We start from the raw sequence: 218302 nt of genomic DNA, 5'->3' as shown, positions 1-218302 counted from the left end.
GCCTGGGGTGAGCAAGTTCTCTCTTGGCTTTCTTTGGAAGTGGTAGACAGGAAGGCAATTCACATTTGTTCAGCTTGTATATGATGGCATTAATAAGCAAGTGTTACAAATACATAAAAAAATACCCTGTTCTGTGGCTTTACCAAGACCTGTGACAACATCAGATCTATCCACTGAACTCTGCTTTCTTTGGGAATGAATGTGGCTATCCTGGTGGTACCTGAGGTTTCAGCCATTAAACCGCATTCCTGCTCTCATTAATAGATGATGCCATCAATAGGACTGCCCCAGTCCCATCTCCATGCAACAGACCACTCTGTTCAAGTCATCATCATCATCAATGCTTTTCTTCTCATATTGCCAGGTACATAACACCAAACCCAGTCTGCACCACCTATCTCTTCTGCCCTTGCAGTGTAGGAGGTCCTAATTGTCTGCTGTGGTACCCCAGAGAGCACCATGCTTAGCTGCTCCTCTTGCCATCAGTTTGCTGCTGGGTTTGTAGGTAGCCTGTGGTAATCATTACTAAAACCTGGCTGACTAATGCTGTGTGTCCTTACTATCCCCCAGTATGTGTCTTAGTAAAAAACATTCCACTCAGATTGAGCATTCTAGCTGCCTAATGTATTTTAAAGTTATCACTACATAGCTCAAGATGACTAACACAGAGCACACTTCATCACTGGTAGGGAAAACGAGCCCTCACTTTGCTGGCAAAAATTTGAAGTCGGATTAAAAGCTGACACATCCTCTATTTTAGTGGTATGTATGAAACACTAAATATAGCAGTGTGCTCATGTATTTGCTGATGCATGGTAATGTAGTCTGTAGCAGAGCAGCAATGGGCTGGCAAGGAAGATGGTGCACTGCAGTAATACGATAAAATCCTCATGTGACCTTGGCCATTTCAGAAGTACTCCACAGATAATTGTGTATACTTGACTGATATAATGCAAAATTCAAACAGGGGCAGCAGTGGTCCCAGGGCTTTAATGAGCTGCCTGATACTGCAATATTTGCCCAGGCATAATGCAAATGGGAGGAAGCTGCAACTCCATCTGGCTCTTGTTAGAAACTGAAGGTGCTTGATTCATCGCAAAATCAAACCTGAGTACAGAACTTTCAGCTGATTACATATTTTTTATGTTTCCTCAGTCATAAAAGGTTTAATGCTCATGGTTTTATTTTACCTTTGCTGCAGTCCCTGGGCAGGAATTATGGGCTAATCACACTCTGAACAGGAAAATGGATGTGGCTCATAGAACCGTATCCTATTCTGAGATTTTCCTCTTGCTTGTGGGGGGATGGAGGTGATCTCTTTAAGCTTTTCGCTTGCCATGGATGCCTGGCAAGTGTGCTGGTGGTGGAGCTGAGGCTGTGATTGTGAAACCTCTCTTATCATCTTCTTCAGGGGGGAGTAGCAGCTGGATTAGACATTCAGCAGTGCCTTGTGTCTCATTCTGTCATTACTCCACCTAAAAAAGTTTATCCAAGATGAAAACCTGATCTTAAATAACTGGAGAAAATAAAACATCCTTATCCAATGATCCCGTGCACTTACTAGAAAGCAGAGCAGGGTCACTTTGACATGTTTCCAGCACAAAGTGAAGGTGCTTGCTTTGGACTGAAAAATGAACAGGCTGTTTTCCTAAAGAGTGAAAGTAAACTACCGAATAAACCCAGCTGTTTGGTGACCTTGGCCTCTTAACTAGTTATGCTCTGTGTTGTTCAAATTAGAAGCAGGTAGAGTTGGTGCTTGTCCTGCAGTCAGTGCATCAGAGGGTCATTTCATTTGGCTCCAGTTCTAACTTTTCTGCAGTGCCAGTTTGGCTTCCAAAATTAGGCAGTGAGTTTGCCTCTTCCTTTCATAATCGGAAATGATGGAACAAAGCCCTTCTTTTTTCTTCTAAAAAGGCAAATCTTTGCTAGTCAGCTCTTACTGATGTATTGGAGTAGTTGAGGGCACTGGGAGCTTCTGCTCTCAAAAGCAAAAGGAAAATGAGATATTGCTGTTTCTCAAAAAAAAACTGCACAAAACAGCCAGGTATAGATTAGAAATTTATATGTTCTAGTATGTGAATTATAGACAAAAGCTTGATTCATTAAGAAGTACTCTGAATTTTATATAAGACATTTCTAAAACAATAAATCAGCAATGTATAAAAACACTTTATACACACGCAACCACTCAATGTCATTCTAAATATCTTTCCCTATTTCTCTGCTCCATGGTTCTTTCTGTGACTTTGATTTTTAGTCAACATTTCTAATAAGAAAGAAAAATAGTGAAAATAGAGATGATAAATATTAAAAATAATATCTAGTTTATAATTGTACAAAATATCGGTCATTTCAGAATGAATATTTTATAAATACTTTTCCTAACTCAATTTGGTTACAGCTTGTACTCCTAAGGAGAGCTGAACACTAAGCAACTGGTAGAGGAGCTTGGGTTTGTAACAATTCTTGAGATGTGACAGGAACCTTGCTGTAAAAGGTGATCTAATTCAGATTGATAAATTGCTCTAAAGTTTTGCCTCTGTTGGAATTAGGTGGTGTTGGTTTCCAGCGACTAAGTTCATGTAGACACAGGACTCTCGAGTAATTTTTTTCTTTAACTGAACAATTGCCTGACAAAGGTTGCAGACAGACAGCCATATTCAGCTCCCTTGCTCTTGAGCAGCCAACTTGTTTTAAACTGGGGGCTTCCAGGAGTCGTGGCAGAGACCACATTTTGCCATTTAACATTTATTCCAAAAGCAACAAATGCCTGGAAATTTTTCACTGAATAATAATAATTTAAAAGTATATTTGTTTCCTGTTTCAATTAGACCTTTCCCTCAGACTTCTCTGACAGCCACAATGCAAGCTATGTCCTTGTGTTTTATTTCCTGTGCAAGACATAACTGCAAAAGTTTGAAGGTTAGACAATTTTTAACCAATGTTAAAGTATACAGCAAAATAAACCTTTAGCTTTCTATTATGCTAACAAAGCATTAAAGCTCTGAGAGACATACAAAGAATCTATATGGTAAGAACCTTTTGTCTTCACAGAAAGCATTTCTAATGGGTAGCAGTTCCAACAGTTTTAGTGTTTCCCATTAGAAAACATTTATATTGCAATAATTCTTTAGGTTCAGCTTTTGTTATTTAACTCTTTAGTATCAGTTCCTAAGGATTAATGTTTAAGGTTTTGTGCTGCATCAGAGTGACATGCATCATCTCTCTGAAAAGCTCAGCACATAAGATGGATTTTGCACTGATTCTTTGTTTGCAAGTCAGGTAGGAAAACATAGAGAAAAGCTTCTGGCTAGAACATGCTGCAGAGTATTTGGGACAATAAAGAAATCGAACAAAGCAGTCAGCTCCTGGACTTTTGCAACATAGGACCTTTTGTGGGGCTGCACTCAGACCATGCCACTGTTCCCTGCTATTGAACAACATGCCGTGGTGCAGGCTCTGCTCAGAGGAGATGACCATGCTTCAAGGACACACGGACACAAGGACACCTCCTCTCCTGTGAGCTACACGGGGTCTGTGCAGCTGTCACTGGCTGTGAGCAGAGGCGCCTCCTTCCACTTCCATGAGCACCATGGAACTGTGGCTCATGCCAGAACTGAGCACAGGACCTCATGGCATGAGCCTCAGCAGCTTGCAGTGGGGTAGTGACTGCATAATTGGAAGTAATCACTGCATAAGTCTCTCCCTAAATATAATGGGACCACTAGAGGAGGACAAAGAGCTATGTAGTGTTGGTGTCAACTACTAAGAAACAGGAGCCTTTTTAAAAGGCTTCTCAGCTGAAAACCATCCAGTCTCTGCCCTTCCTGTTCTCTGTATTAGATTCCACCCAGGCCAGCAAGTTGCTATGACAGAAATGCACATATAGATGCTGGTATTTATTGAGTGCTCAGCACAAGGCATAAACAAATTAGTAAATTCCACCATGCTGTCAAGCCACCACTGAAATGCAGCCAGAGGAGGAGACTGGGGCTGCGTACGAATACAAAACACATAGCAAAGCCATCCTATATATCATTCCATTGCATACAATGACATCTTCAGTTGTGATCTTGGCTCTGTGTCTTTATGAAGGCAGAGCAATTGGAAAGGCAAGTTCAAGAAAACAGATGGCCAAAAGGTTGCTTTACAAGTGGGTATTATTGAGTGGATCTGAATCTGCTATTCTAGCCGTCATAAAGTGTAGGCTTTTGACATATAGTTTGGGAAGGTAATGGCTGTAGGTTTTTATTTTATATTTATTTATCTTGGATATATACCTACCCTGGAATATTTCTTGGTTTCCAAAGACACTGTTATATAAAGTTTCTATGATTTAACTCTGAGAAGTAAACTGATTCTAGCATAGAATCTTGCAGGTATATCCTGTAGAAAATTAGGGATTTTTTCTTTGTAGAGTGAAACTCTCTGCCAGTTGCAGTCATCAGCAACTTTTTGGGATTATACTTAGTCTCTTAATGATGCATTTTTAGCTGTAGAGAAAATTATTTGTATTTATAAAGAAAAAAAATAGCCTCTACTTTTCATGGATTTCAGAATCAAGTAGCTGAGGAAATGGGAGACTCATATATATATATGTGTATATATATATATATATATAAAAAAAATAGGAAATATTATATTTCATAAAATGTACATAGTTCTTTCAGGAAACTCTTAAAAATGCTGCTTACTTGGATTACTAATAAGGTCATTTATTATTTTTAAATTTTTTGAACTGAGGTAGTGACAATTGGCCTCAGGCCCAGAGTAGTGTCCTTGTGAGCACTGTACAGGCAGAACAAAGTCCTTCCCTCACAAACCTTATAGCCTTACATTATCGTCGATCGTTTTCATACAAAAAGGTGACTTAAAACATTTACATTTGTTTCTAATTCAGCATTCAAATAATTTCTCAGGAGCTTATTTTCATGCATGTTGGTCCATGAACTGGTTGGTGTCCAGGTTACAGTCCCCATCCTGCCAGGTGCTCTTTGCTGTGCCATTGATTCATGCTAAGCTTGGCCCCAGGAAGGGCCTACAGTAGCACTGTGGCTGTATGGAGAGCTTCCATACCTGCTTGTGCATGCCCAAAAACACCTGAGTGGTCAGCATTGGCTCAGCCAGCTGCAGCTCAAGGCTTCTTAGTGCAGAAAAATCAGAGAATTAGTGTCTATGGGAAGTTGGTGATTCACTTCTGTCAAAGAAAGATAGAAGGGTCTGGGGTACAAAATAGGAGGGAGAGATTCAGAGAATCATTTCTTCTGTGCTTGCTTCCCAAAGCAGTGAAGAAGGAATATGGAGAGAAATAATTATAACATCCCCCAACCAACTGGTCTTTTTCCAGCCTTCCCCAGAAGTAAATGCTTTACTGTCCATGCCAAGACTCCATCAAGAAAAGCCACAAATTTTGATTTCCAGGCGTTTTGAGTAGGCAAAGCAGGTATAAGGCTGCAGGTACTTTGTCATCACTAGCAGACTACTGATATTGAGATCTGTTTGTTTGATAAACATATAGCAAATAAAGTTAGCCCTTACTTTCACACACTTTTCTGCTGACCAACACATGGTCAAAATCTGGACTCTCTGGACTCTCATGTGGTAAGAAAAAGGTAAAATGAGTTTCCAAAGTTAAAATAAACTTCTGAAACTATTTATGAGACAGACAGAATTGATTCAGTACATTCAATAGCTGGATGATGCATTGGAGAACTCAATATATTCAGTAGCATAAAGTGCACCTTTTCATTTGTTGCTTTTGTTGCTGTGATCCTCTTCTATGTCCCCATACTTCTGGATTTTTTTAAGTATAACAACAACCTTATAGGGATGATATCCAGAGTATTAAGCTACACCTAGGTAAGTGAGTGTATACAGAAATATATGAGAGTGTCTCTAATTTGCTGTGATGTATACATTGATGTAAGTATAGTATACTGTGCTTCCTTAGGTCTTGATAAACCCTGTTTCTTGTGAGGGCTCGGAAGGAAGTAAATTTACTCTGTAAGTGTTCATTTGAAACAGCTACACTTTATTCTTAAACAACAAAATTTGGATGGGAAGAGAGGAGTTCTTTCCAGTGAAAGAACTTGGGTTTGATCCTTCTTGTAGCAGAGTCTGGCACACTGTCCTTGGCAATGTCAATGCAAGCCAAGTGGAGCGATGGAGTACAGGAGTTCTGGGCTGCAGGGCTGTCAGGCATGAATTGCTGTCCTTTGGAAATGGCAGAGCCACCTCCGTTTACAGCACTAGGTTTATGTCATCAGTATTCTTTTAGATGTCACAGAGAAGCTGCTGCTGGGTTCTGGCAGGAAGCACTCCCCCACACCCACTTCAGACTTCTTCTCTTTGCCTCCTCTCCTGTGAGCAAAAGCTCTGTCAAAAAAGCACTTTTATTTGGGCCAGGAACAGAGGCAGCTGATACTCAGCTAGTTATTTTGATTGCCTGGCTGGTAGGGGTTGGGGGAACAGATAATGTCAAGATTTCCTCTGCATTCCAGATCTGTTTTCCTCCTACGGTTAGCAGGCAGAGAGTGTGACTTTTCCCACTCAGCTTTTCCCACAGTCAGTAAGACTTATCTGACAACGGAGTTAGTGTCAACTGTCCAAAACTAACTAGGAGATATCTTCCTTTCACCACTCCTCTGCTGTTACTGCTTATCAATGTCACTCTCCAGCTTAAATGACTGGTTAATTTACAGACATACTGAGACAAATTCACGTCTGTTGCAGCTTTGGTAAGCTCAGTGGAGTTACACTGAGTTTGGCCGTGGGTGTCTGAAAAGTGCAAGTGGTAGGAACGTGATACTAACAGAAACAAGAACATTGCAACAGTCAAAACAAAAAGGAAGCCCTAAGCCTTGGCAGGATGCCCATTTCAGATTTTGGAGCGTGATCCAACAAGGTGTTCATGTTTTACAGCTGGTGCTGCAAGAGAAAAGTTGTTATTCAACAACAAAACAATTCCTACATCTCCACATCAAAACACAGCCCATGTTAAAAAGCAACAAAGGAAGAAACAAGTTACAGGCTTTCAGAACACAAATTCTATTGAGAATCATGACAAATTTGCTTTTAGATCTATTAGAGACTTTGAAAAGACTAGAATGAAACTGAAGCACACTCAACCTGAGATTTTCAAATGAGTCTAAAAGGGTTGAATACTGAAATACTACTAGGATTCCACAGAAACAGGAAATGTGAGATGGAATTGATACCTCCAGCTACAACCTTCAGTCCAAGATGGCTTTCTAAGAACCTCTTCTGTAACTGGGGTAGAGATGCTTTTTTAAATTGTAATATCTTTTTCAGCTAGATCAAGTCCTGCTCCATAGACCTACTGTGGCAACCTCTTCTAGACAGCTGGTTTGGGATGGAATGAGATATCCTCTCAAGGACATGTGTTTCCAACCCCCCTTCCAATCTCCCTCAGTTCTCTTTTAACAGTGGGTGTCCAAAATTCAAGGAAGGAAAATCTGTTGCTTTTGAAATTTTATTAACATTTCTCTTTCACAGATGAAGTTAAAATGAATGAAGTGCAAACCCAAGCATTCTAAAGTTAACTTGGTTAATTCTGTTAACCTGGACTAGCAGTGCAAACAGAAATCATTCCATGCAGAGCACTTTGCTCATTGCTCTGCTCACTTCTCTACACCATGCACAAATCCCACATACTGTTTTTTTCTGTGATAGTCTTCTGGACTCCCCTGTATCTGTTCCCTTTCTCTACATTTCCTTCTTTGCAAAATCCAGTTTTAGTTTTCCTCCTTACCACTATTTAGTTTCTTCTTACAGTCCCAGCCATTTTAGAGTCTGATTACTGTCCTGCTCATGATGCCTTAAAGTGGCCTTCCTTCCTTCGTTCCTTCCTTCGTTCCTTCCTTCCTTCCTTCCTTCCTTCCTTCCTTCCTTCCTTCCTTCCTTCCTTCCTTCCTTCCTTCCTTCCTTCCTTCCTTCCTTCCTTCCTTCCTTCCGCCACTTCCGCCACTTCCGCCACTTCCGCCACTTCCGCCACTTCCACCACTTCCTTCCGCCACTTCCTTCCGCCACTTCCTTCCGCCACTTCCTTCCGCCACTTCCTTCCGCCACTTCCGCCACTTCCTTCCGCCACTTCCTTCCGCCACTTCCGCCACTTCCTTCCGCCACTTCCTTCCTTCCGCCACTTCCTTCCTTCCGCCACTTCCTTCCGCCACTTCCTTCCGCCACTTCCTTCCTTCCTTCCGCCACTTCCTTCCTTCCACCCCTTCCCTTCCCTTCCCTTCCCTTCCCTTCCCTTCCCTTCCCTTCCCTTCCCTTCCCTTCCCTTCCCTTCCCTTCCCTTCCCTTCCCTTCCCTTCCCTTCCCTTCCCTTCCCTTCCTTTTCTGCCTTCTCTTTCTTCCTTCTGCCTTTCCTGTTGGCTCTATTCCATACCTCTGTGTTGTCCAGAGCATCTTACTCCTCTGTGGTTCTCAGTGAAATGGACAAATGGCTCTGCAAGGTCTCTGAACCCATGCATAATCTATCTTCTCCACCCTTGCAATCAAAACAAGCCCTTGCTTTTCTTTCTGCTGGTTAATGGACACATCATGGTCTATCATTGCATCACCAATGAGTTATGTCTTCTTGGCTGGCTGGGGATTAGCCACCTTTCTGAGTAATAACAAGCAAGGTTTAAAAACTGAGGACCAAAAGCTGAAATTCCAGATTCCTGTTTATATTCCCAGATGATGACTTGTAACCACTTCTAAAAATTGGAAAGGAGCTTACAGCCTAAGACTTAGGGGCACAGTTTATAAAACCATGAAATTTTTGTGCCTGGATAGAGTATTTCCTTAATGCCTTTTCCTTAACAGACGTAATGCTTGGATGTGAGTCCATTCTGGAATCTTTTTTGCAAATTAGAGACAAAGAAATTTCCACTGTGAGAAATGGAGCTAAACATGGAAGTGCTGGAACACATTCATCAGGTTCAGCTGTCCAAGACAGATAAAATGATACCCATTTTTAAAGTTGAAAAAAAGTCATTGTGGGCAAAAAATAATTACTGCTTCCCACATTAATTATCATATGTTTCTGAAAATAACAAAGCAATCTGTAACATTCCCAAATGAGAATACAGATGTAGGATCCAGTATGAGTTTGTAAAAAGAAAAAAGAAGCTGCTTTTGCACAGAAAAACAGGAAGAGATAAAACTTATCTTGGCTTTCCAAACTAATATTGCAGAGATATTCAAAACAGAGATGAAAAAATGTGAGAAATCAGTGTGGGAAGCAAATTTTGGTCATAGAACATAAACTTCACAAAAGATCCAAAGACACATAAATTGAACTTGTCAGTTTTCAGAATAAAGAGAGGCTAATAATAGGTTGCCCAAAGGATTTTACTAGGGCAAGTATCATTTAAAGCTTCATTATCTTGACAAGTGAGTGAACAGATGGCAAAATCTGTAGCAAATTCAAGATTTCCTAGGGTCCTGAGGATTAGAAAGATTTCTGAATACCAAATTCAAATCACCAAAACAAGGTGATTTGACAACCTCAGTGAAGATGGGATTTCAATTTACCAAAGTGTGAGGTAATGTTCAGGAATGATTTGAAGTGTTCACTGATACTGCATACTTAATGAAGTGTTACCAGCTCAGAAAAATATCTAGGCAGCATTATGGACAGCTTAATTAAAACTGCTCTGTGAAAACAGCTGTTCAATTTGCAGCACTAGTTGTGAGAGCAAATAAAACACTGATTTATATGAAGTATAAAAACCAGCATTGATATTATTATAATGTAATCATGTAAATTCAGGGAACTACATTACAGTGATGCCCACCATCATCAACATTACAAAAATGTCTACAAAAAGAAACATTCAGAGAAGTCAGTGAAGGATGGTAAGCAGGGGAGATAGAATCATTTTACTTGCCCCAAGAAAAAATGTGGCACTAAATTCCTATTCACCTTCATAAGGATATCCAATATATGCAGTATACAGAAGCAGCAGCACACTCTCTGTGCTGGAATTTTTTCCCCTATTAATTGGGATCATCAAATCAGCAGGAAGTGGAGGGTTTTATGTTCATGTATTCTTAATAAACAAGGTGAGAGTACCCATACTAGATGAAATTTTCCAGTGAAGGATATGGCAATTTTTGCAGTTACTTCATCAAATTAATAACTTCACTATTAATGTGAGACTGTCAGTAGTGTTTGGTTTAAATTGTGGTGTTGATTTGTTGGGTTTTTTTTAAGAGTGATTAGAGTACTTCTTTGGGGAATGGAGTCTGTCCCTGGTGATTATTGAAAAGACCCTAAGTTTCAGCAATTCTGCATTAAAAGGGTAATTTATACTTGTGCAAAGCAAAGGAAGAGCCTATTACTACTTTCTAGTAGCACATACAACCTATTTTGCATTTATCTTGCCGAGCTATAAAAGATAAGCTATAGGATAGGAAAGAGGTGGATAACCCCAAATCTACTTAAGTCCTAAAGAAGGATAATGTTTCCCAGTTGAAACAGTTTTCTTTATGACTTGACTGGCAGCAGTGAAGTACTTTAAATCATTTTAAAACTATTTAGCAACATTTCAGAATAGAAATAGGGAATAACCTCCAGTATGAGTAAGAAGTAGAGTGGTTTTTGTTTTCCATATTTACTTCTGACACTTTTTTTTGCCTTTGGCATTGACAGTCACCTATTTTTAAGGTCTAAACTGAAAGTATGAAAGTATGTATCTGATAAATTTGATCAAACCAAGGATTACTTAATATAAATGTTCTCTGTCAGGTAAATTAACTGATCTTCTGTCTCAAAAGCTATCACTGTGGTAAGATCCTGTCGAGTTATAATCCCTTTAGCACCTATTCTCCTAGCAATTTGCATGGGGTTTTGTAATGTAAATGAGTCAAAAATATTCCCTGAAATGTAGAACAATCTCAAGTAATTACTGCTGAACAGATTTGTGTCAACCCAAAATGACAAAAAGGTGTTGGAATGAATCTGCATGACAGTAGCATAAGGAAACAAGATAAGCAACAGCTGTACCTGCAGCACTGTAAAGGTGTTCCGACATCATCTCTAGGAACTGATTTCACTAGAAGTCATTGCAATACTGAAAAAATGAACTCTGGAACCAGCAATACATACAAGCAAAGTAACAACCTTTTCTAGCCTCCTGGAATAGTCCTGAATGCATATCTCCTTCATTTGCATGGCATTTAAATAAAGACAAGGAGAAAGGTCTTGGTGGAGTCTCAAAAAAGTGCCTATTAATAAGAGGGGGATCAGGCCGGCTGAATACAGTGTTTCAGGGGGAGCTGAAGCCTGCTCTGTTCTTTCTGGAATCACCTTTTCAAGTAATTATAAATAAAAAAGATGGTGCTTTCTGGCAGGCAAGGGGTGGCACACTCAGTAGAGAGCTGTGGCTGTGATCTCTGTCATCATTCTGGTCACATCAGTGTACACAGCAGCAGGTGATGAGGAAAAACCTCCTCAAGCTCTCTCTACCTTTGGTAGGCTTGGCCAAGTACAGAGCAGTCCCTGCTACTGCCTTTCTAGGTAATTAAGTTGCTTTACAATGTACCATTTTCAATCCAAAAGAGAAAAGAAAAATATATTTTCTAGCTTTCTCCCATAGTCTTTGATGTTACTGTTTATATAATAGTAATTTAATGTCACTATTAAAATTCAGTTATGTGAAAAGCGCATGAGTGCATAGCTAAGATTTTTTGCCTCTTGCATGCAGAAATTGGAGCCTATTTGGAAGACTACAAAAAGTTGTGCTTTAATTTCTCACAGGTGAGTTCTTTTACATAGACTGTAATTCTCTATCACCACATCACTGCTCCTATAAAGTCTGCTGCCTACTATGCAGTGGCACCTTATGGCTTACCTCTCTGAGCATATGTAGTATAGTCCACATAAAAATATGACACAGTTTTGTTTCCAACATAATGAATCTTGAATGAAACTATGCCATTATGCAAACCCCCTTACATGCAGTAGGCAGAAAGAGTACAAGCAAAAAATACTAAAGTGAAGGACCTACAAATTTTTTGTCACAAGTACTTTTGAGACTTGCAATTCATAGCTATGCTTTTGCCTACCTGATTATAGGAAGTGCTATTGGACATCATTTGGTAACTTTTTCCCCGAAGCCTTCTGTAATGGTTTCAAGGGCAGTACTACAGGCTTCTGTTTTTCAAGCAAAAAAAGTAAAACCCTCAACAACTCAAAGTAAACCTTTCTCTGCATAGCTCTAAAAACTGAAACTGCAGTTGTTACTGCTGACTTGTTAATATAACACAGACATGGACATTTCCTGGTTACTGTAAACACTGAAATGCTTTTGGAGTTAATGGAATACAGGTGCTGCCTGACACTACCAAAATGTTCTCACAGAAACAGGGATATTTTTGGACAGAAAGAGCTGCAGATCCACCTAGTCCAGCCCCTTCTTCACAGCATGAATATCCTGCTTCTCAGTGGGAATACCCAGATATGTTAAATGTCATGAAACAGTCATTCTTCCTAAGCTTAAGCTCCTTTATACTCCCAGGAATGGCTGTACCACTCAGCCTGCTGGAACAGAGAGTTCTGTAATGCCAGAGCTGGGTGATGGAGTGGGCTTAGGCAGGCTCTGAGGCGGCTGGGAAACCTTCCCAATGGAGCTGTGGGAAATGATGCTTACAATCGAATCGTCACCAGCCTTCACTTCAAATGAGATTCAGACAATACTGTGGACAGACAATTAGCCCTTCTTTATTGTGGAATCAAGAAGAAATTTAAAATCAGCTTTAGTGATTCAAGATCCTGTAGAACAGTTTAGGTTAATAGGGATTGGCTTGGGCCCCAGCCAAATTTTGATTCTGGCCATTCTAATCTTCCCACCTGAAATTCTATCCCCTACTGCAACTGGCCACAACACTCTTTATTTACTGGCCAAAAACATGAGTGCCATTGCTTTTCAATTCTACCAAATGTATACATTTAAAATCTGTTAAACAAGTTTAAATAGTAGTTGTGTGGCCAGTGATGAAGGTTGCAATATACTGATACTTGGCAATATGCTGCCATCAGTCAGTAGCCTGATTACTCAAAAGGTGTGTGTGCAGACAAGTATTTGCGTATCTGAAAAAAAGTTCTTACTCTCACAAGTAAATTCGTTTGGGGAACAATTTGGTTGCATTGTTGTTAGAACCTGCTGTCAAGATTGATCATGTTTTCATGTGTAATCCAGGAGAGTTATAAAAAAAAGAAAGAGAAAAAGCTCCCAGGTCTCTGAACCAATATCCTGCTATGGTGTGTGCTAAATTGCCATTGACTGCTGCAAGGCAAGGCTTTTTTACACAAATGTTCCAATTATTTCTACTGTGATGGTAATAACAGTTGGAAGTTTAGAAAAGAAAAATTAAAAATTGTGGCTTAGACAAGGTCCCAATACAATATTAAGGAAATGAGCACTTTGAGAGCAAAGAAAGATGTAGTTTAAAACAATATATTTTTGTCAAGTGACTGAAGAGGAGGGGGAAAATCAGACACCAGAAGCTGAAATGAGAAGAACGGGGCAATATTCTGTGCTGAGATATTTTGTGTTTCAACATAGCTGCTCCCTTATTCGAGGGCATTAATCACTTCAAAATTTCAAGCTCAGCTCCAGTAAAAAACCAATACATCTACACATATAAAATGTAGTCCACTTTCCCAGTTGCTTAATCATTGAAGCATTGGCTATTTCTACAGAGACTGGCTTTGCTCAGCACAAGACTTCATATCTTCAATGTAATATATTTAAAGATGTCCACAGAGCATCTTACGAAAGGAAGTGAAAGTTTATTGGCACTTGGTTTGTTTTGTCCATTCCTCTTGTCTGTTATCTGAGAAATGTGCAAGGGCTCTTGTGGCTGCAATTCTTCAGAATTTGAGCTGAAGCATCAGCTTGGTTGTCTACTGTTCCATAGAAGTGCCCTGTTTACTCAGGGGGCAATCCATCCAATCATAATTTGAACCACAGCTGCCTCCCTCTTCCCTTCTTCACCATTCTCACATAACAGGAGGTATGTTATATATCTGTTATATATGTTATGTATAACAGATATATAACATATCTCCTGTCACACAGGACCTTCTCCTGGAGTTTATAATGTCCTGTGACAATTTAGGCTGTGTTAGTACAAGAGACTGGAGAGGTAGAGGGGTTATTTAAAAATAACCTGCAAGAGCTAGATATAAGCAGAATGCAAGGTGGAGAGAAATGTGCACATTAAAGCTGGCCAGAATGTGAAAACCCTGCTGACTTAAACCCAAAAAACCCCATTTATTTTCCAGAAACATATATGATTTCTCTTAATTTTTATTCTTTAAGAAACAATGGGTTTTGTCAGAAGGAGGTTTCCAGGTGAAAATTTTTGATTGCTGTAGAAAAAAAATTTCATCCCACATTTACCGTTTCACTTTTGTTCCCATTTACTCTGCCTTGATAGACACAATCTGGTCTGCTGCATTGCATCCCAAATGCAAACACCCTGGCAGTTCTCTCCATCACTGCTCATTGCAGCTCATCCCACCTTTATGGTGCATCAAGTAGAGGCTGCTTGATGGAGGTCTGAAGGCCCTTCCCTTGCCTCACCTATCTGTTCAATATTAAAAGCTTTCTCCCCACAGCCTGTTTGTGTACAGGATCCCAGCTTTTGCTGTCTACTGATTATGTTTTCAAATACACATTTGCGTACTTTTGTTAAAAATGCCCCTCGTTCTTGAAAGTTGGTCCTCTGAATATTTAAAGATACCACATTAGCCTCCTTGGAGACTCTCTTGCTAACTCACTTTGCACGAGTGCTTCCAGATACTAATTCTGGTGTGCCAGAAGTACCAGCAGTTACTACTCTGACCATTACTGTTCTATTTCTCTCTCATACTCCACCCTTCCTACCCCAATCAGGTCTTCTCTCCATCGGCATCCTGGTTTATATTTAGTTTGCTATCTCCTGAGGGCAAAGATTGAACTTTAGCTCCATCCAGTTTTTGCTTCCAAGCACTTTGAGAAAACAATTTGTTATTAATAATAACAACAATAAAGTATCATCCTTCGTATGAATAGAATTAAAGCTTAATTTCCCCCCATGCCCTCCATGCCTGTTCTAGCAAGGGAGAGGGAGCACAGTCAAACAGCAGACACTTTGTTACTGTTCACAGTGAATCCTGCAAGAAGTTCCATTTATTTCAGCATTAATCATTGTGAACAAAAGTGAAAGAATTTGGCCCCCACTAATGAAAGCCAGCAGTGCTCTGCCGTTGGCAAAGTGCAGAGCAAATCCTTTCCCAGAGATTCAGAAAGCTGAAATGAAGTAGGATGAACTTATAGGTGCCAATCTCTTGATAAATCAGAAAAGAGTGAAACTAATATATAACTTGTTCTCATTAAAGCTACCTTAAAATTATGATAATTTGTATATGTAAATTAAAAAAAAACAAGGAGAGAGTGCCAGGGCACAAGCTAGAACATTTTGTCCTCATTCACAGCGATTCTTATTTTTCTCTATTCAAAATATTTGTTTGTTTACTTAGATGTCAAAGAGGACACCTATTCATATGCCCTTGGTGCTTTTCACATAACTTCAACCACAGAATTAGTATGAAATTCACCAGAGTCTGCTGTTAGGAAAACAAGCAATGGAAAACCTCAAATCTTTTCTTCCCTTCCAGTGGTAACCCAGACTTACAACATCCCTCTCAGACCATTTAAGCTGTGAAAGAAAACAAATTCCAGAGCTCTAGGACCCCCAAAGACATAAAGACCACTGCCAAAGTTATAAATATTACTTGATGTGTTTATATCTAGGCTGTCTGAGCTACTATTTGAAGATACAAAAGCACAGCAACACCATTTTGGGTATAGTAAATTTCAAGAATCTTCATTACAGTCAGTTCTTGAAGAATGAAATTAATTATAAAATTTGGCATTGCACTTATTAGCATCAGACTACATAATTGGTCTTGTAGATCCTGTTATTTCCTCTTTTGCTTTAGTTTTACTTTCTAAGAGATACTAGGGTAAGGAGCCTGTGTCCTCTAAACAGCACATAGTAACCAAGGATGCACTCTTCCCACATTTTCCTCCACATGACATATCTTGTTTTATTCTTCTACATGTAGGCAAATATTGTGAGGTGATAAAGCTAACAAAAAATCCTGACTCATGATAATTAAAGACAAGAGGATGGAAAGGAAAGAAGTTGCACTTTTATCATAGTCTTTCAGTAGTTTACAAATGGCAAATCAATATGTAGTCATGTTTCTCTTTCCTTTGGTCTGATTCTCTTCTTACCAGGTGCATTGGAGTTAGTGTACAGTTACTTTACTAGGACTACATCAGGCTGCATAATGGAATCTGTAACAAATTTAAAATACCCTGCTAATTAGGGGCCAGAATACTACGCTGTGTCAATTAACTTGGTGTTTAATTACCATGGTGATTGGAAGGAGCTATAAATTGCTAAATATAAAATTAATGTATCAGAGTTCTGTGCCACAATGGCATCAGAGCATGGGTACAACTAGTTTAGACTTTTCCCCAATATTTTATATGCCTTCAAGATTTAGACAGTACTTTTATTCCTGCCAATATTCTGTTATCAATGAGCAAAGACAAATATAATAATTCAGCTTCTTTTAAGGCAGCTGGGAACTTCCTCCTTTCTCTTCATCTTGGTTCACAGTGGTTTCATTGCAATTACTCTGAAAAGAACCATTTTGGCAAGACTAGTATCAAGCAGGAAAACTATATTCTGTGGAAAATGTGCTTTCCTTTTCTTTCCCCCAGAAATGATAGCCATCTTGTGCTGGATGTCAGAATGTTTCAAGCAGGAAACACAAGTACTGATCAGCTGGCTACTTATACACTTAACCAACATATGCAAAATGTGTGAGAGACCAGAATTTTACCATCTTGTCAGGTTTTCTAACATTCTAAAAGGAAATTAAGCATGTTTAACCCATGAATAATTCCTAACATGTACCCTCCTTAAAGCAAAATAGCTCTTATTGTAACTTCTTCTGCAGAATAGCTCTTAGTGTAACTGAGGTGTAATACATCAAAAATACTCATGATGGTAATTAGACTTCTGAACAGCTGACTATGATTAAAAGCATAAAATAGGAATAGGCCAGTTACTGCATGAGATGTGTTCTCATTACTCAATAGCACTGTTTTCTTTGGGGAGAAAACTACGATATCTGATCTTGCCTCTGGATTTAGTTTTCCACAATCAAGTACCTGAAATTAGTAAGATTTTTGTCAGTGCCTGCCACAGAGTTTGGTCTAGGCTTGCCAGTTCAGTTCTGTTGCTTATTATGAAATACAGCCATATAACTGCAGTTTATCTGAGTAACTCATGGTGAGATAACATGGGATTAGGAATTGCCACTATCTAGTCACTAATTAGCTGCTTTCAGTAAACCTGGAAGTCTAGGGATATTTTTGATAAAGCAAGATCTTCAAAAATGCTGCAGAAGGGAAGACAATATCTTTTGTTTGAGTGCTGCATTCTGGCCATGGCAGACAGCTGCTGAAGAAAGGGATATCTATCTTCCAGACAGGCAGGGCACTCTAAGTTGGTGCATCCAAGTGTGGCTGCCAGAAGAGCACTGCTGAAGGTTGCAGTACTGACTGACGTTTGTGGGTGGTGACACAGCAGTATGATACAATACCTTCAGAACTGAGTTTATTATTTCACTTTTAGACTGTGTGTCATGGCTCATCTTTATAGGGCAGCTGAGTACAGTATCAGGAATTAATTTCTCATCTCTGCCTGGTTCCTAACTGATAAAAGCCTGTGGCAGTAAACAGGCATAGTAGGTCTTATGTACTGGTAATGGCTGTGTTGGTGAGAGATTAAATAAAGAGAGGCAGAGGTCAGAGGCAGATTTACTGGGCAGAGGAGCTGATTGTAGGAACCATAATCCTCTCTTCTCCCATTAACATCAGCAGGTGTTTGCTCTGGGTCATGGGATGTGGGAGTATTTACATAATTATGCTGTCTCCCTTCCAGATCTTGAATGCATCCATCCCTGGAAGGCATCCCTTTTCTCAAAAGTGTTTGTCCAGTCATTTGGAGGACACTGGAATTGCAGGCAGAGAAGTGACATACAACATCTGTAAAAGTTCCAGACAAGCACATTGTCTCCACTACATCAGCTAAAGTAGAGTAGTTTAAGATGAACCTTTTTAGATGAACCTCTTAAGAACAGGGACAAAGGAATTCAAATTCACACCACAGAGTAAGCAGAAGACATTATTAACAGTGGTAACATGGAATACATCTGTCTGTTGCTTTTAGCTTCTGACATTGCAGTTACAGTTTAAATCCAAACAAGATGGGGATATCGATAATATTTAACATGACTGCTTTACCTGAGCACGCAGCTCTTTCAGAGTAGGGCACTCACTTTGCAGGAACATCAGCCTCTGCTTTGCACATCACAAATACTCTGCCAAAAGAGCAAGCAGTAAGTAATTGATTGTGACTAAATGGAATGAAGCAGCCATTGTCCTTCTCAGCTATCAGACTGCTGGAGGAACATCCAGGATAGGGAAGGGGACACTGTTAAAACAGTATTTCCCAGAGCACAGAAGAAGCAGAGACACAAAATGGTTTTCCCAAATGGGATAAGGGCCCTGCTATTACTTTCTGGCTAGCCTATGGATGAAGAAATCAGGATTCATTTTAGTCTGTAAAGTGTGCAAAAAGTGTCTGCCAGGGTTTAATTTTGAAACCTTTTCAAAAGCGCAAGAGCTTGTAAGAGAAATCACGCAGGGGGAAGGAGGTGGAGAGTAAGTGGGTGGAATGCAGAGAAAGTGGGAAAGAAACTGGAGAGGCTGTGTTGCAAGGACTATGGCTTGATCTTGGGTGGAGAGTTGGTGAACCTAGGCCTCTGGGAAAAAAAAAAAATCCTAGTTTTCTTTCCGCAAAAGTTGAAGCATGGGTGAAGCACCTATTACAGCCTCCCGTGAAAAAGGCATCCCGTTGCCAGCCAGGTTTTCTGTCACCTCGTGGCGGGTGACCTGTCCCCGGAGCAGCGTTCGCAGCGCTGGGGCGGCACGGCTGGGGTGGCGGCGGGCAGCTCCGGTCGCTGTCCAGGGAGCGCAGCGGCGGCAGCGGGAGCTGACAGCAGGGCAGCCGCGGGGGCTTGGCCGGACAGTTCCCAAATGAGGCCCACGGGCACAAGCGGGGTCACGGAATTTAGGCGCGGGGTCCCGGTCCGTCGGTGGTGCCCGAGCCCGAGGGCCCGGGGTCCCGGTCAGGGCAGGAGCCGGGCCGGAGCCCGGGGCACCTTCCCCGCCCCGCGGGGGCCGCAGCGCGGGGGAGGAAAGGAGGGCGGAGAGCGGCGGGCGCGGGACGGGGCGCTGAGGGAGGCAGGGAGGCTGGCGGCGGGAGCGCTGCCCCGGGGGCCGGGGCGGGCGGCGCTCAGGTGAAGGAAGGGCCGCCCGCCCGGGGCGGCGGTGACGCGGTTGCGGCGCGGCGGGGCTGCCCCACGGCCCCGTGTGGGCGCCGCCGCCCGTCCCCGGCGAGGAGAGCGGGCGCTGAGCGGGGCTGCCCGGGGCGGCATGCGGAGCCGCCGAGGATGAGCAGCCAGCGCCGCCCGGCCAAGGCGCAGCTCCGGAGGTCGCTGAGCGAGCAGCTGCGGGACTCCACCGCCAAAGCCTGGGACTTGCTGTGGAGGAATGTCCGGGAGCGGCGGCTCGCAGGTCAGTCCCCGCCGCGCCGCGGCCGCCGCTACCTGCCCGGGGACGCTGAGGGGACGCCCCGGGGGACGCCCTGGCCCCGGCGGCGCGGAGGGGTCCCTCTCCAGGGAGGCATGGGGGCACCATCTCCGCTGCCGGAGCGGAGAGAGCCCGCGGCTTCGGCCGGGCGGGACGGGCAGCTGCCGGCAGGAAGGCGGCGGGCAGCGTGCGGGCGGGTCGGGCTGCGGGGCAGGCGGGTCGCAGCCCACGGCCCCTGCAGGCAGCACCTGCCCGGGAGCCGGCGGGCAGCGCGGGCTGCTCACACACGCACTCGGGCGCGGGGCTAAGCCTCCCCTCGCTCCGTGTCAGAGGCACCTTCTGAGCGTCTCCGAAACGAAGAGAGTTGGCTTTGCCTCCGGGAAACAGGCTCACCTGCTCCTCCGATCAGTGTTCTAAGTCTAACCAAGCAGGTTGGTCCTTCACAGGGTTTGCATGTCAGAAGTACCACAACTCCCAAAGAAAAATGGTCTGTTTCATTTCAGATGCTTCTATAGCTGCAGGTCACCTACCTGTTCTGGAAAACTGGCCTCCTGCAGCTTTTCCATCCCCAGGTGGGGACCAGAAGGGCACAGAGCAGGGCAGGTGCTCCAGGAGGTCGGGTCTCATTTAGAGCACTGCTATTGCAGCAGCACAGTAGCTTTATGCACATAAGCATACACCCAGTGTGTATTTGTAAAGTACTCTGTGAATTAGAAGTTCTAGATTAGAATATCTAGTACATGTACATGCAAGTGCAAAGTAGAGTTAATATACTAGAAAACGATACATCAAGATTTATGAGCAGGATCATGTATAATGAAGTGTAATTTGTAAAGATGGATTCCTCTGTCACATACTACAGCATTGTTAGGAGTTTAGTGACCTTGCCTAGGGCACTGTGACATGCTGTGTTGTATAATACAGAGGTAAATTATGCAGGTTTTCTGACTATGTCTACAGCACGTTAGTTCTTATGTACATACGAGTAAAGTAATAGATAAAAATTGCATGGTAGTTTTTTTGAAAAATTAATCTAAACTGGGTAGCTTCAATAATGAATTACTAAAACGACCTATTTTGTAATATTATGGTTAACAAAAATACTAAACTTTTAAGTTTTCAATTTTCTTTTAAGTCCCTTTTTCCTATTTTGATAGCAGATGCCAGCAGACATTCAGCATGGATACTGTTGGCTATTTTTTTCTTTTTTGGTCAAAGACAACTATTGCTTGATTGAGCAAAGAACCTGGGCAGGCTGCCATCATACTGTAGCCAACTTCTTAAAGCAACTGGGTATTAAAATTGATGGAGTCAAAAATTATTATTTAAGGTGGATAGAATACTAATGTCCTGGGTTTATGCACTGCCATAATTTAAGTGCTATTCATAATACTCTGGTAAGACACTGATACACTTGCTGTTTAATTAAATTACTTATCTGACGACATAATGAAATGTGTACAAATGTCTGTTGGTGCCAGATATGTCCTCTTATTCTGTTGCTTTTCTGTCTCTGGCATTTTTGTCCTTGTTTTTATATTTGTTTGTTGTGCTGACCTGCATAGCTGCAGCATATATTCCTTGGTCTCTTCTTCCAGCTTTTGTTAATGAGAAGGCAGGAAATTTAGGCTGATCTAAATGTGTCAACTCTTTGCTGGTTGCCAGCCCAGCTTCTTCTCCATTGCAATAGATCTGATCCCAGCCAGGTAGATAGTTATACAAGTTCCGTCTTTTTCCTCAAAGTTGGCGTTGTAGTTCAGCTCTGACTGACAGTCAGAGCAGCAGTGTAACTGGTAACTAATGTTCAAGAGCAATGCTCAAAACTAAATGCAGTTTTAATCATTAGTGTGCTGTCATATTCTAACTGTCAAGCCAAATAAAAACTTGTGATTAAATCCTTGCTGTGATGATACTTTTGCAGGCACTTACATAGTTGCTCTTTTGGCTTGCTTTTAGTCTTTTATCTATTTGTTAAGGATCAGGACACCAGTTGCCCAAGATACACCTGTAAAGAAAGCAAGCACATTTTTGTAATTCATAAAAATCACATACTCATTAGGGTTGCATGAAATGTTGGGAATTCTCCAGTATAGTCTCCAGCTCAGAGCAGGATCATCACTGGGAGCAGAGCAGGTTACTCAGGGCTTTCCCCAGTGCTCCTTGGGAAGAGTTTCCACCCTGGCATCCAGGCTGGAGCAGAGGGCAGCAGGACACTGTTGGGCAGCAGGGGTGTGAGCTGAAGAAAGGAGCTGAATCCTGGCTAGAGCAAGGAGAGAGCTGAATTTTGACTCAGCTGCTCCCAAAGAGGCAGAGAGCATGGCTGGGTTGCTGTGGAAAAGTAGGTTGTGCATAAAAAGACTGCTACAGTGTGCTCCTTTCTTCCTTCCCTCGCTCACCCTTTGCAGCAGAGGTGATGAGCAGCAGCCTGGCTCCTGGCATGCTCCTGGACAGGGCTGCTCCATACAGTCTCTTATTCAGGACAGATCCGGGGTGCCCAGCAGCTCTTAGTCACTTTTTCTGATTCACTGACTGGGATTTGTTTTTCAAACAATGGGTGTACCCTCTACAGTGCCAAAAATTGCACCCTCAGGGGTTGTTTGGGCTTTTTGTAAGTTTTGCAGAGGTATTTTACACTGTTTCCACTATGCTTATGGTTTAATTTGGAATTGACAAAGTGAATGGGAAATGTACCAGAATTTTAACTCCCTGTGGGCTCCTATTTACCTGAAAGGTTGTATAAAATACTTTTGGTTTAATGTAATCCTGAACCACTTTGCCATTATTGAAAACCATTGTTTAAGGAATTTGACTCAGGTATTTAGCAAATCCTCCTACAGTGATCACCTAAAGTAATTCTGAGATCCCTGTTCAAATAATGATCACCTGTTACAGTAAAACACAAGTTGCAGTTCTTACATTCCTTGAACGTAAGGGAAAAGTGACACCTTCTATCCGGCATTCTTTCAGTTACTATACACTAAAATAAAATTAAATTTTAATTTTGTTTTTAAATTCAGTACTTGGGAGTCAGGAAACATCAGTGTTAAGGACCCCTTTTGCTGTATTGCACAGCCCCCCTCGTAGGGTAGGATTGTCATGACTGACGTGATTGACTGGCACAATCACCTCACCCTTTTTGTTGCTCAGAATTTTTCAGCCTCATTTACTGCAGAAAGTGATGATCCCTGTTGCTGAATCTCTTAACTTAGAGCCTTCTGTACTGCAGCTTTCTGAAATACTGGACTAAGCACTGAATTATAAATTTCCTCAACTGTTCATGAGCCTGGTGCTTGCATATGTCATAACATTAATGTTTCAGTTGTTCCTTGAAGCTTCAAGCTTACTTGTTCCCATTTTACAGATAGAAGCAAGAGGCAAAGTGAGACTGGACCCCAAGAATAGCAGCTCTTGAGAGTTAGAACTTGAATTATCTACTTTAGTATTCAAATTATGACTCTCAGTAGCTGCTGTTGCACAACATTTTGAGCAAATCAGCATTTGGGGTCTAACTGTATTGCACCCAGGGAATTAATAACTTGCAGGTTCTGGTGGTCTGGTCAGATTTTCTTTCACTTGGTGTACAACAAAGAATGGAAGGTGCTCTGCCACTGGGGCAACATTTACTTGTCATAGTCGCAGAAACCTGGGTTTTTCTGTCCCCCACTGCATGAGCTCCAGCAGGGCTGATACGTGACCATACCCCATCATCAGATAGGATTCTTGGAAACTGCATGTGCAGATGAAGATGAGACTTTGTCTTACTACCTAGTAGAAAGAGGGCTGAGTTAGAATTTAGCAGGTGACTTAAATTCTGAGACTTACTGAAGTTTGCAAAATTAATTTTGTGACCCTAGCATTCTTCTGATAAGAGAAAGCTTTGCCTCTAGTTTCTGAAGTTCAGCTTTTAGCTGTTATTTAGCAATCTACACAGATTGCTGTCAGGATTTCTTCTCTGTAAGCCTGCCTCCACTGTGTCTGTGGCATAGATACACCCTCAGTCTTTCTGACAAATCTCTTCTCACCTGAGCTTCATGTCCCACAATCCTTTGTATGTTCTGTGTTCTCTAAGAGATTAAATCCCTACTTGATCTCCTCTAACACTTCTGGTACAAAATCTCTCTTAGCTATCCATTGACATCCTCTCTACTGCCTGCTGCAATTGTCCTATCAGACAGGGCACCCTTGAGCACTGTTCCAGCTGATACTCAGCTACAGAGTCTCCAGAAGCCACTGCCTGGGGTGGTTTGGGGAACAGTTTCAGGTGCTCCCACTTTTTTTTTTTGCTTGGCTGTGCTTTGGGTAAAAGGAATTTGGGATCAAGTTTTCCACCACACCTGCAGTGGTTTGCTCAGACTGACATTTCAAATTAATTTGTCCAATTTTGGACAGATTTTTCAGGCACCAGTGCTAAACTGACTCTTGAACTTCCCCTGTGAGGTTGCAGGGTTTTTTTCCAAATTGTGAAGCACTGAATGTCTCAAATCAAGTAGAATGAAAATGTGTGGTGGGACAACATACCATGGACTAATTTTTTCCTAGAAATGGATTACCTGAAGCTCCAAAACTGAAACAGGAATAAGGCAGGCTTGTGAGTAAAAGAAAATCCCTAGGAAGTCTAAAGAAGCCAAAATTAACACCTTTAAATGGAAAGCTTTACAAGTCCTACTCTTAGGTGTCCTTAACTGTTAAGGAGGACCTTATAAATTGATTAGCAGCTACAAGTGTCTCTTCAAATATGACTGAAATACATTTATATCAGAGATGAAACTGAACATTATCTGATGTAGGTAGAAAATAGAGAATAATTTGTCCAGCAGAAAGTAAATGTCACATTCATTGCAAAGATGACAAAGCAATGCACCTGCTCCTCTCAAAAGTAATTTGTGGTTGGTTTGTGGGTTATTGTGATTTTACTGGATGCAAATAAACAAATCTAAATTTGTAATTGCGCTTCAGAAAGCATGGTGCTCCTTGGCACCTGCTGATCTGTTGATCTTGGGGAATACAGAAATGAAAAATGGGTTTTAAAAAACTAAAACTAGTGGTCACAACAAGAACTGTGTGAATTTTAGCACAGTTTTCTGAAATGCCAATATGGAGACAAGAGCAGCTATGTTTCTGCAGCCTAATTAAAGAACCACCAAATCTATAGCTTTCTCATAGATTTTAGTTTTCATTTAAAATTAAACCTTTTCAAAACTTGTTTATGAAGTTTTTATTCTGCAAAGCTGAAGTTTATTTTGGGGTGAAGTCACTGGAAACCCCAAAGGAAATATGTGTACCAGGCTCCCAGGCCCTATGAGAACCCCTGAGCAAAGGCAGATGTCCCAGTATGGGATCAACATTGAGTCTGCTGCATCTTGGTATTATTACATTAGTGAAATTTATTCTGAATTAAGACCTTTGTGCAAATGCAAATTAATCTACCTTAAAGCCACTCATGAAACAAGTGGATTTTTGTTTTATAAAATAATTTTGGAAGATCAGTTTTAATTAAGGAGTATGGGAGATGCATGTGTGAAAAATGTGGTATTTGGTGGGCATACTTTTATTTTCTATTTTAAAATCATGCACATAACATTTTTAGAAAGCAAAGTAGAGATGTTGCAGTTGTGTGTCCCTACCAGTGCACTGGAGAGTACAAGATACTGATTCTCATGTATGTTGATAAGATGTATGTGTGCAAATTCCTCCCTAACCCAGCCCCATCAATGGGAAAAGACTGTCCTTTGTCAAGGAGAAAAGTTATGAAAGACATTCTTTATTCATGATGGAGTGCTTTAGGGAAGAAAGAAAGGGACTTATGAGTGATTCATTTGGTCAGGCATGCCAGGAAATTTTCTGCTCTCAGTCCTAAAGAAAATGTAGTAGCCAAAAAAGTAGTCATTGATCTCATAAATTAAATTAATTGTGCTGTACATTCTCTATTAATGGGAGGAGGGGTTTTTTATTAGTTTAATAAAGTATGAAGAGGCTTTTCTTTGCACCTATGTTTTCTGGGTTATGTCAATATCCTGTAAGTTCCATCTCCTTCCCCAGGCACTCTTTGAAGGCCAGTGGTTTGAATCTGAAAAGGGGGCAGTGGTGGCAAAATACCACCATTGTTAGTTCTGCTGCTTCCAGGCTCTCATGACCCTCAGCAACAAGAAGTTAATTCCAGAAGTACAATTACAAAAATACCAATATGCTTGACCTGCCAAGTATTTCTGTATCAGCATGAGACTGTGAAGGGGGTGTGATGAAGGACGCCCCACTGTCTCAAAGTCCAGAGAAAGATGTATTTTTCTCATACTCGTTCCTGTGGCTCTTCTGCAATTTGCCGTGTAAGATTTGGAGTGATCATGGAGAGGTTCCTAGGGTGACAATAGCATTCATCTTCTGGTTTTACATTTAATACACAGATTTTGTATTTGAATGGGTACTGCCTTCATCAGAGAGAGTTGGATCAGTGATTATTTTCCTAGAAGAAATTCAATTTTGATTACCTAATTTCCTGACAGAAGAGATACAAATCTCAGCTGATAAAATGGGGAATCAGTGCTGGCAATAGAACTGGATACCATTTGAGTCAGTCAGTTTCTATTTGATAGCTTTAAAAAATGTTCTTGACAGGTCTCCTTCTTCCTGGAGCTTGTCTGTTCACAGATTTCAGTGACACATTAATCTTTAGAAAGTACACTTCTTTTTCCTAGAGAGTTATTATGTCAGTCCTTTTTGTAGTACAGTTTTTTGTTTGGTTTGGGTTTTGGTTTGTTTTTGTTGGGTTTTTTTGCCACTGGCTTTCCGTGGTTCCTTGAGCATTCACAAGGTTCTTTCAGTTCTCAGTAAACAAATATTTCTCCTTTTTTCTCTGCACATATACGTGGCCTCAGCTCATTCCATCTGCAGATGCTTGTATGTGACAAGAAGAAGGCTGCTACCTTGTCCGTTCTCTACACTGTGACTTCATGGAATATTCCTGTAAACATTGTACTTATCCTGGTGTTTGCAGACCAAATATTGGAAACAATTCATAGTATATAACACAATACTGTTGAAGTTCATGTACATTTAGATAGATGCAGTTTTTGGTGCTCATATTTTTCTAAGATATATAGGAGCTTATGTAGACTGATAAAAATACTTAATTTATTTGTCTGACATTAAACAGTGATGATGCTTTTCCATTCCAAGATTGCTTCTTTATATCAGTCATGGCATATTAAATAATGTATCTTCTCAGTTATTTCTTACTAGGTGTTTTTGTATTTATTCATATGACTGAAATCCTATAGGCTTCTTCCATATCCCCGTGCAAGTGACTGTATGTGTAATAATAACTATGCCAGAACATTTATATGGAACATTTATATCCACAATAAACTTACAGCTGCCTAGTGAACATCAGTAGTCTGTTGGTGGCTGGCCAGCAAATTCTGAAACATGTGAAATTTCTGGACTCAGGAAGGCACTGGAGACTGGACTCCTATTCTTCTGCTTTCTCAGCTACAGCAGGATGTAGTGTTTAGTTCCAGGAATCATGAAGTCCCAATTCTGAATTTTGTCTTTTTGCTTTAATGGAAAAAACCCTTCAATATGTCCCATATTGTCATATTTCTAGGGATTCTGAGAACTTAGGTGACTTAACAATTTGATTTTGTACAATACTTGCCAGGCATTGGCCTTGTTTCATGGCAGTGCTTTGACTCGCATTTGTCTTCTTATATTTTGTACTTCTTGGATTTCTTGAGAGACAGATGTTCTATTTTGCTGTTCCTTATTTCTTTGCTTTTTCTGTCATGCCATGGCCAAATCTTGTGCTGCTATATATCAAAACTCCTTTAAAAATCATCTCCTTGAGTAACAATTCATTGAGAAATGAAGTGAGAATGTACTCACTTCTACTTAGACACATTTGCATAGCAAATTTAAAAAGAAAATGTGAACTTCGGAGTCTGAAGAGCCAAGAAAAAACTTCATTTTGTAAAATGTCCGTTTCCTGTAAATATCAGTAACCTCATGATTTTAAAGAAGTGATGCCTGTCTTACATTCTTGAAAATTTGGGTTTGAGAATATTATTTTCAATTAATTAAGAATTTGTGATATTTTCTTTTGATTATTACAGGCTTAAAAATATGACATTGTAGAAGGTTGACTGACATTAGGGCATCAGTTGTCTTGACTGACATTAGGGCATTCACCAGAGAAGTGCATTTCTGTAGCTCCTTTGCACATCCTGTTTACAGTTAAAAAAGGAAAATATTTTGACAATCAGACCATCCTAGTGCAACCTGTACTGCCAATAAGCAAAGGCTGAATGCACACAGATATGTGTGCAGCAAACAGCTATGCTCCAAGAAGGGATCGGGAACACCTGGAATCCATGGCACTTGGTTCCAGAAAACACCAGGCTTCAACAATCAATGTAATTACCTTACAAGCCATCCATTTCACGTGAAACTCTCTGCCAGTCATTCCAGTAGAGGGCAGTAATTTACATACAGTAATGTCAATTAGTGTGCGAACCCATCTGCGTCACTCAGTATCAGACACAACAGCTGGCTTTGTTAAGGCAGTGCAATATTCAAGGCATCCTCTGTCCTCAAGAATAGAGTGCCACCCAGGAGCCCTAGCAATGTAGAAGTAGAACAAAATTTATGAGAATTAAAGAACAAGGTGTTTTCAGCTAGCATGGTGATCAAAACTAAGCATACTCTGCTTATATAATCACCAGAGTGAATTGCATTTCAATGGACTATTTCATAGAGATACTGATTTCTTTCTTTGTTGTTGTTGAACAGTAAGTATATAGAAAAGATTTCTATAAAACCTTTTTTACAGAAGTCATTTTTACAGATCCAGCAACATGCTGTAGTACAGTGGAAGAGGAGGCACTGGAACTTATAAATGTTGGTTTTCTTTAAGCTGAAAGAATTTGATTCATAATCTATTTCAAAACACTATGAATTAAAATTTATACTTACCAAAAAGTTGTTTAAACTGTAGGTATTTCTTTAGATGCAAGACAAGTTCATTAACTTCAAAATAGCTTGCTTAATTTTATAAATACTTCACAAATTTTACTTGTCACAGATGTAAAATAATGTGGGGATAATTAATTTCTTCTGTTGCCTGAGCTAAATGAATGGCACTGGTCCTTTGATAAACCAAGGAATTTTTTTCTGGAGAGGACTGATTTTCCAGGCCATGATGATGCAGAAGGGCACTGAACCTTCACAGGTCATTTAATACAGAAGCACTTTAAAAGACAGCCACAAAAGTGGAGTATTGGTTTTGTTACAGAAAGAATTTAAAGGGATATTGCCTCAGAAAAGTAGCATAGTTCAAATGTACCTTAGATCATGTGTAGGCCTGTGAATTTAAGCAAAAATTAGTTTGAAATGTCTTTGTGTATGGTCTTCTGTTGCTGCAATTTATGAAGAAATGTAGAGTAGCTGCATAGAATAAGGGCAAGGTAGCTTCATAAGGATAGCTTAAGAGAATGGTGCAAGAGATAAATCAAAACCAAAGGTAGAAATGTAATTTCTCTCAGTCAAAGTACAAAAAAAATTACACACAGCATTACAAAAAAAAGATTCCTAAAGATTTAGGAACCTCCTGCATTGGTTCATAGTTCGGACTTCTCTGAAGTGTGTTGCAGACCTGTGTAAATTTGTGTTGGATTCATTGCATGAAGGAGTGAGGACTAAGCATTTGTCCCAGTCTTTAGATTATTTTGGATGTGCCTCTCATTCGAGTGCTAAATACACCTGTGTTTTCCCATCCCTGTCCCTCTCATCCTGGTCTGAATGGCACGCTCTTCCACGGCTTAACCAGAAAAATGCTGTAGCAAATTATTTAAGACTGAGTCGTTTATGTGTCAGATGGCTGCTGAAATGATATGCAAATGGCATCTCATGGTCATGCTCATTTTAAGAGGTGTCTTTAACATAAGTACAGATTTGTATTGAAATAAATCAATTTTACAAGGAGATTTGAGCCATTGGATTTATAGTAAGAAAGAAACTTTTTATTTATTACATTAGAAAGACCACAGCTGGGAATGTACCCATTAATAGACACAAACAGATGGATTCTGACAAGTCTGTGAACTATTCACACTCTTTTTTAGCAAATATTTTGCTACAATCCCAACTTGCAAATGTTACTTCAGAAACAAATATGTAACCATCTATCTCAAGGCACAAAACTAAAGAGTAACATTAAAATATTGCAATTTCATTATGCCTATGATACTCATTTGAAATTTAGGAAGTAGTGTTTAAAAATACTCCCAAAAGATTGCCTTGGTTCAATAAATGCTTTAAATTGTAAATAAAGTCATAGAATCATTTAGACTAGAAAAGACCTTTAAGATCATGAAGTCCAAGCATTAACCCAGCACTGCCAAGTCCACCACTAAACCATGTCCCTCAGTGCCACCAACACATCTCAATACCTCCAGGGATGGTGACTCCCCTAATTCCCTGGGCAGTCTCATGCCTAACAGCCCTGTTGTTGAAGAAATTTTTCCTAATATCCAATCTAAAACTCCCCTAGGGTATTTTGAGGCTGCTCTCTCTTGGAAGAAGAGTCCAATCCCCATCTTATTACACCCTCCTTTCAGGTAGTTGTAGAGAGTGGTAAGTTCTCCCCTGATTCTCCTTTTCTTCAGGCTGAGCACCCCCAGCTCCCTCAGCTGCTCCTCATAGGCCTTGCACTCCAGACCCTTCCCCAGCTCTGTTTCCCTTCCCTGGACACACTCCAGCCCCTCAATGTCCTTCTTGTAGTGAGGGGCCAAAAACTGAACACAGGATTGGAGGTGTGGCCTCACCAGTGCTGAGTATGGGGGTACAAACCCTCCTGGCCATTGGCCTTCTTGACCACCTCAGCACGTTCTGGATCATGTCCTGTGGCTGTCACCAGCACCCCCAGGTCCTTCTCCACCGGGCAGCTTCCCAGCCACTCTGCCCCCAGCCTGTAGTGCTGCATGGGGTTGTTGTGACCCGAGTGCAGGACACTGCCCTTCTCCTTGTTGAACCTCACACAACTGGCCTCAGCCCTTCAACCCTTTCTGTCCAGATCCCTCTGCAGAACCTTTCTGCCCTCCAGAAGATCAGTGGTCCCACCCAGCTTGGCCTCACCTGCCAACTGACTGAGGGTGCACTCAATCCCCTTGTGCATATTGTCAATAAAGATATTAAGAAGAACTGGCCCCGATACTAAGCCCTGGAGAGCACCACCGGTGACCAGCCACCAGCTGGATGTAGCTCCATTCTCCACCACTCTCTGGGGCCAGATATCCAGCCAGTTTTTTATCCAGCAAGGAGTGCACTTGTCCAAGCCATAAGCAGCCAGTATCTCTAGAAGAATGCTGTGGGAAAAGGTTTGAAAGGCTTTACTAAAGTCCAGGTAGACAGCATCCACAGCCTTTCCCTCATCTGCTAAGTGGGTCACCTTGTTACAGAAGGATATCAGGCTGATCAAGCAGAACCTGCCTTTCATAAACCCCTGTTGGCCGGGCCTGATCCCCTGGTTATCCTGCACGTGCCACGTGACAGCACTCAAGATGGTCTGCTCCATGACCTTCCCTGACACTGAGGTAGAACTGTAGTTCCCTGGATCCTCCTTCTGACCTTTTAAGTGGGTGTCACGTTGGCTAATCTCCAATCAGCTGGGACCTGCCCACTTGGCCAGAGCTGCTGGTAAATGATGGAAAGTAGTTCGGTGAGAACTTTTGCCTCAGTACTTTTGTGTGGATACTATCCAGTCCCATAGACTTGTGTGTATCTAAGTGGTTGCTGACATTTGCCCTGGGATTATGAAGGCTTTATTCTGCTCCCTGTGCCAGTCAGGGAGCAGAATAAAGCCCTCAGGGAGCTGAGTACTCCATTAACAACCGGTCTTACTCTCTAATACCTGAGGCAAAGAAAGGATTAAGTACTGCAGCCTTTTCCTCGTCCTTTGTCACTATGTTTCTCCATGCATACAATAAGATAGAGAGGCCAGTGTTCTTCAATGTCTTCATAAACAGCTTGGATGCAGAACTTGAAGGTATACTATGTTGCTGATGATGCTAAACTGGGAGGAGCTGTTGACATCCTCAAAGGCAGAGAGGCCCTGCCAAGATATTTTGATGGAGGGCTGGGCAATCACCAACAATACGAAGTTTAATAATGGCAAGTGCCAGATTCTTTTGTTTCCAGATGTCTGGTGAGCAGAAGTCCCCCCTTAGAACAAGGACTAGTGATTGTGAAACTTTTCTCAGCTGCTTATAGAATATTTTTTCTGACTCTTCATCCTGTTTGGGTGGTCTACAGCAGAGTCCCACTAGGATATCTGCCTTCTTGGCCTTCCCCCTGATTCTTCCCCCTGACTCAACCCAATCATCACTGTCATCAAGTTCTGGGTAATCAAAACTCTCTCTAACCTACAAAGCTATCCCACCAGCACTCCTTCCTTGCCTGTCCTTTCTGAGGAGCCTTCAGCTACTCACCACAGCAATCATCCCCACATCCCTGTGAAGGCAACTCTGTCATAGTTTTCCTGCTGTACAATGGCTTCCAGCTGCTCCTATTTGTTGCCCATGCTGTGGCTGTAGGTGAGATACAGCTCAGGTGGGCTGTTTATCCCCTCATCCTGTCATTAGGCAGAGAAGTTCCTCCATCTGGGCACCCTCCCAGAGCTGTGCTCACAGGTGCCACCCAGTACTGGCAGTGTGTCCCTGCCAGAGCTGTCTGGGCAGCTGTGCCAGCCGTGCCGGGTGTGAAGCTGAGCGAGGCCGTGGCTTTCTGCCAGGTGGGTACCGCTGCTCCCTGGCTGGGCTGGCACTGCCTCTGCACCTTCCTGCACACTGCTGTGCCACACCCTGCTCACCTGTGCTCCCTAAGGGCTTCTTTTATATTTGTGGCCCCCAGCCAGCTGCTGTCATGCTAGGTCTGGAGGCTTAAGGCTCCTTGTTTCAGTTACACTGAGTTAAATCCTTTGCTCCTGGCCCCTGCCCCAGTCACAGGGGATAGGGTGTTTGGATAGGTGTGATGAAGTGAGGATTTTCAGCAAAGGTCAGCACCACTTCCTTTTGTGGAAGTCGCCATCTGAGAGAAGGTAAATGTTCATCTTCAGAATAGCTCACTAAACAAAGGAGCAGAAATTAATCACACCATATATAGCTCAGCTGCTAGAGGCGTTGGTAGTTAAAGAAAAATGATGGGTGGTGGCCTGCTGGGTAACAGTATAACTAGTGACTCAAATCATGTACTTGCAAGTAAAACCAATGTGCAGCACACATTTCTCTTCAATTGTTAAGCATTAATTTGTAGATTTAAACTTTTATTCAGCATCACTGTATTTCTGATATCATAGGAAGGTAAAAATCACAACTGGTTCCTCTTTTCTACATTATTTATTGCTTCATTTACTTTTAACATATCTTCTCTTACTTTTCTTAGTTGAGAATTTTCAAGCCCCATGACAGCATTGAGCCCACCAGCTTCTTTTGAATAAACTGGGAAATTGTATTACCCAAAAGACACAGTGAAAATTCAAAATGTCAGTACTGACCCTTAATGTGCATAACCAAACATACATACATACATTGAGCCTCTTCATGAATTTCTGCCACATGGTGAGGTGTTTGGGACTTTCCCAGTTTCTTTCCTGGGAAGAAACTTTTACAGCTTCATTATCAGCTAAAGATTTGGATCATTTGTTTTCCTGCCAGTCACTTTGAGGAAAATAAAGAACTTCTCTAAAATCAACAGAAACACCCTGAATTCTGATGTAAGGATGGCTTGACCCACTCATCATCCTGACCTGACCCACTCCATCAGTCCTGAACATAAAGAAATATTAGTCCACAGAGAATCAGAAACATAGTTTTATATCAGCTTGGCAGATGAGTATTTTTGTAATTACATTTGCAGTCTCTGCCTATCCCTAACAGCTCCAAGTGCTTTTGTTTCAGAACCAAACTGATAATTTGATTATGGTCTGATTTCAGTAGAGCACTTAAATGCAGTATAAATTTAAATTATTAAATATTTGAATCATGTGGACTAGTCTGTTTTATTATATTTAACTTCGAAACCAACAGTAGATTCTTTTAAAAAAAATTATCTATTAAATTAGTATGGTTGGATATATGAGTTCATCAGAAAGAGGAAGTTACCAGAACATCCATATTTCCAACATATAACAGAAGATACTATACCTAATCTGTTTCAAAGAGAGGACAAATACATTTCAGAATCTAGGTTAGACAAGACAACACCAAATAAAATTGATTCTGAAACATCTGGTTTGTTTTATACAAAACCATAAACATGCATAGTTACTAAACGGCCTAAGCTGTTTCTTTGGAAGGCACCCTAAAAAACAAGGACAGCAGGACAAGTGTTTACAAAGCCAAGGCATATACATTAATCATGGCATGGCAGAATTTTAAAGAAACTATCAAATTCAGAGGGATTATAAAACAGCTGGGATGAATTGTAGGTAGGAACTGTTTTAAATCTCTGGATTCTAGGTCACAATAGAGGCTGTAACACAGGGCACTCACTTGCTCTTGTATTCCTTTGCGTTGCTTTCTCTTAATGGAGAATTGTGGCTTGTAGAGGGCTGGAACCATTATCTCTTCTTTTATGGAAAGCATCAGTTGGTGCAATCATTAGGGATCTTCAAACTGGGAAGAAGTTTATTGCTGTGACAGATCGGGGAACATATGGAAGGAAGTAAGATGTTCTCCAGAGACAGATTAAGTTTTTGCCAAGGCATTTTACTGAATTTTTGGAAAATAAACAGGTCATTAATTGACTCCAGATTTAGCTACTGCAAATTGTGCAAAGATGCTGCAAACCAGATGCTTTCCCCTATTTGTTTTTACAACCCTTTCTATTTATAGATGCCCTTATTTGATGACTTATTTCTTTAATAGAGGGCATTGTTTTACACCGGAAGCCTCATCTCAGTTATGCCAGTAGATGCCTGACTAAAACATACATATTCACACAATTGCAGGGATGAAACACTCAGCAATAACATAAGTAGGAAATAATGAGTAGGAAGAAGTTAGCATTTAATTCTTCCCTGGGTTTCTTAGCACATAACTGTTTTCAGCCATTCTCTATTCAGACCCTGCTAATGAAATAGTAGAGGCAGGCTCCTATCCCAAGGACAGCATCCTTAGACTTGTCTTGCCAATGAAGGTGTGAATACAGTCCATGCTGGCATTTCTCTGGCTTCCCAAGTTGTGTGACACAGCCACTGATGTACCTGTGGCACAGCCACGGGTGTATCTGTCAGCCCTGTGGGAGCATAGCTTCAACTTGAAGTCCAGAATAAGGCTGGATCCCAAATAGGAATGCAGCAGCCAAGTCCACGAAGCTGTGCCAACTGACAGAAATACTTGAGAAAAGAAATATTCATTCCTTTTCCACTTACGCTTCTTTTAGTCTTCAGAATGCAGGCTCTATTTTATGCTATATCCACACAGTCTTGATTCATGTTATAAATAACATACTGAGTGAAAAGCATCTGCCCTGACTTGAAAGCAGTGAGTCTAGTGGGGATGCCTTCTAAAAGGATTGAGCTAGTCACACCAGGTTCTCTACAGTCAAGACAGAAATAGGTACCTCTGGAAGCCAGTCCTGTCATCCTGAAATAGATGTGTGAGACAAGGGGAATGAATTGCCCTACGGTGGTGCTTATTTCTTGCCATAATCCTAGCCAAGTGACAGCACCAAAGACCTTCTTGCAGTGATAGAGTGGGAAAAGCCATCTCTTCAGCTGCCACCTAAGTGCCTTTGATATGGAAATCACTGAGCCACTAGCAGTGGAGAAGTTTAATTTTAGAGATTGCAGCTCATAACATCTCTGGCTTCATTTTAAAGTACCTGCTCAAGTCAGCAAAGCAGGAGATGGAGCTGATGAGGCACCTGAGACTTCAGTGGCACTTGTATATGTGCTTAAAGGCACATGTTCTGACAGTAAACTGCCAGTGTACCTAAACCTTGCATAAATGTATTTCTTCATTTCCAGTTTATTCTGGGGAGGCAGATTTACACAATGTGAATTACACATATTTAGAAGACATTCTGAATTCATTGTAATAAAAGCTGCTTGATTTTACTTGTGAAACCTAACAGGCTTAGCTAAGCAACAGGGGCAGCAGCCATACAGAATTCATAATGCATGTTTTAAAGTGCATTCTGAAGTTCACTTTTCAAACTAGTAGGTAGTTATTTGCTGTATGAATATTTATTTCTCTGTGTCCTCAGTCAGCACAAAAGTCCATCAGGCTCAGGTATCCTGTTTTTCACAACAGCTGCTGGTGAATGCCTAGGAAAGAGTATAACAACATGACAAGTTTATGGTATGACCTCTTGGCTTCCAGGTTTCAGTAAATAGTTCTTTGTTGATGTTGTTAGCAGGGCTGCCAATTAGGAGCAAAGTAAACGGAGGTTTATGATGTGACTGTGCACTTCCTAGCTGAGCTACACCTAAGCTTGTGAGACACACCGTTTCCCGTTTGAAATGTTCTGCAGACGTGTAATCCCTCACGTCACAATTGCTATTTTAAAAAGTTATTTTCTTGTCATTTCCAGGTGTCATGGTCAGAGTTGCCTCTGTGTCACTAGTCTGAGCAAAGTGAAGTGCCACTAATCTGAGCGAAGTGGGAATAAAGTTTATTTTTAAAGCAATACAGGCTTGGTAGTGGCTTGAAAGCAAAACATTCAGAACTCCATTTGGTTTTAATTTATCATCCAACCTATTATGTTTGGTAACATATTAGAAACCAGTGAGCATATTGTTTTTCATAAGCTCCTCAGGACATAAAAGGAGAAAAAATAAAGACTGAAATATGTGAATCTCTGCTTCATTCTTTTGCAATTCAAGAAGAGAGTACATACAAAGTACTTTAATGCCAATTCCAGTCTCAGCTACATACGTGCTAATCCTGAGCACTTACAGGGTATACAATGAATTCTGGCTTGGAGCAAAAGAACTCCACAACATCATGGTTTTGAAACTTCCTTCAGGACCCAGTTTTGCCATAATTTCATATCCTTATAGCTAAGGACAGCACTTGCCTGTCAAAATCTGATGGAACAAGAGGCAAAAAAAATTGGGAAACATAAAGACGACAAACCTTCTTCACAGGTCAGGTGCAATTTCAGTTTTGCAATATTTTGTTGCCCAACTGAGATACTTCAAAGAGGTCTAATGTCCAGACTGAGGAAACCAACCTTCCCAGAAAGTCAGAGCTTTTCAAGTGCATTGGAAAATAGACCCAAGATGAGTAGTTCCTTTTGAAGGTTTTGGCCAAGGAATTTTTCCAGTAAAACTGCATTCCATAAACATGGAGCAACACCTTAAGTAGACAACAACAAATGAGGAACACTGTGAGGTTGATTTGAAACAGAGCTGTATATTCAGACAGTGGGACAGGGAGAAAGCCTGTGAGAAGGATGTGATAGGATGCCAGGATAAACATGAGAGCAGACAGCAATATTTTCATCACTCTGTAATTGAGAGAGTAAAAAGAAATTCACAGCTGGAATGGAACTTATCAACCAACTCTCTTGGTGTGCCTATTTCGAGCAGAGGGGGAATCAACAGAGGAAGAATCTTGGTAAGTGGCTGCTGGAGGAGGGTGTGCAAGGGAGTGTGTGAGCTAGGGGAGAAAGGAAGTACACCTGTATTGGGGACTGGAAGAGAAGGAAGGAATGTTTGCTGGAAAATAGTTCATCTTGCCTGCACTGCTGAAGTTCTAGGCTTTTTCTGGCCCTTCCTGTACACTGGAAGCATTGTCCAAAGGCAGGCTATGGGGAAAGAGAGCTGCAGGCTGCCTGCCCTCTTTTAGAAGGAGCAGCATGGTGGCTGGAAAAGGAGCTCTGGGAAGCCCTTTCCTCTCTGTTGGTCCTGCTATTTGGTAGGTTTCCACTCTGTAAAAAAACAACCTGCAGCATTATCCAGGGAGACACATCAGCTCTGTGGTGTGTATTTAACACAGTGTGAAATGTGAGTGAAAAGAAGTATGCAAGAAATATGGAGTCTAAAAATGAAATGCTTATATTAAGCATAGAGCAGCTGGTTGCTAGAAGACAGAAAATCCTGTCCAGGGACTTGTCCAGTTTATAAATATCAATATTGTAAACTGTCCACTACTGTTTTATTGTGAAAGTTCTGCCAATAATTATTTGGGGGATTTGTTTGGGTTTTTTATTATTTTTTAATTAAAAAAATACATATATGTAGCTTATACTCCAAAATTTTTTGATAGGAAGAAAGAAATAATTTGGGATTAAAAGTTATAGGCATCATTCTTTCTGCTCCAAACAGATGGGGCTATACAGAATACTTGCTGTGGATTGTGCTAAATTCTAGCTTTGGGTAAGGAATAAGTGATCCATGCATGTCTCATATTCCCTCAGCTTCTTTATTTGTGAGGTTGCTAATCAGACACCAGTATGACTGATATTATGCAGCCAGATAAGTGTGCAGGTGTGTTGGTCACGCTTGCTGTGAATTGGTGCCTTGGCCTTAAGGCTGGGACAGTGACTAGATTCTCTGCTCATCCATGATGGTTTTTGTACTGGGCCTTTGTTCTGGCTCTGGTGACCTAGGGGAGTGAAGAAAATGTCATGTGCATCCTTTTCTGCAAGGTATGGGCAGGCCCATACCCGGACATTGTGGGGACAGACCTCAGCTCTGTGCTGTATTCAATGCCCCCACTCACCCTTGCAGCAGCAGCACAGACCTGCCACGTGTCAGGCCAGATGTCCCCACACTGCACCAGAGACAGTGGCTGCCACAAGGCTTAATTCAGTTTGCTTCACTGGGGAGATGGGAGAGGCAGAACAGGTCAGCAGGCTCTGCAGAGGACATCCCTCTCCAGGAACAATTGCCACCCCACCGTAACCTAAAGTTCCCCCATGCATCAGCCAAAGTCCCAGCTGTCCTGGGGCTCCAGGAAGAGTAACCAGCCAAGGGATGGCTTTGCCGTACATCACCACCTGGCTGTCCTGGTGGTGATGGCCTGGGGACTGTAGAATAAAAAAGGAGGAATTCCAACTGTCTGTGAACAAAATACTTTGTATGTATCCCACTTCCCTGCATGCAAGGCTGCAGTCCAGCCCTAGAGTCCAGACTCAGCTTATTGGTTAGTGCACACTGCTCTGCAGAGCCACATGTACAACCCTACATCCTTGTTACACACAGTTGATAAGATCCGACAACATGCATTTAATAACACATTGGGAAATCTCTGGCTATCTGCAAGTTTAGGCAATAAGTGTCTCATCTGAAGGAATCCACTACAGGTGTAAGATCATTTTAAAGGGTTTTTATTTTCTCCTTAGCTCATGCAGTTACAGTAGATTTTAGTCTGCCTCTAGTGGACTGATATTGCTCGTAAGGAAAATTAATCTTCCTACAAAATTGATTTTCATTTTTTTTACATATAGGTACCAAAATAGTTAAGAAAGGCAAAGATTACTGTTATCAGTCAGGAAACTGGTGTACAGAGACAGGTTATACAACTTCCCTGAAGTCTTCCAGCAAGTCACTGCCACAGTCCTGTGCCCTAACCATCATGTCTGTCTGCCTTACTGGGCCAGAGACTGAAATCATGCAACAACTATTCATTGATTTCAAGGAGCCTGGAGAATTTCATGTTCCCAGACACCAGTCCCCTGCTGCTGTATTTGAAATAGTGTTGCCAAGAATTATTCTGTTCTGCCTTGTTGCTTTTTAAAAACTTTTACGAAATCTAACTTTGGCATCGGTTCTCTAGCCCAGAGAGAGGGAAAAACTTCTGTCAAAACCAGATCAAAACCTGAATATTTCATCTCTTGCCTATTTGATCATGATAGTACTGGAGTCCTGTTGAAAGGAAAATAAATAGCAAAGCCCTTACCTGAGGTCTGCAAAGGCATGAACCTTCAGCTCAGATAGGAATGTTTGTCTCTGACTGAGTGACAACCGCAGTACAGCTGTGTGGGGATTTACAACGTATTTGGATAACTATAAGGAACTAAGTTTATCTAAACACTTCCTTACATTATCAGTGTGTTATCCAAACACTTTGTTAGTGAGACTGTGAGATTAGGATGTGTGTAAGCCCACCACTACTTAAATATATTTACAGAGTTCCTGTGAACCCACAGGAACTTGTGTATAGATTTAGCATATGGAGTTGCACTAAGTTGAAACTACTTGTAGCTCATTTCTGTCATAATCCTCTCCAAATACTTTAGCAGAGGAGGTCTGCCACCTGAAATGTCTTCCTCTCTTTTGAGCTCTATTACCCAGCTGTTGTGTTTTTTTCCTTAATTTACTGTTGAGAACCACTGTCTTTAGGGACTTTACACAGTGTGGGATGCTGGCTATTCCTGGCTTGTGAAGAGTTCAGCTAAGGCCAATGGAGTCTCTATTCATATGCTGGTGTGGTTTGACAGAGGAAAAATGTTTAAAAACTGAACAAGAGTGAGACCATAATGCCTAAATTAGCAGTCAGGCACTGGATGAAACAACTGACCCCTTCCAATGATCTTACCAACCATCCAGGAGTTCCTGGTCCCTTCTAAGCCCCTGGGAGAGCAGGAGGGACAGAGAGGTCACATCCTCTGAGCCTGACATTGTGGCCAACAGACCAGCAGCTTACACTTCACCAGCAAATGTGACAGGAGGGCATGGAGAGGCTGTACCCAAGGAAATACTGTCATTCTGCAGGCTGCAGCCACAGACCACAGGAGCAGTTATTTTGATGCATTTCTGCACTGGGAGTGCTGTTAGGAGCCCACATTTCCATAGGCTGTGGGGTGGTACATCTGGTAGGTGAGAATAGAGACTGGCCACTGCTGCTCAGAGCAGCCCCAGTGGGGTGGCCACAGGTCAGACCAACCCAGTATCATGGCCAGCTGGGCAGTGGGCAGATGCAGCTATTTTGGAATAATAGAATGCTGGGATAGGCATATAGTGATTTTGTACATTGTATATCCTACCACGCAGTTCAAGGAGGTCCTGAGCTACAAGCTGGAATTTTGTGCTTAATGGCCCTTGCTGAATTTTTCTTCCTGGGATTTTATCCTTTTTTGAGTTCTGCCAACTTCTTACAACCACAGTATCCTCTAACAATGACTTCCAGGGGTCATTTATACATGTATGGAGAACTATTTATGTTCATTCATTTTGAACCTGCCCCTACATACTGTTCCCAGCTTTATCCACTATGAGAAAAGACCTCATAATTACCAAATGGTGAGCAGACATTTGTAATAGCATAACCATGTTTGTTGGTTTGCACTCAATTACTTTTCCAAAAAGTTTTAAAATCCACTTTGCTATTTTTTGTTCCTACTGAGCACTTGTATTGGATTTTCATAAACCTGTCCAAGACCTGTTTCCTTAGAGATAACAGCCCCATTAAATCTCATCACTGTGCTCTGTGTTACCTTTAGGGTGTTTTTTGCCCCATACATTATCAGCCTTCAGAAGCTTAAATTTTAATGCCTTCTCAGTCAATATTGTAGTAAACACCTTCAGTGCATACAACCAATTTCTCTTTTGACTGACAGACTACTTTGGTATCATCATTATATTTTGCCAGCTGATTATCCAGTCCCATTATAAAACCTATGTATGGATAGTGGACAAAACAGCTTCCAACACTAATGTGTGAATCCTCTGGGAAACTTATCCCATTGTGAACATAGGTTATTTATTACTACTTTTGTTTCCTGTCTTCAAGCTGTCATTAAATTACAAGTGGTCTTTTCCTTTTTATCTGTGATAGCTGAGGTTCTTTATGATTGCTTGGTAGAGGATCTTGGAGGAGCCTTTATCAAATCAGTTACTATTCACTCTGCTTATTTAACATCCTGAACACCTCCACAGGAGAACTAATGAGATGAATCATACTTTCTTGCCTTGACCCTCATCTTCTTGTCTTTTTGCCTGTGTCTTTATTGCCATAAGTTTGCCTGGGTGGCTGGTCAGTCACCTCCCTGCCATCCTTTTGTTCCCTGAATGTACTACTGTTGTACTCCTGCACATAATTTCTAATCTTCTGCTTCTGTGCTGTGGCCAGGCTTCTGATGTTCTTGTAATCAGGAGGTATCTTATGTAGCAGTACTATTCATTGAACACGTGGGCCTTAAAATGCAAATGGATTGTCCTCTGATGCTGGAATGGGGACACTGGAAGAAAAGAAAAGGATATGATGTACTCTTCAGAAGCCTCATCTCCCAGTTTGAAGTTTATCTTCAAGGGTGTGTGTAAGCCTCTCTCATGCTTAAGAAGCCCTGTTCATATTTAAAACTCACTATCAGACAGTTGACACAGCAGCTGACTTTCCTCCAGAACACATCAGTATCGGGCTGTGCAGTGAAACAATCCTCTGTTGTAATTCTGTGCGGCTATTAGCTGTCTCCATCTCGCTTCCTGGCCATGCAGAAATCTCACATAAACTATTTTCCTTTTGCCCCAGATGAGCTGCAGAGCCTCAGTGCCCCAGCACAGCCTCAGGAAGAAAGTCAAAAAGTGCCACTGAGCCAGAGGGAAGCATTTCTGGCTGCTTTAGACTCCCTGCTGTTTCATGCCCTGTATGAAAGAGTTTGCAGCCTGTAGTAATCCCAGCAAACAACTCTCAAACAAATGTCTGTGTTCAAATGTAATACATTTTTCCTAAACAGCAGGCAATGAACTTCTGCTTTTAAAAGTCCTGGTCCCAGAGATAGAGTTCAAAATGTGAAGTAAGTGACAGCTTCATCTTAAACACAGCTTTGGCTTCCCCGCATTTGAAATTTTTCTCTTCTTGAATTTGAGAAAGGAGAAACTGCCTATACTTAGTACATGAGCTGCTGTGCAGGCATTTCTAAAGGCAGAGGCAGGTAAGAAATATAGAATGTGTGGATAGGATAGGGATATGTGGATAGGACTTCAGTATCCAGGATATATTGCTTATATAAGGTGTTAAAATTAGGCAATAATCCAGCAAAATGAACTATTCCTGCAGAATTATAGAAGGGAGTCCAGAGATCAGAAAGTTGAAAGCACATGACTGAGTTTTTTTCTTCTGTGACTTGAAAACAAGAGTTTCCTGCTTCTAACTACATGTCACTAATACTAATAACAAATGTGCTCCTCTAGTGGATAGGAAACTGTTTTGTTCTCATAGAACCAGTGCTTTCTAATGAAGAGAGGCTGTCAAGTTGCCATTAAATTTTTGATGTGAAATAACGAGATAAGTGCAACTAACAATGAAAGGGAAATGGGTCACTTCGGGAAGATCAAGTGGCTGATTACTGTGTGAGAACAGCAGGTTCAATCCAAGCCTGGAGAACTCCAAGCCAGGTACAACATCACAGACATATTTCACAGTTCACTGGGAGGTGTGCATTTTAAGATGTAAATCAGCACTCCTGACTATAAAATCAGTTTAGTATTTATATTTATATTTGTATTTGTATCTGTCTCTTTATTTCTATTTATATCTTTATTTATATATTTGTTTATATTTTTATAGTAATGCAAATGGGAAATTGATGTTCATCTCAATTTATCCTCAACTACCCCACTGAAGCACTGCCTTCTGGAGTAATACTCTAAGGCCAAGGTGGTGTCTATTTTCTTGCCTAGATAAGCAGTCATAAGTAGATTATTAAAGTAGTTTGTTATCAAATATATTTTGGCATTTCTAGAGTACATTGTGTTGTTTTCTCCAGCTGATGTCAGCACCCTACTCACAGTGAAAGCAGATTTCCAGAACTGCTTGAGATACTGCAGTATCTATGAGCAGCCCTGGGGCGGGCAACTTTTCCTGCCAATAGTTAATCCCTTTCTCACACCAAATGCCATTTCAGGGAGAAAAGGTGTCAGAGAGACATAAAAATCAATTAACAGAAATGAAGTATTGCAGTTCTGCCTGTGAATGCATACAGAGAGGAAGGAGTATGACTCCTTGAGCTGACTTTGCCAGTTATACTAAGTCCATGCTGTCATCAGAAGCACTGTGCTATATGAATAAGCCTTTAGTTAAAGATTCCTGATATCCCATAGTATTTCAGTACCCATCAAGTTACTGTTTGTCACTTTAGATGTGACACGTGGTTATTACACTACAGATATCAGTGTGGACATTTCTGATTAGTTTTTTTAAAAACCCACTAATTCCGGACATGTTTTTATGAAGGAATCTCCTTTCCTGCATGGATCAGTCACAACATGGGAGCATGGGGTTGGGTTGTCATCTCATGGGCTGTGCTTCTGTCAAGACTGGCAGCAATTTCAGTTGTATGCTGGAGCTCCCTCCCTTTACATTTCCTTGTAAAATGCACAGGGAAGCTTTTATTTTGAAGTGCTTTTATGAGATGCATTAGCATGAAGTTCAGTGTTGCTCTATTAACTATTCCAGAAACAGTCTGTAGACTGAGACTGAAATATTAATTAGTGCTATTATATAACAACTTAGACCTCTCTAGTACATCTTGTCTGAGAGGTTGATGGCCAAAGGAGTTTCCTTGTCTGAATGACACATTTTTGAAAATAAACAGTGAGTGTCAAGGCAGTCACCAAACAAGGATACAGTCATTTTAAAAGTATGCAAGGAGGGCTACTTCTTTCTTTTGCCATGCACAACTTCAAGCACAGGAGCTTTCAAACATGCACCACAAGACCAGCTAACTCTTGTTGTTTCTTGTTTTATTTGACTACTATGCAAGTACTGGACTGAGGCCAAAGAATTCAGCCTCAGCACAGGCAGCACTCGTCAGCACCGAGCCTGGGGCAACCCTCTGGCTCTGAAGTTGTGTTTGGACCCTGGTGTCTGAGAGGAAAGTCATCATTCAGCAACAGAGGCTTCTTATTCTGTCCTTTGTGAGCTCTGAGATGAGCTGCTGGGAAGCTGGCAGGGCAGCTCTGCCCTGTTGCCTTACCCTCTGGTGAAGACATGGGAAGGGATGGGCAGCCACAGGGGCACTGAGGCTGGTACTCTGCTGTTGCTACACACATATAACTGGGTTTGCTGATCCCTTGGTGGATGTGTTCACTCGTATATACACCTTACTTAGGCTCTTGCTGTGGTTTTTGTTTCTTTGGACTGGCTTTTGAAGCATTACATTTCTCTTAAACTGCTTCCTAGACTTTGGAAATATTGCAAGGAAGAATGCAGAATCCCATTAGCTGAAAAAGTCAATGCATTTTCCAATGGAAAAAGAAATCCTTCTGAATATTTAAGCAGAGTAGTATTAAATGTTAATACTTGCTTTACATTAGCAATGGCATTTTAAAAATAGAATTAGATCAAAGAACTGTAGATTAAACAAATATGAATTTCCCTGCATGGAGGTAATGTCTCTTTGGATAAACACTGTGCCTGTCATTGATGTTTGAGAGTCTCTGGGATATTTATTCTGAAAAGATGGCAGCAGAGTGACTGACACTGGCTTGGCAAGCTGGGGTAGGAATGGGAGCGATCTCTTCCCTGCTGTTGAGGCTCTCTCTGCTCATACCTGTGAAGCAATCCTGCCTCTCCTCTTTGCACAGCAAGGCAGAGAGGAGACTGGTCAGTCCTATGCCTGGCTGCCAGTGCCCAGCCCTGTTTGGGAGTACAGATGATAGTGATGCTGTGTCTTTGCTCTTCAGTTTGAAGTTTCTGCTTAGAGCCTCAGAGAAGGCCATGCAGGCATACTTGGAGCAAAAAGCAGCACATACAGACCCTGCAGGTGCTGTTAATGGTAAAAACAGGTAATGAAGGCTTCCAGTCTACAGCATTCATTTTAAATTTCTAGTACCTAGAATTATATTTCTCCATTTTATGGCACTGCACAAGTCTCACATTGATGAGGAATAAAATTCATAAGGTGTAATGAGAACAGATTGCATTGCAGTAAAACCATGTCCTAAGGGGGTTTTCATGGAGCAAAATTTTAATGAATAGTTGTGAACAAGAGCTGTCCTTCCCTCTCACGTTTAGGTGACTATATCTGCCCTGTCCTCAGTTGAAGGGGCAGATCCCAGGCAGTGCCACCTGATGGCCCTGTCCTGGTCAGCATCTATGAGGCAGGGAGTGCGAGGAGAGTTCCATTGTACCATGGCATGTCGTGGGATATTGTTTGCCTTAAGCCTGGGGAACAGGACACAGACAATAATGTCACTGCAGATGGATGTCCAGGTAGAGTTTTGGGAGCTCAAGATCCCCATGAGTTGGGATGGGGTTGAGCCCTTGATGCCTGGAGCTTGCAGCCACTCCAACAGTGCTGTCAGCTGCCACACCCCAGCTTGACACTGGTCTCATGGGAAGGGGCATGGAGGTGGCAGCATCATTCCTGACCTGGGATTCTTAGAAATCCCTCACTTCCCATAATTATTAGAAATCCGCACACACTAGTGATGTATTAATACAAAATATTGGTATTTTAGAATTTAATGAAAAATTATTTGACTAGGAGGGCATTTTCAGTATATTTTCACTCAGATTTGCTGCCCTCCTGCTGATAAAAGTGGCAATGTTCTGTTTCCATATGATTAATTAAAGAAATAGCATCTTCTGCTAACTCAGTGGTTGATATGTGAGGATAGAATGAAAACACATGCCTCTCTGTCTGTTGAAAAAAAAAAAAAAAACAACAAAAAAGATGAATAACAGAGAACGTCTCCATCCCCTTTCCCTCTTCCAGGCTGTGACCAGTTCTTGGTAGCATTAATGTTGGGGACTCTTGGGTTTTGTTTACTGCTGAGTGGCTGCTGCTAGGTGTTGTTAAATTTTTTTCATCCCAAGGGCTTCGCTTGTTCCAGTGCTCCTTGTACCATGTGGTTTTGGAGATTCAGACAGCCCTTCCGTAAACGGACTTTTTTCTTGGCAAACAGGGGTATGATTTTTAGAAAAGTTAGCGAGGGCATCATCTCCAGAGATGAGTCAACAGCTGGCCAGCGTAGAGTAGAGGAGAAAAAGGTTTTCGGCAGCCCTGAATACTCTAAACCACGCATTTTCGAACGTCTTCAACTATTTCTTCTTTGCTTTCTGAGGCGGCCCGGTGCAGCCCCTCCGTGCTTGGGTAAACTCCGGCCAGCCGGGGAGCTGCCGGGACAGGCTGCGGCTGCTGCAGGCTGGGGCTGGGGCAGGCTGTGCGGGGCCGGGAAAGGCTGTGCGTGGCTGGGAAAGGCTGTGCGGGGCCGGGAAAGGCTGTGTGGGGCCGGGAAAGGCTGTGCGTGGCTGGGAAAGGCTGTGCGTGGCTGGGAAAGGCTGTGCGGGGCCGGGAAAGGCTGTGCGGGGCTGGGAAAGGCTGTGCGGGGCCGGGAAAGGCTGTGCGGGCTGGATCGGAGCAGGCTGGGGCTGGGGCTGGGGCAGGCTGTGCGTGCTGGACCGGGACAGGCTAGAGCTGGGAAAGGCTGTGCCTGCTGAACCGGGACAGTCTGGGGCTGGGGCTGGGGCTGAGGCTGTGCGGGGCTGGGGCTGGGGCTAGGGTTGTGCGCCGGGCTGGAGCAGGCTGGCTGTCCCGCTCCGCAGGCTCACTTCCCCAGGCTGCTGTGCTGGAGCGATTGGCCCGCGCGGATCATGTGGGAGAGCCGGAATCCCGAGCTGTAGTAGGTCTTGGCACTCCTTTAGCGTTTAAAGCGCTCGCTCCTCGCAGCTCCCTGGGGCTTCGAGCGTCCCTGCTCTCCTTGCCCTGGTTCCGATCGGGGGCAGCGGCGATGCTGAAGCAGGTGCCCCGGGCCGCGGGCACCGCCTGCTTTTACCTGAACGCGGTGTCCCCCGAGGGCCAGGAGCTCTTCTGGCGCTGCGATCCGCCCGCCCGGCGCCCTCCCTACAGGACCAGCAGGATTCTCGCCCGTCACCAGCTGGTGACGAAGATTCAGCAAGGTGAGTTGCTGGCAGGAGCGCTCCGCAGCCCGGCGCTGGCGCAGGGTCTGCAGGTCTGCCCTTTCGTAAGAGAACAGGTTTTAATGCCTCATGTTTCAGGCTCGTTTCCTGTCTCTATTCCAAATTAATGTGGCTAGAGACAGGGTTTGAAATAGTCATTCATACCTCTCTGTTTCCACACATACACACATGCACCGACCACCAGGAGAGAAATGCTAGTGCATGATTAGCCATTTAACTAAGTTACCTTTTAATCATAAACTACTGTGGTATCTTAGGTGCTGAACTTCGTTTTGTGTGACTGTCTGAGCAGTTACTGGCACCAGCCCATCTGCTCTGGTTGCTACAGGTCAAACCTTCCCATAGTAACCCACAAAAGAAGAATAGATGGTCATCCAATTAAAAAAGAAGCAGAAGTCCAGTGCAACTGGAAGAAGGCAAATGGGATAACATCCTTTGGGAACAAGTGTGTGTAACTGTCAGGACATTAGAAAATCTGTCACATATCCTTAAAAATAATTGCTGACTAGGCTTGCCACAGCTGCTTAAGCAGTTATCTAAGCAGTCATTACAAATGTATCGATTTGGTTTTTTCTGAATGTCTGTCTATGGCACTAAAGCTAAACGCAGATTGGCCCCAAAACAAATCCTTTGGCCTGTGCACACAATTTAAAAATCATCTTCACAAGGGCTAATGCAAAGATAAAAACCCTAACCAACTGTACCGATTTTTCTGGATTAAAAAGCAAATCAATACACAGTTTTGTATTGATCATGGTTTTGTATGGAATCCTGTTTTCAAGAGCACTGGTTTCCAAAGTGGATGTGGTCCTACATGCAGAAAAATGTCACATAAAAAAAAATAATTCTGATGATAAAAGCCACTTTCTGGACAGCTTGTAAAAAGGTGTTTGATTCTGCTAACTAGGGGCAGGTATGGAGATGACATCATTCACTTTCATATCTGGCAAATATCACAGCAACTGGTGTGAGGTTTTGACCAGCAGCAGTTAAATGGAATGGCTATTTTTGTGCGCTGCTTTCCAGTAAGATTCTTTAGATCTATGGCTGTCAAACTTTGGCAGAAGTACAGAATATAGTGATGAAATTTTATTGCATTTATAAAGAAAACAATGCATAATTCTTTGGCTAGGTTTAAAAAGATGAAAAAGATAGTTTCTGTGGCAATTAGGAAAATGTAGTTGTTTGCAAGGCAGTCTCAGGAACTGGTCGTGTTTGAAGGATACTGGTCCTCACTGCAGCTCTGATTTCAGGAAGGATATTATGTCATTCTGTGTACCCAGTGTATGGCCTGGATTGAATGGAAAGAAAGGGTAATTTAGTTCTCTACAAGTTTATTTGAAAATATTTTGGGTGCAGTGCTAGTACCAACTTAGTGTTCAAACAGCATTAACTGAGGATGTGTTGGATTAACACACCTCTTCTACCTGTCATGGTGCTGTTTAACATTCCCTCTTGTAACCTGTAATCCGTCTGGGACAGCCAGGGCTGCCAAAGCCAGCCAGTGCTGCTGAGTCTTTGGACAAGCTGCATGGTGGGAAGTTTCAAAGTTGTAACTTTTCTTCCTGCAGCTTGTTGCATGGATGGTCAGTCTGTGGTGCATGACCTCTGCTTCTCTTTCACAGCTTTCCAACCTGTTCTGCACAGAGCTGTGGAAATGATATTTGTATAGTAACTTGATCATGTGATGTATGTTACTGTTCAGTATATGAAATATTTATGTATTTTGGGTCACTAAGAATAAATACATTATTTCTTTTACTGATGTAAGCTGGGGACAAGATCCACTGTTGGTCACATGTCACTTCATTAGCAGTAAGGAAATTATGTGTGCAGATAGATGCTGATGTCCGTCTGTAAGCCCATACATAGGCAGACACACATGTAGTGCAAAACCAAGGCACACATTTTTTTCTACAGTGCCCTAAGTAAAGACTAATAATTTTCATACAAATAGTTGTATTAGCAATACCAAAAAATATAAGCCTAACTGATATGACTCAGTTTGAAACCTCCAGTTTATGGTCTGGATGAAAAACCTAGATCCATCAATCCCTCACAATACTTCCACCAAGTTTTGCTGGATTAGCATGTCACCCTCTCTGCTTGCTTTGTTCAGACTGTAAGCAGTGTGAGGGTACTGGATCAGTCCCCATCCTTTTCCCAGAGGGTACTGGAAGAGTACTCTAAAATGGATGGAGTTATCAGACTGTGCTTTTAGAGGTGAATGAGTTTTACCCATTAACAAATGGGATTCATAACTAGCAGAGTGCCACAGAGAAACTTATCAATAATTGAAAAGTAGATTAGGAGATGCAAGATGACAACCAAAACTTGCTTTCAGTCATTCAGTTGAGTAAAGCATGTAAATCATTATTTAGTTGTTTGAATTTGTGTATCTTTGAGTCATACATTTTAAGGCTATTAAGACAAAGTATTTGAGCATAGCTACCCCAATTCTTGTGTTAGTACTTCTCCAATCTAGTAATTTGGATTGTAGCATACATTTAGAAAAAGATCCAGCCTGCATTTTAAGATTGTTGGAATGGTGAATCCTGCCTTGTTAATTACTTTGCTGAAAACAGATCTGCCACATGTTTAAGTGCTAAGCTGCCCTGGGGCTTGTTTGAATACCTGCTCTCTGCTGCTTACCCAGTTATTTTTCACTTCCTCATTTTCAGACTGGAGGCACCTGAAGTAGGATTGTTATATCAGGGAAATTTTTTCCTTAGTGAAAGGAATGTTTTACAAAATTACAACATATCCAATTTATAATGTATAAAGCAGTCAAAGCTTCCATTCCTGGTCAGTAATGCAGTGTGATACCAAGTGTTGCACATAGTGCTAGTTTTTCAGCCATTAGCTGCATATACTGTTCTAAACTATGCTAATTTATGCTATCATATCGCAATACAGCTTTTTTTCCTCCCTGAAAAACACATTTGCTGAAAACTATTTCCTTTGTATTTTCCTTTGGTGTTAGTTAAAAATAAACTAAATGAGTCATTAGAGAAATTGTACTATTTAATAATTTCTAAAAAGAAAATCACCACAAGGGAAATGACAGGAACCAGACTGTTATTTCAATCAGATCATACTTTGAAACTCCTAAATATTTAGTTTGTGTACACCACCAACTCCTTCAGGCAGAATTATGAGGTGGCCTGTGAATGTGAGTGGTAATTATCTGTTTGGTATTAAACAGGTAATTTCAAGATGTGATCTTTTTGATGATTCCCTTTCCCCCATAAGGCCATTCGTTTCCACACTGAAGGGGACACATGCCTCAGCGTAAAGGAACGGGGTGTAGCATGCTTGGTCTGAGGCATTTATTCAAACTCTCTATGCAGTAACTGTATGAGAATTCATTAACGATTACTCATGTTTTCTTTAAATAAATAAGGTGGTGGCTTTCAAGAATTTATATTACATGAGTCACAAAGTTGTTATTTCTTTTAAAGTGCATGGCTAAACTCAGTGCAGAACAGAAAATACAAAAAGTAGCTGTAGGTAAAAAGTAATGAAGAATTAAGGCTATACCCTGAAAATGTTAAATTGGACTGTGCAGTACAGGTAGAGTGTAAGTCAAGGTGAATGAAGCCACATCTGCCCCAGCATAGACAGGCTGGTAAAGGAATGTTCCCTTTCACCTACAGTACAATTAGATTCTTCGCCTGCACATTCAGTAAGACAATAATATGAAGAAGCAAATGAAAACAAGACAAATTCCTATTCTCAGTGAGTAAATTCCTGCCCACAGTGTGTAATGTCCTGTGATTTGTCTCAGTTTATGTCCACAGGCAAGAACAGTTGAAGAAAATTGTTAGATGGAGCGATATTAAATCAGACTTTCAATTTTTCAAGGCAAACTCTCCATTCAACATTCAGTAAATGTTTTATACTCTCATGTGTTGCGATTTCAGTTTTGATCTTGTATGTCTGCTATTACCTTTGGTCACCTGGATTTGTCTGGTTTGAGTGAGTTTTAGAAGTGCAAACAAATGCACTTTTCTGTCTTATAGTCTTCCCTTTGTAATTAGTTCAAGGTGTTTATTTCTTCTATTTTTCTAAGAATGAGTGGAATTTGTGGAAAGTGTTACAGAGGTATACAAGTGACTTGGAAAAAATTATGCAATTCAAGTGACTTAAATTTCAACAATTATTCTACCATAAGAGATAATATGCTCTTGTATTCAAAAGGAGAACAGGGAAGTCATGTATGTGAAAATGTTGCAGTCAGAGGCTGCATTAAAAAAGCCCACATAAAATTCCTGGTATGCACACAGGTGTGGATTACAGGATGGGAAATGGGATACAATTAAAAAATTAAAGACTGTGAGTTTGGTCAGACATACAAAGAGGACAAAATACAGTTGTTCAGGCAACCTGAACCATAGCCTTTCTCATGTTCTGGATGCTGGCCACTTTACCTGCACATGTTTAAACCTCACTGACTGAACGCAGGAAAGTGAAAGATTAACCAACAAGATTCAGCCTTGGTGGTAATGATACAAACACCCTCACTTAGGTCATCTCTGACCAGTGCTGGAGGTCTACTGTCTCATGAGCCTGTAAGCTGGGAAGTCAGGGCAGTAGCACCTTGTAGCCACTTCACAGCTCCTGGTGCCTCCTCTTGTGGTGCTTCTGTCTATGGTCCAACCCAGGCACACAGGAGAGGACAGAACTGGGGCTGGGATTGCCCAGAGCACCAGGAGGAACATCCTTAGCTGCAGAGCTGCTTTGCAGACCTCAGCTGGGACATGGTCCACCCCCCTCCACCATTAGATATGTGTGGGGCAGGTGTGTGCTCACAGCAAAGGGATCTTTGGGTTGGTTGTTTCATACACTCTTTAAGGTCCCTTAGAAACTGAGACCCTATGTCACCTGAGATTTCTTCATCATCTTTTCTTCCTTATACACTCTTTCCTTAAGTCTTTAGACCTAGACTTAAATAAACTAGAATTTCTTAATTAAATAATAGGATTTTTAAAAATACTTTTATTATGTACTTGTACTCTGAAATGGTTGAAGTATTTGTGGGAAACTTTAACACAAAAAATGTGAGCATCCTTAGAGGTATTTATAAGCTCAGAGTGCCCTGAGATGTGTTTATTTTAAAAACAATATTGGTATATAAGAGTGCAGTCCAGCTAATTAAAGTTTTAAAAAGTTGTTTTTCATAAACAGCAGGACATTTAAAAGGGAGAAACCTTCACTGGAGCCACTATCTGGCAAAAAAGTTCAAATATGTAACTAGAAGTGGTCTGTGTGGTACTGGAGATTGGATTCAATAGCAGTGGCTATTTCTAGTCTTAAAGCTTCACAGCCACGAAATGTCAAAAACACTTCAGCTGACACATGCAGGTTGAACACCAAAAAGTAAATCTTGGCTCTTCTTATAAGTTAGGAGACTTTTACTCTCAATTTCACTGAAAGCAGGATTTCAGCCAAGGTGAAATCTTAACATGAGGCTTTCTTATTTTGAAATTGTGAAATGAACAGCTGTAGTTGTGCTATATATCTTCTGCATTGATCATGGAGGAGACTGAATTTCATATTAACCCATTGTATAAGTAAAGACAGTAATATTAAAAGACATTTAAGCCAATAAATGCAAGATTTATGCTCAATAAATGAATCACTAGAGTCATAATAATCAGAAGGGGAATTAGTTTAAATTTAGAAGGAGTGGTAAGTCACTGTGGCATATAAAATGCTATATAACAGAAGTAAAATGGAAATGAAATGACTCATAATAGTTGATTAATTAAGAGAATATGTATGTAGCATTTTTGCTACTCAGTTTCTTATATCCGTATTTATACAGAAATCTCTGAAAATAAAGTGCAATGTTTGTACCATGAGCACTGTAAATGTTAATTTAAAAAAATCTGCAGTTTTAGGTTCCAAACAGATATTATTATTTCTTGGCAGTAGAGAGTTATGTGCTTTTAATTTTTATTCCTGTGCAAGCTGCGTAGTCAATGACAGCATCTTAGCCTCACTCTTTTTTTTTATCTTATTCCTATCACAAGATATTGTCAGATGTTTAATTGCACTTAAACAAATATATGAGCTGTTTCAAATAGGGCATCACATATGTTTGGACTAGTGCCTAAGGGACTGAGCAAACAGGACCCTTGTTACTAGGTTATGAAGCAATTGTCTGTAGTTGAGTTTGTTACACCTTTTAATAGCTGCTTTTGAGGGTAAAATGATGAATTACATATCCTGTGAGCTTGATCCAGTATAATACTAGTTTTGTCATTTCTTATTTATACTCATTTTATAGATAAATAAATGTAAGCAAGTGAGAAACCCCTCATCTTTGTGCCTTGTGGTGCACTTTTTGCTTAAAAACCTGAGGAGTTTCCCCTTTCAGGTCCAGTTTAATGGGTCAGAGAAGAACACCATAATATGGTGGGAGAGAGGAGGGCTCGAGCACCTTGAGCTGGACTATTTAGAAGCTGTTGAAGAGTAGATAGTATGATTCAGAGGACTTGGGAGTATTTTGGCTTGGCTAAAAAGGATGTGTGTGACTCAGTTTGAAAACATCTTGTGGGTTTTTGCCTCTCTTTTGTTACAGGAGCGAGTTTAATTCTACGGGGAGAAAACCATCCCTCCGTAGCAGTTCAGAACACATGGGATTTTGACTAATACAGACACAGAGATGAACAATCCTTGTGATAAGTTAGGTAAACTTGAAAAAGTAACTTGGTTTAAAATAATGGGCTGTGAGGTACATCTTAAGTAAATACCATCTGCCAGGCATGGAAACTGCCTGCCTGGAACATACCAGACATTTTGCTTTCCAGTCAAAGCCCTTTGCCAAAGAAGGACTCAGCCCTGCTACTTACTCAGATGAATTTTCCCCTGTGCTAAAGGAGCAAAATAATACATCCTCATAATGTCAACTGGTACTGTTTTAATGAGCTAGATGTTACAGGCCTTTGGCAATAGTTGTGCTCTCTTTTAATTGGATTTTGGTTGGAGGAAGGTCTGTTTGTGTGAGCAAAGTTTTCAGGATTTGGAACCAAAATCTCTGTCTATTTATTGTCATCTCTCTCCTTTAGTCCCAATGGCCGAGAGGGTATCTGATTTTTTCCCCCTTAATGTGTCACTAGTGTCTTTCATGGTTTGTTTATTTTATTGATTTTGCAGTGCTTGTTTCTAGTCCTCCACCACTTGAATGGTTTAGGAATATGGATAAAAGGAGTAAATTCAAATTGAAATCTCTAATTTAATTCTAGCTTTTATCCTCTTTAGTCACAAACACACACCCACGGGCATCTAGCACTCTCCAGACCTGCCATTTTCTGGGAGATTTCTCAGCTTCCTTCCTGCAATCATTTGCAGGAAAATACAGCATCCTCAGCTTTAAGAAAAGGCAACAGAGCTTTTACTGCTGAATGGGTTGGGAAGTGAGGATGGTGGAGTGAGGAGTGAAGTGAGGAGTGATTTACTCCTGTGTAACACTTCTCTGCAAAGAACTATTGCTTCTCCAAACCCCTCAGTACATGCTGAACCATGTGGATTTTCTCTAGATCTCTGACAACACTTCCCCCTTCCTTATTGCATGTACCCTTTGGGCCAATTCTTCAATGTCCATTTATCCACATTATTATCCAGAAACTCCTGCTTGCAGATATTAGGTGTTAACACATTGCCTTCCTGTGTTGGTACAGCAGTAAAATGTCCCTGTGAGTCTGAGTGGGCATATCTGTGCTGCTGAATAAAAAAGATGGGAGGTGAGCTTGAAGTACCCCCTGGGCTGCTGAGCAGATTCTCCGGCTCTGTTTTGGGCTTCTCCAGCTGGCTCAGCTCAGACTAAGCCTCAGAGAGGACTAGTTATATTACTAGGTAGTGAGGACATGAGGTGAGTGATGCCACTTGACCAAAAAACAAGAATCAGTCTGTGTTTCATTTAGCAGTGTAATTGTAACCCCTCTTGCTGCTGCCACAGAAGATGCAAAATGAAAAACCTTGCTCACATGGTCTATTATCCCCCAAAAGAGGTAATACAATTTTTAATGCTTGAAGTTTGTGATGAAAATGTGCAAAAGTAAATGTATCCTGTCATGGAGTGCCTTTTCATTCCTGCAAAAACGCAGAAATAAATTCTGTTTAAAAGCCAAGTACTTAAGTAGTTTTCATTATATCATACAGTGAAACAGACAGTTCATATTAGCTAACCACAACCCCATCCTTCCCCTTTTGAAATTAGTGTCCCAAATCTGTGTAAGGTCAGAACTTGCAAAAACTATTCCAAATAATTAGATCTTATTGCTGATCCCAATGACTGCAGCATCATCAAGTGTCCTTCCAAAAGACCCACGATTTGAAAAGGGACCAAAGATGTTAGATGACTCTAGATTTGAGGAGGAAGCAGTATCTCTGTCAACACTCAGATGGCACCAGGGTGCCATCTTTCACTCGTGTGAAAGGTACAGTCCTTTTCCATCGTTTCAGCTTCAGGAAGCACAGAATGTTTCATTTTCCCTAGTCCCCAGCTGATATGGGACTGGGAGTCTGGACAGGACAAGACTCTCAGAGCCACACAATGTGGCTTTTTCATGATATATTTGGCAAACTTTAATGTTCTGCAGGATGAATCTAAGTTTTGTGTCTTTAATTGCATCTGATGGCGGCAGCTGAATATCTAATCATTTTGTAACTTCAGAGGTAATGACTTTCTCTTCCTGCAAACATTTATCTGAAGGGGATAATGTAAAATCCAAAAGTTAGTGCTTGGCACAGAGGGTGAGGCAGTAAGTCCTTGGCTTTACATTTTTTCCTTTTTCTTTTCATTTTTACAGCTATATTTATATGTATTTCTGAGGACATTTTAAAACTGCCATCCTGTCAGCTTCACTTCGTTAAAAGTGTGGCAGTCTGCCTAGGTCTTATCCAGAGTTAAGAGGAGTTTCTTGTCTCTTAAATTCAGCAATATCTGTCTTAAAAGTTTCTTCCAAATCAACAGACTGAGATATAGAATACTTTTTCCAAAATTTTATCATTCGAACTGCTGATTCTGCATTAAAACTAAACACCCTTGCCAAAACCTGAGCCAGGGCAGCAAAAGCTGCATTTCATACTACTGCCTGAGTGCTGTAGCCTGGATCAAATAATACAGGCACTGATTCATGGCCAGGATTGCTCTATCTTCATCCAGTGCTTCATGCTGAAAGCTGAAGCTGTCTTCATCGTGGTGATGGCTGATCAGACATGGCATCAGTGGTGCTACCTGGGGAGATGAGTGGCTGCAGTTCACCCTGAGGCCGTCCCTCCCCAGCAGCCCTGACATCCTCCTTGAAGGGCCATGGGTGCCAGCAAGAGGCAAAGGGGTGCCCTTGCACTTGCACATGGGGCAATTGTCAGTTCAGACTAAGAAAGTTCTGTTTACCAGCAGCTTCTGAAGGAAGGAAGAGATTTCCGGTGACATTTTAATTCCTTTTATGCAGAGCTATTTTTAGACAGTGCTGCTGCCAGTCATATCAAATTCTTTGTGTCTTTTGAATTTTCACTGAACTGCATAATAAGCGTTTCAGCTCCCTGGTGCATAATGGCAGTGTTATTTGCTGAAAGTCTTATTATTTCAAGTGGCCTCTTATCTGAAGATCAATTCATTAGTTCTGGCCTCTGAAGTTTAAAATGAAACAATTGCAATTGCTAAAGAAAAAATGAAATTACACTTTGTTTCAGTAATACTTATTTTCTCTAATGTTGGGTACTGAAAGTCTATTTCAAGGCTGACAAATCAGATGATCCATACATATTTCTGGGCTGTAATCTGACCTCTGACATCCACAGCTTGTCAAGATGTGTGAGAGAACTGGGCTATCACTGAGGCAAATTTAGTTCCTTTTCTGTTATTTGGTTTATCTTTTTAGTCAGAGAGTGCAAACCAGTTTCCACCAGATTCCAGATGCTCATGGAAAGCTACCAGCAATGAGAACTGCAAGGAGAGGTCATTTAAGTACTCAGCTAAGTTTACTCAGCTAAGTAATTATATGTTACTCAGAAGTGTCTCAGACCTTTGAAGTTGCCTTGTTCTAGAAAGTTGTGTTTTGGACCATTTCTGTGGAAGACTTTCGTTAAGTTGCTCTATTGCCGTTGGATTCTCATTGGGCATGGGACCTAAAAGTTGTACAAGCAGGAAGACAGTTTTCACCTGCCACCATGTATGATATTATGTGAAAATAATATCATATTATTTTCTGTGGTCTGAAGTCCTGGAAGATCCCCCATCTTGAGTCTTCAGTGAGGATCGGTATAAAGCTATCGGCATTTTCATGGTAGCTCTGCAGAGCCACTGACTCCCACACTGGCAAGGCTTTTTACAGCTCCATGGTGCCTGTGAATGTTTCTAAGAACAGAAAGTTTTCAAAAAAACTGCCAAGACCAATAGAGAGAGCTTTTAAAATGCAATTTGAATATATATAGTACACAGAATTTTAAGGATAAGGACACAAGTAGTTGAGTGAGTAGCTTTTCTTGTTCAGCAAAACATTTCTGTGACCAGAATGCTTTCTTCCTCCTGAGCACATGAAGTTGACAGTTGAAAATTTTCTGGTTGAAACTAAAGCTTGCTTTTTAGAAAACTTATGAAAACCCAAAACTGTAGAATAATTGTCTTAAGTGAATATTCAATAGACATAGCCACAATCCATTTAAAGTGAATCCAAAAAGTGCCACTCACTTTTTTTAAGTATTCCTTATTGACTCTGTAGCAGCTGGAAAACTATAGCAAGTTTTAATTATCTTCAGAAAACAAAAAGCTCCCACCAACACATGCTGGTTTTTATCAGCAGCTGTTGTATGCTGACATACTCTTTCAGCATATATGAGGCTCAGCTGTCCTAAATAATCATTGTAAAATGTAAAATAGATTTATAGTGATGTTAATTTCTTGTTAGATATTTAACTACTGATGTAATTCATACTGAATTTAGGTCTTCTTCTTTGTTTAAGCTATAGGAAAATTATTTAAAACCAGGATTAATATTTAAGAGGTGCAAATAGCTTGTACCAAGAGTTTAAAATATTGAACTGTGGTGAATTTTTAACAATCCACTAAAAATAATCAGATTCCCTGTTGTCATGGTTTTAGGATTTGTGCAAGTGTAAAATTTTGCTTCCTGCCTTTGAGTAACAATTACTGCAACTTTATGGCAATGAAAAAGTTGCAAATTAATCTGCTGATTTAAGGAAAAATCTTTACATGTCATCCTTTTATTAGCAGAAGTGGAAATCTTTATAGCAGTGGCAGTTGTCAAATTAGATGCTGCAATTTTGTTTATTGCATGATTTAGCAGAATTTGGTTTTTTAATGGCACTAGTGTACTCTTCAGTCTGAGACACCAATAAATACATGTGACATTTATGCTTCAGAAGTGTTTAGAAAGACATATAGATATGGTAGATTTTTTTCAATGTATCTTGAGCTTGCATCTTCTCTAAAATGGAAAATTTGTGATTAGCTCAATTTTTCATTACCTTATATTCTCGGTGATCTATTTTAATTTTGCATTGAAAAAATATCAGGCAATCTGTAAAATGTGTTGTTGGCATCAAGGCAATTTTAGCCCATTTCTTGTTCACATGAGAGACTGACAGAGATTTGATGGTTTCCATTCTGACTGAGGCTTAACCTGGAGGGAAATGTTACATTCAGGAGACTGGACTCTTGACATTTTAAGAAGTCCTTTAATATGGATTAAAAATATGCATGGGACTCCACATAGTTCTATTTCACTGAAATGACTATTGACTTTTGGACTTGAGTTTTCACCCAGTCTGTTTTTAATCAAACTGCAGTCTACTGAAATGCAGTTCAGTTTCTAGTTTTAAGTAGGACTCAGGTGATATTCACTTAGGCTGTGTCCGTGTGGATACATAACAACTTCAAACCAGCTGGATAAGGCACAATATTCCTTTGCTGTCTTGGAGACCAGAGTTCAGATCCCCAGCAGAGAAATACACTGTGCTGAAACAAAATATCTCTAGTTTGCATAAAAATAATACATGCAGGAGCATTACAGTAACACCACTAAGTGCAAGGAATAATCCTGGTTGAAGTCTCATGTTTAGAAACTGCGATTTCATGTTTGATGTGTCTGCTTCACTGAAACGTCCTAAAACCCTCCAAAACTTCAATGTTCAAGAACTGCCCAGGCAACAAGACTGAGAACTTTACAGAATCACAGAATAATTTAGGTTGGAAGAGACATTGAGAGATCACCCAGTCCTGCTCCTACTCAGAGCAGAGACAGCTGGGTCAGATTGCTTGGGACTTTGTCAGGTTAAGTTCTGAGTTCTCCAAGGACTGAAATGCAACTTCCACACGTGCTCTGGGCAACTTGTGATGTTATTTGACCACCAAATGGGGAATTTTCTTTTCTTTTATGTCTAATTGGATTTAAAATTCTGCAACCTTGTTTCTGTTGCCTTTCATCCTACAGTTGTGTCCCTCTAAGAAGACCCTGGCTTCACTTTCCCGTTAAGTAGATGAAGCCATTAATTAGCTCTCCTAGCCTTTTCTCCTTAAGGTTAAAAAACCCAGCTCTGCTGGTCTTTCTTTCTATGTCAAGTTGCTTCAGCCCTCTGCAGGGCTTGGTGTGATATGCCCATGATATCCTTGTGCTGGGGAAGCCCAAAATGAACAGAGTAGCCAGTTATTTCACAAGTGTGAATAACAAGAAAGCAATCATATACCTTGATCTGCTGGCTACATTCTTCCTAATACGCTAACCTAGTGTGAGGGTGTTATCATTGGCCAAAACAGAAAATTTGTATTCAATTTGTCGCCAACAAAACCTAAAGGACTTTTCTGCAAGGGCTGTCTGTCCAGTTAGCCCCAGTCTTTCTGGTTGCAGAGGATTATTCCATCCCAGCTGCAGGGTTTATGTGGAATGTGTGAGGTTCCTGTCAGCCAGTTCCTCCAGCCTGTCAAAGTTGAGGAGCAACCTCCTTTGAAGAGCAGCATCTCAACCACCCCTCCGTGGTTTAGTATCATCCACAAATTTGCTGAGACTGTGCTTTATTCCATGATCCAGGTTGTTATTAAAGACATTAAACAGTATCAGCTCATTATCATTGCCTCAGGGATACCAATAGTAACCAACAACCAACTGGACTTTGTATTGCTGAGTACAAGCTGTGAGACCAGTGATCCAGTCATCTTCCTCACCATTTGCCATCCATGTAATCTATGGTTCACTTACCTGGTCTAGCTCTAAGGATGCAGTGGGAGACCAAGTTAAAGACAAGCCTCCTTGTTCTGTCTCCTTCCCTAACTAGTCCCTAACTAGTCCCTAACGGCCCATGGGTTATGGTATGTCTGTGAATGACCCAAGTTCAAGATCTTGCCCATTTGGCATAAGCAATAGTAAACGTTTCTCACTTGTAAGTTCTGCCAGCTTCAATTTTATATAAATTAATAACTGTACATCAGCACAGATAATTGAACCAGTACCCCCAATTTCATTGCTCTATGCCATAAGCACTATGCTGCAAAGTCAGTCTCAGTAGACCTTCCAGTTCTGTAGTATACATGGTATAGGATCCATAATTCATTGGATGAAACTCACCTGTAGTTCTGCAGTCTTTAAAAAGAAAATAGGATGAAAGCAGAGAAAAATAAACTGACTTTGTAGCTTTGTTTATTTGTGATTTGTCTTGGTGAGCTGTTAATGTGTAGTCAGTCAAGTCCAATGAGCTGATGCCATTGAATGCAGCCTGAGGAGCTGCAGATTACTCTAAGAAAATTTGGAGTAAAGAAGAGATAGAGGGTGAGATAAGAGGGGAGCAGCATGTCTGCTCCACCCTTCCCAGTATATTTATTTCCAATGTACAGGATGAGGTGAGGCCATAGCTGCAGAGCAACTGAACAAGCCACAATGGAGATCAAATCTAAAGCAAATGAGGGATAAGGAGACAGACAAGGTAGGTAGGTCACTGTTGTCACTAATGCAGGAGATAGAGGAGGCCACCAAAAATATCCAGGGATGCTGAATCAGAAGTTGTTTTTCACTCTGGCTTCTGAGTCTTAGTCTTGCCCCAGGCAATGGATAGCTGTATTCAAACTGCCATTATCTATCCAGGAGTACAAATATGACTCAGGTGAAGGAGGACAAGTAAATGCAGGTCTGCTGCAGGGATGTACATGTAAGAAAAATGCATGTACATGGGTTTTTAGTCCTATGAAGACAGAAGAGTTTGGAACTAAAAATAGGCATCTAGTTATTGTTATCTATTTTTTTGAGTCCCCTGTCCTAAGTCCTATCAGTAGAGGAAGAAAAAAAAAATCCCAGAAAACAAACATATTAAAAAAATTGCTTACTCTTTCTAGGAAACATTTAAAAGGCCAAAGACCATCACAGATATCTTTATATGATCAGAGTAACTGGACTGTAGGAATTAGCTTAGCCAGATAAGTAATTTTATTGGCTTTAATAATAAAGTAAATCACTCATTAAAAAAAAAAAAGTGCACCTCTGAAGTATTGGCTTTAAAATATTTTGACCTTAAGAAACCTGAAGGACTTTAGATTATCTGGAGTCCACTGTGATTCTGTATCTGGAAAACCTAGAAAACTTTACTAGTCTCTTCTTAATTGGTATGTTTTGTACCACATCAAAAACTGTAACAAGTTCCCACTGGCTAGCAGAAATAATTAAGTTTACCTATTTTTATAAATGGTGCTTTTGAAGTAAAGCATGACCTTAAAGATGCTTTTTTTTTTTTTTTTTTTACTCTCCCTGACCCTCCTTCTCAGAGCATTTGAAATCTTTGAGGTAAGCAGAAGCGACAGGTGTTCAGCAGCCTTAGAAAACTCTGGTAGCATCTCTGTAAATTGGAATCTGTAGCTGCTAGTGCAATTTGAAGATCAGAAGATGGACACAGCAAAGCTCAGTGATTTTGATGGAGTACAGGTGGCAGCAGAGCAGTGAAACCAGAGTTACAGTTCCAGAGTCCCCAACACCGTTTTCAAGTAAACTAGATCACACTGCCTTGCCAGAATAGAAAGACACACAAAAGGCATACTGGCAATAAAATACTAGAATACTAATAAATGCCTAAATTTCTTTCATGGGGCCTTTCACCTACAGCTCTTTCAAAAGGAATTGGCATGGGTACAGGCATGGCAGTAGCAAGATGACAGATGTGGCACCATTGAGATGCATAACATCTCTGCACATCAGAGAGAAGGTATCAGTCAGGACCAGTAGCTGGCATGGAGCATCCTGGGGGAAATCCTTGACCTTATATAAAAACTACACCACCCAACATCTCTTATAACTGAACTGAAACTCTAACATAAATTATCTCCTTTGAAGGAAGACCTGAATGAAATTACTTGTACTGGCAGCAGTATGGGTTGGAGTCTCAGAGTGGGTGGGGCAAGGCCTGGGGCTTGTTTCTGCAGTGTTGGCTTTAACCTGTGTTGGTCTGGAGAAGTGAGCAGCTCACTGCTCAGCCCCAGCTCTAGGCAGGGTCAGTGGACATGTAATCCAGCTGAAATCCACATTCTTGCCAAAAGGGCTGGTTTTAGTCCCGGCCACTTCCCTTCTTTGGATCAAGGCTGGTAAAAGTGTGACTACAGGATGACTTGTTCACATCATTGGCCCAAAAGATTGTGCTTGTATGGTTTTATTACAAGGTAGGTGGTAAGAATGTGTAGTGAGGAATGGGACAGCTCTCTTTAATGCCAATCAGCAGTGTTACTGAATTAAAAGCAAAGACTGTAGCTGCACAAGCAATGCAGAGAAAGGCAAGAAAGCAGCTGGGTGTATTGGATTTGTTTGCACATTTCTAATGTGTCCTTATGCCATTACTCAGCAGAATGATATTAAATAGACATTTCAGAGTATCTTAGTTGGAAATCTAATTAAAATATGGCAAGGTTATGCACAAAACATATTTTAAACTGTTGTTCACATTTGTTTACAAGAAACCTGGATAAAACCCCTTTTTCCCTTGCCTGGATTGTACTGCCTTTACTATCTGTGGTACACTGATGTTTGCAACTCTCTTGATTACTATTGGAAAGCAGTTATTAAACAGGGTGTTTTATTCTAAACAAAAGTTCCCTAGAAACTGGCAGGGCTAAAGGATTTAAAGGTCTCATTCTGAAATGCAGATCATATCTTTTTATTAAGAATTTCTTTGTGGATATTGGAAATGTAAAGTTGACATTTCAAAAGAGATCAGCACAAGCAAAGCACACAGTGCTTAGGAAAGAAAAGCCAGATTCTTCTGGCATTATTCATAAAGAGAAATATTGGGACCTCATGTGAATCAGCAGGTAGGAAGCTGCAATGTGCCAGTAATACCATAGTGCTCTTTGAGCATGTTTGGGAAATCCAGAGGTTCAGAACAGGTCTATCTAAGCTCTTGATTTAATTGCTTATCTATCTACTAGTCCAATTTTTCTCCTTTATTTGCTTTAGTTTCTTGCCTTATCACTCTCTACCATAAGAAATAACAACACAGATTTTGGCCCCATGTTTTGCATCTGCCTTCAGAGATAACTTTCCATAACTGCCATTTTCATTTTGGTATTTTCCCCTTCCTTATCACAATATGCACATGGTCCCTCTCCCAAATCGGCTAAGAAAGTATGCTAGCAATGTGCCTTTACATGTTTGACAGAACTCTAGCGTGCATAAGATCACTGATCATTAAAAAAAGGCTGTCTAAACAAAATATTCCTTTTTTTTTTTCTTTATGGACATTTTTTTCCAGTGTTTATGCACATCTTAATTTGGCTGCACAGAGTCTATTTGTGTAGTTGCCCCTTTTACCCTTTTTTCTTCTCATTTTGCCTCCCTGCTCTGTAAACAAAATGGAAATGGAAATATGCCTTTAACCCATCATTTTCAAAAAAATCACAGATTTGGAATGTTTTTATTATGTATCAACTGTTGTTAAAAATACAAGTTTTATATTTAGGAGCCTTCACTGCTGCACATTTACAAATCACAGAGATGAACATTCGTCTGCAGACACCCTCATGAGCAAAAATAGCACATTCCCAAGTGGTATCATTTGGGGAGGCTGTAGTACAAATTCCCTGGCAGCTGGGAAAGCAGGATAGAGTGCAAGGCAGCACTAACAGAGCTTCTGTGATAGAGGGGAACTCATCATGGCCTTCTAGAAGTCCCCTTGGGGGCCATGTGCTATTCTTGACAACAGCATGACCCTACAGGGACACTACCAGACTGGAATCAGGAAAATTTCCTAATTTTGTAGTGTTACAGTGATTTACTTCATTCAAGATGTTCTCAGATCTTTTTCCTTTAGACAAGTGTGGTTTCTTGTCTATAGCTTGTTCAAGAACGGACCATACCCATAGGAGTGTGGCCCTTGGGAACCGCACACTGCCACATCACACATGTGAGTGCATCCTCCCATAATTTTAGTTATTTAGGCACTGCAGAATTTAGGCACATGTAGAATTAAAGCTCACTGAAGGCAGACTGAAATAAGGATTCTTGTCTACCCTGTGTATGTTCTAAGACCCTTGCAATACAACACAATTCAGTTATACAAACACATAATATATGCTCAGTATGCCCTAAATAACTCTGCCATGTGCCATGGAGAAGATGAAACTCATCTATGCAAGAAACTCTGTACTGCTGACTTTACCCATGAAAATTTTGGGAGCGCTCCAGCAACAATGCATCCATCAGTCAGTCACCTGTTTCCTTCCTCTCTCCTGCAAGCTTTATTGCCAGTTCCACCTGTGAATGTCCCAGCTCGGACCCATGCAGGAGAGCTCTGCCCTGTGGGCACCCAAGGACAGCACTCCAGGCAGTGTATCACAGCAGGCTCTTAGCACCTTAGAGCCTTCAGCAAATTGTGTGACAGTCTATTGTGGGGCACTGTGGCTATCCCTGCCAAACTTCTGGGTAACACAGTGACCGAAAGACCTTCGGCTGTGCTCACTCTCCCTTAGTTTTGTTATGACTATGGCCAGGTGCACAGCCACTGCCCAGAGATGGATTGTATGTTCCGCAGGGGGGTTGTGCCCTCCTTGCAACATGGTGTAGATCCAGTCTAGGAGATATTTGTGGGATATTACAAAATGGCTTGTGACCCAAGACAGGAATGGTGAGATCATGAGCACTGAGGGACCGCTGGGACAGCAGCTGTTGCCTGTTGCAATCCCTGTGGCACAGCTGCATGCAGACAGGAATGTCTGGCACGGAGGGAGTGCACCAGTGAGGGGATTACATGCTCATGGAGATTAAGACAAGCATCAAGTAGTTTTGCATAAGGCTCTTGAGGTTAGCCAGAGGCAACCATGCAGATGCAAGTTTTGAACACCATCCCAGCCCAGAAGTTAGGTGCCATCACTAAACTGTCCCAGGCTCAAGGAGTGGCTGCCTTGGTGTTAGAAGTCAATAAGCAGTGACCCTGTGGGGATTTGACAGAAGACCCAGGTTTGATGAACTAGTGGCAAGTATGTAAGATGCTATTTGCCTCAAGAAGAGTTATTTTAGGTGAGTTGGGCTGATGGTGGCAATATTTGCTTGCCTTGAGGAGTACATCAGCAGAAAGCATTGCAGATATAAGGTGGCCCCAAAAGCAAGTAGCTGAGGTTCTGCTGACAGTGTGTATGGTGATGACATGCCCAGGAAGTATTTACCTGCTTGAGGAGAAGGAATCTCCCTGTGCTCTGAAGATGATAATTACTTTTCTCAGTGTCTTGTGGCTGCAGTTAGCTGCTGCTTTTGTGCATGAAACTGCATCATGGGATAATAGCAACCAGAGGAAGAAAACCCTATCACCATTTTGGTTGGTGGAGAGCACATTTGTCTGACTGAAGGCTGGATGGGGTTGCCTACAAAGGTGCCAGTGTGCTCAGTGCCTTCAAATGCACCCAGAAACTGCAGTTTTCCTCACTGCAGCCACTCAGTACCACTATAGCAGGGAATGCAGTGCTGTGTGATCTGTGTGTTGTTTATTTTGACACTGTTTATGTGACCCTGTGAGACTGAAATTTGGTTAAAAGCTCTGGATACAGGCTTGTGCCTCTTCTTTCTGAGCTAAGCTCTCAGAAACTGGTATATTTATGGGTAATTACATTTAATTAAAAAGTAGGTAAGCATTAAAATACCAACATTCCAAGTGTCTTCATAATAATTAAGTGGTATGGAATAGGCAAGAAAATTGGGAAGTGCAGTGTCCTTTGTAAGCTGAGCATCATGCAGTGAGTGATAATGGAAGAGGAGCCTCCAGCAGGGACACTACCATCAAACACACAGTCTGTAGAGACAGGAACTCTGCATAAAAGCTTGTCCTAATTTGCCTGATCAAAGCTTCCTGTCAGATTCAAGTGCAGACCTTCTCCACCTAGGCTCTTTGTAGGACAATGGGTGCGTGGTGGGGGGAGTGTTCAAGAGCCTTTTCAACAAGTGCCAAGTGCGATTTGTTTAATGCCAACCTGCTGTGTGAGGTTAGATGTATGTGCCAATGTCAAATATCTTAATCTGAGCCCTAAGTACTGATATAACTCTTTTCTCAGATGCACTGTCAAAGTGTGTAAGTTCAACAAGGCTTATGGCTTATGGTATCTTAATGAATACCATTGCATTGCATATTAACTGCCTCAGCAGTGTCCTTATTAAAAATTTAGCTTGCTATTCCTACAGTAAACAAGATGATGTTTGCTTTGCAATAGATAACACAAACTAGTTTTGAACACCACCCCCAGCAAAGGCTTGTTTGTGGTGAGTTTGCACATTAGGGTTCAGCTTTGTGCAGATTTTCTTTGGCTTAATAAGGATTGAATTTTTGCTGAAGCCTTTTCTTTAGTGAGCCACTAAGAGGCTCTCTTTCCATTACCCTGCTGCTTATACTCACAAAACTTGTAAGAGTTTAATACCTTTGAGCCATCTGTCTCTCTTTCAAATCAGCCAATTTGTTCAAAAGTTATTGGTGAAGGCGATAAGGAGTCTGACACAGAAAGGGAGATAGACCAAAAACACAAAGCCTGGCCGTGTCGGCGGCATTTCCTTAGGAAATCAGTCTAAACATAGATTGCACCAAAAAAAATCTTACAAAGAGTCTTTGTGGACTAGATCCCTTTCACATAAGTTTCTCCAGGTTTTGAATTAAAAATTGGCTTATGAAAATAGGTAGAAGAGAATTTCACCCTATAAATAGGAGCTTTCTCCTATTTTTCAAATGCAGCATGAGAGAAAGCCCAAAACAAGGCCTGAGACCAAGAAGTGGTATTTGTTCAAAAAGCACCTGCATAGTTAGAGGAACTGTCCAGCTGTGGCAGTGGGATCTGCTCAGAAACCTGCACCTAATGGACATGGACATCTGACTTGCCAGTTCACAGACCTCTTCTGCAAGGCCATGATTTACATTTTGTGTTGTCACATCTGTCCAGGAGTTCTGGCATTACCTGTCGAGTTCAAATCTGCTCAAACTGAGGAAGTCTCTTAAATCTGCCTATGTCAGCTCAGGGAACAGTGCTATTTGCATTGCAGCCAGAGTGCCATTGCTTCAGGCTTTCAATAGTCATTTGACAAAATAACTTTAGTGCTTCAAAAAGCTTACAGTAATGGCTCTAACCCTTATCTTTGTGCACTGTGTAGAGTTCCACCCAAACAAAGGAGGTTATGTTGAGCAACTGAGTGAGTCATTGTGGGTTCCAAACTGAGCATAGGCTTAGGAACAACATTTGGTTACAACAGATGGGAGGAGCACATGCTAAGAAAGATATAACTATCAGCAATTGAAAACATAGCAAGGCCAGAGGCAAATGATATGTACATATGGCTTCTGTATGAGTACATACACAGTATTTCTTCCACACTCAGTAATTAAAAAAAAAAAAAAATATTGCCTAGTGGGAAATGTAGGTTTCTCATGTTAAAAAAGTGGCATATAATTTCATTAGATGGTAAAATGAGACTATCATGTAACATTTGTCTCCACTTTCCCTATAATAGGGATAAAATATTCTTAGGGCATAAATAGCAGTGGACTTGAGTCATAACTGAATAGTTGCTTCATTATGTTACTGTACTGCAGCAGGGAAGTCTTCATGGCCATATAGAAAGCCCACACCCAGGGCTGACTAGGAATGCCTGATAATCCCACAAAACAGGTCAGTAAGTGCATTGGTAGTACTCCTGCAAAAAACATCAGAATTTTCATTGTGTGTGCTTGTCATATGGGATGTGGCTACCATAGCAAATACTCTGTATGTGGATCAAATATCCTGGTCAGAGGTTGAAGCAAGCTGGGGCTTCTTTGCCACTGGGGCCCTATGTCAGGACTCTAGAGGCCCATGCATTAGGTGACACCCCAATATAGACTTTACCCTTTGGGCTGCTTACCTGTTTGACATCTCTACGCTTTCTGATTTATTAAATAATGATACAAAACAGTGGAACAGATACAGTAAGACAGCCTTTCATCATTAAATCCATTTTGTAATAGTTTTATGCCTGGAAATTCATTTAAGATCTTTATCACTGCCCAGGATGAATCAGGCCAGAGGCATTGGGTGTATTTATCCAAGCATGGTGTCTCAGGCGCAGGCAGCCCTCCACACCAGGTATAAACAACATCTCTTACCTACCCCTGCAATGAGCAGGTGCTTTCATTCAGTGGCAACAGCTTAATAGGATTGCAAAAGCTGTACGTGCCAGTCATCCCATTGCAGGGTGATTTCTAATGACCTGCCTCTCTGTTGTGTCTCATTTGTGGATGAAGCCATCACACAACTCATCAAAGTGAATTTAGCCCCATTTGTACTTGCCTGTCAGCTGTCTAAGCTCTTGTTTAAGCATCTCCCTTATCCCAGCAAGGAGGTACTAAAGGTTATTGTTGTCCTGTCCTTTTTAATTATAGCTGGACAGTACTTTAATAAATGGCAACAGGAGTAAACAAGTTTCAGAGTAGGAAATGAAGGATTATATTACACTGGAGCTGCTACTTAGCATCCCACAAATCATTCAGCTGGTAGCTATAATATGTTACTGCTGAGGACCTGCATTAGCAGTAGCCTTGTTTTCAAGGCTTTGATATATACATATATATATATATATATATATATATAATCTTTGCTACCTTATTAATATTCACAGGATGAGAGAAATATAGCCATGAATATCTATCTAGCAATAGACCATTTCGCAAGGACACAAAAGTATTGATTTCTATTTTTCAGTGTTCAGTGATGATTAATTTCTCCACACCAGTTGCCATAATTAAGTTAAGGCTCTTTCTCCTGAGCAGATGATAGCACACCACAGAGGCAGGAGTTTGATCTTACACCCCAGCTCCCACCTTTTAGTGACAGTAAATTATATATATATGTATATATATAAAATCAGGATGGACATGGATGTTTGCAGTGCTGACACATCCAGGAGTCTGAATTATTGAAAACCTGGGTAATTAATATTTTCTGACAGTGTGTGGTGACTGAGAACCTTTAGGGCTTGTTGGCCCCACAATCCAGGTGCTGCTCAGGCCATCCACATGCTGGGCCAGATGTCACTACTTAGGGGTGCTGAGCAGAGCCAGAGGCTGTCACAGTTCCTTCAGAGAGGCTGGGGACAGAACTGAGCATCTCAGACTGTAAATTAAGTACTTGTTTTGGATACTCAGTGTCACTCTAGTTTCCCACACTAACCCAGTGAGAAAATCAGGCACCTCAGTGCTGTTCTGCATTATTTTTATTTCCTATTTCATTTCTTCATGTCTCTGAAAGAGGATTTTCTTCTAACTTGTTGTATTCCTTAGAGCTCAGTGAGAAATGGGAAATATTTTCCTAATAGTTAGCAATTACAGATTTTTTTGTATAGAGGTCCTGAAGAAAATCATGTCATATGTGTGTCTGGTGTAAGAAGTATTAAAGTGCTTGAATTTACATTTACATGCATGAAAATCACCTTTGGACTGAGATTAAGCCCAGAAAGCATCAGCCCCAAAGGCACTACCTTGACAGAACTTCTAGGAAATGTAAGTAAGGGTTAAGAACTGAATTTGTTGTTGAGCAATTATCTTCAAAGCAACTAACACTAAACTAATCTTCTGCAGAAAGTGACGAAGCTCTCTTGCATGGGAGAGGCAGGCTGCAAAATCCTCTGTTAACTGCAGTTGTGTGATATGTTCAGTCTTCAGCAATGGAAAAATGGGCTGGGAATAGGCAGGAAAAGAGTCAGGAGCAATGGCTGGAGACTCGGGTTTGTAGAAGCCTTGCAGCCAAAACTCCTGAGTGAATCAAGGCCTGGTAGGAAGGACTGCACAGGCAGGCTGGGGGTGGTGCTTTGTCTTTGGAGTGTGAGGATCTTCTCTGACGCCTTTTCCCCTCCCAGGATGATTTAGTTCAGGTTTGAGCAAGTAATGTCAGTGCCCAAACTCATGTTCAGACCGATGTCCAAATCATTCTCAAGCACTCTGATGAGCCATTTGTGTGAAAAATGACAGGCTGGGAGTTCTGCCTTGTAGTACGTTATTAGAAATGAGTGGAAGGAAGGGAGTGTCCCCTGCTTTCAAGAAGAGCGAGGCTTCCTTCATGTTTTACTCATCACTGAAGATTTATTACATCCAAAGAAATGCTTTTTCTTCTTAGGCTTCAGCTTTGGACAACTACAATGCTACATTTTCAAAGCCAATTTAGTTCTTGTGGTGTACAGCTTAACAGAACAACTCTTTTAGGGACATCTGTCTGCAAGAATCTTTCTTAAGTTTTATTTCATTTTTATAATAAGAAAGTGCTAAATGTATATAAAAAGGCATAAATCCCAAATGTAATGGTTATATATCATTTGAATGACAATAGTATGAGTTATAAATATATCCTTGCTTTTTAAAGATAATAGAATTGTGTTTCTTGCAAATTAGTTAATTGAAATGTGATTAAGAAGATACTGCAGTTTTAAAAAGCCTTCTTGTTACAATAAGAAAGAGAAAGCAAAACTTTGTGCTTGGTTTCATTTTAATGGGTTAATCAGCAATTAGAAAGTTGAAAACAAGTTGGTACCCAGCTCTGTACCTATTCTGGGAGTACAGTTGAGCACTCGGAGCATGAAAGACTCATTTTTATCACCAAAGGAAGAAAATTATAGCCATAAACTGTTCTTTACTGGAGGCAAAATCACAATTTGTTGCTGGATCTCAGTGTCTCCGGTCCTGGTCTCAGTGCTGCCCCCTTTCCCAGGCATCTGACAGTCAGTGATTTGTAAGTTTCAATTAAGTCACTATAAAAAATGAGTAGCTTGAGGGCACTGGTTTATTACTGGTATCCAACTCTGTTTTCATTTACTAAATGACATTCTGAAAGCTTCTATTCTGAACATAATCACCTTAGGGTATGCACTGAGCACAGCCCTGGATGATTCAATTATTTCTGAATGCTCTTCTCTCCCCAGAACATAGGGCTTCGCACATTAGCAGCATGTTTAGTGTTTCACAGTTGTTCTCTTTGCACTCATCAGGCTTTTCCCAGGAACAGGCTGGAAGTATACAACTTGCTGCTGCTTCTTGAAAACATGTAACCATTATGTCTCTCCTCAAAGTAGCTGACTTCTCCAGATGTGTGTTAAAGCTGACAGATTTTTTTGGTTTGTTTGTTCCTTTACAACTGTGCTTTCCCTTACTGTTTATGAAACCTTTGCATACTTCTCATAAAGTTTAATTATGGAAATTTATAGGACATGTTTTGTCCACATGACTTGTGAGGTAAAATACAGTTTCCACAAGTTTTCTGGGAAGGTGCTGTGGAGAATCATAATCACTGTCAGCATGTGCTGTTTCCAAAGCTGTTCCATATTCTGCAGGACAAAAACAGTCCAGACCAGGAGGTGAACCATGAACCTTAGAACTACAGCAAGTCTGCAATTCACAGGTCAGAGCTGTCAATAAAATTGCAGAGCTGTGACAATAAGTTATATAGATGAGGGAATATATAACTATATAAATATAGTTATATATATATATAGTTATATATATATATATATATATATATATAGTTATATAGTTATATAGTTATATATAGTTATATATATAACTATAAATAGTTATATAGATGAGGGAAAAGTGCTGGAAAGAAAGAACATGTTAAAGCCCACACATCTTTTCTGAAGGGACATCAGGAGTGAATGTGTTAACAAGTGCTGAACCTCAATATTTTTGGTTTTATACAATTTTTCAAATTTCAGTTGATTTCATAGGCAATTTCTGAGTAATGGGACAACAGCCACTGGCTGGACTGTCATGTATTTGAGGGTTTCCTCAGTCATTAGTGAAAATCAGAAATTTGCATATTAGCTAAGTCCCTTATCAGTAGTTATCCAGTGTAATTCTGTGCTCTCCTCTCTTCTGACCCCCCAGCTGCTGTGGTTCCATTGCCAGTACTATGCTGGCATATCACATATCTCTGAATGGACATTTCCCCCTCCTGTCCAATCTAGGTACACATGCTCAAAGCAAGTTTGAAGTCTTTTTGCCCTCTGCTCTGCTACTAAACACTTCAGCCACCTCAGCTGCTCCAGCTCACACCAGAGTATTGCAGGGCACACTGATATTTCAGTCTCTCACTTAAACTCTCTCAGGCCTTTTGTGGCTGGGCATGTGATGGACATGAAACTTTTGGTGAAATCTTGCCATATTTGACAGTATTCTGGTGAACCAACGTGTCTTTCAATATCTCAGCTGCTGAATTGCTGAGGAAGCCAGAGCTGCCAAAGTCCCTTGAGCTGCACAGGGCCAAGTCTCTAGATTCCCTGTGCCCTATTCATGATCTTGGAAATCATGGCAAAAGCTTTCCTACATGCAGCTCAGGACACTTCTGCTCATATGAGGGTCTTCTGAGTTCATGGACTCAAGATAAGTGACCTCAAAACACCTCAGAACTGCCAAGCTTGGAGCTCATGACAGGTGCTGGCTGCTCCTGGTGTAGCTGTTGTCAATGACCTGCGTCTTGATTTCATATCAAAGATTGTGTTGTTGCACGCCCTTCCTTCAGTTGGAAAATCAAGAGGCATTAGCAAAGGCCAGAGCCAAGCACTCTTTTTCTGGTATTTCTGAGAGGTGAATATGTTAGAATTTCATTTTGGATGAAAATTTAGAAAAATCGCCTTTGATGCTACAGAAAGTGCAACTGAATTTCTGCGTCTCCTGCATGTCACAAGTAGTGCAGATACATAATTTTCCCAGCTGGTCAACAATGCCAGAGATAATGGAAGAACAGGATAAATCAGTATCTCAGATCCTCAGGACCAACAAAATCTTACAGAAGGTAGAAGCAGAGATGGCCTTACTGAAGACCAGAAAATCCATCTCTTTTTTTCCTATTTCCTGACTTGAAAATAGATTTTTATTTATAAAAGAACATGAATGGCACACGAATTCCGAAAGGACGGATGTTTCCATCTACCTCAAGCAAACGAAATTGTAATACAGTTTAACTTGTATTGCTTCTGTAGTGCATGTGCTGTTGCAAAAAAGCTGGAATACAAGAGGAGGTTAAGGCAGAAAATATCAGTTGAGGCTTTGTGAAGGCATTGCCATCTTGCCATCTGTGAAGGGGTGAGGTTTAATATTTCTTCCATCTGCAATTCAATGAACTTGTACCAATGCAAATCTGATTAAATCAAAGGGGTAGTCACTTCCAATTATTTTTATTAATGACCATGGATATAATCACTGTAAACATAGAGTTTCTGACACTTAATAGAAAGGTTTGACCTCGTAAAGCTTAAACCCATTAGTTCATTTAGCCTGGCCTCCTGTCTATCTAATGTGTTGAAAACAGAATTTGGTTGTTTGGCTTCAATATCCTTCCCAGAAACTCACCCTGTATTGACTAGGAGACAAAAATTTTAAAAAGTATAATGTATGAAAATCATATGCTTAACTTCAAATTTGAATTTGTCTGTCTTCACATTTCAGACAATTTTCTTGTGCTTTCTTTCTGTAATGAAGAGATTTTCACTGTCAGATATCACTACATTCTTATAGAACTATTTATCAAGTTTGAGTTTTTTAGATAGGTAAGATTACTGCTTCTCACTGTGCTATTACTTAATCCAGTATGTAAACAATTCCTATAGCTGTTTTTTGAAACCTCTCAATTTTTAAAAAAAGGATGTCAAATCTGTTCCAAATATCCTTGCCTGTTTATTATTTCCGTGCCATATCCTTAGGGATTGAATTACACAGCATTTCTTTCCACAGCATTACACAGCTATTGCTTCACCCAGGCCGTTTTGGAATCAATGACTTCATGATCACATCATCTTTTCAAAGGATGTAGTCACTCACCTGAAGAAGGAATGAGTTTTACCTCCTAAGGGCAGGGGCTCTTCAGCTGGATGGAGGGCAGGCAAATGCATGAAAGTTGCTGATTATGGGGAAGAAAATTGATTCTAAGGAAAGCTTTAAAATGCCTTTGTGGCTGTCCTGGGGAACTATTTTGGATTTTGAAGCTGGCAATTCAGCAGTGTTGAAATAGAGTAGCAGGAAGCACAAGGGTTTTTGTGTGGGAAGTGAGCAGCATGTGCCTCCTTTTTGTTGGGATGGTATCCTGTGGGGTTTATTGCTCACGGTATGGACACACAGTGACACTGCCATGGTAGTGCTTCTATCATATTTTTAGTATATTTCTAGTAATTTCAATGAAAAAAAAAGGTGCATTTTAGGTGGAAAATCTCTTTCACAGTCAGAGTCAGCCTCTTGAAAATCCATTTAAAGAGAAAATCACAGGCCTCTGAAAAGAGGGGCAGGAAAATCTTAAAAGCACGAAATTCAGTGATTTGGAATAAAGGAAGCTTAAAACAGACAACATCTGTTGTTTTCAATCCCATGGGATTTTCTGTTGGTTTCTCTTTTTTTTTTTTTTTTTTCCAAATCCCAGCCCTTAATGAAGAGCAATGTCAGATTTAGAAAGGAAAAAAAAATTATTTATACAAAATTAGAAATGGGTCTGGAAATCTGAAATCCTTGAGTATGTAAGCCAGTGTCTGCTCCAGATCTGTCTTTGCTAATGGAGAGAGGTCCAAGTATTGTGTCATCACAACAATTTACAAGTGCTACCCCATATTTGATCAGTCTACAATGAGATAAATATTTGTTGGAGAAAAAGAATTTCAATTTAATTTTAAATGGCCAAAGCCAGATGCAGAATTGGACCCAGAGGCTAACTGGAATTGCTATGGCATATAAAATGGCATAGGCTGCTTAAAATAGTTCTGGGATCACACAGTTTCAGGGAAATGCAAAATGTTTCAAAGAATAACCAGGGTAATTAAGACATTGCTAGAAATAGTTAACAGGGTTTTTAAGCCATATTTCAGCATACTAAATAGATGTGTATGTAAACCACCTTCTGTCAAAATAACTTCTGATTTAAATTTTGTTTTCCTAAAGCAGTTCTGAGATATTGAATCAACATCCCAATGCCTTTACAATGTAATAGCTGGCACTGCAGAACTCTTCAAGTATCCTGTGCTTTTTACTTTTTGGAGAAAAGGAAGTGTAAAGGGAAGGAATCTGAAAGTAGCTACAACACTTCACACTTTCTGTTGCTCTAGGTATGGGAGTAGCCTTTTGATAGTATAAGCTCATCACATGCATTGACATAGTTTTGTACATTGTGCCATGAAGCCAGACAAGGAAATTGCTGAATTATATCACAAACGATCTGATCTGCAAACAAACTGACCTGCTATGCAGATTTCTGGCTTAAGAGAGGAATTGAGTTGATTATGTGAAATAAACCTGAGCTTTTTGCCACAACTACATCCCTGAAAACTTAAATTCTATCCTGTGTTTGAGTAGAAATTCATACACCCTTAACTCTGTGAGGGTAACCAAGGAAAAATCTTTGGATGCCTTGTTAGCAGTTGTCTTGATTGGAAGGATTTTTCTCTAAGTTTTCGCTCTTCCTTGCTCAGCAAGTTGCACTGGTCACAAGTGCCACCAAGCCAACATCCCTTCCTCATCTGAAAATCCTATTACCATCTTTTTTAAGTCATATACCTTGCCTATGTCCCTTGTTGCTGTTGCAGCCTTTAGGCTGGCCTTCAGAGTGCAGTCCAATTGCAGTTACCTTCTCGCACAGGACTTTGGCAATTCTGACGTGTCAACTCTCCCTGCCGGCTGCCTTGACATGCACACAGCGCTAGAGCTCTCATGCACCCATTTGCAAAGACCTGTAAGCTGCAGGTCATCTTAACCTTAGGGAGCCTTCACTGTTTGCTGTCCAGAGGTACACAGCTGAAACTCCATGTGATAGGGAAAAAGATTTTGAAGGATAACTGCATGGCCTTCTCAGAGATGGTGGAGCCATTGCATTTCACTCCCTGGACATGTGCAGGAAGGATCATGAAACAGAGCTCTTTGTTTATAGCCTCCCTCCTCCCCCCAGTAATTATAGTCTTGTTTGCCAAGCCAAATGAAGACCTGGCAGGGGGAAATGTATGTGGTGCTAAGTCCTTCCCTTTGCACATATGTACTGTTACATGCCTATAGCAATAATAATTCTAATTTGTCCATGACCTGCACTGAGGAGTGCTTTCAAGATACACATCTCTCTTAAGCTCCTTCACAGAGCCTTTGCAAACAGCATGTGTATGGAAAGCATTCAACAGCTCTGTGGTGCATCACAGATATGTTTGTTAAAGCCATGTGTGTATGGTGGGTTTTGTTGGTGGACTGATAAGTAATGAAAAACTTAGTCATGTAACTTCAGCTTTGATGTCCATTCTTATTAATGCTGCTAACACATCTCTGATACAGCTGAGTTGCAGTTGTACAAGGGAGGATTAGCTTGATTCCTAGCTTTATTAATGAGATGCTGATACTGTTATTTTATTAAGGTCCTTGTTATTTTTGCTTATCTTGGATGGCTCTGAGAGGTTTTTTATGCAAGTAAAAAGAAGGGGCATGAACTCTGTGGTAAATCCACTGACTCAGTTTAATATTGACGACTATCTGGATTTAAGCCGCTGTATATAGGATCCAAATCTGAGCTGACTTCTGACTGTGAGCACATAGGAATTTTACTTTTTTTTTTTTTTTTTTTGTAAATTTGGTAGTGTTTCAATGTTTGCTGTAGTCTTGTAAGTCTAGATGGTTTAAGGTTCATTCACTGTGTGAGCTGGCCATCTGCTCTCAGTAATTGCAAATTCACTTCCAGTATTAATGAACTGTTCCTGTGTTCTTGCATTTCTCTGAAATGCCTCCAGCAACTGTTCCTTCCTCACATGGAAAAGTCATAGCAGCTGTGGGATTCACAAGGACCTCAGTGCTTGTCTCTTGCTACACTTCTGGCAGCAAACCTCAAAGTGCAAATAACTTTTCTAACTGCCTAATAACTGCAAACCCATTAAGTGTAAATTCTGTGACACCAGAAAAAAAACCCAACCAAACCACTTGCTTTAAAAGAGCCTTAATGGGATTAGAGACTGTGTGAACACCTGGGGTTGCTCTCAGGGCTGCCTAACTGGAACACGTTAGAGATAAGGACCCAGCTTTTCCTTGAGTGTTGGCCAGAGGGACTGCAAGCTGCCCAGTGGAGCTGGGGCTGGAAGTGGGAGGTGGGGATGTGCTTCCACATCCCTCCCTCATAGTTGCCTTCATAAAGTGGAAGAGCACTCATGCCACTTCCCACATTTTTCTTTTGCCAACAAACCGCCAGACTTGTTTTCTTAATAGCAACAACAAAAAAAGTTGTCTTCATGAATACAGACAGATCTGTCTTAAATTTATTTACCCTCCTTTGATAAAGGACCATTCCCAGCAAGAGCCCCAGATAGTGCTTTGCACATTGCTTCCAGCACACTGTTTTTGTGTGCAGGGTGTGCTGCACCCTTCACAAAGGGTGTGTTGGTCTCCTCCTGCTCTGGAGCTGCTGTCACAGCATGAGCTCTACTGTGGCATCCCTGCATGCTGCATCAGGACAAGCCAAGTGCCACAGCCCAAGGATCCCCATCACGCCATGCTGGGAGGGCTATGAGCCCCAACCAGGGCAAGGGGCATCAACCCTCAGTCTGCTGCACTGAGGTACTTACCAACAGCTACCACTAAATATCCTTATGAAATGCAAAAGCCAAAATCCTCTTCTTCCACCCTGAACTGCCTGAGTTGTACACTTGAACACAAACTGCCTAATCACTAGTTTCCTATAAGATAGCCATCCAAGGATGCAGTGGCACTCACATTTTGCATCATAGCTTAATGCTTTTGAGATGTCTGACCACCAACCAGAAGGTGCTTAAACCCACATTCCCCAGTCTTAATAGAATGTTTCACCACAAGGTTGCCAAGTACTTGAAAGCAATACAAGACAAATAAATATACGTTTTTACTGAGGTCATTGGTTTTTATTTGGCTGCCCTGAAATGTCATTTTAGGAATTATGTGACTTTTATGCTGTTTAATGATCTGTGGCACAAGTGTGGAACATGACAGAGGTTGCAGAAGACATAAAAGCATTTAACTAATCCAGATAGCAGAACATAAAGGAACTTAAAATGGGGCATAATTAAGCTACGTGTATGCACAGCTCAGATGAAATTCAAACATTGCAAAAAGCAGGGCAGTCAATAGCTGTGAAGAATAATCTGATGTAGATTGACCCTTTGTAGTTTTCTAGATAGCCTGTCATAAGCTTGCAAGAAGACATTAAGATGTGATTTCCAGCCTTAGGCTCTGTAAGGGCCATGTTCCTGTGCCTCCTGTGGAAGTCCAGGTTTGATGTACTCCCTTAGAGCACAGCTCTGGGCAGGTCTCTTCTCTTAATTTTCATCTGTTTCCCTGTGTCCCTCACAGAGGGGTAGGATATAGTCTCTGAATAACCAGCAAAGCCCTGCTTGGAGTTAAATTGGAGAAATTGAGTATTGCTTCTTTTTGTTATACTACCCCTATGTATTTCTCAGTACTGAGAAATACCCTCAGATTTCTTCCCCACAAAGCAGCTTCCACGGTGTTTTTCTGTGCACATGTGTTTGTTGCTGCAATTCTCCGGCAAACGCTGCTCATTAAATCCCCCTCATGCTTGGCATCCTTTCTGTTGACTGCTGCAGCTTGCCAGGCTCCAATGAGTGATGTTCAAAAAGCACAATTAATTTTAAAAGTGACCCATTAAATTTGGCTGCTCATTGTTTACTTTGGGCTTGTCACAGAGGAGTAGCTTCCCTCCAGCCAGCTGTAGCTTCTCATTTTTCTGATCACCCTCCTCAGCCATCTTCTCCTCGGGTTTCCAGTTGTTGGTGGGCAGAGCTGGCCACCCACAGCAGGTCCTGCTGCTCCCACTGGCCTGCCAGGGCTGAGGTGCCTCGCTGCTCTTAGGAAGTGTTAAGATTTAATTTCAGAAGAAAATATGTCTCATTTTTGGTGTTTCCCATTCCTCATTTTCTTTTCACTGGATTGTGCGAGCCGGGCCCGGGCAGGCGTAAGGGCTTCACGGCCTCTAGTGGGCAGCGGCCGGAGCTGCAGGCCTCGCCAGCCGCCGCCATGGAAAACTGCATTTCTGTAAATGGGGCTGTGTTTGCCCTGGTTTCCTATGGAAACAAGGCTTGTGCAAACACTCCCTCTGTATGCGCTGGCTCCACGCCCTCGGCGGCTCCGGAGCCTGATTTCAGGTTGATTTGGAGGTGCGGGGATTTCACAACCAGGGCCTCCAGCGTTTGTGTCAATAGGTGTGCCTGTGTCAAGGGGGAGCTTTAACGTGTTTTCTAACAGCAAGATTATTATTGTGCAACTTCACACGGTACAAGACACCAAAAATAATGGCATCGGAGAGGGTTTGCATGTATGGGAAAAGCTGCTTTGAAATCCCTTGTGAATCACGTTTGTACATGTGCCCACAGAAATCCCGACCTTTAGTTTTGTTTGATAATTTGATTATTGGAGACTTGAAAAATATGTATTTTTCATGATACTGTCAGATAGTCCTGCTGGGAAGGGAGAGGGGAGACTCCATGTTGCTGGGACTACCCAGACCATCACAGCACACTGTCTGCTTTGTTGCTTATAAACCTAAACTGGTGCTTGAAAGACCCAAATCTTGTATTTTCTTTCTGGTTTTAGCTTCCCCATTTAGACTGGTTTATAACAGCAGTCATTAAATATAGCAAATAAAACTGAAGCTCAGAGATGGATTCTTCATCAGAATTCAGAGAAGTAGTTTCCATATATCAGTAGGAGCAAAGGAATTAATTTAGACCACTTAAAACTTTCCTGCAAAGTGGCTGCACATGTGATACCTTTTCTTTTCTTTGTTTTTGCTTGGCTGCATTAAAGATGGGACAAGAGATATAGCTGGACTGCAGGCTCACTTTGGGTTAATCCAGCAAGCAATCTTTCAAGTGAACAAATGGAAATGTGTCTCCTTAATCATGGCTTGCTTCTTGCAACATTTTTGTTTGAAAATCTCTTTCTCAAGTCTCAGGTTGAATGCCTTGGTTTACTTAGAGCATCCAAAAATATTTTTTAAATATAGTGAGATGGATTTAGATTGAAGTTGTAGGAAGTTGATCTGTAAGTGTTACTGAAGTGGTTAGGATGGGATTTTCATTTTAGAGGCACTTTTTCTCATGTGTTTCAAACACTTGAAATGACAGAATTACTGGTAATGACTTTTCTGAGTTCATACCACAAATGCCAAGCCTGAAAAGACTGAAAATGACTCACATGGAACCATTCTGCTTTGTCCTTGGATACAGAGTATTTCACAGAGTTTTTTTTTACCCTCTCTTTTTTCCTAGAAGTGATGTTTGAAAACAAAACCGCAGTGTGGCCTTTTAGTGCTAGGAAGCCTTTGTTGCTTTTGCCAAGAGAGTTAGAGAAGGACAAGACCAAGTGTGGCATCATTTGCCAAATGTGGTATGCAGAAATAGGTCTAATTGGGACCATCTTAGGAGGTAGCAGCGTATTGTAAGTTAAATCAAATATTGCTGTCTCCAACTCTTCTGAAAAATCCTTTCTTTCTGTTCCCTTGTACTAATGCTCATTTCTAAAACCCAGTAGTGGCCTCTGCCTTGGCTGCATTGCTTGTAAATGATAGTCTCACATGTCTGGGTACCTTCCCAGCACTGACATACATAATCAAGATCCTTATATCAAATCTCACTTTGCAGGAAATTACTTTGGGAGAATCCATCATCTTCTTTGCCCAAAGCTGCATAATGTACTGCCAGTTTTTGTTTTTCTTTCATTTTTCTCCCTCTGTAAATCATGCTAAAAGATCTGAAGGATGATGGTAATAGAAATATGATTAGTGAAGTTTTTTGTGCATTTGTGTGTTGAAAGAAAATAAATTTGTCAATAGAATAACTGACCAAAAAACCAAATGCCAGATTTTTGGATTTCTGAAAGGTCAGGAAGACAATGTTTCATACCTCAATCATGCTGAGTTTTGCTCAAAAAGAATCTTTGCATGTTTAAAAAACAAATTTTATATCGTGAAATAGTCACCAACCAGACTCATTTGCTTTCTCTTCAGTCAGTGTAAGGATGAGAGAATCACACACTGAGGGGCATTGTTAACATGGAGGATTCGTGCCCATTCGCCTAAGTGATTGTTCAAAATAAACCTCTGCTGGCTTGATTATAGCCTGTTAAATTTCAGAGCAGTTCCTCAGATGAGTTGTAAGCATGTTTTCCTCCTGATGTTTGAGGCAGGAATGTGTAGAAAAACTTTGTCTTTTCTTCTTGGTTAGGGACAATTTTCTCCTGTGATAAGTACTGTTCTTAATTTTAACAAATCCCACCTTAAAAATCTCTGGGAAATGCATGATACTCTGTGAGAGGTGTGAGCAGAGCTTGTTTTGTTGCAGAAGGTCTTACGTATATGGATGTGTTTTGAAAACTTCATGTTTTCAGTGGAAGTGAAAGAGGAGATGCTGGGACATTTGTTTCCTCCCAAGCTCCAGTTTGCAGTAGTAAAGACAGTCAAAAACTTATACCAGGAGAGCTGCTTTGTAGAGAACTCTGCTTGTCTGATTTCATAAGTATGGCTATGAATTTTTGCATGTAAATGTAAGAGCTGAGTTGCCATAGGGTATTTAAGGCCTAACATCCTTCACTCAACAAATACACTTTCTATGAAGGAGCTTTCAGATGCTGGGAATGTTCTGGCCATAATTTTAAAATTTCTGCATTTAGATGCTGTTATTTATTTCTTATCTGCAAATGTATTTTGGTCAGGCCTTAAGAAAATTAGTGTCAGTAGCACATCAACTTTCAGATTCCATATATCCTATGGAATTACCTTGAAATATTTGACATAGTCTCAGATCCTTCTTGCTCATAAAGAGATGTTTGGGAAGATAGCAGTCTAGTCAGATAAATTATCAATGAAATAGTCACAGACCTGGCATTGAGATTTGATGGTGATACTTAGTGCTGCAACACAGTCAGCTGCCTTGACTACAGCTGCTGTGAGAGGCAAGGAATTTCACACTGGGCAGTGACCATACCTGTTACAGAAACTTCAGCAGTTGGAAGGAGGCCCTTGAAGTCTTAGGCAGAACAGGATGTGTTCTCGGCCCTTTAGTGCTCCCCAAGCCAGTGGTGCTCTAGCACTTGGCTGGGTATTTGTGGAACACACTGTTTCCATATGTATTAGTGCTTGAAACCATTAAGTGTTCCACAGCTCTTTTACAAGAGGAGTAATTACATCCTGTTGGCAGAAATTACTCCCGCTGTTTAATTTGGAAACCATATTCTTTGCTTCCAGCCTTGTGTTGTTACACAGCAAAGAGTGGCTGCATTTTCTGCCCAGGGTGGTGGCACTTCTCTCTGACATGTGCATCAGGGATGATAGCGATGGTGGTGCTGTCCCTCAGGATGACATTTCATTTTGTCTGTGAACAGGTTAATTTTAAATGGTGCAGGCATATAGATTCAGAAATCCAACTTTTATTCACAGCAACAAAAATATCTTTTCTAGCTCTTACTTCTCTGCATAAGGGATGCTGGGCAAGCCCCTGGGTGCATTGGGTCTTGAGGCAAATGCTGATGCTGAACTTTTCTCTCTTACTCTGTTCTTTTAAAGCCTTTTATGTTCAGAAGGAAACTAGCACTGCAGATGATTATTGTCTACTAATGGTGTTTTTAATTACTGATTTTCAGGATACCAAATTAACTTTCTGCTGAAAACAAGGATTTTTTCCTCCCTTGAAGCAAGCCAGTGATTCATATTTTAATACAAGCTTCTTAAAGTTTTGACTCATGCAGCAATTCTTCATATTTTCTTTTGACTCTTTGAAGCATTTTAACATACTGACAAAATACTGTGCCTCTGTCACCCACACAGTGTCCCTGTAGCGGGACTGTACAGCCACACTGAGCCAGACCCAGCCTGCAGGGGCACAGAGGCGAGCGTGGCACTGCTGGTCCTTGGGAAGGGAAACATATTGGGAAGCAGAGCTTGCTGAAGAGTGTTTTGACTCAGGGTGGAGTTTGTCAGCAGATCAGTTTAATCAAACCAAAGGGAATGGCATTGGGCCAGGCTCTGGGAGCCCCTGCTTTGCCCATAGACAAGCGGGAGATCAGCAGTTCTTTGGTCGCGTGATGAGTAAAGCAGAGAGGCACTACTTGGCTTTCATAAGTGAGACTCAAGCTGTAGAGTCCAAAGCTGAAAAACATTTATGTTGGCTATTAAAAGGGAACACATGTGACACAGAGATATGCCATGTTAACTCCAGAGATTTTCCAGCAGAAGAAAGACTAAATGAGGACCAAGTGTAAATGAGAGAGGTTTTTCTGAAAAGTAAGCTAGGTAATGCATACTTTGATTCTTCAAAAAATGTGTTTGATTTAAAATGCAAAAGTGTGTGGCTTTCTCATCAGGTGGAGATAGCGCAACTGTCCTACTTTATGTAACAACCACAATACTAAATGAATGACAAATAGTTCAGGATCTCTTTGGGAAATGGCAGTCAGAGGTAACAGCATCTGCTGCATGAAAGCTGCCCAGGAGAAAATCCCCCCGTCAACATGTTATTACAGTTTTCTGTTTTAGATAGGAAGTTTTCAATTTGCTTTTTTATTTTGATTTTGCCTCAAAATATCCATTTTGATTCAGAGTTTCAAATAGTAATAACTCAGTATTATTTTTCCTTTCCCCCTTGTCTTCTTGCTGAAAGTGATGCAGCACTTTATGTTCCCTCATATCTATAACTTATCAAGTTCCATCATCTTTAGGAAAAATATGAGTAGGTTTCTAAGTGAAATCTGAAAACAGGGTTCGTCCGTTCCTGGTAGCACAAAGTAAAACCTTTGCCTCAAGTTCTTCTCCAGAATCTGCCAGGATTAGCAGAGGACATGCAATAACAAAGTGGGATGAAAGGAAGGGGTCATACAGTGGGGCACTGGCTCCATGTGCCCTTCCTTTGCAGGCAGCTCAGTTTGCAGCTGTACCATGGTTATCAGTGGCATGGGTGCATGATTAGGGAACAGCAGCAGGAAATGCTGGCAAAATCTGGAAGACTGGCAGTTGGGAGCAACAGAGATCAAAGGCTTGAGTGTCTTGGCAGACTGGAGAATAATTGCAAGTCACTCCCAAAATGTGGGCAGGCAGTGCAGCCTGGCCATTGGGTCTGTCTGGCAGTGTATTCCATGGGAGAGGTGAGTACATGGCACAGGGGGGCACATCTGCAATGCTGCACTCAGTTCTCATTCCCTGTGATCCAGACCCCATTCACCTGGCATCAGAAGATTCAGAATTAGAGGGGAAGTGACTTGTTTTATCAAAGGAGACTGAAACGGGGCTCTGCTGTAGCCTCCAGGATCCAAAGATCTCCTGACTGGTCTTGTTGCCTTCAACTGGATGGTGAAAACTAATGAGGAGAACTTGAGCTGGAGGACCCAAGTGTGGCTCAGCTGTGGAAAGGTTTCAGCTGAAAATGGATGTTCAGACTATCAGAAAGAAGGCTGCAGGACAGTGGTGCAGAGGAACTGTAGGCAGGCACAAGTGCTCATCTTCATCAATAAGCATCTTCATCTTGCTCACCTTTCCATCAGTGTCCTCATACCTGTGTTTTCTTCTCAAAGAACTCAAGACTTTCCCACATCTGTCTAGTGTCTCATGCATTATGTCTTAGCACAGCAAAATCTGACAGTAAGAAGAAATAAGGTGTTCTTGAGTATCTTTATCTTTAAGATGTAAAAGGCGAGGTTTTTAATAATTCTGTTCACCACATGATAGGCAAATACACTACAGTCCGAGTGCCTTTAAACTGTTAAAAGTTTTCCCCAGACAAACTCAGGGTGGAAGGCTTGACATATTAAATATATACAATTCCCAAAAAGGGTTCAGGGCCAAGCCAGCATGGCTATCCTGGTTGCATGGAGAAGTCTGAGCTCTTCTAGTTTCAAGTCACTGGAGGGAAATGGCAAGTTATTTATTCCTTCTCCTTCCCCTTCCCAGTGCATTTATGGGACCTGAAACAATTTGTGAGCTTGGTGTGCCGGCAGGATCTCAGCAAATCTCACAACCATTTTCAGGTGAGGGGGAAGTGAGGGCTGCTTAACAGTGACAGAAGGAACTGTCCTGCTGTCCTTCATCCCTGGGACATCTGTACTACCAAACAAGGGAGAGTGAGGGATCCCACAGCCAGGGAACACAGATGGACTCATGTTCACACTGCTTAGGAAGAAGTTGGTAGAAGTGGTACAAAACAGGGACCAACAATGCAGGGGGTTGTTTCCTGGGACCTGATCTTGTTCCATGGCTTTGGGTTCAGCCATACTGGGCTGCTACATGTAGAGTTGTGTTTACAACTAGCAAGTAGTGTGGCTCAAAAGAAGATTTGCAGAGAGAAAAAGTCCTGATAAACCATCGTCTCTGCTACTAAATTTTGCTGCCTTATTGGGGATTTACTCTGGTTTGAGTTTGTGAACTGAACACTCACTGGTGGTAGCAGCAGATCTTCCCTTTCATCCCCAAAGAACTCAGTGCACTTTCTAGAGCTAAACCACATGGAGGACAATGTATAATAAATATTTTTATTTATTTAATAAATAAATAAAAATTTATTTCCACCTGCAGCAAACATTTTCTTGTTATTCAGGTGATGGTCAGCAATCTCAGGACAGAGAAAGAGCAAATCTTGCCCTCTGTACCATAAACATTACTCCAGACATTAAACAAAATGCTCTATAAAAGTCCTTGGAGGATCTCCAATCTATATAGTGAATGTCACACCATTGTACTGAGTATTTAATCTCTTTAGAAACCTTTTCTGGGGATTCAAAATTCTGTTATTATTCAACTGGATATGTACTACTGATGGGTCTCATTTATGGATTTTCAAGTACACTTTAAAGGTCAAACAAGTAATTTTAATCGGTTATGTGGTGTTTTTTTGACAGCTGATAAGTACTGAATGTGCCACAGCACCTGGAAAGCAGATTTGCTATATTTACCATTACATATTTAGATTGGGTGCAGGGATAGTGCTCTGCCCACGCTCATTTCACTCTCCATCATCAAATTACTGGCACTGATCAACCAGTGCATCCACAGGAGAGCACTGTCGTTGCAGCACTTCAGATCTGAGTCACAGCTTGGACAGAGGCCCAGGACCTGTGTCTTATGGCTGGTGGTTAACAGACTAGTAGCTGCATCACAGTGATGTTGTCCTTGGCTCAGAGCATTCCTGGCTACTTAATCCATACTGCTTTCTCCTGGGCTGCCAGGCTAGTAACTATTTGGAAATTAGTCAGATGTGGTGTCTGAAATTCTTGTGTTCAGGTCACTCATGCCGTGGAGGTGGAGATCACAAGGTGACAACTGACTGTCCTCGCTTACTGTCTGCAGAACTGAAAGCAGAGAAAGTGAGAATATTTTCGACAATATCAGTCATGGATTGGGAGTAAGGCTTGAGCTCAGGTGCTGTGGCATCAGCTTCTATCAGGTGAACAAAAGGGCTGGCTGCAGTGCTTATGGGAGCAGCAATACCTACAGGGATGAGCAGAAAGGCTGACCAGCCAGAGAATGAATCGAGGAGATTCTTCAGCTTAGGGAAAAAAGACAGTCAAATTGGATCTGACAGAATCCCACAGATTCATCTATCATGTGGAAAAACTGGACTTGGGAGGATTATGAGGCACGTAATGAAGTGGTTAGAGAGTTGGAATAAATAGACAAAAGTGCTTTTTTTGGTGTTTTTCCACTGCATTTTTGGAACACAGTGGGGTAGGATAGATGAGATTCAAAAAGGGATGAGATCCTTTCATAGAAGACCAGTGATGCAATAGTTCCATTCCAGCAGCTGGCAGGAGAAGCCCATGGGTCCCAGCTTGCTGGGAGTTGAGTAGCACACTTGGGGAACAGTTGCTGTTGGGATATGCTGCTCTTGCACACTTCCCCAGTCCGAAACCCAAGGAGTTCTTCATCAAGACTACAGCAGCAGCTCAGCTGCTCTTCAGTGTTGGCAGCAGCCAGGGGAACTCATGGGCCACCAGGACACAGGCAGCTGTTAGTAAGGAAGGAGTTGGTTTTAGCCCTGGCAACACTTCAGCTGGGATGCAGCTCTCTCCATAGAAAAATCCTAGAGAACACACCAGGATTTTGCAGCCCATTCAGACTGTATCCAGATCTGTCCATTCATTTTTCATTTCCACAGCACAGTTTCTTAAGGAGTTCTGGAAGGTGGAGAATTAGAACAATTAACAGTTTACAGAAACTCGGGTCTGTTTTGCTGTTTTCGTGGGAACAAAGTTTGTAGTGCTGGTTTTATGGTACCACCTTGCTTTTATACTCCATGCTTTGTTAAACATGGTAATGAGCTCAGCACTGTGTAGTGCACTTAGCGCTGTGCAGAAAATAAAAGTATTTCCTGCCCACACATCAGAAGAACTGCTGCGATGGGAAAGTCTCTTTCAAGCTTAGGGCTGCTAGCCTAAACACTATGTACACTGGGCTGGTCTGTCAGAAAGCTCTGTATTGCAAATGTAAATTTATCTTTGTAAGCATGACAAGCTCCTGTTAAAAGCACAGCGCTATATAAAGCAGTTCACCGAGGCAGCAGGTTTTACCATATTCCCCCCCTGAACAGAGAGGAGTTTTGTATTACATTAATCAGCATCTAAGCCCGGAAGGTCACAATTATCTGGCCACAATTTTTCAGTATTAGTGATTTTAGTACATGATTAACTTTCATGTGTGCATCATTAAGATGAGGAATTGTTTTTGAAGTTTCAAATAGAGCAGCAGGTCTTAGCTGTAGTATTTGCCATACTTGCCCAGCCACTCTTAAAAGGGATGATTTATAGAAAATCCAGCTGTGAGTTTTCGTTTCTTCAAGAGCAGGAGGCGGGACTAGGAACAACCTAAAACCAAGCGGAGCATTGATCAGAGTAGAAATGATGTAGAGCACAGCTCCGCAGACAACAGCTAAGCATCGTGGAAGTATTAGCTGGCAGCGATAAGGAGGCGGAAGCAGAGCTCGGTGACAGAGGAGCCATCTGTCAGGAACTGGGAATCTGATTTCAAGAGAGCAGAAAATGAAGTAAAGAAGAAAGTGATTTTGGTTCAGAGGTGCAGTGAAGCCCAAGGATATCTGTGGACAGTAAGTTTCTATACTGCAACAGGGATATTTATGCAGCAGCTAATACTGTTTGAAAGGGCTTTTCATCTTTGAAAACAGACTTAAATAGCTCCTGTATTAAATAGCTTTAACTTTAAGTTTTTATTTATTTGTAAGATGTAAATAAGCTTATCTGTTTGAGGTGGTGTGTTTCAAAACTTGTAAACAAACTTTAAAACTGCTGGTGTCCCTTACTTCAGAGGGTGCTTTTTTGTTTAACAAGGTCATCTCCTATTGAGGATAAGATTTATTCGTAACCTTTCAGAAAAATATCTTAGAAGAAAAGGCTGTTTTGGCCCCAGCTGTGAGGTGAAAAAGGGTAGGCAAGAATATTTTTTCTGGAAAGGGGAAAGGAGTTCCCACCCAAATAGATCTAAACTAACTGGAACTACAGTGTATAAACACCCCGGGGCTAAATCCTACCCTCAGTTACACTGATGTAAGTCAGGTTTAAGTCTACTGTAGTTAATAAAATTACTCCTGATTTAATTAAGGATAGAATTTGGTTGCACATTTCTTAATAATGAAAAAGCCCCATGGTTCTTTCCAAAGTGCATTTTATGTTAACAGATTATTAAGGTCTTGCTTGAAAATATGTTAAAATTAATTGAAAACTCACACTTTGATGCATCTTTTGTCGTATACTTGTAGCCTTCTTTGAAATTAGCACAAAAGCCAACATGAGATATTGTAAGCAATCATATTATTTCTTGTTAGCAGGTTCTCAGATAAGGTTTGCATTGCTCATAATTTCATGCTTGTTTCACTTCAGTGGCTTATATTTGGGGTGATATGCTTTAATCCTAAAAAGGTTTGTGGAGCTTCAGCCGAGTGCAATAAGATGATATTATCTGTAGCAGAAAAGTGTCAAAGTTCTGTACAAGACCTCAGACTGTCTGATTGGGAATGAAACTGTTCTATTACAAATTGTACAGAAAAAATTACTCTTGTTGCTGTGGTTTTAGTGTACGAGTTAGAAGCAGAAGCATTGGCTGCTGACTGAGAAAAAAAAACAAAAAGTAAAACCCACTCACTATTATGGCCCAATATGGATGACAAAACACTGTAGCATGTGTGGGAAAATGGCTGCAGTCCAATGTCTGGAACCATTTATCTTCTGGTAGAGTCTGGAAGATGACTGTTTTATGTATTTTACAGAAATCCCTGCTGATTGATTTCATTTACTTAGGAGGAGGGGTCACAGTGACTGATGGCAGGGACAACTGGGGCAAAAAGTGAATTCTTTGCATTATCCTGACATCCTGTTCTGGTTGGGGTTATTGGCACCTTTTGAAGGGACCATGCTGGACATGTCTTGCTGCTGTATCTGCTACTACACGCAGCCAGAGGTTCGCTGCTTTTTTCTGGGTCTCAGCAAGCTGAGTGTTGCAAGTTGCACTTCCACTAGTGCCAGGCACATTTTGGAAATTATGATTTGCAGAAGCTTGAAGAGGAATGGACAGAAATGGGTGCAGGTCTCTGTAACCTGCCAAAAGCTTGGCTAATGGTGAGTGCTGTTACTGCAGAGGAGGAAAGACTTTGTGAAAGGTCTGGGGGAAAGTCTGTTTTCAGTGCAGAAACAGCTTGTCCCTCTTTAGCACAACAGATTAGTATGCTAGGATGATGATAATGTTTTTTTCTGATGTTTGTTGCTAAAATACCCTCAATTCCTGTCATTTTTTTTTATTTATATGGAATAAAGAGCTTGCCAAGCACATTAGAAACAGCAGGGATATGCTGTACATCAGTGTTATTCATTTATCTCTGTGTTATTTTTGTGTGTGCTCTGATGGCCTGTCTGTCAAGGTGTTTGCCTTCAAATCAATTCAGCTCACATCACAGCATGACAGGCACTTGTTATATACCAGGCATGTCTACAGGCATTTGCTTTCATGTTGCAGGGAGTGAGTGCCAAGATTTTCATATGATGAAACAAAAGGGTGGGGGATATGTTTTTCAGTCAGTAAGTACACTGCTACTGTGTTAACAAAAATGGAAAGGAAAATGGATTTTTCAGTTGACAATACCACTTCATTTGATACCCTTTAGGCTCTTCACAGTGTTCTCTACTAATGATTACAATGCCAAGTCCAATGCAGAATTACATAACAAACCTGGGGAAAAGGAAAATTATTGTGTGTCCCCCATCACATCCAGTTTCCCAGACATAACCACATAGGACAGTCAAGACATTTTTCACTGAAAGAGAAAGAAAGAAAGAAAGAGAGAGAGAGAGAGAGAGAGAGAGAGAGAGAGAGAGAGAGAGAAAGAAAGAAAGAAAGAAAGAAAGAAAGAAGAAGAAAGAAGAAGAAAGAAAGAAAGAAAGAAAGAAAGAAAGAAAGAAAGAAAGAAAGAAAGAAAGAAAGAAAGAAAGAAAGAAAGAAAGAAAGAAAGAAAGAAAGAAAGAAAGAAAGAAAGAAAGAAAGAAAAGAAAGAAAGAATCTTGTAATGTACCCAAACTACTGAGGAAATTTCCTATATTTACCGAGTATTTTTATCAGAGCAGTAGAAGCAGTTAAGTGCTGTGCTTGAACAGTATCCTAAGGATAAACTCAGCATCACCTCTCTTCTGGACAGCATCCTGCCATGCACTATCATTCAGCCTAGTCAGCTTGTTCTTTGGTCTCACGGCTCCTCATGCCATCTTGATGTGCACTCATTTTCTGTCTCTCTGTTTTGAGGATGTTCTTATGGCTATCAGACATGTTGTTTTTATTCATGTGTTGACCTCTGATTTTGATTTTCAAGTTTACAGAAATTTAGATTAGTTGTAACCTTTTCTATTTTCTTAATTTCCTTCACTTCCTTCTCAGACACTATGTGTTTTGGTTATACTCCCACAGAACAGTTCCTTGTTGGCACCCTCACAGAGGCATAGCTGCTTTTTCTCTTCATTACTTTAGTTTGAACCTTTCCTGCTTTTTGGTATATCTAACTCAAGAGAACAGTGGGTAGTGCCATGAGTTCCAGAGGAAGGTGCCACTTACCTTCCTTGGTTATGCCACTGAGTTGCCTGATGATCCAGAACAAATTTAGTGTCTCAGTTACTTTTTTTAGATCTGTCTTTATCACAGGGTTCTTGATGGGGTCTCTCTTCCTTTAGAGGAAGAGTGCTGGTAAACAACTCCACTGTAAGTCCAGTGTCTCCCTTTAATCTTGAATTTGGGCAGGAGGGGAAAAGAGTGGTCTGAGCTGATGCAAGTTTGTTTTTCCATCCAATGGGACTGCATTCTCCTAGTAATTTGGAGCACGTTTGAGGACTTTTAGTCCCTAATCATTCCTCTTCAATAAGGATTGGTAGGGTGGTGTAGTCAGGCTCCAGCCCTTTAGTCTGCTGCCCATGCAGTCCCTACATTTTTATTAATCAGCTCTTAAATCTCTTCATTACATGGAATCGTTTTTCATGTGGCCACCACAAAGGTGCCTTCCTGAGAGTGCAACTTCTTACAAATAAAATATCTCAGACCATATTTTAGACATGTTGCATATTATCCCATTTTTGAAACAATTTTTTTCCGTTTGTTCTTTGTAATATAGCACATGACAAGCATGGGGCGGGTGGTAGAACTACAGCTGCCTCTTGTTTTCTTATCAGATATTGATAAAAACAGTAAATTAGATTAAACATTAAAAAAAAAAACCCAAAAAAGAAAAAAGGAGCTCTGTAGGCTGTGGAACATTATGAAACCACCCACTGAATGTCTGCGCAAGACATACGGCAACAGCCAAGCTGTTATGTGCTAAATGAGTTCAGAGTGGGGGCCAGCTGAATGCAGTGCATAAGTGATTTACTTAGTCACTTACAACCCTAACCTAGAATCGTGATTGTTTGCTGTTCTGTAAAAAGGATGACTTTGTGTGACCCCTTAAAGCCTTCAGCATTAAGTAGCATTAAGTTGATGGCTACTTGTTTTGTACCTTCAGAGAAAAATTATGCATAAATCAAGTAGGCTTTCCTTGTAATGCAGTCATAATCCTCACAAGAAAAACTCCCACCCAAAACCAGTGATCAAACATGGTTTCTTGAACTCAGAAAGGTCACCTCATAAAAAAATATGGAGGTATAATATTCAGGCCACCCAGGCAATTTTTTTTCTTGGCTAGAACATTAATTAAGTCACTGTAAGGTTAAAATAATAATAGGGTTCTGATGTAAGCAGATAAAATATAAGGAAGCTACATTAAATTCAGTTTCCATCCACCAAACACATCTAGAAGAGATAAGCTCACTTGCTGTTTAAACATTTTGCACAGGGACAGACAGAATGGGCTGAGGTTGAGTCCTGAATGTTCCAGAGTTTATGTATTTAAATCAAGCCCTTAGCATTGTTTTTGTTCCTTAATTACTTCTGGTTTGTTGATTTATTGATGCTTTTGAAAGCAAGTAGACTCAGTAAAACAGAATCATTCTCTCTTATGTAAAATTTCCTCTTATATCTGTGGATGTTATAGACAAAAGGAAAGGACTGATGGAGGGACCTTCTGTGGAGATGGTAAAACAAGTGGTAGGTCTCTAAAAGGTGGAATTGATCTACTGAATTGCAAATGAATTGAAGGTCTTGTGAAATCAGTAATTAGGGCTGTCTCAGTTCTTGCAATCTGCCAGTGCAGCCAACAGTTTAGGCAGGAGCCTGGGAACCAGCAATCCTGCAAAAAGGGTTGGAGGCTGGAGCATCTTCATGCAGTGTTGCTGGGAGAAGTAATGCTGAACTCACCCCTTCAGTGTGACTTGTCCCTCCCATTTGGGGGTGACTTTATGGGAAATAGGAGCACTGTGTGCTTTAGCTCTTGTAATACAGGCTTTGAGCAGGGACAAAAACTGCAAATGACAGTCCTTGGCCAGCCATGAGCACTTTTGTGCCATTGAAAAGTCACAACATAGTCTCAACTGGCTTTGTTTCAGGGAAATACTTGGAGACTGCACCTACTTTCTGCTGCCCATGTCCTTGGGGCCCCCATTTCTGTACCTAAACTCCAGTTCTGCAAAGAACCTGTGCATCTTCTTTTCCAGCACAGCAGAGCATAGCATTGAGGCATTGCTCTTTCTGTGTCTCTCCTTGTCTGTGCATCCCAGCTGGTACACCTAAAGCAGAGGATGGGCCCTCACTTGTCACAGAAGGGTTTAAAAGATTAATAGAGGCATAGAATGGTTTGGGTTGGAAAGAACCTTTAAGTTTATCTAATTCCAAACTCCTGTTGTGGGAAGAGACACTGTCCACTAGATCAGGTTGCTCAAAGCCCCACCCAACATGGCCTTGAGCACTGCCAGGGATGGGGCATCCACAACTTCTCTGGGCAGAAGATTTAGAATATTTGTTCAGGAGATACTTAATTTGTCACATCCCTCCACCAGTGGCTAGTGACCTGCATGAGCAGCTCTGTTGTATTAATTTGGTTTGCAAGACCATGTACACAAGATAACCAAAATTGAATGTGGTTGATAGAAGCACAATGATGTACATGTCTCTTGTGCTTCTGAGCCACTGAATTCAAAATGTAGATTTATGTTAATATTTAGCACTTACATAGTGCATTTAATCTCCATAGGCCTGCAGAAACATGTCTAATTTATACATCTAAATTAATAGAGGTAATCACACATAGCAGTCAGTCTTTTCATCGCTTAACCCAATGAGGAATGAAGACACTATTTTGTTTGGACTATAATTGCTTACACATACCTTAAAATACCATCCCATATTCTCAGTTCTTTGTAAAAACACCATGGGTTTGCAGTTACAAGAATATTTCAGACAGCTGCATAATGAGTTAGCTTCATTTTTTAACTGAACTGAAAATTAGGAGGCAGATCTCAGTGGGATATCTCCAGAGGAATTTTTCAGTGAACTTACATACTAAATGAGCTAAACCAGTTCATTTTTAAAAATTGTTTGAAAACCATCTTTCAGAAAATATAGTCTTGAAAACCTGATACTTATAATGAGCATGCTTGCAGACCTCTAAGGCAGCAGTCAAACATCCTCGTGCTTCATATTATTTATTTATATTACACTTATATTGTCCACACAAACTTCCAGAGCAAATTCAATAGACAGCTATAATTCTGTCTTGATTATTCAGCCCTGGTTGCTATGGCATCCCAGCTGGGAAAGTACCTGCCAGTTCCAGGTGGCTGAGCACACAGGTGGATGAAACATGAGCAGTAATTTGGGAGCCATGAGGTGGTGTCCTGTGACCAGAAGGTATTGTCCATGCTTTTTGCAAAAAGGTGCAAGAAGTTGTGAACATTGCTGGGACACCTGGGCTTTATTTAGCTACAGCGAAAGAAACAGCCTGTTCCAGCAGTAAGCACATGTACTGAGAGGTTCTGGTGGTAAGCTATGAAATAATTTAATGATCTATTAAAATTAAATCCAAAATTAGAGATCAGAGGGGGCTGGCTGGGATCACCTATAGTCATGCTCAGTAACATCCCGCTCTGATTCGTTCCACTCAGATCACTGAGATTAAAACAGTTGTTGAATAAGGCAGCAGAGCTGAGCTTGCAGGTGAAAAATACATACAGTGAGAATTGTAAGACCTTTGAAAAGAAAATCCTTTCTTATTTAGTCTTTGTACTCAGATCTTGCCCCTTAAAGTCTGCATAATATATTACAGATAGGATCTACAAATTCAATTTTTTTAAGTCTAAACTATGTTCAGGATCAATATTCAAATGCTTTGATTGAGTTTTAACTCCCATCCAATTGTCACTGTTTTAAATCACTTTTATAGCAAAAATAAATTTTCACTGAAAGCAGTTTTTTTGCAACATTTCTTTTTCCAGTTAAAAAAATAAAGAACAAGAACAAAGACTACCAAACAAAATGCAACTTGTCTAAGATCTCATAAAAGCTCTTACACAAGAATCTATCAAGCCTGGGAAAATATGTGTTCTTTTGTAAAAACATATTTTTCCTTGAAGTCATTGCTAGATTACAAAAGTTCACAAAACATATTGGTATGTGTATGTGTTTATGTAAGACAGACCTCTGTATTTCACTTTCTCATGTCATTGTTGCCTTGACAACTGTATTTTATTGATTAGTAGAATGTATGTAATTTGGTTCAGAGCTGCATCATCTTACAAGGTCATTTTTCTTTGTGAGAAGTTGTTTCATTTTCTTATTCTCTGACTAAAATTATTTTTCTGATATGAGAAATAATGTTCTTTTGATCCTTTTGGGGGTGTTTCTCAGGCTGTACTCAAAACCCAACAGAATTTGACATATGCAAGCTGATAAAGTCATTAAATACATTTCTACTGATACATGCATTTCTTACTTGACTTCTTTTGCTGCATATGTTAACCTAGTATCTAATCTGTAACTTCACTTGTAACCAACTGGAGACTCTATCCATGCAATTCCAGCTATTACATACCTTCACGGTGCTTCAGAACCTTCTGAAGGTCCAAGTAGTAACACTTCTCAGGATCTCTTTGAACTAGATATTAATATAGCATTTATTTGACACTTAGATAAGCTGTGATATGAAAAGCTTCCCCCAAAGAGTAAATAGTACTGAGAATAGCTCCTGAAATTGAACTCTTACACCCTTATTCTACCCGTTGTGGGCTTGTCAGACCTGTGGGTTAGTTCCTGACAGAGGACTGTATCATTTAGCAAACCAGTTGTCCCATTGCAAATCCTATTTCTGTGAGTGCTGGTCAGGTTTATGAGAAGTTTTGGTCCTGACCTGAAGAATTTTCCTTTTCACACAAACTGAGCTGGGGAGAGGGTGGAAGGAGTAGGCGGGATGCTGTGTCTGGGTTCTGATGGTGCCATGGACTGATTATGTGCACAGCTGGAGGATTCACAAATCTGGGTTTGCCAGATCTCCTCCTGCTTTGGTTTTGCTCTTTCCCTCTGTGTTTATTTGTCTCATGGTTTATGAGTATTACAGGAGCCAAGAGCAGTCAGGGTGTGCAGCTTCCTGGATGAAATCAGACAGGGGCGCAACAAGAAAAAAATAGGCCAAGGAGAAGGAGGGTACAAATAATGGATGGGAAACTAATGAAGGTCAGCCAGATGTTGATGTAAAAGCTGTCCTTTTTTTATGTACAACTGAAAGCATAGCCATCCCTACAGTCCTAATATTAACAATTTACAAATTACAGCAGTGATTGTATTTAGATGTCATACAGAAGGTAAATGATGGGAATGAGTTGTCAACATACATAAGAAAACAAGTCTGAAAATCTCTAGCACTTTCTTTAAATATAATAGTTCCTGACAATTAAATATCCCATTGATTGTTATCTAAATATTTATCTTCAGTGAAATTACAAGAAATCCACAGTCAGAGAAAACCCACGCTCGTCTGTTCTCTGTTGTAAAAATTAAATTATGTTCTATATTTGAAAAAGCACTTGGTTCCTGGGTCTATTCTGTTGTATTTTTCTGGGTAATTTTGAAAAAAAGGAATTGATGGCAAGCAGGGACAAAGGCACTGTTACTAGATTGCAGTTTTGGAAGTTGTTTACCATGCTAAGTCAGAGACCATAATGTAAAATGATGTTTTTAATCTTTTGGATTCAAACATTCAGCAACAGGTCTTCCTAGCAACAATGCCCCACCTAACAGAGAGCCTCATTTTCTTGCAAGGATCCTGCAGTCTTACATGGATTTTTTAGGTCAGTCGTTGGCAGCAACAACACTAATTCATTCCAGATGAAAGTCAGGCCCACTATAATTAGCAATACTATGGTATTTGTCTGAAAAATCAAGAAACAGTGGCATTTGCTAGAGAGACTATGTGTCTTGTGGGAAATCCACTTCATTTAATTCAAGATTTAGGTACCTGGGGTTAAGCAGATGGTCCAGTAAATTTGTCACAACTGCTTGTACAGTCTAAGGAGAGCAGCAGTTGCTTACTGAATATCTGAGGAGAAAGATCTGTTCCCCCTCTCCATCTATCCATCCACCCACCCAAGGATGATTCAGTCTGCCTCATCCAAGTAAATACCTCTTCCACTGGGGTTATAGAGGAACAATAGGAAATAAATGCTGGCAGCTCCATGCAGTTGGGTTTTACTCATTTGAAGATGAATGTGACTTATCTTCCTCTTGCATAATAGCCCAAGAATCAGAGCACTCCCCTCAGAGAGAGGCAGTCCTGGGCTCTACTTGTTCTGAGTGTGTTGAGCTCGCATCTCCTACATTTAACTCAAGAGATAAATTCCTCCCTTCATAGGATGACCATCCGTAAGTCTCCACACTTTTGGTTTTTTATCCTTTCCTTTTCTGCCTGTCTGTGAGGACTGTAAGCTCTGTAGGGCACCAGCTAGTTTCTCATTAAACATTTGAGCATCACTGACTCTTGCAAGGTTCTGATTTTGGCTTTGTAGTGAAATATAAATGATGACAGCAGTTGTGCAGTTTTGTCTCTTCACACCACAAAAATGCTGAGGAAAAGCTTTGTTCTTGTGAATGCATTACATATTTTTGGCTGGTATGGATAAAATTTGGGCTTTGTACAGCCTTTCATTGTGAAATGGTTTGTGAAACAGTGGATGGGTCTGCAGAGATGTTGGATTTGATGTGTATTTGGGGAATTGCTGGTTGCTTGATGGTTTGATATGGCCATGCTTATGTCCTCATTTTTGTTGTCTCTTCTAGAGACATTCATGCTGGAGCTTGGTAGATCTGTAGGACTGGGAAATACGATGCTCCAAGGCCCTTTCTTGCAGATTACTTTTAGGAGATTTTTTTGGACCTAGGCAAGTATACATGTGTCTGAGGGCAGGGGTAGGCTGCAGAGGTCCTACTCAGTGTCACAGCCCCTCACTGCCTTTTTCTCTTGGAATTTCTAAAGAAAACAGTGGGAGGGCAGGACAGATGGGACTGCGAGCAGTGTGAGGACATTGTGCTGTGGGGACATTATGTGGTCACTCCTGCAACACTGGCGAAGAATGCAGCAGTGATGTGTTCCTCTCATGAGTCATCCTGGAGCTGCCAAAAATTGGAACAGCCCATTACCCAGGAATGACTAGTGGTTGACCTTTATTTCCATCTTAGACATTATTGTAAAATTGAGTGAAATTAATTTCTGCTTTCTGAGCTCTGACATCAGTGCAGCCTGGTTTCCTATGAATTTGGATTCCTTTCCCACACCTCACTGAAAACAAGTCCTTCCCCTCCTCCATGTCACTTCCCAGATCTCTCTCCCATCCCTTAAATGTTTGCAAGAGAAGTGGTACAGACACTGATACTGCTGCAGAATGTTGTGTACTCTGCAGCCAACTGTCTGCTGCCTCTCAGCATGCACAGTGGGTCACCCCACAAATGCCTTTCCCTTACTGGAGTGCTAATTTTTATACTTCCCTCTGCCTAACACCAGCTTTTCTAAAATGTAATATCTTTGAGACATGGCTCCTCCTGTCAGATTTGACTGAAACTGGCCAGTAAATTCTGAAATTGTTTTGGGGGGCAGGAGAGTGTCCCAGACAGACAGATGGTATGAATATTATTTCTTTAAGAAGCACTTGTACAAATGTACTGTAATGCATGCAGAAATTAAAAGACTTACAAAGAAATTAGTGGGTGAAGCTCTGTGAGTTGTGTTGTGAAGGAAGACATAAAAGGAATATATTTTTAGGTTTCCTGTGAATGTTTTTAATTATTATAGTGAAAAATTGTTGAGCAATTCAACACTTGAGTTGCTTCTCCATCAGGAGGAAAATGTGGGACTCACCCTACCTGTTCATCCCTAATGTGTTTCAGCCCAGGCAGTGATGAATTTGGTCTGAATTTATCAAGCACAGTAAACACCTGCACACCTGTTAACTTTCTATTAGTACATGGCACCTATGAAGTGACAGTTGTTTTGGTCATCTACTACTTTGCAACCTTTAAAAGTGGCAAACTATTAAAAGTGTTATCAATTCCATGTGCTCATTTTAGTAAATAACATTTAAGAGATAGCTATAGTCAGATTTGGAAGTCCGGAGACTGCTTTTTAGAAAAAGATTCTGGCTATGGTTAGGACATAAAATTTTAGTTAGTGGCTAGTGCAGGTTTTTCCAGTAGAAAATTACTTGAGGAGGTATGTGGCAGAATGGATCTAAAAAACTTACATTTTTTTTTGTATTTATGGATTAAACAATTAATAAATAAATATTAAATAAATAAATGTAAAACCCCACAGTAAAGCTATTTATTATATTTCAGTTAGGGATCTTCCATCTTAACATTCCTGGGGTCTCATTTGTGATGCTGTCATTTCTCATTTTTTCATCTCCTGAAAGCACTATTTGCCTTAGGGGTATGGTATCATTGTGATAAAAATGAGCTGGTGCTACTGGTCTCATGGTTAATTGCTGTCCTTCAAGCAGCTCCCTTAGCATTCAGCCCTTCAGGCTACTTTGAAAGGGGCTTTACATTTACCACAGATGCCCTGATGGCTTCCAAAATGATGGAGGAAAGCATTTTGCCCTTTTCATTTTGAGGCATGATAAAGTCTTGGCGACTTTTGAGGCCAACTGCCAGATGTGATTAAAAATTAATGAAACAGAACAATTGCACCTCATCCCCTTGACAGACACTCAAGTAAGTGCTTTTTCTAAGACTACTTTTCTAAATTTTTTTTCCATCTCTATTTTTCTCTCATCTGACCACAATGACATCTTCCTTAGCATTAAAAATGGAAAACAATAGTAGAGGATATTTGAGGATTTTTTTCATACAGTTCCCTGCAAGTTCTGTTTGGATTTTGTTCATCACACATAGGATGAACTATCAAGACAGACTGTAAACTGAAACATGAAACTGAGGTATAAGTGAGGAAGGAGATCTGCTGCTGTTTAGTGCTACAGAGGGTGTCTTTGGTAAAGCTCACATTCAGTGTGTGCAAGTTGAAACATTTTCAAAAAAATAATCTGGTTTTTTTTTTTTTGGGATAAGCCTACACTGCCTTCCTTCAAAGCCTGTCTGTATTGGAACAGAGACTAAATATCATCTTTTCTGTGCTCTACTACCTCAGCCTTCAAATATTCTAAAAGAAAGGAAGTAGAAAAAAGTGGGGAGGAGAGCGGTCTCTGCATTGATGCTTTGGAGGGTTATTGGGGAATATCAGTGCTCAGGCCCTGAGATTGAAGAAGAGCAATAATTTGACAAAAAATCATTAACTAATACTAATTAATGCTTCTTTGCTACTTTACATGTGCTGCAGATTGCAGACACCAGCTAAATGTAGAGACTTGGTTATACATAGAGAGATTTTGTTCTTTGAATTCTGTCAATTTTTTCAAAGAGCTATAAATAAGCAAGTATATATTTGACTGACTATCTTTTTTTGCCAAAGCAGAGAAACTCAGGCATCATTGTCTGTGAACTATTCACAAGGTTTTAAATGCAAAATATTTTAGGGCTAAATGCTGATATTTTTACTGATACTAAACAAGAATGTACTCTTCATGTTATTTATTAGTAGTGAGAGTGTCTAGTGTTTGATAAAAATATTTATTCTGAAATATTGTTTTGGAGAGGCATTTATCACTAAGATTATAATTTAGGGATTTTTTTTTTATTAGGAAGAACATACTCCTGGCTGGTCAGACACACTTTTTGTCCATTGTGCCCTGTGAGGGATAACCATGGGCTATTTAGAAGACAGTGTTTGCCTGACACAAATATTGCTCCCTTGAGAGCAGACTTTCATGATAATTCATCATATTATCATGGCATAAGTACGCACAGTTACTCAGAGTCATTGCAGTTACGTAGTTCCCCCCAACAGGATACTGTTAAATAAACAATGTTATTTGAGGAATTGGCAATTCCCTCTTCCGTGCTTCACCCAAAGTATATTCTTAGCTTTTCATTCACTGGTATTTTTGCTTTCCTGGAACCCGCTCTTCTGCCTTCTGAAACTCACAGTTGTGCAGACCCCTGATCCAAACAACTCTGTGATAGTTTGTTGAGATCTGCACTTTTGTATTCATCAGCCAAAGTGAGGGTTAACCAGTCTGAGCACTGCAGGTGAGGTTATCATCCAGCAGCCCTTACACACCATGGAAAGCAGCATTGCATGAAATGGCACCATTTCTGTGAGCAGGGATTCAAATGGTGCTGAGATGCCAGCATGGCAGGAATTTAAGATACTGCTTGCAAGAAAAGAAGAAAAGTTTATGGGGTTTCTGCTACAGGTGTGGCAATCCAGAGGTAGTTAAGTGCAAGGTCTGGAAAAGTAAGCACTGCCTTCCAGGCACACACTGCTCAAGTTAATGTCTCCTCCTGAGAACAGAGCTGGAACTGTATCATCAAAACATCAACTTCAGCAAAGAGCTGTAAATTTGCCACCTAGCTGGTTTGAGACCAAAGCAACCTGTTTAGTCAGGTGTATCTCAGAAATTGTCCTGAATCCAGGATTCCTCTAAGGAAGAGTAAATATTAGTCCTGCAGGTTTTGACAGAGAGTGGATTAGATGAACTTTCACTCTCCCCTTTGGCCTTATTTTCCATGGTTTATTTCATCTTCTTAGATGAAGTCTTTTTAAAATAAAATTTAGCATGGCCATCCTTGGGAAGAGAAAAAGCCAACTCTCTTTATTGTTTTTCAAACTGGTCATTCTACAGGATGTGGCTGCAGTTATTATCAGTCCCAGTACATGAGTCAGATGGTGGCATTATCAAGTTATTCCTTACTCTGTGTTTGCATAAGATCCAGTGAAGAAAATGTGACTGCCCTCACAGGCAGTGGAGTTCAATATTTTCCTAAATTCAGTGACAGAGCACATGAAGGAATGAAATTTGACAGAGACTCACTGAAGTATCCTGAGCATTAGTGGGATAGCTGTGAAAACTAAGACAGTAAAAAACACAGTTGGAGAGCCAGAAGGAAAAGATACTTGTGAAAATAAAACCAAAAAGGAGCCCAGCAGTAAGGAATTCTTTATTTTGTTGAAAATACAGGAGAGATGAAGAATGAGGGGTTCTTTTTCAGATCTGCTTCTTACATAAATATTACAATGCATGCCTTATGGCACAATCCAGCAAAGCAAGCATGGAAATAAATGTTAGACACATTTAGGTGCAGTGATTTCAATGACAAAAATCTGTTGAAAATTTTCATCAGAAGAACAAGCTTATTCCTTAAGACAGTGTGAAACTGCACAGTTGCACCCCTTACAACAGGAGTTTAAATTTATCTTTTCTTCAGAAGAAAATTACTTTACATATATCCTTTGATTGTAATCTAGGTTACAGGAATATACTGCTGTAAAAATATAGCATTACTGGAATTTTCCAAGTCTCAAAATAATTTAGTGTCCAAATACATACTTTATCTGATTTATGGCTTCACAGCCATGTCTAAGCCAGTGGTGCCAAATAAAATTTTCTTTAATGTGATATGTATGCAGTTCTTTTTAAGGTATTTGGAATGATGTCTAACATTTAAATTAAGCAAAAGTTTCCTTCTAAAAATATTCAGCTATAGTTGCATTTTTAATGTGCAATTTCATCTTTTACATTTTTAAAGTGTAACTTCATTTCTTACAATATCAGTGCTCAAACATATCTATAATATGCTTAACAAAATCAAGGACCCAGTACATGCAAAAAAACATGAAGTCATGTCCTACAAGGGCAGGTTTTTTTCCTTCATATCATTGTGAAAGTAGTTTTCTGTACTTCAATAATTTACCAATTCCATTCAATGAATATCTCTCAAGTAGGCAATCAGACAAAAAAAAAAAAGAGTGAATTTGCCCTCAGCTTCCCATATATGAGCAGGTTCCTGACACCTATGTAGAAATGTGTAATTGAAATAACATTTGCATAAATTCCATTTAGTAAGGATGCATTAGCTGATGCCAGTGAGTGTGAGGACACTTAATCAAACAGTAAATAGCAATGCATGTCTAAGCATTGATCAGTTAATGCAGACATCGTCAGAAGAATTAAATAGATCATGATGTCCTTCTGTTCTTTCTCTTTATTTAGTGTAATATGCTGTTGCTTTCTAAATTTCCTCAGGGTCTTTAATAAAGAAAGATCTTTTCACTTAATTTTGACAGCTGTGTAATTGGGGTGTTAAATCATCCTCTGGATGTAATCAAAATGATTCTACTATGTAACAATTCTCTGGGTTTTCTACTTAGTTTAGAGCAGAAGCAAGAGATTTTGGTAATTGCAGTCTCTTGTATTACCTTAAGAGTCAAGCATTGATCATTATAATACAACAGTTATAGTGTAGAAAATCTCCAGGTCACTTGTAAATAAATGTAATTCAAAATCCAGAATAACCACTGTGGTAGATATAATTTCAGTGTAGGAAAATCTGATCCACAAAGACAGTTTAACAGAATAATAGGATTTGGTTTGCCAGAATCAAATCACAGACCAGCATCAGAATCTGGAAAAAAAAATCACTAAATCTGACACTCAATCATGATTTTAGATACATAAAATGCATCAAATAACTACCTGAACTCTAGACTCTGTTTATAAAAAGTGACAGGATCTGTGCACCAGCACTGTCCATGCTTATATGGGAAGGTGATAGCAGTGACTGTAAAACTGAGGCTTTGTTCACAAGGTGCCCCATGCAGAGGGAAACCTCAGACTGGGATCTCACCACCTCCTGCCCTTCCCTGTCTGCTGATCAGCCTCTTGGCCTTAACCCCACAAGTTCCAATTGACATATTTGTTCTGGTTTCAGGTATTTCTGCTTGAAGGCAGTGGAGTTTCCTTTATCCTAGGAAATTCTGAGAAAAGGGCTGTGATCCCAACACCTTTACAGTTTCGACCTTTGGTCAAATGCTATGGTCACTAGTGTACTCATCAACTGAATCAGATTTCCTGGATTTATTCTAAGAAACAACAGTAGGGCAAGACTCCAACCTAAAATCATACGCTAAGCAGGAGGGATTTCAGCTAATGTTACCCCTTGGAGTTATGCCGAACTGCTAATTCAAGTGCTCAGTGCATGGTAAAGTTCCTGTAGACTCTGCAGAAGAGCAGCTCAGCTTAGAAGTGATGCAGAGAGGTACATGGAAGTTCAGCCAAGCCAGGTGGCTTGTGGACACTGCAGCATCCTCCTGGAAATGACCTGCCTATGCTCTCTGAGAACATTTTTCTTGCAAACAGGCTATATGCTGACATCTGAGCAAATTCTGTAAGCACTAGTGATTGAAGCAACTGTGTACCCAAAGAGATTTAATGAGCAGCTTGAAGGAGTTGATGGCCTGCGGCACAGCCTCAGGTCTGCCGCAGGCCATCAACTCCTTCAAGCTGCTCATTAAATTCTTTGGGTACACAGTCTGCTTCAATCACTCCTGCTTAAGCATTTGCTCAGTGTCACCTACTAACAATATTCTCCCTGAGGTATTTCCTCTTCAGAGGCCCTGGAAATGTGTTTTTCCCTAAGACTTTTGGGAAAATAACTCATCATTAATTTTTTAGGTGATTTCTGTTTCAAGTCAGAACATTTACTCAGGCTGTCACTGAGCTCTTGGTGTGAGGAACTCAGTAAAAGTGAGACAGTTAAATTCATAAATTGCACCTTGAAATATAAACTCTTTGTTCTAGTTGCTTACAATCTCATAATATAAATCAAGAGCCAGTAGCCTCCAGCATCCAAACACTGGTGGTTCAGCCAAAGGTAGCTTATTTGAGAAGTGATTTTGGACAGGCTACCACTTTCTAGCAAAGACTGGCTTCATACTAGCTCTAAAAGACACTCCAAATTCAGATCTGTGCAGAATGAACAATAGAGAGCAATGCTGCTTATTGGAGGAGAAATGCTCCAACAAGCCAATTTCTCACAGATGAAATCATAAGTCAAAGATGGTGTATTGTCCCATGTTATGGTACATACTTGTGAAGGGTGAACTTGTTTTTCTGTTGAAGATTTTTCATTTAAGGGAACATTCTTCCCATATTCAGATGGCACCAAGCACAATTGGATCTTAGTTAGATCTGCTGCTGTGGTGTTACATCGTGTTCCCTGTTTATTTGTGTAAGAGTGCGGCGCAGCATGCCAAATAGGCATGGCACAAACAAATTGCTATTTCTTCCCAGAGTTTCAAAACTGAGAGAGAAGAAAATGCTTGGGGAAGAAGGCAATCAGCAACAGTTGTGGGAAGCTGATACAGGAAGCATGGTGCAGAGTGATGTGTCTACAAATCAGTTATATTGTCTTCACATCAATTACAAGAATCTTCTACTGAGGCTCTGCCAGGATCACATTCTCACATTAGTCCCTGTTGTGCACTGAGCAATCAGTTCCCTTGTTATGTCTGAGGAGAACTAGGAACAGGGCTCTTAGGGAGCTGGAAAGTGAAGATGCCTACCCCTCTGTCTGGGAAGACCTGCCCTCAACCTGATTTTAACTTGGAACCAGCTCTGTACTTTGAGCTAACATCTTTGTCCAGAGGCTGCCCACATATTTAGGGAAAGAAAAGCATTTGCTGGCAAAGTCTAAAAGTTTAAAGTGCTGGGAGTTGTTTATAACCTTCAGATACTTCATCTTATAAAACAATTAAGAAAACCTGGATACCAAGAATGTATAGTATCAACTGCAACAGGGGAATCTTGATAATAGGAGCTTAATTCTAGTGAGATATACATATAACACATGTATATATACATATATGTGGAATATATGCATAGAGATATATATGGAATCCAGCAGGTGAATTGTTCATCAATGAGGCATTGTGATGATTAGGGGGTGAACAACATAAGTACTTACTTGGTTGTTTATGTTTCAGATTAGTGGATTTTGAGGTCAGGTAGCTAATCCCATGATATGCTTTCTGTGGGAAATACATGCTGTTTGTGGAAAACACGGAGAACCTACACAGGAATGTTCCTACACAAATCTCAAATCCCATTGCAAACATGGATACAAATCACTACACCACCACTTCAAATGGTGAATATCAGGTGCAAATAAGTGAAATTAGGGACCTCAAGTCACACCATAAATTAGTGGGATGTGTCTCAAAGAAGAATCTCACTGGAAATGTCTTTAGCTTTATCTGTCTATATGTCCTGTATTGTCTGTGTAGACCATAGAGAAGAATGAGCTCCTTCTGTGCACAAGCCATTTTACCTCTTTCAAACAATAAGATAAGAGAAATATTTTAAAGGGAAGTACCTCCTTCTCTCCCTAGCCTTCAATAGCACTTAGGATTAATAGTTCCAATGCAGTTGCAGATAGGTGAGATGATATCCATTCTTTATCTCCAAAAATCCTCATGAATGTTAATAAGCATGATGGAAGGCAGGTCATCTAAATATTGAAGTTCTGACATGTCCTATTGAAGGCTGTTTTATAAAACCAGCCCCTCTTCTGAGACCATTACTGTGTGGAACATGTGGGTGTGCTACTGAGCCAGCTCTGCTTCTTCTGGCTGCTGTTGGTTTGGAACAAGCATGCCGCCTCATTCCCATGTAGATTTTAGGTGTAGGAATACAGCTCTGGTTGGAATTTCCTCTCTGAAGTCTATTGAGAATTCAAATGAGAGCCAGATGAGTTTTTTCCTGTTCATTTAGAAGAAAAATGCTAAACATCATGAGAAACTTTAAAACTCCAACACTCCCTGAAAGTCCTCACCACAATAACATTTTCCTGAAAAAGTGCTTTCCAGTGGGATTTGAGCTTGCAGGTGATAAGCGTTCATTATGTTTTTCTACCCCCAATGAGGATAGGCCACATTGGTAAACAATGAATGAAGGAAATTCTTTGAAATACATCTAAGAAATAGGAGCTTTGTAGTCTCAGTTTTGAGGCTACTTTTAGCACCCTCAGACTGGCTTTGGCTTGGAGTTATGGAAAGATTAATGAAAGCCCCAGCTCTCTTCCCAAAATCAGCATCAGCCAATGGAGCATCACAATTATAATTTTCAACTTCTGCCACTGTTGCCTTCCCTGCACATCCTCCAGTGCAGGTAAAGCAGTGGCTTCCAAGCTGATTTGTTTGGGTTATTGTTTGTCCTTAAAGATGAAGCTGTACCAGAAAATACAGAACTGTAATTTTCAGTACATCAATGATATTCCTTAGCTATAAGTAAGCTTTCAAGAGCCTAATGCCATGGCCACAGAATACTGTGGGCAATGGGTTTCTAACTACCATTACAGTGTGAAAAACCACTGCAAAAGGCAAAGCATCAGGAAAAACATCATGAGAAACTTTAAAACCCCAACACTCCCTGCCAAACATAGCCCATCTCCTAAATCAAAATACCTTTATCATGTCTTCAGTTTCAACCAATGGTTTCAGAGCAACATGTGGACTCTAAGGTGGTTATTTGCTGTCTTTAAGTGCCATTTTGCTGAGATTTCATATTCAAATTTTGTCTTCTCCTTTCAAACATTGAACGGGGCATTTTTTTATGGTAAAAACTGTAGGAGAGTCCGTCTTTCGTAGGCAGCTGTCTGCTTTCTGCTTCTGTTTCTGTCTGGAGAATAACTTATCTCATCATACTTCTGGCATATCTAAGGCTACACCCTGCCAAAATCTGAAAGTGAAATAAACCATCAAGAAATGTCAGATTCTTAAAAGTGCAGACCAAGGTCAAGCCTAGAAAAAGAATATGCATGGAAAAAAGTTTCCTTCAAAGCATACAGAACTAAATTTCAATCTTTGTGTTTATCTACATATCTCTATGTCATTATTGTAGCTCTGGACAGCCAAAAATGTCTCATGTCCTCAGCACATACTTTCATTCTCCTGGCCTCGAGGGGACATAAACCCAGGGCAGCCCTGGAATCCTGTACTTCACGGAGCACATCTGGAGATGAGGAAGGGCTGATCCCAGAGGCAGCATAGCAGCTGGCAGGAGCTTCCCTCTGGAGCAGGTCTGAGTGGCTCCGTGCCCCTGGGGACAGCTCCCACCTTGCACTCAAGGTGACTTCCGAAGGAGGGATGTGTCCTCACTCACTCCTTCAGGGCAAGGGCAGCTGTTGTTGTTCAGAGACTTCTCAAGGACCGAATGCAAATTTGGTCAAAACAAATTGAACCTCAGGCCCCAAGATTTTGAATAGCAGCCATCTCTCATCTCTTCTTTAAACAGGGTGTTTTAATGCTTTGCAGAATTAGAGAGTGAGGCATGCTGCCTTCCATCTCCTTAATCCTCTGTAAATTTACTTCTAACAGCTACTGCCAAAATACAGTATGGCACTTGCACAGCACATGCTTCTTCAGTGATGAGCACAAAGCAGCTTCTGTTCAGAAGGAATATGTTGCAAGCCCATGAGTGACACGTTGTGAGTGTTGAAGATTATGAAACATACTCTGAAACTGAGCAAGCCATAAACACTTCATTTTTCAGAAATAGTCACATTACCTCTGTCATTCTGCTTGGCAAGTGTGTGTGCAGGCTTGGTGCATCCACGTAGCACACGTGGAACAGGCATCAAGTGTTGAACCCGTGGTGTGCCAGCCACACTGTGAAGTTCAGAGGAAATATTTCAAGTATGCACTTCAGCACTCTTCTCAGTTTTTTATAAAAACCCATGGTCTTTATTTGTTTATTTTCTCTTTGCTGGCCTCTCTCTTGGACTAAACTGACCTTAAATTATAGCATGGACTTATATTCATTGATCTCCTGGTGAATGCTCTCTAATTGATCCAGAATCAGGTCATGGCTTAAGGCAACTTCTGACCCTGGGTAATATCTGCTGCAAAAGCAAGTGTTTTGTGTCCATCTGTGGGCAGAATAAAAAGAAATATCTCCAGTTTAAGAGGCCACTGGTTTGTTAATGTGGTAAAAGAAGACAAGCTCATGCAAGGTATCTATGTGGCCCTCATGGATTTGGACCGTATTTTGAGCATAATACACACTTCAGCATATGTAGTCTAACAATTTTGCTTCCTGAGGGAAGAATAATTTTTCCATTTTTAAACTGAAGTGTAAGCGTTAAGTGATGTGTCTCATTTCCCACCAAAAGTCTAGCTGGGCAAGGGATTAGTCATTTACTTTCCAAATATTTAGCTGCTAGCACTGTCTAGAGACCAAACCATCTTTGCCCACAGTCCGGCCAGTCATGATTCAGATGAGTGGGAATGTGCTCTCCAGCAGTCAGAGCAAAGGGACTCCATCCATGAGATGGCAACTGACACTATCCAAGTGACTTCCCATTAACTATGGGAAGATTAAGAAATAGTTGAAATTCATCCAGCAAGTTAAAAAGTGACAGGGTCTGTATTTCACTGGCATTTGCAGAGCCAACCCTTCCATATTCCCTCCTGATATCCAGCAAGAGACATTGACATGAAAATAGGAGGCTTGTGCTTCTTTGGTAGCTTTGGTGTCTCCTGACAGGTACCCCACAGATCCACACTCTGGCACCAGCAGGGAGCAAGCACTGATAGGTCTCCAGCCTTCCTGTTGTCTCCTTCCAGGCTAATATAAGGAACATAGCTGAAGGCCAGGGTATGGTTTATAGAGTGATAACTGCAAACATCTAACTTACCTAAGCTCTTTCATGCTATTTGCTAAAAGAGCAATTTATGTCTTTCCTGCTTGTTGCTAAAAATAAGAGGGAAAAAGTGTAGAGAGTTGTTAGTCCTGGTGGTGTGCTAATTATCTTTTTGCTAACTCTGCTTCATTGCTGGCAATGATTATTGTCAAGTAATTACAGGGTTCCTATGAATCTGGCTCCTGTTTGCTCTGCAGTGTACCAGGAGTAAGGAAATGAGAAGTATCAGTACTATGGATACCCAGTGTTACTTCTGCCATAGCAGAATTTCCTGTTATAGGAAACAGTTATTTTGTATAATGGCTAATTAGATGGAAACAGGCCTAGGTGAGCTGCAGAATGGAAAATCAGTATTTTTGCTACATTAAAAATCTGTTCTCTTCTTGGAGAAGCATGTAAAACCCCCACAGCCTTCTATTTAAAAATGTATGGAAAGGAAACTAAGGGTTCCAGCCAAAAGGCTAAAAATAATAACTGTACCATCATAGCCAAGTTGTCTGTTCCTTCTTTCCTCCAGCATGAATGAATAAATGTTTGTGAACAGCTATCATGTAAGAATTGTTTTAGCCTGTTTTCTGTGTGTTGCTCGGTAGCCATACGGACTGCAGCTTTCGTTGTAAAGGGGAATGAGCAAAAAAAATCTAATTATTTGTGTGAAGAAAAATCATGGGAGTTTGTTAGTTCACATGTCCAAAACATTTGAGTTCATTGGTAAAACTGTTGTGTCTGTATCATCCCTTTGGTTGTTCAAAAAACATTTAGATGTGTATGTGCTGGAGTACACAAAAATGTCTGCAGCCACCTGGTAGGAGAAGACAGGACTGGGTAAATCATAATCCAGTGTGCTTGAAGAGGTAAATGAGAGTTAAACGATTGAACATATTTGAAAATCTGCACCCTAGGAGTTTAGAAATTTAAATATCCTTAAAATTCTGACCCTGGATATTGAAAGTAATCTGTATCTATTCAGTAAAATAAAATAAAATTTCCATCACATGATGGATGATCGAAACTGAACAGCTGTCTGAGCAGTAGCTCCACTGCTCTCTAAAAAAGAACCTTAATTTGACTTTCCCACGTTAATACTGTTTACATGTTAGAGAAAATTGTTTGAAAGGCACTTTTGTAAAAATGGGTGCTTTTGTGAAAACAGAGTGAGGAAAGATGTTCTTTTTTTAGTAGGTGAGTAATTGTTTCCTTTAATCTCTTTGTTTTTTCTCATGACTCTACAAAGATCAGCACACAGCCATGTAATTAGTGGCTCTGGACTAGATCATGCTGAAACACCCACTGGTGTGACTCTACTGTTCTTACGGCACTGCATAGTCAAAGCAAAGGGTAAAATTTAGTTCACAATAACATCTTTCCATAAGCATATGTTATTTCTTTCATCACTGAAATAATTTTAAAAAGTTAGTTGAACCATCAAACAATGGAGGTCATCTGGCCCAATCCCTGCTCATGGCAGAGACAGATTTCCATCACATCTGATACTGCCACAGGACCAATCCAGCTCCAAAAAGGAAGGTATTCCAAGTACAGAATGTCCAATAAAAGAAAATGATAATTTGTGTGGAGGATTGTTCATTTCCTCATAGAGTCATAAAAGACATCATGGTAGCTTTTTTTAGTAATGTTCTTACAGAAAATAGCAGCTGGAATAAAGTAATAAACAGATATGGGTGTTTGATCCTCTCAGAAATAATCATAATTTAACAGTAGCTGTCCACAAATAAAGTTAACCTTCATTTTTTAAATTATTTTTCACTACAGTATCAAGGCATGATAAGATGTTAATAATATTGATATACTTCAGTGGCAACAATAGTGGTATGGCTGTGAATCAAAAAAAGACATCTGAGTTTGTAGGTACAGGTCTTGCTTGTGCTTTCAGGATAATGTCAGCCCTCCTGCTCCTGGATTTTAAGTAGATGACAGTTTCTTACAAACTGTGTGAATAAGTCACCATCTGCTGTTTGGGGTTCTTTTTCGGAAGAAATACACAGGACTTCTTTCTCTGTAGGCCCTTGAATGAAAAGAGGTAATAAGGAAGCAGTGGGATCTAAAAACAGATCTGCTTGTAGTGTTAATCTGCTGATAACAGCAGATAACACTGATAATACCAGGTGAGAGCTCAGCACTCAGCATTGCAGACATGGATTTGGACCTCAGTTTTGAATATTTGAACTCTGCTCTATGTGCTGTGTTTTATCAGTGTTCCTTGCACTACAAATTACTCATCTCACCCAGAATTGCAAAAGAAAATGTTCTAATCTTAATTCATGATAAACAGAACTGTGAAGTCTTTTTTATTAATACATCAAAGTATTATCTCCAAGGGGAGTTACTTTCATATTAATGTTCAGTGTTTAATATAAATTCACAGCGTGAAGACCACCTCAGATGGGTAGAGTTTCTCTGATGTATATCTGATTGCCTGTATGTAATTTGAACATCTCCAGAACATGAAGGGCATAATCAAAGAATAATTAATATGTAGATAAGGAATTACGTTTTATACTACTTATCTGCATAATTCAGAAAGAAAGTTTATGATGACAACATCTATCTTTTGGGGTATTGTTTACGTTTTCATTCAAATTATAAAATGAAGCATTCCCTGCATTCCATAGTGCCTTTCATCTGCTGAGCTCCAGTTACTGTCTGACCAATTAACTTCAGTATTGCACACATGCAAACCGCTTTGGGTATTGTGGAAAATCTAAGCAAGGCATTGAAGTCTGAAACTTGACCTCCTGTTTAGGATACTGAGTTTGAAAATCCTGATTTCTAGAGACATTAAATCTTTGTATTTAATTGGAGTTATGAATACACATGAGAGTCAAAACAAATGGTCAGACCAGCACTACATCCTCTTGGGAGCCCTCTGAATGTCAGGGCACTCCAGAGACATCTTGTATGCTGCTTGAGTTCAGGCTGTCTGGAAGTTTCCCCTAGCCTTGCAAGAGATGACATTTTTCAAAACCTTGTAAGGACAGAGGGTGGCTGCAAGCTACATGTAGTGGGGTCCATCTGCTGCATCCAAATTCAAACCAGATCTCAAGGGTAGAGCACCAGACAAAACACCTTGGGCACTTTATTTGCAGTGAAGAAACATACCTTGTGTACAGATTGAAGAATTTACTGCTCTAGTGATTAAAGTATTAGCAATCTAATAAAAGAGAGTTGGTCCAGCTACAAAGATAATAACACTTATAATTCCAAGTATAAAGTTATGGCAAGTTTCCAGTAGTGGCACGTTGGAATTGATACATATATACTTCCTATTAGCTGTTCCTCTCCTTAGCATTGTTCTTGCCCTTCCTGTGACTTTCTGGGTTCAAAAATCAATAGTGCTAGTTTTCCTCAAGATGAAAAGAGGTGTAGAGGAGCTTGCAGCGAGTCTTCATCTGAAATTCTTTGCTAAGGAAAGTATGATGTTGCTGGTGGAGATATCATCCTCCTTACTGTTGGGTGAGTTCAGGGTTATTTTTACACACTTCTTGAAAGACTCACTGAATGGTTGAGGTAGGGAAGCACATCTGGAGGTCATCTTGTCCAACCTAATTGCTCAAGCAAGGCCACCTATAGCCAACTGTGTCCAGGTGGCTTTTGAATATCTCTAAGGATGAAGCCTCCACCAGCTCCCTGAGCAAAATGTACCAGTGCTTGCTTACCCTTACAGGAAATAAGTGTTTCATGATGTAGAGAGCCTTCTATGTGTCAGTGTGTGCCCATTGCCTGTCACTGGGCACCACTGAGAACATCCTGGCTCTGCCCTCTTTGCACCCTCCCTTCAGATATTTGTCCTCACAGATGAAGTTCCACCGAGGCTTCTCTTCCCCACACTGAACAGTTGCAGCTCTCTCAAGCCTTTCTTCATCTCTCAGGTACTCCAGGCCCTTCATTGTCTTTGTAGCCCTGTTCTGGACTCACTCCAGTAAATCTATATTTCCTTTTTACTGGGGAACCCATAACTGGATGCAGCACACCAGATGTGGCCTCACCAGTTGTCAGAAGAGGGGAAGAATTACCTCCCTTCACCTGCTGTCACCCCTCCTCGTGCAGCCCAGCATGCTGCCTGCCTTCCTTGGCAGAAGGGCACATGGCTGCTTCGTGTTCTGTTGGTCTCCACCAGGCACCCAGGTTGTTTTCTGCAAAGCTGCTTTGTAGTCTTTGGGCTCTTCACTCCTCAACAATAGTGATTCAGTAGAAGATACATGACAAGAATATATAACAGACATATACAGCATGAATAGGTGCATATAGCTGCAGTTTCACTGACTAGTTATTAGTAATGTCCGTAGGTACTGGACTAGCAATGGTACATTGCAAAAATCACTTTATAACACATCCAGGGAGCAAGAAGTTTTCTAAATACTAGCTGGACACAGTATTTCCAATATCACATTCAATGTGAGCTCAGCAGCTGTTCCAATCTTCAGGCCACCCTTTGGTCCATAATACATGGAAGTTTAGATGCTGCCTAGCTCTCTTAGCTTGGGAATCCAAAGCCAGAAACTTGTAAAAGAAGAGTCTGCTTTCAAAATTTAACTCATAGTGACTCTAGGAATCACCAGAAGTTTTGAAGTCGATCTCAAGAGATGAGATTGTTACCTCTTCTCTACCTATTTGATAGTGTTTCTTCCACATTAAAAATACTATATACTTTATATTAGAGTCCTTAAAGACTCACGTTTTCCAGACCATTATCCAAACACATTTTCAGTGGGCATACAGTGCTCATGTATAAGAGCTCTGTTAATTCTCAAGTCAGCAGTTCTCAGCTTTTGAATGACAGGCCAAGTAGGTGGGATGGGCAGTGTTGTACTGAAGAATGGGTGCGTGGTACTCTGTCCTCCAAGTCTATATGAAGCCAAGACTCATGGGAGTTGTCAGAAGGCAAGATAAAGAATATAAATCCTAATGGGGAAGAAGGAGGATGTGAAGGGAACCAAGTTCTTAATCACTTTTGTCCATTAGCAATACCAGAGTATTTTTCTTAAGACTAAAGGGAGGAGAGCCTGATGTCCTTGTCAGCTCTCTCTGTCTCTCTCTCTCTCTCTCTCTATATATATATATAATGCAAATTTATTCTATCTCATAAATCCTGTTAGTGGTTTCAGCTGGGTAAAGCATTCTCCTTTTTTCTTGTCATAAACTGCTGCAGCATTCTTTTGTGCAGCTGCCACATTTCATCCTAATGCAGCTGCATTTCACCCAGGGATGAAGTGATCCCCATATATAACTTTCTCTTCAGTTTTTATAACTGTTTAAAGGGCCTCAAGATGAGATGTGGGTTGCAAACTATTGTTTTATTAGTGTCATCACAAAGTGCTGCATTGTACAAATCAATTGTAAGCTAAGAAAAGTGGCTTTGAAGTGATGCTTGAAGATAGAGAGAGATTTTTGGGTTAGGAGGAATTTAAAATCCTGTTTCAGGAATTTGAAAGGAAGACGGCAAAAAACTAGTGTGGAGTAAGGTTGTATAAACTGAGTGGGCATGTGGAACAGTGGCTAGCAAAGATGTCAGAGAAATGAATGACAGAAAGTTAGTTTTAAGTACTTCAGAGTGGAAGACATGGAAAGAAAAGGAGAAAAGGAAACCAGCAGTAAATAGGAATTATGATGATGATAAGGAACAAGAAAAATCTCAAGCATAAGCTCAAATGAAGACCTGAATCTCCTGTTTTTATCACATTACTGAACCATATAACATGGATGAGATTTTCAGCATTGGTTGGGTCTGTTAAACATTCTTGCAGTGTTATTAATGTTATGTCTGTCTGAAACGTTCAAATGTTTAAACCACTTGGTGTCCAAATCTCATTGCATTCTTATGTTTAGATGCCTGATTGTGCCGTAGACCCTGTTACCAGGAGTTCCCTTGGAAGTCTATATAATGGGAGAATTCCCCAGGGAGTCGATTTTATGCTAGACTTTCAGAAACAGTAATGGCTGCCTGATAGAGTGGCTAATTGCTCTGAAGTAGAAGTCCCTCAGGACATTTCCTACTCCGAAGGGCTTTATTGCGTCCCTGCATGCCTGCTGTCTTGGTGTGCTGGCTGCTTTGGTGGCCCCTGCAAGTCACCTCTCAGCTTAAAGAGCGTGTGGAGTGTAGCACATTGCTCAAAGGTCTCTCCTGCACTGCAAACTCTGATTTCCCTGTTGCTGTTTGCACAGCCACCTCCTCGTTATTTGCATGAGGAAATTCATTGCGTTGTACCCTTAGCTCTGATGATACCTAGATGTAAAATATTCAAATACAGACACTGTTCCCAGACCTGTAAAGTTTTGTGCTTGATGAACCTGCTATAAATCTCAGATCTACCAGTTTTACCAGTATCCCATTAATTTGGGAAAGGAATTCAGCATAATCCTTTCACTGAAGGGAGACGTAGCTTCCTAAGTCCTTGCTGGAATAAGACACCTGTTTTTTCTTGGGAAATGCAGCCTTGCTGAAGATAGAAGGCTGATGTGAAGTCTCCCAGATGTCCTGTACAGAATTTGGTTGCAGTAGAGAACAAAACAATTGTTGTAGTCATTGAAAGAAACATTTTATACAGTCCTAGACTATGGATGAGTAAGAGAAATGTCAGTAGCTCAGAAGGACAAGCTGTATAAGCTGATTGTCTAACTAGGAAAAAGCCTTTTCATAACACTGCCTTTAGCTTGGTTTCATTTATTCCTTTCTGGAGAATTCTTCTCCAAATCTGTGGTGGTAGCAGTGAGTAGTCAGATAAGGTTCCAACTCCAACTCGTCTCCAGATACCAGTGTCATGTAGCAATATCAGTTCAGATTGCCTTCCTTCTTTTTTATTCCTTCATTTTTTTTAATCTCCCTGCTTTTGGGCTGTGTGTAGAGTGAATAGTAGTTCCCAATATCCTATTTTTGTATTACCCCTGATTTTATACCATTTTAGCATAACCCTTATTCATCTGCTCTCCAAGGCAAACAGTCACACTCTTTAAATCTCTCAGCATACAAGATTTATTTTTTTTCATGTTCATAAATAATCAGGCTTCTCACTTTCAACCTCTCTAAGAAGTCAGAGCATGAATGGACACATTTGACTATTACTCACCAAGGGTAAAGAATTACACATAAAGGAATTACTCAAGAAAGATCTTTTTCTATTGACATTTAAATTATATTCAGCCACAGTAGTTTAAAAGGTCTGTATTTTATTGTAATATTACTAGTACCACAATATTCCATGAAAGGTTTAGGACTATTAAAATAACACTTTGACAGTTTTATTTGTCCCTTCCTTGCAAAACATAACCTTGTCTCTAACACTAATTATATGGCATGATATAAAATAATTCCAATGAAATTCCACTTTTGAAAACCTTATTATCAGGATTTATTGGCACGTGTGCACCATAGTGCAGTAAAACATATAAATTCATAGTATGCTTATGGTTTATTTTATTTATTATATATTTGGAGTATAAATGGTAATTTTATGGCTGCATGGTACAATTGCTGTTGGGTTATTATTATTGGAATTATTCTGGAAAAGTCCTACAGAGTGGATGGGAATGAGGTAAACCATTAAACCTCTACCTAAAAGCATGAAAGGTTACTGAAAATTGTGTCTGTCTTTATTAAATTGCATGGGGATTTTTCCTTAGGGAATATGACAAGTTTTTAATTTTTCCATGCTCTACACCAACTGCTTGCATTAGTGAAGTGAGATGATAATACAGCAATTAAGGTATTAACCTGCTCCTTGCAAGCTGTAGATCATGGAATCATAAAATCATAGAATAGCATTGGTTGGAAGGGACCTTAAGGTTACAACCCCCTGCAGTAGGTAGGCAGGGACACCTTCCACTAGACCAGGTTGCTCACGTGTGAGCTCTTGTTTTGCCGTGAATTTCTTATGTGAGTTGGAAAGTCATCTTTTCCATATTTACAAATATATTCATGTTCTTTCCAGTTTAGTACCCTTACACTCTAATTTCGGAGCTCTGAAGAAGCTTTGCAAATGCCACTTAATTGTAACCTATCAGCCTTTAGTGGTACGTTGTAGCTGCGGGATGGTAGAGTGATGCATTTACATATCAGAAATTTGGAATTTGGATTGTCCAGACTAGATTTCTAAGGGTAACTGAGGAGTGGCATAACCCTATTTTTATGGCCAGATAAGTGTCAGGCATCTAATTCCCATCAACCTCACATCTAACTTTTTTATGTACTTCTGAAGTGCTTTAAATCCCCATCTTTGAAATAAGAAGAGTAACATAGATAAATATCCTAAAGACTGTGAGATAGAGAGCCAGGAGAGTAATGGCAACCATTGCAGTATCTCAGACTGAGCTGCAAGAAGAAGCTGAAACCTGCTAGAGCTGTTCTCATACAGCTTCAGCCTGATTGAACTTTTCCAAAGAACTCATCCTGCCTCATGAGCGCTCTTCTGGGGAGACATCAGGGTGGTGACATTGCTTGTTGGTGACTTGACAGGTTTATGGGACACAAGGGTTGTACCAGGACCTGTGAGACAGGGCTGTCTGAGTGTCTACAGCTGCCTGGAGCATGCCTCAGGTCTAAGACACCACCAGTGTTTCCTCCCCAGGAGTATTCTCTGGTTTACCTTTCATAGAAATCTGTGGCAATTCCTGAGCGAAAAGGCATTTTACCACCCTGGGTTGAGCTGAGCCTCCAAACTGACCCTAGAATGCCAGGTAGCCTAGAGTTTTGTTCTGGAAGATGCAGCACAAACTCATCCCAACAGTTTTCCTCCTCTTGCAGGAAAGAGTAAGACAAGGACCAAAAGCTGATGTAACCAGACTAACCACTTGCTCACTGATGTGGCTCCATAGTCAAATGCACTTCTTTCCAATTAATTGATTAATCATTTTCTCTAACATCTCTAGATATTTTTTCTGAATATACTAAATTAGATTTAAGTGGTGAGCAATACAGGATGGAATACTAAAGGGAGGATTAACAGTGATTTGTTACAGAAGGTGAACAATAAAGGTTATCACATAAAGTTGACATAAACACAAGAGATGGAGTAATTATGTACCTTATTTATTCTAGTTGCTTAATCTTTCACTGCATTGTGCACAGGGACATCTGCATTTTAAATAAAAATGTAGTTTAAAAAAAGAGAGAAACACCAAAACAGAAGACAGAATAGACAGGGACAAAGGCAGAAAGGCAGAAATAAGATGAAATGCTGATATCTAGACAGAAAAAGGAAAGGACTATAGTAACTAGGTCTTAGCATTGATATTTGTAGATGGTAATAAGATTCCAAGACAGAAAATTTATTTATTTACATGAGTTTCTCCTGACAGAGCTTTTCACCAAATGACTTTTTAGACTTTTTAGTTCTCCTGTGCTCCTTCAAGAGGGAAGGACTGTTCCATTAGTTTGACTTTCTTGAGCTTGTTAAAACGCAGCTAACGTAGGTTAAACAGAACCCTTAGAGGATTTCAGTCAGTTTGCTAATCCAACAGTAGATCATTCCCACCACTTTTGGAAGGTTAGTTTTCTACCAGCTTAGAGGGTTGAGCTGGGTCTCTGAAGGGTTAGCCAGGAGCTGGTGTGGCACAAAGGGAAGCAGGAGAAGCAGCCAGATGGTGTTGGATAGGCAGGACAAGGATGTCCCCTTTGGTGGTAGCTGGCTACTAGTCTGGTGTTGGACAGAAATCAGTTTGTGAAGAATCAGAGAAAATGTTGGAAGAGCAGGAGAGATGACAAAGTGTCTCCATTTCAGCCCCAGAACAGCCAGAGCCACCCACTCCCACGGTTTGTGGGAGACAAACTCAAACCTGTTTAATACTAAAGATAGACTCAAAGCCAAGACCCAGCTGTGCTCTGAATACTTGTCACATTTCCTGATTGAACCTTCCTCCTCATTTTGCCCTGAATTATAACTCACTACCAGTAGAAAAATGAAATGGAAAAGATAAATTTGTTTTCTTCCAAGCTTCAACTAGAAACTGAAAAAACTCCTTAGAATTCTAGTCCTGTGAGACATACTGACAGTTGTCAATATTTGGGACTGAATTATTATCTAGCCTTAATTATTAATGATTGTTGTTAACTGCTGCCCAAGCAGGTGGAAAGCAGTAGGCAAATTATGCCTAATTTTTTTTCCAGCCACAGAGCAGAAAGAACAGTAGTGCATAAGGACAATCCCACCATCAGGTGTGCTGGGGCAAGCAGCCTTTTTGGTTCTGCCAAAGAAGATGCTGCTTGTGGGTCAGTGGTGGCTCACAGGCTTCTGGTAGGAGCTGGAGGAACTGTGCCTCCTGCCAGCCTTGAACCATGTCCTCTCTGAAATCGCTCTTCTCACCATGACAGTCCTTCTCAGTACTGTTTACAAACTGCCTTGGTGCCACCTCTGAGCACATGTGGGTTTCCAAGTCCTTCCATGTTGCACCAGGACAGTGCATCTGCTGAAAGCAGGATCCAACCCCCCCGACTAGCCTGGACATGGGAACACAACTGGGACAACACTGCCAAAAGTATTTCTACCACTCTCCATTGACACCTCTACTGAGGTCTTTTTCATTCTGCACATCTCTTCCCAAAGAAGTCTTCACTAATGTTTCACTATGAAGTAAGAAAAAGCAAATATTAGGATATGGGCACAAAAAGAGAAGGTTAAACTTAGCATGTCAAATTATTGTTCAAGCATTGCAGTAATAAAAGCATCTATATTGCATTTTGAACTATAACTTGGATTACATGCCCAGGGCAAAATAGTAGAAATCATCTTTGATGTCTGCTGAGGAGTGAATCCTTTGTTGTGCCTTTTCACCTAGACTGTAGGAGGCACCAAGAGTGGAATGACTGGAACAGGTGTCCTTGGCCAGTGGGAGCACACTTGTATGAGTAAAGTCATGCTTTGGGCTGTGCCAGCAGCCTGGTGCACTTCTGTCCTCCTGCTGTCCTCTGGATAAGACCAGAAAGATAGATATGGGAGGGAACCGGGAACTGATACTTGTCTTGAAACTCAGTATCCTGGAAGATTAGCAAATCTTACTCAAGTCTAAGGTAGTCGTTCAGAAAATGAGAATGCTCCCCAGAAATGCCTTCATGGACGAGATAGAGTCAAAGTTTTGAAAGCAGAAGTTAATCAGTCAATTATATTTGACTGAATACAGTGTGTTGCAAACAACCTCATCAAAAAGAAGTAAAAAACAAACCAAAACCACCACAAAAAACTAAAATCAAAACCTCAGAGAAGAGTGAGATCTACTTTCTTGTTTATTCCCTATAATTACCCATTGCAACCTGAGATTTTTTAGATCTTGTTTGGGCTGCAAGAATATTTCTCAGCAAGCTCCTCTGAGCAGCCAACTGAAAAAAAACATTGAAATATGATAAGCGTATAAGAACATTAAATGGTAGCATTCTCCATCACCCACAGCCTCTGTCAGTTGTGTTTCCAGGCCAGATGAAGCTAGAATGTACGTACAGCTGTTCTGAGTTGTAAAATACATTTTGAAATGGGATTGATTTGTCTGTGTTTCATGAGATTGAATTAAGCAAAAGAAAAAAAGTATAAAGACTTGTCTTTTTTCCAAGCATTTAATAGAAATAGTCTAACTGGAACATAATAGAGATGTGCTTTCAGCGCACAGATGTGCTGTAGTAAGAGCCACGTTTTATGTAAGCTGCTTATTCTTTTGTGCAGTGTCAAGAACTGAATGTACTTTCATACTCCGTTTTTTGGCCTTGACATGAACTAATGTCAAAGCAAATGAAGACCTGGTGGTAAATCCTTTTCAGCACTGCTAATGATTGTGACCATTGTGGAGTTGTTCCTGGCTGTCTAATCGTCTTTGGGATATTGAGCTTTTGATACATAGACCTTGTATTCTGAATTTTGATTTCTGCTACAAAATTTGCCGGTGTGATTCATTTTTTGGGGGATCAGAAATGTGTGCAGGTCACACACTGCAGAGTATATTCAAAGCAGATTTTATAGTGAGCTTCAGTGGGTAAACTCATTAAGGGTATAATGAGTGATCTGAACAGAATTACACGGGCAAAAGTTCACAACAGCATGTCTTACCTATAAAAATGCATTTTAGTAGAAAACTAATTTACAACTGGAATTTTTTTCACATGCAAGGCAAAATATGCAAAAGAGCAACTGAGCCTGATCGTCTTCTTCCAGTTCCATTGTTTGCTTTATAGTTAGGGTTTTGTTATTATGGCTGTCTAGATTTTACAGCCACATGGGCCAAAACCCTTGACTGGTTCATTCAGGTTGATTAATAAGCAACATAAAATGTCTACTTTCTTTAACACCTGCTCACTCTGTTTCTTCGTATTTTGCAAATGTAAGAGGTACAGATATGTGCTTTGACTTTGATCCTGTAAACCAAAACTATTCAGGTGGTAGATCCTGATCTAGGTTTGGACAGCAAAAAGATGTTTCCCAGGTTTCCTCTGAACCCCACATTTGTGTGGATGAGCTTTCAGTTGTTCCCCCAGCTGGTCTGGGACCAGCTGCATATACAGGCAGTGCAGGTGCTGGGCAGAGCTGGACCCAGCACGCTGCTTTCCAGAATGTGAGCCCCTAGAGCTTGGTAAGAAAAGAGATGCCCCTGCAATTGTCCCTTCAGTATCATGACAGCTGCACTGGGGTTTTCCTGGCAGTGCTTTCCGTGGATTTCATGTGGCATTCTGCTCCTCAAGAAATGTCAGAACAGGAAAGAACGCAGTGCTGCTCCCTGTCACCCCATTTTCACCCTGCTCCACCTTCGCCTCTTGCCAGCAACTTACCCTTGGGGGAGGGTAGATCACAGAGCCACAAACGTGGCTGAACAACTTCTGCTACAAGGAGATGGTTAACACTTGGTCCCAGCCACCAAGTGGCTTTGTGCACCCCAGGGTCCTGTGGAGACAGGCAGGTTTCTCAGAGGGACTCTCTTCTTATGCTATAAAGTGTGATTCAGAGTGATGACAGTACTGTAACAGCAAAAAGATCCTATCAAATTTCTTTATTTCTTTGTAATTGAAAGAACTTCTAATTCAAAATAACAAAGTGTGAACTGTTTTCTTTCCTCTTTTTGCTCAGAAATCGAAGCAAAGGAAGCGTGTGACTGGTTACGTGCAGCTGGATTTCCCCAATATGCTCAGTTCTATGAGGGTAAGTTGGTCTTTCTCCTCTTTGTGCGGTTCTGAAAGTGCACTGGGCCCTCGCCAGGAGAGCTTGCAGTCAGCCAACTGCACATTTGACTGAGTTATGGCCATAGCTGGATGCTTCACAAAGCTTCAGCTGCTGGAGTCATACCAGTGCATGAAGAAAAGTAAGATTCTTACCCTTGTAACCATGGGAAGTTTAAAAAAAAAAAGGGGGGGACATAGCTTGTGTAAACCTCAAAGGTTAAAAAAATGACTACAAAATATCTAAAAACATGAGTTTATTTTCTAAAAACTTTCTGAAATGTGCCTGAAATAAAGACACTAGAAATTATTGAAAATTTCGATCATGCTGAAAGTAAGACTGAAAACTCTGCAGAGTTACCAAAAGTGAATAATCTGAGTTGCACTTCACATTTGCAAAGTAAGAAAAGCTGACAGTTCAGTGCTAACTCAGTGCAAATGGTGGTGTCCCCTTCCTAGGAGCTAAGTTCATGCCCAGGGAAGCAGTGTCCCCAAGGGCAGGGCTTGGTTGCACTGCTGCTGTGTTCCATAGTAGTTTGGGGACTGGAGCTGGGTTTTTCCTGCTCTTCCCAGCTCACTGCTGAGAGGGAAACTGTGGCTGAGTCTCGTTTTTCCCAAAGTGCATGTTATCCCTGCCAGAGACACCCAGCTCAGGCCACTTGGGCTTATTAGCCAAAAGGCAGCTCTGCCAAACATCTCTGGACACCCTCCAGGGTCAGCATGAGTCTGGAGGCAGCACAGATCCACTCATGGAACGAGGCCCAAGGAGCCTCATGGGTCAGAGCCAAGTCTGCAGGGAATCAGTTCGGACACCACCCCTCCCCTCGTGTGGGGCTGAGGATGGCAGGGAGTGGGATGCTGAGGACACCCCCATGGCCAGCTGAGCTCCATCAGGGCCCAGGTGCTGGGTCCTGTTGGGCTGCTCAGGTGCCTGGGGGCAGGAGCACATTCAGAGATGCTCAGGTGGTCCACAGGAGGCAGGCAGGCTCTGTTAAATCCAGCAAGGAACTAAGACTAATAAGCCTGCCAGACCAAAACTGACACAAATATGAATCCAGCACAGTCCCTGGGTAGCCAGCAGTACTTTTGTGTCTGCCTTGTATTCAGAGTATGTCACATAGTGACTCCTCCAGAGAAAGGAACACCTGCTGCCTGCTTAACTCAAAAGGATGTTCTCTCCAAAAAACAACCTGTGCTGGGCTCCAACAGTTCCCATGCAGTCAATATGTGCTCCAGACAGACTATGTCTCCAAAAACAAGGTGCTTTTCACAGGCATCTATTATGTCAGTGTGAGCAGTAGTGTCTGAAAATGCTAGCTGAAGTTCCTGTGTCCCAATGTCCTGCTGAGGTACCTAAGCATGGCAGAGCAGTCTGGAGAGCAGCCACAGCACTGGAACCCATCCCACCGTTACAGAGCTGTGTCACTTTTCATTGCAAATGTCAGCTTCCAGCATACTATTCTGGCTTTTTAGCTAATATTGGGGATTATAATTCAGTTTGAGGGGGTTTTTTTGTCTGTTATTTGAGTAACCCTCTGTCTGAAATCATTGTTATTTGGACCTGTTTTAAAAACAAAAGGCACATTTCTGGGGCTTTGGCAAAGTCTGTCTAACAAATAACTCATTAAGCCACTGTAATGAGAAGGGAAAACTTTGTTACTCATGTAAAATAAGTGTGGTGGTAATTCCCTGATCTCATCCATTTGTGCAAGGTGCTAAAATGAACAGCTAACAGTTGAGTATTTTTTAAAGCCAAAATGAAATGATTCTGCTGTCACTCCAATGCAGTGGACGTTCAGCTATACCTTTAACAGAAAAAAAAACCAAAATGGTGTAAGAAAGGGTCACAGATACAGCTGGAAGGGAACCAGAGCGGGGAGAAACTGGTCATACTAGATTTCAGTGACCAAGCACATGCAAAGCGATTTAGATGTAGACAACGTATTTTCACTTGAGTAGCAAGTGGTCATCTTAATAATGTGTCTCCTTTTACAGACTCCCAGTTTCCCATTGACATTGCTGCAGTAAAGAAAGATCATGATTTTCTTGACAAGGACCTTGTAGAAACTCTTTGCAGGTAAATAACACTCCAGGTTTCTTTTCTGATAATTTAAAAGCATGAGATGATTTTTGACTGTTGGCATAGCAGCAGTTGAGGCGTGTGCTTGGCCAGGTGCATTAAGTGATGAGATCTATAATGCCACCATCCTGAGTTAATTTCTCTTACAGAAGATGCTGCAGTAGGACATCCACTACATCACAGAAAGCATCACATAATTTGAGAAGCCCCAAATCCAATGGATTTGAAACAGATGCTTTTTAAGAACTAGCAGTAGTGCAAGCAAACCCTGAATAAATAAGAGTCACATTTGAGTCTCACATTAATAACTCTTATGTCTAAGTCCAGCAAAAAAGATGAAACTTCATTGCAGAGAATTCAGCAAGCCCTCTTCTCTGGCAGCAGGCATGGTTTTAATGCTGCTGTGAATCCCTTGGTACTCTCATTTGGCACCAGTAACAGAAGTGGGACCAGACCCCCCAGTAGTACAGATGCTACAACTGATCAGTGCTTTGGCCCTCCCAGCTGTCCTGTGTTTGCTGTTTATCTTGCTTTTTGTACTCTGTGATGAATATACCATATTGCATTGCCCAAGTCCTGTCCCCCAGGACTCAAGACACAGCAATTCTGTGGCAGTTTTGCAAAACCACATTGCAGAGACATTGTTCCCCTCTTCTTTCCCCTGTGTTCAGCTCAAGCTGGTTCTGCTTCTCTCCTCCTCAAGTCAGGACAAAGGAGCATCTGTCCCTTAACCAAGCAGGCTTCATTACATGTTATGGAAACTTTCACAACACCAAGATAATTGGACAAGACTCTATTTCCCCTTCTGCAACTGTGGCTAAAATCAGCAGAGATAGCTTTAGGAGATGCTGTTCCTACAGCAGATACTGTACATTGTAAGGATTAATGAGTTTGTGGTGGAAGAATGCAGAAAAGGTTTCTGAGAAACACCATAAATAGGGGTGATAGAGACTTCATATAGTCCACCTCTCCATCCCAGACTATGCCCCCCTTCTTGGCAGATCCAGGTAGTTTCTGGACATAGCTGTCAGATTGTTTTTCCAAAATTCCCCTGCTACAAGTTGCTTCTCATGCTGTCTATTATGGCTGTGGGGAACAGAATAGTCTCTGTCTCTATGTAATAGTGTTTGTGTCTGAAGGTAAATCAGTAGGAAAGACTTGGATTCTCCAGTGATCTCTCTCACAGATGCCTGAGAACAGAATTAATTGCAGACTTGATCCACTGCTGTTCTGTGCTGCTTGCTGAGAGAGATTGCTCTGTGGGAGATACCTTCTTCCCCACACATTTGTACATCCCCCTGCTTCAGTCTGGCATGATGGGAGACATGCTTTGCTGCACTTTGGGAACTGGAAAATGATAGAGATAGGAGATTGAGATCTCTTCCCCTCTGCCCTTTACCACAAAATTGAAGGACCATTAAAAATGCAAGAAAGATGTCTGTTCCTGCCCCTTTCTTGTGAGAGAAAACAATGAGATATAGTCATTTCATAGCTCTGTGATGCTCCCTAATCATTCTTCTCTGAAGTAATTTGCAATGGTGTTGCTGCAGTCATGGTCACCAGGCATCCGACACCTACACAGCTAAAAATGGGAACAGCTTATGTCTTGCTCTTCCAGCCTCTCTGTAGACTCAAAGATACACCTACAGTTACTACATTGATGTATTTATGAGAATTATTTTCAAGCTGAGAAGTTAGAGACTTGGTTGGGTTGGGGGTTTTTCTCTTTTATTAAAACATGAGGGTTTGGAAAATTAACTAGCAGCTAGATAGATGCACTCATGGGAAAAAAATACTTTACATTAGCCTAAACCAAGGGAAAATGATGAGACCTATAGAAAAAAGCATAGACACAGATATTTCCACACTTTAAAGATAAATGGGTTTATTGCTCTCTAACTACTTCTTCTGTAATTATTTTGTTCAGAAGACAACACTTGTTTATTTGACTTTTTGTTGGGAGTTTTTAAACAGCTTAGACCTTGAGAAGGAATAGCTCCTCATAATATTAGAAATACAAGTATTATGTACAGGTTATGTTTTCGGATTGCAGACATTTAATTGGATGTAACTCAGCAGCTTCAAACCCTTTGCTGAAAGCGAGCCATAAAAAGCCATTGTACCAAATGCCAAGATTCATCAGAAACAGTGAATAGTGTCAACTGCTGCCCCCAGTTCCAGCTTTGTTACTCTATGAGCTATCAAACCTGCATCTTCCAAGTTTTCCAGTGCATTGGAAATCCTCACAGCTCAGCTGACCACTGTGGGCAGTTCTCTGCCCTTCCTTTGCTCTGCGATGGTGTTACTGCAAGGTGCACAGCAGTGTACCACATGAGAGCTGCAGTCTGTGATGCACTTTGAGGAAAGAGAAAGTTGAAAAAGGCTGGTTATTATTTCTGTGAGCAGATTCCCAGGTTGGCAGTCAAACTTCCATTCTTCTAACATTCAAAGCTGCCCTTAAAGCTATGCGTGACCAAGCCATCATACTGACTAATAGTGCATTCAGCACATAGTGCTGAACAAAATGGGCTTCTCATTGCTTTTTGGAAGATAATTTTAAAGCTGAAATGCCAGCATGGATAATCAGTTTGAGCAGTTTTAGCTCTGAATAGTAATAGCATAAACACTGAATTTCTCTGCTCTTGTGAGTTGAAATCAGACTCTCAATCTCATTTTATAATCAGTTTTCTTATGGCATTGAAGTGTACCAGACAACGTGAGGCATAAATGAGGAAGAACCTATTTTAAGGCAGCTGGTGGTATTTTTGTCAGAAAGTCTAAGACTCCCTGTTGTAGAAGATTTCAGTGACCCTTTTGAGATATTCTAACATTCCTGCTGTTTACAATATAATTTGAAAATTTGGCAGAGTAAAAACCAAATTTGAGGCCTTTGGGTTAGAAGCGTATCTATCAAGAGATTCCTCTCAGATTTTATTGAGTAATGAACAATAGAGAATTGCCAGGCAATCTGCAGGCAAACGCTGTCATCCTGCCAAAACAATAATTGAGCATGAAAATTTTATAGCTGTGTCACGTCCAAAATAGCAGCAACCAACTCTGCTCTGGGAACTCTTGTGGCTGCTGTGATAAGAGGGTGAGAAGGAGAAGCCAAGCCATGTTGTACTTTTTGTATTCACGTAAATACAGTGACTAAGAACATGAAGAACAAGTATATCACAGTCTGATACATAGTTCCCCAAATCAAGCTCTTAAAATTTGAGCTGTGCCAAGCATTTTATTTTTCCTTAGCATTTTATTTTTCCATAGCTGTTATCTCTTAGACAGATTATAAACAAAGGGAAGGTTGCCGTGTGGGATGGGACACCCTCCCACCAGAGTTCTGAAATGATGGGTGTACAGTCGGTACCACCTGCTGGGTTATCTTGCTCTAGGTGCTGGTAGGGGATAAGCCTGACTCTCCCCATGCAGGACAGAAAGCCCTGCTCTGGAGGCAGCAGAATGGCTCCCACTGACTTCCAGGAGAGATTACTCATCTCATGTGAGCCTGGAGCCTACAAGGTGACTCTCTCAGTGGCAGCCATGATAAAAAGGTTATAGGACTGGAAAACAGAATATTCTCTTTATGCACAAAACTGGTAAGGCAGGGACATGCCAGTGCCAGCCTTGCACACCAGCCCTAATGGTGCTGGGAGGAGTCTTACTCAGTGTTAAGACCTCACCAAAGCCCAGTATTAAGAGCTTGATGTCCTCTTCCCAAAGCTGACAGCACCAGAAGAAGCCAGGCACAGACATGTGTACTCAGCACCTAAACTTGTCTAGGAATAACAATAAAACAACCAGTGTTGTGGTTCCCTCAGAGAGGAGGCATTTACAGAACAACAGAGTGTATTTTCCTGTACAAAATCCATAAGAGAGGGCATTTCTGGATCTGCTGATGCAGGAGACACTGTACTGTCCATGCTTGTCCTCCCCATGATGCCTCTCCTGTGGCCCTGGCTGCATTCTAAAGCACCTGCTTGAAAGCAGCTGCAGAACAGGTCCAGAGATCCACCTGGAACTCAAACTCACTTCAGAGCTGTCTCCCTATCACTTGGATTGCTCCCTCTTACTTGGATTGCTCCTAAAGCAGGACAACAGGTCCCCCGCAAGGTTTTCCAGCTGGCTGAGCCTGCATAGCTACAAGCTTGTATTTATTTGTAAACACTGCTCAGTGCTGTAAAGAATGCAAAAGCTGGAGATTTCCGGCTTCTGAAAAACTTCGATCATAAGAGTTAACAACTACAGCACTGGGGTTGGGATTCAGAGCCCTAAGGACTTGTGTCTATGGCCGTCTTAAATCTCCTCAGAGAGCCCAGACTTCTCCATGTGTTGGCTGGACAGAGGTACCTGCAGCAGCTGAAGGCCAGGCTTGATACTCCAGGGGATCTAAAATAGCATCAGAAACATCTGTTTGGGCACCTGAATATCACTGCTGGCTTTTTAAGAATTATTTCAAAGTCTTAAGCCACCTTTGATGCTCTGGAGAAAATATAATTAACATCACTGAAATGCTGTAATACATGTTTTCCAGTCTTTCCCTGAACAATGCAGAAATTTACAGATACTTTCAAATGCATCCTAGATTATTTGGGTTTTATATAGCCATCTCTCTTGTGTTTATTTAATGTGTTTTTCCCTGCCTTTTCTCAATTCCAGACTTTGTGTTTTGTTAACATTACAAACAGCATTCTTTTCCCATGTTTTTTAAGCAGTGGCATAAAAGTGCAGTGCTCGTCTCACTTCAGCTGGAACGTTGGTGACAGCCTTTGTAGCCAGAAACTTCTGGGGTTTTTTTATTTTCGAATAACTTGCTGAGGAGTTGACTGTCAGTCATCTGACAACTTTAAACTAATGAAAAAAACTCTCTGCCACCACTGGCACATGAACAAGGCGAAAGAAGCTGAAAAAGACTGATTTTGATTTGAGCTGTTAGTACCAGACAAACTCACAAATATGATCATTAGTTCTGTAATTTCCCTGGCAAATCTTTCTACAGCCCTGGAAGAGCCCCAGAAAACATAACAATGTTTTGCAGAGGGGTGAATTTAAAACCTGGGGTTGAAGTCCCTGGCGCCCAGTAAAAAGTAGTTTTGGTTTTGGTGGAGCTAGTGTGGAAATGTAGCTAGACTTTTCCCTTCAGCACAGGCCAGCTGACAAAGAGGTGCAGGAACTCCAGTATTAGCCAATATTCAGCACTAAGAGGAAGCTGTCCCCAAAGATAGAAAGCTGGGCTGGAGTACTTTGAAAATGTGCCTCTGCATACTTGGAATTGATATCGATACACACATTTAAACATTTTGTGCTCGAATGAAACACTGAACATTATTCAGCCGCAGGGCCCCAAGAAAATGCTACTTCGGGTTGAGAAATTCTGTGTTTGGGCAAAAGAGTTTTGCAATAATAGGTGTAATCCCAGAAGAAGATTTGTGGGCAGAAGGCTGCAGATATAGCTACACAGCCACAAACCCTGGAATTTATTTCAACATTGCTGTCATGCATGCAGGGTGTGCTTGTGCATACATTAAACCCAAATTAATACCATGAGCACAGGACTTTTCTGATGCAGCATAACAGATTTATTGGCTTGAGTTAGGGAGGAATATTTGATCTACAAATGAGTAGGTGATATTTTCAGAGGGAATTTTTTTTTAAGGAAGATCCACATTTGATGGGTCAGTTCTTGGTTAGTGGTAGCAATATGAAAGGTATGCTAATATTAGAAGTTCTGCAGAGTAATATGTTAATGCCATAATCTTCTTATGTTATGTGAGAGATTATATCATTGATCTGATACTTTTTTCATGTGTCCTTGTAACTTATCACATGCATTTCAAATGTTAACTTCTGGAAATTGGAGGCCCTGCAACCCAAAAGCAACAGAAACAGGTCTTGCTATAAAGACACAGGAGATGCAAGAAGCCAACAGAGGAGTGCTGTGGGCATGTAGCTCTCTCTCTCTTCCTCCTTTTATTTTGAAATTCAGTCCTAGACATGGAAAATTTTCAAAGTTGAACATATTTAACTTTCAGCCTCTGCTTTTGGATGGTTTCATGGATCAGGATCTTTGAGTATAAATAAAACCAAATCAATTATCATTACCACAGGAGGTTCTCTATTGAAAGAGCATGTTTACTTGTCCTCTGGCTGTCCTTGCACAAAGACACATACACACACACACACACACACACACACACAGATTGTCATTTCAACTCACTGTCATCACAGGATAGCCTTGGATTTAAGGAGCAGAAGCCTTACAGAGACTCTGGTAACATCAGTATGAACATGGTCAAAAATAGCTAAAAATGTTTATTTAAAAATGTTCAATTTTTTACATGTTTGGTGTGTTAACCTGTAAGATCCACAGATAGGAGAAAAGAAACTTTTGGCTTTGGAGAAACTTTTAAGTAGCAGCTAGAAGTTCTTTATGTCAACTTTTTTAAAGAAGTACCAACTGTCAGAAGTGAGGAACTGCAGCTGGTTCTTTGTTTGGTCTTTCACTAGTGCTTTGAAATTCCCATTTTAGACCACTTGCGTTACAATCATTTTTGATGCCTTTGCATAAGGCAACTCGCCTCCTTTTCTTGTCATTTCCCCAGCTATCACAGGTGTTCGTTTAGAGTTGCTTCCTGTGCTAATATGGAAATGTCTATGAATTTAAAAAGCAATCTATCAAACCTGGCTGTCAAGTAAAGTGAAACTAAGGGTCCCCTTTGATGCAGTGGTCATGTAGCTGGAATAGATGACCACTATCCTTTCTGAAGCTGTTATATGTGGTTGGCACCCTACAGTAAGATAAGAGAGCATGTTTTGAACTTGCAAAAAATCATGCCCTTTAGTCAGAGGCTGCTAATCTTTTGAATTTGCTTTGCCCTGTAGACGACTGAACACACTGAACAAGTGCGCCTCAATGAAACTCGATGTGAACTTCCAAAGAAAAAAGGTAAGGGAACTTCATCAAATATACCCTGGCTTTTGTGATAAGACCACCCCAATCTAGCCTTTAATCTAGTAAAATGCTCTTAAAAGTAAGTTAAGTTTATTTTACTTTGAACATGCATGTCAGCATTATCTGGAGGCATAATAATGTGAATTGCTGAATCTTGAAATCATGAATAGAATAGAAAATGTGAGTAAATACTACGTGTGTTGGAAGGGCTCACACAGTACTTTAACTTTACATGTGTGCAATTAAAGTTAGTGGGTGAAAAGACAGTAAAGCTTCATTAGACTGGCTTGTTTGTCAATGCTGTATGAGTACACAGTGGAAAATCCTGCTCAGAAAAAATGGAAGCTGCTCAGATGAAAACAACAGCTTTTCTTTGTTTCTTGTACTGACTTCTTCCCAGTTAAGAATATGAAAATAAACTCTGTCATCCTTACAAGCTCCTGTGTAACACGGGAATTATCTGAGCATAAAGGGTTTCAGTGAGGGCTGCAGAAACAGCCTGTTGATTTTGAGTTTTGTAACATGCCCAGCATTAACTGTTGAATGTTTGGTTTTCTGGTCACAAATTCCCCAAAGTCCTTGAGTGTTGTACAATGCTAGTTGTCAACTCTGAAAAATCTTGGTTCCTGTTTTTCCTTCCTAGAGTGTTTTTCTAGTGCTTTTTAAAAACTGACTCCAAGAGCTGAATTTTTGGTGTCTTTGCAAATTCAGTCTCATCATACTCTATTCAGTGTTTGAGGGAACTTGAACAGAGGATGGTTTTAATGTCCAGATATCCCACTTTGGCACATATCTGCTTTTTCCTTTGTGTACTAGCTTCTTAAGCTTCTATTTTGTCCATTCCCTAGAGCTGCAGGGTCTTCTTCACTGTGTATGGTTTTGGGTCTTTTTTGTCTTGGGTTTTATGTTGTATTAAAAATGGAGGATTTTTTTTTTTGTTTTGTTTTGTTATGTTTGTTTTTCATTAATTTTTTGCTGCCACTCCTCCCTGTTCTGAATGGACTGAAGTCCTCAGCTGCTCTCCTTGCAGATGACCACTAATTTGTGGTGGAAGAGACATGGCACTACTTGGTACTCTTTTAAGGGTACAGAAGCTAGTTGAGTCCATACCTGCACAAGGCCACAGAGAAGCTGAGCACAGAAAAATGTAGACAAAGAGGAGCTGGAGGAGATTTTAGTCCACAGATACAGAGCAACTGAAAGTAGAAGAGAATGTGGGTGAGAGAAGAGGAGGGAGAGCTTGCTGACAGGAGGAAATGTAAATGCAAGTGTAAAAGCCAGAAACTGGGTCTGAAATTGATCACCAAACTAAATAAATCTTTGGCTGTGGATAATGCCTTTCCTAATAGTCTCTATGGTGATCTGAACAATGAAATGCAAAATCAGCCAGCTTTGGAGCTTCAGCATAACAGGTATGCACAGGACTAGCAGAGCTGCTTGAGTGATTCACCAAAATATGGCCAAGCAAGCTGCCAGGCAAGGTTCCTGTGAAAGACAGCTCAGCAGGAGTGTTCCCTACTGCCCACTCTCCCACCCAGACCATTCCCACTGTGGGCTGCTCTCTTCCCTTGGCTTCATCAAGATGCAAACAGAAATGCTCATGTATGTGTTGCAAATATGTCTGTAAGCGATTTGGACAGACAGAGATTAGCCTTTGGATTAACTGCCTTCTGCAGCTGTCGATTTATGAGAATTCCTGCCCCCAGCTGGAAAAATGTGGCAGAATTCCACCGTGAATAAATCCACTACTTGCCTTTTGTTAGCATGCCTCTGTATTTCAGGCAAGTACACTCTCAGTCAAAAAGCTGCACTATTTTAAATCAGCTGTGACAAATCTGTGAATCAAAACCTCTTTCTCTTTGGCAAATGTTACCAATCACTCCTCAAGAACCTTGTCCCTTCTCATCTTCCCAAACATAATGGCATTAACTGGACTTTTGAATATGCTCCAAAGCAGTGCACTTGATTTCACCCCAGGTCAGTAGAATATACAGTCACTGCTCCAATATGTCTGCTCTGCCTGTGTCAGATGAATCATTGCTTTCAGACCTTCTCTTGATCTGCTGTACCCCTAGCTGGTGACACGTGGGTGGGCTAAGTGCTCTCAACATTTTTTTTTGGAAAGTTTCGTTTGTCAGGACACTCAGATATTTGACAAGAACAGTGGGTCATTCAGGATGTTTGTGGCTTCCAGAATTTCTATTGATTTCATCAAAAGAAAAGCACAGTATGTCATAGGACTCACAGTTCAGCTGAATTTGTAGTGAGTCACCATGGCAGTATCTCAGCATCCAGATATTTCATTTCATATTTGCCTGATTTTGCTTCTGATGAAACACAAGCATGTTTCTTTATCAATTAAAAAGAACCCAAAACTAAGCCTTTATTTAATTGAGCTGCAAATTTTGACATTGAAAAGCCTCTAAGTATTTTCTAAGTGATTCTTGGGCAGAATGTAATCCTGTCTTTTCTGTGGTTAGAGGCAAAACTTGTTTACTACCAATATCCATTTCTGTTCATCTCTGCTTTGTCAAAAAAAAACAAACCCCTCAAACAAACAAACAAAACAAAACCACAAAAAAAAGCCCCACAAAATAAAAACTCCACAAATTTTTGATTTAAAGTATATTTACCACTGAATTTATTTTTATTTCTGTCTTCTGCTCTCTTCTTGGTGTTTTTTGCAATGTCTCTACCACTTTGGCTACTTTAATCGATTCCAGCTTGTAGAAAATACAGGCTAAATCCTGTCAGCTCATACAGTAATGTCAGTGCAGCTACAGGGATTTGTGTCAGCCAAGAATCTTCTTTAAGGTCCCTTTGGCATATTGCAATGTAGAACAAATTTTAAAAATATGTTTATCCTGCTGGCTGATGCCACCAACGCTTCAGCAGTGGTATGCTTTGTAGATATAATTACCACTGCTAAATATTTAAAAGTACGTACCCTTGTGGTTTTTAAAATATCCACTTTGTGGCACTACTAAGACCACACTAAATGGATTTTTAAGTTCCTGAGACTATGCAGTCCTTTGGTCCATATATGCACACAGCAACAGTTAAAACAAAGGTAGAACTGTCTGATGTGCAATTTCTTTACTGCAGACAAAATGGCCAAAGCAGTATTAGCCTTTTCTAGCCCCTTCCCTCATATTTCACTAGGTGCTCAATTTTTCTCTTTAACAAGCCACAGAATGAGGATCTCTATTCATTTCTGTAAACTCACAGGAACACTGCACACCTCAATGTTAACAAAAGAAAGAGGAATGCCTAAACCCAAAATTTCACAGCTATATTTTATTTTATGGTTTGGACAGAATCTAAAACATCTGGCTGACTTGGAGTGATAAACTGGAAAAAGTTTATGGCATCAGTGAGACCTGGCATGCTACTGATCCCAATCTCTAGCTTTTGAGGTTTCATGTTATTTAAGGTTTTGGGTGCCCTTGTAAAATTTGGTTTACATTTTTCAATTAGACAGGCCAGTAAAGATCTAGTCAAAGATTAGAGATAACTTTACCATCAAAACTTCATATAAAAATACTTCTAATAATAGACTTTTCAAATGAGAATTTTTCCAGTCCCAAAATAGTCTTTCTGGTTTAGCACCTCATTTTAGTCTGACAGCCTGTCATATTTTACTGCGTTCATACTGCTTCCAAGAATGTGAAGAGCTGTTTGAATGTCATGTAGGTGAAGTTAGTTTGTTCTGCTTTAAAACAAATGCACAAGAATAATGCAGTATAAGTCCAGTTCAAAGTCAGGAAAAGGGTACTCATTAGCAACCATGGGCTTCGTGCTGAAGATGTATCTTTTTTGTTTGAGCAAACGGATGAGAAAAATGTCATAGGGTGAGGGTTTTTATCTAAATTTTTTTTCAAGGCACACGTTTTCTGCATTGCAGAGTAGCTCCTGGAGCTACCTAAACATAATGAGACCAGAAAGGGCTGTGGGGTGCTGCTGCCTTGGAAGAGGTTGAAGGAAGCCAGAGACAGTGGGGCAGGCTGCAGGTCATCAAGTTTGGGGTGCCTCTACTGATGACAGCAGTGAAGACAGTGGTTGCCCACTGTAGGAAAGCTCACCTCAGCTGCAGATGCTGCCCTATTCCAGCCTGAGCCTGGCTGCTCCTCCTGCCCACACCTCCATGGCTGCCTTCTCTGCTTTCCTTTGCCTGCACTCAGACACACCCTAAGCAATACTGCCAAATATTTTTTATTGTTTTTTAAGCATCATGATTATTCATTTGTCGTTATAGTCCTGAAACATAAATCTTGTTAGATGCATCTGGCCCATGAAGTTTATAGATGTTTATTTAGTTCTCACTGCAAACCTACGTGCAGCACCAGATATTTGCTGTCTTGGATTTTTAAATAGCTCACATTGCTGTAGTACGCAGCCACTTCCCTGTCTTTACCATGTGTATCTTAACACCATCCCTGCAAATCAGGATTCTTTTACTTTGGCCTTTCAAAATGTTTTTTTTCTAAACAGTCACTGTGAGCATCAGCCCTACACAACTCAGTGCACAGGCAGTCCATGGAAGCCAAGAGGTATCAGTGGGACTCCTAACATGGAGTAGGCTTTTATTCCTCTTTTGATAAGATATTTGCAGTCTTTACAATTGAATGAAAGAGAGTGTTATGAAAGGACTGATGACCAGCCTTCCATAAACTTGGCTCAGAGAGACTTTGTTGTCTGTTGCTCACCTGGAGCAGCCCAATCTCATTAATTCGAATATCAAGTTAAAGCACACAATTTTAACATGTGCCACTTGCTTTTTTTCCAGAGTGAAGATTCAGATGAAGAAGATCTCTGTGCTATCAGTAATAAATGGACTTTCCAAAGAACCAGCAAACGATGGTCTCGGGTGGACGACATTGACACTCTGCTTCACCGGTCTGACAGACATGGCTCTTCTGGGGACATTAAAATGAAAAACACGACAAGCAGTGAGAGCGTCCTTACAGATCTGAGCGAGCCTGAGCTCTCATCGATTCACAGCGAGAGCAGTGGGGGCAGTGACAGCAGGAGCCAGACTGGCACCACCAGTGCTGCCAGGGAGGCCTGTGACTGCTCTGCCCATCACGATGTGGAGAGCACCCTGCTGCAGGACTCCGCTGCAATAAACACCACCCCATTCCCCAAGGACAGCCTGAAGAATGAAAATCCAACACGAGCCAGAGCGAAAACCTTTCTAAAACGCATGGAGACGCTGAAAGCAAAAGCCGTGCATGGAAAGCTAAAAGGCTCGGGAAGAACAGGTCCTTTAGAGATCAGTGGACCAGTTCTCCAGTTTGAGCCAAAATCCTTGAAAGACATGCACTGTGTACAGATAGTCAATGGCGATCTCCAGAATTTGGGGCAAGATTCAGTCAAAAGAGGGCTTCCCTCTTCTGCCAAATCCAGCAGTGACAGCAGCCAGTCCGAAAACAGCAGCAGTGGGGTGAGCACGCCGTGTTTGAAGGAACGCAAGTGCCATGAAGCAAACAAGAGAGGTGGGATGTACCTGGAGGACCTGGATGTTCTGGCAGGAACAGCCTTACGGCAAGTGGTGGACCAAAATCGCAAAAACGAATTTCATTCCCAAGAGAACTTGGTTGTGCACATTCCCAAGGATCACAAACCAGGGACCTTCCCAAAGGCACTTTCCATTGAAAGCCTCTCACCTACAGACAACAGTAACAGTGTAAACTGGAGGACAGGCAGCATCTCTTTGGGAAAGCAGAACTGCTCTACTCCAAAGGAATCTGGCCTGATGGCTTGCTGTCCTAAAGAGAGCAGAATTAGTATTTATGACAATGTACCAGGTTCCCACTTGTATGCTAGTACTGGGGACCTCCTGGACATAGAGAAGGATGTCCTTTTTCCTCAGTTAGATGACATTTTGCAACATGTCAATGGACTGCAGGAGGTGGTAGATGGCTGGTCAAAGAAGGTGTTGCCAGGTCTGCCGGTTGGTGACGTGTCAGTCAGGGAATCCCCATCGTTGCCTTTCCAGTCGCCTACACAGATCACTCTCGATTTTGAAGGAAACTCTGTGTCTGATGGCCGGACCACCCCGAGCGACATGGACAGAGATGGAACATCCCTGAATGAATCTGAGGCGACTGGTGTTAGGGACAGGAGGGACTCTGGGGTGGGAGCATCGCTCACGAGGCCAAGCAGGTAAGTAGCAGAATTTTGTATACAAATCCACAGACTGTGAAATACAATATAAGGAAGCAGAGGTTCTCAGCTTGGGAGTCAGAAGGCCCAGGGTACCATTACAGTAGTGTTCATCCTGTATGGAGATGGGGACTTCCTAGGGAACGGTGCGATTTTCCGGGAAAGGACATCCTGCTGTGGAGATTTTTACATGGAATCAATGCAGAATTGGTTTAATAAAGCAAACTAAGGCATTTTTTTGTCCCTTGATCCATTGATTACATATACCCTGTATATGTTGTAGGATGCATTTTTAATTTGGCTTCTAAGTTATGCACCCAGGTCTTTATGAATCTGTAGCTTTATGCACTTTTTTAATGCACTGATCTGCTTTAAAAATGTGCACCTTTGTGCTCAAAGAGAACCTCCCTACGCTGCCCCAGCCCCTTACATGGGTGGGATAAAATGATGGTGAATGAGTGACTTCTTAATAAAGTGAAAGTGGAATTCTGTTGATAGTTTACAGACATGTTTTAAGTCAGAGTGATGAGCTCCTGTTGAGCCAAGTACCAATGGTCCTGGGCAAAAGCTTTTGTGGGTCTAAACTGTTGCATGTTGGGTGGCTTTGAAAGTGCCAAAGCAGGGAGAACATACCTAGTATTTTCTGATACTGGTATTTCTGATAATACTGGTATTTTCTGATCTGCTGTCAGTCTTGTCACACCCTCACAGAGGACTCTGCCATGCCATGGTTTACTGCTGCCTGTGCTTGCTCACCACCACCACAAAAGTGAAAGTGGACTGGAGGAAACTATTGAGTAAATGAGCAGTGACAAAGTTTTCAGGATTTGAGTCAGAACTTACATTCAGTGAAATAAGAAAATAAAATTAGGGTTTTTTTTCTGATAAATCTAGTATACAGAGGAAGTGCATTGGAGTAAAAAGATGTGAATGGTTCAATAGCTTGGTGGTTTTAGCTCTAGCTAAGGAGACACAGGGTTTAATCCTTTTTCAAAAAAGTCCTTCAGCATTTAATAACAGAGCTGTTTGTAGAACCTCATCTCCAAATACCTCACTGGTCAGGTCAGTCCTCTGGGAGATGAGGGACTAGGCATCAAACACCAGTTCTGAGTCAGGCAAAGAACATTTGTCTCTGAATCTCCCACATCCTGTTGGAAGTGTGTGGGCTAAAGACCATAGCAGGCAGCACTGCTTCCCCAAGTATATGGACAGGACCCACACCTACTTGAGATTCTAATGTTAAACCAGCAAAACTTGGGCATTTCTGAAATTAAAAGAGATTGACTAAATTGTTGTATTTATCTCCAAGGTAAATTTTCTTTCTTTTCACACCACAAGCCATCATGTATGTGTGTGTTTATGTATGTTTTATACATTGCCCAGCCCTATCTCACAGTACACCATCTTTTCTGCGCAACCAAAGCAGTTCTCTGACGTTTCTATCGTTTCTTTTGCTAAAGGCAATTACGATGGCAGAGTTTCCAAATCTCTCATCGCCTGAGTCGCTCCATTGCATCACTTCACATCAGCAACCAGTCAGCAGCCCAGCTGAATCTACTGCAAAAATTCTCTCTGCTTCGTCTCACTGCCATCATGGAAAAGTACTCCATGTCAAACAAACATGGCTGGACCTGGTGAGTACCACTGCTAACTGGAAGGAGACTTTTTAGAAGAAAATAGCTTCTCCTGATTCTTTTATTCTGTCGGAAAATAAATGGAATTAGAAGGAACCAATGACTTCAAGTGTGGGATTTGAAACTGTCCCTTTTAATCCATTGCTGCCTTGTGGCTTGTTGGCAAAGTGAGAAATAGATCCTGGAAATCTGGCTTCATTCCTGTGCTTTAACAGAGAGACAACCCTGGCCTTTTGAACAATGCTACAGTTCCAGAAAAATAAACAGAAATAGGAGAGAGTGACTATAAAGTAGGAAAAGTTTACAGTAAGTCCTACCCAGTATTCATTTGGTGATTCAAAAAGAAACAGCTGCTGCTTCATGTGTTTGATATTGCTTTGTTTGTGCTTTAAAAGAAGGGTTAGAATAGTTATGGGGCTTTTCTCTAGAAATCAAAGATGCAGGCTTTGGCCTAGGCCTCGACCTGTATTAGAGGGAGCTGGCAGCCCTGGCAGCTGTGACAGCTACCTGGTCACTCAGGCAGAGGAGGGAAGCACACATGGATGTGAATGCTCACCATGTGGCTCCTTCTCTACAGAAACCTGCATGTTTTGTGGTACACAAACCCTGGTGGGCCCCACAGATTGAGGTACACCAGAAATGGAAATGGGCATGGATAAGAGTTTGAAAGTATCTGAGAAATAACCAAAACAATGACAGAATCTTTCCCTAATACACTGAGGCACCCAGTCCAGATACAGTATGACTTGATGTTTATATTGTGATTTTCATGCTAAAAGGACCTCCCCAAAATCCCACTAAATTCATCTGTGAGCTACGTTAAGACAAGTTTTCCCTTAGAAATGGAAAAATAGATACAATTGATACATGTGAGATTCACCTCACTGACATCAGTCATTAGGAAAAGTTAAAAGAGTTAAAAGTTAAAATCTGTTATAAATCTGATCTCAGAAAGTCAGGTTGGCTGTTTGTGGTCAGAGGAAACAGACAGGCAACCCAAAGCAGCCCATTATATCCAAGGCTGAGGGTTTGGGTCACCTTCCAGGGGTGTCTCTCTCTAGAGTGGGTATAGAGGTAGCCCAGACAGCTGACTCTTTCTAAATCTCTGTAAGATAACTAAATTCAGTAAAATTAATCCCCATTTCACTGCTCTCCTTTGGAGCATTCCCTGTGGCTAGCTGGCATCTGCACTGAAACTAATCTCACCTTACCCAACTTCAATTAAGCAGACTAGAATACAGCAAATTCTAGGAGCTACTGTTTGTACAAGATTTTCATCCTGAAAGATATTTCTTCAGTTTTTATAATCAGTCTCTAAGGATTTTTAAGAGAGGCACTGTAAATAGCTGTAGAGTTACGCACTGTACTTCTTCAGTAGGTAATTTAAAATGAGTTTTTACTTCTTCCCACACAGATGACACAACTCTTAGTCACATTCAGGTCATTTTCTTTTTTTTTTAATTCCATGGCAGTCATGATTCCCAAAAAGGGAATCCAGTTGGTTCTTGTTTTCATCACAATTTTTTGAAGAAAGCAAGCTCACCAGCTTTCACTTAAGTTACTTAACTAGAATAAATCATATAACCCAAGGGAGGAATCTGACACATAGGGATTTCCCACCATCATTTCTTATTGTAAAATTTTATCAATAGAATACTAAATCATGTAACTGGTAGAAGATCAAAGATCATCAGCATTTTAGAACCTCCTTTTCCCTCAGATACCCTCTCCACTCCGGTTTGCTCTGCCATTCTTGTGAGTCCCTAAAAGATGCTTTAAACCTTGTTGGCTTCAGCTGGATGACACCTGCATAATAAGAGGTTCTTGTTAAAGCTGATTGTTATGCTATACCTTAGAGGCCATCCACTTATAGACATTAAGAAATTAATCAATTATGCAAATTGTCAAGTGTCTTTGTATTGTGCATTAAACATTATTTCACCATCTTTATTTAAAAAGGCCCCGGTTACCAATTTCTGTCAGTAGTGTTATTCAGAAGGTGTGTAAATACTCTGATTTTTTCATGCAGCCTGTTCATGTTAATTTTCAGGTCTGTGCCAAAGTTCATGAAGAGGATGAAAGTCCCTGACTACAAGGACAAGAATGTCTTTGGTGTGCCCCTGATAGTTCACGTCCAGAGAACAGGTCAGCCTCTTCCCCAGAGCATACAGCAAGCCCTGCGCTACCTACGGAGCAACTGTCTAGACCAGGTAGGAGCTTTACTCCATGGACTTGTTCTTTTTTTCTGAAAAGCCACTTTAAGCAAGCAACAGTCAGCATTTTTGTGCCAGGATTATTTGAAGATTATTATCTCTCATGTTTGGCCTCAATCTCCTCTGGTGATTTGATAGTTGGTGCCAAAACTAAAAGTTTTCCATTGTGAGATTTGTATCCAGCTAATCTGTTGAAATTTTGTAGCTGTAACAGTTCTGCTGATTTGTATACCACAGTCTACTTCAAAGAACATTTTGAGATCTTCATGTATATTGAATGAAACCTGTAAAGGGATCAGGACTCCCCACTTCTACATAAATCTGTACTGCTTATGCTTGACTGTTGCCATTGAGGGTTAACTGCATTCACCATTTCACAAGATATGGTACAAAAGGTTTTATTTACTTAGCAAAGACAGAAAAGTCCAAGAATAGAGAGCAAACTCAGCAAAATATTCCCAAGTATTCTGTTGACAGAGTCAGATATATCCAGATAGTTAGGTCAGCAGGGGTTCAATGCCAAAGCCATTATGGTACGTTGCCTTTTATAGTGTTCTTAGCTACAACAAGCCAGCTGGGAGACCCTCATGCTCAAAGTATTTCACTTTTTTTTTTCATTCCCTTTAGCTACAGAGGGACATACTAATCATATTTTTACTGTTCTTCCCCTAAGGATGAGGATGTATATTTTTATGAACATAGGACTGGGAGAAACCCCCTGGCTGTTTATGTTCAGTCCTCTACTGTTACTGACCTCATGTGATATGACCTCTTTCATAACTGCCTTTAGATAGTTGTAAGTTTGAAAGGAGCAACCAGCGCTTTGCTCTGCAGACTCTGCTGCTTTCTGAGCACATGAAAAGGGTGGAATTAGTCTGTTTTGAATCTTCACATTTTCTAATCACCATTCTGTTTGCTGTTCAGGATTTTTGTTGGGTGACAGTCATCTTCCCCAAAACTGAAATCTGAAAATTAAAGGCGTTCCAGTGAATCACAACCGTTTCCCTTTGCAGCCAGTGGGAAAGACAGAGGTCCTTCCTGTCAGTTCTCTCTGTAAAAGGATCCTGTAGTGGTCAGACCTTGACATCTAACTCACAGTGTTAAAGTGAGCTGAGATGAGTTCTGCCAGTCATATGTAGTGCAGGAGCTAAGGGGTGGGATGAACAGCTTGTCAGAAATTTATTAAAGAGGATGAAAGGGAAAGATGCATGGAGACAAGTAGAAGTGATATATTCAGGAGCTAACATGCCTGGTTTCCACAGTGCTCATCTGGGTTTGTGTACTAAGCTGTGTAAAAGCTGTAGAAAGCCAGTGTAGGAAGAAAAGTGATGCAGCAAGCCTGGAATTAGTGATGAGATTGGAGGAGGAGACGCCCAAATAAGAGGAACAGGAGATGTATGGATAGGGATGGGCTTGTCAGCTAAGAAGCAGAGCCAGAGGAAGAAAGAGAAGAGAGAGGATTAAGTGGGGAGAATGTAAAAGGGAGTACAAAGGAGAAAGAAAAAGCTCTTGAGAGACTTGAGGCAATTAAAAGGTGTTGGAAGCCTCAGACAACTCTCTGCTCCATTTGTGTTTACAGGCTGGGAAGCATCAGAGCTCTGTGAATGTCAGTTCAGCTGTGGTTTCTTCTTAGAGTAAAATTGGGAAAGTACTGATTAAAAAAAGAAGGAGGAGAACTACAAATCTGTGTCCTTTAAAATATCTTTTCACCAAAAACCTTTCTAGGCAAAAACATTCCAGGCAGTTCAGCTCCTCTGCTTTACAGTTACTCCCTTTGTTCCCATTTAATTCAAAGTCTGCTAATGCCCGGACAGAGACCTGGGTAACCTCAGCATCTTGCTTATGTGTCTCTCCTGTGCACTGCAGAAGGTGGGCTAGAGTTCAGAACAGGTGTCAGAGCTTCTACTGCACACTCTTGGTAAAGTTGTGGTTGCTCTAAACCATTGCAAGGTCTGGCTCCTGCCATGAAATCCCTAAACTGGCATGAGGATCCCCATACTTACTTGTAGGATATGTAATTCAGTTTCACTTTGTGAAAGAGAAACTGCTTTGCCTTTTCCAACTGCATCTTTATTTCTGTCATGCATCATATGGCTGCTTATGGGGAAGAGGATCCACGCAGCATGAGGATAGTAAAGAGATCGGGGCAGACTAACCTCTGAATTTTTAGTCCCTTTTTATTTACAGAACAAGTCTGTAATAATGCATAACAAAGCCTAAAACATCTTTTTCTATTGAGCGAAGAACTCTTTTGATTAATTATTATTTTTTTCCATTAATAAAAAAAGGAAATTGGAGTTTGGGTAAATGTCTTTAAACAGAGATCAAGAGCAGTAGAATGATGTGCAGCTGGAGATTGCATGGGTGAGATTTGACATTTGACCTCTCAAATCAGACTTATCTAGAAGTTTTTACTGGTTGTTTATACCAGCAGGAACACTTTCCATCAAAAGGAGGGAACTGAGCCTGTGGTCTGACGTTTATCTACTGCAAGCCAAAACCTTATTTTTTGGACAGAATTAGCCAGTCCATCTTCTTCATCTTCAGCACACATTTCTAAGAGGAAAAGGCATTTAAAAAGAAGAAGAAAAAGGGAAAGGGAAAACCAGATGAAAAGAGCTGGATGTTCTTTCTTGTATGCTCTTGTCAGGAAGAAGAGCAGAGCTTCACTTGGGATCATAAATACAGAACACAGGGCACACTCCAGTTCTCCACTTCCTGTACATAAATTTAGCTCTCAAGTGACACTAAATTAATTGGTAAGAAGACAGAGAAGAGCTGCCTCACAGCCAGTCTGGTGCAGCAGTTCCTCTCCATATAAGTAATTAAATAAATATAGCCCCTCACAGAGCTGTGATCTGTGTAATTAGTGTCATGAATGTGCAAGTTAACCAGGATCCTAAATACTCTCCGGTGAGCGTGGGAGGTGTTCTAGAGAGAGGAGGGTCCTCTGTGAACTCTGTGCTGCTTCTTGCTCAGAAGTAAGGGGAAGAAGGCCAGAAGGCATTGTTCCCGTACCTTTACTGTTTGTTGATGGACTGTGCCAATCACCAGCGAGACAGCAACCACAGAGGAAAAAGGGTCTATAATTCCCAACTGGAAATGGGCCTTTCCCACAGGTCTCTCTCAATGTTTCACCTTTTTCCCTGCAAAACTGAAGGGAAAACAGTGTTAACGCTTCCCAAATGAAACACTGTAAACTCACTTGGGAATAAATAATGTGGTTGAGGCCTAGGAATTCACCCAAGGGGGAATTCCGCAGGTGGAGAAGGACAAGAAAAGGCAGCCCTGCCTTGAAGGCATCATTTGAAGAATTACCACTTCCTTTCAAAATAGAAAGCAAACAGGATAAAAATGTATCTTAGTGACACTGCACAAGTAATCCCTCCGTGGCCCCCACTCTCAAACTGGACTTTTCAGTGAGATTTGGGAGAACTCTTGGAAGCAGAGAGCATGAAAGGGAAAAAATACATTTAATCTTGATTTTAAAGCTCTACTAGGAAGTACTAATCTTTTGTCACAGCATTTATTACTTAGCTAAGCATAATATTTTCCTGTTAGTCTTCAAAATATATACCCAAATAAATATGAGGGGCCAGATTCTCAGCTGGAGTAAATCAACAGTCAGTGACCCAAGCCAAGCAAGCCAGGCTGATTTATATCACCAGAGCATCTTGCTTAAACTTCTCAGGCAGCAGAGAAACCACAAGGCACTCTGAACTGTCTCTCTAGAATGGGACAGAGAGCAGCAGCATTATTAACCCCTGCAATCCTTCTGTGGGGGCCTGTGCTTGCCTGTGAGACTTGTAGGACCATCAATTGCATCTGCACATTTTCCTCCTCCTTGCCTAGAGTGAAATAAGCAACCCAAGCTTTGGTCATGATCCAAGTCCCCACATATAAATGTATATAGCATATATATATTCTTCAAGTGCCACTTTCCCCTTTACCCTAGTCAATGTGGTACGTTTTTAGGTGGGTCTGTTTCGGAAATCTGGAGTGAAATCCCGAATCCAGGCCCTGCGCCAGATGAACGAGAGCTCCCCAGAAAACGTCAGCTATGAGGACCAGTCAGCATATGATGTGGCTGACATGGTCAAGCAATTCTTCAGGGACTTGCCAGAGCCCCTCCTCACAAGTAAACTAGGAGAGACTTTTCTGCACATCTATCAATGTAAGTTGATATTTCTACATATTTCTCTTATTATAAATAATTAGAAATTGTTATATAGTAATATGCTGTAAATATTTTTGGCATGTTAACACTGGATAGGTTTCTTTCTGCTAGGCTTTGAGATATAAAAAACCCCTCTGCCCTCAAAATCTTTCACTAACAGGTCTTTGGAACCACCTAAATATTTCAGTGTCAAATTTAATGGAAAGACAATCTTCATACCAGCCTCACAGCCAGAAAGAAGACAGAAGAAAAGGCTGCTGGACACAAAGAGCATGAAGACTCATATTTTTGTCAGATTTCTTTAAACTGTGGGCCCATTTCATGCATTTATATCTCAATATAAATGAGTCTTCTGAGCATGGAGAAGTGGTATTTGACCATGAGAATATGTGTCTCTGTAGTCCTTTTCCTTGCTGTGGCTTCTGATTATTTGTTTTTTCATAATAGTCAATAAAATGTACATGCAAAAACAAGCTGCCTTCATGTAGATCATAAGCTCTATGTAAAGAACTCAGAGAAAGAAAGAAACCAGGGGATTTCTTCTTTTCTTTCCAGCATAAGCAATCTTCAGAAAAATCTGAGATGCATCAGAATAATGAAAGTCCCTGTGAATCAGGAAATGACTGTGTATCTTTTCTCCAGACTGAGGGAGAAATAAACAGTGAGGAAAACACTGAACAGCCAGAGGAATTAGAGTTTTTTTCCTGACAGTGTCCATTATGAGGACCAGTCAGCCAGCACTCTGGCAGATGCAGCCAGCCTAAGCCAAACAATTGGAAGCACTAAAGAGAAGTGTGTCTAGTCTTTTCACTTGCAGACGTTTCAGCTGCCAAAACAATAGAAAACCATTTTAAAACACTGTGTAATCCCAGTGCTTAAGAATCTCAGATACTTCCGTTGCTTCCCTTTACTGTAAAAATCTGTCTGTGGCATGCAGTCACTAATGAATTTACCACCACAGTGTCTGTAGCTGGTAGAGAACGCTGGATTCTGCATGTGAAAGACAGCACTGCAAATCAATTCAGTGGGTTTGGCTGTATGTGATGTCTTGGGACACAAGTTAACTGCAAGAGTTGGTGCCCAGCCCTGGACCATCATTTCCCCTTCTCCTTTCCTGCTCACAAGTTGTCTGCCTGCACACACATTAATAAGCTTGTTCAGAAAAGCAACAGGAATTCTGGCTGCTAATAAAATGGCAGTCACCATCATTTCCATGGGGAGGTGGCCAATGAGAAGATTATCCACTGCAAGGACATGTTCTGCATGTCCTTGGAAACAAATCACCTCCAAACTACTGCTTAATGAAAACTGGGGATGTCTCTTTGCACAGAAGAGACTGCAAGTAAATTACCCCCTTGCTACAGGAAGAGAGAGATGGCAGATCCCAGTGGCATCAGCATAAGCAGGTCTGTAGCCAGAGGGCTCCCCTTTTCCAAGCCATGAGGCTGAATGGGGAAACATTGATACCAGCCAACAAAAAATATAAAAAGAGGCATGGGCTGACTCTGTAATGCCTGTGTGGTGCTGCAGCAGGAAATCTGAAGAACTTCTCTTTCAGAGAGAAGGGGAAAAGATGAGTTAGATGAGTTAAGATTGCTAAAATGCACTAGGAGTTAAAGGTTTTCAGAAAGACTTGAGGATGAGTCTCTTTAAACCAAGGTAGGAACAAGAAAAAAAGGCTCTGTAGGCATCAGAAAATAGTGTTTGAATTAAGAATGAGTAGCAAGGATTTTTTTTTCCACCTGATCAACAACAAATATATTTTTCTGTTTCAGACAGTACTGACAAAATTCCTTTCACAGAAACAAAAATGTTGAAAATTTCTGGGATACCAATTGTATTTCGTAACATCTGCAATTAAACTAATCTGTAGCTGAGACTTTTTCTTGCCCTTTGTTCTGTTTGACAAATTGTTAATGTAAAGTTAGGAAGGATTCTCCTCTCCTAGTGTATTGGCAGGAGATTTCTGATTTTCTGGGACTCACTGAAGATATTTTTCATATATCCAAGACCTTTTTCATATATCCAGAATGGCTTGAATTGCTGTAACACATAGGATTTGGGATGAGATTATTAGCATAGTAGTCTATATGGCATACCATTGATGAAACTTTCTCCATTTTCCTAAAACTCCCAGTTGTTTAATGTTTACCTGTGACTTGAAGCACTGGCTGGTCTTCTGTTTCATGTACCAGACCCATCAGAGCAACAATAAAGGGGAGGGAGGGATTACGAGAAAGTGTCATGGGAAGAAAAGACACATGGCATGGATTTAGCAAAGGCTCCCCTGACTTCTCAGAAAAACCTGGCCTTGCTGCTTTCAGAAACTTTAGAAGTATTGAGCTGTGTTCATTTTGTCTTTCATGTCTGAAAGCTTTTAAAATAAAGTGCTTGTACAAGGCTAGCAGTCGAATCTTAAATGCTGGCTGTTCCCTCTACTGTAAATCTGCTTTTCTTCTTCTTCCACTTGATTATAGAGAGTATGTAATACCCAGAGGAGGACTTGAAGTCCAAACTGAGAGAACTTATGGTAGTTTTAGAAATGAATCTGTCTGAAGTGCTATTTAAGCATTTCCACTACTTCTTCCATTAAACTCTTCTACGGTTTAGGACACAAATCTGAGTGTTCCCAAAGCTTCCCTAAGACTTAAATTTCTGTCTTGCCAGGGGACAAATAAAACCTGAAAAATACCATTTAAAGCTGTAAGTACTGAGTACTCTTCTCCCTTCATAAACTTCAAATGAAGCCCAGTGTCTTTCTTGGGAGCAGCCCTTCAAACAAACAGAGACATGCCAAACACTGGCAAGGGAAGCTGTGCTTTGTGGAGGAGCAGAAGGAGGAGCAGATCAGGACCAGCTGATCTGTTCCCCTTGGTCTCCTGTCATCTGCCTCTTCACAAAGCCATCGCTAAGGTCAGGAAAGACCTCTTTGAGTCAAGCACTAACCTAACACTGCCAGGCCCACCACTGAAACACGTCCCTGAGCACCACCTCTGTGCGGGGTTTGAGCACTTGAGGGGACTGTGAATGTCTGTGGTAGCTTTATCTCTCTGGCTCCTCCCCTGATCTGACAACTGACCCCCTGGACGTCCCTTGCTCCCTGGCAGATGTCCCCAAGGAGCAGCGGCTGCAGGCGGTGCAGGCGGCCATCATGCTCATGGCCGATGAGAACAGGGAGGTTCTGCAGACCCTGCTTTGCTTCCTCAGCGACGTCACCTCCGTGGAGGAAAATCAGATGACCCCCATGAACATCGCTGTTTGTCTGGCCCCTTCCCTCTTCCATCTCAATATAGTGAAGAAAGAAAGCTCTCCGAGGTATGTTTCTTCTCAGCATTATAAATAGTCACAACCTGAATACAGAGTGATACTTTCAGTGGTACGCAGGAAAAATTTTCCAAGCCATCTGCTTTCCAGCACACATTAAACAGGGCATGGCTTCAGTAAGAGGGGAAAACCCCTGCTGCAGAGCCAGAAGCACACTTGTTTTCTCAAGCCCAGAAGGCATTCCAGGTTGTCTGTTGTGAACATGCAGTGCCTGCTTTCCATGTGGAATTTTCAATGGGGCACTAGTGAATTTTGCATGAGTAATGTTGACTTCTGTAAAGGAAAAGGGGTTGATTTTGCTCTGGTTGAAGTCAAAGATTAACCATGTTTTAAAGGATTTTGATATATAGATTTTCAATGAGTGGTTTTTTTTCACTTTCAATTTACTGTCTACATTCTGCCATTCAGGAAACAGGGTTTATTTCAGGCCACATTAAAATTGTAACATGGTGAGTGTAGACTAAACAGGGCATAGCCAGGCTAAACATTAGTGGTCCCTCTTGACTTTTTTCCCTCCCATCTGGTTCAGAATACACTGAGATTCTTGGTCAAGTACATGTATAACTCGTGTCTGAACAAGGGCTTTAAGAAGTAACAATGTAAACCACTTTACATCAAGTCAGTTAAAAATCCATTTCAAAATGTACAACACATCATGCAGGATATGCATAACCTTTCCTGCTTTTACCTTTGGCTGAGCAATATTTGAGGTAAACATTTTTCCTTTAAAAAAGGCCCAACAGTTTGAGCAGTCTTGTTGATAAATAGAAACTAAAGATAGGGGGTTTTTTCTCTCTGATGTTGGGAGCATCCTGCTGGTTTTGCTTTCATATTAAAAATATTCAGCTCTTTACCTGAGATACTGAATTCAATTACAGAGTAATACAGAAAAAATATGCAACAGGGAAGCCAGATCAGAAGGACCTCAGTGAAAACCTGGCAGCTACTCAGGGACTTGCTCACATGATAATGGAATGCAACAAACTTTTTGAGGTGAGTGAGAGACTCAAACAGCATTATTCATGGCCACATAATGCAGCACCCTTTGAAGTATTTATGTTTACGCTTATATTTTCTGTCTTGTGTTAGCTCAGAGATTGGTGCCTCACTTATTTGTAAACTTGCTTCATCCAAAGTTTATTTATCTCATTTCTTTATGGCAGTTCCCTTTTATTATTCAAAAGATGCAGGGTAATTATGCTGTGACAGTTTTCAACCCAAACCAGTGGATTAGAAAATTTTAGACTAATTCAAATCAAAATCTGCTAGTGTAAAATTTTATTACAATGCTTTTAAGGCGTCAATTAAAACTTATTCCTCTTAAAAATAATTGCCTTTACACTTTATTTCTGTGTGTCATGCAATAAAGTAAAAATCACACAGAGACCTGCAGTCATTCCTGCAGCTACTTACACTGCAGCTGGAGGAGAGCAAATGCTCGTATCTTCTTTGCCCAGAAGCACAAGGCAGTATTTGTGAGGGCTAAAGGAGTAACAGTGGGGTATTGACAGCCAGTTGATCAGTCTAACACGGTTCTGCATGAGTAGTGCTGTTCAGAGCCATGGGCTGTTTCATTAGACTACTTTGATGTTTCATCTTGCATAAGACAGAAATTGGTGTGCATTTTGCAGATCCTAGGCTGGAACAATTGTGTGAATGGTGAATGGTCCATCAGCCTAGAAACATATTGTCTTAAGGAAAAGTTCTCAGTAGATCTTCCCTGTGTGTTTTCCATCCCTTCTGTGGCACAGGTCCCACATGAGATGATCACCCAATCCCGAAACTCCTATGTTGATGCAGAAGTGCATTCTCCTACCCTGGATGAGCTTGGTAAACAAGTGGATGAGGAAGGAGGGAACTATCAGGTGTACCTAGAAAATCTCATGCAAAATCTCCAGAAAGAAGCAAAAGAGAAATTCAAAGGATGGGTCACATGTTCCAGTGTAGAGAACACAGAACTTGCCTACAAAAAGGTAATTTGGGGAGACATGAAAGAAGCAGTAAAGAAACCAAAGCAAAATGCAGCTCAGCTATGGGCCACCCTGGCATGTTGTATGGCAAAACTCACACCCTTCTTTCTGGCAAGGCACTCATTTATTATTATTTTTAAAAAGATCACTGAAAGCAGTTAAAATGTAATGTAATAGTGTTTCAAGTATGAGATTCCAGAAAAAGGCACAGAAAGTAAGCTGGGGTCTCCAAAATAGATCAAATGACACAGCAAACAACACAATCAGAGAGTGAGCCAAGATGTTAAACAACAGAATACATTACCTGGCCACACTCTTTGACTGGGGGACATGAAAAGTTTCCAACCAGTTCTTGATGTTTTCTAGCAGTTTGGAGAGCACAGCTAGAACATAGGTAATTACAAAACTTCTTCAGGCTCTCCTATGCTTTTTTAAGCAGGCCAGTTTTATCCCTGATCATTTTGTCCTTTTTTCATGTGGATTTTTGATACTGCAGCTTTTATTAAAATTTCTGAATTTGTTTTAGGCTCCATCACTTCTTCAGAGAAAGCCAGACCACTGCAGTGAGGCAGAGGGTGCTGCAGGGTCCCTGCAGAGAGTGGAGTTCAGGGCTGCTGGAAACTGAATAGCAAAGCAGAGGTCTCCAAACCAGCAGCAGCTAGCAAGAGGAAGGGATGGATTAGGGGTGGGTGACACTAATTAGGCAGGAGAAGAGCACTGGGAGGAATGTGAGATCTGGATGGTGAGGGGGCAGGAGGCAGCATTACCCCAGCTTGGGAAAGTGCAACCCCTCTGTCAGGGCAAAGAAATTGCAGTTACTTTGGTTTGTAGCCAGCTTCTGTGAGTGACCTCTCCAGGGAGGGACTGTGGGAGGTTGGGGAGAGAGCACAGGTGGGAGCAGGATGTGGGAGATGGGAGAGAGGGAATAGAGGCCTTTGTAGCTGGTGGCCAAGGACCTGTGAGACTACAGAGGAGATTGGGAATCTGGGGCTCCAGGGCAGGAGAAATGGGGAACTGAAAGCTTTGGGGAGAAAGAATTACAAAAACATGAAATAATTTAAGGTTGGAGGTGAGGAAGGTGGGTTTCTGGGGAAACACTCCTCCCTGGGTCTATGGGAGGTACTAGAGGTTTCCTAAGTACTCACATTGGTATATGAGAATGGTAGGGTAGGGAAGGGTTAGAAAAGCAGGGCTTGCAGGATCCAGTGATTACAGTTATGTTGTTTACTGCCTGAAATAGGACCCCTAAAACCATGCAGAAAAGCTGAATGTGTGCAATCTAGGATATTCACCTTGTGCATAGCCCAGCACTTTCTGCTCCCCTTACTGCAAGCTGTGGAGGTGTTCCAAGAAACAGGATCTGTGAGCAAGAAAGACTTAGCAAATAGTCTGTGCTCTTTGAAAGGTGTTTTCCCAACACCTCCCTGGCAGCTATTTTGAGGAGCAAACATCTGTGTACCTGACACATAACTGAATCAAAGTATGTTCTGCTCCCCCAGAATTAACCAGGAGGGTTCATGGACCCTCAGTCCCAGGCAGTGTATAAGATTGCCTCCTTTATTTCAGCCCAGGGTTTCAGTCTCTCGTCTCTTTTTACTTTTGCAGACACATATTCATCATTGCACTTAGGATGTTTGGATTTGGAAAAGTGTCTGTCACACCAGAAGTAATGAAGAACCTCACTGGCACTATGGGAACTAGTCCAGATATATTCTGTTGTGAGAGCAGAGTAATGAATCACTTCAGATTTCCATCCAGGACTAGTAGAGCAGCAGCAATAGCACTAATAGTAATGATTAGCAGGGAAATACGAATGATCTTAAGCTGAAGTCAGACACACACATTGAGATTTTGTCCTCAGTTATCATCTGCTGAACATGGGCATGTAAATTACCAGGGTTTGTGTTCTTGGTCACTTCAGGTTGGGGATGGGAACCCACTAAGGCTTTGGAAAGCCTCAGTTGAAGTTGAAGCCCCCCCATCAGTTGTGCTGAACCGAGTGCTGAGAGAACGTCACCTCTGGGACGAGGACTTCCTGCAGTGGAAGGTGGTGGAGAGCCTGGACAAGCAGACAGAAGTTTACCAATATGTTCTGAACACCATGGCTCCTCACCCCGTCCGAGACTTTGTTGTTCTCAGGTAAGCTGAGGGCGGTTCTCTGGTACCTTTGCCTCCTGCAGTGCATAAAGGAAGATCTGGACTTATCTCAGCCTTCACATCTGTGTAATTGCTCTCCAGGAACTCTACTTCTGGGCAGCAGTGTTGATTTCTCAAAGTGAATTAGTCATACACCTACAGCATGCTGACCTTTTCTCTGATGTAATTTGAGCAGCACATACTCCTGAGGCCATAAATATAATTTCTTCCTCAGAACAGATGTCTGATAATAGCTGCTCTTCTCTCTTAGCTTTGTTTGTTGTCAAAACAGTGCAAATAGAACCCAATTGTTTTTTACGCTGCTTTTGCTGTTCTCTGGGGAATGTTTGATGTTTAAGAGCCAAATGTTTAGAAGAGAAGATAGTGGTGCTTTTAAGCTAAGGCTGTTATACAGTGTCTATTTAAGTTATTATCTTAAATTTTCAGTTGGAGTCTTTGTAAATGAAGAAATGCTGATCCATAAAAATCCTAGTGTGGAAATGAACAGAAAGAGGCAGTAGATTTGTATTCTCTCTTCCAGGGGATGACTTCTCTCAAATAAATGTATAGCTGTGTATCAATATTCTACATTCAATCCCAGTTCTGCCATTGTCTATCTGCCTGTACAAAACAGTAAAAAAGACCCCCCTCTTCTGTCTTTGAAGTCCAGGCCTTTGCTTGCTAGGAGCTATTGTGGAGCTGCTGACATATTTCACTTACAGGGTCAGTCCTACAGTTATTTATTGTAGGATGATATTGTGCATTCTTGCTTTCGGTCCCTGCTTTCTTTGATTGAAATGATGTGCTAGAGAAATACAAAGCAGTTTTGACAAAGGAAGGAGTACAGGGAGTCAGAATTGTATTAAAGGGAATGAAGATTGAAGGAAAAATATGGGTCAAATAAAATTTAATTACAAAAGTACATCCCTTTTATGAACTTTAGTAGTCTCTTAAAGGATGACAACACGCAGATATTGTTGGTATAAGGGAAGACTTATTGGAACTCTTAGGGGAAGATTTAAAAAATGCTTTCTGTAACCAATTCTCCCATTACTCTATTTCCTTTGCCTCACCACAGTATACTGGGCTAAATTAACTATTTTATAATCAAATATATATTATATATTTTATATAATTATATATCTATCATTATTTTATAAATAATCTTCTTATATAATGTCATTAGCTTGAGCCAGTGATAAATTTGGCCCTCTGCAAGGCACCAAGAAGATGGCCTGCAAGCGGTAGGGAGGTTCTGATGGCCGTAATTTGGTCCTCTCATTTGCCACTTAGTTCACTATTAGGTTTCCTGGTGGTTTATGTTCTTTAAAGACCTGCTGTGCAGCCATATCAGTTAAAGGAAAATCCTGCTATCGAGTTCTCATTCTTTTCACTGACCCAGGCAGAATGACCCCCAAGGACTGAAATACATATCATAAAAATGAATCCTGGTGGGTTCTTAAGGGCTGAAAACAGCCATCAGGCAGATCTGTCAGATTCAGTTGTTTATCTCTTTTGATTGATATCATTAAGTCTAGAGCAAGGTTAGCCAGCAGTACCGCAGTCAATTTGATACCTTATGATTGGTGGGAACTGAACAGTGAAATTATAATACACCTCTGGGGACATGAATAAATATATTTTAACAGATGGCAATTTTCTCCTTCTCAAACTTTGGGCTGTGAAAGGATCAACTTAGTTGTTCCCTTTTTTTTCAATATGACAGTCATACAAGGGGATTAGGCTCCCTAGAGAAGACTCTGATGGTAAGAGGAGAGGAGAAATGTTTCATATGCCTGGGATATGACACAGCTCTCAGCTGCCCTGCACAGGCATCATTTTTATTAAAGAATCCACAAGTGTTTCATGTTCATTAAGTATGACAGCATTTTGGTGAGTTAGGTGCCATGATTCTACTACTGTAAGGTATTTAAAGAAGTGCTGAAACTGGCCTAAATCCATATGACTGGGAACAGGAAACTAAAGTCTTCTGAAATCTCTGGGACAGAGAACTTTCCACTTCCCAAATGGCCCAGGGAGTGCTGGATAGTTACCAAAATGATGTGGGCACATCTAAACACTGTGCAGGCACTTGCAGGACGTGGTTCAGCATTTCTCCTACTGGATCTCAGCTGTGATTTCCTTCTCCCATGTTTCATCTGCCAAAATAGCTCACCAATTTTGTTAATGCCATGCACATGTAAAATCTTCCTGCAACTTCCTGCAGTGTCTTGAATAACAGCTCAGTTTCATGTAAGAAAAATTCAGAATGTTAAAATTATCTGCTGAAGTCCAAACTTCAACAGCCCTTGAAAGCAGCTTACCTGCTAAAATATGATACTTCCCAAGGCAGCATAACCCCTGTCTCAGACAATCCACAGCAGGATGATGCATGTTGCACAGCACAGTGGGAATTTCTCATTTCTTCCCACAGCACAGGAAAGAGCACAGACCTATCCTCTGAGATTCAGTGCAGATGAGAAAGATGTGAGACACAAGGATGTAGAAAATGCTTCTAAAAAAAAAAAAAAAGTTAAGTAATAAAGTCTAGAAATCTTGAACTTGATGGAAAACTTCTCCAGCATGTAAGAGAGGCTAGAAACCTGGGAGAGGAAAGAAATGGAAGGACATTTTGTTTTTAATTCAGACACCCTTGAAACATATTCTGGGTACTAGTGAGGACTTCTGCTGTACTAAACTGCATTTCTTGTTCTGTAAGCCTGCATGGGTGCAATGCACAGTTTCAGCTTTTGCTGGATGGCTTACCCTCGGTCTTTCTCCTTTCCAAAACTTTTGTCTGACTGCAAAAGGCTCTATCATGCCCTAGAATACTGATGGTTATGAAATACTCCTGTGGAGAAGCAAAATTTCTCCACCTGGAGTCACATAGATGGGTGGCCATTCCACATGGCCATGAAACTCTACCAGGGACCCCTAGGACAGCCCACTGGCATCGCAGGCAACAAGGATGGGCAGACAAGGAGACTGTAACTTCAGTTCTGGTTCTTACTCACGGGCCCAAAAGTTTCACTGCTAATGTGAATCCATCTTTTATCTGTCCCTGCAGGACATGGAGGACGGATTTGCCCAAGGGGATGTGCATGCTGGTTGCCATCTCTGTGGAACACGAAGAGGCTCCTCTCATGGGAGCCGTGCGAGCCATCGTCATGGACTCCCAGTACTTGATAGAGCCCTGTGGCTCAGGGAAAGCCAGGCTGACCCACATCTGCAGGATTGACCTAAAGTAAGTATCCCACCTGCACAAAGCAATGGCCATTCAGCAGGACAAAACCCTCAAGCTCAGATGCTGGGAACTCAGAGGGCACGGTTAGGGTAGCTTTGCTGCTTCAGAGTGTTCCTTCAGAGTCTCCTCTCCACTTAGTGCCCACCACTGTTAGAATGTGACCTTAGAAACAGAATCTGCTCATTTGATTACTGCAAGGGAGAACTTCAGAGTACTCTTAAAAAGACAAGCATTTGAATGGCCACCACCACCGTGGGCAGTGTGGAGCAGGAAGCATGGCAAGCACGTTTCTGTGGGGCACGTTTCTTGAGTATTTGAGTTTCTCAATAATTCTCTTTTCATTTCTTCAGAGGACATTCCCCAGAGTGGTACAACAAAGGCTTTGGACATCTGTGTGCAGCAGAAGTTGCCAGGATCAGAAACTCATTTCAACCTCTGATTGCTGAGGGACCAGAAACAAAAATCTGAGGAAGTGTTCCTGGGAGCATGTGAGCATAAATCAGGATCTAGCAGGGAACAGGAATACTGAAAGCAAAGGTCTGATTTAAGCTGCAGAAATCTGACCAGACTTGGGTCTATACAAAGCTGAAAAAGGAATTTTATAGGAAAGTTCTTTTATTCTGGAGACTTCACCTTCCCCCCTCCCCTGCATCCACTCTGTATTAATTTTGATTATTGAACTAAACATTTCTTCAGAGAGCTTTTATTACTTTAAAAACAGATTATTGCCATTACTTGTATGTTACATAACTCCGGTATTTAAAGGCTTCTAAGAAGCATATTTTAATTGTAAATAAATAATGTACAGTATGTATATATTTATCTATATTCTATCTATATATATATATGTATATGCATAAATTAATTATTTTGTATATAACTCAGTGCAAATCACTTGCATCAGTTGAACCTTAAGTGGACCTGTCACTTGTTTCTTAGTGTGTCACTGCTACATAAGCTGTGTTTGCTGTTATCACAGAGCTACCAGGCCTAATTCGTGTGATAACAAACGCCTGTTCCCAAATATGTTTTGTGTTTGTGTGTGCTATGAGAAGGTACCTAGAAATAGATGTAGGAAGAATTACAGGAACTAAGGAAGAAGGAGGTTACAGTGCATTTAAAAATAATGAGGAGAGAATCAGTCTCACCAAATAAAATACATGGAGATGCATCTGAGACAGACATTGTGGAGGCCATTTATGTTCAGCTGCAGGATTGTGACTTTTAGCAGAAGGTGTTGAAAACTTACCTGTTGCCTTAAATGACTGGTGTCTGTCAGTAGAGACCTCACTGTGTGCAGTGTTCCAGGTAACTGCTCATCCTCGGACAGCACAAGGTAATGCTGTGTGTCCTGAGATGGCTGAAATCAGACTGGTAACTTATTAAGCTGTAAATTAATTTTTTTTGTAAGCATTTTGTCTAGGTTCTGAGTGTTTCTGTGTTCTTTCCCTCTCCCATAGGGACGGCTAATCCAAAGCAGGTTTTCCACATCCAGTGGACACAAAGACATGCAGATGAACACCATGCCTTTTAATATTCTTACTATCCAAATAACTATGCTTTGTTAAGATTTTAAACACATCTTGGAGATTTAAAAGACTAAATAAATACTATTCTTGGAAAGATTGCTTTTATAGTAACAGCAAGCATTTTCATCTTATATTGCACTGTTCTGCACGATCCCACCTCTGTAGGCATTGGTGGGAGCAGGATTAGGACTATGAGGAGTAGGAGCCATTTAAGCCTATTATATAATTTCATTTTCAGGGACCTATTATTTTGCTAATGGAAGAATGCTTTAAAATTAATAATAATAATTTGTTGACATTGCCTTTGAGGCAGGGTTCCATTTTGTTTTTAACTAACCTACGACCAAAATGTTATTACATCTATGACTCAGTAAGAATGTACAAGCCTGTTAATACTGTTCTTCATTAATCGCATTTGTTCACTTAGACTTTATTTATTGCTGCATAAACCAGCAGAGTCACTCACAGCCAGTGTTTCAGCTCAGTCCTTCCAGCAAAATCCTGAAAGATTAGCATGAGGTGGATTAAGCAGGATGCATTTCCTATGTGAAGCTACAGCTTTGTGCCCCCATTCAATGAATGAGGAAGTCCCTTCAAAGCCAGAGATTTGAACATTCCCCAGGTGTGGGAGCTGTGCAGTGGACTGGTGACAGCTGCTAGAGCATGACCCCAGGTGCCATCCTGCACACACATGGGGGCTGTGCTGGCAGGGGACAGTGCTGTGAGCTGAGGGAGCACACCTGTGGGAGCTCAGGGTGGACAGGGTGCCCCAAGATGAACCACAGTGCTCCAGCATGTCCTTTTGAAGGAGCAGGAGTCCAGAAAAGTCACTGTCATCTTCTCCCACGATCTGTGTCACTCATGTTTTGTTGTGCAAGTGCTGGGATCAGGGATGTTGGCTGCCTGGGAGCTCCAGCCTCGAGTTTATGGCCAACAATAGTTGCAATGTGCAACTACCACGAGCTTTAAGTCCTGCAGACAGGGGAGCACTCACGGGGCTGTTACGTGGCCATAGTGGGGTCTGGCAGTCACCCACTGGCTGCAGGGCACCCCCACTGCCCAGGCTCAGCCTTCCCAGGAGCAAACAGTGCCTCCCCAGCTGGGAATGCCATTCCAGAAAGCAGCAGCTCCTCTCAGACGCCTGTGGCCATGGCAGTAGATTTCATGCCGGCTGTTTTCCAAAACATGAGCAATTAGAGTACTTCTGCTACATTAGTTTACATAAATAAATACAGCAGTGCCTCCGCATTAACAGGCACAGAATTTCTAGCCCTGGGAATGGCAGTGTCTGGCAATAAATAATGTCCTAAGGAAAAGAAAGGAAAACCTAGACAGTGGTTTTATCCTGTCTCATAAGTCGTTGCTCAGCTGGAAGAGGCCCTGTGCCATCTGCCACCCTTAGCAAGGTAGGGTTGTTTTCCTGCCCTTGCAGAAGCTCTGTCATAAGCTTCTGGCATCTCCAAGCCATGTACTGTTGAAATAAGATTTCTTCAAAATGCACATTATGCCATGTCTACCATTCAGCTACCACAGTATTTTGTATTGTTACATTGATACATTATGATAATTGCATTTTTAAATGTTATACTCATATCAATACCTCATATTTTTACCTCATCAGTTGGTATCAGTCATTAGTTGTAAATAAATAATTTCAGAGTTGAATAAATTTGCATACACTAAAGAATCGTGTTTATTTGTGCTCTTTTTTCATCCACTGGCTCAAGAAATGCTGAATTTATGCCCTTGATTTCTTTATTGCAACTTGCTATACACAAAACTGTTCTGGGGTGGGACTTGGGTAATGACTGCAGGCTGAAAATTATATTGTTGTCCATTATACTTAGTCTGTAGGATCCTTATGTATACATGAGCTTCATGGCAAAGATTGTTTTCCAAATTCAGCCATGTTTCTGCATCTGTGTTCTTGTCAATAATTTAGGTCTAGGTTCACAGGAGCTGGGTGAGTGCTGGGTTCACATTGTCAGACATCAGCCATCTCAAATCCATCAAGCCATTGCAAAAAAGTTTTAGTGGCATGATAGTGACTTCTGTGGTGTGTCATACACATTCTACAGATGGATTAAATGTTCCTTTGGATGGGCGTTGTGGTTAACCCCAGCTGGTATAACCCCCTCTCTCTATCCGTTCACCTGGAGGGACAGGGAAGGGAATCAGAAAGAGGTAAAACCTATGAGTTAGCAGTCTAATAATTGAAATGCAAAATTATTGTTGTTGTTGTGGTTACTAATAGTTATTGTATAATTGTTATCATTGCTATTACTAACAACAACAACAAAAACAAGGAGATAAAAAAGAGAGGAATAAAATCCAAGAAACTCAAATGATGCACAATACAGTTGCTCACCACTCACTGCCAAGTGCCAGCCCATCCCTGAACAGCAATTGTCCCCCCCATTCAACTCCCCAGTTTATACACTTGTCATGATGTTCTATGGTATGGAATATCCATTCCATATCCATTCCAAGAATATCCCTTTGGCCAGTTCAGCTCAGCTGTCCTGGCCATGCTCCCTCCCAGCGTCTTGTGCAGCTCCTCACTGGCAGAGCACGGGAAACCAAAAAGTCCTTGACTTAGGGTGAGAACTACTTAACAATAGCCAAAACATCACTGTATTACCAACATTATTCCCATCCTGAATCCAAAGCACAGCACTGCAAAAAGAAAATTAACTCTATTGCAGCTGTAAGCATGTCATGTGCCTATATCATTCTAACTCTCTCTTGGCTTACTAAAAGAAGCAGCGTCTCAGAAAACAGGGTGCTGAGCACAGTCAACTGTGAGAGACCATCTAGGAGGAGATAAGCCTTTATGTCCCTTCATTCAGAGAAAACTGTATTAAAATTTGGATTGAAAGGAAGCATTTTTTCCTAAGTGTCTGCCATGGCAGAGATGGTCAGCTGTGTAAGTCCATCCCTTCTTGCAAAAAACCACTGCATGTCATGTGCTCTCATTCCCATTTCTCCCTCCCAGCCACTGCAGCAATCTCAGGGCAATGAGGTTGTCTTAACCTTAGCAGCACTGATGTTTCAGCTCCTGGTATGCACAGACTTTGTATCCTTGAATTCTTGGGCGCCCGTCCTCTCTACAACACGTTGCAGGAGTCACCAGCAGGGCAATCCCTTGATGCATTTACACTGCAGAATCAGTGTCACCCTCAGAGGATTTTGGCAGGCCTAAGAGGTGCTGCTCTCTGAAGTGGCTGGTAGCTGTTAGATGAGAGCACAGGCTGAGCACCCTGAGATGACTGTGAGGTGAAAATATTGGAATAAATATCCAGAAGACCGCTGGAGCCTGCCAATCAGATAGGAGAGGATGAAAACACATCCTGCTGCTCCAGCTCAGTCGTGATGTGAAAATGCTGGGGAGTGAACACAGACCTTGCCAGACAGAAAGCAGCATGACCCACTCACAATCCCATGGGAATTCAGCATGATCATGTCACGGTCTCCTTGCCAGATGTGTGTCAGCCACAGCTGCACCTGGGCTTCATTTGGATGGGTGCTAGACCAGGCAGACTATTGTTACAATGCAGTTACACATCAGGCATCAAGCCACAGATTCATAACAAGGTAGCTGTTTGGATTTTTCTAAAATGTACATTTTAAATTGTGACCCTCAATATCCTGGGCCACTCAGGAATACAATGTAGAAAGCCAAGAAGTCTCCCAGAGCAGCAATGGATGCAGAGCAGAACCCACTGTGCAACTGCAGGCTGCCCTGCTCCATTGTGCAAGACTCTGCTCAGCAAACACAAGGATGTGTGGAACTCAAGGGCAAACACAGGCCAGAGCAATGGGTCTGGGTTAATGAGTAAATGAGAGAAAATGTCACAACACTGCAGAGAACTATTTGCCTGTCCTACATAGGCTGATGTTGGGGAGTTGCCCTCCCTAACCCCACAGCAGGTCCCAGACACCACAGCCTCTATGCCTCTGACAGAGGTCAGCATCTCTTGCACAAAAGGTAACCTGGACAGTTAGCTGCTTCCACGCCTTCGACTCTGAAACAAGGATCTCTATCCCAAGTATTGTCCTCCCACAGGTAGTTATTTTCCACTGCTCTTTTCCACTGCCTGAGCCCAGTCCTTGAGGCCAGCATGCCCTCTGTCTCACTCAGTCCTTGCATGCCTGCCTTCTAACCCAGCCCAGGATGCACAGGAAGACACACCCTTTAGGGCAGGGTGACCATGGCCAGGTGCTCCCAGCTCCAGGTGCAACAGGGAGTCAGTCATGGCCAGCCTGCCAGGGCTTGAGTACAGAATGTCCTTTGTCCCACAATAGGGACAAAACACCAGGGTGAGGAGTCTCTCTGCTTCTCATCAGGAAGCCAGATCACTAAAATAACCATAAGCCTCTGTCCCACTGCAATGACAAGCTGGGCCTTTTCATCCTCTCCCAGGGATGAGAATCCTGCAAGATGGAGAGACTAAAGGCAGTGAACTGCAGAGACTTGAACTGCAGTGTGTACATGCTTAGCAGCAGTTTGCAAGGGGACAGGATGAGCTCCTGGCTGTGCTGGAGCTTCAACAAGAAAATACCTGGTTCTGATGCAAGAGCCATTGCATGGAGCTCTGCTGGCAGCCAGCTACAGGATTACAGCTTATTTCTTAACCAAAATGCTAAATTCTGTAAAAGACACAAGGGAAGCCTAAAACTACAGATTCTGCTCTATCTCCTGCTCATAGCAGCTCCAAGCTCCACATGGCCACAAACACAGAGCCAGCATTTACTGCAGGGAGGATTTGCAACAGCTTGCGATTTATGGGAGCAAATTAGCTGCAGGGCCATGTGTCCTTCCCCAGACCACTGGCCTGCTCCTTGCTGGAATGACTGCTGTTCCTTGAGAGGATGTGTATTGAATTACTTACTTTTTTTTTTCTTTTTATTTTTAATTAAATAAATGTGGGAACCACAGGTGGTGGAGCAGAGGACAGTAACCCTCTCAGCAGCAGCATCTGTGGGCCAGCAGTGCCCCACCCACCATGTATGTGGGACAGATGCTGGCTGAGGGCAGCCTGACCCCCAGACCCACCCAGGGTCTGCCAGCCCACGTGGCCACCCCACTGCTCCCTGCTAACACCAGCCAGGCTTGCTCTTCATGGCAGCAGGACATGAAACACCACAGCTGGTCTGGCTTGAAAACAAACAGTGAGTCCTTCTTTTGCCCCCAGACTTTCATTTTAGAAGTAGTCCAAAGCAGAAAGTTTTTATCAACACCAAAAACCCACACCTGTGCCTCACTGCTGGCCAACCAGCATGAGAAAGGAGCCCACCATGGCCAAAGTGTAGAGCACTCTGGGTTCATGGCTGCTCTGGTATTTTGCCCAGTGTTGTCTGGTGCCCAGTAGGACAGGAACTCAGAATTGGACCTATGAAGAGAATGTACAGGATTTTAACTCTTTATCCTGGATTCTCTTTCCTTGAAGAGTCATGCTCCTTTTCTCCTGGCCCAGGGAGAAGAGATCACACAAGTGCCTTAGCCAGGCTCCCAGAACTGGGCTCAACCCCATCTGTTGCTTTGCAAAAGAGGCAAAAAAACAATTGTTTAGGAAAACCTTCCCATTGTTAATGGCTGTACTTCTGGATCCCAAGTGAGCAATGGGGCTGCTGGTCAGGAAGGACAAACTCTGCTGTTGCAGATGCATTGATGCAGTATCAGCAGCAATGCCAACACGCAGGGCACATCAACAGCTCCCTCTGTGGCCATGGGACACCCAGAACACCATCTCAGAGCCAGTTTTTGTCCCTCTTTCCTGTTTCCTACAAGGCTGGGGAGCCCAAGCCAGCCTGCCCACTGGCACAGCACAGATGCTCACATTTGCCAACAGGTAACCCACTCACCTCACCATGGAGAGAGCCACCACCTTGGGGATGTGTTTTAATTACATCCCCTTCCCAAACACTGAACCATCCCCCATCCACAAGCATTGCCTTGGATGGGGTTCACTGCCTGGCCATGGTGATGCCCTGCCTTTTTAACCTATGATTGTCCTCATGTCCTTCTCTCCATAGGCAAGGAGGTGCCAAGACACTTGTAAAGTGTTGGACAGTGACATTCATCACACTGCTGAAACCATCAGAACAGCAATGGAAAAGTTTGTGGTTATTATCAATACAAATAAAAATAAAGGTTGCAAATGATGAAAATTAAAAGGGTATCACTGGGTTAAGGCAAAATGCAATATGGCCTCCTTGGCCTCGCAATATGTTTTGCCTTGGGCAACCTTTTCCAGCAATGGCTGGTATTTATCAGTGAAAAGATACAGTTATTGCATTTAGGTTTTTCGAATAATTGAGTAATTTAATCTTTTAAGTGCCTCTGAGATCACTTGCTGTAATTAAAGACAGAAGATGAATGACTGAAGTACAAGAGCATTTGAGGACTTTAAAAATGAACATGTCCTTGACTGCATCTCCTGCTCATTTATGTAACGATGATCCCACATTAATATGACTAAATAGATAAAAGGAGAAAATAATAAGAGCTTGGTTGCATTATTTTTCTTCCAGCCCAATAATAATATATCATCAGCCAGAGGAATGTGCCCGTGAATACCAAGCAGGAGCAACCACGTGCTGCCAAGAGCAGGACCCCGCTGCCTCCTGCTGTGAGGTGCAAGGAAAGGCAATATCCGCTCACGGATCTCACAGCAATGTGGTAGATAAATGAGTTACAAATGCCTATAAAATTCACAAACTTGCAACAGAATTGGACTTAAAAGCTCAGCAAATGCTGGGAGAGGCGGCTGCATCACTGGCAGTTTCCTTTATGAGCACTTATTTTCTTAGCTTTTGGAAATAAGACCCATCTAATCCTAGTGGATAGGGGAGGCAGAAGGGTTGCTGCAAAGTGAAAACTATTGACAAAAAATCTGTAAGGTCTGTAAATGGCATTTTGCCTTCTAAGTAAGTGACACACCTTGACATACCTCTGTCACACCTTGGTATTTAGGTCCCCATTTCATAGCCCAAGTGTATATAAGTATGTGCCCAAAGGGGGAAGAAGGGGTGATGAGAGAGCTGGAGCTTGTTCTGCCCCATTCTTCACACAGCACTAAGTGCCTGGGCCATGCATGTCCCAGACTGAAAAAGAGCAGCCTTGCATCCCTCAAGGCATCCTCCAGTCTGCCCAGAGAGGATGTAGCCTGCTGGGAAGCCCTCCTCACCTTCTTGCTCCCCCTCTCTTTCCTGGCAGCGCACCCTACGGCCTCCAGCTCAACTGCACTATTGCCAGACTACAAAACTTTGTCACCTCGTAAAACTTTACAGTGCAGGTAGTTTATACCATTACACCTCTTGAACTGAACACTCAGCCAATTCACAGTTTCCTCTGGCAGGAGGGAAACCAGATTTCTTGGGTCAGGTGTTGTGTTTGTGCAGCCCTGCTGGTTTACAGAGCTGCTGAGGGCTTTCTACAGAGCCCTGAATGCAGAAAGCAGCCATGCACTGGCCAACTCAGTGCCCAGAGCCAAACCACCATTTCAGCCAGGATCTCACCAGGACAGGCCCTGCTTTTCCTCCAGGCCCCAGCACATGTCCCACTTGGGAGGTGTTGCTCCAGCTTGGAAGTGCAGCCCCAAGGGAAGCTCTGGCTTGGAAGCTCCTGAGAACCAAACAGGTGGGACTGAGAAGTCACTACCAAGGTGCTCTCCTCCTGTACAAGGACTGATGCCATAAAAAAACATCAGGGAGAAGTCCATCATACATCCCATATTACAGAAATATTAAAACTCACCCTTTCCCATAAAAAAACCCAAACAAACAGATGAACATAAAAACAAGCAAACAAACCAACCAACCAAAAACCCCCAAAAGCAGTTTTGTGTGTTACTCTTAGTAATGAAGAAACTGTTTCCACTAACAGAAAAGAACTAAGGCAGAAATGAATCCCACTCACTGTGAACTTGCAGCATTTGGAAAACAGCACTGCTGTAATTCCCACTGCTTTGCTTAGGGCTGGTGACTGACCACCCCTCCTGCACCTCAGACTCCCATGGGTCTCCTGGGACTTGGGCCAGACTTGGATGACCTCAGGAGAGCTGGGATCAGATAATGAGGCTTCACCATGTTGTGAGTAATTCTTGTGACAAGAAAAAGGCTTTTGACAGTTAAATTCCTCATGTAGGAGGTGTATCACTGAAGGAGGTATATCACTGAGGGAGAAATATGGGAAATATGGAAAAAAATATTTTTAACAAAGAATATTCCAAGTCCCATGGCCCATCCCCACAGCAGGGGACTGCTCACTCAGCTCCCAGGATGAGGAACTTGAACATCTGCTTGTGCCTGTGGCTTTTCTGCCCCATTTTGTTAGTATTTTCCCTGGCTTCTCTCTGCCTCACTGGTGCTTTTGCTACTCCTTCAGAAACACAGAAAGCATCATAAAATAATAGCCAGAGAAATGTCAGCACCCACAAGCATGCTGGCTGCAGTCTGCTGTTATTTCAACTTTCTGATTTCTTAAAAGTTTTAATTTTTCTCAGAACTGCTTGACAGTGGTGTTTCTGTTCAACTCATGAAGCAAAGTAAAAGACTCTGATACACTGGACCCTGACACTTTCTTCTCACCTCATTATTTCCTTTTTCCAATCTCTTATAAAGAGTGGGCTTAACAAGAAGGGTGGGCTTAACAAGCCTGCACCAGCCATAGCCTTGAGAGGGCTGAGGAACGGTGGTTTGGCAATTAATGAGTGGCACATCAAAGACAGGAAGAGCTTTCCCTTTTCTTTTCCATGTCTCTTTTTCTTGGCTTTGCTCAAGCAAAAAAGGAACAAGATTGAACTTTCCTTGCCAAAGCTAAAGTCTAGCACCTAGAACTGACTTCTTTACCCTGAATAAGGAAATTTTCACCTCAGCCGTCTCTGGAAGCAGAATGAACAGATCAAGTTTTCTAAGTGACTTGAAAGCAACACATATAATACAAGGAGAAAAGGGAAAATTGTGTGTTTAAACATGCTGAGGCTTGTATGGCCCCTCTTCCGTTCTCTGGGTTTGTTCCGTTCTGCTCCCACTTCCCTTCATCTTGACATTTACTTTCCTTAGGATGTTTAACAACGATGCCACAAACAGACTGCTCAGTGCTGAACTATGCTGACCGAATCCCTGATGCCTGGGAGTAACTCTACTGGAATAGAAGAGTTTTCAAATTTACTGCACTGTTACTATGGAATAAGATATTGCACCAAAGCACTCTTAAATTGGTATGGTTACTTCCACAGATTTTCTAAATAGCAACAGTCACTTTAAAAATAATAATAAAAAAACCCCTCAAATAACAAAAACCCTCCAAATTCCTAGGTCTGCTGGAAAAACATCTGTTTAGCCACAGGCCCCAGAAATCTCCAACAAAAGCTAGAGTTATTTCTGTGTCAGTGGAAAAACAAACAACACAAACTCCTTGCAGAGTTATCACAATAGCCTCTCCTGAGATGCTCTGTACTTCATGCTGCAGGCAAAAAAACTGGACAGATTAAACAGTAAGATCATGTTACAATTTGTTACATTCAGTATCTTTATTTCACTTCTGCGATTGTTATAAAAACAATATAACATTCATCCTGTCATTTAGCAAAGACATCTCTCCCACAGTCACTCTGCACAATCTTTTCAAGAAATAAACCGGAAGTTTTGCACATATGTCATAAAAATATTTTGAACAGATAGAATGTTTAATCTGGAGCACTGAGTAAACTGGCAACAACATTTCATTCTATAAACACAGTTAAAAATCAAGAAAGCAGTGTACCTAAAAAACCACAAGTTGAACATGCCTTGTTGCTCTGGAGAAAACAAACCACCAGCCACCACCAAGCCATCTCTGCAGCCTGAGTAGGGAGCCCCCTCTGCTCCAAGTCCTTCCTGCTGCCTGCATTTCTGCTCAGGATGCACAGACGACGTTGGGAGAGCCAGATCACTGCTCTCATGGGAGCATCCAAGGCAGCAAGTGCCCCACAGCAGGACCAAAGGAGGTGATTGCCACATCAGTTTGCATAAGCACACCTTGGACAGATATCCCATCTTTGCCTATTCATGGGGTTCCTTGTTATTACTGAAGAGTGATTTTTTTCAAGACAAATGACAGGAAACTTGTACTGTCCCTGATTACATAAAATAAAGCAGATTCCAAAGGCAAAACCATACCATTATCTCCATCAGAACAGCCCATCATTGTGCAATTCACTGGCCCAGGCAGCACCACAGGCAGGACGCTCGGGAGAAAGCTTTGGCAACCACTGTGCCCTGCTCAAGCCAGCTGTGCTCTGCAGTGATATTTAAAACCTCTTCTGAAGACAACTATGCCAAAGGCTGTGTTAGCTCCATGGGTCATGACTCCATGAGTGGATACGATCACACAGCAACAAATCCCAGTTTACCTACAAATTAGCTATCCAGCTGGTGCCATCTGCCTGTCAGTGGTTACATATCACCCAGCCTCTATGGGAAGAGCCTGCCGTGTCTCCTCCGTGCTGGGACTGCTGTTTCACACATTGTGCTGTGCCTGGGCCATTCCACAACTCCCAGCAGCAGCTGGATGGATGGGAACTGCTCATGAAGCATCAGGTCCATCAGCACTGTGCCCATGGCACCTGTGCTCTTCTGGATTTGCCCTGCCCAGGCCTCCTGAGCCCCCTCAAACCCAGGGGTGCAGGTACATCCCAGGTACACCTGGCTCTTCAGAAACATCAGGCCCCGACGTTTGACCAACAGCAAAATACACACCACACACACAAACACAGACACACAGGCATACAGAACACACAAGCTGGGCATGAGCTGGGTGTAGCTTGTGCTAAATGAATGTCACTTTTTGTTATGTGCTGCAAAGGCATCTGGCAGCTGGCATAATGTGTTGCACAGTGATTCACTGCCGTGCCAGGGAAAAGCCATTCCACATTTCATACACTCAGGGAGAGCTATTCCTTCATAATCCTCAGTGTACCAGGCACCAACGCATAAATACACAGCAGTTTGAAATGTCCTCTTCTACAGCAAGTCCTATCAGTCTATAAATAATTTTTACACATATTTTTAAACTTCATCACTTATCCTGAAATGCGCACCTTAATCTCAATAGCAAAATATACACAATTGCAAAGAGAGACCATTTAAAGACTAGAACTGAAAGAAAAATATATTAATCATTATGAGACGATACTAATTTTTTTCCTATACATTATTTAAGAAAAAATATAATCTTAAATTACAAATTAAAATCATATTTCATATGTAAGTTTTAATATACAGTATAGAATCATAGAGTGTTCGGGTTGAAAAGAACCCTGGGAGGTTATTTAGTCATCTTCTAGTAATCTAGTAGATAAACATCACATTTAATACAACATAATCAGCTTTAGTAGATAAATAATTCTTCATTAACACAGAGCACATTTCTTTTAAAATGTTCTTTCCAGTGAGTGACATTGTTCACATAACAATAAAAATACAATTACAGCTGAAGGCAATGCAGGCCTAGAGTTAGAGAGCAGACAAAAATGACCATACTGCTTTACCCTGAGGACTTTCCAAATGCAGCAATTCACAAGGCAGGAAAATGACATAGGTTTCTTTCCCATTCTCTATTTCTACTAATAAACAACGGTGCTAACATTCTGCTATTTTATCTTGTTGAGAGAAAAACAAGAGGCCCTCACACATCCAGTAATACTTTGGGATCAAATGCTGCCAGGTCCACTTGCTCAAAGGAGAACCTCCAGCCAACCTGTGAGAAGTCTGGCCCAAAAGCTCCACAATCTCAGACCCTGGCAGCAATAAAGTGCTGCACTATTACACCAAAATGTTGCCTTTTGAAGTCTCTGCACTCAACACAAATAGCATGCAGAGACCATCCCTGCTAAATTACCACAAGTTTCCAGCAGGTAAGTGGCTGGGCAGCAGCAGTGGCAGCTGAGTTCAACTGGCTGTGAGAAGTGCAGAAAGGGGGTGTCCCAGCTGTGCCATGTCCCTGGGTACAGGGCAAGAGGCACGGGGTCAGGCACACAGCTTTCTGCCAACTGAGACAGTGAAGACATCCCAGTTCCTGCTCTTTACCTTTCTTTTCCTGAGCAAAACAAAGGGAAGCCCTTTCACCCTTCCCGTCTCTTCCCAGTAGACGGCATGACCCCTGCAATCCCTGGATATATCCCTGCTTTTTACCCTGCTGAGAATGACACAGTTCCTTTAACTGAAGTTCCCCAATGGCATACTGAACTCAGATGTAGTCACAGTACCAGTTACTGATTTACCAAGAGCTCCCAGCAGTACAGACTCATTTCCCCCTGTTCTTCCTCCTGCATCTGCTTTAGGACAGGGGTTAATCTTTCCCCTGGCACTGCTTTTTGCAATTCTCCTCCACTTTCTTCTCAGTCATGATCCCTGCTCCAGTTAGGTTCTAGCTCTGGTTAAGAAACATCAGTGTAAAACCCTAATTTGGAAAAGCAAATTCTTGTTTCACCCCAGTCTTGGAGAATTTGACATTTAGGCTCTTCCATCACACCATGTTTTCAAAACCTTCTTTCACCTGTACAGTTCAGCAAGGGAAATCCAAGAGGGGGAAAGCATCTGCTGAACAGAAGGTCCCAAGGAAAGCTGGGAGACAAATCCAACCACAGGAATCAAGGACTGGTTATAAACCAAAGGTACTATAACAGAGAAAATGATTTCTGGAAGCCATATGCAAGCAATAGCTTCTCAATGTCAATATCCTGCAGTACCAAGCAATGTAAATGCCTTCCTAATGCTGAAGCAATCACAGCATTGTGCATATTTATTTCAGATTTCCCAAAGGATTGCAAGAAAAAGGACAGTGAGTGATGTATTCAAGGGAGAAGCTCTATTAATACCGCCTTTCCACCCTCTTGGAGTAGTAAGTAATGAAGAATATAGTAACAATAAACGCAACAAATACGAAAGAGATAAAGGCTAATAACGATTTTCTCGTTCGGAAGAAGTGACAATCGGGACATGAGGACACCTCTTCTGGACACAGCAACTCAGGAGTTTCAGGACCAGGAAAACCATTATTGCCAATTATTTCTCTGTAATGTTTCAGAGAAGGTTTTGGTTCATACTGATTTGCAACGTAGCTGTAGAGACCATACTTAGGAGCAGTTTTGTCATTAAAAGAATAGACAAAATATCCTTGAAGGTTAACGTCATCCAAGGTGTAAGCTGCAAAAGAAGACAAAGGGTTGAAGAAATGTATCAATGTCACTTTGCATTCAAGAGCAGTACCATATGTCCATATGTAAAGGAGGGGCAAGGGAATGTTAAATCCACATCTGCACTTCTCTCCAAATTAAGTAAGGTACATGTACATCTCTGAAGTGTTTCTCATAAAAAGTAAGAATCTGTCAGCCACTTGCCAGACAGTGTGATCTGTGAGTATCCTGCAATTTATTTCCTTGTGCTTGGCAAACACAGCTGTGAGTGCCTGACAGTGTTTTATGATCAGCATAGAGCCTATCATGAAAAGATGGCTCTCTTTGTTTTGTATTAAAGAATACAGGTTTTGGATTTCCTGCCCCTAGTTTTCTGCAGCCTATTTCTCTGATTTCTCCTTCTCCCTTGCAGGGCACGTCCTGATGGGACAAGAAACAGAGGATGTTTGGCTGCACTTCTCACTAGCAAAGGCACAGTGACACCAGAAATATCACACAGCCATGAGGTTGTGTACTGGGATATCACTGGTGCAAGGGGAAAGTTTATGTAAATCACAGCCCTCTTCTGTTATTAACCCAAGTTTCTGATCCAAGATGACCTGTATCAGTCTGTATTGAGAACGTGTCCACAATCCATACTGCTAACTCAGCTACTGGAAGAGGCCCAGCAGCTGCAGTGTTAACCTTGAGCCATCCATCCTGCTTGGCAAAAAAAATCAATCCAAGGTAGTAAACACAAACTGTAGTAGTTTATCTCACAAAATCACTGCTTTAGCAAATTAAAGCAGATGAACACTGGACTGAACTTTCATATGCTTCTGGAAACAATTCTTTCTGAAGCCACATGCAAGATTTTAGCACCCTAACCTAGTTTTCATTGTAAAATGAAATAATATTTACCTGGCCTTTTACAGAGCTGCTGCCCAGGATAATTAGTTGTGTTTGCAGAACTGCAGGTGGATTTAATGGTGTTACATAAATGGATACTGCTGTTCTTTGTTTTCAATTGGCAAAGATGTACTTAAAGAGAGTACAAAGCACTTCAAAATATAGCCTCAGTCCAAAAGGTCCCATACTGTATCCTGGAATCATTTATCTGCGCAAACCTGCTGGCTCCCCTGGAACAATGCAGGTGAGCAATATTACACACACAAAAATTTCCACATGCAGTGCCTGAAATCAGCTGGAGGAAGAAGGCGGAACAGGGACTTTAAGGCCAGGGCATACACATACCAATCCCCCTCTACTGTGACACTGAGGTAAGGACACAAGATTTCTAATTCATCTTAGTTACTGCACAAGGTGTTGCAAAAAAGAAATGCATGTCTTGGAGAAACCTGAATCAGTCATGATGCCAAGGTTATGTAATGACAAGATGGACAAAAGTGCAATATCAGAGAGGGAGAAGAAAAAAATGGAAAAGCTGATGGGCCAAACACTATGGAGGAGTGTACGGTGTCTAAAGGGGGAGATTAAGCTTTAGGAAAAGTATTACAGCTAGTTAGCAGAGAAATATTTATCCATCACAAAGAAGATGAAAAGATAAGAAAATAGGTTAAGCTGAAAAACACAGGAGCTATTTACAGGCTGGACAGAAGAGGGAGAAAGAAGTGACTGGGGGACAGTGGTACCAGAACAGTACAAAGGGCAAAGTTCTGTAAAAAGCAGAGGCATGTAGGTGTTCTTGCTAATGGGAACTTGGAGATAAGTCCACATCCACAGACACTTTGAAAACAGAAGTGCCAAGGAAACAAGCAGTACAGAAAAAAACAGTTTGACACCACAAGCCCAAATATTGCCAAAATATTTTTTTAACTATAGATTTATAAAACATGCATTCAATGCTACAAATTCAATGCTGGAGAATGAACTCTTGGGCACTTAATATTGATGTTCAGTAATCAGCAAAAGACGTGGATATTACAGAGGAGGAAGTTAAAGCCAATAGTTAATACAGTGGACAGGAATTGCCAGCCATTCTTCACTACCTATCAAAAAAGTGGAACAGATTATATAAAGCTTAATAAATATAAAATTTAGGAGATAATACATGATTAATGCCAATCAGCTTGGCTTTATGAAAAATAAATCTTGTCAAAATAACTTGACTTTTTTTTTCTGAGACCAGCAGATCAATAAAAGTAATGATGTTTGATGTTAAATACTTAGAGCTTCACAAGGCAAATGACTTTGTATTATATGGCATTTGGAACAAGAAAATAGAATGTTATGAGGTCAAGCAAAGCCCATAATAAACAGATTTCAACTAGTCTCAAGTAGAATTAAGTAACAGAACTAGAACTAAGTCTAGAAATGTAATTGAAGGCAAGTAAGTGTTACAATGTGTATATTTCTACCATGGTCAGGGAGCTCAGCTTTTAGCACTAAGTTATTTAAAGATCTTAAATATATAAGCAAACTGAAATAAATGTAAAAGTTCTTCTCACAGTCTGCAAGTCACAAAGATTAGAGACATAACTTAGCTAGCATAGCAAGTTTTGCACAAACAAGCAGCAGGCATTTGGACATGAACAAATGTGAACAACAAGCAGACCTAGTTTTGAAGAGGCAGTCCTGCTTTGAACACGGTGAAGGAATCTGTAACTGAGTTTAAAATGTCAGTAAATCACCACAGAAGCTGTGTAACCAACCTGCTGCCATGGCCAAGAAGGCCAACAGCTTGCTTGCATGTAGAAATGAGGAGGGTAAGAGGTTATGTTATATCTGCCTAAGTGTGACTGTGTTAGGAACAGTGTGTCCAGGTGTGGGTTTACCCCTCTGATGAGGAATATCAGCATACAGGGAAAAACTTAATAGCTCAGAGCTTTGAAATGATGCTTTATAGCAAGGGACACAAAGAGCTTTGTCTGTATTATCTATCAAAGAGATATATGAGAGATAGCATGTCTTGTGTCTGCAAATACCTACATAAGTAAAATATATGTGGAAATGCACAACAAGATTGCTTAAAGCTGAAGCTAGAGCAATTAATAGTAGAAATGAGATTTATATATATATCTATACACACACTGTGAGGTAGCAAAGAATCTTCAGTAAAAATCTCATTTGGGTCTTGTGCTTTTCTGAAAAAACAGCATGTGCTGTATGACAGAATGACTCAAAGTGCTTTTTGCCTTATAATTTATGAATCTTTGAGACAGAGAAAAGGACTGGTATGTGTTCTGAATAGCAGGAAACAGTCCAGGAAATGGCATAATGAGGTAGACAGCTGAATTATTATGAAGATCACTGTTGGATAAGATCATTGTTGGATAAGATACAGAGACAACTGAGGAACAGAACTCATACCCAGCCCTGAGGCACATCAGTGGAGAGAAGCAGCAAAGCAAAACAAGAGTAGAAGTGCAGTAAGATGGAAATCTGACTAAATACATGTGGAGCTACTCACACAACTTCTATTTAAATTTACTCAACCCATAAAAATCTTCTTCTGCTGTCTTATGCAGGACATAAGCAAGGTCAATCTTCCTGACATTTAGTAACACCAATCAATCATAAATCAAGGGGAAAATTACCTGTTACACTGTAGTAACATCTCATTTAGGGAGTATTCTACAGAGGACATGTATTATAAAGCTAAGCATACTTTATCACACAGTGTATACTAATAGTGGGATTTGTGACATACAAACCATCTGTGGCTCCTTACCTTTTAAAGCTTCATTGATGTAATTCTGTATGTAATACACTCTGAGCTTATCATGCACCATATTCTGGTCATCATCAATCCCATTAGCCATAACATAAATTGGGACATTGCCATACTTTGATTTCACCCACTTGAGCAATTTACGCAGCCCCCAGGGTACTACTGCAGCTCTGCTGGGAGAGTGAAGCCACGTGATGTCATTGATCATTTGAACTTCAAGGTAGTGGTCATATTTTACTGCATCTTCTTTCTCTGAGCCCACAAGGGTAGTAGTGTAGTGACTCAAGGCAAAAAAATCAAATGAGCCCTGTATTAACATCTTTTCATCTTCTGAGAAGTAAGGCAAGTGGAAATTATACAGGTCAACACTGTTTCTTCGGCGAAGCCACGCTCTCATCACCTCTGGGTAGTCTCCATTCCCAAAGATGGGCTCTGCAAGCCAGCCAATGTCGAACTCTAAAATTCTGTCAGCAACTTCTTGGTCATTCCTGGAAAAGGGACAAGCTGGTTCTACCCAGTCAGCTTGCAAAGCTATAGATATCTTGCCCTTCTGAGATCTCCTGAATTCTTTGTCATAAAGATGCCAGACTTTTGCATGGGCTTTCAACAGGTTGTGCCCTGCTGTGTATGTCAGGTTTTTCACAGACGGTTCATTCATGGTGATCCAAAATTTCACATGGTCCCCAAGACTTGTAAAGCAGAATCTGGCATATTCAACAAAAGCCTGAACAGTTTCTGTGTTTTCCCAAGCACCATATTTGGCAAGAGAAACTGGAAGCTCTTGATTCTCAATCATAGGTTGCCATAAAGCAACGACAGGAGTTATGTTAACCCTGAGAAGTTCACTAGCAAAACACTGATAGTAATGTACAAGTGTGTGGTTGATTAGAGAAAGGTTACCTAAAGGAAGGATTAAAGACCATTTCAGTGAAAAATGGAAGTGTGTGACATGCATTTCTTGCAGAAGAGAGATCTGGAGCCTGATAGCAGCAAAGTCAACACAGTGACGCTTGCGCTTCGAGGTGTAAACTCCATCCACTTTAATGAGCTGCTTTGTCTGGTGAACATCCCACACATAAACACTGGAGTCAAGGAACTGGGCAGGTGTTGTGTCTACCTAGGAGGAACAGGAAACACACCAGATTGAAGCTGTTTGTTCCAGGTAGGTGGGAACATTATAACCATCAGACACAGCCTAGTGAAAGAATATCCTCAGTCAAAACATTGCATTCAGCATCTCTGATGCTGGCATCTTGGGCTCATACAAATGAATGATTTTTCTGTTAACAAGTGATGTCAGAAAAGTACCAAATCTATCTATTATTTTTACCCTACTTTCCAAACAAGCTTATGCTAATGGTCTTCATGTTTATGTCTTTTCTAAGTTGTTCAAGTTTCCAAAAGAAACAAGGGATTGCTCAGGGATAAGGCACTAAGTCTGCAACATATATCCAGAGAAGATCTTCAGTGAAGACTACAGTAATTTTTAAAATGTTTTTCTTTGAAGGAGGGTATACAGAGACTGTCTGCTGTGAATTACCCAGTACAGTCAATTTCAAGACCACTCCCTGAATGCATGAGAAAAAATAATGAATACAACATAATTTCTGTGTTCTCTTTTACTGACTATGATGAAAGATGAGTAATGCTCTGCACTTGATTTTTAGCAAAAATTCAGTGGACAAGCAAATTTTTTCCTTCTTGCTGGAGACATCCTTTTTTATTTAATCCATACTGAAGTAATTTCCAAGTTATTTCAGCAGGCTGTTGATGTCTGAATCAATTTTTTGGGCTTCTGGGTAAACCCGCTGTCTGTTACTCCAACAGAAAATGCATTTCCCAGAGGGCTTTAGGGTTTCAGATGTCACAACTGCCTGTATGACACAGTAATACAGTACAAGATGAGCTTCTCAGGGTCACTCAGAATTATACTTTCACTTTTTAATGAAAATCACCAGTACAGTAAGGACTAGAAAATGAAACACTGAACTACTTATAATAATGCACAGTGTGAAATTTCCTCATTCATACTCTGTGTAATTCTTTCTAGATCCAAACCACAGGATAGTGATATCATGGTCTTTATTTGTCCTTTCCTCTTTCTTTTTAATCTTTGGTGTGCAGCTTCCCCCTGAGCTCAGATTCCTTGTCCTGCCCTCTGTTTGAAAAGCAGGTGTCAGCCTACAACCAGTGTTCAACTTGTAGCTGAGGCTCTGCAGACTGTATAAAAGAAGCTGCTGAAAATCAGTTGCTATTTTCTCTGGAGAGGTCAGTACCGTGCTTGTAGAAGAAAGTAATAAAAAACAGCATGTCTGAGGGAAATTGCTTTTCTGGAGAATTGTCCCTTGTAGATTACTAAAGCATGCATTGCCACTAATACTGTGGGAAGGCTGTCAAAACAGTTTTTCCACCGTGATGCATCTACAAATCAAACAACCTAAGCCTACAGCACAAAATGTCTGAATGGTCTTTTGAAAGGAAAATATTCAGCTTTGAAGGTTTTGGGGATGGGAGGGATTTTTTAGCTGTTGTAGTCTGACTGAGTCCGCAACTTTATAGTTGTTACTGAGTCCAAAAGCAGCAATTCCATTTCCAATTCTTAATCTATCTGAGAGCTAGGAGGATGACTTGAATTTTCTTGGAAATCAGTGCATGAGGTAAGAAGACTGCGGTATTTCTCAAGAGAATAAAGCCAAATCTTACTTTTGGAGTGAGAAAAAACAAGCTCCTCACATTCAAGCCTTAAGAAAGATTCTGCCTTTGTGGAAAATATAAATTAAAAATTCTGGTTTTGGATGAAGCCTTGACTCTGAATTTACACCTCTTTACTGTGGTTAGAGAAGCTCTACAACCCAAAATAGCATCTGAAAATTAGAGAGCCCAACAGTTAAAGTGATCACAACTAAGGTAGAATTTGTACTCATGTTATAAAGTATTATAATTTGAAACATTCTCCCAAAGTATCAAATCAGTTGAAATAAAGACTGAGGGCCATGAACTAGCTAGGTTCTATGCAGGCCCTTATCAGACACAGTATAACATAAAATGAAATACAAGGAATATAGAAATTTCATTTAAATCTAATATTGTTCACTTCCTTTTATATAAAAATCTCTCTAAGAACAGTACCAGGATGGATATGCATAAGATATAGAAAGATGCCACTGGAGTTTTAGGAGTTGTCAGGAAGTTTTCTAAAACATCCATTTTACAGTTTAGCAGATTTAATTGACTTCCCTTTGAAAAGAGCTGACTTCCCATAACTGATTGCATATGTTCAGGGAAGACAAGCATCAGACTCCTTTCCATTTCCATACATTTTTCTATAATGTTATTTACAGTGTCTCAATCTGACCATTTTGCCTTGGTCACACACAGCAAGTCTGGTGAAGAATGATAGACACACTGTTTGGTTCAAAAGCCTTGCACCCATCTCCTTGCAGCACTGTGGCAAAGACACTCTATTCAGCAAATATGTCACTGTGAACTTGTGCACTGATCTAGCTGGACAGCCTGTCGGCTTTATTATCAGACTCACCTGAATGTAGTTGTCAACAATTCCCCAAGCAAAGCCGCAGGGAAAAATACCTTCTATGGGCTGGTTTTCAGGCAAAGGTGGGAAGCCATTTTTTTCTATCAGCTTTTGATAGAACAAGACAGAAGATTTGGGCATCAACTTCTTGTCATGGCTTTGAAAATCAACATAAAACAGTCCGCGTCGAATGCTGTACCCCCTGTGCCACTCAAAGCCATCCAGGAGGGACCAGACTGTGTAGCCAAACACGTGAACTCCGTCGTACCGGATAGCTGAGGAAAGAACAAACCCAAACTTAGCACAGTGCTCATTTTTCCTCTGCAGATCACACCCTATCAGCAATGCTTGCAGTATTAGTGTGTAAGAACAATGCAACAGGTCAGATAAGTATCTCAGGGCATTCCTCAAAGCTTTTCAGGGAACATATTTCAGCTGCACTGGGGGAGCTGCCAGATTATGGTAGGAGGCAGCAGAGGTACCTGGCTTGAAAGCAGCGAGGTTTAGAAAGAGAAGCCGTGCAGCAGTGGTTTGAGCAGTGCTGCTCATCAGATGTGCCAAACCTCAGCCTCAGAGTAGAGCCTGAGCCATCTGCAGCCACGGAGCCGGGGGCTGCCCTGCACTGCCCTCTGCTCTGCTCATGCTGCAGCTCACTCCAGGATAGCTGTTGCTGCAGCACTACCCTGTATGCAAACAAAAGCTGTACTCCTTTTCATCTCCTCCCCCTCCACTCCAAATACATATTGGGAAAAACCTGGCAGAATGTTTGGTGTGCACATGAATTTTTATTACCACAGATTCCAAGTAGAAGTGATAATACAGAAATACTCTGTTTATTTGGAAATTCTGTCTCTTTACATCTTTTATGGCACAGCATTTTCCAGCTCAAATATTTAAGGGTTTCTAAAAATATGTGCATGTTCTAGGTCAACTGTTTGACTTCTAAAACCACCACATGCTTTAAAGGTTAATGTCAGGATCTACTGGCATCTGTTAGTTTTACCAGCATTATTATAAGATTCCAAATGATACTCACTTTTAGCTTTATTAAACACTGAGATTCAGCAAAATGTTCCTGGGCAAGGCTCAGCTCCAGGAAAGCACAAAAGAGTGTGCTAATTCTAATTACATAATTAGACCCTAATTCAGCAATGCATTTAAGCACATTCTTAAACATTCTTTTGAACTGGTGTTTGGCTCTGTAGCCAGCAAAGTTTATCTTTATTACTCACCATTTTCTGTCAGCCCAAACTGGATACTGACTGAAGATAATATTTACCAGCCTAGTAACACTGAAAGCATTATTTCAGGCAAGCAGAATAACAAGATCCTAATTTCCTGAGCTACATTTACTAACGTACCTCATTACAATCAGTTATGAGGCACCACATGGATTCTTGATTGTAACCCTGTTTGAATCAATTAAAAGAACAATGCAGTTAAATAAGGAACAAATTTGGCCCAGTCTTTGTCAGAGGTCATGAGAAAATGTCTAAGGAAATGGAATATTTCTCCTCCTAAAGGCACCATTCTTTTGTGTTTGGCAAATGTCACTATTTTTCTAACCTCTGCATGCACCCATGATGACATCTGCCATACAGCAGAGTAAAAGCCAGTACAGGTCCACTGTGTGAACCAGTCTCAGTGAAAACTTCTTTGAACAGCATCTCACCCTTTTGTAAGTCATCACTTCACACAGCACTCCCACACTTCCTGAGCACCTTGTAAAAATTCTCCTCAAATCCTTTTTAAAAAATGTATTAACTTTTAAGTGTCACCTAGGAAAGAAGCAACTTGAAAAATATTTGGAAGTTCCAAGAAGTCTGGAAGCCTTAAACACCGTATCCCACACTGATTGCATATAACCACAATGAAAACTAATGTATCTTTTCTTTTCTTTTCTTTTCTTTTCTTTTCTTTTCTTTTCTTTTCTTTTCTTTTCTTTTCTTTTCTTTTCTTTTCTTTTCTTTTCTTTTCTTTTCTTTTCTCTTTTCTTCTCTTTTCTTTTCTTTTCTTTTCTTTTCTTTTCTTTTCTTTTCTTTTCTTTTCTTTTCTTTTCTTTTCTTTTCTTTTCTTTTCTACTTATGTCTCTCTTTTTTCCTTTATATCTGTTGGTGACCAAACAAGGCTGACTGAAATCTAGACTGTCCTTGCTTCTGAAACTCAGTGGCCTTGTCCATACTCCCACTGCAAGTGACTCCTGATGTGAGCAATCCCCCAGAGCAAGCCTACAAGTTTGATACTGTACAGACCAGAACTCTGCCAGAACTGGGTTAAAAATTAAACAGCAGTTCAGCTCATGTCCTGTTTGGCTCAATAGTATCGAAGTCATGAAAGGAAACATGGCAGACCCACAAGTATCAACTAGAGATCTTTAAACAGAGTATCAAATAGAGATCTGCTCAGGTGCTCTCCAACCCCAGTGCCTGAAGAAGAGGTGTGTGAAGCCCCCAGCCCATGCTTCCATCTGGAAGGTGCCCAAGATCTGTATTTCACCTCTGGACATACCTGAGATTAGCTTGGTCCTATCTGTCATGGGCCTGCCTATTCCTTTTCTGCTTAAGACTCTGAATTCAGACCTGGTAACTCCCCAGACAATGACCTGACCTCTCCCAGTCAACATGACCCAGAGGAGCCCTTCCAGGGAACATGCTCTGCTTTACAAGGCACAAACCATTTGTTTGTTGCACCAGAGACAGAGAAGGGAAGTGAATATGACCCCAGAGTAAGATCCCCACACATGGGAGAGGATATCTCCAACCAATTAATGGCTCTAATTAATATTTAACAACTTTATATTACAGTTCTATTTACTCTAATCAACCCTAAATGGTGCCAGAAAAAAAAAAAAAAGAAAAAGAAAAAAGAAAGAAATACCAAAAATAGCAAAGAGGACTGTGAATCCCAAATAAATATCCTTTCCCAAAGGAAAACAAAAAAATAAATTTAAAAAATTGTACAGAGCTTCTCTACAGCATGCAGTATCAGAGTGGACACCTACATCAGCACTTCAAGGGAAATCAGGAGCACACTTTTGAGCAGATCTCCCTCATCATGCTTCAGTTCATATCACACAGTGCGCTCAGAATGCATGTCCTGGGTTCCTTTGGGGTAAAACTAATCCAGAAATGGGCTTCAGGAATACATACAGTGTGGACACCTGGCCCTCAACACCAATACTTTTTTACTCTACAGGTTTGCTCTGGGTTTTGCTCTACCAGTTTGCTCTACAGGTAGCAACTGGGCTGCACTTATTTGCTAAAGCAGATGGAGAAATAAGCAGTTCTGTCTGAACCAGTGCATACACACAGCCAGGAACAGATACTGGCAAGATCTAGCAAGTAACAAAATCCCAGCTATGCGGACCCATGTCTGAATTAATCATCCTTGCTTCTCAGTGCTACAGTTCCTGTGTCATTTTACTGTCCCTTCACCACTGGAGTGAATTTCATGGTTAATACCTCAGAAATCTTCCTATTACAGTGCTTTATTGCACCGGATAGGCATATCTACAATTCTCAGAGAGAAAGCTTGTGCCTTTATGTTTGGTTTTTAATGCTGTCCAACAACTCTGCTCACAGCCAGCATGATGACTTTTTTGGATCTTTCTCAACTAAATTCCCCAAGGTACTGCATAGAAAACTTTGGTATTTACACTGGATTTTGCAGATTCTAACAACAGAAGATTTGGGTGCAATACTTTCCATTTTTATGATACCAAAGTCCCTCCTGCAGACCTAGCCTGGCTCTGCTTTCTTTGCTTGTTTTTTTTTTTTTCTATAAAAGGTTTAGGCAAGTGTCAGTGTCTTATGACAAGTCTTTAATACTGTTGTTGCTGTTGTTATTATTTACTGAGTGATACAATAAATGGAAAGACACTTTGTAAATTGAGATTGCTTCCAGCCAGCTGTGATTAAAAGACAGATCTATGTGTGTATTTGCAGCAATTTAAAATCTAAGCAGAAATAGAGGTATGACCTCTTCATGAAGATGAACTCTTCAGCTGACTTTATGCAAACTAGTGATACTGTACTTACAACAGTTAGTTACTATTTTGCTCAGGTATTTATTCACCTTTTAATTTACTTGCAATAATTACGTTTCTGGAATAGCAGATGAAACCAATTTGGGAGTCCTCTGCATCTTCATTACTACTGAGAATGAAATTAAACAAATTTTTTCTCATTCACCACATGAAAATGGCAATGTAACACAATGTCTATTTCATCTGAATTAATAGATACAATAATACTATTTAAACCAAGAACAGTAAACTGTAGAAAAGTAAATCACTTGACAAATTGTAAATTTAGACATTAAAAGACAATGAAAGTGGAAATGGGAACCCCAACAACTTATTGGCAACTACTAGGATTAAAAAAATGTTTTTTCCAGAAGGAAATGGGAAAACAACAAATAAGTCTCATCCATGGTGGTGTATTTCCCTTACTGTTTGGAAAAAACAATAGGTTAACAAATTAAATTATTTTGATTATATATCCTCAACTATTCAGTTCTCCTTTAACTGATGGAAATTCAAATTACTGTGATTGATGCCCACAGCTGTACAAATGTGAAATTTGGGCAAGGGTAAGATGCAGAATGAGAAGGTTCCAATATTTAATTTTAAAATGTACTATTTCAGCCTTATGGGTTTTTTCAGGGGAATTCCTATTGCATAGTATTTACCTTTCCATATATATATTCTTATGTTTTGTACATATGCATTCAGATAAGGAAAGCAGCTATTAATATATAGTACAGCAAATTCTCCTAAGGCCACTGAGAATATAGTTTTACATGTCTTGCACTTCCTCCTACCAAAGACAGTAAAAATTTTCCTACTGTCTTCAAGAACAGCAGCATCAGGCTCACCAAATGCTATGTGCAGATATGAGAGTTCTTCAAGGGAAGAATAAACCCAGGAAAGGGATTTGAACTCTCATTTCATAAGTGCTAAGATGAATGCTAAAGACTAAAATCAGTTTTCAGCCTGGTGCCTTAACACACCTCTGTGGGCTATACTGCATTATAATTTTTTCAAGCACGTATTAATACAAAGTCCTACCTTTTAAAGTTTCCATAATGAACTTTTTGAGATAGTAAATATATTTGGCATCATCTTTCTTGGTGGTACCAGAAACGAACCAGCTGTTCTCCACAATGAATATTTGGGGGTTGTTATATTCACTGTTTATCCAGTAAAGGAGCTGCCTCAGGCTTATTGATTCCAACTGCTGGAATTTCATGTGGGAGTCCAAAAGCTGGAAACTCAGGGTAGCTCCAAAAGAAAGAGCAAAGAAGTCTGCTGTTCCCTTGATATACTTCTTCTCAGCCTCACTGAATTCAGGCAACAGAGATGAGAGGTTGCTCCTCATGCTCTCTGGATAGTCACCATCAATAAATATGGGCTTAGCAAACCAGCCAAGCACAAAATCAAGGGATTTTTGGCATTCTTTTATGTTCGTTTCAGTCATACGCTGGGGTTTTATCCAGTGGGAGCTGAGGGCAATGGACACTTTTCCTCTTTGAGCCAGACGGAAATGGTCATTGTAGAGATGCCAGACCTTAGCATGGGCCTGTTGAAAAGAAAGGCTGTAATTAATGGACCCGAAAATCCATTTTAAGCAACACAATTATTCTCAAGTACTGGGGCTCAGTGTTATTAATTCATCAATAGTTTACAATACCTAAATTACCTCTTAATAATATATTAATACCATGTGTCAACCAGAAATTGCTAGTTGGTTGGGGAAAAGAGCATCTCAGCTTTCCATAAGATACTATTACAAGCACTGAACACACTTCTGGCTTTATTAACTTATATTATTGAGTTCAGACACACTGCCAGTATTTACAAAAATGAAAATGCATTTAACCAAACATGTTTCAAAAAAAGGTTTTCATTATAGGAATATAACTTTATCTGCAGATTCATGGATATATAAAAAAAGAACATTAAAATATTGCCCAAAACTCTGAAACAATATAAAACAAAGGAATACCTTTCAACTTAATACTCTTTCAATCAGAACACACAATACAGGAATATAGAACTATCTATATGGACTTTAGAAAGTCTGATGAAAATAAAATTGCCACAGGTCCTGAAAATTTTTTCCAATAATTCCATTTAATCTATTAAAATATACTATTTATACCTAGCATTAGAATTTAAGCACTTGTCTTGGTGTCATTTTATCTTTTACTATAAGAACATATTTTGTACCAAATTTCTTTCCTGAGATCTTACAGAGTCAGTTATAACAGTCTCTTGATGTTCCTTTTAAAAGCTAAATGTTAAGTTCCCAAAGCCTTGTATTATCTTCAGGCATTACCTTCAAGCTCTTTAACCACTCTCACTGCTCTCCTCTGATTCTCTTCCAATTTGTCATCATCTGTCTTTCAATTGCAGAAGCAGAAATGGATATAATATGCCAGTGGCAGTCTTGCCAGCAGTAAAACCAGAGATGATTTACCATACTATTTCTGCTCATGTGGCCACAGAATTACAGTGTGAGCATATGCACATCTAAACGATCATCTCTCCAGAGCCCTTCACCATCTAAAACGTATCTTCTTTTGAGCCTAGCTTATCAGTCAACAAGAATGTTGACTGTTCTGTGAATCCATATTCAATCTTTTCTAATCTATACATTAGTAGAAATTGTCTTTTCTTTTTCTAGGTCATTGTTGAAAATGTAAAAATATGAGATTTGACAACACAAAAGTGGGAGAGTGGCCAATACAACAGAGGGTTCTGTGCAACTCTCCAGAAGGACCTCAAGAGGCTGGAGAGTTGCAGAGAAGAACTGCCTGAAGTTCCAGAAAAGCAAATATAGGGTCCTGCACCAAATGACCCTATGTCCCAGGACATGCTGTGGGAAATTCCTGGAAAGTAGCTCTGCAGAGAAGGACCTGGGGGTCCTAATGGACAACAAGGCACCCCTGAGCCAGCAGTGCCCTTGTGGCCAAGAGGAGCATTGGTGTCCTGGCGTGGATTAGGATGGAAGAGCAGTGCCAGCAGGTCGGGAGAGCTGATCCTGTCCCTCTACTCTGCCCTGGTGAAGCACATCTGGAGTGCTGTGTCCAGTTCTGGGCTCCTCAGGACAAGAGAGACATGGAGCTCCTGGTGCAGTGGAGAAGAGCAAGGATGAGCGAGGGACTGGAGCATCTCTCTTACAAGGAAAGGCTGAGGGAGCTGGGCCTGTTCAGCCATGGGAAGAGATGACTGAGGTGGGACCTCATCAGTGTCTTTAAGTATCTAAAGAAGAGTGCCAAGAGAATGGATCCAGGCTCTGCAGTGCTGAGCTACAGGACAAGAGGCAACAGGCAGAAACTGATGCACAGGAAGTTCCACCTGAATATAAAGAACTTTTTTACTGTAGAGATCAACAAGCACTGGAATAAGCTGCCCAGACGGGTTGTGGAGTTCCTCTCACTGGAGATATTCAAGATTTGTTGGTTTCAATTCTGTGTAATGTGATCCATCATGACCCTGCTTGAGCAGGGAGGCTGGACCACATGAACCACTGTGGTCCTTTCTTGCCTGACACATCCTGTGATTCTGTAATTCTGAGATCCACTCCTTAGACTAAAACCTACCTAATAACTCTACTAACAGTTTACATTTATATTTTGAGACTCATCGTTCAGTATTTGTTCATATGGGCTGCGATGACACAAACCTCCACTCTCACCATACAGAGTCGCCAATCAAATGAACGTATATCAAATTTTTAGCTTTCCCTAAAATATAAATCATATAGAAAGCCTTAGAATTCTACTCCATGCAGTTGGCATGTTGGCAAATTTTATCATTAATTTACTGATAGCTGCTGTTTAGAGTCTCCTTTTCATAAACTCTTACCATTTAAGCTTTGAAGTACAATCACTTCCAGTTGCCAGCATTATTAGGAATATTATTTTTGACATCAACATTGTTAATTACCCAGGAAAACAGCAAATTCTAGGATTTTACTGCCCTAGCAGAGTTTTAATTATCATTGCTGAGAGAAAAACCACTGGAAGTAAAGGACAACTAAAGGCAAGATCAATAACCAAGGCTCAATTCAGCAGCCCCCACACAGAAACCTGCTGCCTTTGAGTCATCGTGGGGTATATAAAACAACTGCACAGATCTTCAGGAGACTAGACCCACACACTTTCAGAGTGGTCACCAAAAGCCAAAGAGAACAATGTCAGAAACTCTGAATCACAGTCCACAGCTATGTACATGTATCTGAATCAAGCTGTGAGTTGCAGACTTCCATGTAGATGCTCTCATTTATAATACATCAATAGGTCCAATAAACATAATGCAGCCTGACCATCTGTCCGTATTAATACAATGGGTTTTGACGCTCGTGAGAAACTATAGTAACAACTTCAAAATCTCATGGCAAAAATGAGAGCTGACCTAAGTAAAGACTTTACTTCACACCGAAGCTCAGGAAAGAACCAAAGACATTACACACCAGGATCAACACCCAACACTTAAAATATGATTTTTAAAATGCCATCAAGAATAAATTTGTCACCACTTGCAAATCAAATTTGCACACCCAAATTTTCTTACAAAGGGGATGTATATTTTTCCTCTGTTGGATGTGACTCATCTCCAGTTTACCATCTCAAATGTTAAGATACCACCATGCACACTCTCAAACACATAATTTCATCTATGTCATCTTCATTTGCAAGTATGCTGCCCAGCTACAGAACACCTTGAGGACTGTGGCTCCCAGAACTCTCAGCCCCCCCTGCTTCCCATCAGTGGAGAGAGATCTTCCAGCATTTTAGTAGCTTTGGATCTACCATGAAGAAAGGAGAAAGAGAATTCTACAGATTATCCCTCTACAAGCATAGCGAAGTGCTGTTTACTCTCTCACTGCAATGAAAAAAGATGAAGCGTAGCAATGTGGGATCATCTCACTCAACTTTACTTTCTAAATCCCCTGGGCTGCCTCTACAGAAGATGAGAAGACTGCTGTCTAAGATATGAAGTGTGAGTCACTCTTTGCGAGTCCATCTCTCTCCACTGATGACAAAACCTGTTACTCAGTTTAGACCCAACATACTCCATAGGCAGATGAAAGTTGGCAAGAAGAAGCTCACTTAAATGTCTGCCCTCTGGAGTGTGCATGAAGCAGAATTATATTATTTCCATTTAAAAAATGCTAAACGTAGAAAACAGTGCATTAAAGTCCCCTGTGGATGTAGATTAATGAAGCATTCAAAAACTGCATAGAAATAAAGCTGGAAGAAGCCAGTGACAAAGCAGAGAGCCTATATGGAAATTGGAACAGAATTAATTTGACTAAAAAAAAAATTAGGTGGTTAATACAGTTTTAGATACTTCAGAGCCAACTGGAATTCCAGCCCAAATTCCAGCCAGTTTCAGAAAGCTGTGAGTCTCCAAAAAATCCTAAATAGTATCTCTTAGCTCCACAGAGACATCTGAGGTACTAAAGAACACATCAAATGATAATTTGCACCCATAGGCAGGGTGCAAATTATCATTTGCAAATGAATCTTATTTCTAGGGTAGGATTCCTTTTGAGCTGAAGACACCTTATATTTCACTGTCCCCATGTGAGCCCAAGCTCCTACTACAGCCAGTGGAGATCTCTGGCTCCACCAGCTGCCTTAACACAAAGCGACTAGTTGCCACTCCAGAATAATAAAGACTCAGGTCACAGCTCCCATTTCCATGCAGGAGACCTGAATAGCCTGAGAAGGGTCAAACACATTTCCAAGGCAGAAAAACAAACCCTGCAATGTCATAGCATGGGCTAGGTCCTACCAAATTCCTGCAGTGATAGCAGAAGTAATTCAACACAGGCACACGAGCTTCATAATCTGACAAAGTCCTACTGTGTCAGAGATTGTCCACTCTATGGCATGGCAGACCTATACAGTCTGAATCCCTACATGACAACAATGTAGTAATACTAAGACATTTGTTTGCCTGACTTCTCCTCTAAATCCATGATCATCAAGATCTTCCTGAATCTGGCACTGATATGGATTATTCTGCAAGTTCTCTGTATTTATATCCATCACAATGCACAGCCTTCACAAGAGCAAATCAAGAATTTTAATTGGAACATCACAATTCCATAATTTGTGTTCATTCCTCCAGAACAAGTTTTCTCAATTTTAAGTTCTGTGTCTTCTGAACCAGTAATAACAACATTCATTTCACAAATAAATTGCACTAACACCTTGCTCTTCATGCTCAGATGAATTATCTTGTTTTAATTGTCTATTTATGTATTAATGAAACTGAATTGGAAAGTGTTACTGTACTTGGCACTGGTGAGGTGACACCTCCAATTCTGTGTTACAGTTCTGGGCCCCTCCCTACAAGAAGGACACTGAGGTGCTGGAGCATGTCCACAGAAGGGTAACGGAGCTCAAGTCTGGAGCTCAAGAAGGGTCTGGAGCCCAAGTCTGATGAGGAGCAACTGAGGGAGCTGTTTAGCCTGGAAAAACTGAGGGACAGGGAGAAACTGAGGGACAGGGAGAACCTATCATTCATTACAACCCCCTAAAACGAGGGTGTAGCCAGGTGGGGGTCAGTCTCTACTCCCAGGTAACAAGTGACAGGACAAGAGGAAATGGTCTCAAGCTGTACCAGGGCAGGTTTAGATTGGATAGTGGGAAAAATTTCGTCACTCAAAGAAAGGGTTATCAAGCCCTGCCACAGGCTGCCCAGACAGGATGACATTTCCTAAGTTAAATGATTCTATGATTCTATGATTTAGCAATACAAAGAGAAGAGTTAATTGAAAAAGGTGTGCAAAGGGGCTTTGATTAGTAGAAACTGGGATAATATACTTCCAACAAAAATATCATTATTCAGTTCTACATCAAAAGCCCTTCCAAAATGGAAATAAATATTTGAATGACATAGGAAAAATCTAATATGTATTAGTCACAATGTGCCTTGTACCTGGAAGGGGAAAATGTGCTTTTTCACCCGTATCATCAAAAATAAGTATTTTAATCAAAAGCTGCAACAAAAGGATGACATACTTAATGTAAGTTTCATCCTTAGATCCTAAGTTAGTTTTATGCACACAGTCTTTGGGCAAACATTCTGTTTCACAATCAAGCTATATTCTTAATACTGGGTAACAGATACAGGTATGTAGAAATTGCTTACAGTTCTTCCCATATTTCAAAACTAGTAAAATAACATCCTCATATATAAAGCACAGGACTTTTATATTCGTTATATAGTTACTCTGTTTCTCCCCAATTATTCCTTCCCAAATATGTAGTGTTCCAGTTTTACTCTTACAATCTGTTAGCCAACATTACCACAGATGATAATTTCAATTAATTTAGTATTTTTGACCAATCTCAACAACCTTGCAATAGAATTAGGCTATGTAAATGGTACATAGAATACCAAGTGAACTTTTTTCAGTCTACAACCACTCCATGTAACATTTGCTAGAATTACAGCTCTAAGTATTGATCACACATCTGAACTACACCCTTTGTTCCAGTTCCTTTCTCAATACCATTAGCCACTGTTTTTCACATTGTGCTGGTCATTGGAACATGAACATGAATGAATTTATGGCAGCCACACATTAGGCACAAAACAGTATCAGTCCTATTTTAGGAACTGGAAACAGAGATATTACAACATGCACAGAAAAAGACAAACCAGATACCCCAAATTGTAGACCAGTGTATTAATTCCAGAATAAGTGCCTCTGTTTAATGGGATACTCACCTCTACAGAAAAAATACCCAAAAAAGCATTAAGTATTTGTCTGAAGACACAGTGTTTTCCTCATCCTAGGCAAAATAGAGCTTTGCTACCATGAAAATGAAAGGGAGAAGGCAGCCTGAAAGCATGAAGCTAAGCCACAGGCATCCAGATGCATTGCAGGTACTCCAAAAATATTAGCAGAAGGGGAAAAAAAACAAACCTGAAAGATAAGAAGCAAGTAAGAGTTATTTTTATACTTTGCTATTGAATTTTAGAGCAGATGAAAGTCTTGGAAGGCTTTTACTTTCACACACTGTTTGCACAGGCAATAATGAACATTATAGTTAGATATGCAGCAGGGAGACACAGTGACCACAGTGTGATGGAAGGAAACAAAAACCCCTTGATCACACTGTGTCAGGTGGCTGCTGCAGGCAGCTTCTCCTCTGAAGTCCAGAAAGCCGAGATGTCATGGCACAAGCCCTGACTTAAACCTCTCTCAGGGTCACCCTTGAAAAGGCCACCCACTGGGCCAGCACCCTGTGGCATGGCAGCCAGAGAGAAGGCAGCTGGACTGCACAGAGCACTCTGCAAACCCCATCAGTACCATCAGAAGCTGTGCAAATACAGGACACACCCTTTGGCAGGGACTCATCTCACCCCATTTTTGCCATCATCTGCATCTGAAGCACTTCCTCAGGTAGGGACACCTCTGGGCCACAACTCACTCAAGCCATTTTAATGCCCAGACGAGCCAGAGAGATGAAAAAGTGCCTGTTCCACTCCACTTGCCACACAGATAGGCTGGCACAACCACTGGAGTCGACATCCTGTCCAAATAAACTAAAGCACCGAGAGACAAGTGGGCTGGGAAAGCAGTTTCAAGTCTCATGAGATGCAAACAGTCTCTGAAAATATAAAGGTCATCTGGAAAAGAATTAAGCAGCATTTGACTTTGTGAAGCAATGGGAGACAAGATAAAAATAGCTTTATTTCTGACAACAAGTGCTTCTGAGACACTTGATGTGTTTAATCATTTTCCTTTACCTCTGACAGAAAAGATTAATTACGGAACTGCACCAAAATAGTTCAAGGAATGTTGTGACCCATGTGAATATTAAAGATATGAGAGTTTCTTAAACAGAGTACAAAAAGAAGATAAAAGTACAAAGCAGTACTCTTGAGTGATTTAGAGACAATCTTGCAGTACTGGAGAGAACTAAAATAGTCACTGATAAAAGACTTGAAATCTGGGACACAATGCTCAGGCAGTATTTAGGGGAAGACCAAGATAAAATCATTGCCATCAAAATTGCTTTGGGCGTTCCGGAGAAACATAAACATACAAAAGCTCCAGTACTGAGAATGACCTGCAAAGTCCTCTACCAAAACATGAACCTCTTGCAAGAAAGGCCAGGCTCCAATCATCATGATCATATCCAAGTATAAAAAATATAGATACAAGGGAAAACACATGAAGAACTGAGTTGTAATCCAGAAAAGCAAGCACACAGAACTGCCCAAGCTGTAGTGAACAGCACAAACCAAGACAACACCACTTTGCAGGAGCTGATATTTGTCAGACACTTGAACAAGGAGGATAAAAAAAGCACCATGACTTTGGAGAAACTCATAATGGGAATGATGGTAACAATTATGACAACTGAATACACCATTATCCAGGAAAACGAATGGAACATCAGTGGATTTTAAGCCACATTCTGATTGGAAAGAATGATGCTAGAATCAACAGTGAGCAAAAATGTTAAGCATATAAAACTATCATAAAACTCACATAAAACTGATATATCAAAATCATACATAGAATATATAAAAGTGATAAAGCAATGCCCAGTAAGAGCACTGAAAGTAAATCAATGCTAAAAACCGAAACCCCCAATCTTTGTAATAGTACTGTCAAGGAGAAGGCATCCATTAAGCCTTCGAACCTGTGGTTTCACGAAGGTTTGTACAAACTGGATGGAAAGAGCAAAAACCAGCAGGAAGGAGTGCCCACAAAAGCTGTCAAACTACAGAACACAGTTTTAGAAGGCCAAGCCGCAGAATTCATGCCTCTTCCTTGTGCTAAGGCAGAAGCCAAATGAAAAGATTATTACCCTCCAAAGTAATAGTGAGGAGGACAACCAAAGTAGTACACATAATCTTTAGCGACATTAAAACAGGAAACTACTTTTGGTTAAATACAGAATCAAAATAAGAAATAAACATACAAGACAAATGTCTCCCATATATTTAAGGGTAAAAATTCTGGAAGAGGTGCCTGATGTCAAGCATGTTTCTTTGATAGATACATATAGGGAAGACCAATATTCATCTGTTCATATTTGGCCCCTCAACATACCTCTCTAAATTTGCTAAGCCAGGTGTTTCACAGGGAGAAATAATGTACTTCTGATGGTTTTGTGGAAGCACGTGAAGAAAATTGCTTTGTGAAGTCTGAGCTGTTAGCAGAAGCTTAAAAAACCAAGATGGTGTGTTAGAAAGAAAACTTTTCTTAGCAAGAGATAGAGGTAAACACAAATAAGACTAAAGTCTATCATCAATATGTGTCCCCCAACAGATAATGAAATGACAAAAAAATTTCAGCTTGCTGGACCTAATCTAACTAGCTAAACCAAAAACCCCGCTTGGAAGAAAGCCTGTAGCTTGGTAGGAATATTATAGGATACAGAAATCAGGTTACTCATTACCACCATCCCTGCACTTAAAGCACCCAGAATAGATGCTCTGATGCTCTGGTGTTAATAATTAACCCTGAATCTTATCCTGGGCACACCACTAGATTAAAAATAAATTGACCCAACTGCTCCTGGAGAGGTATTAGAACATTTTGAGTGTGACTTAATGTGGGAATCTACAAAATTAGAGGGTTTGGGGAAAGCTGCAAGATGCAGGCCTCAGAGACAGCAGAACTGTGAGTAGAGCTAAAGCAGCAGTTATGAGATAGGTCAGCAGAAAAAGTATTTAAACTGTAGAAAAGCAAGGGCAAATAGAACAATATTCTGTGTATTAACGCTTGTCAGAATAGCTCTCTAAGCTACAGAAAGTTTATCTAGCAAGATATTAGGAAGGTTAAAGCTTAATAATGGAGCTCTGTGCATTGTGTTTTAAAGCTTACAAGTAGGTATTGTATTTGAAATAAGCAAGTATTGTTTTAACTAAAGGTACGTGTGCTTATGGTGGTTGGATAGAACTACTGTCAATATGCTTTTGCTTTGTGTGATTAGTCAAGAAGCTTATAAAGTAAGTTGTAACATTTTTTAGTCTGCTACCTAAAATGTGAGCTGCTAGCATCTTCCCATTGTCATAATCATGTAATAAGACTGATGCTAAAAAATAAAACAGCTCAAAGCACGTTCTACAGCAACCCCGTCTCGTTCATAGTCTGTAAACAGCCCCCTTGCCGGCGTCACTTAATGCTCCCAAAAGATAGACAAAAAGAAATCGCTGTCATGTTATTATTACAAGAACATCAAATGATACTGGATTTGGAAAATCCATGTTTGTAGAGTTGAGGAAGTCAGACTGGCAGTCAGATATTATTCCTGAGTTGTATGAATGTGCTGCCCTAAAAGTTCCAGAAGTTCAACTAGAGATGAATGGCTAGTAGCTTTTCCCTAATCGGAGTCTCAAAGGAAATTAGACTGCAAGAATATGGCAAAGTGTTTGAGTCCAGACCATCAACCACAGAAGAAGTAAAAATATCCCCAAACCATGGAAAAAAGCTTACTGGAGTAATAAATAATTGCATGAAGACGAGGCATTTCTGATGCTCCAATCTGGCCTACCATAAAAGCAGACAGCAGGATTTACTGGGTAATGGTTGGATTTTGAACAATTAATTCTGTTACACCATAAACCACACCTGTTGTAGGAAAAAAGCACCAGAATCTGGCAGAACAGATTTAGCATATGCTGTCTTTGGGATTTTGTTATGAGGGAAAGGATGGAAAGAATTTCCCCCTACATTTGCAGAGCAGCAATACCATTTTAGAAGCATCTACTGCCCCAGGATTTCACTGTGCTCTAGCTTTATGCAATATTCATATCAACCAAACATGGAAAAATTTATCAGAGGCTGATCAAATCCATGTAATTTCACGAACAGATGATGCATTAACCTACAGTCAGATTCAAACACCACTGAAAGAGTGAATTATACAAATATAAGCCGTAATTCTGGGAGCTGTTCACTTCTAAGTGAACTGATGAACAGGTCAAGTGGTACATTAAAGAGAAAAATATTTAGGAATAGATTAATGACCTTAGAAAGATGAATGAGAAAAATTACTAAGAAGCTCCTTGTGCTACAATTTCACATATGCTGCGATCTTTTGCAAGTTTTATTCTCCCCCGGCATTCTGTATCGGTGTTTACAGATAAGCCTTTAACCAAGTTTTTAAAGAAGGTGCAGGAATAGGAGTGGAGATCCGGACAAAACTTGACCTCAGCAGCATTCAAAAAGGCTGGCACAGGTAGCCACACTCGGGATGCTGTTCCAGCATGGCCACTTCATTTGCACTTTGTCACCCCCTCCAGAAGCAGTAGAGGTTATGTTATTGTAAAACCAAAGGAGTCAGTCAGTTCACTGTACAAAATGAGCACATGGTGCTCCTGGGAGACTTAAAGCAGTGACTCAGAAACTACAGAGTGGGTGAAAGGTGCAATTACCAAGTTCGGCACAGTTAAGTGCATGAACAGTGTGGGTTCAGCAGAAGAGTGAACTACAAGAATAGGTAGTCTCCAGAGCATATCATGGGGATCTCATCCAATTTATTCACAAGAAAAGTCACTTCAAAGAGGCTAGAGCAGGAGAGAGGTAGCTCCCTCTGAGAGAAGATATTAAGCAACTGCTACAGAATTATTTGATGTGCATTACAAGAAATGTTTCTAGAAAGTAAACTAGATCCTCTTTCTTTTCAGCACTCAGATATCAGTTCCATGGTTGCAAATATAAAATGAAAGATCCTTAATCAGTTTCACAACAGACTGATACTGCAGTGCCCAGGTACATCAAATGGCTTTAGAAGGTATTCCCAGATAAATGTGATAGTGGATAGCTTTTCCTATTGTGAGTTCCTCCGTGAGAAAAAAACAACCAGTGGATATCAACAGTAAAGGAAGTGGAAGTCTCCATCAGTGGAGGGTACAAGGAGTAATATGAAGGCATTCAGCTCAACATAGTTGTCATAGGAATTGCAAATTTAGTCATCATATATGGAACCAATGTATCAGAACAGAGCTCTGTGCTATAATATAGGCAAATGAAAACCAGAATGAAGAAGACTTGCTAGAAGCAATTGCTGCAAAATTCTTTTTAAATCAAACATTTGGATTGTTCATGCCCAAATCTAGTTCTATCACTTACACAATAACCTGTGTTTGCTATAAGCTTGGACACTAAATTTAACTATTCTGAGATTAGAACTATGCATCAATGACAACAGGCTATCGAATAAGATGGAATGTCCTATTCAGCCCTCTAGATGGATGCAGAAAGCAGCACATCAGGATAAGCAATATAAATTGAAGGTACCAGTTTCAATTTTCAGACAACTGTTAAGATTACAATTTGACTAGATGTGAATATACAATTCTTCCTTCTTTTTCCAGTCAGTCTGAAACTGCTTCTGTCAGATTCAGCTGTGTTTCTATGCATACGTGATAAAAAGCAACCACTAAAGGCTTATCTCATTGTGCGAAACCTGCCCAAAATTATCTGGCCTGGGCACATGTAATAGAAATGACTGAAGTGTGTGATTTCAATCACACACTTTTAAAAGGAATGCTCAACTGCAAAGTCACTGAAACTGTACAGTAAATTAACTTTAATCCAGTAACTTTTGGAGTAGCTTTTGTGTCAACTTAGATCCCACAGAGAACCTGCCTAACCAGGACCTGTTGCTACAAAAGAGCATGGGTCATCTGCAGATCTCTGTCAAACTTTGTGAGCCAGTGCAAATGTCATGGGAATTCCACAACACAAATGGCAGCAGATATTTGCTCCAGCCACTGAACCCCACCCCTATGAAGAAGAAAGCAGCTCCCAACATTGACACATGGCATTAGTAGTCAGAAGGGTTAATGTCCATGTGTGACCTAAGATTCAGCTGCTCAAACAGAGTCATCCCAGTACCACTTGGGATGGTCTGGACTATCAAGACATCTGCACAACACATGACCTCTGGAAAACCTTGTCTTTTAGACTGGCAACTGGAGGCAAGACAGGATAGTCTAGGCTTCTCAAATGGTACACATTTATTATGTGTGTGCCACTTCTTTTGCCCTAGTGGCTTCTGAACAGGTAGCTTTGTGAATGCATCAAGTTCTGACTGTGTGTCTTGAACAATATATAAGAATGAATCAAAATTCTGAAAGGATTCAGGAAAACCAAGAGGATCTAAGTAAGACTTTTTCACTCCAGAAGCTTTACACCAGCAGCAGCCCCTGAAAGGCTGACAAGATGAATCATAGGACCCTGCAGATGGACAAGTTAAGCAGAACTGAATGACTCATAATTGGTGGTCTGGATGTCTCAGAGGTCTGTCCATCTTTGCACCAGCACAGTGAACCACAGGGCTAACTGACAAGTTTTAATTAATACAATGGGAATTACCAGCTGTAATTCTTCCTTAATGTTACTGCTTCCACTAAGCTAGGCTATGAAAGGAGGATCTGGGAAACTATAGGAGAAATTCAAGCTGAATTCAAGTTACTCAGCATGCTCACATCTCGTCAGTGAGGATTCAGTCACTGGAGGAGGCAGACTTTAGTCAGACATATTTATTTTGAGGAATCACTACACTCCTCAGCAGCCACCAAGAAGATAAAGAGCAGCTATTCAAATCAAAATTCAGAAGAGGAAATATAAATTCCAGTGCAAGGAAAGGTGGGGAAAATGAATCATTAGGAGAAGTAAAATTCTTGGGGTACCAGTTTTTTAAATTTGAGCAACAACAGGAATCAAGAGATAAAAGACAAAATCGGGCATTCAGTTTTAGACTGGAAACAAACTTTGAATCTTTGCATTTCTTCAGCAGCAAGGATGATTTATGTGTATTTATCCAGTTTTTTCAACAAGCTTTTGACTATACTGCAGTCACAGATTAAACTAGATTCAATGTATACCTACTTTGATTTAGGAAATACATTTAGAATCTCATCCAAAGCATGCTGAAACGATGAAAATACACTTTTGAGGTGTGAGTAAGTCCCTTTATGTCTGTTTCTAAATGCATGTTTAATGGTAGATATAAAATTGCTTTACTGCAGAGATGAGTGTTAACTCAAAAGTGTACACATAAAAGTTTTCCTGCTTTACTCTTGTAGTCAGCAAACAGAATAAGAGTCACCATTTCCAGTAAAAGCTGGACTCCTGTAGAACAGATAACTGCATCAAACTAAAAGCATTTAAAATTAAATATTTAATTTTTACTTATAAACAAAATCTTCATATTGTTGATTACCTGTTGAAATTAAACTGTTTCACCTGTTTGTAAACAATCTAACTTGTTCTGGATGACATAAGAGTGAGTAAATGTTTAAATGTTGTTGATAAGAAGCTGAATGTTAAAAATACCAGCTACAGTTGTTTCCTTTTTCAAACCATATCCCATACTTTTTAATGAATCAATACAGGATAAGGGGGTTTACTACATCAATGCACTGCAATCTCACCCATACCAATGAAGAAAAAGATCAGAGTGAAACACCTAAAGCTGCTTTTATCCACTCCTTAGAGAAATAAAATAAATTTTAAAAGAAACTAGAATACAGCAAAAGAAAAGGAGGTGTGTTGTTACAGTGATTGCTTACTGAGCCACACAGAAAAGGGCGTGCGCTGGTTAATACATAGTTGAAAATGCTAATTAGCTACTGCTCTTTCAGTTATCCTTTCAGCCTCTGTGCTCTCACAACCACAGTACCAGACAGTTGCTAACCAGAATTAACATCACATTAACAGACTGAGGTATTCATAAATATTCTGTCAACTCCATAAATTTTAAACATTCTTAGCACATTTAAAGTTTAGACTTTACTCTAGCAGCACAATGAGCACTCCTGGGGGCCTAGCACGTGTTCTTTTTTAAAGTGCAACTTAACATATTTCACTGCTCTCTGACAGTGCACTCATTTTCTTTTGGAGATAAAGCAGTTGTCTCTCTTTGATATTGGGGTTTCTTTACATAGGAAACCTATAAAATATTATTCTCCCTTTGGCTAACACTGACACTGTTCAAAAAAATTACTCAGTTGAAGGAACAGGCACAAGGAGAAACCAATAAATTTAATCTTTTGTCTACTATATCAAAGTGCAATACTAAACTTCAAATTGCTCTAGAACAAAGTATAAAGCCAGTGATGACAAGACACTTGTATACATGAATGAGAATCATCACTGGGCTAGGAATACAAAAAATGAAATGCATGCATATCTATTTTCATTCCTACTGATTTCAGATATGACTAAATACTTTTTCACCCCCCAGCTATTTTAAATATAGATACAAAAATAGAAGGACACATTAAAACCTTAACTCATCAATTAACTCAGAGCTTCAGGTACACTTTTTAAGCAATTTGTCTAAGATGGGCCTTTATTTCTGTATAACCATGGAAATTCCGCCAGTATACTATAGCATGTAAATATACTATATCAAAATAAAGTAATATTTTCAATTATTTAAAGAAAACATCTTTTGGGAGAAATCCCAGTTTTAATATCGAACTGCACTAGAACAATAGAAATGCGAGTTCACATAAATCTTGTAGCAGCATGATTCATCCTCCTTTGCTGAGATATAGAAATTCCAGAAAGTAGCACTGCTCTGCTTCACAGTTACCATGAGGGCAGGTATCTCAGCAGTTTCCAGGAGGCCATGTACAATGTGGTAATTAGGTCAATATCTAATCATGAGACAGATGTCTGTCATTTAAATATTGCCTATTTTAAAGGAAGGCAGTTCAAAGGAAAGAATTTGTATAGATCCTTGTTTCTAAGTAAAATGACCAAAGTTATGCAGGTAGAGCAAAAACAGATTTCTATGAAGACATCCATCTAAACGCTTTCAGAGCCACAGAGGTTTTTGTAAGAGAGGTCAGTGTCTCAGACATCAGAATGAACAGCAACATCTCAGGCTAAAATGCAGAGGGACAGGAAGAGACATAAATCCAGTGCTGCAATTTTTTTTAAATACTCTCTTTAATTTTTATGACTTACAGATACTCCAGGCTTGTTAGATGGAAAAGGAGATTAAGTGTACCACTAATACAATGTGTAGCCGGTGAATTTCCAGACACAGTACCTACATGTACTTTAGCAAACAGCAGAACTATTGACCCAATATCTACAGTAACCCATGGACCAGAAGGTGATGGACAGCTGGATTATACCAGGTGGGATTCTGCAGAGCAGCTTCCAGGTTAACTGTATCCAAAATCAACCCAAACCATTTCAGGCTATGAACCATAGTCCATCAAAATCAAATATGAAAATAATCTTTGACTTGGAGAGATTCCATATGGTGCAGCGAGAGCTGGCCAGCCATTTTATCCTAGAGACAAAGACTTCCAGTAGCCACAGCTATGCCAACACAACCTTCAACAAGTATGTAATACAAAGGGTATTGGGAAAAAATGGGTGTAAGACAGCATACATTAAATCAGGATGACACTTTAGATATTAAGAAATTCACAGATTATACAGTTTATGTGGAACCATGATTCAATCAACGATGCTAGAGAAGGCAGAGCAGGGGGCACTGCAGCAATTAACTAGCTGCCCAAACACTAATGAAAAGCAAATTGTTGGCCTGAATTAGGGTGTGAAGGGCTTGAAGAGCCAGGTGTTTTTGCTGAGACTAAGGGAGGAAGGCAGGAGGCTAAGACTTGCTGAGACTAAGGGAGGGAGTACGAAAGGCAGGAAGGAAGGAGGGGGGTAATTCTAAGAAATTGCACTGCATTAACTGAACTTTTTACTGGAAGCTCTTTTATACTGGAACGCTCTTAGAAAAGAGCTAAGATACTCTGCAGGAGACACACACACAAGTCCTTACTGCCTTACTGGGAGGAAAAATAATCTCTGTAGAAATGAGCACTGGGAAAAAAGCAAGGCTCCATCTATAGCAGTCAAAATCCACTTTCCTCATACTACTGAGATGGAAGAAAGCAGAGATGTTGGAAATACTAAAGAACATCAGGGATTTAACGTACCTAATTTGAAACATAAAATAAGAATATTGGGATACAATTTATAGTCAAGTACATAAAATGCATTAGATGTTTATTATCAAATGAGCCACTGGACATATTTGGTATACTTCATATATATGTATATACTTTATATGTAGATATATATATAAAGGTTATTGCTTCTCTGAAAGTACTGCCTCTATAATCCCTCCTTTCAGGGATAACTCTGTGCTGCAGGAGAGAAGCAGGAATGAAAGTAGAGACCTTTCACAAGCCCGATTTAGTGCAGACCAGGAGTTACTCCTGTTAATTGTCAATCTTCCTATGTTCCTACAAGACGATATTTTCATTGTGGACCCAACAATGGATGTCACATAAAAGCATGAAACATTCTGACTAAGACACTGCAAATGCTTTTTTAAATGATACAGTAAAGAGGAGACAATGATAAGTGATATTACCATGTTAGAAAAAATAGGACTTGCAGGGAATTTTAACAGAAATACAAAAAATATCTCACTGAAAAAAAAAATCATTACTATATTTATGATCCTGTGTCTACTATCTGCCAAGAATTAGGAAAACTGGATTATAAAATTAAGAAGAGCCTCAAGGGTATCAGATTCAATCCAGTGCTTCTATGGGCAATATATGACACAATCCTATTTATAACATGATCCAGATTTGCTTTAACACAGGCTAGCTATTTTGTTCATACTTCTCTCTCTGGAAGATGTCTAGAGAAGGACACTTCACAAATGGTTTCGTTTTTCCCCCGACTTTCAGGCTGAATTTATTCATGGTCAGTCCAAACACTTGTTCTTGCAGGAAAACTTTCCCTGCACTTAGTTGTTTTCCTTCACTTGTTTTTATAACGGATCTATTTATAGACATGAAGTATATTCTCTCCTAGTGTTCTTGCTCAGGTAAATAAGCCATGTTCTAGTAATTCCTCATCTCTGCTGGAAAAATCACCTGATACAGACCAGAAACAAATGCATCTTTGTCACAGTTGGATTATATTTGCATCTGATGGTCATGCTGCGATCAGCAAGTTCTCTTCTTACAGAAAAAAAAAATTGAGTCTTTCTTCTCCATCTGTTTATTATTTTGATTATCCTTTGCACTGGCACTGTTTCCTCAATTTTAGCAATGCTCTAAGTAGTGAAGTCCTAGCCTGTGCCAAGGCATGGGAGTTAAAATACATTAAGAAGTTCAGCTGTGAACTGCCCTTTGAGACTGATGCTTCTACTTTCAGCACAACTATGACATTTGCTTTAGCAATTTCCTAGCTACTGCTGAACATTCTCCTCCTTCTCCACTCAAACAGTAACTCTCCATGTGCCACCATTTCAAGGGTCTTACTGAAAATAGAGACTGATTACATTTATCATATTTTCTTTTTCTAGACAATCAGTTATCACAGAAAGCTATCAGATGGGCCTGGCTTGACTTCAATACCGTAAATTCATAGCATTTTATGTTCATTGCACCTGCAGTTACCGACATTTATCTAATCCTCACCCTCATTAACCTTTCCTGTCTATGAATCCCAGTGCTCAACATGATCACTTTTCCTGACAGATCTGACAAAAAGCGTTTTAGAAATGTAATTTTTTTTAACTCTCTTTTTCCCCACTACCTGATGGTTGTATGTCTTTCCTTGTTCTACTTTTTCTTATGTGACTGGAAGATATCTGTGTTTTGTTTTAAAATAATGAGGTTTTATTTATTTTTAAGACTGGTTGCACATTTTTACATTTTCTCCTTAGCATAGCTAGTAAATACCTATCCCATTACTTGATGTGGGGTTCAGTAAAGTCCTTGCAGAAAATAATGGGGCTCCTAAAGGAGAGACATCTTCTGTTTCCAGACAGAAGGAGATGGTGGCAACTAGTATATGTTTGTATTTGCATATCAGTTCCAACTACTGGTAAAAAGACTGTGATATTTTAAAGAGGTTTTGTTTGTTTGTTTGGGGGTTTTATATGTTTTAAACAGTATTTTGCAAGGACCACTCTCTTTATATTTTCGAAAAAGCACAAATTGCCTCCAGCAGCCAGAGTGGGTCAGCAGCAGATAACTGGGAAAAAGGAATGAAGAGCTGCAGGATGGGGCTACTCCATGCCCATGACATCTTACATGGGACACCATGGCTATTTGCCTATTCTGGCTTTACAGGACCAAACACGTGCTACGGACCACCCTTGCTGGGGGGAACATCAGCTGCTTTCCTGGGTCAGAAGAAAGACTTGGCCCCCTACCCAGGAAAACCAGGGAAGAGTATGTGATCTAGGTCTTCCCCACAGACACGCAGGAGATACCACATGCCTGAAGTAGGGGAGACTCAGGCAAAATTTGCATTTGATCCAGACCATATGTCACAGCTCACCCTCTAAGAAGTCACAGGAACTGAAAGCACCTCAAGCAAATTCTTGAGCCTCTCAGTATTCCCCTCCTCCATCATCTACTCAACCTCTCCACATTCTAATTAGACTAAAGGTAAAAGTCTGTCTACAAAAAGTCTGGGCTTGAGTTTGTCACCACAGGTTTACCTATACCCCACAGATGGAAATGGGGCAATTATTGTATTTTTTTGGTCATAGAACAAGAGATACCATGCTCACTACTCTCCATTACCTGGAAAATGAACCTAGGGTGCCAAGCTCAAACATAGGTTTCTCTGGTGAACACATCCTAAAATTACCTCAACCATGATTGCTATCCCCTGCATTTACTTCCACAGTCTTCAAGGGAGATGGCTCTACTGCATCTAATAGCAAAGCCCATGCATAGCACACCTCCCTCTCCACCATCACAAGCCCTCACAGAGAGCTGCTGCACAACCCTGGAGCTGCTGGCCCATCACTTCACATTACATAGCCCTATGCAAAAGGATTGCAGGCAGCCAAGGACAACGTAGTCCACGTCTTTACTCGCTAGTTGTGGTGCAGAGCCAGAGCCAAAGTACATACAGCTCCACCCTGGTCAGCCCAGTGGACAGCTGCCTCAGAGCTGGAGAACAAGTCCTAGCTGCTCTTCCCTCTGGGATCACTGGGAATGCTGCCAAACCACTTAAAAGAAGTATCTTTATGCTAAACAACATTTCATAATGGTTACTGGAAAGCCAACTATTGCAAGGCCAAGCAGATGCCAAACTGTGTCTCAGAGCTGATGCAAACACTGCCTGGAAGACCAGCACAATGATGACGCTTCTAAACTGTGGGAGGAGTAATTTTCCATAGCACAGCCTCACTCAAAAGTAGCAAAATGTCCTGCTGCTGACAACTGTAGCTGAGGGTGGTGAACTCTGGGTACTTTAACACTGTGTTTTCAGCCATTGGATAAGTACCATTTGCTACTGATAATCTTTGCAGGTTGAAGACTGTCCCAGCTATACCCACAAATTATTTCCATGCTGTACAGGATACATGAAGATGAGCGCAGGGACTCTGCAGGCTCTGATCTCCACCCAGCTCTCCTATGAGCCCCATGAAACCCAGCTAGAGAGCTGGTGGCCAACCAACACCAAAACAAATCATTCTGTATGGGCCATATCCAGCCTTGGTTAGGCAGACTGGTCTTCCTTGCATATTCTCCTCTGTTCTCAATCTGGATGACACAAAGGGATTAAAAAGTTACTTGCATATCTGCCAGACTACTCTTCAGTTAAACCATCCATTTCATAGTCAACAAAACAAAAGACAGTTTTTTCACTTAGAACAGGTATTTAGCTGTATCCGAACGACCATGTTATGCTACAGTTGCAATAATGTAATACGGCTGCAAAACATTTTTTTTACCATTTACATCAGAAGTGTCATTCCTCTGGTGCAGAACTACAATGCTTTCATTGGCCACACTCCAGAATGACACCCACTGCCTACATAAACATATATATTTTTATGTGTGTGTATATATATATATGTATATGTATATATGTCTTCTCTATGTATTCTAGTTTTTGAAGACCTTGAGACACAAAATGCTCTGGGATGGTGCTTCCAAACCTTCTGCATAGTTACTGCACAAAACAACACTGAATTATTCAGGAGTGGGGTTGACAATTAATCTTACCACAAACATAATGTGGAGACTGAGAATGTACTATTTTCTTATACTTGTACAAGAAAAATAGAAGAGTAACTACAGCAGGTGTCCAGCCCATCTCATTATCATTGAAGCAGTTCCAGAACAAGGTGCTTCAGAGAAAAATCTTCAGCTGCTTGCACCAGTCACTCAAAAATCTGGAACTGCTTTATTATGTAACCAAAAAAAAAAACTGACTCTGCCTGGCAGCTTCTCATTGCTACTGTTTGTATTTTATGTCCAGTGTCAGTGTTTGTGTCACAGCAAGCCTCTCTCTCTGACAGTTTATTTTGGTAAAAAATAAACTATGTTTTTCACATACCAATTAACTGCCTTGTCTCTGTATACCTCCCAGTATAATTTTCTGCCCCATGACACTCAAATAGCTCACTCAGGCATTTCTATGTGATCTTGGATCTACAAAATGCTAGTGTCCCACAGCTCTTTCCAGACCCTCCAGGACCTTTCCCATATTGGGAATGTGCTGATCCAATGTACATTTGACCCCTTCTTAATACTCACCCTCTTTGTTGTTCAGTCTTCCATACTCACTTCGTCCCTACAAACATATTTCCCAGGAGCACTCACTCAAACTGAACACTTCCACAGCAAAAAATAAGACATTCAGGAATCACCAAGCATAGTTGTCTGCAATATTGCAGCAAGCCTCTAGCCTCTAGCCTACACATTAATGGCTATTATATGATCCCTCCTGGAGAAGTGAAGGCTCCCTTCATAGCACCTTCCAGGGCTTAAAGGGGGCCTACAAGAAAGCTGGAGAGGGACTTTGCACAAGAGCATTAGACAAGGGGAAATGGCTTTAACCTGAAAGAGGGAACATGTAGATTGGATATTCAGGAGAAATTTGAAGGTAGTGAGGCAGTGGAATGGGTTGCCCAGAAAAGCTGTGGATGTGCCATTCCTTTGATCAAGGTCAGGCTGGGCAGGGCTTTGAGCAATCTGATCTGGTCGAAGGTGTCCCTTCCCATGTGCACAAGTCTAGAAGATAAGCTGTGGACCCTCTGATTTTTATCATTCCTTTTCAACCAGGAGCATCCATAACTCTTGGGTGTTCCCTCCCCTTGAGGGGGGGATGTCACATCATGACACGGCATTTGGAACTAGATGATCTTTCCAGCTCCTTCCAACACAAACCATCCCATGACTTTGTTATTCTATGTTCGTAACATTATGAGCCAAAAAGCCAATTCTAAGATATTTAACACAAAAAACCCATGCCAAATGCTCCAGATGTCATAGCAAGCCACAGGAATAAATCAGGAAAAGCAGAGATATCATCACAATCCTAAACCCTTGCAACAGAAGGCAAATTATTTAGGTAAAATAAATTTTTCAGCGGGAGCCTGGCCACGGCACAGAGAAAGGGAAAAAAGAGGCCTAACAATAAACAACACTGTTCCTTGACAATTTAAATTCTTTCCTGACCACAAGTCAACAAAAGCAGCTCCTACAGGCCAGCATCAATATAAACCAGACCAATGCCCACCCCCTCTGGTTTCTACGAATGTATTCCAAATTACCAGTAACACAGGAAACATTACTCTCCAGAAGAGTCCAGCTTGGGTAAAGTGAGATCTCACTGGTGTGATTTAGGATTCCTGCCTTTTATGGCTTACTCTTACAATGCTCTTGCTATAACCATTTCACCACCAACCAATTTTGAAGTGGACTCTATTTCATTATCTTAAGCTGAGCTATGGAAAAAGGCTGTTTCTGAACTTCCCTGTGCTACACTTTGCTGGTTCTAAGAATAAGAATGACTGTGCCAAATTGATGCTGCTTTTATTAGAATTTTTCCCCCTTTTAAGCAACTGCCTCCTTCAAATACCACTTTTCTTTTTACCAGAAATAGGAAAGAGGAGCTGGATAAATGACTGAATAATTACAGTTTCACACAAAAGTAGCACAAGCAGCCCAGCTACAAATATGAGACATGGAATAACCTCTACAGTGCAAGAATTCTGTCCTGACAGCTCCATTTTATTTCTTTCATCAAAGAATAAAAAGCATCAATCTCCAGCTTCAATAAGTCAGTCATATCGCACCAGGTTAAACAGCAATTTCACAAGGGTAAACTGACCCAATTTGAAGCAGTGGGCACTCATCCAGTGAAAGAATACAGAAGGCAGAGTGTGAAATGACTGACTGACTCACTACATCAAAAAGAATTTTTTCAGTATCACATTAAAAGGGAAAACCAAAAATTTCTACAGCAAAATAAAATTATTTATATTTATTTCCCCTAGTTCACAACTTTTTCTAGAAAACTGAAGTCTCTCAAATATTTTAGTTTCAATGAATCAGCAAATTCCAGCTTCAAAGGTTTTAGATTTTTCTGACTTGCTCTAATGACATTATATTACTTGTGAATTTGGGAGGTATTAGGAAGATTAGAATGAGCTAGATGAAATGACAGGGGGTTATGAAGAAAAAGGGATTATTTTTTCCACCAAGCAGACAATTAAGATGCAAAACTGCATTTGAATCATATTCCTGCAGCTCTGTTCCCTGCATGATATACCCCAATATTCTCTTTCAAAACAAGAGACATATTCATAGCTGGCAAGGGAAGCACGATGAAAAACTGAGTTCAAGAGCTCCTTCAGTGTATTTCCAAGGTCTTGCATTTCATACACAAAGATACTGTTTGAATACGGGAATGCACATTTTCCTCAAGATTAGAGGAATGCATCTACTCAATTTGCTAATTTACTTAGCTGCCTAAAAGTGACAGGGTTCCCCAAAAAGCTAAAGGGAAACTTGTTTTCCTTAAGCTCCTTTGAGAAACCCAGATCTAATGTATCATCCTTCCTTTCTTTAGCAGGTTACTCATGGTGTCCCCCACTCCCAGTGCTGGTGGCAACATGGGGACAGCAAGTGGACACCATAAGCCACGACAGACTTTGAAGGAGCCCCATCCTTGTGAAGCATGGTCTGTGAGCTCTGTAAACCACCAGTCAGCTTCCTCAAAATAATTCACACGACATTTATTTAAAAAAATGAAACAGGGAAAAAACAACTCACCCTTGAGGCCTCCGGGCCATCTCATTTCATGCTGATTTTAATTTTTAATGCTAAATACACACATGAAAATGGAGTATTGCCTCATAAACTCAGCTCCTGCATTCCCACTCTTGGCCAGTCACCCCCTAATCTCACCAGATCCTCATCCTGTTTTCCCAATATTCTTTCTTCCTATCATCCCATGTTTTGTTACAACTCTTTTTGGCTTGGATTTTGCCTCCTGAGGGCATACATAACTGGTCAACTGGTGTGGTGATCGTTCTCTCTGCAAGCATCATTTGTACCCAAGCTAACACTGCACTGTCACAGGAAAACAAATGAATTAAGTGTGTTACAAAGAGCATGTGAAGCATGTCACCACTGTACAGCCAGGTGTCAGCTGAACTTTCTTTTCAACCATAAGGTCAGATTTGTTCAATTGATTTTTAAGCAATATGTTCTTACTTCCAAAATAAATTTTCATAAAAAAATCACCAAGCTGACAATGCAATATTTTTCCAACCTACTTTCTCTAAAGAAAAGACATGCTGCATAATTCTACCATTTCCATATATATCTAGGGAACCACAATTAGACTAATTAATCAATAACTATGTTCAACAGTTCCATGCCTGCAGCAAAAAATTATTTCATTTCTTAAAATGCTGGAAGTTAAACAAACAAACTGAGTAAACTTTGCCCTCAGCTCTGAAAAACAACTGATCTAGTGGAGCTACTACATATTCAAGAGAACATGAAAAAAGCTGACTGAGAAAAGGCATTGGAAAATCACTGTGAACTCTTACCAGAATGTGTGACCAGCAGCTACAAGTCTGTCCCCTTCCCCCATGCAACTTTCCTGGGAGCAGGATCAAAACAGATGCTACTGTCTTCCCAACTGTAAAGCAAATATCTTGTAAAATATAATCCCAGTGGTAGAAACATTTTCTAGCCCTTAGTAAGAGAATTAAACTGATAAACCTACGAAAGGATACCTTGGGTTGACTTTTGGACTCACAAAATTGCAAGGCATTTCCATAGTAGGATAGTCTCCCCCAGCCAATTTTGAACCATTCAGCTTCTGTAGAGCTGTGACTGAAAACAAAAATCCAATCTTAGCTGTCAGCATGAGAGCTAATGTGCAAGAAACAAACTGTGCAGACTGAAGTGACAGTCCCCTGGCATGGTCCCCTGTCAGCTCCCCCCATTGCTGAAAATTGTGTTGCAGGGTGTCTTGCAGCACTCCCCAGGCTGGCCAGATCCTGAGACGGGCAAAAGCCCCTGTGCTTTCCATCATGCAGATGTCACAGAGATCCAGCTGTCAGGTGGCACTGGAATCACTTGTGGTCCCAGTCCCTATATCAACTGTTCCTTTATCAACTGTTGTAAACAGCATCTGTAAAGATTTCAATAACTGGGAGAATTTAGAATATGGGTTGGGGTTTTTTTAGAATCAAAACAAAATTAAGCTTTAAACTTTTGCAATTTTTCATAATACAGAAGTCTATCTCTTCTCAAACTAAACATACATAAAGATGGAGCAACACAAATGGGCTTCAATGTGGCCAAATCCATATATTCTCAAAGTACTTTTTCTTATTCTAGTGTGAATCTCAAAGGATCCTCCCTGACAAATCTCCAGGGATACACACCACAAACTTAACAGGCCAGGCTTCTTATGAGAGTTCTGTGCTCTCAGATTAGAGCTGAAACTACAGAAAGCCAGAAGCTGCCATCACTGACAGACTAAACAAATGTTTACTGTTACTATAGACTGTATTTTGTTCTTTACATTGAATGATGTTCTCAGATTTAGACCATGCCTTCTATCATTCTGTTAAGAATTCGGCAAAGCAAAGAGGAAGATTTCATGTTTACTGCTACTGTCACCTCCACTGCCACCAAATGCATCAAGTCTATTCTCCCAAACTGCTCTAGCTGTCTTATAAGATTTTTGTTCCTACCATTAATACTGAAAGGCCATTCCAGCAGCTTTCTTCCAAAGCTATTCATGACTTCTAAGAGTCAATCTAACTGTATTTATATCCTTTTGTGTGTGTAAGCATATGCTTTCTAATTCTCAATTTTCTTCCTGTCATTAATACTTATGTTCAGGAGTATTTACAGAGAGAAACAGTGTGAGTCTAATTCCTTCCCTTCTTTATTATCATTTTCTTTTACTCATCCCATTTTACTAAAGGCTCCAGTCTCTTGCCATGGCCAATTATCCCTTTCTCCTTTTCCACTTAGTTATTCTTCCTTCTTGATAACTCACCTTCTCTTTCTGCTGACACATCTTCTCTCATGCGAAATAATTCAGTGGTTCTTCAGAAGCCAGTCTCTTCTTTCATGGTCATATCCAATGAGTCACCTTCTCCTTCAGAGATCTGTCCAATGTTCATTTCAGTAATTTCCTAAGGATCTTAAGATTTTGTCTACAACCATATTCTTCTGTTCCATTCTTCTGATTTAATCTAAAATCACAGATTTGACTATATTTTTCTATATACTTTGGCAGGCAAATAAGCAAGCATGAGTAGTTTTTATTTAGCATTTAAAAATGGTAACACACATCCTTGAATTGCTAAAACCTGCCATAGAATCACAGAATATCTTGGGTTGGGAGGAAGCTTAAAAGTCATCTAGTTCCAACCCCAACGCTGTGGGCAGGAGGGACACCTCACAGTACACCAGGTTGCCCAAACCCCCATTCAACCAGGCCTCATCCTTGTATGCACAGGTCACCTCCTCTACTTCTTCAGAAGCCTGTCTTTGTAATTTCCTCCTCTTTATTTTTACCATCTTGTTAAAAAAAAAAAATAGAAGAAATTCTCCTGTGGACATTTCTTTACCTACAAGTTTGTACAAGCAGACTCCTTTGATTGCTGGCTTCTGGGCTTTTTTACAACTTTGCCAACATTGACCTTCAGATTAAGTTCAGCATTTCATCTGTTCATCAGCAACAACCAAACACACAAATCACACACTCATTTGCAAGGATTATCAAACTGCCTTTGAACTCTGCCAATTTCTAATTGAAAGCCACAGGACTCTTCAACTGGAGTTAAGCAAACTACAGATGTGTCTGCATAGACATCTGCTCTTTCCTGTTTCTCCCAAAGTTAGAAGGATATGCATCACAGTAACCAAAATCATTAAGACTAAATGCCTGCATCCTGTCCTAATGGTCACTGCTTGCTGACATTGCCATCAGCTGTATTGACATATTTACTGCTTCTAACTGGTTTAAGAAATAATGAAAGATGGAGGAAAAATATTTTGCTCCCCAGAGCACACTGGGAAGAAGAAGCTGTTAGTTAGTAATTGTGAGAACAAACCTGAGCTAAGCACAACTTCAACCACAGCAAGAGAATCAGAATTTGACCTTCTAGAAGATGGGTACAGTATGAGCCAAACAACCTCCTCTTACATGGCACAGCATTTCTTCTTTAAAGAAGACAACATTTTCAAAAGGAAGAACAATCCCTGCACTTCCAACCTGCTGATGGCTGCAGAACAGAGGTTTCCACCAGACCTATCACAGGAAAAAAGCTCTAAGAGCTCCTAGCTTTCAGCCAAAAGGGAAATGCAGGCACTAAACAATGGTGAACTATCTTGAATTACAATAAATGTTTCACTAGCTTTATTTCCCAGGTCCCAAGTACAGCTAGGAATTATGTCCATCAACTACCTTTAAGTACTGGAAACTGACCATAGAAACAAGGTGAAATGGAAACTGGAAAAGCTTGTAACATAAAGGAATAGAGTGACATGAGTTCTACCACAAGCTTCATTTTGCAATCCCCAAAACTACAACAAATACAGAATCCCTTCTGCTTGAGGAGAGGGATTGAAGGGAAGAACATCTCACACCTTATGAGGCTTTAGAAATGCAAAGTGGAACAGTATCAAGGAGCTTTAAACTCATGTATCCAGTGAGATTTTACCAGACGCGAGTTCTATGTTGCCAATCTAAACACCCCTATCTGCATCAAACTGCTGTTAACCAGCAATTATTATCTTCCCAGAACTGAGCAGAGCCCTACCCAACATGAACAACTGCTATTTAAAAAGGAAGCATACACAACTGCTATTTAAAAAGGAAGCATACTGGACTACCTTGGACAGGAAATAGAAATATCACCTAGGTGCCTCCAGCAACAGCTACAATGGTGATTAGAAATCAGGCAGGTGACACTTAAAATGAGACATGAAAACACAGATTTGGGGCTGCCAATGGAATTTACCAAGATTCACAGCTATACAGCCAAGCACTAAAAACCTCACAAAGAACAGACTCTCAAGAAATCTCCATCCTCATAATGAACAGCAAAAGAGTTCAGGTGGGACTTAACATACCTACAGGCTTGACCTGGTTTTCTTCCACACAGAACAAATTCTGCTTCCATTCAGTTTCAGCCACTCCAGTGTGATCTTTCCAGATCCTGCCTGTTTAGTTTTGCTAAGATTTCCTATAATCTCTAAAATTTTTGGTTTTGTTACAATGTTTGTTACAATGGAATATTTGAGAACAACAATCCTTTTGCAAACATGCATGCAATCAGGTAGGAATGGCAAAAGCAAAGTTATGTAATCTATCTTTGGACCTAATTTTAATAAAACAAGTATTCTTGAAACCCAACATCTCTGTTTATCACATTTTAAAATGAAACTCACTGCATTTTTTTTTCCTTTTCATGATTAAAACTTTAAAATAACTTGCTATAGCTTTTAATATAATTTGAGAACATAGCCTAACTTTTGGCAGCTACTGGCACAGGAAACTGCAGCATCAGATCTGAACTTGCACCACAGTTTGTCTGCACTTCTTTGTCAAATCTGGTATTTGAAAGAAACCTGATTCAATGATTAATGAGTAGAATAATCACTAGTGCAAACATATACCACCCAACTAATACTCAAACCCAAGTAAGAATCAATTTCTTCTTTGTTCTTCTTTGAATTATGCTTTAAGAAAGCAAGAACAGGAAAAAAACCTATTACTTAGCAGTATTCCTCCTTTTTTCTAAAAATTAGGTATGCCTTGACAACTATGATGAGCTATGTTACTTTCAGGAAAATCCCAAATCATTCCATTTGCACTGAGTGAAAGTTTGAGGGCTGTCTCAATTTTGAAATAAACAATACACACCAAGAGAAGACCACTCTCCTACACTGAAATTACAGACACTTAGGTTTAGCACTGAAGGTCAACAAAAGAGTACTTACCTTCTGTTTTGGAAAGAGTTTTGGAATAGAAATCAGTCTGTTGCTATGTGACTGGTTTCCAGGCAGCAGTTCCACTCACTTCTTCAGGGAAACAACGTGTTCTTCTGTTTCTGCAAATGCTGTTTATACTGAGTAAGTCCAAGTATGTTCAACTCAGACAACATACTGTGAACCATTAATGAAAAAACGCATTTGCAAAAACCAGAACATAATACACTGACCTCTCTCAACTCCTATTTGGAGAAAAGAGATGCATCAAATACATGACAGATTGCTGGCATTACATTTTCTGGCTGTTGACTTGAGAGATTGCCAACTTTTATGAAACATACTTGATCCATTCCATTTATTTTGTGAATAAACGTGAACAGCTTCCTCCATTTATTACCACATCTGAAGGGCTTAGACATCTCAAAAGCGACAAGTGTCAATGGAAATACTAAAAAAGGGTGAAATTTTCACTGAATACTGATGAACATTCCCTCAAGAGCACACCAAGAATGCATTAATAAAATAATTTTTCCTTACAAGGTTTTTACACTATTTTTATTTGGTCCTGTCTATAAAAAAAGTGTCTCTGTCAATTTAGCATCTGTTATGACTCACTTAAGGAAGTTCAGAAAAATGAGAGGCAATTAAAAAATTCAGTACAATATGATGAAATCCATTCAAGCTGAATTCAAACATCATTACTTAAATCAAACTTCATTGCCCTGTTTTCACAAGCTCTGAATTGAACATCCTAAATTGAATCAAACTCTTATTTGATTATTTCTTCAGAGAATAAATAAGTCGCTCAGAAAAACAAAGCCCCAAATCCACATTTATATCTGTTGAATTTTAGAGAACTTACAGGAAATTATTTTGCTTTTTAACATAATTAGAATCCAGTAAAATAAATTAGGAGGCAGCAGCTTTACCTGCCTATTGTAAATAAGGGGGAAAAAAGTCAGAAATCGTGCATATGAAGAGCTAGTCTGCACATTTGCTGAGAATCAATTATGACAACAAAATCTAACTTCAAAAAAAACCAAACATGTTCTGCAAATTCCATTTCCCTGGAAAAAAAATAAAATACAAGAATGGCAAAGAGAAGGAAAAGGGATTAAGAAGAAACCAGGGACTAGATCTTATTACATAAGGAGCAAAAGGTTAGACAATGAAAGGGGGTTTTCTTTGCATGAGAGGATTCAGCCACATCTTTTGCAGTAGGTCCAAGAGGACTGTATCTCCCAGCAACACTGTCCAGTGATGCACACATCCTGCAGCTTATGTGATAAAGCAGTTCTGCTGTGCACCCCTCTGATACAAACCAAAGACGTGCATGCTCCCAAATAACCAAACTCACCTATAAAACTATACAACACACAGACACATATTAAAGAACAACATTCAAGTTGCAAAGCCAATCACTCTAGACTTATGTAAGACACTTTAATTTCCATGTGAAATGTAATTCCCTCGTTACCATCACTGGTAGAAATTCAAATTTTTCTTAGACAAATGCACAGCCTGATATGGATATGAAGCCATACTATGCAGCTTCCTCCTACTTCACTGCTTGCACAAGTTGAAAGGTCTAATATTAATACGCTACAGAGAAGTAAAAAGGAGAAGGAGACACAGATGAAAGCTGTTCACTTCTCTGTGCTGAAGAGCTAGGCTCTACCTCTGCCTCCATGAAGACTCTTACTGGAGAAGTCAGGGATGTGAGCTCCTCTGCACATAATCTATGTCCCTGATTTTCTCTGCAGTTGATTTGAGATCTGGGACTATACTTGTAGAAGAGCTGGAAGTATAATGTAACTGACCAATATGCTACAAAGATCACATGCCAGGAAAAGGGCACTAACAACCAGTGGCCACTTTGGCTCTTAACTGCATCTGTGTTTCTGCTCCTCTTTCATAAAATGTGGGGGGAAAAAAGTGGTATCTTGCTGCCTTCCACTGCACATAAAAAGAAATGTTCACTCATGTGCAAACCCTGACTGATAGTCATTGGAACAAAACTAAATATTACGGTTCTGTCACTAAAGCAGCTATTGGTAGACCTTCCTGGTTTAATTACACTTTTGATATGGTGTGGCCGACTGTGCCTCAGCTTCTCATTTATTAAATAGAAAAGTATCTTCCTTCACAAAGTTTTCATGAGAAGAAGCACAGGCTTGAGATTATGAGGGACTCTGGTACTATGGTGATGCATGAAACACAGCCAAGTACACGCCATGGTAACTAAATGCGAAGACCTTAAAGTTTTCAGGACGAGGAAATTAACCTGAAATTTTACCCACATATTCTCCATCTCTATTTTCCCTCTGACTTATTTGTAGCATTAAAGACTGCAGAAGTAATACAGAAAAGTGGAAAAAGGTCAAATAAGGCATGCATTGGATGTTTTCTTCATGCCCACATCTAATACACAATGTTCATTAGGATACAACTCTTGCCAGTAAGTGTGTGCTGAGCAGACAGACATTAGCAGAAATGTAAATGTATATTAAAGTACAAGAGATCATGCCTAAATGACCACCCCATTCCAGCTAGGAATCCTTTCTCCTGTCATTGGAAGGATACACACTTCTCCTTAATTCTCCCTGAAAATCCCCACGGGTTGCTCCTAGCAAATACTACAATTACACTATAGAGATACACAGAAGAAAAATTAATTATAGCAAACTACTAGTGCCACTTACAAGACTAACTGGGGAATTAAGGATCTCTTTCCCGAAAAAGTATTCACACTCAAAAAACCATCATACTTTGTCAAGAAAACGTCTCTGTTTGACATATTGGCCACCTCTACCATCTCCGTTAATTCAGTAAGCCTTTTTTATCAAATACACTAATTCCCTTTATAGTCTTATTAAGCATTTCCACCTTAGAAAGGCAGCACTGGAGTGACACAGTCCAGGGTCTGCAGACCCTCACCACCCAGAATGGCAAGTGAACTGCTGCAGGCAGAAATGGACGTTTCTGCAAAACAGAGCTCTTTAACTCTCCACCAACTCAGTCGCTGGTGTAAGTAGCTCAGTAAGCTCCTGCCTTACACCATGAGTTTTCCCTCTTTGCCTACAGGTCTGCTGCCCGCATTCTGTCGGGCACATGGATTTGTGTTCCATGCCAGTGTCGGACCAGGGGACAGGTGTGCCGGTGGGGCGGGCTGAGCTCGGCCTGCGCCCCGGCACCTTGGCACGGCCGAGGAGCCGCCGGGGCCCCTTGGCGCCATTTACCTGGAGCAGGTGGTGGGCGGCCAGGTAGGCCAGGCGCGGGCCTCCCCGCACGCCGGGCGGCAGCCGCCCCGTGCCGTAGCCGTGCCAGGCCACCACGTACGGGTTGTCCATGGTCAGCCAGTAGCGCACCTGCCCGCCGAAGTGCCGGAAGCACAGCTCGGCGTAGTCGCGGAAGAGCCCGGGCAGGACGGGGCTGGCCCAGCCGCCGAAGGCGTCCTGCAGGGCCTGCGGCAGGTCCCAGTGGTAGAGGGTGACCACGGGCTCGACGCCCAGCTGCCGCAGGCGGGCCAGCAGCCGCCCGTAGTGCGCCAGCCCGGCGGGGTTGGGCGGCGCCGTGCCGTTGGGCAGCAGCCGGGCCCAGGACAGCGAGAAGCGGTAGTGCGAGACCCCCAGGCGCCGCAGCGCCTCGACGTCGCGGAACAGGTTGTTGTAGCTGTCGCTGGCCACGTCGCCGCCCACGGGCCCCGGCGGGGCGGCCCCCGACGGCGTGGCCGGGCGGTGGGCGAAGGTGTCCCAGACGGACGCGCCCTTGCCGCCCTGGCGCCAGCCGCCCTCCGTCTGGTAGGCGGCGCTGCCCGCGCCCCAGAGGAAGCCGTCGGGGAAGGTGTCGTGGAGGAAGAGCTGGTCCTGCGGGTAGGGCAGCCGGGCGAAGCGGGACCAGGTGCCCGCGCCCTGCCCCGGCGCCCCCAGCCCCGGCCGCCCCAACAGCAGCAGCAGCAGCGGTGGCAGCAGCGACGCGGCGAGGGCCATGCTCCCGGCGGGGCTCCGCGACAGCAGCTCCCGCCTCCCAGCTCCCCGCTGCCCCCATTTTATCTCACCTTGCGCCCCCCCCCTTCCCGCCCCGGTGGGCACGGCCATTAATAATTACCTCGGAGCTGCCGTCTGCATCCTTCCCAGCCGGTTCCATCGGGGAGAGCTGCCGCCGGGGGCGGGAGCCAGGGCGTGAGACGGGGCGGGCGGGGAGGAAAGGGAGGAAGGGGGGCGTGGGCTCCTCGGGGAGAGGTGGACCCTGTCACCCCCTCAGGGTGTCTGTAGGTACCCCCACGGCCCCTCAAAGGGAGAGATCCCGGTCCGCGGGCGGCAGGCGGGGTGCCGCAGCCCTTCGCCCGCCCCGCCGGGCGTCCGCACCTCGCCGCGACTGCGGTGTCCCCTCGGAAGCGGGACCCTCGCCGCTCTCCTGCCGCCTTTCTTCCCATCGGAAGAGCCCGTGGAGAGACTCGACCGCCGGATCCGTCCCCT

General features: G+C 41.0%; 2 protein-coding genes across 5 annotated transcripts; one reads left to right on the top strand and one right to left on the bottom strand.

Moving 5' to 3' along the window:
• The first annotated feature begins 19594 nt into the window (after positions 1-19594).
• Positions 19595-160852, top strand: STARD13 (StAR related lipid transfer domain containing 13). Of its 4 annotated transcripts, none has more exons than XM_066544899.1 (14): positions 19595-19718; positions 123656-123727; positions 125740-125821; positions 132704-132767; positions 137560-138938; positions 140399-140572; positions 142623-142782; positions 146761-146959; positions 150070-150277; positions 151165-151279; positions 152038-152259; positions 154178-154395; positions 157460-157636; positions 157987-160852. In XM_066544899.1, the coding sequence occupies exons 1-14, from the start codon at positions 19595-19597 to the stop codon at positions 158102-158104; spliced, it is 3312 nt and encodes a 1103-aa protein (XP_066400996.1). In that variant the 3' UTR covers positions 158105-160852. The 4 variants fall into 4 exon arrangements, with proteins under 4 accessions (XP_066400996.1, XP_066400995.1, XP_066400997.1 ...); XM_066544898.1 differs by lacking the exon at positions 19595-19718 and adding an exon at positions 47404-47572; XM_066544900.1 differs by lacking the exon at positions 19595-19718 and adding an exon at positions 89132-89151.
• A 7824-nt stretch (positions 160853-168676) lies between these two features.
• Positions 168677-217828, bottom strand: KL (klotho). Its single transcript, XM_066544897.1, has 5 exons — positions 217064-217828; positions 184617-185127; positions 179555-179823; positions 176017-177133; positions 168677-172356 (listed from the first exon to the last, which is right to left on the bottom strand). Exons 1-5 carry the CDS (start codon positions 217811-217813, stop codon positions 172022-172024), a joined length of 2982 nt encoding a protein of 993 aa, XP_066400994.1. The 5' UTR covers positions 217814-217828; the 3' UTR covers positions 168677-172021.
• Positions 217829-218302: the final 474 nt, after the last annotated feature.

The sequence above is a fragment of the Molothrus aeneus genome, chromosome 2 (assembly GCF_037042795.1).
Source record: "Molothrus aeneus isolate 106 chromosome 2, BPBGC_Maene_1.0, whole genome shotgun sequence".
Lineage (NCBI taxonomy): Eukaryota > Metazoa > Chordata > Aves > Passeriformes > Icteridae > Molothrus > Molothrus aeneus.
The sequence above is the reverse complement of the archived record's forward strand: the minus strand, read 5'-3'. Positions and strand labels throughout refer to the sequence as shown.

Coding starts and splice junctions, on each gene's coding strand:
- STARD13 (XM_066544898.1), top strand. CDS start 47,404: ATGCTGAAGCAGGTGCCCCGGGCCGCGGGCACCGCCTGCTTTTACCTG. Junction 123,728..125,739: donor ATATGCTCAGTTCTATGAGG/GTAAGTTGGTCT, acceptor CTCCTTTTACAG/ACTCCCAGTTTCCCATTGAC. Junction 140,573..142,622: donor AACAAACATGGCTGGACCTG/GTGAGTACCACT, acceptor GTTAATTTTCAG/GTCTGTGCCAAAGTTCATGA.
- KL (XM_066544897.1), bottom strand. CDS start 217,813: ATGGCCCTCGCCGCGTCGCTGCTGCCACCGCTGCTGCTGCTGCTGTTG. Junction 185,128..217,063: donor CCGCCCACCACCTGCTCCAG/GTAAATGGCGCC, acceptor TCTTTTCAACAG/GCCCATGCTAAGGTCTGGCA. Junction 179,824..184,616: donor CATTATGGAAACTTTAAAAG/GTAGGACTTTGT, acceptor TTCTTTCCTCAG/CTATCCGGTACGACGGAGTT.